At 54.5% G+C, this 267,976-nt stretch overlaps 25 protein-coding genes across 39 annotated transcripts; 13 read left to right on the forward strand and 12 right to left on the reverse strand.

Moving 5' to 3' along the window:
* The first annotated feature begins 4,620 nt into the window (after positions 1-4,620).
* NSD1 (nuclear receptor binding SET domain protein 1) lies at positions 4,621-65,448 on the forward strand. Of its 6 annotated transcripts, XM_071443533.1 has the most exons (24): positions 5,447-5,566; positions 5,773-6,419; positions 21,169-21,301; positions 24,216-24,388; positions 26,300-28,874; positions 32,255-32,376; positions 32,520-32,814; positions 34,564-34,673; positions 35,730-35,799; positions 36,123-36,241; positions 39,707-39,850; positions 40,280-40,403; positions 41,179-41,379; positions 42,769-42,948; positions 43,270-43,426; positions 43,722-43,927; positions 44,477-44,589; positions 46,953-47,222; positions 48,467-48,583; positions 49,759-49,900; positions 50,310-50,416; positions 53,513-53,717; positions 56,636-58,984; positions 60,279-65,448. In XM_071443533.1, exons 2-23 carry the CDS (start codon positions 5,793-5,795, stop codon positions 58,981-58,983), a joined length of 8,538 nt encoding a protein of 2,845 aa, XP_071299634.1. In that variant the 5' UTR covers positions 5,447-5,566; positions 5,773-5,792; the 3' UTR covers position 58,984; positions 60,279-65,448. The 6 variants fall into 6 exon arrangements, with proteins under 6 accessions (XP_071299633.1, XP_071299634.1, XP_071299632.1 ...); XM_071443532.1 differs by lacking the exon at positions 5,447-5,566 and adding an exon at positions 4,621-4,755 and having other exon boundaries at positions 56,636-65,448; XM_071443531.1 differs by having other exon boundaries at positions 56,636-65,448.
* Positions 65,449-65,523: 75 nt separating this feature from the next.
* Positions 65,524-68,146, reverse strand: RAB24 (RAB24, member RAS oncogene family). Its single transcript, XM_071443540.1, has 8 exons — positions 67,965-68,146; positions 67,523-67,591; positions 67,344-67,422; positions 67,153-67,220; positions 66,964-67,063; positions 66,550-66,600; positions 66,387-66,449; positions 65,524-65,938 (listed from the first exon to the last, which is right to left on the reverse strand). The coding sequence occupies exons 1-8, from the start codon at positions 68,079-68,081 to the stop codon at positions 65,874-65,876; spliced, it is 612 nt and encodes a 203-aa protein (XP_071299641.1). The 5' UTR covers positions 68,082-68,146; the 3' UTR covers positions 65,524-65,873.
* Positions 68,147-68,190: 44 nt separating this feature from the next.
* Positions 68,191-69,961, forward strand: PRELID1 (PRELI domain containing 1). Its single transcript, XM_071443539.1, has 5 exons — positions 68,191-68,365; positions 68,600-68,825; positions 68,904-69,017; positions 69,221-69,299; positions 69,694-69,961. The coding sequence occupies exons 1-5, from the start codon at positions 68,274-68,276 to the stop codon at positions 69,828-69,830; spliced, it is 648 nt and encodes a 215-aa protein (XP_071299640.1). The 5' UTR covers positions 68,191-68,273; the 3' UTR covers positions 69,831-69,961.
* A 79-nt stretch (positions 69,962-70,040) lies between these two features.
* MXD3 (MAX dimerization protein 3) lies at positions 70,041-71,601 on the reverse strand. The gene is made up of 5 exons (XM_071443541.1): positions 71,309-71,601; positions 71,206-71,235; positions 70,990-71,104; positions 70,728-70,893; positions 70,041-70,645 (listed from the first exon to the last, which is right to left on the reverse strand). The coding sequence occupies exons 1-5, from the start codon at positions 71,461-71,463 to the stop codon at positions 70,536-70,538; spliced, it is 576 nt and encodes a 191-aa protein (XP_071299642.1). The 5' UTR covers positions 71,464-71,601; the 3' UTR covers positions 70,041-70,535.
* Positions 71,602-71,939: 338 nt separating this feature from the next.
* On the reverse strand, positions 71,940-75,257 carry LOC139597970 (lateral signaling target protein 2 homolog). Its single transcript, XM_071443795.1, has 11 exons — positions 75,046-75,257; positions 74,834-74,971; positions 74,540-74,742; positions 74,368-74,457; positions 74,171-74,260; positions 73,957-74,058; positions 73,398-73,867; positions 73,158-73,271; positions 72,906-73,004; positions 72,658-72,770; positions 71,940-72,583 (listed from the first exon to the last, which is right to left on the reverse strand). The coding sequence occupies exons 2-11, from the start codon at positions 74,939-74,941 to the stop codon at positions 72,452-72,454; spliced, it is 1,521 nt and encodes a 506-aa protein (XP_071299896.1). The 5' UTR covers positions 74,942-74,971; positions 75,046-75,257; the 3' UTR covers positions 71,940-72,451.
* A 2,159-nt stretch (positions 75,258-77,416) lies between these two features.
* Positions 77,417-85,193, forward strand: FAM193B (family with sequence similarity 193 member B). The gene is given in 11 exon segments (XM_071443542.1): positions 77,417-77,446; positions 77,448-77,741; positions 79,000-79,239; positions 79,900-80,122; positions 80,305-80,514; positions 80,791-81,205; positions 82,148-82,343; positions 82,726-82,962; positions 83,486-84,494; positions 84,603-84,678; positions 84,823-85,193. Coding segments are annotated over 11 exon segments (3,027 nt in total). The 3' UTR covers positions 84,920-85,193.
* Positions 85,194-85,266: 73 nt separating this feature from the next.
* DDX41 (DEAD-box helicase 41) lies at positions 85,267-90,935 on the forward strand. Its single transcript, XM_071443543.1, has 17 exons — positions 85,267-85,423; positions 85,509-85,607; positions 85,692-85,851; positions 85,931-86,005; positions 86,288-86,348; positions 87,002-87,138; positions 87,299-87,371; positions 87,547-87,700; positions 87,796-87,932; positions 88,106-88,268; positions 88,357-88,488; positions 88,663-88,734; positions 88,953-89,049; positions 89,374-89,523; positions 89,655-89,726; positions 89,824-89,934; positions 90,152-90,935. The coding sequence occupies exons 1-17, from the start codon at positions 85,400-85,402 to the stop codon at positions 90,286-90,288; spliced, it is 1,854 nt and encodes a 617-aa protein (XP_071299644.1). The 5' UTR covers positions 85,267-85,399; the 3' UTR covers positions 90,289-90,935.
* A 45-nt stretch (positions 90,936-90,980) lies between these two features.
* Positions 90,981-93,955, forward strand: DOK3 (docking protein 3). The gene is made up of 5 exons (XM_071443546.1): positions 90,981-91,037; positions 92,358-92,651; positions 92,774-92,867; positions 92,945-93,117; positions 93,199-93,955. The coding sequence occupies exons 1-5, from the start codon at positions 90,981-90,983 to the stop codon at positions 93,913-93,915; spliced, it is 1,335 nt and encodes a 444-aa protein (XP_071299647.1). The 3' UTR covers positions 93,916-93,955.
* A 120-nt stretch (positions 93,956-94,075) lies between these two features.
* On the forward strand, positions 94,076-110,938 carry PDLIM7 (PDZ and LIM domain 7). The gene is given in 30 exon segments (XM_071443544.1): positions 94,076-94,212; positions 95,444-95,550; positions 98,893-99,044; positions 99,353-99,383; positions 100,982-100,998; positions 101,596-101,750; positions 102,076-102,112; positions 102,206-102,289; positions 102,291-102,367; positions 102,370-102,498; positions 102,501-102,570; positions 102,717-102,767; positions 102,861-103,006; positions 103,351-103,387; positions 104,035-104,073; positions 104,192-104,346; positions 104,703-104,739; positions 104,883-104,981; positions 105,173-105,211; positions 105,341-105,486; positions 105,831-105,867; positions 106,636-106,674; positions 106,797-106,954; positions 107,300-107,336; positions 108,244-108,302; positions 108,403-108,637; positions 108,715-108,895; positions 109,050-109,170; positions 109,638-109,753; positions 110,034-110,938. Coding segments are annotated over 29 exon segments (2,676 nt in total). The 5' UTR covers positions 94,076-94,212; positions 95,444-95,445; the 3' UTR covers positions 110,121-110,938.
* Positions 110,939-113,612: 2,674 nt separating this feature from the next.
* Positions 113,613-125,209, forward strand: DBN1 (drebrin 1). 2 transcript variants are annotated; one of them, XM_071443547.1, is made up of 15 exons: positions 113,614-113,810; positions 117,905-117,960; positions 118,061-118,173; positions 118,347-118,421; positions 118,498-118,644; positions 118,804-118,881; positions 118,958-119,109; positions 119,375-119,438; positions 119,554-119,613; positions 119,769-119,883; positions 121,006-121,143; positions 122,224-122,349; positions 123,609-124,213; positions 124,296-124,398; positions 124,481-125,209. In XM_071443547.1, the coding sequence occupies exons 1-15, from the start codon at positions 113,725-113,727 to the stop codon at positions 124,549-124,551; spliced, it is 1,989 nt and encodes a 662-aa protein (XP_071299648.1). In that variant the 5' UTR covers positions 113,614-113,724; the 3' UTR covers positions 124,552-125,209. The 2 variants fall into 2 exon arrangements, with proteins under 2 accessions (XP_071299649.1, XP_071299648.1); XM_071443548.1 differs by lacking the exon at positions 121,006-121,143 and having other exon boundaries at positions 113,613-113,810.
* Positions 125,210-125,322: 113 nt separating this feature from the next.
* PRR7 (proline rich 7, synaptic) lies at positions 125,323-130,167 on the reverse strand. Of its 3 annotated transcripts, none has more exons than XM_071443553.1 (3): positions 129,810-130,165; positions 126,083-126,731; positions 125,323-125,953 (listed from the first exon to the last, which is right to left on the reverse strand). In XM_071443553.1, exons 2-3 carry the CDS (start codon positions 126,384-126,386, stop codon positions 125,565-125,567), a joined length of 693 nt encoding a protein of 230 aa, XP_071299654.1. In that variant the 5' UTR covers positions 126,387-126,731; positions 129,810-130,165; the 3' UTR covers positions 125,323-125,564. The 3 variants fall into 3 exon arrangements, with proteins under 3 accessions (XP_071299654.1, XP_071299653.1, XP_071299652.1); XM_071443552.1 differs by having other exon boundaries at positions 125,323-125,980; XM_071443551.1 differs by having other exon boundaries at positions 125,323-126,731; positions 129,810-130,167.
* On the reverse strand, positions 126,454-128,812 carry LOC139597971 (basic proline-rich protein-like). The gene is made up of 2 exons (XM_071443796.1): positions 127,567-128,812; positions 126,454-126,731 (listed from the first exon to the last, which is right to left on the reverse strand). The coding sequence occupies exons 1-2, from the start codon at positions 128,810-128,812 to the stop codon at positions 126,454-126,456; spliced, it is 1,524 nt and encodes a 507-aa protein (XP_071299897.1).
* A 1,259-nt stretch (positions 130,168-131,426) lies between the features above and the next one.
* GRK6 (G protein-coupled receptor kinase 6) lies at positions 131,427-146,497 on the reverse strand. Of its 2 annotated transcripts, none has more exons than XM_071443549.1 (16): positions 146,376-146,497; positions 143,410-143,505; positions 140,821-140,933; positions 140,439-140,516; positions 140,138-140,238; positions 138,825-138,917; positions 138,503-138,566; positions 137,775-137,915; positions 136,930-137,120; positions 136,154-136,191; positions 135,927-136,016; positions 135,633-135,841; positions 135,011-135,148; positions 134,661-134,798; positions 134,384-134,518; positions 131,427-132,848 (listed from the first exon to the last, which is right to left on the reverse strand). In XM_071443549.1, exons 1-16 carry the CDS (start codon positions 146,425-146,427, stop codon positions 132,798-132,800), a joined length of 1,728 nt encoding a protein of 575 aa, XP_071299650.1. In that variant the 5' UTR covers positions 146,428-146,497; the 3' UTR covers positions 131,427-132,797. The 2 variants fall into 2 exon arrangements, with proteins under 2 accessions (XP_071299650.1, XP_071299651.1); XM_071443550.1 differs by lacking the exon at positions 131,427-132,848 and adding an exon at positions 132,856-133,603.
* A 2,647-nt stretch (positions 146,498-149,144) lies between these two features.
* LOC139597820 (alpha-2Db adrenergic receptor-like) lies at positions 149,145-150,636 on the reverse strand. Its single transcript, XM_071443556.1, has one exon. It carries the CDS (start codon positions 150,358-150,360, stop codon positions 149,332-149,334), a length of 1,029 nt encoding a protein of 342 aa, XP_071299657.1. The 5' UTR covers positions 150,361-150,636; the 3' UTR covers positions 149,145-149,331.
* Positions 150,637-150,961: 325 nt separating this feature from the next.
* Positions 150,962-156,670, reverse strand: SLC34A1 (solute carrier family 34 member 1). Its single transcript, XM_071443557.1, has 12 exons — positions 154,898-156,670; positions 154,559-154,741; positions 154,069-154,197; positions 153,848-153,991; positions 153,623-153,734; positions 153,336-153,531; positions 153,055-153,150; positions 152,840-152,939; positions 152,447-152,614; positions 152,177-152,293; positions 151,905-152,029; positions 150,962-151,809 (listed from the first exon to the last, which is right to left on the reverse strand). Exons 1-12 carry the CDS (start codon positions 155,001-155,003, stop codon positions 151,255-151,257), a joined length of 2,031 nt encoding a protein of 676 aa, XP_071299658.1. The 5' UTR covers positions 155,004-156,670; the 3' UTR covers positions 150,962-151,254.
* A 119-nt stretch (positions 156,671-156,789) lies between these two features.
* RGS14 (regulator of G protein signaling 14) lies at positions 156,790-165,139 on the reverse strand. The gene is given in 16 exon segments (XM_071443555.1): positions 156,790-158,322; positions 158,588-158,702; positions 158,913-158,971; positions 159,148-159,229; positions 159,503-159,629; positions 160,125-160,201; positions 160,299-160,502; positions 160,597-160,721; positions 160,799-160,919; positions 161,084-161,233; positions 161,381-161,524; positions 162,034-162,126; positions 162,233-162,387; positions 163,480-163,501; positions 164,737-164,883; positions 164,885-165,139. Coding segments are annotated over 16 exon segments (2,091 nt in total). The 5' UTR covers positions 165,125-165,139; the 3' UTR covers positions 156,790-158,092.
* A 1,268-nt stretch (positions 165,140-166,407) lies between these two features.
* LOC139597924 (ADP-ribosylation factor-like protein 3) lies at positions 166,408-169,761 on the forward strand. Its single transcript, XM_071443749.1, is given in 7 exon segments — positions 166,408-166,743; positions 166,745-166,810; positions 167,137-167,280; positions 167,369-167,485; positions 167,594-167,644; positions 168,366-168,551; positions 168,624-169,761. Coding segments are annotated over 7 exon segments (717 nt in total). The 5' UTR covers positions 166,408-166,638; the 3' UTR covers positions 168,672-169,761.
* Positions 169,762-170,037: 276 nt separating this feature from the next.
* On the forward strand, positions 170,038-173,738 carry LMAN2 (lectin, mannose binding 2). The gene is made up of 8 exons (XM_071443558.1): positions 170,038-170,216; positions 170,297-170,415; positions 170,497-170,614; positions 170,863-170,942; positions 172,058-172,219; positions 172,508-172,622; positions 172,993-173,112; positions 173,245-173,738. Exons 1-8 carry the CDS (start codon positions 170,075-170,077, stop codon positions 173,403-173,405), a joined length of 1,017 nt encoding a protein of 338 aa, XP_071299659.1. The 5' UTR covers positions 170,038-170,074; the 3' UTR covers positions 173,406-173,738.
* Positions 173,739-173,882: 144 nt separating this feature from the next.
* Positions 173,883-178,451, forward strand: B4GALT7 (beta-1,4-galactosyltransferase 7). Of its 3 annotated transcripts, XR_011681699.1 has the most exons (7): positions 173,954-174,132; positions 174,391-174,744; positions 175,241-175,466; positions 175,687-175,770; positions 175,939-176,043; positions 176,209-176,785; positions 178,175-178,451. XR_011681699.1 is itself a non-coding variant. In XM_071443560.1 (6 exons), exons 1-6 carry the CDS (start codon positions 173,898-173,900, stop codon positions 176,362-176,364), a joined length of 930 nt encoding a protein of 309 aa, XP_071299661.1. In that variant the 5' UTR covers positions 173,883-173,897; the 3' UTR covers positions 176,365-178,451. The 3 variants fall into 3 exon arrangements, 2 of the variants coding, with proteins under 2 accessions (XP_071299661.1, XP_071299660.1); XM_071443560.1 differs by lacking the exon at positions 173,954-174,132 and adding an exon at positions 173,883-173,902 and having other exon boundaries at positions 176,209-178,451; XM_071443559.1 differs by having other exon boundaries at positions 176,209-178,451.
* A 1,329-nt stretch (positions 178,452-179,780) lies between these two features.
* N4BP3 (NEDD4 binding protein 3) lies at positions 179,781-184,810 on the forward strand. Its single transcript, XM_071443561.1, has 5 exons — positions 179,781-179,959; positions 181,541-181,984; positions 182,166-182,720; positions 182,897-183,154; positions 183,371-184,810. Exons 2-5 carry the CDS (start codon positions 181,571-181,573, stop codon positions 183,941-183,943), a joined length of 1,800 nt encoding a protein of 599 aa, XP_071299662.1. The 5' UTR covers positions 179,781-179,959; positions 181,541-181,570; the 3' UTR covers positions 183,944-184,810.
* Positions 184,811-185,025: 215 nt separating this feature from the next.
* On the reverse strand, positions 185,026-186,345 carry NHP2 (NHP2 ribonucleoprotein). Its single transcript, XM_071443568.1, has 4 exons — positions 186,153-186,345; positions 185,979-186,048; positions 185,803-185,908; positions 185,026-185,301 (listed from the first exon to the last, which is right to left on the reverse strand). Exons 1-4 carry the CDS (start codon positions 186,301-186,303, stop codon positions 185,176-185,178), a joined length of 453 nt encoding a protein of 150 aa, XP_071299669.1. The 5' UTR covers positions 186,304-186,345; the 3' UTR covers positions 185,026-185,175.
* Positions 186,346-186,691: 346 nt separating this feature from the next.
* BRD8 (bromodomain containing 8) lies at positions 186,692-210,700 on the reverse strand. Of its 3 annotated transcripts, XM_071443564.1 has the most exons (27): positions 210,613-210,700; positions 210,245-210,341; positions 209,393-209,462; positions 209,080-209,129; positions 208,099-208,221; positions 207,874-207,954; positions 207,405-207,469; positions 206,690-206,826; positions 206,053-206,268; positions 204,686-204,830; positions 203,332-203,541; positions 202,645-202,925; positions 201,699-202,154; positions 201,260-201,353; positions 201,004-201,050; positions 200,453-200,667; positions 200,103-200,195; positions 199,851-199,919; positions 198,996-199,173; positions 198,253-198,357; positions 197,300-197,344; positions 191,500-191,772; positions 190,895-191,101; positions 189,495-189,637; positions 188,704-188,793; positions 188,297-188,365; positions 186,692-187,350 (listed from the first exon to the last, which is right to left on the reverse strand). In XM_071443564.1, the coding sequence occupies exons 1-27, from the start codon at positions 210,629-210,631 to the stop codon at positions 187,128-187,130; spliced, it is 3,801 nt and encodes a 1,266-aa protein (XP_071299665.1). In that variant the 5' UTR covers positions 210,632-210,700; the 3' UTR covers positions 186,692-187,127. The 3 variants fall into 3 exon arrangements, with proteins under 3 accessions (XP_071299665.1, XP_071299663.1, XP_071299664.1); XM_071443562.1 differs by lacking the exons at positions 186,692-187,350; positions 188,297-188,365; positions 188,704-188,793; ... (1 more) ...; positions 190,895-191,101; positions 191,500-191,772 and adding an exon at positions 195,761-196,177; XM_071443563.1 differs by lacking the exons at positions 186,692-187,350; positions 188,297-188,365; positions 188,704-188,793; ... (2 more) ...; positions 191,500-191,772; positions 206,053-206,268 and adding an exon at positions 195,761-196,177.
* A 637-nt stretch (positions 210,701-211,337) lies between these two features.
* Positions 211,338-220,097, forward strand: KIF20A (kinesin family member 20A). The gene is made up of 18 exons (XM_071443569.1): positions 211,338-211,493; positions 211,916-212,005; positions 212,125-212,244; positions 212,692-212,830; positions 212,926-213,113; positions 213,203-213,347; positions 214,078-214,278; positions 214,509-214,620; positions 214,722-214,793; positions 215,313-215,456; positions 215,536-215,701; positions 215,952-216,116; positions 216,680-216,819; positions 216,920-217,022; positions 217,675-217,882; positions 218,269-218,360; positions 218,623-218,760; positions 219,596-220,097. Exons 1-18 carry the CDS (start codon positions 211,338-211,340, stop codon positions 219,866-219,868), a joined length of 2,652 nt encoding a protein of 883 aa, XP_071299670.1. The 3' UTR covers positions 219,869-220,097.
* SFXN1 (sideroflexin 1) lies at positions 219,935-241,746 on the reverse strand. Of its 2 annotated transcripts, XM_071443566.1 has the most exons (12): positions 241,591-241,746; positions 240,823-240,923; positions 232,871-233,045; positions 232,100-232,270; positions 231,035-231,133; positions 229,683-229,758; positions 229,059-229,144; positions 227,693-227,820; positions 227,130-227,179; positions 222,294-222,343; positions 221,601-221,648; positions 219,935-220,316 (listed from the first exon to the last, which is right to left on the reverse strand). In XM_071443566.1, the coding sequence occupies exons 3-12, from the start codon at positions 233,032-233,034 to the stop codon at positions 220,220-220,222; spliced, it is 969 nt and encodes a 322-aa protein (XP_071299667.1). In that variant the 5' UTR covers positions 233,035-233,045; positions 240,823-240,923; positions 241,591-241,746; the 3' UTR covers positions 219,935-220,219. The 2 variants fall into 2 exon arrangements, with proteins under 2 accessions (XP_071299667.1, XP_071299668.1); XM_071443567.1 differs by lacking the exon at positions 240,823-240,923 and having other exon boundaries at positions 241,591-241,726.
* Positions 241,747-252,029: 10,283 nt separating this feature from the next.
* DRD1 (dopamine receptor D1) lies at positions 252,030-257,228 on the forward strand. Its single transcript, XM_071443565.1, is given in 3 exon segments — positions 252,030-253,286; positions 253,289-253,304; positions 254,029-257,228. Coding segments are annotated over 3 exon segments (1,482 nt in total). The 5' UTR covers positions 252,030-253,190; the 3' UTR covers positions 255,399-257,228.
* Positions 257,229-267,976: the final 10,748 nt, after the last annotated feature.

The following is a 267,976-nucleotide window of genomic DNA, read 5'->3' on the forward strand; positions in this document are numbered from 1 at the left end:
CTGGTCCTGGAAGGAATGCTGAGCCCTGGGGGAGACAGCACCCCAGGGGCCAGGACACCAGCTGGTTCCTCATTCCAGCTCCGGGATGTGGCTCCGAGCCCCTGCCTGGAGATGCCTTTGCTTAACGACTCTGTTGTTTGGCCGGGAGCTGATGTTGTCTTTTCTCCGCAAAACAAAGGCGACAGGATTTTATCTCTGGGGAGAATCTGGTTTCTGTGAGATGCAGAAAGCCTCTGCCCCCAGGCAGGAGAGGGTGAGGCTGGCGGGGCGGAAAGGCACCAGGCTGCTGTCTGTCCCACAGCAGGAGGAGCTGGCACTGCCTCTCTGGCTGCTCCTGCCTGCCACAGCCCTGTTCCCCGACCTGCTGTCATTGTTCCATGCCTGTGCCCCATGTGCCCAGGCAGCGAAGGGAGGGAAGAGCCCCCATGGGCCAGCGGGCAGAGAAAAGGGGCCCATGAGCACCCACACATCACAGTAGAGGCTGAGGCACGGGCCCATCTCTCCTGTGGAGGAATCCAAATATTGAATCCCACCACAGCTCCTGCATCCAGGGACACCTCACACACTGATGGAGGCACACACAGAGACGTAGGCATGCGCCCAACCCCCATATCCATAGAGAAGCACTTGCACGCTCACCTCCATGTGAGCACACTCACCTCCATGTGAGCACACTCACCTCAGGCACACCCTCCAGGAACATCCCCCCATGCATGCATTCACTTCCAGCCAAGCACACACACTACATCCTCTACAAAAACCCCGTGCACCCTCACGCACCTGCTTCCATGCACACAGATGTACAGCACCATCCCTATACACACACACACACACACACACACATATATGCACACATACACACACATCTCTGCACCTCCCTTCACGCACCCCCTCTCCCCCCAGCGGCAGAGCCGAGGCTCCAGCGCCACTGCGGACCCCCAGCCCCATCCGGGCAGGCCAGGCTGGGGGTGCCAGCGAGGGCGGTGGTCCCATGCTGCGGACCCCCCGCCTGCCGGCCAGACCCGCCGGTGCTGCGGGAAGCCGCGGACTCTCAGCCCCATCTCCCGGCCGGCGGGAGCAGCTGCGCGGGGCGGGCAGAACGGAGCGGGTGAGCAGCTCTCCTGCCGCACATCCCCCGTATTTGGCTGGTGACAGTGGCCTTCGCGGCAGGACAGGCACGGGACTGTGTTGGAAGGATGCCAACCGCGACTGGGAAAAACGGTCTGCGGCACGGGGATGTATCCTGGTTTTGCTCTCCATCACCCGCACCGATGGATGGGGCTGGGAGTGGGGCAGGGCAGGGGATTGGGCTGCAGAGCTACACTGTGTCCCAATGTGCATCCAGTTGTATCCTTCCAGGTGACAGGAGCAGTGTGGGGAGGGCACCCCATGGGCACTTGAGCCCTGGTGAACCTGGCTCTACCTTGGATGGATGGATCAAAGCCCAGCGTGAGCTCAGCCTCCTTGCTCAGGGCTGAGAACCCTGAGCACCTCCTAAGCTGAGGATGGGGGGCAACCTGAAGGCTGGGGAAGCAGGGCGGTCCCCGAGAGCAGCTGCAGCACCCAGAAGGGCGCCCTGGGCCTCGGCCCCTGGGGATTATCCCCATGCTGCATACGGCTGCTGCAGAGACCGGCCTCCAGGTGACAGTGCAGCGACAGCTCTTCCGCGCCGGGCGGATTTGCTCAGCAGTGATGGCTCCTGTCCCCTGCAGCTCGTAGCAGCGGTCCTGTCCCCACCCACCGCTCTTGCGTGTCCGTGGGCTGCCCCCCGAAAGGTTTCGGGGAGCCATGGAAGCACCTGGGCAGGGGGACTGAGAGGTGAGGGACCTGGGAAGCAGAGGTCACCCCGGCAGGAGGAGCAGCCCCGGAGCCGGGGACACCGGGCCGGTGGAGCCGCGCCTGCGGGCACGGAGCCGGGCTGAGCCCCACCCATGGCCCCGGCTCCCGCCGCTCCATCCCTGCGGTTTCAAGCCACGCAAGCCGCTTCCTGGGGGAAAGGGGGCCCCCGGCAAACCCTCCGGGCAGGATGCTCTCCGCTCCTCTCCTCCTCTGCTTCCTTCCTCTCCCTTGGCCGGGCCAGCCCTCCCCCTGCCCGCCGCGACTCCTTAACCCTTTCGCCCACGCTCCCGGCCGTGATCCAGCCCCATGGCCACGGCTTCCAGCCACCGCCCCCGGCCCTTTGTGCAGGATCCCGGTGCTGCCCCCGGGGTCCGCGCTCCCCCCAGGCCCCGCCCCGGCCAACATCCGCGGCCGGAGGCGACTCGCAACCAGCCCATCCTGCCCACGGCTCCCGCGGGACCGCATGGGCCACAGCTCCCTCCGCGCTGGGGTGTGGGGCTCCCCGCTCCTCATCTCCCTCGGGGGGAGCGCGGGGGAGCCCCCGGTGCGGAGCCGCGGTCCCTTCGGCATCCCCGCGGCGGCGGGAGCGGCCATGGCGGGAGCCGGGGATGCGCATTCCCGCCGGGCGCGGGGACACCGGGCCGTTCCCGTGGGAGCACCGTGCTATCTGTGCGCGGGCACCGGGGCCTGCAGAGGGAGCCCGCAGTGCCGGGCGGTTCCGTGGCTGCCGGCCTGACCGGCCATAGCGCTGGGAGCCGGGCTGGGCTGGGGGTGAGCACGGTGGCGGGGTGGGGGCTAAGGCGAACCCCGCGGTGGGGCGGCCGCAGCCGCCCGCGCCCCCCGCTGCAGCCCGCAGTCAAAGCCCTGAGGCGGCGGGGCCGGCCACGCTGCCCGCCGTGCCGCACATCCGGGCGGGAGCGGGCGGCAGCGGCCGGGATGCCATTTCCCTGTTCCTCTGCCGGAAGAGAAGGGCCGGAGCAGGGCCCTTCCTGCGGGCCTGGCCGTGGCACGGGCAGAGGTGACACAGCAGATGGGAAATGCGTCTGAGGGCACCCCGCCACCGCTGCCCTGCTCCTCCCTGCGCCAGTACCCACAGGGCTGCAGGTGGATCGCGGTGGGGCCTCGCTGGGACGGCGGGATGTGCCTCGGGTGTGCGGAGCTGCCCGGGCATCGCTGCCCAAGCAGTACAGACCCTGCACAGCAGTGTCCCATCGGGATGTGCTGTGCCCTGTGCCCACGGACCAAGGGCTCACAGGGGGAAACCAGGCTGGGACATGTCCTGATGGTGGCCCTGGCTCTCCCCGCTCAGCCTAAGAGGGGGCACTCCTACAGAAGGAGGGCAGCTGGTGACAGTCAGTGCCCAGGATACAGTTCCCCTGCTTGGAACAGCCCTAAACATCTCCCCAGGTCACTCACTGGGCCTCAGACACCAGGCTCTGGGAAGACACCAGGCATTCCTGCTCTTCACACGCCCTGCCTGCCCCTGGGGGGGTATAAATAAACCACTAGCTTTATTTTGGGAACGTGGCAGAAACGTGCGTGGCAGGTTGCTCCAATGAGAAAGGAGGAAACTTGGCTGTTGGGCCCTCTCCCAGGTTTGCCAGGCTGCAGCTCCCAGTCGATCCCTAAGAGGTGGACAATGTATTTCCCCCATTCAGGTGTAAACCAAGGGATCCAGGCACACTGGGTGATGCCCCAGCTCTCTGAAGGTGGGGAGAACTGTGTGCATACTGGAACTCAGTGCCAAGTTCATTCAACACTGGGGCACAGTGTGGCCCCAGCTCCCACATGTCACCATGGCATGTGAGCATGGAGGGAAAGGGCCTAAAATAGGTCAGGTGCCACCAGCTGAGCCCTGGGCTGGGACCTCGAAGGTACAAACATGTCACAAGCTTCCTGCCGAGCCACCCCACCTTCCGTGGGTGTGCTGGAGTGGCATGAGCTGAACATGGCAGTCTCTCCGTGGCTGCAGCACACCAGTGGGGTGACAATGGGTTGGGGACCTTGGTGTGGCTCCTCAGAAGCAGATGCTGGGATAAATGGTTGCTCCATCACCAGCCACAGACAGGGCAGAGGGAGTGAGTGCATGGGCAAGACGGCAGGGGCACCAGGAAGGCAGGTGCCCTCAGTGGGGCTGCCAAGGTGTGCAGGCAGGGAGGAGGCAAGTCCTCAGTGCCCCGCTGAGGTGCCAGCCCGCAGCCGCTCCACGACAGCGTTTCAGCGGGGAGAAGCTGCGCCTGCAGGGCAGCGAGGCCCGGGCAACGGGCGCTCCCTGCCTGGGTGCGCAGAGCGGCTGCTCCGGGGCCCAGCCCGGCGGGGGGGAGCGCGGCGCCAGCACGGCCGGGGGCTCCCGCACGGCCGGGACGTCGGAGGGGGGGGCGAAACAAAGGGCAGCGGTGGCGGCGGGGGGGAGCGGGTCCGCCCGGGCAGCGCCGCGTCGAGCCCCGCGGCGGCACCCCGGGGGGCGGCAGCGCGGCCCTGCCCCCCGCGCGGCCCGGGCAGCACCGCCCCGGTGCCACATCCCCGCGCTGCCCCGGCTGCCCCCCGCCCCGTGCCTGCCCAGCCGTGCCGGTGCGGCGGCGGCGCGGCGCGGCGCCCGGACCCGTGCGGCTGGCGGTGGAGACCCCGGCCCGCATCGGAGGTAGCGACGGAGCCGCCGCCCGCCGCGGGCCGGTTGCGGGGGGCGGCGGTGGCAGCCCGTCCCGGCGGAACGGGCGGGCGCGGGGCCGGTGCGCGCCGCTCGGCGGCGGGAGGGCGGGTGGGAGCGCGGCTGTCCGGGAGCGGCGGAGCCCGGCGAGGACAGCCAGGCCGCGGGCACCCGGCGCCGCTCCCCGGCGGGCGAGGCTCGGCGAGGCTCGGCAAGGCTCGCACGGCTCTGCACGGCAGCCCCGCGGAGGGCGACGGCCCGGCCCGCCGGTGCGCGGGAGGGCGGCGGGGGGAGCGCGGCGGGGGGCGCCGGCCCGGCCCGCGGGGCGCGGCGGACAATGGCAGGGGGTAACCCGAGCCCAGCGGGGGCGGGCGGCGACCCGCGCCACCCGCCCCGCTGACCGCCCGCGGGCACCGGGGCCGGGAGCGGTGCCGAGCGGTGCACGGGGACCGGCGCCGCCCGGGTGCCCCGCCGGGGCGCAGGGCCTGGCCGACTCCATTTTGTTGGCGCCCGCTCCGCCGCCGTTCGCAGGCCCGCGGCCTGCCCGGCGTGGGGGAAGGGGGGGGGGGGGGGGGGTGAGCGGCGGGAGAGACCCTGCGGGGCCGCCCCGTCCCATCCCGGCCGGTGCCCCCTGCCGCCGCCTGCGATGGAGGTGCGGGCGGCGGCCCCGAGGCCGCGGTGCCGGGCGGGGGGATGCGGGGAGCGGGGCAGGCCGGGCCGGGCCGGGGCGCGCCGGGGGGGGGGCAGCACTGAGCGCCCCCTCCCCACCTCCCCCTCCCGAGATGGGGGGGGGGGGGCATCGAGGGGGGGGTGCTCGTGCGGGGGGGTGGAAGGGGGGGGCAAGCCCGCGCGGGCGCGCGCGCGCTGATTGGCCACGGCCGCCGAACCCCAAGAGCGGGGGCGCGCGGGGCGGGCGCGCGCCCTCGCGGGATGGCGGCGGCGGCGTCGGGCGCGCGCATGCGGGGGAGGGAGGAGGAGGGAGGCGGCGGAGCGGCGGCGGGGCCTGGCCGGGCCGGGTCGGCGCGTCTCCCCATCCGCCCGCTCCGGGGGCAGGCGCCGAGCCGCCCGCGGCACCCGCAGGTGAGCGGCGGCCCTGCGGCAGCGCTAAGCAGGCCGAGCGACCCCGGCGCCGGCTGTAACGAGCCGAGCCGGGGTGGCCGGGCCGCGGCCTGGGGCCTGTAATCCGGCGGTGGCGGAGCGGGGCCGGCGGAGCCCAACGCGGCCCCCGGGTGCGGCTGCCATTTTGCGGTGCAGGCTGGGCTGACCCCATTGTGCTGTGCCCGCAGGTGGATGCCCGCCGCCCGGAATGGAGCAGGCCTGCGAAGTGAGCCGCCGCAGCTGCCTCGTCCCCTTCGGCACCTCGCTGTCGGCCGCCGAGCCCAAGGGCGGCCCCTTCGGCGAGGCCCGCGGCCCCGAGCCGCCCGCCATGCAGCTGGCGGCCGCCAAGCCCGGCTACGGCCAGGACCCGTCGTCCTGCTACATCCCGCTGCGCCGGCTGCAGGACTTGGCTTCCATGATCAACGCCGAGTACCTCGGCGGTGCCGCCGACGGCGCTGAGGCCCTGCCCGACCCTGGCTCGCCGGGCCCCCGCCTGCCCGCGGCGCAGGACCCTGCGGCCGAGGTGGCCCGCGGGGCCCGGGCCTTCCCCCTGCTCCTGCGGGACGGTGGAGAGGAGGCGCTGGAGGAGGAGGAGGAGGGCGCCGAGACTCCGGAGGAGGAGGAGGAGGACGACGACGACTACGACGACGACGACTACGAGGAAGAGGAGGAGGACGACGACGACGAGGAGGAGGAGGCGGCGACAGAGCCCGGCCCGCGGAGCCGCGGCCGCTCAGCTCCGCAGCGGGGCCCCGACAGCCGCCTGCAGCCGGCCGAGTCCGTGCTGGACGGCGGCCTCGGGGAGCAGCCGGAGTCCTCGGCCGCCCTGCAACTCGTAAGCACCGTCGGGGCGCGGGCGGGGGGGCCGTGGCCGCTGCCATTTTGCGGTGCGGAAGGGCCGGGCCGGGCCGGCCGCGCTGCCTCCTTCGCCCCGGCACCCCGGAGGATGGGAGCCATCTTACCGAGCGAGGGGAGCCCGCCGGGGCCGGCGCGGGCTGTCACCGCGCTCACCGCGCACCTGTGTCCCGGCGCGGCCGCCCGCGCTCCCCCCACCGCTTTTTCTCCCGTCAGGAATAAGAGGCATCATCCTTCTGCCCAGCCCGACTCGCTGCGGAGTTCGGTGGAGTTTTTTCCCCGTTGGAAGGGTTTTTTTGAGCGTAGTGCAGATGAGGAGGGCAGGAGGGAGCGTTCCCATCTCCTGCCGCTCCGGCTGAACGCTGTCAGAGGCTCTCTTTGTCTGGCCAGGCCTGAGGTTCCCGAGCTGAGAGACCTTGGCGGTGGCCGGGGAGAGGCCGTGTCATGGCCTGACAGACCTCACGGGCAGCAAACCTTGCCTCGTATTCAGGCGGACTTTTTTGTTTGTTTGTTTTAATTTCTCTCTACACTCACAAATTCCTTTAATTATAATATAATTAATAAGAAGCAGAACTGATGGAACTGTAGTAGTAGTTCTTAAAGGAGATAGATGCATTTAGTAATTTTTTTGTGTAATTTGCTTTTGAATCCAAGTATAAGAGATGTTTCTCAGTGTAACCTTTTACTTGCAGCCATATATGTATATTTCCTTCAGTTTTCGGTTGTTTGAGGTTTTCCTTGTTTATTTCTTCAATATGTTTTTCAACCTCAAGGTTCCCTGCTGGAGGATACTCTGGACTTGGTATTGATGCAGGGTTTGAAGATTAGCTCCTTTGATAGGACTAATACCAAAACCATCTTGCTCTCTAATTTCAGTAGAGCCGCCGATGCCGGACAGATCGTGCTGGTGCGTGCAGTGCTTGGGAGGCAGGATTGTGTTCCTTTGGGAACACTCAGTGTTCCTGCTGCGTGCTCTGGGAGGTGGGCAGCCCTTGTCACAGAGTGCCCGTGCAAGGGGCGATTTCAGGAAGATGCTGACAGCAGCTTAATTTGTTTGTGGAACAGTTTATACTCTTCAGCGTTCCTTGGGAAGAATCCCTCGATCTCTGCTAGTGAGAGGCTGCTGTGGGTCTGAGGTTTGAGCATCTCTTCAGCTTTGTTTTGCAGAGGAAAGCGGGGATCTCTCGCAGACATGTGCTCGGTGATGCAGTTGTGGGAGGGTCTCACTTTGTAAACAGAAGCTCGCAGAGGTACTTTCACAACACTTGCCTTTACAATGTGCTCCACAGAACTGCAGTTGGTAGAGTGACAAAACCGTCCTAGTGATGGGAGCCTGTTATTTGAATATGCAACGAGGGTTGACTTTTCAGTGAAACTGCCTTACCTGTGTGCTGTAGTTAGCCTTGCTGGGTTGTTCTGGTGATTTGAAAGCACAGCTGCATTCCTAAAAACGCAAAGAAAAGCATTTTTTAGGCAGCCTGGGGTCCTGCTTTCCCTAAGTCTTGCATTCTTTCTTCAGTAAGTAAATCCATGTTGTCTGAGTGATCCTTCATTTGGCCCACTGCTTGTGGAATGGGAAAAGACAGGGCCAAGTGCCAAGTTACCTTTGCGGCAATTCAAATCTTTTAATGGTTGAAGATGACATAGTAGCTAGAAATATCCAGGTTTGTTCTTCAGGTCATGTATTCATTTAGGTATTTAATGCCACTCTCATCTGTGTTTGGTAACTGGAATAATTTTTTTTTTGTGGAGAACTTGCTAAAACTTAAAACTAAAACCCACCCCAAAAAAAGCATCACGAATCCCTGGGAGTTCTGCACAGCTGTCTGTCATAGCTGGGCTACTCTTAACAGGTATCAGCTTTATGCTGCTTGTTGATGGGGCTCCTCCACCTTACAGCATGACTGTCTCAGAGCTTTCATTTTTGAAGCTCATGGCTCTGAGTGTGCCACTGCTGCTCAAACTTCCTGTTTTGCCAAGAGGGAAGTGTGCTTGTGTATCTCCCATGTCTGTGTCCGCCCCTTGTAAGAATTGATGCTTACCTTGAAAAGGCACAAATGTCAAGAGTGCTTGGAGGAGAAGGGCCAGAATTTGGTTTAGTCTTAAGTGAGATGCAAAATCCAGCATTTAAGTAATGCCTCTGGGCAGGACAGGTGGTGGCAGGTATTGTTTTGCACGGGGATTTGTTAATAGCCCTGGCACCTGCTGCTCTCAGACATTTCACATTTCCCCAGACAGGGGAGGTTGCTCAGGTACCATTCAGTTGTAAAGAGAGATGTGCATATTCCGAACTAAAACTATTTTAAGTACCACCTTAATCTTCCCTTAAGGGTGTCTGAAGTTTCCATCAGCTCCTGACAGATTTTGTGTTGTGGAGAAGGAAATTATAGCATCAATTCTTGGGTCTTGTTCTCCAGAGGTGGTGATACAGTAACTGCTGGCAGCTGCTGGCTTGCTGCCTTGTGCACATGTTGGGCTATGGTCATTTAAATTTAAATGGGTGGTTGTTCTTGGATATCTCTGTTTTTTACCATCCTGATGTGAGTTTGTCTGTGGTGCTCTCCTGGCATTTCCAAGTTGCAGAGGCCCTGGGCAGCGTTATGAGTCCAGACTCCAGTGCTGGGGAGGGTGGGCACAGCCACTGAAGGTCTGAGTGCCATAGATATTGCTTGAATTTAGGTATTGCTTGAATTTGGATGCTGAGGAATAGGAGCAAGGTGGAGTTGTTTCTTGCAGAACTCCCATGTGGAAATTTTGCTCTTCTAATGTAACTTTTGATGCCTTAATACTTCAGTTTGTTGGCTTGTTGGTTTTTAGTTAGTACACACAAAGTATGTTTGAACAATTCGATTTGCAGAGTTGAGCGTTCAAGGAAGCAGAGAGTTCTTGGATTCAGGTACATCTGGGCCACTCCTGCTGTGTATACATTTCGCATTCTCAAGTTGTTTTCTCCATGAGACCCTGATGGTTTCAGACTTTAGGATGTGCAGAGGCTTGCATGAGGCTCAGTGTTGCTTTCATTATCGTTTCCTTGTTGTCCATTCCCACGATGCAGGACAGTGAGGAAGTGAGGTACAGGGAAATTTAGAGCCAGATATTCTATCCCAGATGTAAGAATTGCTGCTTCCAGAGGCTGGGTGTGAGGAATGAGTGAGGCATGTGTGTAAGGCTCCTGGAAGGTTTTTGCTTTACTAGAATCACACTGTTTGCACTGTGTTAGAAGTACTGAAGGCCAGCAGAGTCCTCTCTAGAATTAATCCATTATGACCTTGAGTTGTTTTCTAATCTGCAGCTGTGAGAGGGTACTTTCATTATAAAGTGTTGGTGTTGCCTGTGTGAGAGTTACTCTGGTGCTTGTTCTATTAACTGATGTCTGGTGCCATTTCTCTCTCTGCTAAAAATAAAATGAAGGAACTAAAGCCACGTGATCCTCACTACTCCTGTAAACATTTCTGAAAGAATCTCCTACTACAGACTGTTGATCCGAGGTGTAACTAACTACTGATAACATTATATCCCTGAGATACAGCAGATATGGCAGTGGTTTGTTTTAGCAGGGAACATAAATTTCCCTGGTCAATTGACATCTTCCTGGTAGGAGATGAATTCTGTTTGGCTGTCAGTGATTCCTGCAAGCATCATCTCCTGCTCTGTGCATCTGGAGAGAACGGGGTCTTTGTGTGCTACTGTCCCCATGCCTGTGATCTGGCACACATCCCCTTTTGCCACTAGGATTTACACTGTTTGGAAGATGGTATTATTTCACAGAAAAGAGCTTGTAGCTGGATCTTGCCTTGCTGTGCAGCCCAATGGCACCCACCAGGTCTTGTCCTGAAGGGCATTCCTGTTTCAGATAGCTCTAAACTCACCTATAAAGGACTTTAGCCATGGTGAGTGTCCAAAGGAATGGGAATTGCCACCGTGAGGGTCCTGTCCTTGCCTGTGTTATTGCTTGACCATAAATTTTTAAGGTCCTTAATGACTTCATGCTTTCACAGTGTGGTGATGCTGCATTGCCACTTGGTCATGGGGAGGTGTGAGTGGGGGGTGTTAGGAGCTGTCATAGCAGGACCTGCAGTGTGTGAGGGTGTGAGAGCAGCTCCTTCGGAGGGTTTTGAACAGTCTGTAGGATCCTGAGCTCTCCTGCACAGCTGGTTGGATCCTGAAAGTGTTTAATCATAGCATTTGGCTGAGATTGCCCTTCCTCTCCTCGTTTTTTTGTATTTGTTTTCTGATTGCTGATTAGGTGTGAAATATCTGTTTGTGTGCGTTGTGTTACAGGAAATGACTTGGTTTCTCTAGAAAATACCTGGTTTGTCGTGTGAAATTTGAATGACTGATGCCTCTGCGGTTCATGTTCTGAAGCTGAACCTGTCTGTTTGCAAATAGCAAAACCAGAGGTATTTTCTTGCAGATGGGACAGTTTTGAAAGTGATGTTTTAGTGCATGTAATGACAGAAACCTCTGTGTAATTTCTGCTTACCAAATTTAAAACTTACTTTTAAAACTTGAGCAGGAGAGAAGTTGTTCAAGCAATGTCCTGGTTAATATACTGTTTGCAGTTGTAAGTCTGGCAATAGTAGCAATTAAATTGGCTTTTGCAGGTGTTTTTTTGGGTTGGATGCTGCCTCTCAGACCCTGCTAAATGACTATATGTGCTGGTGATTTCCTTTGGAGGAGTGTGTCTCCCACAACTTGAACCTTTTCTTCCTAATGAATTTTGGGTTGTTGAGAGTAGTGATTCAAGTTTTACTGTTAAAACTCCTTCTCAAGCCTTGGTAAAATTAAAATCAATGATAGTGGCTCAGTTTGATGCTATAGCAGGAACCTTTGACTTCAGAGCAGCATATTCTGCATGAAGTCATGGATTTGTTTATTGCCTCTTGCAATGTAGCAACTTCTTGTTGTACCTTACTACACCCTTGTTCCCAGAAGTGGGGTTAAACTGTGTGATGTACAACAATTATTAAGTGGGTTTTTTTTTTAGTTTCCCTGAGTTAACTGAACAAATCTGTAGCTCACTCAAGAGGTGAACTCTAAATATGGTCAAGTTACTTTAGCCCTAAGAAAAAAGCAGTGTTCTCTAAGGTATAATTGAGATGGTATTAAAAATATATTTGTAACTCAGAAATTTGTGTTATAGATGATGGTCAATTTTCAGTGCAGTTGCTTGGAATATACTTTGGCTTTTCTTGCCTGTGACTGCCAGCTTATGTATAGTAATTTTGATTGCTTTTCAATTATTTGCTCTGGCATTTAGAAAGGCAAAGGGAATAGAAACATCAGAAGGAAAAAATCAGGCAGGGGGTTGTCTTGGGAGTTTAAAAACTCAACAGTTTAGGTGAATGCCACTTTTAGTACCAAAAAACGATGACCTATGTTTTGTTCTGTCTGCACAGAGCCATCTGGTGAAGAATGGTAACACAGGGGAGTTTGTCATGGCTGCAGAGCTGTGGTGCCATGCTGAGGAAAACTGAGGTGCAAGGTTTGGAGCCCCACTGCAGTTCTGGCCAGGAGCACAGGCATTGCTTTGGCTGATCTGAGTGGGTGCTCCTGACCCCAGTGCCAAGGACAGGGGAAGATGCTGCCATGTGCTGGAGCAGGTGCCAGCTGAAGAGCTCTGTTCTTGGTACATTAGAAATCTGGTTCCAGTGTGGCTGCTCACAGCAGTGATTAAATGTGTGACAGAGATAAAGATGACCTGGGTGTGCATCCATCTCTTTTGTGTCCAAAAGCATTGATGAAGCCCAGAGGAATTTCAGCAGTTTGTCTTGCCTCTACTGAAGGATGGTAAAGCACTTGTTAAAATTGACATGCTGCCTCTTCTTGGTTATCATTAAGATTTATCTCACACGGTTCTTTGGAAAAATGGCAGAGAAGTTAGGAGAAAAGTCACCTTGTGTATCACTTCTTTCCCTCTCAAGGACAGGCTGGTCCTGGCTGGGTGCCTTCACTGCTGTCTCTAGCACAGTCAGAGCAGAAGGGCTGTGCTGAGTTGTCCCAACTCATTGCCTGCACTGGTTGTAGGCTTGGCAGTGATGGAGCTGCACAATCCACAGGTGAATGAATGGCTTTTCCAGCAGCATTCCCTGCTCTCTCTGTGGGGCTGAGGTGCTGCTGGGGTTCTGGGTGAAGAGCAAGGCTGCAGGTGGCAGGGACACCACATGAGTGGCCTCATGGAGGGGAGAGTTTTGGGAGCACTGTTGGTGGCTGAATCACAGGGAAAGGGCAGCACATCTCTAGTCCTGGAGGCTTCCCCTGTGTTAAAATAATTATACAATAAAATAGCAGAGTAATTTGTTTTAACCTTCAGACACTCATCAGAAATAATGCACTGGGGACTCCTTTTATATATTCAGGCATTGACTTTTGCATGTGAGACACCAGAAGCGTTGAGTTGGGTGGAGCAATTCAAGTGTTGCATCCAAGCCAGAGGATGGAATGCCTTTTGGTGTGGTATTCTTTAGGAAAAAGTGAACAGCTAATTTCCTGCACAGTAGTATCTCAGCACACTGGAAACTGCCAGTTTCTTTTTCAGCTCCTGTAGTGCCTGCAGTGCTGAGTGTGCAGGGAGGTTCTCACCCTCGGCCCTGCTTGAAGCTTCCAGGTTCCATTTGTTTTCGAGTGTGTTCATGACTTTCCCCTCCCATTGTTGATGGGAAGATAGAAACCTGCTGTTGCCTCACAAGAAGGGTGAGGAGCAGAGTGGTTATCACCCTTTTAATAGTTCCTCCCCTTGCCCTGATGTTGCCTTGTTGTTTGGTTTTCCCCAAGCACCTGTTCAGCCTTGCTACTGTTCTGGCTAATGTGATGACTGCCCGCAGATTCCTAAATAACAGCAGTAAAACAAGTCAGGTTCCTCTTGATTCTAGTTGGCAGTCTTCTTAGAGGATGTTCACAATGTTTAGGAAGCTGGATTCATCACAGAAAGGTTTGGAAGCCTCTTGGAAGCATTTGGAAGTTTGTAGTACCTGGTGCCTGAAGCATGAACCTTCCTCAGGTCATGGCTTTGACTGTGGATGTAAAGAAATAAATAAGCACCAGATAAATTTATTGCCCTGCTAGTGTTCAAAAGTTCTGATTTTATTTTAGTAGGAATTCAGAAAAAGCAGTCAAAGTTTTAAGTGCAGATTCAAACTTAATTTTGTATGGAGAGAAGTTTTGTTTCTTTTGGAAAAATGGTGTTGTTGGGTGGGGGACTTTAATGCTGAATGCCACCTCATTTTCAGGAGGTTATGGTTTTGTGTAAGAGGCATCTTTTTGTTTGGACTAGCAAAGTGGGATTATCCCTTCTTTCCTGTGGGTAAATAAAAACTTCTGCAGCAACTGAGATTTGTAAGGCCCCCCTTAAATGTTTGTTGCTTTTAAAGAATCCCGTGGACTTAAACACAAACAACATCAACAACCAGACCAAAACGAGCAACAAGCCAGTTAATTTTATTTAAACCAACCCAAACTCACACTTTCTAGCTGCTGAGGTTTTGGTACAGTATTCACTCTTTGCACTGTACATGTTGTTCTCTAGTTCTGCTTCATTCTGGTTACAGCTTAAGCTGTAATGAGTAGAACATACATATATAAATTAGAATAGCCAAGTTTCATTTTGCACAGTTTGAATCTGTTTTTCATTTCATGGATTTAGAAACTTCATGTCTGAAAAATGGCTGCTGTTTTTATCCGATGTCTTGCTTGTGAGCAATTTGATAATACATAGAGGAGCACAGAAGTAAGGCTGAAAAGGGGGAAAATCTGATGGCCTGGTTTCAGTTTGTGGGTTTTTTTGTTTGTTCTCTGACATAAGAAGATATTTGTGGGTAATTGTTCTTTGTGAGAATTTGCAAAGTTTTGGTAATGCCAGCAGTTCCTCGCTTGCTGAAACAATTAGTGCTGATTTAAAGAGCCAGATTCAAAGAGAATGTGGTTTATCATTTAAAATGTGTGCAGATAAGCAAGTATGAGAGTCTGTCCTCTGCTTGAGGCTCCTGGAAGTGGTCTGAAGTCTTCTGTGTGTTAGTGGATTTCTCTCCACTGGGGATCTGGATGAGATCACACCCCTTCTCTCCACTTCCTCCTCCTGCCTCCCTCAAACCTTGCTGTTGGGTGCATTTCTGGTAGCTGGCGTGCTGAAGTGCCAAAGCTTTCTCTTGCACTGCTCTTCCACTCAATCCATAAGGAGAAGTATCTCCACTGAGTGAAACAGGGATGCTGTTACCCTGTTATCTTGGAGACTGAAACTTTGTGTTCTCTCCTCAGTACATTCTTTATTTAATATCTGTATGTGAGTAACTCCTGAGCTTGATAGAAATGCTTCAGGATGTAGGAATTACTCAAAGTAGTCCAATCTGCTCTCTTGATTTTAACCTTTCAGCATAGTTCACATGTACGTATGGACCCTGAAAAACTTCAGTACCCTGGAAGATGGTAGTAAAAACTGGCCAAAGATAGCAAATACCTGCAAGCATGTTGATAACAGAAGCTTGGTCTGTATCATAATTTCTGCTGTATTTTGCTAGTGAATATTTGATTAGTGAGTATTTAAGACTTGTGGATGATAATGATCCCAGATAAGAGGTAGTGTACTTTCTCAGACATGAATGTAGGTCAGACGCCTGTTTGCTTTTTGCTGCAGTGCTGAAGCTGAAGAAGACTGGAGCAGTTCGGATGAAGAGCATGTCCCCAGCATGCCCTGTGCATGTCCTCAGCAGCACAGGCTGCCCATGGGCTTCCAGCAGGCTTCTCCAGCTGCTCTGTTTGATTTGAAGCTTGCCATTAAGTGCCAGTGTGATTATTACTCTGGTTTCTTCAGATATGCCATTGCGTGCCGTGGTTTGGGTGAGGGTTTTGTCCATGTGGCTCCAGTTGGGCCTGCCCCTTTCCCTGTGCAGGGATTGATTCATCTAAGTTTTGTCACAGGGAGTGCAGGGTCAGCATTGCAGCCTCTCTCTGTAAAGGCTTAAAGCTCTTGTGCTTGGTAATAGTACTTTGTATGGAGGAAACGTAGCAATCTCTGCTTGCTTTGTTTCAAATATTTCTTAAGCTATCAAGCACATACAATTTAATTCTCTCTCAATTTTCTTGGATTTTTTGGGTTTTTTTAATCAATTTGGTTTTGATTTTAGAAAATGTTCTTTAAAACACAAATCTTTGCTAATGAGAATTATTATTTCTAGTTTCCATCACAATCAGTTACTAATTTTGCTTTGTTGTTGTTCGTAGTCTTCCTCCTTTTTACCTTTCCATGCAGCATTCTCAAGCAAAGGTTATTTCCCAATTCCTCTCTTTCCTTCTCTCTGTGTCTGTTCATTTCTCAGTGCAGGAGTGTTGGGGCTGAGTGAAGTAATGAACCATGGATCACTCAGACTTCTTTCCATTCTCCCTTCATTAAGAGCAGTGCAGAGGTGGGAGTTGACCTTTTAACTATCTGTCAGCAGCAGTCACTGTATGGGAATTGCATCCACTGCTGCTTCATTTCTATGACCAGAGTTAAAGGATCTGCATCCCCTGGGACAGGAGCTGTATGGACAGCTCAGTGCTGAGGTTAAAACTGCTCTGCTTTGTATTAAACTCTGCTAACTCAGTGAGGATGTGCTGTAGCTGAAGGGAGGTTCCATCTCCTGAAGACTCTTGGGGTAGCTTTAGCAATGCCCTTCCAGGCTTGTTCTGGAATTATTTTAATAGGAAAAACTTGCCCCAGTTGCCACCTGTCCTTTGTGAGGGCAGAGGGTGAATAACCTGTTCTACTGAAATGGCAGGAGCTGGGAGTGGCCTGTCCTAGGCACAGGGCACCTGTGACACCATCTGTGGGGTTGGTTGTGTCAATGGATAACTTCTTTATGGAATCACAGAATGGTTTGGGTTTGAAGGAGCCTTAAGGACAATGTAGTTACAATGCCCTGCCATGGGCAGGGACACCTTCTGGTAGATGAGATTGCTCAGAGTTCCATCCAGCCTGATCTTGAACACTTCCAGGGATCCAGGGGCAGCCGCAGCATCTCTGGGCTACCTGTACCAGGGCCTCATAACCTTCACAGGGAAGAATTTCCTCCTCACATTTAATCTAAACCTACTCACAGATTATGGCCATTCCCCCTTGTCCTGTCACTCTGTGTCATTGTAAGTCCCTCTCCAGCAGATTGTCAAGCCCAAGCTATCCAGGCACCTTCTAATGTCATCTTTCATTTTGGTAGGGTTTATTTCTGGTAAAAAAAAGCTGATCTTGAGCCATTTCAGCCATATCTGGCATTAGTGGCTCACAGGAGTTAGATGGTCTTCTTATCATCTTGTTCTGTTAAGAAAGAATAGTGATCACCAAACTTCAAGGCACAAAAGGTGGTGGTGGGGGCAGGCTGTGGACTGATCCTCAGCAAGCTTCCAGTTCTAACTGATAAGAAGTAGATATTGGGAACAGCTTTATCCTGGGCATAGATGGAATGCAGGGAGAAGCACGAGAGTTGCTGGCCTGGGAATGAGAAGGTTTGAAGAGAGCACTGGAAGTTTATGGGGCAGAGTTGTTGCTGTTTCTGCCCCTGGCAGTGATGTTTGGGCCAGCTCATGTGTGGGGTGTGACTTACCTGCAGCTACCAGTGTGTTGAGATCTGCTCAGGAGATATCCCTATCCCGTGCTGCTGCTGCAGGGCCCTGGGCAGGTATCTGCTGGACACTCAGAGGAAAAGGTTATTAGTGTCATTGTTGACATTCTATTGGTTAATTACCCTTTGGATGTGGCCACCTCCTTTTATTTTCATCCTTGGCTTTGATTCTGTTCAGTTTGTGCCTGAAACAGGCTTGGCAGAATCTTCCTCCATTATTTTTGGGAGATCAGTGGCTTCTTTCTTGCTTTTCTTCATCATCCTTACACACAGTGTCTTTTGCTGCCCCAGCCTTTCTGCAAAACATGTTCTGTCCCTGGCTTCATTGAGTAACATTGTTTATAATAAAGTCAGGAATAAACTGCAATAGGGGTTTCTTGGCCAAGTATTTCCACGATGGCTTTCCAAAGCAGGTCTGAATTGGAAGTGTGCAGGGCTACAATGGCTGCAGATCAGTGCTTGATCTCTGGACAGATGTCTCTTTGGGTATATGAAATTGCAAGTTTGCAATTGCCTGGAACAGCAGACTTATCTCTGCCCCTCTGTGTGCAGTTCAGTCTTGCTGTGGCTCTGCCGAGGTGGTCACATCCCTGGTCACGCTGTTGGGGCACGTGGGCTGTCTGCAGCTGCATCCCCAGCTGCACTGGAGAGGCTGGTGCTGCTCTGATTTTTATTCAGAGATGTCCAGTGCTGCAGGAAAGGTGCACCCTGTGGCTGTCAGCATTGTCTGTGTTTGTGGGCTTCTGCTTTGTGCCACTTGGTCCAGCAACATGAGTGGATTGAACAACAGCTTCCAGTGACAGAGCCAAGAGTGGTTACTGGATAAGTTATTTTTTCCACTTTTTAATGATGTGGTTATTTTCAAAGGAGGAAGATTAGTGACAGATAGTTGAGGACTGACAGTATATTTACCAAAATAAAAACACTTGGAAATTTAAGCTTTCTTTGCTTGATATGTTTCATTATTTGCTGTATGGTGAGAGTTTCAGGAGGGTAAAAAATACTTGGCTTTCAAATAGAAAGCCTCCTTCTCATGAAGCTGAGCACCAGCGTTTGGTGTTTCACTTAGTGAGTTGCAGACTGGTGTGTTTGGTTGATGTAGTACAAATTCAAGAGGTGACTTAGCAGGTGGTTTTTGTGTCATCCTGCTGCTGAATCTTGGCTTGTGACCCCTTTCACAGTGATCAGTTGGGGTCTTTGGTAGAGAGGATTTGATGAAAAATATCTGCAAGGTACAGTCTTGTTTGGTCCGAAAATAGCACAGAATGATCTGAAATGCTGCATATCATCGAGTTTGGGCTGTAGCTTGTCCCATCTGAACAGCAAATGATTGCCAAACATTTGATAACAGAGTAGACAGTGCTGACTCCCTTGAGGAGAACGTCAGACAATACAAAACTTTGTTGTTCCTCATTAATGGAGAAGGCCCTGTCCTTTCCTTCCTCACTAACCAAGGCTCTTACCTGGTTTAATTTCTTCAGTGTATGGGTTACAACATGGGTTTTTCCCAATCTAGCTCACAAATTTTCTTGTTATTTAAATACTTGAATATTTCCATGCTCTGAAGGCCAACAGTGCTGTGATCAGATGTATGGGACTACATCTGAAGTTTACTTTTTTAAAAAACTTTGGTTTTCCTTAGCTCACAGAAAAGTCACTGTTGCTGCAGGGCTAAATTTTTGGCCATCAGGATTTATCAGCAGTTTAATCTTGGCATAGTAAATACTAATTTTTATAGGAGTGAAATTTGTTGTATTCTGACATAAGAAATATATGCTTTGGGGCTGTAATTTTTCTATCATGCTGCAGAGTTTAAAGGAAGAGACTTAACTGTACCTGGAAAGGACAATAATTGCTTTTGCTCCTGTGCTGTTGGCTATTCAGTGTTACACGTTTTGAAAATCTAGCAGATTTTTTTTCTCGTGTAAAGAAAAAAAAATGTTAAGGCATCTCTGGCAGGTTGGTGGGATTTAGGGAGACTTGAGAGGAAAATTATGTAAGACAGTGACCTGCTGCAGTGCATCCTGTCACGAGGCTTCCCTCAGGACATGATGCTTCCTGATCTGCCTCTGTGACCCACTGGTGGGGACTTTGTGGTGGGTGATGGTGAGTCCAACACCTGACTGCTAATGCCGGGGAAATGAGAGAGGAAACTGGGCAGGAATGAGAATAGCAGCTGACTTCTTAGAAAGAGGTTTAGGCATTGTCTGAATAGTTTCTTGAAAGCCACCTTTTCACTCGGCTGGGGTGTTGGAGGTTGACAAAGAGTTGATTTAAATGCAGACTTGCCTAAGGGCAGGGGCTGTGGGTGTCGTTCAGGTGGATCAATGTGAATGGCTCTGGCAAACCTCCAGTGAGGTTTTACTGCTCTGTCCAGTGCCTGTGCTCAGGTTACAGTTGTCAGTAAGATGCACATCTATTGTATGTGTATGCACAGCATCGGAGATAATCAGCTGGGATATACATGTACCCCTCAAAGCCCAGGCTGGAAATCTGTAAAAAAAAATTGAGGCCAAAGTCACATTTACAAGAGCTCAAGCCGGGAAACAGACTGAAAAAAGAAGAGGTTTGCATCTGAAAGTGCATCTGCATTTTAAAAGCAACAGCTGAGGCAGCACCTCTGGTCCTGTGCTCACAGATCCAACTGGAGACACAGAGGGTGCAGCAAGGCAGTGGCAGAGAGAGGGGCTGCAGCCCCTTGCCCCGTGCTGTTCACATTCCCTGTTCCTCAACTCCTGCTCAGCAATAAGTTATTGTGTGGCTTTTGATGAGTGAGTGAGAAGAATTTCAATAATGTAGTCCGTAACATCAATACGTGCCTTTTCTCATGTGACAGGGTTTATTCTTTTGTGTTTTCTTTAACCACATGAAGAAGAGCCATAAAACTCAATGAGAAACGGAATATACCTTTTATTAGAGAGGTCTGTTGTGTTTTAGTTGCTGGGATGTTGAACTGGGTATGGCAAGAGACATGCCTGGAGCAGGGTGGTTAGCAGGATGGAGAAGTGAAGCAGAAAGGTGTGTGTGCTGTAACAACTTTAGTGATGAGCATTACTGGGGTGCTTCTTGGAGCTCTTAAAATGCTGAACCCACCTGGGACGTGTTGGTGGGTGCTGCTAAACAGGCAGGATACCCCACAACTGGGTACAGGTACTCTTGTATCCTGTGAAAACCTATTGTATCTCATCTTGGCTCAATTATTCACAGCACCCAAGCTCCTGGATCCTCTCCTTGGCACAGGTCCTGCACATGTAGCCAGAGAGGCTTCGTGCTTCACAAACAGCATGGGATCTGCTCTCAGCTCCTGGGCAGTGACACAGAAATGGCATTAAACACTATAGGGTTTGTGTATTGAAAGATTTCAGTGTTCTTGTGGCTGCTGCACAGCCCTGAGAAGCTGAGTGGATTTGGGTGGCTGTGTCTGCAGAGTTGATACTTGTGAGCAGCTTTTGGAGACAGGCAAGGTCAGTGTTGTGTCTGTGTCCTAGAGGGGGGTGCCTGCTGTTATACTCCTTTCTGCTCTGCAGTTGTGGAGCAAAGCAACACCAGATCTGCTCATATAAGCTAAACACCAGAATATAAATTTTTTTGTGATTGTGCCTGTCTTTAGTTTCAAATATTTCCTGGTGAAGCTCTTTCCTGAGCACATATGAGAAGCAGGAAAGTTACTAACTTGTACATACCAACTTTTTTTTTTTTTCCAGTTGATAAACACTTGCTGTTTTTATCACGTTTTAGTCAGGAAAATGTCACTGTCTCCTACTGCTACTTTTTCGGTATGTTGCAACCTTTGAAATTAACAAACTGGTGCTGGTGAAATAATGGGGTCTAGTAGTGACTCCAAATATTTACCTGTTCAAATGTGTGAAGTTTGAGTGCAGTCATTTACCAGAGGTCACCATACTTACTAAAAAATAACAAAAACCTTCTCAAATCCTCTCATTGTTTTGTTCTTGCAGAAGAATGGGGAGAACCATTGTGTTCTTTGAAGGTGTAGGAGCCACTAAGTAAAATCAGGACTTGCTTTTTAATGTAAATGTCTCTGCTGTCCCGTGTAATCTGCACACAGGGGGGGAGGCAAATCTCTTCAAAAGCATCTGGAGCTTTAGTGATTTCTTGTGTTCTGGTTTTTCCCCAAAGATCCGAGCCAAGAAGAAGCCTCCAGTGAAGTATGAAGTTGGGGATCTTGTTTGGGCCAAGTTCAACAGACGCCCATGGTGGCCATGCACAATTTGTCATGACCCAGTGCTGGACTGTCACTCAAAAATGAAAGGTACTGTATCTACTCAGACCACAAAGTGGAGGTGTTGTGTATGGCAGGATGCTGCAGTTTTTAATTAATTTTAAAAGCATTTCTGGCCTTTGAAAGGTGTGAAGAAATAGACTCTGCTGTGGAAAACAAGACCTGGATCCATAAAGTAGAGCTAAATGAGGGAGGTGGCAGGAAGAAGAAGGGGCTGGGGGTGATGAAGTGGCACAGATAGCTGTTGGACATTTAGGCTTTTCTTCCCAGACTGGAGGAAGGACAGATAGCTGGGCTGAGCTCAGGGCAGTGCAGAAGAAAGAGCAGCCTCTCAAAAAAGTTATGCAGAGAAAAGGGAGATGGATTAGAGAGGTGGAACAGGTGAGTAAGCAGAGCTGGGAAGATTGGAGTGTGTGAGGACAGAGAGTTGTTCTTGGAGAATGGGAGGCTGGAGAGGCTGAGGAGTGGAGTGTGGGGTAGTGCAGTGTAGCTGCTGAGTACCTGAGGGTGTAATGGGACCATGTGCATGGAAGTGAAATTTTTGGGTCTTGTTTGGCACAAAAGAGTAGGGGGCTGTTGATATGGAAATTCTGGAAAAACCAAGAGATGGAGCCACGTATGTGACTGTTTAGGGTATAGTGTGAGTGAGCTGAGTGTGAGGAGGAGAGACGGGCAAATATAACAGAGCTGTGTGTGCTTGACCACAGGAGAGAGCCAGGAAGGGAGAAAGAGAGTCTTAAAAGATCAAGACAGAGATAGGTGAGTGATGGAGAGAACAGAAGGAAAATGAGGAATTGTTTGCTTTTACTATCACACCAGATGCCATGGGGAGACTGCCACAAACAGAAAGGTTTATTTGTTCCTGGTTTCCCCTTCTGATTCTTTCTGTTCTCTGGGCAACTAGAATCCCCTTGAACTGGTGTCCTCTGCCACTGACAGCTCCAGACTGGTGAGATTGCCACTCACTACTGGTTTTGTCTCCAGGTTTTGTAGCCTTTGCCAGCCTAAGCACAAGTGCTGTGCATGAGTGGAGTTCTTTTTGAGTGGCCATCAGCTCAGAGCCACTGCTGTTTCTCTAGACATGAAGTAGCTTTTCCTGTGTGCTGCTCACACAATCCCCAAGCCTGGTTGCTGAGGTCTTCTTTCTTCACCTCCCCCTTCATCCTTTGGGGAGGCATTTATCCTGATTCTAGGGAATAGTGAATGTGCTATTTTAAATAGTCTGTTTCCAGCTCTCAAAATCCTGTCAGAGATGTTTCCAGAAGATATGCTGATATATATTGTCTCCCAACATCTTCCTCATGAAGTTTTGGGCAGGATTTAATGTGTATAGCTGTCCAGTATTCTCCTCTCAGCCTGTGCATGAGGATTGATAATGAAGGAATTCTGCTGGGAGGAAAAGCTCTGTCAGCAAGTTCCAGGAAGGCCTGATCTCCAGCCACATGATGGACTCACTCTCCCACCATTCTTTTATCTGCGTTCAAACCAGTGGAGCTCATGGGAAAATTATATTTTCCAGCTGTGGCTGTATGTAATCTGCTTGTCCTCCCTTCCCAATGCCAAGGTGGCAAAGCAGGTGGATCTGAACTCAGGCACCTTGGGGCAGGAGGAGCTGGGCTCTGTGTGCACTGTAGGAAGCTCAGTCCTACTGCCTTGGCTCTCCTGTTGCCAAGGGAACAAGCCCTTCAAAACAAGGCAGGTCGCTTCAACCTTGTCTCTTGTGCTGAAAGCTCTTCTCTTGGGATTTGAGGAATGGTGTTTAGTTAAAGGCAGTTTACCTTTTCTCAGCAAGCTCTTGGCTTGGAAGATTTTTGAAGTTGGAAGGTGTAGGCTCAGTGGCTTCAGTCCCAGAACTGTGAATGGGGTGGATGCAGCCTGTGATCTTTGCACTTGGTTTGATGTTGTTCTGGTTGTTGTTTGTCATCCTCTCAGTGGTCTTGGTTAGAATCTCAATTTTAACATCACTTAAGGCCAGGCTGCCACATTGTGCTGGCACTCTGGAAGAGGCAGCACAAACCAAATGGGCTGGAAGTGTAATCTGCCTGTTCAGAGGGTGAAGGTGTATTCACAGAAGAAGGTTAATGCGTTGCAGCAAACTGCAGGGAGAAGTTTGTATCCCAAAAGTGTTGTTTGCTCTGTTCCAATGCTTGTGATTCAGTTCCTACTTTTACCATGTGTGTTCAACTTTCTTGCATAGAAAGTACCTTTAAAGCATCTTTGAATGTGCTCCTATGATTGAATTTCTTCTCTTTCTCTGCACCTCTTGTGCCTGAAGTATGGAGAAACTTATTGCAACTAATTTTGTGTCATGTTGCACCTAATCTTTTCAGTGTGTGTGCATGTGTTTGCTTAAATGCTGCTGTTCGTGTTTTATGTCCTAAATAAGACTTTGTTTGGTATTAAAACATCGAAGAGGATGGGATGTATTGTGATGGGGAGGCTCAACCTGTGTGAGTAAATCCTATCCAGAAGGATGTCAGTTCTGGGTGTTCCCAGCACTGTTGTGTTTTTCCAACGGTCAAGTGCTCTGGACTGTTTAATCATTAATCAGGGAGTAGCAGAAAAAAATGTTCTGCCTGGTGTGTTGTGTCTCTCAAGGAAAAAATATTTAGATATTTTTACCTTCTTTTTTTTGCAAGCAGTCTTTGCTGCAGGAAGATGACCAATCATAGGCGTGTTAATCAATTGTTTGTAAAAACAAAAAAAAAGCCCAAACAATTTAAAAATAGAACAGTAATGTAGAATATAAATACAGACAGTAGCAAACAAAGGGGTCTGCCTTAGTTGTGAATAGAAATCCCCAGAACTGGCATTTATTTGGGAATGTTGTTAAGCTAAATGTAATTGAAAATAACCTCTCAAATAGTTACTGTTTTCTGTGTCTCTTTTTGTGTCTTTATTCTGTTACATACAAGGGGTAATTCTGTTAAATTTCTTGAAATAGTTTCCGGTGGGAGACCATACCGAGAGTATTATGTGGATACCTTAGGAGAACCTTCAGAGAAAACCTGGGTTCCTGGGAAAGCTGTTGTCCTCTTTGAAGGGAGACATCAGTTTGAAGAGCTGCCTGTTCTCCGGAAAAGAGGAAAGCAAAAGGAAAAAGGATACAAACACAAGGTGAAAGAGCTGTTTTGTGTAATATGTTTTTATTTCTTTGAATCTGCACAGTACAAAATATTCCTTTATGCCTGAATTTGTACTTTGACAGCTTCTGTGAGACTGACTGCAGCAAGTCAGCCAGGGAAGGGATTCTTTGTATAGTTTATAAACTGCCAGGAGTTTCCAGGCTCTCTTCTATGCTGGGGTGTGGCCTGCTGCTTCTATTGCCCTGGACAGCTCTGGAAGGCAGAGGAATCTGGGCTCTGTTGGTGTGGGATCTGTTTAACAGCACAGCCCTCTCCTGCTGTGGATTGCAGCACTGCTAAAAAACTTCTGTGCTCTCTGGCAGCCTCCTTTGGCTGATCTGAAACAGAGGTGGAGTTGCATGCTTCACTAGATCACTGGCTGAGATAAAGCAGTGGGGTTTTTAGCACTGCTTCAGTAATTCTCTTTATAGAAACCTGTTAGGACTTATAATTTGACTTGGAAAATGCTTTGTCAGTGAGCCTGTGGGAATGAGTTTTGTGGCTCATCGCACCATCTCCGTTTCCAAACATAACAGCCCTGAGCAGTTGTAGCCAGTTAATGTAATGTGACACAGGGGTCTGGTCTATGTCTTTAGGAAGGTGACTGAAGAAATTAACTCGTTAGAATAGCTGAAGTGAAGAACTACAGAGGCTACTGTGTTACTGTGAGAGAGCAAATAGTTATACTAGGCAATGGTATCTGGTTTTTCTTTTTCTCCTACTCTAAAGCTTTATAACCTATGTTAGTGCAGAATCGTCAGATTGAATGTGCTCTTGCAGATATGAGTCCCTGGGGGCAGTGGCCTTATTTGGTTTTTCTTTTCCAAGGACATGTTCAGTATCTTTAAGGACTTCTCTCCTTGTGCTCTCAACAACTAGTGACATGCTCCCAAGTAACTTCTCTGGTCCTAGAAGTGCTGCGTGGCTGAAATCTCATTCTATATGTAAATGGAGTGCCAGCATGCCTGCAGTAGAGGGAATCAAATGTTTGTTACTCACATAAATCTCCAGGTTTGCACCCCTGGAAGCCAAAATTGATGCAAAGCTGAGAGTGTTTGGCTGGATTGCTATCAGGCTTTGTGAAATTTCTTGAATCTGCTGAGATGAGACTTTGTTGGTTTGGGTCTTTCTTTAGGAAAAAAGTGTCAGCAATGTGAGTTGTTCCTCCCGCCTTGGAATTGGTTTTGATTTTAGGAGCAGTTGTGAAGCTCTTGGTTTGCTGATGTGCAGCCAAAAACTACTCATGCAGATAAGAAACAAGCTTCTTGTTGATTTTGAGTATTAGCAGAGGTTCCTGTTAAGTATGCAGAGAGCTTTCTGGTTTTTCTACAGATACAGAGTTAAACTGGGATACTTCTCAGGAATGAGCATTGTGAACTTGATAGAGCACATCTTAGATGTGTGTGGAGCTCATGTTAGTCCCGAGGTGAGTTGATGGAGAGGGCAGATCGTGCTCTGAATTCAGGGGATGCAGGAAGAATCAACAATGAGGACAGCAAACAGGTCTGCTCAGATATTTTGAAGAAAACAGTGCTGCATTTGCCTTGTGAGGCTTGCTGGCTGTAGCTTTGCATTTCTGTGCCAGGGATCCATACCATATGCATTGCCCTTTACAGGCTGTTGTGTTCAGGGTGTGTTGGCATGCCAAGACATCTGATGCTTAGGAGACCTTTACTTTCCAGGGACCTTTTTACTGTTCTGGGAATGCAGAGGGCTCAGCTGGAATGCAGGGTGCTTACCCAGGAGCAGTACTTCCTGTGTCTGCCAGACACAGTCTCAGGGAATTGTCTTAAAGATGCAAAATGCAGGAATGTCTCTGTGTTCTGTGCCTTGTGCTCCTCGATTTTATTTCTTTGGGTACCTACTCAAATTTTGTCTTTTTTTTTTTTCTCCAACTTTTAAGGTTCCTCAGAGATTTAGGGCTAAATGGGAAGTCAGTGTTGGACAGGCAGAAGACATTCTTCTCGGGGGTCCAGAGGATCAGAAGTGCAGCCAGAACTCCAGCGAGCCAGACAGTGAGAAGGACGTGCAGCTGGAATACTACAGCAATGGCCCTGGAGCAGAAAGGGACACGCAACTGAATGGCTGCTTAAAATCCTTGGCTTTTGACTCCAGACACGTGGCCAGTGAAAAAGGAAAATTGCACATCAAGCCACAGGTGAAAACAACCTCTGAAAGCAGAAAAAGGACTAGAGTAAAAAAGAGTGGCACCAGAGGGGAAGCACCGAGGGAAGAAATCAAAGACAAAACACCAGAGAGCGTAGTTAGAAACGTGATTGTTGGGGACCTACCAGAGAAACACGCGTCTCACGAGCTTCGCCGGATTGCCAACAGCCTGACAGCAGCCAGTAGCACCAGGGAAAACCATTTGCTGTCCTCCTTTGGAGAAAGACGTTTTGAAAAGACACCTCTAAAAGCAGACTATGAGAATCGTAAAAGTGACGCTCTGAAAAGCACCCTCCAAGGAGATTTGTTTTCCAGCTCATCTTTTGAGAGAGAGAAGAGCTCCCTGGGCATTTTGTGCAGTTCCAAGTTACAAATACACTATTCTGCATCTGATGGTGGTGTTGAGAAAAAACAAACTGAATCAGATTCATCCTCTTCCCTCTCTGATGGTGGGAACAGTGATGTAGATACCATGGACCAAAGTTCAGAGAGAGCCTCTAGTGCTCTTGAAGTTAGTGATTCTTCAGATAAAGTGGAGAAGGACTTTGCTATGACATCAAGTGGAAACATTAAACTTTCTATGTATCTTTCTCAGAAGAGCAGCAGAAGGGCCCGGAAGAAGTCGCACAGAGATCGCAAAGCTCTGGGAGGTTCAGTAACCAACAGACTTGATGCTGAATTTGTGGATGGGGAGCTTGAAGTAGGTTTGTCTGATGCTGAGATGCCATTGACACCTCTCGAGTGCTCTTCAGATGTGAGAAATTACAATCTTTCCCTAGCAAACAAGCACACTACCCCCCAAAGTGTTTCCAAGGATGGCTCCTGGCCTGCTGTTACAAATCAAGCAATCTTGAAACCGAAAAGCGTGAAATTACCCGGAAGCAGAAGTATAAAATGTAAACATAAAGAAAAGGTTGCTGGGTTGGAGCCTTCTCTTGCAGAAGAGGAGGGTGGTGTGAATCACCGTTCTTCAGATACCAAAGGTTTCTCTGGCCTTTCAAGAGATTCTCTTCAGAGAAGTGGAAAAGTTGATGGTCAGAAACTGTTAAACAACATGCATGAGAAACCCAGGGATTCTGCTGAAATCGAAACAGCCGTGGTGAAGCACGTCCTGTCGGAGCTGAAGGAACTGTCCTATCGGTCCATGAATGATGATGCCAGTGACTCTGGCACTCCAAAGGCCACAGTACCTTTGCTTTTCTCTTCTGCTTCTGGTCGTTTGCCCATTGAACCAGATTACAAATTCAGCACCTTGTTAATGATGTTGAAGGATATGCATGACAGTAAGACAAAGGAGCAGCAACTGATGACTGGTCAAAATATAGTCCCATTTCGAAATACCAGTACAGGTGATGGTTCTGGAAGCAATTCTGCAAGTGGTCTCAAGTCTTTGTCTATTGTAGGTCCCCCATATAAAATAGAAAAAAATGGAGATTGTGTCCAGGAAACAGTAACTCCAAACTCTGCTATAAGCAACTCCTCATTTTCACGTGGTCCTCCAACCAAGTTGACAGGGATTGGTACTGGTAAAAGGGAGCCTGCGAGTGCTGCTGTTTCTGGGACAAACGGCACAAATTGCATGTCCAAACGCAACTGTTCAAAATCTAAGCAGTCATCAAAGCTTGGAGATAAAACAGTTTCAAACAGAAAGGACTTAAAACCAGGAGGGCCAAGTAAGTTGCTAAGTCGGTTACCCAGAGATTCAGGAGAACATTCGTTCCGTGGGCACAGTTCGGTTACCAGTCCTCTAGGGAATGAGGCAGAAGATACTGAGAGGAAGGAGTGTATTGATTTAACAGAGCATTCAACTGATGAAGACTCTGCCTGTTTATCTGATGACAATTTAGGTCGTATTGGAAGGAGACCTGAAGCTGGTAGAAATAATGAGAGCTGCAATTCTGCTGAAAATGGGGAGAGTCCAGACTTGGATTCAGAGGCAAATAGTGAGAGCTCTCTTGGTGATGAGTCTAATGATACCAATCACGTAGCACCCAAAAAGCGATGGCAGCGTTTTAACCAAAGCAGTGCTAGATCTAATAAGCACACCAGTAGATCTAGGGAACAAGGAAACTTGGAGAGTGCCTTTGGCCTGAATTCTCGTGGCTTTTCACTGAAGGGAAATGAGTGCTTGGGACGTAGGCATTCCCCTCATTCAAAGGTGCTTGAGGGAGACTTGGCAGTTCAGGACTTTGAGAATCGTTTAGACTTAGTTGATAAACGTTTGAATGTATGTGGTAAGCCAAACACCAGTGTGATGGACTCAGAAACAGAGCTTGGCAACTTTGCTCCCCAGTCTGAATTCTCTGCACAAGGTAAGGGAGCTGGACTTGCGCCAGAGTATTTGTATACATTTTACACTTTTTCATTTAAAGGATAAGTTACAGAACTTGTGGCTGTCTGACAATGTGAAGATATCTACGTCTGAGCAGAAGAAAGTGTGGGACTTCGGTTTGAGTTCTGTGTAAGCATGGAGGACAAAGGAGGCAGAGTAACTATGAGTTTGTATTCAGGTTATTGGTCAGAAAGTTTTGCACACATTAAAAATCTTTAGTTCTTCCGCAGTGAAAGGTAAAATAAGAATCCTTCTGACCCTGGGATTTTTTTTTTAACTTATGCCTTCATGATGTGGTCCTTAGAGCCACAAGTTTGATGTTAGTGGGGTAGGTCAGTGCTAGAAAGTTCCAGAAAACTGAGTCTCAATGGCTGCTCTGTTTTTTATCTTTCATAGTGCTGTTTGACATAGTTTGTCTTTGGTTTGTTCTGTAGGAATTCCATAAGACGATGTGTTGGGAGGTTTTTGGTTTTTAGTGTGGAATTTTATTAGCTGCTTATAATGACTTGTGGAGCCCCACAGATTTCCTAATTTACAGTTCTGGTGTGGCTGCCTGATGGGTGAAAGAGAGAACAGAAGAGAGGGAGGCTGAGCTGGAGGTGGGTCTGGAATATGGCAGACAGAAATAAGGAAACAGCATTGGAAAGGAAATGATCTAAGAAGGAGGAGGCTTCGGAGGAGCAGAAGGCAAAAGAGCCCTGCCTCTCCCACAGAGGTGGGGACATTTGGTTAAAGCCAGTGGAAGAAATAAAAGGGTGTGTGGAAGAATAGGGCCAACAGAACCATATTCAACATGTATCATTCTCTGCCTTCTGCAGGGAATCTGGGCAAACACACCTTAATAAAACCAATAAAATTAGGTTTTTGCATAGGTTTCACCACACTAAATTGCTCTAATCTAATTGTGATACCATAAAATAATACAACTCATCATAATGTTGAGCTTGTGTGCATTCTGTCACTTATGTGTTCTCTCAGTGCAGATTTTGATGTGTGTATTTTGCTTTTTGTGGTTGCTGGAGGCAGCCTGCACTTCTGTTTCAATTGTGGCAGAGGCAGCTCCTAGCTTGGTGGTTGTGGGACCTGCCCAAAGCAAGTTGCAGCAGGCACAGAAAACAAGCCTATAGGGTGTAACACCTGGGGTAAAAGTTCTGGTTTTAAGTCATTCCCAGCTTAATCATTCACTGACTCTGGCTGGATCTGTGTGTTTTTGAGGACTGAAGTCTCTGTAGAGCAGGTGAGAGGATGCACATTCTGGGGGTTCTTCCTTCACACCAAGATCCTGGCAGGTTCTTACAGCTTCGTGGTGGTTTGGCAGTTGAAGCATCCCTGCAGTGATGCCGTGTGAGGTGAAGATGAAGGTGTGCAGAGAGAGCTGGGGAACAGGAGGTGCTGAGAGGCAGTAAAGTTGGGAGGGCAGTGGCAAAGGAAGGCAGTGGACTCTGGGTGAGGTGGCAGTGTGAGGAATGTACAGGGTGTTGATGCTGCACAAGGGATGCAGCTGCAGCAGTCAGGGCCTGGCTTTGCTGACAAAAGTGCCAGATCAACAACTGCAGCATAAACTAATTCCCCTGCCCTAAACAGCATGTGAGCTCTGTGCACACCCACCCCCTTTGTACAGATGTGCTGTGGGGAGGCACCAGTGCCACTGGCAGGGCTGCTGTAGCATCCCCAGTGCTGGTGGGACTGAGCAAACCTTTAATGCTGTGTTGAGACTATTCCTTTATGCTGGACAAAGCCTAGAAAGCAGAGAAACTGATGCTGGAAACTGGACTGACTGCAGTCCTTTGAGATGTGAGCAATCCTTGCCCACAACAGGCAGCTTCAGTGTAAGAGATCAGAACAGATTGTAGTCACAACTGTGCCATTTTTACTAAGCTCAAACTGCATAAAGTCTTCATCATAGTTAAATGGCAGCATTGGGCATAATTTTGCCACAAACCTTGTACAGTGGTTTAGAGCAAAAAGGCAGACGTGAAGATTGCTGGATTTGGCTGATGTAAACCGATTTTATAAATAATAGTTTCATCAGGTCTGTGATTTGCCACTGTCAATCTACATTTGGGATTCTTGTATGGGATTCCTTTTGGGAACAAAAGCAGTTAAATCAGCCCTTCTGGCACAGTGCTGTGTACTCTGCTGCACGGCTTTGGGGCTCTAAATAGTTGCCTGGTGAGGATACTCATCCCATAACTGCTTATGTGCTGAAATGTGTGTTTCACTCAGACACCTGTGCAGAGTGTTAATAGAGGCTGAAAATAGCTGTGTTTGAGAAAGTTGTTTCTTTCTTCTCTTTTGGCCAAGTTTGACATTTTCATGCTTGTTTAACCACAAAGCCACAATAAAATGTAGCAATCTTGTCCAACATCCCTGTTCTGAAGCGTTGCATTGAAATGCTTTGTTATAAAATGCTTCCGTTTTAAAGAAGAAAAAGCCACCTCCTACAAATGAAATGAAGCAAAGAGAATATTTATTGTTTGTTCCAAAACTTCCAGGAGACTGCAGGTAGTTTCCTGACTAGGGGAAATCTTTAGGCAGTATTATTTAATGATTTTGAATGCTAAAAAGGAGGAAAGTCAGATATATTCAGAAGTATTCTGAGAAGTGAGAAAAAGACATAAATGTGCATCACCTTGCTTTTGCAGCTTGCTGAGAAGAACTGTTCTAGTGTCAAGGTTGAGTGTTTTGGAGCTTGCCTTGCATTGGTGTGTCGAGGTGGTGTGGTTAGGGTTGTGGTGAGGAAACACTTTTTACCTTGCAATGCCACCACACTGTGCAGAGACAAGAAGTGCTGCAGTCACTGGCTCCCTGATCTCATTGTGGAACAAACAAAGCAATAAATGGGCTCACAGTAGCAGATGGGGAATTTGTAGTATATAAAATAAATGCCAAGGAGGAGGGGAAGGGAAGGAATTAAGCTTATGTGTTCCTAGTGAAACTAGTGACTGAACTCTGTTATGGGAAAACAGTGTTTTCCTGTGCCCCTGCACTAAAACCAAAAGAGTTTGAGTAAACAGCAAAAGAGTAACAAGTTGCTAGTGACCTTTGGTTCTGGTAGAAGTACTGCAGGCAAGTTAGATGTAGCTTGTAGGGACATGTTGGGTGAAATTTCAGGAGCCTCTCAGTCTGATGTGTTTTGATTTCTCACCTGAACTGCTTGAAGTCCTTAAAAATCCCCCCCGCTAAGTTGGGATTTTGAAAAATAGGAGATTCAAAAATTTTTTGGGCTGTCTCAAAGAGAGAATTATCAGCTCTTCCCACATGGAACCTCTGGAAGAGAAGGCAGGAACAGCTATTATCCACAGATGTCTTGTGATCATCTCAGAAACACAGTCTTGAAGCTGCTTTCCTTTTTCTTAGCACATTCAGAGAGGAAGCGCCTTAGAAAGCCGAGTAAACGGCTTCTGGAATATGCAGAAGAATATGATCACTTGTTTGCACCCAAGAAAAAATCAAAGAAGGGCCAGGAACAATCACAAAAGGTGGGTGAAGGCCAATGTGCTCTTTGTGGTTATTCTCCAGGGCTCTGGTCTGTGTGTGGTTATGTTCTTTGTGGTTGAGTGTTCTTGCTGTGTGCAGTGCCATGCAGAGTGAATGTTTTCACCAACATATTTCACCGTGGCAGGTGAATTCTGTGGCGAGGTCTGAATGTGAAGGAGGCGTTCCTGCACAATGCAGTCCTGACAGAGAGACCCAGCGGGGGCCAAGTTCTTTGGTTTCAACTCCATCTTCAACCAAAGAGTCCCCTCCTGTCCTTGAAGCAGAGTGTTCCTTCTCAGAACTAGGATCCCACTCCACTGATCCTCCTAGTCAAGCTCAAGGAGGATCTTCAGATTTTCCAGAGGTGGTGGTTCTGTCTTCCTCAGATGTTTCTGAAGTTTCTGCTTCTCCAGATGCAGAAGAGGGATTCCTGAAATCAGGTAAGTGGCAGGTGGTGTGATGCTGCTTTTGTAAGTGAAAGTAACTCAAGTTCAGTGAAAAATCATTCTTGGGGCAGCATGAAAAAAGATCAGTGGCTGTTGCCACTGTTTGTTCTTGCCTTCTTCACTCACTGACCGTTACTGTGTTGAGAAGGGAGAGAGGGCAGGTGCAAGGGTGTCCAGTGACCTGGTACTGTTGGCTTTCTATATAGACTGTGGTGGTCCTCCTTAAATCTTTGCACAGAATGCTCCTTTTGTCCATATAAAAGAGGCCACAACTCCTTCTCTGAGTCCTTGCTGTCTGTGCTTCCAAACAGTGACATTCCTTCAGCTTGACAGTTTCTTGTTGCTGTAAACCCCTTTGAATGGACATTGCTGTGCTGAGGGTGGTGCACAAAGTCTGAGCTTCATTGCTCATGGAGTGATCATCTGCTCTCCTAGGGAGCTCAGGGAGCTGTAGCACAAAATTCCATCTGGAAGAACTTCCTACTTAATTGGTTCTAAGCATCTGTAGAAATTTTTGGGGACTTGTGTGAGCAGCAAGCCAGGTTCTTGGTCTTCAGTAAGGCACGGTGTGGAAGGAGTGTGGTCTGAGGGGCCTTTTCCCTTTCCAGCAGTGTCAGTCTCAGAGTCTCCTTTCAGTGTGTTTATTCTCTGATAGCATCTAAAGACGTGTCCAGAGTTAAAGCCCTCGTGTTCTGGCTGTGCTAGCTTGGAGGGAACACTGTTCCTAAAGGGCTTCTAGGCAAAAAAAAAATAAACCAAGCAGGCAGATTTTTAGTCAGTGGGAGGTCAGTTATCCTGTCATGTGTAAGGGAAGAGGGATTGCCTCTGGAGACTTGTGGGTGTCACAAGGAAGGGAAGTTGGGGAGGATTAAAGGAAGGAAAAAACTGAGGATGTAAACCCAAGATTGGAGATGCAGGAGAACACAACAGGCTGCAGCAGTGGGAGCATACATCCAGTCTGCAGAGGTTGTGTAGCTCTTTTCAGTCATTTCCCTCACCTTTTGCTGAAGCACACAGAGTGGGCAGAAGCTTGTCTTGAGGGTTAGGAGTGTGATGGATGAGCTGTGCCTGCAGAGGTGTCAAAGGGCACAGCTGAGACTGTGGAAGCCAGCAGATGAATGGGGTGGGATGGGTAACAGGCTGTGTCTGCAGAGTGTCTGCACTCAGCATCAGCATTTCCTGATTCTAAGTTTATACTGTTGCCAAAATTAATGAAGGAACCCAGGTCTAGCAACTTGCTACCTCCTGAGGGCCAGGATAAAGCTTGAGTAGGAAATAATTTTGTTGGGATATCTTTTGTCAAGTAGTTTTAACCAGGATTGTGATCTTCAGCCTGTTTACTGCAGCAGCGCATGAATGCTGGTGTGAGGGGTGTGGGAGTGTAGGCAGGGCTGTGTCAGTGGCAGGACTGGCTTATGCAGATCAAAGTGTTTGGGAAATTATGATGTGAATTGTGCTGCCAGCATGTGTTACCTGCTGGCATTGAGTTCACAGCCTCTCTTCTGTGGGTGGATTTTTATATTACATATTGAGGTGAGCCTGAAGGTCATGACAGACTGAAGTCTGTTTTTATTGAAGTTGTACAGAAGCAGGTAATTGGCATCTCTGCCCTAGGAGCTTATGATCTCAAAGACAGGGTGAAGCAGATTATTTTGAACTGTTGGCTAATATTTACTTAATGGTATTAATCTGATGGAAGACAAGAAAACCCCTGTTTATCTGATGTGAAGGGTTTCATTGCAGGAAACTTCGAAAGCAAGCGTCAAAGGAAGCCCACTAAAAAGCTCTTGGAATCCAATGACTTGGACACTGCCTTTATGCCAAAGAAGGAGGAATGGACTCCCCAAAAGAAGGTACTTCCCTTCCAGCTCTTTTGAAAACTGGATAGAAAGCAGGCCCCGACAGCAGATCCTGCTAAACAGGACACAATGCAATGGGATGTGGTTTTTTGTTGGCTGCAGCCCAGGAGCAAAGGTCCACCCTTCCCAAAGGTGCTGGTTGCTGTGTTATGATGAAATAACCCACTGTTCCCCACCCCTCTCCACTTGTAATGGGGATTGGGTAGTTTTGGTTTAAAATCTTCTTTTCAAAATTGATTTATATGAAAAAGGAGCCATCTGGATGCTGGCTGGAAAGGTATGAGCAGAAATATTCTGCACAGAGGCTTTCTGTCATGTTACAGTGCAGCTTGAACTTGAACCTAAGGCTTTGTCCTTTTCCATCAGATTTCCTCTGAGCAGTGTTTTCTTTGTTACCTTCCCAAATGAGCTGGTGAATGCATCTAAGTGCAGAGCTTGAAGCAGGATGGAGGCTTGAGGTGAATGACATGGAGGATACCTTGTTTGGTTCAGATTTTAAAAGAAAATGCTGCTCTTCTCCACTGAATACTCAATATTCAGTGACATGGTTTGGAAAAATGCAAATTGTATTTATGTCAGATCATGTGCCTGCACAGAACTTGTTGCCACTGTTCCTAAAGTTGACTAATGACACTTCTTTCCTTTTTATTTCTCTGTGAGGCACAATCTTAGTGCAGTTATCTCCATTGCAGTAATGTAGAGGCCAGTGTATTTCAGTCTTAACATCTGTAAAAGTGTAAACTCAGAAGAAAATGTCTTTTCCCAGCACCTTACAGAGTATTAGCATCCTTTTTAGGAGAGGACAGGAAGAAGTGAATGGTGCTGATGAGCACAAGACAGATCAGACTCCACATTCCTCCCTTCCCAAAGACAGACTTTTACATGCGTGATTTATCACACACACAAACCAAATATTTTCTTGTAAAATTTCTGATGAATTCATGATCTGGATGGTAAATTAGGTGTTGCAGTCATTCCAAAAGGTTTCACAGCTGAGGAGTGTGTGCTTCTGTTTTCATCTGGTGACTTGACTCTCTCTCCTGTTTGTAGGGTACTGGCCCTTCAGAGAGTGACAGCTCTGAGCTCTACTCACCAGCCCACTTCCAGGACGTGGGAGAAGGTAAGTGAAGGCAGGGACAGCAGGGCAGACTGTTGTGATATTTGGATCAGTGCCTGTGGCACTGTGTGTGTGTGTAAGTGCTCGGTGCTCTGGGTTCAGCAGCCCAGCAAAAGTTGCTTAAACCAGTATGAGTTGGTGTTTCTGTGGTGGCTGCAGGGCAGAGGGCTGAGTGCCTGGAGGCTGGTATTGCCCCAGCCCTTAGGGCCTCAAAGAATATATAGGACCCAGCCTGAAGCTCTCAGGCTGCAGAACTTGCTGGTGTCACCTGCAGCAAAAGAATTCTTTCTGCATTTTCCTTGAATGGTTTTTCTGTTGCATCCCAGCTTCTGAAAAGCTCTTGGAGAAGCAGCGAAAGCGGAAGAGGCAGCGCCACACCTCCGCTGCAGTCCATTCCAAGAAGGAGAAAAATGAGGAGGGGCTGGGGGAGACCCCGCACTCTGAGGTACTGTTGGATCTTCATGCTCTCATCCCTGTAACCTGTTTGCTGCTTCCCAGGGTACTTGGCAGAGCCTGAGCCAGAGGAATCTTTTGGCCTGTCATTTGAGAATTTGTCCCATTGATGCAGCTGCACAAGCTGGGGTTAGGCTGAAGATACTGCCTTGATCTCGTAGCTATTTTATAATGATGCTTAACTCAGGCTCTGTTTTCAAGCTGCTACTCAGCTAATTCTCTGTGAGAGAGGCTGTTCTGAATTCATGGAACCAGGTTTTACCTGGCATCTTGCTTTGCACCTCAGAAAATCAAACTGCTGTGAAAGCTCTTTTCTGGGGGTGGGACTCCTGTCCTTTTACAAACCAGTTTGAAGCACAGGCACTAGCCTGGACTTCAGCCCCTTCTGCTTGCACTTGAACACCACGATGAGCCAAGAACCCCATTGGAGGGGCTGGGAGGGACTGTCTGTGACTGCTCACAAGAGCCTGTGATTGCATTCTGCCATTCAGCAGAAAGGGATAACTGGGGCAATTCCCTCTGCTACATATTAGCAGGTCAGTGTACAAATATCTGACAAGCACATTTTGCCTTTTAGGAATGAGCCAGTTATCAGCAAGTGTAGGGGAAGCAAGACTTCCTGGGAGAGGCAGGACACCTCTGGCCTTCTCGCCATCGCCTCTCACTTCCAGTGGCCCAGGTTCAGCAGCAGGCAGGATAGTCAGTATGTATTTCAGGAGCCAATTGTAGATCAATATTGTTATATTTGTTGTTGTAACCACAGTTTACAGGAGAACACAAACCTCACACCACTTTAAGCGGTTCCAGCCATCCTATTGTGTTTTGGAAAGGGCATTTGTGATAAAGTTAATAAATTGGGGTAATACCCTTGGTCCGTGTAAGCTTTCCTGTGCTGGTGTTGGTGTTCTTTTTGAAGTGTGCTCAGCTGGACTAGTGTTTTAAAACAGCCTGTACAAATACCTTTGCCAATGCTGGGAAGGGGCAGTTAACATTGTCTGCTCTACCCACTAAGAGACAGCAAATTCTCCGTGAAAAAAGGGGCAGCTCAGAGCAGCAAAGATCTAGGCCATGGCTCTGAACCCTGTACTCACTACTCACTGCAGAGGAAACCCAGTCTTAACTGCCTCTAACTGTAGACATTTGTATTGAGTATCAGAAGTCAGGTATGGTGTAAACTATGCCAAAAAAAGGTCAATGCTTGGCACCTTTGCCAGCCTTCCTTATTATGTAATTGTGTCTCTTTAGCTGCTGTGGTGGGTGTTCATCCCCTGGCTTAGGTGAGTATTGGGGTGCTGTGGGGATGCAGTTGTGCTTTCATGTGGAATTCAAACCATGCTGCTCCCTCAGTGACTGCACTCACTGGGCAAGGAGCTCCACTTTGCTGGAAAAAAATACATGGTTTGATGATACAGCCCAGTGAAGCCTTCCAAGGAAAGAGGGCAGAGGAAAGCTTGTCAGCCTGGGCTGAGCTAAGCAGCTTTCTCTGACCTTGCCCATCTGTGGAGCCAGGAATGCAAATTTACAACATCAGGGCAGTAAGAGACTGACAGAATGGGATGGAAAATGCTGTTGGAATGGTTGTCAGGGTTGTGAGCCAAGGTCAGGCTGTGCCAAAGAACAGGTCAGGCTTTGGGGTAGTACCAGACACAGCAGCAGAGATGGTTCTGGAAGAAGACCTGGGATGAGCCTTTCTTTCTGCAGGAGGTATGGAGTGTTGCAGTGCTTTTGCTGGGCAGAGGAAGGAGGGGACACAGTGGCAGATCCTTGAGTGGCAATGCCTTTTTCCATGTTCACAAAGGATGGGCCTTGCTCATCCTGTCTAGCTCTGACATCCCTTCCCTGGGCAGTTCTGGGAGCAGTGTTAGAACAAGTACTCTGTAAGGTATGTTGGATTGGCAGTAGCCTGTAGTTGGGACTTTGCTTTTGATCTTTTTTTTTCCTCTCAATAAAGTCAGTTTATACCATTCATCTTTGTAATGTGTACTTCAATATAACCATCATTGCTCCACAGAAGGCACATGGCTTTAAAGTGTCCCCAAATAAACTCATACTGCTCCATTCAGGGAATAGGGGAAAAACCAACAGTTCAGGCAAAGAAAGCATCATTATCTGAGCAGAATACTAGCTCCAGGTTCTTCTAGCTTTAAACTTTAGAAGATCTATATGTCTTTTTTTGCCCAAATTCAGAATGTGTTCAAAAGGCATTCGGTTCAGCTTACAAGCTTTAGTAGCACCACAGCTCAGATTTTCCCATACAGAAAGTGGTGCAAAGCTCCCTCTCATGATTGTTAGCTGGACAGGCTTGCACCAAGCAGGCCTGGAGGTGTGGGAGTGATGGCTGCTGCTTCTGCCAGCACTTTGAATTCTCACAAGGTCTCTCAGGTGTACTATTTGTGCCTGGGTGTACAGTGGCTACAGCTTGGTGACCCAGGGAGGAGCTGGCAGCTGTGCACTGAGATCACTCAGCTACCTGCAGTGAGCTGCCTTACTTAAAAGTGGCAGAGTCCTTAAAATGTTCTGGCTCAAAGCACGTAGCTAAAGGCATCATTTTAGTGCAGTATCAATGTCCTTAAATTGTACCTACTCTGGAGTGGCAGCTGGGGCTGCTGAGGCCACTGAAGTGTTCCCTAGACATCCCAAGTGGGCTGGATGCTGGCAGGATGGTGTTTTCTAGCCCTCAGTTGCCTATCCTGACAAAATCTGTGGCACTGCTGCAGGGTGTAGCTGCAGGACAGCTGTATTTTGTGCTAGAAACAGGTGTCTCTAGGATACCTGCTATTCTTCCCTCCTGACTGGACACTGGGAAGCCTTGTGGCAGGATCCTTGACTTGGCCTGTGAGTGTGTGGTTGGGCCTTTAGCATTGGAAACCCGTCCTCTCCCCAGGATGGTTTTTCACCAGTGGGTGTTCTGGGCAGTGCTGTACATTCATATAGAGCAGAGGGAGACTCCACACCTCAGTCAGGATGGGGTGGGAATGCCCTGCTCTGCTGCTCCTCTTGGGGTTGGCTGACTTCATACCAACACAGGCCTTGAGTACCTTTGTGTCTCTATTTTACATGGGTTAGAGCAAGCTAAGATGAGTGTAGAGGAAAAATGTAGTTTGTTTAGTGTGTGACAGGTGCTATGAAGATTGAGGTTTTTCATTTGTGTTTCTTGTGCAAATAGATACTGGGGTGCTTCTGACTTTTTCTACCTGATTTGTTTCCATTCAGGGCTCACTCCTTGCTCAGAGAGGGGTTATGCACAGAAAGATAATTGTGTTATTTTTAATCATCTAATAAACTAAGAGTTCTTTCCTTTCCCTTCCTGTAAATCTTTTGGAGGAACTGTAATGGGGGATGTTCTCTCCAGGGTGGGTAGCACCTGCCAAACCCATTATGTGCTCAGACTGAATTTGTAGTTTCCAAGTCAGAATAGGTGCTATTGACAATCCTAATTCTAGTTTTCTCTTTAAAGGGGGAGACTTCGGTTCATGGGACTGCTGCCAGCCCCAAAGAGGGTCATGAGGAGGGGTCAGAGAATGACCATGGAGTGCCTTCATCCAAAAAGATACAGGGGGAGCGTGGAGGAGGAGCAGCTCTCAAGGAGAATGTGTGTCAGGTAGTGTTCTCAAAGAAATCTCTTTGGAGCTATCCCACTGTAAAGTATTTTTGTGTAAGTTCTGGGACACATTGGTGCCCCAGGTAAGCCCAGGTAGCCTCCAAGTGCTTATTGTTGAATTAATCAGCTTCTTGTGCTCTGTATCAAGCATGTCTCCTGCAGTAGCCTTTCTTCCTCTTAAACTTCACAGAGGTTAGGGAGAAGTGACCAGCATAAGATACATTTTACCCACTGTAGGATATCAGGGAGTTGGATGGTAAATAACAGTGGTTATACACAAACTATCTGAATTAACTGACACAAGGAAAATGTAGCATTTTTCCCCAGGGGGTCTCTGCTGGCAGTTCTGGCCAGCACCGGGGTTGCTGCTGTCTGGGATGCTGCTGGGAGGAAAATTGCTCCAGCTGATACTGTGTTTCTTTCCCACAGATCTGTGAGAAGCCAGGGGAGCTGTTGCTGTGTGAGGCGCAGTGCTGTGGTGCTTTCCACCTGCAGTGCCTTGGGCTCTCCGAGATGCCAAAGGGCAAATTCATCTGCAATGAGTGTTCCACAGGTAGGGCAGGACTGTGGGCTTACCTGGTGCTGCCTTGACTGGAGTGATGTGCCTGCTGTAGGGCTGCTGAGTAGCTCTCAGTCCTCAGATTATTGGTTTGATGTCTGATAATGACTTTCTAATTAGAATTACAGGGTGATTTGGGTTGGAAGGGACCTTAGAGATCATTAAATTCCATCCCTCTGCCACAGGCAGGAGCACCTTCCACTAGAACAGGTTACTCCAAGCCCTGTCCAACCTGGGCTTGAACACTTCCAGATAAGAGGCATCCACAGCTTCTCTGGGAAAACTGTGCTAGGGCCTCACCGCCTCATTTTTTCTTAATGTTTACTCTAAACCTACTCTTTGTTGATATGAAGCCATTAATAATGGCTTCAAATATGTACCAGCCTTACTCTTGATTCAGACTTGGTGTATAAAGTGAATGTCCATGATCTGCTGGGAAAGAGACAAATTCTTACCTGGGACTATGGAAAGGGGTCTGGTGGGGAGGAGAAGTCTTTTTCAGGCTGGAAAGGAGAAAATCTCAAAGTAGGGTTAGTGATTTTTTTTTTCATTTTCTTTTTTCCGTGGCCTGAAGTCCCAGCTATAATAATATTTATTTTGATGTGGAGTTCTACTGCAGCTTCAGGCCAAACCAGCCTAGTGCAGAGAGCTGTTCTCTGGGATGGGTGCAGCAGGCTGGGAGGTTGTTCCGTGCTATTAGGCAGCCTGGTGACAGCATCAGGCCCTCATTTAGCCCTCGTGTGTGACCAGTGCCTTGCTCTTTCTGCAGGGGTCCACACCTGCTTTGTGTGCAAGAGCTGCGGGGAGGACGTGAAGCGGTGCTTGCTGCCCCTCTGTGGGAAGTATTACCACGAAGCCTGCATCCAGAAATACCCGCCCACAGTCATGCAGAACAAGGGCTTCCGCTGCTCCCTGCACATCTGCATGACCTGCCATGCTGCTAACCCAGCAAACATCTCTGCCTCTAAAGGTACCCAGTCCTCCAGGGTGGTCTGGGAGGTGCAGTCACCTGGTTTTTAATTGTTTCATGTCCACCTGGTTCACCGGTTCTTTGCACTCTCTTGCCTTTGTGTCCTTGCCACAGCACTGGCTGTGTTTGCTGAGGAGTAGCTGCTCCCAGGGGAGTGGAAGGGGTGGTGTCAGAGTGTGAGGCTCAGCAGCACTCCCCATGGTCGGCCATGGCAGCTGGAATGTTCTCAGGCTGTCCCGAGGCTCGGATTCCTGCACGCCCAGCCTTGCCTCAGGCCTCAGTGGGTTTTTGAGTAAATCTCTGGAGCCGTACAGACACGCTTGTGTTTCTCCCACCTGCTCCTCACTGTGCCAGTGCTGCAGATGCTGCCTTGCTTAGCAGCATGGGCTGTCAACACAGCAGCATCAAGAGCAGCACAGGGCAAACTATGATATTGTTCTTCTAATCCATTTTTTTCTATGTAAACTCTCATCTTGTAGTGGAGACACCCTTGGGCTAAGCTTCCTAAGCAAATATTTGTTTGAGCTGTTTGCAGCAATACCTTGACCTTTATCTGACATGATCAAACTTAAAAACTTTTGTGATTGCTGTGTATGTTTGCTTCTAAGGCTGCCTTTCTTTAATCCTTGGTGTCTTAAGATGGGTGACAATAAGACTAGCTCTATTTTTATCCTCAGAGTCTGTGTCAAAGTTGACTTTTTTGCCCCCGTTTATCAGTATTTGGTGTAGAAAACAACACCCAGGCCAAAAGCCCACAGCCAGCCACTTCCCCACTGAACATTTGTTGACTGGCTGCTGCTTCTCAATGGTCACATTTACCCCTTTTCTCCCACCTCTTCTTCCTGTTCATAGTCTGCTGTGAGGAACTGAAAACTGAACCCAAAAACTTCACATAAACTAGGCCTGTAGGGAAGTCTGAATTGCCTGGAAGTTCTGGAATTTCAGGGTAAAATATGATAAACAAGAGGCAAGTGCTTGTGTTTTCAGAAGCTACATGGATTGATTTCATTATGTGCAGCTAAGCACTTGGAACACCCCGTCTGTAATTACTGTCGGAGCTGATTTAGGAATTATTTGTGTATGATAGGAAGCAGTCCCAGTCTGTGAACTCTTGAACTGTTTCTGCACAGCATGCAGGATATTTTTCACTTCTAAATAATGCAATTTTATCTATGGTATAGGTATTACAGATTTTATAATTTTATATATATTTAGTTATATTAAATAACTTAATAGAAATCCAGTGAGTATATCATGGATGATCTATAAAAATTAAAGGCCAGCTTCCTTCTCCAGAGCTCATTTTGAGCTTAGGTATGAGTAGAGTGTAGTTTGAGCAGGAAGGAGTGGTGGTCCTGCGGGGGCTGACTGTGTGGCTGTTGGTGCCAGGTCGCCTGATGCGCTGCGTGCGGTGTCCGGTCGCGTATCACTCCAACGACTTCTGCCTGGCCGCCGGCTCCGTGGTCCTGGCCTCCAACAGCATCATCTGCCCCAACCACTTCACTGCCCGCCGGGGCTGCCGCAACCACGAGCACGTCAACGTCAGCTGGTGCTTTGTCTGCTCGGAAGGTGAGGTCCCCTGGCCCCAGGGAATGCCCAGCCCAGAGTTCATTACAGAGGACAGAAGCTTTTCCCATTCCCAATGTTCCAATGGGAATTGCAGAGAGCAGACTGCCTCCCTAGCTTTCCACATTTAAGTCCAGCTTCAGACGACACATTTTTTTTGATTTCTGGATTCTTAGAAAGGTTCTTTTTTTACGGGGAGTAGGGCTCAACTTTTGAAAAGGGCTTGCAGGAGACTATCATTCCTTTTTTCCAGGTCTGTCTGGAAATGGGGAGTGCAGGGCTTCTGCACAGGGACTGATAAACTTCTCCTATTTCTCTTTGCAGGGGGCAGCCTTTTATGCTGCGAGTCGTGTCCGGCTGCATTTCACCGTGAGTGTCTAAACATTGAGATGCCAGAGGGAAGCTGGTATTGTAATGATTGCAAGGCAGGCAAAAAGCCACACTACAAAGAAGTAGTCTGGGTGAAAGTTGGGCGCTACAGGTAGGTGAAGTTAGAACAGACTTGTCCCCGTTCCTTCTTCATGCAGTGCTCATGGTGGTGGAGGTGAGGAGCTGCTCCTCTCTGCAGGGCTCATTGCAGCAGGCCTCTGCATTTTTTTGCATGCACATTGCTCATAAAACATGAGCTTTCTTCCTCCAATAGCCTCTTTTCTCCCCACCAGCCTTGCTGGTAAGCCCTCACACACTTTTTCCCATGTCTCCATGCAGTAGCATACTTTTGAGGTGGCTGGAAGTGGGGAAGCCAGAGGTTTCATCTGCCCTTTCCTTTGCTGCAGGTGGTGGCCAGCTGAGATTTGCCATCCTAGGACAATTCCTGTCAACATCCAGAAAATGAAACATGACATCGGTGAGTTCCCTGTGCTGTTCTTTGGCTCCAAGGACTACCTGTGGACCCACCAGGCTCGTGTGTTCCCTTACATGGAAGGTGATGTCAGCAGCAAAGACAAGATGGGGAAGGGCGTGGATGGCATATACAAAAAAGGTAACTTGTCTTCATCCAGGGAAGTACATGGTCTTACCTTCTTCATTCCTCTTTGGAAAAGTGCCATTCATGTAGCAGAGAAAAATGTCTTCTTATAACTGAGGTGAAATTGAATGTGTAGAATGAGCTGCTGCTTATGTAACATCCAGCGTGCTCAGAGTGTTTGTTTGACTCCCAGAGAGGGAGAAGGGTGTGCAGATCTCAAATCTTTGTCCAGATCTGACATAGCATCTCAAAATTCAAGTGAGCTGCTGCTGTGTCAGATTCCCTCTGTGCAATACAGTCATTGTCTTGATATAAAAGTGTACTTGAGAGCTGTGGATGTAGCTGCCTGGCATCCCTGCCCAAGAGGGCAGGCAAAGATAGCCAACAGATGGGATGCTTCATCACCCATGAGAAGGCCCTTGACTGTAATTTCTGCACTTCCCTGCTGCATTGGCCTTTTCTTCACCCTCCTCTTGAACCTTGTGAACACTGGGTAGACAGTGGCTGCCCAGCTCTGTGTGAGCAGAGGGAATTCCTCATAACAGAGCCTGTGGTCTCTCTTAGCTCTTCAGGAAGCTGCTGTGAGATTTGAAGAATTGAAAGCACAGAAAGAACTGAGACAACTTCAGGAAGACAAAAAGAATGACAAGAAACCTCCTCCCTACAAACACATCAAGGTGAGGGGAGGTGGTGGGGGGCAGGTGCGGAAGAGAAGTCTTGAGCTCTGGTGCAGGTGATTTACAGGTATACAGAAACATTTCTGATGTTTGGGTGTCTGGCTGTTCTTGAAGATTCCTTTGATCCTCTCTTCATCCTCAGCAAGCTGGGCTGCAGTAACAGAGGTGCTCTGGTTTGCTGGAACAGATCTGGTCATGTCTGTGCTGTCTGTGTCAGTTGTGTGGTCCAAAGGAAGTGTCTCTGTACCTTGAGAACTCTGAGCAAAGCTGTGTGGAGGGTGTGGTAACCCACAGTATCTTTTATTGTCTGCTATTGTTTTCTATCTCTTTCTGTATCAGTTGGTGACTGAACAGAAATACTGAAGGAGGTGTACAGGCTGCAATATCAGCCCTTTTCCTCTGTTTTGGGGAGCTATTCATGTTAAGGGCTGTTAAATATTATTGTTATTGTTGAGTTAGAATTGCAGCAGCAATAGCTACAGGATGGAGGTGACTTGAGAAGAGAGCTGAGGCCAAGCATGTGCCTGTGTCTGAGAAGTGGATCCCAGCTGACCAGAAACCCATTGACTCAGGGACTGTGTTCTTTTTTTACTGCTTCTGTCTGCTCCTTCCCTTTCTATGTGGCAAAATATGAAAGCTTAACTGATTTCTGGCACTTTTTGTATCTAGCTAGGATTTTTAAGCAGGTAGGTATATCCTGCATGAGTTACTGTGTGGTGTAAAGAGCACAACTGAATGCTGTGGCAGCAGTATGGGCCTGGCAGCTTCAGTGGAGGAAGTAGTTTCTCATTATAGCTATTTTTAGGCCTCTCTGGCTACAACATGAAGGAACTTTGAAGCAGTTTAGAGCCTTTGAAAAACCCTTTTATATAAATAATGACGGTTGTGGTCATTAGTCATGGCAGCTCTTCTGAGGTCTGGGTGCAAGCTGTTTGTCTCTCTGAAAGCAAAGCAGTTTGCAGGAGCAGATGGTGAACTGGAGAGGGCTTCAGGATGGAATGGCTGAAGCTGTTTGTGTCCACTCCTTCTAAGGAGATCAGCCCCTCGAGTCCATCCCAAGGAACACCCACATGAGAGGCTGCTGCAAAATGTACTTGGGATCCTTCATCACATCAAACTTGTAATGAGTCCAGGCATTGCCCTGTTTTGGTTTTTTCCCAGCAGTGTCTCACAGAATAGGGCAGGTGTGTGCTGGGCATATATGGTGTGCAGTGGCAGTGCTAGAAGAGTACCAGTAGTGGATTGACCCAATCCTGTGAGCCTTGCCACTCTTGATGAGTCTGGGTAAGAGATGGGAAGCAGCAGAGGAGAACCTGAGTGACAAGGAAGGCTGGAGGTGGGGTGCAGTTCTAGGAGGAAGGTGGAGGAGACTGTGTTGAAGTGATTAATGAGGGGTTTCTGCAGGGTTTGTGTTTAAACAAAGGGGGATTAGGACTGGGCCAGCCTCAGACAGGCTGTCAGTGTGGAAACTCTGTGGGTGGGACTAGGTAACTTAGACGGAGGCCGGAATCGTTTTGCTAAAATCCCTTCTTTTCATGTTCTGGGAGAGGAAAGTGAGACAATGGTTCATCAAGGGAAAGAGCAGCAAGGAGCTTTTCTTCAGTGTCTCTCTCCAAAGTCCTGACTCTCTGTTGCCTGCTTTTCAGCGTTTGCTGCCTTTAACCAAACCCCAAGGACGCAGCTCATGCCACAGACACGCCAGTCGCTTCTCCACCTGGTGCTGCACTCTGCTTCCTCCTGGAGCGGTTTTTTGAGAGCTCCTTGGCTTAACTCTGAGCTCCTCTTTGGGCCTTCCAACCCCAGCCTTGTCTGGTTTGGCTTCCATTTACATCTGCAGGACAGTTGGGTAGGGAGGTAACTGCATGGTAGGCCTTCTGTCACACCTGTGACAGCTGAGAGCACAAACCAGCTTGAAGGTAACATTCAAAAAGCAGGGCAGTAAGGGAAAGCTGAGGAAAAGCATCTGACACTCAGACTGGAAAAGGTGCAGTTTGATGCACAAAGTGGTTTGGTGCTGATCACAGGGATGCTGTGTGCCCAGCAAAGCACTGAGCTGGATGTGGGCTCAGTGATGATGGGAGGGGGACACTTGGCAGCCTGTCACCTCTCCAGGGTCACAGAATACACACTGCACACTGCACCGGGTGATGCTAACGGGGAATCTGCATCCTCCTGAGCTCTTTACTCTAACCTTCTGCCTCTCAAAATAGCATTCCCAGGAGTACAGCTGTGCCTGTACTTGTGTCCTTCTGCCCCTCGCTGTCACTAAGTCACTGCAGCTCATAGGCAAGGGTGGAGTTCAGAAATGCCTGTCGGGGTAACCTGTAGCTCCCAAGAGCTCATGTCCCTCGTGTGCATTGAAGGTGAACCGGCCCGTGGGGAAGGTGCAGATCTTCACTGCAGACCTGTCCGAGATCCCGCGCTGCAACTGCAAACCCACGGACGAGAACCCCTGCGGCCTGGACTCGGAGTGCATCAACCGCATGCTGCTCTACGAGTGCCACCCCCTGGTGTGCCCTGCTGGGGAGCGCTGCCAGAACCAGTGCTTCTCCAAGCGCCAGTACCCCGAGGTGCAGATCTTCCGCACGCTGGCACGAGGCTGGGGCCTGCAGGCCAAAACGGACATCAGGAAGGTACCTGCGCTCCTTGTGTGTCGTTTTCTCTTGTTGTTTCTCTCTTGATCGCTCTGGGTTTGAAAACTGGGTTTCTTGCTGTAGAATGCCATTTAGAAAAAAATTTGAATTTAATCTTTGCGGTCTTGACAAGAGTGTTTTGGGTCAGCTGACCGGGAAAATGATTTGCATGTCCCACAGGGTAAGAAAGGTGATTGCTTGGTCAGTCTGCTTGTAAGAACAATGGGACAGCGCTCAGGATTTCCAGATGGGGAACAGTGATTATTCCTCCCCCCTATTCTTGACTAACCAGGCTTATCCAGCATGAGAATCTTGTGTCAGAAATAGAAACCAGGGCTTGGATCTTAAAAAAGGGCAGTGTCTTGGACATGGCTGTTATTGCTGCTGAAACTGATTATCTCCACCTAAAACACTTGTGTTTTTTAAATGCAAAGAGCAGCAATTCTTTGGACACACATCTGTGCTGAACGAAGAAGGAAGAATGTTAAATCCAAAAGAACCCCAAACATGATAAAGTGAAACAGAGGACTGTTAGCTTAGTAAGAGAAGAATGTCTGAAAAGGGAGTAGTGGTGACATTAGAGGGAGGCCTTGATAGAAGAGGCAAAATGTGAGTCTGTCCTGTTGAAAACTTTGCTGCCTGCTGTGCCATAAGTGAAAGGATATTTCTGCCATTCCATGTGCTTGTTTCACTTTCAGCAGACAGTCTGGAAACAGAAACACTCAGTTATTTAGTGGGGGGACCTATTAGCCCCACTGGAGCAGAGCTGGGGTTCTCTTTAATGGCTGGAGTACAGTCTCTGCAGTACTTCACTACAGGAGAACTCCTGCACTCACTGCAGGAGCAGGTGCTCCAGGTGCATCCTGCTGCTCCATGTGGTTGGTCCCCAAAGGGATATTGTTTTCATCTGGAATGCAATTAGGGCAGTGCTTTGAGCTTTGCAGCAAAGTGCTGTTCTTGTGGTTAACTTCTGTGCTGTCCCTGGATGCTAATTCTTTCTTTGGCACAAAGAATAACCTGATGGTCACAGTTCTTTATTTAATTTATTTTGAGTTATTTGAGCATGTGAAACAGATGTATGGTTCAGGGCTCTTGGTGAAGGTTACAGGCCAAACTGGCTTCAGAGCACAGGGAGAAATTTTTAGGAAGGAAACAGGAGCTAAGTTCTAGCAGAAAGGTGGACATCCCTCCATCCTGCAGATAATTTGTCTTGTCTTATCATCTTGTTGTTTTGTGTCTGGCAGGGTGAATTTGTTAATGAGTATGTTGGGGAGCTAATTGATGAGGAGGAGTGCCGAGCCCGAATCCGCTATGCTCAGGAGCACGACATTACCAATTTCTACATGTTGACACTGGATAAGGTATGTGCAAGGAATCTCCTGCCAGCATCCTGAACAGAAGTAAAAAGATGGAAAAGAAGGCATGATACTCCCATCTAGCAAAAAGGTGCTAAGCATTGCTGATGAGCTGGTCTGCATTTCCTCTGAAATGACTAAATGAATTAATGTGTAATAGAGAAGCTTCAGGCTGGATTTCAGGGTTAGGAGGAAAGTCTGAACAGGCATTGCCTGAGTTTGTTCAGAAGAGGTGAGGACAGTTGTCTGAGGACTGCAGATCCTACTTCAGCATAAGAGGCTGAATTTGGGAACGTGGGGATCCTTCCCAGCAGCTGAACTTTGGAGAGCCCAGAACAAGGTTGGTGTGTGCCAGAAGAGGCATGTAAGTTATAGGCACAGCAAGACCTTCATCAGAGTTCAGATCTCAGGTCTTGCTGTTCTCAGTAGACTGATGGATTTAGTTACAGCCACAGGATCCCCAGTGGGTCCTGCAGGCCAGGTTGTTACTATGAACTCCTAATTTTCAGAGGTTTAAGTGATTGTGTCAGCTGCTTTCCCCACTTTGTCACTCAGCGATGGAAAAATGAGAAAGAAACCATGACAGACATGGGGAGGAAACTGTAGAGTGTGGGACAGGATAACAGTGACTGCTTTGTCTTTCCCCTCGTCCTGCTGCAAGTTCACACTGACCATATCTTGTTCTCCTTGTATGGCTGATGGGGCAGACCCAAGTGTTAATATCTCCTGATTGCTACAAAAGCAAATCTCAGTTGCAGCTTCCCTCTCTTCTCCAGCCCCGTAACAAGCTGTGCACCAGTGTACCTCAGCTTACACACTCTTCCTGTTTTCCTTTCTATACACAGACATGTAAAAAATAGGAACTGCTATTTTGCTTTTAAGCAGAAGTTGGGGCCTGGAACCACAAGCGCTTCCTTGGAAGTGTGCTGGGGTGTTTATCCAGTACTGATGCCACAGGGAGGCTTTGTTTTCCAGAAAGCAACAGTGGCAGTGTCCTGGCTGTTTGGGAGAGTGTCTTTGTCCCTTGAAAGTCCTGTGTCTTTGAGGAGAAGGATGATGGCAGGAGGCTGTACTGCCGTGTGATCTGCCAGCACTGGCCAGAGGCCTCAGAGCTATTTGATTGCTGCAGATGATAGATGACTGAAATGTGGTTTTCTGGGTTTTTTTTTTTGCAATTCCAGGATCGAATCATTGATGCTGGGCCAAAGGGTAACTATGCTCGGTTCATGAACCACTGCTGCCAGCCCAACTGTGAGACTCAGAAATGGTGTGTGAATGGTGACACTCGGGTCGGGCTCTTCGCACTTGTAAATATCAAAGCTGGTAAGGAACACCCTGTCAATGCCTGCAGTAGCCTCGGGGGTTCTGTAAGGAAAAGGGAGGGTTTGTAGCTCTCTGGAAGGGGATTTAATTTTTATTTTCATTGGGATATTCATGAGGCTTAACAGCAGCACTAACATAATGAAACACACATGGTATCAGTGGAGGTTGATACAGGGCCCTGCTACAGGATCAATGCCCTTTTTAGCTGTAAAATGTGGTAGGGGAGAGGGGTTGCACTGAATTTTCAATCTACCCAGATCTTTGGGGAGATTAATAGTTTCGTGTCCTTGGGTAGTGGTGGCAGTCGCTTGTGACATTGTATTTAAAAAGTGCTTTTATTTTATTAGTAGAACATTCTACCCTGTAATTCATTAACAACTTGCTTGGTTTTGATCTGCTTTTGTGCCAGGGACTGAGCTGACTTTCAACTACAATCTGGAGTGTTTGGGAAATGGAAAGACCGTTTGTAAATGTGGTGCCCCAAACTGCAGTGGCTTCCTAGGAGTAAGGCCGAAGGTATGATGCATCCTTTAAGCTTTTGTTCTTCCAAATTGCCTCTTTGCATAGATGTGTATCAATCATTGGTTGCAAAGGTTTCTGGTTGGAGATCATTTAAGTCTGGCCATGGGAACAGTGCTTGAAATGAGTTAAATATTTGAGTTTTTATTCTGAGAGCAAGTCTTAGTCTTCAGTTATCAGAGTTGCTATAAATAATGACAGGAAGCTTTATTTTACACTGAAAGAATAAAAGAAAGAGGGTGAGTTTTTTACATTTTTTAAAATTTTCTACTTCTTATCATGACATTTTCCATAGCACTAGAGGAGCAAAGGACAGGCATGGGAAAGATTCATTAGATAACCAAGAAAACACAACTCAGCCCATTTCCCAAAGTAAAGGCTCCCAAAGTAAATTATGAGCATGCATGGAAGGCCAGCAAACTCACATTCCTTCACACTGAAGTTGCTTTAGAGCCAGAAGGCTGCTACCTTACCATCTATTCTGCAGTAAAGTTCTTGGTTTTATTCAGATTTTTATGTCATCAAACAGACATAAGAAATCTGCCATATCTATAGTTGAAAAACCACCAGCTTTTAGAACTCACTGACTTTTTGAGGGCTTCGTTTTGTAACTGTAATATTGCAGTAATAGGAATTGATTTCAATTACCTCCTTGTGTGAGCTGGTTCTCACTGGGAAAAGGAAATAACAGGAGCAGTTGGCCGAGTTCCCAGCTGTCACCCGCTAAATCTATGTCTCAGCTGTTGGTTTGTTACAAGTGCCTCCCCAAATCAGCCTGTAATCCCTCTGCTCTGGCATGTGGATCCTGTCGTGCCCCCAGTTAAGGGTTAAAAACCTCCAGCAGCACAGTTGTTGAGCCCCATCAATATATAGGGAAGGTTTTATGAATTCTCCAGAGATTTGTTCTTCAGAAAAAATTAACTTACAAAAATAAAAAATGGATGTCTTCAGAAGCTGACAGATAGGGGGAGTGGCACATCTGATGTATTTAGCTCCTTTTCGGGTTGCAATTTAAAGTTCAATTGATTTTGTGCTGCCCCTGTGTTATACATGGTTTGACTGTCATTTTTACCTTGAAATTGCATGTTGCATGATGGAAATGAGAGAAAGGTGCCCTTTAGTTGGCATTCATGTTCCATTGTGATATCTGAGGCAACTCATTCCATCTTGATGAGATGGGCTAAGAAATAGTACCGAAAAAACAATACCTTGGGGTGGCTTTTTTTAAAAAATTCTTCTCACAATAGATGCATTTTTAAGCTTGCTGAAGATACAGCAAGACAAAACTGATTATACTCAAGTTCACTCTTAAAAGTGCCTTCTAACTGGGAGTGTGGAGGAATGTTTGGGAGTCTATGGTACTGCAGGGAGCAAGTGGGAATCGCTTAGTCCAGCTGTTAGACCTCTCTTAGACATTCAAATTAGCTCTGAAGGGATTTTCTTGTTCTCTTTGTAATTAGATGGCTGAAAATCGGTGGCATAGTTTAGATGGAAGCGTTTCAGTGCCTGCATTTTTAGTGATAAGAAAGGCCTGGCTTGTCCCCATTGTCAGGGGGAAGGATGGTATGAAAGCAGAAGTATCCACGTGTGAAGGGGAAGGAAACAATCAAGAGATGTAACTCCTTGGTGACAGGAAAGCTGGATAGCCAACTGCAGAGTTCTGAAATTGTAGGTCTGGAGACCAAGGTTTTTAAATGTTTTGGTGATGAAAATATTATGCATGGTACTTTTGCAGAATAAAAGATGTAAAAATTGCTTCACAGGCATTGTCTCAGCACACAGAGATATCCTGCATGGAGAACACATATTTGAACACAGAGATGTAGAAAATGGCGCAGAATTTAGCTCATGTCTCCTTAGATAAACTAAAGTGATGGTGCTTTGATAAGGTCAGGACTGGGTCAAGAAGCATCATCTTTGTAGAGCTGAGTGTTCCACACAATGGGAGGCTCATCCTGGCTGGAGGGGGAGTTGGAAAAGCAGGGTTGGAGGAAGCCTTAGGCCAGAGAAGAGAGCACTTGAACCATTTAGTTGCCTGTCCTGGGTCCAGTTGTAGTTACTTCACTACACAGATAATTTAACTCTGCTGATGATGCAGAGTTTGGTTGTCATTGCCGTGGGAGAGTGAGAGGATGGGGCAGTTGCAAAGGAATAACTGAGTGTAGGGGGAATGGAGGTTGGATATTCCACAGTTCACACCTGGAGAGGTTAACAGCAGAAACAAATCCACCATGAGAAGGTCGTGGCTGGGCAGTCGTGGTGGAGAAGGAGCCACTGTGCAGCTCAGCTGCCCCAGGACTGAGCTGTGGTGTGACACAGCTGAGGAAAAGGCAAATGGGGGCAGTGCTTTGGGGGAATTCCCTGTTCTTTTGGCTAAGTGTTGATGTCTTTGTACAAGGTGCTATCTGACATAGCATGTGTAATTCTGTAACTTTATTTGGGATAAATATACTCAATAAGGGCAGAGAAAAGCCGCTGGGAAGACTGAGTGTGCAGACTGTGAAAGTTTCAGTTTGCAAGCAGGGGAGTGTGTCCCAGAGGTTTCTTCAGGGAGATGGAAAAGCTTCAGATGTTGAACTTGATGATCTTGGAGGTCTTTTCCAACCGTAAAGATTTTGTGATTCTGGTGCAAAAGAGCAGCATTGACACAAGAACAAATAGGTCTAAACTGACGACAGATAAATTCATACTGAAAATGTAGAGGGAAGTGGTGAATGTGAAAAAGTGCAGGGAGGCCCTGAATAGACTCTTTATGAGTCATGTGTGCCAGGAGACCTGACTGCTTTGACCTGAAGAGTCTGGGAGAGGTGGCATGAGCTCAGTGACACCAGGCAGCCCCAGCTCCTCATTCTGCTGTGACTAGTCATATAAATCCCATGTCCAGTCAAGCTCTGCTGCATGACTTCCAGGCTCTTTCAAAATAACTGGGAGCTATTTGCCGTAGTAACTTGGCTGCCAAATACCAAGCAGCACTAGACATGCAGCACAGGTCTCAGGTATAACTGTGGGATTTGTGTCAGCAGGGTTTGCAGCAGCAAGGGAGCAGATGGATGGGGCAGAGCCCTGTGTTAACCAACATCTTTTCACCCCCAGAGCCAGCCCAGCCTGAGCGAGGAGAAGTCCAAGAAGCTCAAGAGGCGGCCGCAGATGAAGCGCAGGTCGCAGGCGGAGGTGATGAAGGAGCGGGAGGATGAGTGCTTCAGCTGTGGGGATGGAGGACAGCTGGTCTCCTGTAAGAAGTCAGGCTGCCCCAAGGTGTACCATGCTGACTGCCTCAACCTGACCAAGAGACCTGCAGGTCAGTGCTCTGCACAGCTGGGCTCTGCTTGGCTCACATTGTTGGCTCTGGGTGCCCTGGGTGCTGCTCGTGACCTTGCACTCTATTCACAGCTTCTTAACTTTTAGAGAAATCTTTCTCACTTGAGCAGATCTTGGTGCCCAACCAACCCAGCCCTGGTTTGCACCCTACTGTGACGGCAAAAAGTTTGCTGAAGGGGGAGTTGGTCCTTGCCTAAGAGATGGTGCTTGTGAACTGACCCCATTCTTGGGGCCTAGCAGAGCATAATCCCAACAATACCTGAAGTATTGGTCATCACACTGGCTGTTTTCCCAAAGTTGAAGACAGTTGTGAGATCACTGGTGAGGAGAAGCACTACTGGAAAATAGGAGTTAGAAAAGAATCTCTTAAATGCCTGAATAGCCATTAGTTCATGCATAAGAGAACAGTACCAAAGCATATTCTAGTTTGTGGTGAAATTAGGGCAAAAATTTGAAATAAAAAAATACTCAAAAAGTACAGTCCAGCCTCCAGCTTGTTCCCCTGCTTTCCATTTGCAAAGTATCTCCTAACAGCCTGACTTAAAAACACTAAGGATTGCCAGCTCTCTGATACGTTTTTTTACATAGTGGAAGATTGTTGTCTCAGTCCTTTTCCGGCTTGTACAAACATAGCCTCAAGTTTTTATTCTTGATCTACTCTGGACTGCGTCCCACTTGCCTACACATTTTTTTTTAAAACTGGAATCAAGTATTTTAACAGCACTGCAGCCGAGGCCTTACTTACTCTGACAGAAGAGAATAATTACATTTTGTTTTTTACATAAAATTTCTTCAGAAATAATGTTTTACTTGTTTTGTAAAAATAACTTATATTGATGTGATGTTGATGGTTTGCTTTATCCTTCTTGAGTTTTCATCTTGATCCTTTTCTCATATTTATTTCTTCCTTTTGCAATCCTGTTTTGCACCTGTCTAATTACACCTTGTTGGTGCAAGAGCATTTGTCCACTTTAAATTCTGAGCCTGTCCAACTGGATTTTTGCAGTCCCTTACAGGCTCGATGTTATCTACCTGTATCTGTAAGAGTATTTGCTGTTCTGCTTTCAGAAATTTAAATTATTGTACAGATTAAAATACATTCCTGAAGGGTGTAATTTGAAATGCCTTCTCAGTTTGCCACAAGACCATTAATAACTGTTTTTAGAGAATGATTTTCAGTCAATTGTAGCAATTTTACACTTTTTACACATAGCCAGTGATTTTCATAGCCTGCTCCTTGGAGTATCATTCAGGACATGAAAGGTTCAGCACTTTCTACTTCAAATGTTTCCTCTGCCATGGGCATTGCTGTCAAGTAATTGGAATTTCCTGCTTGTTTGCATGTTTGCTAATTGTGTGATCTTACTTCCAAGAGCTCTGGGCTGTCCCTGGAGAGGGTGCTTATTCATTAGACCTTTTTTTCCTGTCAAAGACCATTAGAGTGGTTTGAAAGGATTTATCCTTTCTGCAACAAAGGAGCAGGTTTTGACTTTTTTATTTTCCATCTGTACAAATGACCTCTATAAGAATGGTCCCAGGGTCTTTGCATGTTGTGTGGCTCTCTGGGATGCTGCTGGTGCAGGGGGAGCAGTGACAGCCTGTGCTGCAGCACCATGAGCCAGGAACAGGGGAGACCATGGGAAGTGTTAAACATCCTCACTTGGAAAAAAATGCTGAAAAATTGGAAAAGACACATAAGAGCAGTGTGCATATTTTGAGACTGGAACAGAAGCCTTGGACTGGCTTCAAAGGAGGGGAAAAACTGACTACATGTTGCCTTCAACCCCAGGGGAAAAGCAGCGTGAGAGAGGGGAGTGGAGAGCTGCTGTTGCACAGGTCCAGGGAGCAATGCCCACAGCTGCTCAGTGCTGTGCTGCAGGAACCAGCCTCCCTGGGAAGGAGCTGTAGCCACAGGTCTGTGGGCTTGGTTCAGGCAGGCTGGGAAGTGCTCTGGCCTGACTGGTGCCTATGGTTGCCCTTTGGCTCAGAGCTCTGTACCAGGGCTGCTCTGCAAGGAGCTGCTCCCCACAGCAAGGCAGGGAGCAGGAGAGATGGGGGATATAAGGTGCTGGGAGAGCACAGAGGCAGGAGGGGTATTTGGAAAAAGATCTTTGCTCATCCTGTGGTCAGGAGCTCAGCGTGTACCTGGTTGTGTCCATGAACTGGAAGCATTTGGTAGAGCCAGACACAACCTTGGCTGAGGGAGTAGGAAGCTGAGCCAGTGAGGTCATCTACAAGCGAGAAAAGCAGCAGTCTCTGAAGTGTAATGTTGTGTTTTGCCTGCTGGTGGTATTGGTACTGAGGGGCAGTAGGTTGTGTGAAGATGGAGCTGCTGAGGGAGCAGATTTGTTTTATCGTGGCCATACATGGCCAGAGGTTAAGGATGTGCCTTTGGGTTCAGAGACAATAGAAACTTAGCCCTTGTGATCACTGCTCTCTCACTTCTTCTTTCTAAAAAACAGGAAGGGAGGTTTTTGACCCAAAATTAAAAGATGAATCTGACATGTTAGCTTAAAAAGTCCTTTGGGTGTTGTGCACAGATAACTGCTGCTGTTTTCTATGAAAGTCAGAGCTACAGAGATGTGCAAACTGGGGATGTCTGCTCCTCTCTAGACACCTCTGTTGGTTAGTGCTGTGCAGGAGCCAGATGGGGTTTTGGTCTGAGCTGATGTGGCTTGTGTTTGTCATGATTATCATTGCCCTTGCTGCTTCTGAGGATGCAGATTTGTGTTAATTGCCTGTCAAGCTAAGGCAGAAACTGAAGAGGATGTGTAGAATTGTATGTGGGTATTACAGGAGTGTTCTCACTTTCCCCTGAACTCCCTTTGCAGCAGGCCTTTGTCTCTTGCCCTTGTCCCACTCCTAAGGTGTGTCTTTTCTCCCGTGTCCGTGCTGCAGGAAAGTGGGAGTGCCCCTGGCATCAGTGTGACGTGTGTGGTAAGGAAGCAGCTTCGTTCTGTGAGATGTGCCCCAGGTCCTTCTGCAAGCAGCACCGGGAAGGAATGCTCTTCATCTCCAAGCTGGATGGACGATTATGCTGCACAGAGCATGATCCCTGTGGGCCTCACCCTCTAGAGCCAGGAGAAATTCGTGAGTATGCACCTCCCATAGAAGGCCTGACTAACGGCGAGGACACCCAGCCACCAGAGCAGGTGCCTGCAGAAACAGAGGCAGACACAGACCTGAGTGTTCAGCCCCTGGACAGCCTACCTCAGTCTGTGGCCCTCAGACTGCAGTCACCAGAAAAGCCCCCTGCTACCCTAGCGCTGAGGCTGCCTTCTTCAGACAAGCCCCCCACCACCCTTGCCCTGAGGTTGCAGCCATCAAACAAGCCCCCCACCACCCTGGCCCTCAGGCTACCTTCACCAGACAAACCACCTGCCACCCTGGCTCTGAGACTGCCACCGTCAAATAAACCCCCCGCCACCTTGTCACTGAGGCTGAAGCCATCCAACAAACCCTCCACCACCCTCTCACTACGGCTTCAGCCTTCGGACAAACCTCCCACCACCCTGTCGCTCCGCCTGCAGCCATCAGACAAGCCCCAGGCTGCCCTGTCCCTGCGGCTGCAGTCAGAGAAGCAGCCCATCATTGTAGCACTGCGGCCTCAGCAGCCCGACAAACCTCCCAGCAACGCGGTGCTCTGGCCGCTGGACGAGTCCTCCAGTGATGCCTCGCAGCCTCAGCTGCCGAGCAAATCTCCTCCAGGATCACCTCAGTCCCCGCTGGATGAGTCACTTGTTACTGCTGCTGACCTGCAGCTCCAGCTGGCAGATGAGACTCCTGATGCCCCCGAGGTTTTAGAGTTATCGGACAAGTCCCTCATTGACAGCAGGGCGCAGCAGCCCGAGCTGCTGGATGAGTTCCCCGTGAAATGCCTGCCTCCTCCACTGTCTGACAGACTCCTGGCCACGGTGGGGATGCTGCAGTCCCAGGCAGAGGATGAGCCTCCCGAGGCCGATCAGCTCCAGCCACTGGATGATGACTCTGCCCAGAGTCCACAGCCACAGGCTGTGCAAGAGGCTTCCAGCTCTGTGGTGACGCAGGTCCCAGAACTGGAGATGGCTTCCAGTCCTGAGGTGCTGTGGTCTATTTCCGTTGAAAAAGTCCCAGACTCCCCAGTCTCACGGATCCTGCCCTCAGAGAAGGCTCCTGGATCAGCAGTACCACAATCCACACCTCTAGAAAAGGCTTCCTTCTCTGGGGCAGTGCGGGTCCCAGACACAGAGAAGTCTCCCAGCTCTGGGTCACCCCATCCCCTGCCTCCAGAGAAGGCTGCTGATTCGGGTATGCCTCAGATCCTGCCCACAGAGAAGGCTCCCAGCTCAGGGTTGCCATGGCCCCTGTCTCCAGAGAAGGCCCCTGGCTCCCGGTCACCACACGTCCTGCCCACGGAGAAGGGTCTCAGCTCAGGGGCCCTTCGGATCCCGCTCACACAGAAGTCTCTCTCCCCCGGGGTGCTGCGACCCCTTCCTCCAGAGAAGGCTGCTGACTCCGGGGCCCTGCGGGTTCTTCCTTTGGAAAAGGCTCTCAGCTCTGGGGTGTCTCGGCCTCAGCTCTTGGAGAGGCCTCTCACTCTTACAGCCCCGTGGCCTCAGGCATCGGATAAGCTGGCTCCTGCTGTGGCTCCTCGGCCTCAGGCCTCGGACAAGCCTCTGGCTGCATCAGCTCCGAGGCTGTTGCTGTCGGAGAAGGCGCTGCGTCCCGTCGACCAGAACGCTCAGCTGAAGGAGAGAGGAGCCCCAGCCATGGAGCTGAGTCCCCAGCAGAAAGAGAGGACCATGTTAGCTGGGGAGCAAATCTCTTGGTCTGCTGGGAAGGTGGTGACACAGGTCGGACAAGTACCTTGGCCTACAGAGAAACTACAGACGCACGAGCAAAGCCACTGGTCCACCACGAAAACGCTGACGCCTGCGGAGCAGCCTTCCCGGACAGCAGAGAAACTACCAGAGCCCACCCTTCAGCCCAGCTGGGAAGTGGCCTCAGCCCCCTCGGAGCAGAGCCCGTGGACATCAGAGAGATTGTGTGCATTCGAGCAGACCCCTCGGCCAGCCAGGGAAGCGCCGGTGCCCCCGGAGCAGATGCAGTGGCTTGTCACGAACGTTCAGACAATTGATCAGATTGCTTGGCTGAGTGGAAAAGCACAGACTCCCCGGGGGCAGGACCCTTTGCCTGAACAAAACACAGCGCTAGCCCATAACCAGGATTCTGTCTGTCGTGAGTTGGCTGACTCAGAGCCAAAGTGAGGTTGGTGAATATGGGAGGCAGGTTTCAGTCGATTAATGTTTAGGGAGGGGGAATCTTTGTTTTGTTTTTTTTATTCACTTCCCTGAGCCCGGCCCCTAACCCATGCACATCCCATCCATATTCTCTTGTGACGTGAGCAAGGACATTCTCTTAAATCTGAGTCTGGCCCAGCCAAAGGGAGAGAGCATCTGTGACCTTTTCCTCTTCCTTTTACAAATGGTAAAGCTGAAATAAAGAGTCCACTCTGGGTAAAAATCTCCAATTCCATTGAAATGGTCACATTACTGATCCAGCGTGTTCAAGCTCCAGGTTTGATTTGTAGGTGGGTTCCTAGGCACAGCCAAGGCCTTGCTCTTGTTACTGCATTTAAAGAAAGTGGATCAGTCAGTCTGCCCTGGCACTGGAGATGTTTCAGGGATCATGTGGTGAGCAGTCAGGTGTGTGTCCTTGCTAGACTCCAGAAGCAGGGAAGGGATTTCATGTCACCTGCCCAGGTCTCTGTCCCTGCAGGGCGTTGCTTTACGAGGTTTGTCCGTCTGTTTACTGGGACATGCTGGGTTTGCTCTAGGACAGGGATCATCTCCAGTGAGATGGGAGAGGAGCTCCTGCACTCGTTCAGTGCAGTTTTCTCCAGCAATAGGCAGTATCCATTCAGGCTCCTTTTTTACAGAGCTGCAACTGGCCAGGCCCAAGAAGCGAGCAATCTGGAGGAAGTCAGGGAAAAGAGAGATCTTGGAAGAAGTCATCTGGGAGTTTTTCATTCTTGTGTCTTAATCCTTTAGCACAGGACACGCGGAGTGTTTTCCTGCACTTGACAACGTAGTGACCCATAAAGCAGCAATAGCACAGCAGAGTGGGTTCCTGGAGGTGCTGAGCACTGCCCTGCCAGGGGGACAGTGCTCCCTTTCAAATTTCCATCCAGTCTCTTCTAGACCTGTGTTGTCAGCGTGAGCCAGCGGACTGAGCAGTCCTTTCTCCCTTTGCCTCAGATGTGTTCAGAACGTGTTCCCATCACACCTGGTGTTGCCAGCAGCAAGCCAAGCCTGTCCTGCTCACTGCGCAGAGGCAAGGGTGCCGTAGCTGGATCGGGACCCATCTCAACACCTTCCCCTTGTGTAGCTTCTGGCTTAACTCTTCTACAACCAAAGGAGACTTGAATTAACTGGACTGTGTTGGTGTGCATGTGTGTGTGTGCGCGTGTGCGTCCATCCAACTGAATTGTAGTTCTCACACTGGAACACGGTGGGCTCCAGCAGCTGCCTGGCTTTCTTTTTTTCTCTTCTCCCTTTTACAGTGAAGGTGATGTTTAGTACCTGGTGGTCATCGGGCTGGTGTCCAGACTAGGCCTGCTGAAAGCCGTTCACTCAAGCGTTGAGGCAGAAGTTGGTGTGGCTGTGGTGCTCGTGGGGCAGGCAGTAGAGTCCCAGGGACCTGCAGCATCTCGTGACCACCGGCACCCTCGCAGGCAGGAGGAGGACAGACCTCCTCTGGTGGCACTGCCTGGCCTGGATAGGGTTGGTGTCCTGCCGAGGAAACGCGGCTGACCAGCTTTTTCCCACAACACATTACCTCTGTAATTACCTGAGCTCCACCGATCTGGGGCCGCAGCCTCGGATCTCCGTGCCGCCGCCAGACCCTTGCGCAGCTCCAGTGTGTGTATCCTTCTCCTTCCAGGCAGATCCACAGCCCCTCCCCAGGAAGGGAGAATTCAGCCTCATGCTGACCTCCTTCCTCTGACACGGGAGCAGGTCCTTGTTCCCACCTGGCTTGCAAGTGCCTGCTGCTCCCAGAGCAGACAGTCATGAGCTTTGCAGTTTTCTATGAAGGGAGGCAGACACCTGTGCCGAGACAAATCCTGATCCATTCTCCTTTCCTGATGTGTGCACCCTGAGACAACGTCCTGCTGTAAAGGCCGGGTGTGCTGGGCACAAGGGGACATTACCAGTGCTATCTCTTCTCTAGTCCGAATCATTTCAGATCCTTTGTAGAATAGCTCACAACTTGGAAAAGCTTTATGGCTTATGGAAACTTACTTGTTTAATGTTTTTTTTTTCCGGGAAGACTGGCAGGTCAGTTCCTGCTTGCTGCTGAAACTAGGGAAATGCAAGCAGCTTGCATTTCTGCGTGACTCCTCCACAAAGGGAATCAGGACAACTCAGATCCATTGAGAGAGAAGATTACCTTAAGGGCATTCATTAAGGTTTTTAAACAAAAATTAAAAAAAAAAAAAATATGGCGTTCAGTATATTAAGTATTTATCATGTGTGAGAAGGAAAATAAATCTTGAATTTACATTTATAAACCTTCCCATGAGCTGGACTTAGTCATGTAGATTGTGTAAGTAGGGTTTCCTCAGTGCCAGCGCCCAGCTAGCTCCCACTGTAACCAGAGAGGTCTCTGCACTGCTCTGTCCACCTCCGCTTCGCATTGTCACGTGTTAACTAGTTACTTGTTTCATGAAAAAATAAACTGTGAATATTTTTGGTGCAGGCTTTTTTAAATCTGTAAAATGGAGAAGTTCTCAGTGAATTCTCACAAGAGCAGGTTTGAAAAAAATCACTTCTATAAATTGCGGGCTCACGTGGCAGGGTGAGGCTCACGGCAGCAGCCGCCCTTCATGCCAGCAGGTGCTTACCCAAAAGCTTGTTTGGAGCAGTGAACGTGGATTAAACCTTTGCATGGCATTTTCCACAGCCTACTTTGTTGCAGCTGCTGTACCCTGTCTCTCTTCTTGTCTCCCTTTTCCACAAGGATCCAGGTTTCTGGCTTCTTATCTTGCAGCTGCTGTTGGGAAGTTGAGTTCAGCTTAGCTCGGAAGCTGCTTGGCAAAACTGGTGTTGAGGAACTTCATTGAAGGAGGAAGCCAGGGAGCTGCTCTTCCCTCTTTGCTCTTGCTGGAGCCTTGGGTGATGCTCTGTCAGATCAGGAGGGCTTTTCAGAGGGAGTTGTGGTGCTTTTGGGAGTTACTGGGCTTTTCTGGGTCACATAGACAAGGCTTGATCAGCTGTAGAGAGAGGTCCCAGCAGCCCTGCCCTTGTCCAGCCTGCCCTCAGCAAGGGAGCATGAGCTGGGGAACAGCTTCAGGCAGCAAAACCCTTGTGAAGGAAATGTGGGCATCTTCTGTACTCAAGGTGACTCACTGTGGTGGCAGCTGGCAGCACTGCCTTGGAGGAGGAGAGGGACATGTCTGTGTTGAAGCAGTTGGGTTTGTTTGCTGCCATTTGTTGCTGCCTTCAGAATTCAGCCAGTTTGAATCACGAGGGATTTTAAAAGTAGAGGGTAGAGGCAAAGTAACCCATACCCCTGGCAGACTGTGGGAGACACTGCTTCAGCCTCCTGCTGGGCTCAGACCTGTGCAACAGCTCCATGCCAAGGCTGTGATGCTCTCTTGCTGTGTTGGAGGGATCCAATCACCTGGTCACTTAGTCCTGGGTCAGCCCTAATTGCACCCCAGGTGGGTGAGGTGACTCCTGTGTTGATTCACTGCTGTGGAGCACTGTAGAGGGAGAATCAAGGGTGTAATTATCTCTGTCCCTTCCCTGGTGTCCCACGATGGCTCACAGGAATTTTCCAGACTCATTCCTGGTAGGAGTAGCTCACTCTTCCCATTTCTGAAGGGGATGCAGGCTCTGCCCCTGTGTGAACACTTTGTTGGTCAACATCCCTGCTGCCAGTTTACCTGCTGCCCCTGCTCAGAGCAGTGGGCTGGGGTCAGCAATGGGCTGTGGCCTCCACCCCACTGGGGGACCCACTTCAGTGGGCAGGAGAGTCCCAGGTGCCCTTTGGTGACAGGAGCTCTGATGAGGGGTAACAGCAAGGTCTGGGCCTTGTGCCCTGTCGGGATGAGGGTTACAGAGGAGGAGCCAGCACAGGACGTGTGGGATGTGTGGGCAGGATGAGGGGGAGCAGGCACAGGCCACTGTTCCGTGTGGCTTGTCCCATCTTCCCCAGTGCCCACTGTCAGCCAGGGCTCTGGTGAATCTAGCAGGAGAGTTATGACTGTAAGGAATAATCAACTCACCTACTGCACGTCTCCAGATGCAAATTAGCTCATGGTAGCTTGCTTTATTGCTGTTTTCCAGTTAAACTTTTCCTATTTAACAAAAAAAAGCTCCACAGGAACCAGAGTCACTCCAATACACAAAGCATCTGGGTGGTACTGTGGGAGCACGTGTTAATTCAGGGTTAAACCCCTGCAGGCAGAGGCTCTGAAGGTGTGGCTGGTGTTAAAGTTCGAGAGATAAGAGAGATGATTGAATGTAAAGGACATTAAAGAACTAAGGTGAGACAGTGCATCTGCTAGAAAAGCTTCAGCTTAGTTTCACAGAAAACAAAAACGGAAGAGAAAGAAAAAGCAGCCCTAATGTTGATGCTCTTGGCCTATGTTCACTCTGAGCATGCTCTGGGTGTGCCCAGCTCGTATCTGGACACCACGGCCAGTGTTGTGACAGGGCAGGGGGAGTTTGAGAAACTTCAGACCTTCAACACCTTCTGTTTATTTTTAATTTCAGCCTTAACTTCTGATTTTGCTTGATGTTTGGAATAACCATAATTGTAACCTGCTTGTAATGTGCTTTGCCCTAAATTACTGATGAGGCTTTTGGCCTTTGCTAGCCAGTGAGTGTTAAAGCAAAGTGGTAAATCGTGCAGCTACTCTGAAAGTGTGGGGGGGGATGCTGTGTTTGATCTCCCAGGCTTTGCCCGTGCTAATTACCCACCCTCCTGTGATAGTGATAACGCTGATGGCAGCATTTGCAGCCAGGGCTGCTCCTCCTGCAGCAGCACAGCTGGGCTGATGGGTGCTTGGGGCTCCCAGGGCCTGGGACATGGGACACTGGAGCTTGGGGACTGCTCTGCCACGTGCCTGGCTTCAGCAGGAGTCTCACCTGTGGGTTGGCAGTGCCCTTGCTTATCAGGAGATGGGAGGATGCAAGATTCCTGCTCCGGGTCCTTACAAAAGTGATGTAAGCAAAGTTTGGTGCTGGGGGAACAGGACAGGTTGTGTGAGCTCGGGCTGGAGGAGCAGCAGTGATGGACAGTCCCTACAGCACTGAATCTACCTCCTAGGGAAATCTGAGAAATGGGTGTTGCTATGGCCTATTTCAAGGTAAAGTTTTAATCATGTTTGCCCTTGGCAAAGCCCTTGGGCTATTGTGGTGCTATTGTAAACCGTTGGCAGCTTAGCACAGTAGGGCTGGACTCACGGCTCCTGGCCCACGGGCTGGGGCTTCTTGGCCAGCTGATCCCATCCCCCTGGAGCTGGGGCCGGGCTTCAGCACTCCTTGTGACTAAAACAGGACAAGGAGTGACTCGGTTCCTTCAGTTTATGGTGGTTTTGAGACTAAACCAGTGTGCCACTGAGCCCCTGGGGAGCCCGTGGAGCCATGTGAAGCAAGCAGGCATCCGCTACTGCATGTTCTTCGTGTCCGTTTGGTACTGAGCTGGTTTCAGTTTTTGTTTCTTTTTCTGATGTTTCCGAGTTGTTGACTTCAAGGAACTGGGTTTTGTGTATTTTTTGTAGACACTGGGAACTTGTTAAAAGGAAAAGCAGCAAGCACCGGGAGGCTCAAGGTGGAGCGTGGCTGGAGCTGAGGGTGGCCCCGGCTGGTGTGGGTGGAGGTGAGATGTGAGATGTGTTGGCAGCAGGGGGGCAGGCAGGGAGTGGCTCTCCCTGCGAGGGGCCCTGGAAGCCTTTCAGCCGTGGTGCTCCCAGCCCTGCATATCCATGGTGCTGAGCTCACTGCCCCACCAGCCTGCTCACCCCCAAGACACTGACCATGCTGGGCACCGTGCCTTGCTGGTCATGTCCCCTGCCACCCTCCAGCACTGTGTGCTCCTAGCTGGGGTCCTGGCTGCCAGCTGGCTGAGGGCCCTGGGGAGGGGGGCTGCTCACTGCCCCTTCCTCACTTCCCAGGGACATGGGGGGCCCCTCATGGCAGCAGCATAACTCGTGCTGGAGCCATGAGTGAGAGGTTTCCTTGTGGGAAGAACCTTGGTGTGAGCAGCCCCACGCTGCCTTCCTTCCCCGCTGAGGTCTGCTGCCCATGGGGTGGCAGCAAATGGGGGTGCCCCAGAGGGTCCTGTTCTGCAGGCTCAGGCAGAGGGAAACACATCAGGAGTCAAGGATCCCAGCCAAGGCAGAGGCCAGCACCAGAGCACTGCAGGGGGGACAAAGGGATGCTCAGCCCTGGCCAGGAGTCGTCTGTCAGTTGTAAGAAGGAATGCCAGAGCAGGTGAGAGTAAACTACATATTTCCAGCATGTATATTATTTTTAGAAGAGGGAGAGGGGAGAATCTTGGACCATTGATTACTTTCATTTTGCTCCCCTTAGACTGTTGGCTGTGTATGTGAAACTTATCATGAAAAGAGGGTTGCCCTGCCCAGGTGCTCCCAGAACATGTACTGTAATTCTTTGTATATAGAAGAAAAATTACTGTAAAGTAAAGTTTAACTTTACTCTCGATGTCCTCTTGTGGTTTGTCTTGCTGAGTGGGGGGAGGCAGGGAAGGGAGAGCCCCGAGGGCCTCGCGCGCAGGGGTACGGCTCAGACCACAACGCGTTTTATTTACATTGTACACCTCAAGAGAAGACGCTTAAATAAATCTGCAAAGAATCGAGCATCTCTGAGAGAATAAGTTACTGGCCACCGCTGGGCCACCACAGCTCCCACAAACACCACAAGTGGCAGAGAGGGGGTGCCCAGAGTGACAGTCCATGGTTCCTGGCACTGCATGGCAGCGCTGGGCTGCTCTGTGTGCCAGGAGAGCAGTCCGGAGGCTGGGCTGCGGCCAGGCCCAACAGCTAAAACACAGCAGGTAAAAACCCAGAGGAGTCCAGTGAGTGCCAGCTGCCCGTCCGGCAGCAGCAATTCCCTTTTGGCACAGGGGCTCAGTGGTGGCAGCAGCTGTAGAAGTAGGGACTGTTCCTCTGGCTCAGGTTGACACCCTTGTCCTCTGGAAGAGAGCAGGAGCAGCAGGCTGCTGGCACATCCACACCACCAAAGCTGCTGGGCCCAGGTGTGGGCCCCGCTGGGTGCCCTGGGGAGGGTTTGGTGCCCCGTGGAGAAGTGCTGAGGTTCAGGGTCATGGCACGGCTCACACAGCATGGCCCAGCCCAGGGCAGGAGGCACAGCCAGGCTGAGCACGCCTGGGCAGGCCTGGTCCTGCAGCCCAGCAAGGCTCCTGGCTGCCAAAGGCCACCATGAGCCAGCTGCGTAGATGTGCTGAGCCTGGCCTGAGCAGGCAGGAGGATGCTGCGATGGAACTCAAACTCCGTGAGACAATCCCTGGCATGGAGCCACAGCAGCCCCAAGGGAAGCACTGCCAGACCCCCAGAGCTCATGCTCTGCACCCAGAGGCACAGGGAAGGGTGCCTGGGGAGGGACAGGTCCTGCCTACTCACCTGTCATCACCTGGAAGGCGGAGAAGTTGACATAGTCCTCAGCCACCTTTTGGAACAGCTCATCTGGGGGCAGAGGAGGCATGGCAGGTGTGGGTGCCCCCCTGCCAGGCAGAGCCCCCAGCCCTGCTCAGCCAGGACACGGCCCCAGCCAGGAGCTACTCACCCACGCTCTGGCCCGTTTTACTGGAGGTCTCAAAGAGGTCTGCTTTGATCTCTGAAATGAGGGCCCAGGTTGGCATTTGCTGCAGGTTCAGCAGATACAGCTCCATGGGCATGTCTGCCCCCAGAGTCACCCCTTGGGCACAGCTGCTGACAGCAGGCTGGCAGGGACACAGGGCAGGGCTGCCGGCCCCTTGGCCCAGCTGGCCCCATGCCTGCCCCTGTCAGGACACGCCGTGCCCAGGGAGGTCCCTGGCAGAGCCTGTGCCTCACCATACAGGGAGCCCTGGTGCCATTGGATCTGCTGTGGGCCCATGGCAAGGGCAGAGCTCCTCGTGTGGGAACAGCAGCTCAATCCTCCCTCACTCCCCACCCGCTCAAAGCTCCTGAGCCCAGGAAGGGCCAGCACCGGCCGTACCATCAGCGTAGTCCTGCACGTCATGGAAGTCAACCCCCCTCTTCCTCCTGTCCTCCTCCAGCAGGTCGCTCTTGGTGCCACACAGGTAGATCCGGCAGCCCTGCGGCAGGAACAGGGTTGGGAGGGTTGGTCCCCACCACCACCCCCCTGGTGCTCTGGGGAGGCTTCACAGCCCCCAGACCCCCGTACCTCCTCACAGTTCTGCAGCTCGTTCACCCAGAACTTGGCTCGCTCGAAGCTGCCACTGTCGGTGAGATCTGGGGAGAGCAATCCGGGTCTGCTGACACTGCCCCTCAGTGCCCGACCCACCGGTGTCACCACCCCGGCCCGGGCCCTTTGCAGCCAGCAGCTCCTTCCCATTCCATTCTCCGTGCCCTTACCGTAGCAGACCACGGCAGCCCGGGCTCCCCGGTAGTAGATGCGGCTCATGGCCTCATAGCGCTCCGAGCCCGCCGTGTCCTGGGGGCGACAGGCAGGTGACGGGGGTCGGAGGGTCCCAGGGTCCCTCACCAGGGGTGGCCAGGGATGTCGGCAGGCACAGCCCTTGCCCCGCACTTACCCAGATACCCAGGGTCACGGTCTGGTCCCCCACGGTCATCACCTTGGCCACAAAAGCGGCTCCGATCGTCTGCAAGCGAAGCAAGAGGAGCGGTGGGAAACCGGCCCGGGCATGCGGGGGCATCTGTCCGGGGAACACGGTGGAAACCGGCGCAGGGATACGGGGGAATTCACCCCGGGGCGTGCGGAAAGAGGCTGAGGACACGCGGGGACCGACCCGCGGGGGCGGGAGGGATGTGGCGGGTCCCAGCCCGAACACGGCGGGGACAACGCGAGGGGACGCCGTCCCAGAGACGTGGGCGGCAGCATCCCGGGGACACGGCGCGGAAACGGGGAGACCACGGGCAGGATGCGGGGGTGCCACGCGAGGGGCTCATCCCGGGGAGGCGAGGGAGAGGCGGGGGCGCCATGCCAGGGCCGCGCGGTGCCGGTGTGTCACTCACGTTCTGGTAGGGCCCGGCGCGGAAGCGGCCGTGGGCGCAGCGCTCCACGAGGCTGCTCTTGCCCACCCCCTCCTGCCCCAGCAGCACCACCTTGGCGTCCACCCGCCTCCCGCTCATCCTCGCGCCGCCGCCGCCGCGGGGCGGGGCCGCACCGGCCGGGGCGGGGCCGGAACCGGGCGAGGCGGGACCGGAACCGGGCGGGGCGTGCCGGAAGTGCGCCGTGCGGGGCGGAAGCGCGCGGCGGGGCGGGGCGGGGCGCGCGGGCCGCATGGCGGCCGCCCAGCAGGCGCGGGCCTGAGCGGCGGCCCCATGGGGAAATACTGCGCCAGCCTGGGCGTCCTCAAGGGGCCCTGGGACCAGGTGTTCGCCGCCTTCTGGCAGCGCTACCCCAACCCCTACAGGTGCGCCGGGGCTCTCCCCGCCCCCTTCCGCCGCTCGGTCCCACCTGGGATCGGTGCCACGCCCGGTCCCCAGCCCAGCCCGTTCCCCGGGGGTCCCGCGGGCTCCGGCCGGCGGGGATGGGTGTCCCGCACCACCGGTGCCCTCCCTGCCTTAGTCGTTCAGTTCCTGACGATTGCCAGCCCCGGGGGAGAACTGGCGAGGAGCAGGGCGTGATGTTTCCTTCCCTATTTTAGCAAACATGTCCTGACCGAAGACATCGTGCACCGGGAGGTAACGCCGGACCACAAGCTGCTCTCTCGGCGGCTCCTGACCAAGACCAACCGGATGCCGCGTTGGGCAGAGCGCTTCTTCCCAGCCAATGTCGCCCACTCCGTCTACATCCTGGAGGACTCTATCGTGGACCCCAAGAACCGAACCATGACCACATTCACCTGGAACATCAACCACGCTCGTCTCATGGTAGGTGCTGGGCTGGGCGGGTGCGTGGGGGCTGGAGGGGACCCAGCAGTGCCCACGGCCGGGCTGTGCCTCGTGCAGGTGGTGGAGGAGCGCTGCGAGTACCGGGTGAACCCCGAGAACAGCAACTGGACCGAGGTCAAGCGGGAAGCCTGGGTATCCTCCAGCCTTTTCGGCGTCTCGCGGGCCATCCAGGTGAGCTCAAGCAGTAAAGCTGCTGCTCTCCCCTTTCCTCGTGCTGGTTTTACACCCTTTGCCTTTGTTTCCCCCCATCCTCATGAGCTCTTGAGGCACCCAGAACCATCACTGTGAAAGTCACTCTGATTTTTCAAGCTGGGACAAAGCCCCAGGGGCTGTGTGTGACAGGGCTCACACCTTCACTGACTTTTCTCTTGCAGGAGTTTGGTCTGGCCAGGTTCAAAAGCAACGTGACCAAGAGCACTAAGGGATTTGAATATGTGCTAGCAAAAATGCAAGGTGGGCACCAAGGGCAGGCTGGGGCTGACCGGGATGGGTCTCTTGGAGTTAGAGGTCACACTGGGAACACTCCAGTCCATGGGCAGGTTGTTGCTTGAACTAATCTGACTGTGAAATCCTCACCCCTTGCCTTTGCCCTGTGTCTTGGCACAGCCTGCTCTTCCCTGAGTGGATCAGGCCAGCAGTGATTGCAGAGCTGGGCAAGGGTGTTGTGCAGGCAGGAGGGGGTGGAACGTGGTGACAGTCACGCCCCTGTGGTTCCCCTTTGGACGTGCCCTGACCTGCTGGGGGCAGGAACGCCAGGCTCATCTTCCTCCCTGTGTGGGGAAGTGCTTGGGTGGCAGGGCCGGTCTGGCGGGCACTCCTGTGGGGGTTAATGGCTTCCACGTTGTAGGAGAAGCTCCATCCAAAACACTGGTGGAGACAGCCAAGGAAGCAACCGAGAAAGCCAAGGAAACAGCTCTGGCTGCTACAGAGAAAGCCAAGGACCTGGCAAGCAAGGCAGCCACCAAGAAGAAGCAGTACGTGTGAGGGGCCAGCTGCACCAGGACAGATAGGAGACTCCTTAGATTTTATATTTTTAAAGAAACTGTATAAGTCTGACAATCAGCTGCTGCTTGACCCTTTCTGAGATGTAATTATCATTAAAGAATCTCCTCCCACCTCTGATTTGGCTGAGGCTGGCCTGGCTAGAGCAGAGCCCAGGGCTGCTCTGCACTCTGGGGGTGCAGCCCTCTGCAGGGAAGACACAGGCCAGGGTTTTACCAAGTGCCTTTACTATAAAAGTGTTGGGTCTGTACAAGAGAGCGGGGTGGCTGCAGGAGCATGAAGGGAGGTTCCTTAATGCACTCGTTTCCCCTTCCTGGCGCTCCAGGGGCAGGAGAACCTTCCTGTAGTCATGTCTGCAGTGGGCAGCACTGTCCCATACCCACATCAGGCAGCCCCCAGACTGCCCGTGGGTGCACAGGGGGAGGCAGGAGAGTGTCCTCAGTGACAGCCGGGCCTTCTTCCAGCACCTCTTCCAGTGCCTTGTGGTGCACAGCGGGTGCCACAGCGCAGTGCCAGCCCCATGCACCCAGTGCCACAGCCAGTGCCACCCAGCTGTGGGGGGGGTAAGGCCGAACTCTTGCCCCCATCTGTGGCCCCTTAGCCTGGCAGCTGTACTGGGGCTGGCCGGGGCTGGGTTTCCAGCAGGAAGGAGGCGGGCAGGCAGTGGAGGGAAGGCAGCGGGCGCCGTCAGGAGGCGGGGCTGTGGGGGCTGGAGTAGCTGTGGTCCCTCCCGGTGCCAAAGCCGGGCAGCAGGTCCCCGCTGAACACCACACCATCCACCTCTACCTCGGCATCCTCTGGGCACGGGGGAAGGCCGGGTCAGGCCCTTGGCTGCTTTCCCTCCCTGCCCACCCCCATTCTTTCTTTTCCCTTCCTTACCTTCCTCGGAAGGCTCTGAGAGCTGGGAGGAGTCCAGGCTGTCAGCCCGTGCCCGTTCCCCATCGGCGGGCAAGAGCAGCGATTCCAGCCGCCGCTGCAGGCTCCGCTGCCGGTCCCGCAGCCGGTCCTTGGCCCTTCGTGCCCTCAGTTCCTGCTCCTCCAGCCTCTGTGGGGGCCCGGTGAGCCATGAGCGGGGGCCGAGCTGGGCGGCCCTGTTGCCACACAGGAACCTCCCGACCCTGCCGGTGCCACCACCCCTCACCTGGATGTGGAGCCGGGCACGGTGCAGGAGGCTCAGCGTGGTGGAACGGGCCGGCCCCACGCCCAGCGGTACCTGCTGCTTCAGCCGCTCCAGGCAGCACCGGAGCTGGGCTCTCCTGCGGCCGGGCACGGCGGGAACGACACGGGGGTCAGCCACGGAGAGGCACGGAGGCCCTACCACCCCCTGCCCCGCCGCTCTCCCCCCACGCCCCCGTACCTGTGCTTCTCCAGCGCGTTGTGCACCGACCTGCGGGAGAGACCCGGGTGATCAGCACCGCCGCCACCGCCCGCCGCCGTCCATCCACCCATCCACCGCTCACCTGACGCTGCCCACGGCCCGGCGCGACGGCGCGGGGCAGAGAGCGGCGTAGCCGTGCTCGGCCCCGGCCAGGCCGAGCGGGTGCCGGTGCTCGCGGTGCTCCAGGAACTCGGCCGCCTGCAGCAGCACCTGGATGCGGCTGCCCGCGGGCTCCATGGCGGGAGGCTGGGGGGGCCGCGGGCCGCGCGCTCATTGGCTGCGGGGCGCCCCGCGCCGCTGACGTCACCTCGGCGGGCAAACAAATTCAGGCGGGAAAGCGCGTGCTTCAAATTTGAATCGGCGGGAGGGGACGGCGCGGGCCACGCCCCCCAGGCCCAGGCCACGCCCGTGTCGGTGTTTGGGCAATTCTCACCCCTGAGCCACGCCCCCTAAGGCCACGCCTCCAGAGAGTTGCGCCCGCCCACGCGCGTGCCCGGGCACGCGCGGGGCGCGGCGCGCCCGTGTCTGCCCGTGCGGGAGCGCGCCCGCCCGTGTCCGCCCGTGCGGGAGCGCGCCCGCCCCGCTGCCCCCAGGACCTCGTCCCCCGCCCCACCGAGCCCACGGGTGTCCCCACACCAGCCGCGCCCACCAGCGCGCCCGGGATCGCCGCGGCGCAGCGCCACACGGCCCAGACAGACGGGTTTATTATCTGTTTATTAAAATCCATAGGGTGGAGGCGATAAGGAGGGAAGGGGAGGGCCGGGCCCCAGCTCCCGGGCACGGCACGGCACGGCACGGGCGGCCCCGGGGCACCCGCTGTCATGTGAGGGCTCTTTGCACCTTCTCAGGCCAGGCCCCGAGGGGAGACTCTGCCCCGGGCCCAACAGCAGCCAAAGTTCACCTGAAAAAAAACCACCACGAAGCACATTTCCAGCCGGGGGGCAGGTGCACGGCAGCGGCAGGCAGCTCACCCAAAGCAGGGCAGGCCACGGTGCACCAGGAGAGAAGGTCCTGCACCCACCATCACTCCGCACGGGCTGCCGCCGTGTGTGGGGTCCTGCCCCTGTGCACCGGGGGAAGCCTAACGCCAGGTGGGGGGGTCCTGCCACCATGCCCACCGAGCTCTGAGGACAGCCACGGGGCCGAGGTGCTGCCCTGCAGCCCCGGAGCGGCCCTGGGCACCCAGCTGTGCGGCTCCTGCAGTGCAGATCGGGCAGAGGGGCTCTCACTGGCTCCGGGCACAGCGGGATGCGGGCGGGACGTGTGTGCTGTAGCAGTGGGTGCAGACACGTACGGGTTTGCTCTGGCTGTAGAAGGGCAGCACTGCGGTATTCGGTGAGCAGCGGGCACAGAAGATCTGCCAAGAGACCAGAGAGGGGCTGAGCTGGGTCCCCCAGTGACCCCACATGTCCCATCCCAGCCTTGTCCTACCTTCCCACAGCTGCGGCAGTGGTGCCGGCGGCGCAGCAGGGTGAAGGGCGAGCGGCAGGCAGAGCACTGGCTGCATGTGCTGTCCGGCACCCACTCGGGCAGGGGCCGGGCACCTGCTGGGCAAAACATCGGTAAAAACCCCTCAGCCTGGCTCCCCTCACAGCCAGACCCCCTAAGGCAGGATTGGGCAGGATCAGCCCCAGCCTCACACCCTGCCCCAGAGGCACAGCACCTGGGCAGCCCCTCACCTGCCCTCTGGAGCCTGGCAGCCTCTGCAGGGCGGGAGCACAGCGGGCAGTCAGCCACACGAGGAGCATCTGTCACACAGGAGTCACCATCTTTCTCTTCTGTGGGGACAAAGGTTGTAGCCCAGCCAAGCTGGAGCTGGGCGGGCACGATGGCCACGTTTTTCCCAAGCCTAGGGCTGTGGCCTTGTCTCACCAGGGATGAGCGATGGGCAGGGCAGAGAGCAGTCCCACATGTCCCTGGGGATTACTCACTGCTGTCACTTTGCTCCTGAGAGGGCTCCGCCTGCGAGCACACAATCTTGAAGACCGTTTTCAAGATGCTTCGCATGTCACTGGCAAAGTTGGTCTGGAGCTGATCGGCCACCCCTGCAGCAGGAGGGTGGGGGATCAGGGTGCTGGGGGTGTCAGGGTGCTGGGGGGTATCAGGGTGCTCAGGGGGATCAGGGTGCTGGGGGGATCAGGGTGCTGGGGGTTGACTTGGGGGTCACTCACCCGAGATGCAGACAAAGAGGGTGTGCAGCATGTCCTTGGTGCTGCTGTAGCGGGAGCGCAGCTCCGAGCAGCGGGCACCAGGGGTGGCACTGACCCCCACCCCTGGGCTGCTCCCAAGGGGCTGGGGGCTGCGCAGGGAGGAGGTGACCATTATACCAGGGATGGTGTGAGATATCCCTGTCCCAGTGGACAGGGATTTGCTATCTTGGCCCACTGCACACCCCTGCTGCCAGTCAGTGCCCAGGTCATCCACTGCACTGGGGGGTCCCAGTTGTGTCGTGCAGGTGGGGAGTGCTTGGGTGGCATTAGGGACCTCCAGAAGACTGAAGGGAGCAGGAGGGTCCACACTGGGCACAGCTGCCCCCCAGGCTGGGGGCGCCTCTGGACTGCAGGGATCCTCCTGTTCAGCTGTGCACAGGCTCCTCTCCAGCAGGCAGAGCTCCTCTGCTGACAGCACCCGCAACAGGTCCCTGCAGCGAGGGGTTGGCATCAGCTCCATGTCAGTGTCAGGGCCCCACTGCTGCCCCACAGCCCTGCCCAGTGCTCCCCCATTGCACACCTGATCTTCTTCAGGAGGTTGTAGAAGGGGCTGAAGACCCGGGACATCTCCTCAGGGCTCCGCTCCAGGCTGAGGGGTCCCTCGGGGTAGATGAGGAGACCACTGTGAGGGGACAGAGCCCAGCTCATGTCAGGGGTTGCCTGGGACCCCAAGTCCCCATGAAGAGAAGGGGCTAGTACAGGACAGGGAACATACCAGGGGCTGCTGCACCCACCTGATAATGGCCAGGCGAGGGATGGTGAACATCAGCAGTGGCTCATAGCCATCGATCATCTCCTGGGTCAGGTAGCCCAGGTGCAGTGCTCTGGGGACACACAGACACCCTTACAGGGATCTGAGCCTAGGGAGGCTGCCCATCCTTGGGGCTGGAGTCCCTGCAGCCCCCACCTGATGCAGAGCGCCCTCACTCACCGCTCCACTGTCTCACAGAAGAGCACGATGATCTCCTGCTGCCTGTAGATCTCATCAGGAGACTTCACTGCCACCAGCGAGGACACATAGCTGGAGAGACGGGGAGACTGTGAGGCCCCTACAGCCCTGGAACAGCCCACCACGACCCCAGCAGCCTCACCCTGCCCCTTACCTCAGCTCAAACTCTGCAAAGAGCCGGTCGAATTGGATGAGCACAGCCCGGACAGGCTCTGGGTAGGAGTTGGGCTGGCTCAGGCTTTGCTCCCGCAGCACTGTCCGGACCAGCTCCAGGCTGCACAGCAGATTCCTGGCCTTGGGCCGCAGCTGTGCCCCATCTGACTCCTCCATCTCCAGGAAGGTCCCAGCCAGGAGACACTGCCGGGACAGGGACTGTCAGCAGCCAGCACCCAAGGCAATGCCTGTCCCCAGGGTCAGCTCGGTGGGGTGTCCATGGCCCCGGGCTCACCTCGGCAGCAAACAGCATGTGGTTCCCCAAGTTGTCCACCAAGAGCTCCTCCGGGAACTTGACCAGGTAGTCACGGCTGTGCCGCTGTGTGGGGATGCACTCCTCCATGATGCGCTCCAGGACGGCCAGCAGGTGAGCCTGGGGACGGCAGGGGTGTCACCTACGGCCTCCCGGGGGACCGAGTGACAGCGAGGTCCGGGCTGGCCCCGTACCTGGCTGAGGTGGAGCTGGTTGAGGAGCACCAGGTACTGCTGCGGATCCAGCTCGGCGTCCAGCCCATTGATCTCGGCCACCACCCGTGTCACCCTCTCGTCGGCAAAGAAGAACTGGGAGAGCAGGCGTGGGTCGGAGCGCTGCGGGGAGGGCAGAGGGGTGATTGATGGTGGGGGCACCCCGCATCTCCACGTGCTGCTCCAGTGGGATCCCAAACCTCCCGCTCCCACAGCCGCGAGGGGATCGGACCCCACGGATCCACGAACACAATTGGAACAGGTACGTGGGACCTCCCACGGCAGCTTTGGCTCCTCCCGGGGAGCGCCGCCCTCCCCACCCACCCGTGCCTCAGTTTCCCCGGGGGCAGAGCAGGATGAACAAGCTCAGCCGCATCTCGGCAGCTTTGGAACCGATCCGTGCGTGGCTGTAAACACCGGGAAAGGTCCCCGGGAGTCCCCCCGCTTCTTCCTCCCGCTCCACCAGAGGATCCCCGGCCGCCCCCACTGCTCCCGGGATGGCCGCAGCTCCTGGATCGCCCCGACGGGCTCGTCCGGGGGCTCCGCCGGTCCCGGGCGCAGGGAGGGCGGCCCGGTTCGACCCTCCCCGGTCTCACCTTGGGTCGGCGGAGCCATCGGCGGAGGGCAGCGGGCAGCATGGCGCGTCCCGCAGCTCTGCCGCCGCCCGGCTCCCCGCGCCCGCCGCTCGCCGACGGGGCGGGTCGGCACCGGGCACCGCCCGGGGGGCGGATCGGAGCGGGTCCGCCCAGTCCCGGCACCGGGACGACCCGTCCCGCTCCTCGACGGACCGGTTCTCTGTGATGGGAAGGGTGAGGGTGCGTCTGCCGTGGGGCGGGATGGGTTTCACCGCCGGCTTTCCTTCCCGCTCTTGGTTCCCGTCTCAAATTCCCGACTGCATCCCCGGCTATCCTCCCCCGGTTCCTCTCTCCACGCAGCCCAACAATCCGTGGACAGGGACACCCCAGCGCTTCCCACAGCATTCCCGGAGTGATGGGGAACACCGGGAGAAGCACCCGCAGGCATCGTTACTGTGCAGGGCACGGGGAGTGGAGCGGGTAATGCAGTGGGAAGGGGATAAAGTGGCCCCTCGGTGGGACAAAGAGGAACCAAGTGGCCAAGAAGAGGTGCCGGGGGGTATTCGGGGTGTTGGCCACAGCAAACCACCCCGGCTGTGCCAAAGGACGTGTTTGCTCCAGACCTGGCACTGCTGGCCACAGGATGTGGGTGCCGATAATTCAGGTGGCTGGAAGCCTAATGGGGTGGAATCATGGGTAAAGAATCCGTGGAGGATGGTTGAACAAACACGGCAGTGGCACCTCCTCGGCTTCAGAAAGTCCCTGCGTCATGGCAGTGCCCCGGCTGTGCTGGATAGGTGCAGGCGTGGGACTGGCCCCGCTGTTGGGGCTCACTGTGTACCCCACAGGCTCCAGCTCTGTTTTCAGCCATGTCCTGGTTCCCCTGGATGGGGATCCCTGAGCACACAGTGAGATTGGAGCCCTGCTTGTCCTACAGGTCCCCACAGATCTGGGCACAACAATAAAAGAAGAATAAAACTATTAGAGAGTGTCCAAAGGAGGCTGCAAAGAGTCTAGAGGGGAAGTCACATGAAAAGCTGCTGAAGTCCCTTGGTCTGTTCAGTCTGGAGAAGAGGAGACTGAGGAGAGACCTCATTATGGGCTGCAGTGTCTTCAGGAGAGGCAGCCGAAGGCAGCTCCAATCTCTGCTCTCTGTGATAGTAACAGGACCCGAGGGAATGGCTAGAGCTGTGTCAGGGGAAGTTTAGATTGGATATTAGGAAACGGTTCTTTACCCAGAGGGTGGTCAGCCACTGAACAAGCTCCCCAGGGAAGTGATCATGGCCCTAAGGCTGACAGAGCTCCCGGAGCATTTGGACAATGCTCTCAGGCACAGGGTGAAATTCTTATGTCCTGTGCAGAATCATAGAGAAGTTTGGAAATGACCTTAAAAGATCATCTCATTCCATACCACTGCCATGCACAGGGACACCTCCCACTATCCCAGGTCGCTCCAAACCCCGTCCAGCCCGGCCTTGAACACCTTCAGGGATGGGGCAGCCACAGCTTCTCTGGGCAGCCTGGGTGCCTCCCCACCCTCGCAGGGAAGACTTTTTTCCTAATATCTAACCTAATCCCGCTCTCTTTCAGTTCGAACCGGAGGAGCTGCACTCTGATGATCCAGGTGGGGATACGATCGCGATGCACCCCCGATCTCGACTGGGGCGCGGGCGCCTGTAGGACCCGCGGGAGCCTCGGGGCGCGGGGCGGATTCGAACACGCGGCGCTGCCGCCGCTCCCCCTGCCCGCCAGGGGGCGCAGCGCTGCCCTCACCCAAGATGGCGGCGGCGGCTTCACCTCCCCGAGCGTTTCCCCCCTCCCTCCCTCCCTCCTTCCCGCGGGCAGGGGCCGGACGGGCCGCGCCGCCATATTGGCTGTTGTCCTGGCTGCGGCGGGCTCGCCATGACTCGCCGGCGGAACAAGGCGGCAACGGCGGCAACGGCGACGGCAGCGGCGGCAGGTGGCTCCGGGCCTCGCCGTGACAGGATGGCGGGTCCCGACGTCGGGCCTCCCCCGCCGCCACCACCACCGGAACCGCCCGCCCCGCCTGAGGTGGCGGCGGCGGCGGGCAGCGGCGGGGAGTCGGGCAGAGGCAGCGCGCAGGTACCGGGGTAGCGCTGCGGCGGGCACGGGGCTGGCTTCGAGGGGGGTTCAGCCTGCGCGGGGATGGGGCCCTGCCCCTTGCACCCCATCCCCCCCGGGCCCTGCCCATCCCCGCCCCGACCCCCGACTCGGAGCATCCCTGCGGATGGGGCTGGGAGCGCTCCCAGAGCGCCCCGCGGGCGGGCCCAGCCCCGCACAGCCTCGCACAGCCCCGCACAGCCCTGCCGCTGGGCGATGGCAGGTGGCTCCAGCATCCTCATTCAGCGCGCTTCTCCCTGCTGGACACACCTGGCTGGCGCCACCTGCTCCGGGTTGTGGGCAGCGAGGCGCGGGTGGGCGCCGGGCGTGGATGTGCTGGGTGGATTGGGGACAGCCGTGGTGTCACCAGCCGTGGTGTCGCCCGCCATGGTGGCGGTGTCAGCTGGGACACGGGGTGGCCCGGTTGCTCCCCCCTCGCCGTGGGTGGGCAGGGGGGCTGTGCCCCCACTCTGCTCTCCTTGGCCTCTGACCTTTGCTTCACCTTGAGCCTGCAGACGCCATCTGTTTGGCAGCAGCAGTTCAATGCACGGCTCATTGTGGCAGGGCCCCGCTGTGCCGGCAGACAATGGGGGCCCCCTCGCCCGCGCCACGCCGGGCTCGTCACGGCTGTCAGGGCTCCGGCGAGCCCGAGGGATGCAGCCCGGCTCCTGCAGGGAAGCCCCAACCTGGCTGTGCCTGTGCAGGGAGAGCGTGAAGCAGCACGGGGGGCTGCACCCCACCCTGGCGCATCAGCACCGCTGGCTGTGCAGAACAAAGAGGCGGGAGAGAGGGCTTGGGGCTCTTGGGTGACACAGTGGGGGCATCTTTGATGGGCAAGGAGGGAGAGCTGAGGCTGTCAGACCCACCCTTCATATCCCTTTCTGGGATTTCTGTGGGTGCTGCTTTGCCATGCAAGTACCCTCAGTCTCACTGTACCAGAGGTGATGATGGGAGTTGCTGATGGCTTCCCAGCCTTGCTTGGTGGCAAGGCTGGCTCTTTGGCATGCTGTGATCTTCCCAGAAGCCCAGACACTCCTAATCTGGCACATGGCAGGTTGGCAGCAGCTGGTCAGCCTGAGGCTGCTCTGCTCCAGTGGGAGAAGGTGCAATACCACATGTAGCCTGTAAGAATTTCCTTGGTTTAGTGTCAGCGTCCTGAAGTCTCCTTCACTGTCTCATCTGCCCCACATCTGCACCAGATCACACCTGGGTGACTCACAGTCTGTGTGTCCTTCCTCAGGTGCTGCCCACCGCCAACCAGTCCGTGCAGACCTGCTGCCTGCTCTGTCACCGGGAGCGCAAGGACTGGGGAGGGCCGTCCCACAATGGGCTGGTTTCCCCGGGCGAGAGGCTGCCACCCGACTTCGTGCCAACGCTCGTGCAGAACCTCCTGGGAGAAATGCCCCTGTGGATCTGCCAGAGCTGCCGGAAGAGCGTGGAGGAGGAAGAGCGACGGGCGGTGCAGGAGCAGGCCCTGGCGGTACGCGGTTATGGGGCTGGGGTTTGGAAGGCAGGGCTGTGGCTGTAGGGACAGGGCACTGACCGCCCTGTGGCACTGACTGCATGTGTGGGTCCCATCCTCACTCTGAGCTGTGTCCCAGACATCCCAGCCTTCACTTCCTTGCCCAGGGCTGCCTGTGGCTCAGCAGGGACAGGCCCTGTTGGGGCGGTGTGTGGTGCTGTGGAGGCTCATCCAGCAGCTTGCCATGGCTTGGAGCTGCCGGGCTGGCAAGGCTGACAGTGCCACTGCTTTCCTCTGCTGCACGTTGTGCCGCGTCCCCCAGCCCCGGGGCTGCTCCCTTCATGACGCAGAGAGAGGCAGTGGCTGCCAGGGCAAGTGCCTGCCTGTGCGTGGGGTTTGGGTAGAGGAGTTGGCTTCTGCTTGGCTTTATTTAACCCTGCCCTAGTGTGAGTGGGACCAGCACAGGGACACAGCACAGGTGTGTGGCCCTTGGCATGGCCCAGCCTCTGTAAGCCAGGCTGTGTTGGTGTGGATGTAGGGGGTGTTTGTCACTCCCAAGACAGTGATAAAAGTGGTTCACATGAGCTGAGCTCCTGCTGCAATGGAGGGAGTGTTGGTACTGACACCTGGGGGCCAAGGTGTCCCCTCAGCCACTTCATTCTGCGTTTCCTTTGATAGGTCTCCTTATCCCACACATCCTGCAAATCACAGTCTTGTGGGGGTGGCTCACACTCCTCTTCCTCCTCCTCCTCGTCTTCTTCCTCCTCGTGCCACGGGAACTCAGGGGACTGGGACCCCAGCTCGTTTTTGTCTGCTCACAAGCTCTCGGGCCTCTGGAACTCGCAGCACACCAACGGGACCGTGCAGGGCAGCCCCCTTGGGACTCCCCCAGCTGCACTAGGTGAGCTAAAGCTGGCTGTGGGGTTGAGCGGAGCTTTCTGCTCAGTTCTTGGCTTAGGTGGTTTCCTTGTGGGCAAGGGTGGGCAGGCTGGGCCTCTGAATCTCAGTACCAGTAGCACATGGGGCCCCTTTGAAAAGGGCAGATGGTGCTGGGATTCAGCCCCAGCTCTGCTCTCCTTCCAGGTGACAAGCATCCCAACCTTGCTCTGTCTCCGGAGTGCACCAGCCAGGTGTCGGCCATGGCGCCGGGGCTGAAGGCCTGTCCCTACAGCCACACGGCCTCTGCCACCTCCAGCACCGCCACACCGGGCTCGCCTCTGCCTACCTCACTCGACTTCTGCAAGACGCTGCCGAAGCAGTTCAAAAGCTTGTGCCGGAGGGCCACCCCGCCAGGTACATGCCCTGGGACAGCGCCGGCCGCCCCCTCCCGGCCTGCTGCTCCAGAGCCTTTCCTCTTGCCCTGTTCTCCATGGTGGGGCAGGGCCGGATCCTGTGGGGGGGGCACACTGACCCCAAGGCCCTGTGTGAGCAGGGATGGCTTCTATCCCAAGCATTCTGATGTCTGGGAGGAGAAACGGCTTGTGCAAATGTGGTGGGTGGCTCTGAGCATGGCCTTGGTCTGTGCAGCACAGCCAGTGTCTGACTGTCTCTGCTCCTGCCTCTCTGCAGGTGAGGCCTTCCACTCCTCAGAGCATCATCAGCACTCCGACCTCACTGCTCCTCCCAACAGTCCCACGGGCCTCCCCTCGCAGCCCCCGGCGCTGATCCCCTCCAAACAGACACCTCCCCACGCGGGGCCCTTCAGCTCCCCGCCGCACATCCCGCTGGGCACCTCCTCGCAGGCCGCGCTCTTCCCCGCTCCCAGCGCGCAGGCGGCGGCCCCCAAGCCGGTGTCTGAGTCCCCTCCAGCCAGCGCGGCCTCCCACAGCCCAGGGCCGTGCAAGAGCCCTCACCTGCCCCCCGCCAACGTGCCCCTGCTGAAGATGCCACCGCCGCTGTCGGGCTGTGCTCATCCCTGCAACGGGCACTGCAGCACTTCACTCATCCCTCCTCCTGCCTCCCACCAGCTGCCCAGCACGAACAGGTGAGTAAGGGAGCCCTGCCTGCTTCCAGCCTCTCCTTGCGGGGCCACGTACTTTTTCTCCCATCCCTGACCATGGATGCACTTCTCCCTGTGGAGGGACTGACTGCCCTGGCATGGTGGTGCAGGAAGCTGCTGTCTTTGTGGGCCAGTTCCACTGCTGCAGACCGAGGGTGAAGCTCTTTCTCTCCCAGCATGTGTTGCTCCTGTGGCAGTCCTTGGTTCTGTGGTGCAGAAGAGGCTGTGCTTGTCCTCCAGCTAAAAGACCCAAAGGAACACCCTGATCAACCTGCAGTTGGCCAACAGGATCTATGTCAGTGAGACCTGTCAGGCAGCTGTGGCACTGAGCAAAGGTCCTCAAGAAGATGAAGCCTGTGGACTAGTTCTGCTCACCTGTTCCTGCAGCCCTCTCTGGGCTGCCTGTGCCCTGGAAGAGAGCACATTGCTTCCTCTCTGCTAATTAGCTCTCTCTGTGGAGAGCTTGGGTCCTGAGCTGGATCTTGAGGAATGACACTGTGGGCTGTGCCCTGGTCTCCCTGTCTCTGATTTGGGTAGCCTGTGCCCTTGTGAGCTGGGCCTGCCTCACACGAGGATGTCTGGCAGCTGCACAGTCCCAGTGTTCCTCACCTGTGCTACCCAATACCCCCAGTGAGTACCATGCCCTGCCCTGCTCCCAGCCCAGGGCCTGGCTCACTGGGGCTCTGCTGCACCAGCCTCCTGCTGGCCAGAGGCCCTGAGGGCTGGGAGAGACAGATTGCTGCTCCTGTGGGCTCCTCGGGCATCTTCCCCAGAAGAGGAGAATGCAGGGGAGGGGGTTCGTCCTGCAAATCCTTCTGCTTGGGCACAAGCTTCCCCAGGAGGGCTGTCCGTACATGCATAGCATGGGACAATTTTTGAGATACCCTGGTGCCTGCTCAGCTCTCACCCTTCTCCCCTTCTCCTCAGGGACCCCTCTTGCAAAGGGCACAAATTCCCGAACGGTACCAGCTGCCACCCACCACAGCCCTGCGAGGCAGACGAGGGGCTCGGGGAGGATGAGGACAGCAGCTCAGAGCGCAGTTCCTGCACCTCCTCCTCCACCAACCAGAAAGATGGGAAGTTCTGTGACTGCTGCTACTGTGAGTTCTTCGGCCACAACGCGGTGAGTGAGGGGCTGGTCTGCAGCCACCCCCGGTCCTTGCTTTGGTGAGGAGACATCACTCGGCCCCTGTGCCCAGAGTGGGAGGTGGGCAGGTCTGGCCACAGCTGTTCCCTGCAGGCACGTACATCCCCCACTTCCTTTCTACCCTGCTTCATCAGCCTGCTGGTCCCTTGCTCCCGACTCGCAGCCGCCTGCCCGGCCCCAGGGCTCGGAGCAGCCAGCCAAGCCCTGTGGCTTCACGGTGGAAGAGCTCACTAGGGCTGTGCTGACTTGTCTTGCTGGGACTGCGGGGAAGGGAGTGGCTGGAAGGTCACAGGGGGAGCGGGGGCTGCCTGCCCCTCATGCTGGCTGGTGTCTGGCTGACAGCAATTGCCTTCCACAGCCCCCGGCCGCTCCCACGAGCCGCAACTACGCTGAGATTCGAGAGAAGTTGCGTTCTCGCCTCACCAAGAGAAAAGAGGAGCTGCCACAGAAACTGGGGCACAACAGCAGCTCAGGGGAGCCCGCTGTGGACCACCGCAATGTGGACGAACTGCTGGACTACATCAACAGCACAGAGCCCAAGCCCTTGAACAGTGCCAAGGCAGCCAAGCGGGCACGGCACAAGCAGAAGAAGAAGGTGAGGCTGGGCAGGGGCTGGGGCTGCAGGAGGACCGGGCAGGGCTATGCTGCTGGCAGGGCTTTTCTTTCTCTCCCTTTCATCCATTTGGGTTCTTGAATTCTGTGTCACTCTTACCCAAGGTGGCAGTAGTTCCTGTTCCCATGTAGGGCTCTTCCTCCCTCTGTTCCTGTAGAAGGTTGCTCAGCCCTCCTGGGTGCTTTGGGCTGCCCTATATGGTCTGCCCCATGTCACATTCTGACACCATGCATCTCTGGTAGGGAGAGGCGGTGCCATCATGGCTCTCTCTGGTGCCTGGTGCCCAGAGCAGTGTCAAGTGTGCAGTGTCCAGCTGTTGCAGTGTCCATGGGGGAAATGTGACAGTTTAGGGGCTGTGGAAGGTGTGGTGTAGCTGTGCTGAGCACCTGCCCTTGTTGTTTGCACCTTGAGTTTGCTGTCAGGCAAAGCTGGAGCAAAGCTCTGTGTCCTGCACCCATGGTTCTGTGGCCCAGCCCAAATGATCCTCATGGCACCTGTGTTGCAGGAGAAGGAGAAAGCCCAGCTGGAGGCAGAAGCCCAGAAGCGGGCAGAGCGTGCCCCTGCAGCCAGCCAGGCCAGGGAGCCAGCCGAGGAGAAGCTGCTGGAGTGGCCAGAGCTGGAGCTGGAGCGGGTGAACAGCTTCCTCAGCAGCCGGCTGCAGGAGATCAAGAACACCATCAAGGACTCCATCCGGGCCAGTTTCAGCGTCTACGACCTCAACCTGGATGTCAACGACTTCCCCAAGAAGGCAGCTGTCCTGGAGCAGAAGAACCTGCTCTCCAACCTCAACGGGTCTTCTGACCTGCAGGACATAGACCTGGCTCTGGCCCCGCTCAGCCTGGGCCCTGCCAAGAGCCACACACTGCTGCGGGGCGAGCCAGGCCCCCGATGGGGCGAGGGGCCCGGGGAGCCCCCGCCAGCCCCGGCGGCCGAGAACGGCGTGGTGAAACGCCTGAGCGCCGTGCCCAGCCTGTCCCGCATGATCTGGGTGCAGTCCAAGGCTGCAGACTCGGCTGTGGATGGCCCCGGGCCGGGCCTGGAGCCCCAGGAGGGGCCGCAGCCCAAGGGGCCAGAGCCGCCGGAGCCGCTGCCCGCGGGGAGCCGGCAGAGGAAGAACAAGCGGCAGAACGGGCAGGCAAAGAAAGGAGAGGGCAGCACAGCTGTGCCCAGCGGCCAGGCCCGGCTGGAGAGCCCTGGTGGGAAGGGGCAGGTGCTGGGAACCAAGCACCCTTCCAAGGCCAGTGCCCCGGAGCCAGCGCGGGCGAGCGGCTGCGCCGAGCCCGGGGAGAGTGGCAAGGGGCAGCCTTGGGCCTGCGGCAGCGCTGCCAGGGGGGACAAGGAGAGAACCAGCGAGTGGAAAGGCCGGAGGGGAGAGGGCAAAGCGGAGCTGCCAGAGCTGGCACCGCAGCAGCCACCTGCCCTGGCCACCCACCTCACCCTGGGGGGCTCCCCCCAGCCCAAGGGCAAGAGCAGGAAGAGCCGGAACAAAGTGGAGAAATCCAATACCTCGATCGGTGAGTGCTGGGAGCATCGTTGTGCACCACCATCCTCTCAGTGGCCCCTTGCCCAGCTGGCAGCCCCTCCCTGCCCTGCAGCGCTGACCCTCTGCTCTGCTTTCCCAGATGATGTATTCCTGCCCAAGGACCTGGATGGGGCAGAGATGGACGAGACTGACAGAGAAGTGGAGTATTTCAAAAGGTGAGGGGAGAACCATGTGGGGCTGAGCTCTGCCAGCAGTGCTGGAGGCATGAAGGGGCTGGGAGCTGGGTGGGGCTGGGGTCACAGAGGGGCTGGGGGTCCCGCTGGGCTGGGGGCTGACCGGGGCTGTCCTCTCCCTGCCAGGTTCTGCCTAGACTCGGCCAAGCAGACGCGGCAGAAGGTGGCCGTGAACTGGACCAACTTCACCCTGAAGAAAACCACTTCCAGCGCAGCCCAGTGAGGTGCGGAGGGGCCACCCCCACCCACCCACGGCCGCTCGCCTCTCCTCACTGTGCCCCCCGCCTCACCTTGGTGGGGTCCCCTCCTTCGCGGGGGGCCCCGGTGCTCTCCTGCCCCGCGGGGACCCCCGGGGCTCCCTCCATCCTCCTGCCCCTCCCCGCGGGGTGATCCCGGCCGTCCCGTCCCCCTCTCCGCGGGCACGCGGCTCCCTGTGCCGCGGGGAAGGACCGTGCTGGACCCAATAAAGAACTTTTTAATTTTTTATTTTATTTAAACCCCGGTGTCTGCTGCTTTCTGCCGCGCCGGGGAAATCGGGGGGCGGGAGCGAGGAGATGTAAAACTCATTCTGCCCAAGTTTGGCCGCCGCGGGGACCCGTCGTGCCGAGTCGCAGCTCCCGCCCAGTGGCGCCCCCTGCGCGTTGCTAGGCGATGGCGGTGTGCGCGATGACATCACGTCCTGTGTGTCTTCCGGGAAGGAGCTATGGAGGCCGTGGCGGAGCGGAAGGTGGGAACGGGCCTGGCCCTCGGTACCGCCCGCTTCGCGCTCCCGGTGCCGCCCCAGGCTCCCCTCAACTTGTGTCTCCCCACAGAGGCAGCGCGAGGAGCCGGCGGACACGTCCGATCTGTCCGGAGAGGATGATGACGACTACGTGCCCTACGTGCCCGTCAAGCAGCGCAAGCAGCAGATGGTAATGGGGTAACGGGGCTGCCCGGGGAGGGCTCCGAGCAGCCCTCCCGCCGCCGGGCTGCTCACTCCGTCCGCGTCCTTCCAGCTGCAGAAGCTGCTGCAGATGCGGCGGAAGGTGGTGTCCGAGGAGGAGCAGCGGGACAGCGGGAGCGAGCAGCGCGGTGACGAGGATGACATCCCGCTGGGACCCCAGTCCAACATCAGTCTGCTGGACCAGCACCAGCACCTCAAGGAGAAGGCGGAAGGTAAGGGAGGGGTAGGCGGCGGCACTGGGTGGCTTTCAGAGGACAGCAAACGCCCTCATTGTTTCTTGCTTTCCCCCAGCTCGGAAGGAGTCAGCCAAGGAGAAGCAGCTGAAGGAGGAAGAGAAGATCCTGGAGAGCGTGGCAGAGGGCCGAGGTGAGTGGGAGCTCTGTGTCTCAGATGTGTCTCCAGAGCTCCCAGGGCAGCAGGAGAGCTGGAGGTGACAATGGGCGCCCTCAGCTGGCACTGCCTGCCTTAGCTCAGACATGGCTGTGACAGGGCTCTGGGCACAGCAGCACTGGGTGTTCCTGTGCCAGAAGGGCTGTCTGTGCTGCTCCTCCTCTTCTGTCTCCAGACATGATCTCCCAAACTGTTTGCCCAGTGAGGTTGATGAGGATGAGGAGAGTTTGCTCTGACTGATGATGTTTGCTCCTGCAGCTCTGATGTCGGTGAAGGAGATGGCCAAGGGCATCACCTATGATGACCCAATCAAAACCAGGTGGGTTTCACAGCACAGCTCAGAAGTTGTCCTTCTGAAAACATCAGTTCATGGTGGCTGAAGAGAACTAAAACCCGCAGAGTCTTGCAGGAGCAGTGCAGCTCTGCAGCCTCTTGCCTGAGTGACTGGGTTTGTGTCATTATCTGTAAAATCAAATGCTTTTGAGTCACATTGGATGTTGTTTTGTATAGAATAAAGTTTGATAAAGGACATTTATGTTAAACTAGAAGGTCTGAGGGTTGGTCTTCAGGTCTGGGAGGTCACGAAGCCAGAGAAAGAGTCTGGAGGAACCTTTGGAGCCAGTGCTGCTTGAGGCAGCAGTGTGAAGGTGGTGATTAATCAAAGATTGGACTCATTGATCTCAGAGGCCTTTTCCAACTTCAGTGATTCTGAGGCAGTGTCAGAGAGATGATTGAGGTGTGTCCAGATGTTTTTGGCGTGTTCCATCCACCATCCATAGGCTGTTCTCAGCTGTTATTCATGGAACTGGCTCAGATCTGCTCCTGCACTCACTCCATGGAGCCCCTTGGGGTTACCTCTTTTATCTGGGAGGATATTGGAGCCCAACAGGGAGTTCCCCTGAATTCCTCAATGGGAGCTGCTGGTTCTGGAGCCCTGGCCTCATTGTGCACCTGTTTCTGTTGCTACCACAGCTGGAGAGCCCCTCGCTACATCCTGGGCATGTCGGAGGCACGGCACGAGCGCGTGCGCAAGAAGTACCACATCCTGGTGGAGGGGGAGGGCATCCCACCCCCCATCAAGAGCTTCAAAGAGATGAAGTTCCCAGCAGGTAGGCCAGGAGTGGAGCCTGGAAGCGATCCCACCTTTTTCCTGGCTGTTGGCCTGAGGGGTGTTTGTCACTGGTGGAAGAGCTGCTGCTGGGACCTGAGTGGGAAAAGAGAGGAAATGGTTCAGGTCATGAACGTGCGTTGTCCCTTGTTCTCTGACAGCTATCCTGAGAGGCTTGAAGAAAAAAGGAATCCAGCAGCCAACACCCATACAGATCCAAGGCATCCCCACAATGTGAGTGCTCTGTCCCCATCCCAGAGTAGTGAGCAGTTGTTCCCACAGCCCACTCAGGGGTGCGGACCAGGGGCTCTTCCCTGGTGATAGATGCACCCTGTCACCTTGTTCAGCCCTGGAGGTTTGAGCTGTTCCATCATGTTCCTCCTCTCCACTGGCCCCATTTCTTTGGCAGACTCTCAGGAAGGGATATGATTGGCATTGCATTCACTGGCTCTGGGAAGACCTTAGTGTTCACCCTCCCTGTGATCATGTTCTGCCTGGAGCAGGAGAAGAGGCTGCCATTCTCTAAGCGAGAGGGACCCTATGGACTCATCATCTGTCCCTCGGTGAGTGCCAGGAGGAGGCTGGGATTGACTTGCAGTTGCAATCCTGAATTCTGCCTGCACAGAGCTGTAGGAACGAGCTGGTTTTGTCTCTGCAGCGGGAGCTGGCCCGGCAGACCCACGGCATCCTGGAGTACTACTGCCGCCTGCTGCAGGAGGATGGGCTGCCCCCGCTGCGCTGCGCCCTCTGCATCGGGGGCATGTCTGTCAAGGAGCAGATGGAGACCATCAAACAGTAAGACCTTCTGGGGGAGTCCATGGGGCTGGAGCTGCTCTTTGCTGGCAGGGAGCTAAGGAGTGGCACCCTGGCTTGAGGAGAGCATAGGGGTGAAAGCTGTGTGCCAGGGAGGTGTCCTGCATGGGGCAGGAATGCCAAGGGCCTGACTGCAGCCTCCTCTCACCCCACAGTGGGGTGCACATGATGGTGGCAACCCCCGGGCGCCTGATGGACCTGCTGCAGAAGAAGATGGTGAGCCTGGACATCTGCCGGTACCTGGCCCTGGATGAGGCTGACAGGATGATCGATATGGGCTTTGAGGGGGACATCCGCACCATCTTCTCCTACTTCAAGGTACTGAGCTGCCACGATAGGGGCACCCTGAAGCTCAGTCCTCTATATACCAGGTTGGGTGAGTGCTGAAGGCTTCTTCCCTGTGCAGGGCCAGCGGCAAACCCTCCTCTTCAGTGCCACAATGCCCAAGAAGATCCAGAACTTTGCCAAGAGTGCCCTGGTGAAGCCCATCACCATTAACGTTGGGCGAGCAGGCGCTGCCAGCCTGGATGTTGTGCAGGTGAGGTCTTTGGGTGCTCCCTTGTGCCTGTGTGGGAGGCCAGAAACATTCATGAGGGCACTTAATTCCTTTCTCTGCCAGGGAGCTGGGGTTCATGGCCCTCCTTCTCGGCTAAGGGGTACCAAGCAGTGGCAGTTCCTCTGCTGCCTGACCCATGTCTCTGCTTGTTCCTAGGAGGTGGAGTATGTGAAAGAGGAGGCCAAGATGGTGTACCTGCTGGAGTGCCTGCAGAAGACCCCCCCACCTGTGAGTATGCTGAGGACAATGTGGTCACGCTGGGGCATGGGGGAGTTGGGAGGAGGGACCCCCTGTGTGGAGTGGGCACATGACTGAGCCATGCTGGGGATCAGCAGTGCTGTGTGCTCTGCTCAGTAAGAGGGAATGGGCTTCCCCAGGGGGCTGTGCTGGTGCCAGCAGTGCCAGCTTGCAGAAAGGGCTCTGATATGATGCCTGTGCTGCCCCAGGTGCTGATCTTCGCAGAGAAGAAGGCAGATGTCGATGCAATCCACGAGTACCTGCTGCTCAAGGGTGTGGAAGCTGTGGCCATCCATGGAGGGAAAGGTCAGTGAGGATCCCAGAGAGGCCTGGGCTCCTGTGTGACCCCACTCCTGCCAGGAATGTGTGTGGCCATGGGAGGTGCCAGCTTGGAGCAGTTGTCGATGGTGTGAGGAAGGGCTGTGACAGTGTCAGGCGTGAGCTCCACGTTGTACAGAGCAGGCATAAACACAGTGCAGGTCCCTATGGGATGTAGAGGCCCCTCTGCTCCCTCACTGGGAGAAAGGCTGCCCAAGGAGGCGATGCTTGACTCTGAGGCCACAGTGTTTGCTGCAGTAGGTAGGGCTGGGAGCTCTGCCCTCACTGATCTTCTCTGCTGGGCCTTTGCAGATCAGGAAGAGCGGACAAAGGCCATTGAGGCCTTCCGGGATGGGAAGAAGGATGTCCTGGTTGCCACTGATGTCGCTTCCAAGGGCCTGGACTTCCCAGCCATCCAGCACGTCATCAACTATGACATGCCAGAGGAGATTGAGAACTATGGTGGGCACTGGGCCTCGTGGGAGGGGTCTAGAGGCCAGAAAGGCTCTGTGCCTGTCCCTGCAGTGTCCTGGGGCAGGGATGGTCTGTCACACTGTGCTCACCCAGGGCTGATCCTGTCCCTGTCTCCACAGTTCACCGCATCGGGCGTACGGGCCGTTCAGGCAACACTGGCATTGCCACCACCTTCATCAACAAGGCGTGTGGTGAGGAACAGCACAGGGCTGGGGGCAGCTGGGCAGTGCCAAGGGGGTGTTCTGAGCAAGCAGGATGGCTTTGCCTGACCTGTGTCTCTGCCCCCAGATGAGTCAGTGCTGATGGACCTGAAGGCTCTGCTCCTGGAGGCGAAGCAGAAGGTGCCACCTGTGCTCCAGGTGCTGCACTGTGGGGATGAGACCATGCTGGACATCAATGGTGAGAGACCCCAGGCTCACACAGGGACCCCCATGGGGCTGCTGCAAAACCTGGGCTCTGGAAGGGACCCTCCAGCTCCCAGTGCCACAACACTGAGGAGACACTGGTGTAGCTCCTTGGTTCTGGGGTGGGGGCTGCTGTCCCCACTGTGTGGCAGTGTATTGTTCTGGCATGTCACTGTGCTGTTCTGGCCTTGACCCCATCTCTCCCATTGCAGGTGAGCGGGGCTGTGCCTTCTGTGGTGGCCTGGGCCATCGCATCACCGACTGCCCCAAGCTGGAGGCCATGCAGACCAAGCAAGTCAGCAACATTGGCCGCAAGGACTACCTGGCCCACAGCTCTATGGACTTCTAGCCTGGAGGGTGTGCTGCTCCTGGGTGGGCCTGGGTTTCCTGTCAGCCCAGGGGCCTGCCTTGCACTGCTGTGGGCCCTTTTCCAGAATTTTGGTCACTGGGACTGTTGCCAGCTCAGCCTGACGAAGCTCCTGTCTCGGAAGGAAATGTATGGAGCCGTGCTGCAACAGCCCATTACATCAATGCTGTGTTGGGCAAGCAGGTAGCAGTGCCTCAGGGCAAGAGAAAGCCCCAGGTGGGGCGACTGCTCTGCTGCCTCTGCCAACCCCATGCAGTGGTGAGGTCAGGGTCTTGTGTTGCTCCTCACAAATCCACCCAGTTTCTCTGGGCCCATCTCCCTCACCTGGATTTGTGCATTCTCGGGTGGCTGTTCCTGTCTCCCCGGACGTGCTGGGAGGACACAGCCAGGGTGAGGTGGAGCATGCCATGCTCATGTCAGGCGCTCCCCGAGGTGCTTCCTGTGCTCTGCCCCCGCGTTCTGCCCCACTGCCCTGCTCTGAGGGGGAGGGCGGGCACATGGACACCTCCTGTGGCCCAGCCTCTGCCCCCCATCCCACACCCCAAAAAGGGGAAGTCTCTCTGAGACGGAAGTCTGCCCCATGCCTTTCCTTCGACTGCAGCAGTCACATTTTCTGCGCTGTGGGTAGCCAGAGTCCCTTATCCTTGCGCTGGCTGCCAGGGTGAACTGGGCCCATGGAGAGACCAGTGAAGGATGGGATCCTTTATGTGCAGCACACCAAATTTGGAAAGGTAAAGTGTGGATTTGGGGTTGGTAGAGGGTTTGCCCTGGGGCTGGGGCCCTCAGCTGGGCCTGGGGCTAGGCCCTCAGCAGCCTGGGAAGGGGCGACTGGAGCCAGACCCATTGGAGCTGCCCTTGGGGGAGCCATGGGCTCAGCAGCTCCATAAGTGGGGCTTTCCTGTGGGGCTGAGGGGACCCATCTGTGTGGGCACCCACTCTGGCTCGCCCGTGTGTTGGGTTCTTCTTGCTTGGTCACCACGTGAGTCTCAGTGGAAGAATAAATATGTGTTAATATGGCGCAGCTCCAGCGTTTGTGTGAGTGTGTGTGTGAGTGGGGCCCTGGGCCAGCACGTGGGACGTGTCTCTGTGCCCTCCATCGGCCTGCCCCTGCGGGGCCAGCACCATCCAGCAACACCCTGGTGGCTTGGGCTGCTCCTCTGTGCCCTTGGAGGGGGCACTGAGTGCCACAGCCCTCGGGGCAGGGTATGGGCGACACAGTGAGAGTACCTGGGGTCGGGCCAGCTCCAGGGAGCTGTCGGGTGTGGGCGAAGTAGGTCGGGCTGGTCACACCATGGTAGGGTGGCCGTGTCCTGTGGGGGTCTCAGTGGATGTGTGGGGCTGCAATTGCACTCTGACCTCCCTGCTGAACAAGAACCAAGACCCGGAAGCTCAGCAGGCAGCCCCTGTGTGTGACGAGCTGGTGCCCTGCCATGGAGGAGGCAGGTGGGCTGGGGGTGGTGGGTATTTTGGGTGCTTGGCTGCATCTGGTTCCTGCAGGGCGGAGGCTCTGTGCACTTTTGAGGTATATGGTGGCATGCGCCCCCGCTATCCCATGACAGACTGGCATGGTGCTGGTGCTGCAGAGGCTCCCCTGGGAGGAAGCAGGCTGCTCAGCAGATGTGAGGCTGCCAGCAGGAGCCTCAGCAGCTCAAAATGGCTTTAATTTGCATCAGGGTCTGTCCTGAGAACAGCTCGAGAGCTCAGCGAGAGCTCAGCTGCAGGTCGGCAGGCCAGCACTTGCAGCAGGGAACAAAGAGCAGGACCTGGTGCTCAGAGAGCCAGGAGTGAGTGTGACTCACCCAGTGAGCCGTGCCAAGCCCGCTCAGGGCAAGGCCCCCCTCAGCCCAGCTTCAGGCCTGCCCTGCCCCACAGTTCAGGGGTCTGTGCTGGGCCCTGTTCTCTGTGCCCTCCAACAACACCTGGCAGGTGTGCGCCGGGACTCCCCCATGCCCTTCTGTGCCCTGTATGGAGGGCAGTGCTGCCAAATAGATACAGCAGCCAGCTCTTTGCTGACCCATTTTTTCCCTGCCTTTGCCCTTTCTATGCATTAGAGGTCCTGGAGGAAGATGCGAGCCCAGCTGTTTGCTGCCAGCCCATCCGGCGTGGCCCGCATGGAGAAGTTTGACGTGCGGGATGATGGCACGGTCCCAGAGAAGATGTCCCTGCAGCGCTGTGCCCGCCGCGTGATCCGCCTCTCTGACTGCGTCTCCGTGGGCCCGGCGGGCACCCAGAGCTGCCCCAAAGCCACTGCTGCCTTCTACCTCACCACCACGGAGAAGAGCTATGTGCTGGCAGCCGAGCAGCGCGATGAATGGATCACCCAGCTCTGCCAGCTGGCCTTCCAGGTACCAAGGGGTCTGGCAGAGCCAAGAGCCCGACTTGGGTGAGCTGGGAAGCTCCAGGGCAGGCAGGGGAATTGTGCTCTCCCCCTCCTGTCCCAGGTCATATTCACATCCTTTTGTTTCAGGGTGGAAAAGAGACAGTGCCGAATAATGCCAGGACCCAGCCCAGCCCCGCTGTCCCCATGGAGGAGAATTCTCTCTATTCGTCATGGCAGGACTGTACGTGCAGGGGTGGTGAAGAGGGCTGGGGTGGGCTGCAGCTCAGTGCTGACCCCTGGTTTTTTTGGCTCCCACAGTGACTGAATTCTTGGTGCTGGTCGTCCAGACAGACGCAGCCACCCGCTGCGGGCTGCACGGGCACTACCTGCTCTCAGCCCTTCCCCAGAGCCTGACACTGAAGGACCCCCAATCCCGACAGCCCCTGCTCACCTGGCCCTACCCCTTCCTTCGCAAGTTTGGCCAGGATCAGGTGAGTCCCCCACTCCCTTTTGGGGGCTGTTGCCTGCCCAGGGTGGGTGGCAGCCCCTCACCCTCCCCTCTGACCCTGCAGGCTGTCTTCTCCTTCGAGGCTGGCCGCCGCAGTGACTCCGGCGAGGGCACCTTCACCTTCAGCACCCCACGGGCCCCTGAGCTCTGCCGGGCTGTGGCTGCTGCCATTGCCTGCCAGCAGCAGGGCAAGGACACCCTGGAGCCCAGACTCTTCTGTGTCTCAGAGCCCCAGCTCTTTGCACAGGGCCTTGATCCCCAGCCCTGGGGGCCTGGGAATGATGATCCCCAGCCCAGCTCAGCCCTGGGGGGCACACAGCCTGCCTCCCACCCCCCTGCCAACCTCCTCCGCTTCACCCCACCAGAGCCAGAGGCCTCATGCCCCATCGTCTATGCCTCCATCGCCCGGGGCCAGCAGCCCCTCTTTGTGTCAGGGCAGCCAGGCTCTGGGGAGCCCTGGGCCGTGGGGAAGCCGCTCCCTGAGCATCTCTACGAGAACATCTTCACTGCAGAACCACATCCAGCCAGGGCCCAGGAAGAGGAGGAGGAAGGGCAGTGGGAGCTGGGGTGCCGACAGGCCCCCGAGGGCCACAGCAGTGAGGGGGGACCCGTCTATGACAACCGGGCCGCCATGGCACCGACCTCCCGGGCCGCGGGCTGGGGGCGTGGAGGGCAGGATGCGCTGTCAGGGCGCTCCGGGCACAAACCTCACAGCACCCTTCGGGCCAAGCTGGTGCGGCTGCTGAGCCGGGAGAGCCCTGGAGCGCGGGACTGGGCTTGATGTGGCCGGTGCCGTTCGGTCAATAAAGGCCCTTCCCGGACCCGGCTCCGCCGCCGCTGTGAGGAGTGGGGGGGGCGGGCGGGGCAGCTCGAGCCTCCCCGCTAGAGGGCGCCGCCGTGTCCGCCCCGGCAGGCAGAGGAGCGCACGGTGATTGGCCGAAACTCCCGCTGGCTCCGCCCCCTCCTGATCCTATATATGGTCGGGCCGGGCCGGGCGGGGGCGGTGCCCGGGTTCGAGTCCCGCGTCGGCCCGCACCGCTCCGCTCCCGCCCGCTCCGCCGGGCCCCGCTGGCCGCGGGTGAGTCCGGGCCGAGGCGGGGGGCTCCGTCCTCTGCCGGGGGGCACGGGGGCGTGAGGGGTGGAGGGCTGAGGCCTGGCGTAAGGGGAAGGTGGGTGGTCAGGGTCGGGCCCGTGCGGGGCAGAGCCAGCGTCCCCGACCCCTGGAGGGGGGCGGTGGTGTGGGATGGGGAGGGGTCCCGAGGCCCCCGCGGGTCAGGGTGGGGCTTCCCAGCAATAAGCTGAGCTGCTGCCCACTCTGTGCACGCCGGGGACCCCCGGTGCACTCGGGCCCCGTCCCGCCGGGGAGGGGTGGGGGGTATCCGCCCGCTCCGGGCCGTCCCGTCCCGGCGCCTCGCTGGGGCTTGCGCGGCTCCCGGGCGCCGGGAATGCCTGACACGCAGCTCTTCCCCCGGCCCTCCCGAGCGGGGAGCGGGCTGGTGTCGTCTTACACGCCTTATATAGACCGCACCGGCCCAGGGAGAGCGGGGGCACGCTGGCCCCCGGCCCTGCGGCCGGCCCGTGCGAGGCGTGGGGAGCCCCGCAGCCGGCCCTGTCCGCCCTCGGGGGGAAGGTCCTGGGGCCGTTCGCAGGGGTCTGGCTGCTCCTTCCAGGTAAAAGGTGACAAGAGGCTGGCGCTGGCCCGTCTGTCCGGAGCCTTGGCCGGCTGACAGCTGTCAGGCAGGGGAGCGCCGGGATTCCCTCCTGCCGAAGCCCCGGAGATGGGCTCGCTCCCAGGGAGCATCTGCTCGGCCGGCTGCCGGAGCGCCAGCCTGGCTGCTGTGCCAGCGCCTCGGGTGGCATCACGCAGCTCCTGTGCTACTGCTGCTAATTCATCCGGCAAAAATGCTTCTGGTTCCTATCCTTCTCTACCTGCTGTTGCTTCTCTGTGTTCTGAACAGCCTTGGCTCTCAGCAGCAGAAGTTCCTGGGGTGCTGCAAAGGAGAGCACATCCCAGGTTGGGGAAGAGAGCAGAGCCCACAGATACTCCACTGTGGGTGGCAGCAGGGCTGTGCCTGGCTCCCTGGCGCTAGTCAGTGTTAGCCTGGGCCCCTCAGCTCTGACGTTGCTGGAGGAGATGCTGATGGATTTGGGGTGCGTCTCTGACCACAGTGTAGGATGGTCAGGGTGGAGTTACAGCTGGAAACGTGACCTGCCTCCTGTCCTACCCTGCCAGGCACCTCTCCTCGCCTCCTCTCCCTGCATTGTTTCCACATTCCCTAACACTGGGATCACACCCTCTTCCCTTGCAGAGATGGGCGACATGGAGTCCTACAAGGTGATGCTGAATGGGCCAGCACCCTGGGGCTTCAGGCTGCAGGGAGGGAAGGATTTCAGCATGCCGCTCTCCATCTCCAGGGTAAGAGAAACCAAGGCTGGTGACACCCATCCTTCCTCCTGCCTCTGTGGGAGGGAGGCCGCAGTGGCTGAGGCAGAGCCGTACGGGGGATGTAGATGAGCTGGGGCCCCGGGAATGCTGCATCCTGCCCTGCCTGGCTCCACGTAGCCTCCTTGGTCCCTTATCAGCTGCAGCCCAGCACGGGGGTGTTCCGGGCAGAGAGCTGCAGGCAGAAACGTGAAATTCTGCACAGCCTCTGCAGAGGGGGCAGGGGAGGCCCCTTCCGGAGTGTTCCCACCACAGCGGGAGGGGATCTGCTCTCTGAGATGTGTGCCTGGCTTCCTGGTCTGCACCCCAGCACTGGGCTTGGCATCCCAGGACCGAGCCAGTGCCCTTCTGCCCTCCTTTCCACAGCACAGCTCCCAGCTCTGTGCCTGAGGTCACTCCTGAAATGGGCATGGAGAGGAGGAAGCTGCACCGCTGCCTGCGCAGGGATGTGACTCCCTCCCCTAAACTCTCCCATTTCTTCAGTGAGAACCGTTGTGCCACAGCTGGTTGTGCCCGTGGCCGCTGGTTTGAGCCTCTCCCGTTGCAATGTTCCCGGGTTTGACCCTGGCTGTGTGCAGGTCCCCGTCCCTGGGCGGGTGCTGGCCACAGCTTTGGCCACGCAATTGCCTTATAAGCCTTGGAATGTGCCTGCATCGCCTGCGCCGCTGGCGCTGGGGCAGCTGGCACGGACGCTGCTTCTCAAAGGACAGCTTTGCTTTGTGGCATTGAGTGCTGCATGGGGACCTGCCCCTGGCACGAGCCGGGCACTGCGCACCTGCCCCAGAGGGCACAGATCTCCACAGCATCCCAGCACGGAGCACGGGCCCTGAGGGCGCTGAGTGAGGCTGGAGTCGCCTGTGCTGCTGCCCCGGGGCCTGCTGATCTCTGCTGAGCACGCAGAGACAGATTCAGCCAGTTTATTCTCTAAAAAATGTTTCTCTTGGCTGCGAGCCAGTTCTTAACAAAGGGTCTGGTTGGATGGAGGAGCCTCCCAGAGCCTGGGGCAGGGGCCTCGTGAAGCAGTTCTTGGTGAGGCTTGGGCAGTGCTGCCGTCCTGGGCAGGGCAGGAGCAGCAGGGACATTCCCAGGGTATGCAGCCAGCTTTGGGGGCTCTCTAGTGAGGCTGGGCTGCATGGCAGGGCGGTGTACTCTGATGGGAAAGTGTGAGCCTGTGCTGCTCTGCACTCCAGAGGCATCCCCAGACTCAGAGCTCCTGCCCAGAGCATGCTGCTGTCCTTGGCCACTGCCTCCCATGAGCTGGCCCTGCTGCAGCAGGCTGGAAGGAAGCATCCTGCCCCAGCTTTGTGGCTGTAGTGGGGCCCTGCTCTGCAGGGGTGCACAGCACAGGACAACACTGGTATGTCCATTGGCTTGGCTTTCAGCTGTGTCCATCGCTGCGGCACTCCTGGGTGAGCAGTGAGGCTGTTTCAGCTCAGTGATCACACAAAAGAGGTGCCACCATGGCCCTGTGACATGTACCTCCTGTGGCACAGGGCTCTGCTAGGTGCTGACACCCTGGCTAGGCAGGCTGTAAACCATGGTTCCTGTGCTGGAGCTGGGATAAGGACTGCATTCTGGATAGCTGGATGCTGTGTGGCACATCCTGGCATCTGCCAGCTGGGAAAGAGGAGAGATACTTGGGTGCTACTGGCGGGAAGGCACCAAGGGGGCTCTGTTCTGGAGGCCTCTGGACAGGGCAGTAGGTGAGCACCTCTCTGAATGTGGTGATGGAGGTGCAGAGAACAAAAGACTGGGTGGAGTGGGGAGGAAGGAAGCCCTGGTTAGCGGGTCTGGGTGGGAAGTAGGAGGGCTGGCACTGCCATGGCTCCTGGCTGTGCTGGCACCTGTCAAAAGGGGTTTCCTGCACATTGGCATGGAGGGGGACGGGAAGTGCTGACCAGGCTGGGTGAGGCTTCATGACGCAGCCTGACGTGCTCTCCCCTTCCTGGGCAGTCGTGTGAAAACCTCTCCCAACTCCTGCTCCTGCCTCCAAACCCACGCAGCTGCCCTGTGCCTTCCCCAGCCCTCCAGGGCAGCAAGCTGGGGCTTGCAGCAGCATGGCCAGGAGCTGGGGGCATCACTGCTGTGAGGGCACCCTCCTGTGCCAGGCTGGAGGAACGGGAGGGTGGTGTGGGGTTACGGGGTGGGAGTACCCATGTCCTGCTGGGAATAGCAGTGGGATGCAGGTGGAACTGGGCCACATCCAGTCCATATGTGGTGTTTGGCCTTGCATGGAGGGCTGGTGTTGGCCTAGAGGAGGGATGTGTGACTCCAGGGTGAGCTGGGTTCTGTAAGGAGGGGCCAGGACTCTGTGGTAAGGATTTTTCAGCCCTCTGACAGTGCTGGGAATCTGGCTCGCTCCTTTTATGTTCATGTCGAACAGGACTTGAGGAAATACTTGGTCTGGGTCCAAGCGCCTCGAGTTCTTCCATGCTGGAGGAGCAGGAATGGCTGCAGCCTGCCCACGTCTGTCTGTCTGTCTGTCTGTCAGTGCCTGGGAGCTGTGTGCAGTGCTCTGGGCCCTGCTCTGTCTGTGCATCCCTGGTGGGAGGGGAGGGCAGGGCGCAGGGCAGCCTCCACTTCCCAGCACGGGGCTGACGTTCAGCCCTGCCATGGAGCCAAGCAGGGCCAAGGCGCATCCCTGGCACCGTGGCCAGGGGAAGGGAAGTTTGTGGCTGTGCTCCCGGCTGTCCCAGCGGGATGACATGGTGGGGGCGGGTGTCTCCCTGCCCCGGCAGGGCTCCTGCTCCTCTGGGAATGAGGTAATGTCTGTGCCTGGTGGGAACGGGACAGGAGCGCCGGCGGCTGGGGGAGTGCCCCAGGGGTGCCTCCCCTGTCCTTCCCCGCCCCAGCCAAGGGCTGGACATGCCTGTGGTTTGCAGTGAGATGAGGGCTGCCCAGCAGGCCCTGACTCACTGTGCTCTCTTCCTGCCCTGGGACCACAGGGATGACTCCAGGGGGTGGCTGGACTTCGAGGCTGAGGCAGCGCTGCCTCTGTGTTTGGTGTCACGGCAGTGAGGCCTTGGGCTGCTGGCAGGGTCCCCAGGCGTGCCAGAGGGCAAGGGCTGGGCAGTGCCTGGAGAAGTGCTTTGCCTTCTGCTGCTGCCAAGGGGAAGAGGCTGCTCTGGGCCCATGCACTGGGAAATGAGGAGTAATCTGGGGTTGCCACTTTTCCCTGGGTCAGGTCAGTGCAGTGTCCTGTGCTAGGCTAATGATCCTGGGCCTTGGAAGGCCCCTGCCCTCATGAGGATGTCCCTCTGCTCCCATGTCACTGCTTGGCTGTTCCAGCTGTCCCTAACTCTGTCTGTCCTGCAGCTGACTCTGGGTGGGAAGGCAGCCCAGGCCGGCGTGGGAGTGGGCGACTGGGTGCTGTACATCGACGGGGAGAGCACCAGTGCCATGACACACATCGAGGCCCAGAACAGGATCCGTGCCTGTGGGGACAGGCTCTGCCTCACCTTGAGCAGGTAGGAATCATGAGTCCCGCAAACATGGGGTTCTGCTATGACTGGAGTGTAATCAGGGCCCTCTGCCCTGTGCCACCTCCTGGTATCACCATCTCCCAGCATCACTGCTCCTTACTTAGAGGCTGGAAGTCCCAGGCTGTGTCCAAGGGCTCTGCTTGCCTGGATAAGGCTTAACCTGACTGCAAGCCACAGGGCAGTGCCAGCTGGCCATGTTTCCCCTCAGCTGGGTGCTGCATCCCTGGGGTACCAGCATGCTGGTGGTGTCTGGACCAACTCCAGTACCTGCCCATCTGTCTCCTCTCTTGCAGAGCCCAGAACCAGCTGGGGAAGCCGCAGAAGGTACGTGTTGCTCCTGGTGCCGCAGTGGCAGCTCAGCCTCATCTCAGGGCAAGGGAATCTCAGTGTAGTGAAACAAATGGACTTTGCTCTTGGGGCTTTTAGGGGGCTGGGGTGTGTTTGAAGGTCTAGAAAGCCCAGCTGGAGGAGCAGCTCTGACCTCTGGCACCGTGGAGGATCAGAGGGAGCGGGATCTGCACAGTAGGTGCCTGGGCCCAGATTGTCTGTCCCCCTGCTGGGTGTGGGCAGGGATGCAGAGGGGTCAGCACAGGGGAGGAGGCTGGGCAGGTGCAGCACCATGTTTGCTAGTGCTGGGGAGTGCCCTGGCACAGGGAGGCAGGGCTGGGGCTGGTGACTGGTGGCTCCTGGGCAGAAGCCACCTGCATGTGTTCAGCTTTTGCCGTGGGACAGTTGCAGTTGGCGTGTGTGCATGCACCGCCCTGCCATGGGCAGCAGCGAGTGTCCGGGCCACCTACTAATCTCCAAATGACCCTCAGGCTGGGTTTGTGACCTGCTGTCTCTGGGCCAAGTGCCCAGTGGAGCGAGTGCCAGCCTGGCAGAGCCTGGTCTTCAAGGTGCACGTGCTGTCCGGCTTCCCTCCCTGGCTGCCCGCTGCGCTGCCTGGCCCAGGGCTGCTCCTTGCATGCTGCTTGACGTGTGAGCCCGTGTCTGTGTGTTTTGTCTCGCTCAGGACTCACTCCCCTGCTCTGAACCCCTGAAATATAACTTCGCTCCCAGCACCGCCCTCAACAAAACAGCCCGGCCCTTCGGGGCCGGCTCACCTCCGAACCCACGGCCCGGGCTGGTGACGAAACCCGTGACGTACGCGCCCCTGGCGCCCGCCTGCACCCCCCAGCACAACGGGTACGTTGCTGTCCGTCCTGCTCCCTGAGGATCGGGGGGAGCCTGCTGCCCCGCCCTGCTGCGCCTTGCATGCCAGGCACCCTGGGGGGGAGCGGGTGACAGCGCCCGTGCCGGAGCAAACGGGGGCTGGTGCTGAGGTGGCACAGCAGAGCTGTCTCACACAGGGACATGCGGCCACACTCGTGCCGGGCCCTTGCTCAGGGACATGTCAGCCTGTGGGGGCTCCTGCCAGGCTTTACACGGTGGCTGTAGCAGGACACTGGCTGGCATCTGCAGTGGCAGGGAAACGGTGGCTGGCTGTGACCACCGGCCGGTGCCTGCCTGGAAGTCCTGCCGTTCCCCTGGCTGCAGGAAGGGGCTGGGCAGAGTGATGGCCTCCAGCTCTGCCACTCTGTTCCCTGGCTCTGCTGCATGTGTGCAGCAGCTGCTGGTCCCTGCTCCTCCTGCCAGAGCTGCCGTAGTGCCCAGGAGCTGGGCAATGGGGCAGGATGTGGCATTGACTGCCCCAGGCATCCAGGCCTGTTCTAGGGGCTGAGGGAGCACAGTCTGGTCTGCTGGCATCTGCCCCTGTGCCCCAGTGTGTTCTCAGCCCTGGGTGAGCTGGGTGTTAGACTCAGGGATAGGGGACTAATGTGGGCCATAGGTGAGCTCTGGAAACTTCTTGGGTGCTGTAGGTCTAATTTCACCTTCCTTTTTCTTTCTTTCTCTCCTCCCTTTCTCTTTCCCTCTCCCTACAGGTGCTGAGCCTTGACAAGTCAGTAAGCCTTTTACCTGCTCTCTCTATCCTCCCTGCATGCCTCTTCCCTGCCAGTGCCCTGTCCTTCAGGGCAGGGCCAGCCTGGGGATGGGCAGCAGGCACTGCTCTGCCCATGTGGGTGGGTCACTGCTGGCACCAAGCTGTCCCCAGTGTAGAGGGGACAGCTGCCTGTCTCTGCCAGCTGCTGGGGCCCTGGAGTGTCCTTGTGTGTGATCCATTCCCTGTTCCTCAAGACGTGACTGTGCTGGGCAAGGGCTGATGGGCTGTGCTGGGCACCATGCCCACGGCCAGGTGGCTCTGCCATAGACGGCTGTGGTGCAGCTCCCTGATGGTGTTTTTTTGACCTTGGCTTATTCTTGCTCTGTCCTTTCTCTTCTGGCCCTTGGGGCCAGTTTCAAATTGCCAGGAATGGTGGTGGTCATTCCAGAGTCAGTCCTTCACAGGCCCAGCCTTTGTGAGGGAGGAGTTGGGAGGTGGGGAGGAAGACAAAGTGTGATGTCTCTGGTACCGGTGTGCTGTGATTCTGTGCTGGGTAAGGTGGGGAGCAGCCCCAGGAGATCTGTCAGATTTGACAGATGACTCTGTCACTCACAGGCAGCCCCCACAGCTGCTGGAGCCCCCCAGCACCCCCGTGTGTGACCCTGTGAAGCTGCGGATGTTAGAGGACATTGATGACTCAAAGCCCCCCAGCTGGACCTCCCAGTCCCGCTCCTTCCGCAAACTGTCCCGCCTGGTGGGCGCCGATGGCAGTGAGTTCCCATGGGGCCTGGCACTGCCCAGCTTTGCTGGGGAAGCTGGAGCTGGAGAAAGGCTTTGGTGCCTCATGGAGTGTTGGTTTTGGCCCTCCGTGGCAGTTAAGCCAGGCAGAGCTGCCTGGGGCTGTGTGAGCTCGTGGTGGTGCCGCTGGGCTGGGGCCGTGCTCTGCCCCGTGGCCAGGCAGGGCTGTGTTGGGATAGGTGGGCAGTGGGAGGAGAGGGCCTCTTCCCTTTCCTGTTCCTTTCCCTTCCTGCTCTCTCTGGGCCTCAGTTGCTGCAGACTGACTCCATCTCCCCCTTTCTCTCCTGCTATGCTCAGTGGAGGATGGTGAGGACGAGCTTGTTAAAAAGCCCAGGTAAGGGGAGCGTGTGCTGGAGCAGCAGCAGGATCCACAAGGTGCTCACCCCAGGCTCAGCCCACACACCTGGTTCTCTCTTGCTGCTTGCAGTCACTCAGGGGAAGCTGTTTGCTCTGTTGCTGTTTTTTCTCTCTGTCTCCAAGAGTTGAGCTGTTGGTGGAGCTGCAGAGCTCACCCCGCAGTGGGCACTGCCAGAGCTCAGCCACTGCTCTGGCTTCCACCTCGGGAGGGTCCTGCCAGGACACACCAGCCAGAACAAGGTGTCCTGTGCTGGGTAGAACCTGCTGGGCACTGCTGGCACCAAGCTGGGGAGGCCAAGCTCTGCCATTGCTTCTTGAGGAAGAGGGACCTGGAGAAGGCTGGTGCACAGAGAACACCTTGCTGGGGTATTGGGAGGTGCTAGGCAGCAGCTGGACAGTGTGCTGTGAGCCTGGCATGGGGCTGCAGGACAGTGTGTTGTGAGCCTGGCATGGGGCTGCAGGATGGCAGGTCAGAGCTGGCTGAGTGTCTCTGACTTCTGCTTCTGGAGTGCATTTGTGAGGGATGGGCTATCCGTGGTCAAAGACTGAGTGTTGTGCTACCCTTCTTTTCAATATCACAGGGATGCCCATGGGTCCAGCTGGGGCACAGTGGAGCAGTGGTGAGTGCCAGGGTCTGGTGAGGGCACCTTTGGCGGCACTGCCCTGTGCTGAAGCAGAGTCTGTACTTGGTGCTGGCTGAAGTTCCTGCCCTCTGTCACTCACAGGCAGCCTCTGGAGCCCCCCAGCACCCCCGGGTGTGATCCTGGGAAGTTGAGGATGTTGGAGGATGCTGAGGACTGGCAGCCCCGCACTGGCACCTCCCAGTCCCGCTCCTTCCGCAAACTGGCCCAGCTGACAGGCACAGATGGCAGTGAGTTCCCACAGGGCCTGGCACTGCCTGGGGATGTGGGACTGTTTTGGGGTAACCAGAAGCTGGGAGGAGCAGTGGGGTGATGTAGCACCCGGGAGTGTTGGTTTTGGCCCCAGTTAACTCCCTGAGGGCCGCTGAGCCAGTGGGATCTGCCCAGGGCTGTGTGTGGGCTCATGGTGGTGCTGCTGGTCTGGGGTTGTGCTCTGCCCTGTGGCCAGACAGGGCTGTGCAGTGGGGCCAGGCGAGTGGAGAGGTTGGTTTTCCTCCTTTCCCTTCCTGCTTTTCCTGGACCTTAGTTGCTGCAGACTGACTCCATCTTCCCCTTTCTCTCCTGCTGCACTCAGTGGAGGATGGTGAGGATGAATTTATTAAAAAGCCCAGGTAAGGGGATCGTGTGCCAGGGCAACAGCAGGAGCCACAGGATGCCCACCCTGGGCTCAGCCACAAGGCTTGTTCTCTCTCACTGCTTGCAGTCACTCAGGGGAAGCTCTTTGCCCTGTTGCTGTTTCTTCTTTCCTCTCCTTATCCTCCCCCCTCTATCCTGTCCTTTCCCTCTTCCTAGAGCCAAGCTGTTGGCAGAGCCACAGGCTCACCCCACAACAGGCACTGCCAGTGCTCAGCCACTGCTCTGTCACCTCAGGAGGGTCCTGCCCAGACACCCATCAGCCAGGCAAGCTGTGCCCAGATGAGGTGTCCTCACGCTGGGTGTGCAGGCAGGACCTGCTTGGCACTGCTGGCACCGAGCTGGGGAGGCCAAGATGCAGCACAGTGTGCTGGACACAGTGGGCAGGGGTGGCTGTTGGCACTGACAGCACCTTGCTGGGAGTGTTGGGAGTTGCAGGGTAGGGAACTGGATCAGACTGGGGCACAGTGTCATATGGGGCCAGGGAATGGCTGCAAGGCTGATCAGGAGTGAACACTCAGCATTTCCACAAGGCTTGTGCGTCTCTGGGGCTGTGGATGTGTATGGGGAGGGATGGGCTGGTCAAACACTGACTTCTGTGCCACCATTCTTTCTGATACCACAGGGATGCCCATGGGTCCAACTGGGGCACAGGGCAACATCGGTGAGTGCCAGGTTCTGGCAGAGGTGTTGGCATGTGCCAGGGCATCTTTGGGGATGCTTCCCTATTCCAGAGCAGGGCCCAGTCCTGGTGCTGAGCTCCTGCCCTCTGTCACTCTCAGGCAGCCCCCTCAGGCTCTGGAGCCCCCCAGTGACACTGTGTGTGACCCTGTGAAGCTGCGGATGTTAGAGGACATTGTGGACTCAAAGCCCCACACCTGGACCTCCCAGTCCCGTTCCTTCCGCAAACTGGCCCGGCTGGTGGGAGCAAACAGCAGTGAGTTCTGCAGGGCCTGGCACTGGCTGCCTGCCCAGCTGTGCCCAGCTTTGCTGGGGCAGCTGCTAAAGGCTCTGGTGTGTTGTTACAGCAGGGCATTGGTTTTGCCCCATTTGGGCCCTCTGTGGCAGCTGAACCAGCAGGAGCTGCCCAGAGCTGTGTGGGCTCGTGGTGGTGTCACTGGGCTGGAGCTGTGCTCTGCCCTGTGGCCAGGCAGGGCTGTGTGGTGGGGCAGGGGGGCTGTGGGAGGAAAGGGCATTTTTCCTTCCTTTCCTTTCCCTTTCCTTCCTCCTGTGCCTGGGCCTCAGTTGCTGCAGACTGACTCCATCTCCCCCTTTCTCTCCTGGTGTCCTCAGTGGATGATGGTGAGGATGAGCCCGTTAAAAAGCCCAGGTAAGGGGCTGCAGCAGGAGCCACAAGGTGCCCATGCCAGGCTCAGCCTCCACAGCCACTTCACCCTTGCTGCTTGCAGTCACTCTGGGGGTGCTCTTTGCACTGCTGGGGGTTCTCCCCTCCCTCTCTGTCCCCTCTCCCAGACTTGAGGTGTTTTCAGAACTGCACAATGGGCACTGCCAGCATTCAGTCACTGCTCTGACCGTCACCTCAGGAGGGTCCTGCCCCAAGCACCCACCTGGGTAGGGGTGGCTGGTGACAATCACAACACCTTGCTGGAGATGTTGGGAGGTGCTGGGCAGCAACTGTGGAGCAGCTGCAGGGCTGCTGGTCAGTATTTCTATGTGGCTCATGCCTCCACGGGGCTGTGGGTGCATATGGTAGGCATGGTCAAACAGTGACTGTTGTGCTGCTGTTTTTTCCAATGTCACAGGGATTCCCATGGGTCCATCTGGGGCATAGTGGAGCAGCGGTGAGTGCCACAGTCTGTCAGAGGTGTTGCCATGTGCCAGGTCACCTTTGGCAGCACTGCCCTGTGCTGCAGTGTTGGGCAGGGTCTGTGCTTTGTGCTCGCTGAGCTCCTGCCCTCTGTCACTCCCAGGGAGCCTCTGGAGCCCCCCAGCACCCCCGGGTGTGATCCTGGGAAGCTGCGGCTGATGGAGGACGCGGAGGGCTGGCAGCCCCGCACCGGCACCTCCCAGTCCCGCTCCTTCCGCAGGCTGGCCCAGCTGACGGGCACAGATGAGAGTGAGTCCCCACAGGGCCTGGCACTGCCTGGGAATGTGGGACTGTTTTGGCAGTGGGAGAGGCAGTGGGGTGATGTGGCATCAGGAGTGTTGATTTTGGCCCCAAGTCACCCCTTGAGGGCCGCTGAGCCAGCGGGAGCTGCCTGGGGCTGTGTATGGGCTCGTGGTGGTGCTCTGGGGCCGTGCTCTGCCCCATGGCCAAGCAGGGCTGTGTGATGGGGTATGGGGATGATGGGTGGGAAGGTTGGTTTTCCTCCTTTCCTTTCCTTTCCTTTCCTTTCCTGCTTTTCCTGGGCATCAGTCACTGCAGACTGACTCCGTCTCCCCCTTCCTCTCCTGCTGCAGTGGAGGATGGTGAGGATCAGATTGTTAAAAAGCCCAGGTAAGGGAGCATGTGCTGAGGCTGCATGTCCCAGGTGTCTGGGCACTGCTGGCTCTGAGCTGGAGATGCTGAGCTGCACCTTAGCCTTTTGGGCATACAAGGAAGGGAGGAGGCTATGGCACTGGGAAAACCTGGCTATGGGATGTTGGGAGGTGCTGGGAGTGCCTGCACCTGGGGCACATTGTGAGCCTGGTGTGGCAGAGCTGGGCGAGTGCTGCTGGCTCATTTCCCCTCAGTGTCACTACTTCTCATGACTCTGGGTAAACTCTTTGCCCTGTTGTGGATTCTTCTCTCCCTCCTTGTCCTCTCCCAGAGCTGAGGTGGTGGTGGAGCTGCAGAGCCCACCTTGTGCTCAGCCCACAACAGGCACTGCCAGTGCTCAGCCACTGCTTTGACCTTCACCTTGGGAGGTTCCTGCCTGGACACCCCCTGGCTAGACAGTTTGTCCCCAAATGGGTGTGCAGGCAAAACTCACTGGGCACTGCTGCTGGCACCAAGCTGGGGAGGTTAATATGCAGCACAGTGTGTAGGGATGGCTGGTGACACAACACTTTGCTGGGCATTTTTGGAGTCACAGGGCAGGCACTGTACCTGGGGCACGATATCATGTGGGGTCATGTAATGGCTGGTCAGGCTGGTCAGGAGTGAATGCTGTCAGCATTCCCATGAGGTTCTTATATCTCTGAGATTGTGGGTGTATATGGAAAGCACTGGCTGAGCCATGGATCAGCCACTGACTGCTGTGCCACCGTTTTTCTGATGCCACAGGGATACCCATGGGTCCAGCTGGGGCACAGTGGAGCAGCGGTGAGTGCCAGGGTCTGGCAGAGATGTTGCCACGTGCCAGAGCACCTTTTGGAGTGCTTCCCTGTTCCAGAGCAGGGTCTGTGCTTTGTGCTGGCTGAGCTCCTGCCCTCTGTCACTCACAGACAGCCCCCACAGCCTCTGGAGCCCCCCAGCACCCCCGGGTGCAGCCCTGGGAAGCTGCGGCTGATGGAGGACGCTGAGGACTGGCAGCCCCGCACCGGCACCTCGCAGTCCCGCACCTTCCACAGGCTGGCCCAGCTGACGGGCACAGACAGCAGCAGTGAGTTCCCACAGGGCCCGGCACTGCCCGGGGGTGCTGGGCTCTCCCTGGGCTGCCAGAGTCCGGCAGAATCTGGAGTGGCACTGGAGTGTTGGTTTTGGCCTCGTGTGGTCCCTGTGGGGTGGCTGAGTCAGGGGAGTTGGTGGGGCTGTGCGTGGTCTCGTGCTGGTGACACTGGTCTGGGGTCTTGGTCTGCCCTGTGGCTGGGCAGGGCTTTGTTTTGGGGCAGGGGTTGGTGGGAGGAGAGGTTGGTTTTCCTCTTTTTCCCCCTTTCCCCTCTTGTTGTGCCCGGACCTCTGTCTGTGAGGACTGACTGTTTCCTCCTTTCTCTCTTGCTGCGCTCAGTGGAGGATCATGATGATGTGTTTGTTAGGAAGCCCAGGTAAGGGGAGTGTGTGGCAGCAGGAGCTGGGGGGGCTGCACATCCTGGGCAGAACCCCTTGGGCATTGCTGCCCCTCAGCTGGGAATGCTGAGCTGCGCCGTGGTGCCCCAGAAACGGTGGGTTGGGAGTGGCTGATGGCACTGGCCAAATCTCACTGGGTTGTGATGTTTGGGCAGCATCTGGACCTGGGGCACAGTGTCCTGCAAGCCTGGCGTGGGGCTGTGGGGCAGCCGAGCTCGTGGATGTCACCAGTTTGTCAGAGTTGTTCCTTGTTCTGTGCAGCCAGGCAGGGGGATGGACAGCACCCCATTTTTTGCCTTTACCTGTCTGTAAAACCTCCTGCCATGGCTCTTGGGTACCAGCTCTGCCCAGTTTGCTCTGACACAAATAAAAGTTGGGTTTGTTGCCATCTCCTTTTTGAATTTGTGTTGGAGAAGCACAGAGCCACTGGCTCTCCCTCTGTCCCTGTCCCCCTTCTTTCACTGGGCTGTGCCTCTGTAGCCCTGGCTTGCCCTGCCTGTTCCCAGCACTGCTGAGGTGGACCCTGGGCTTCCCTGCATCAGGTCATGTCCAGGTCCCCCTGCACCCCAGTGAGACTGGGGGTGATCATATCAGTAGACAACCAAAGTCTGTGTGGTCCCTGGGGTCCCTGGTCAGTGTGGAGAAGCCCAGAACTTCCCTCCTGCCTCTCCCCAGACCAACACAGTGGGTGCCAGAGACCCTGGGGCTGCTGTGTCTTGGCAGGACTGAAGGCCCTTGGCTCAGTACCTCATCACTAAACCAGTTACTGCTGGGCATGGGGGCTTGGCCAGCTCCCTCCTGCTTGTTGGGGTGGGGAGCCCTGCCTGCACTCCCTGGGCAGTCACCAGTGAGCAGGGCAGGCTGAATTAACTGCTTGTTCTGTAGCCAGGTCTCCGTGCCGGACCCGTCCCCAGGAGCAGCGATGAAAACTGAGCCAGGACTGGGTGAGCAAAACATCTCTTGGCTTTTTGGGGAGAGGCTGCCAAGGGATCAGGAGCACTCTCCTTAAGACCTGTGTGTGTGTGTGTGTGTGTGTGTGTGCAGCCCCCAGGACCCCCAGTGCCACCCCCAGCCCCACCAGCCGCCCACCCTGGGCTGTGGACCCCTCGTTTGCCGAGCGCTACGCCCCGGACAAGACGAGCACGGTGGTGAGCAAGCACAGCCAGCCTGCCACGCCCACCCCCATGCAGAACCGCAGCTCCATCGTGCAGGCAGCCCAGCAAGCCCCCGAGGGGCCCGGCCGCACCCCCCTCTGCTACAAGTGCAACAAGGTCATCAGGTGAGCCCCGGCCGCCACCGCTGCCACGCCACCGTCCTGGGCCCCGGTGTGGCTGATGTGGCTCTGTCCTGCCACAGGGGACGGTACCTCGTGGCGCTGGGACATTATTACCACCCCGAGGAGTTCATCTGCTGCCAGTGCAGGAAGGTGCTGGATGAGGGCGGCTTCTTTGAGGAGAAAGGCTCCATCTTCTGCCCCAAGTGCTACGACACGCGCTACGCACCCACCTGCGCCAAGTGCAAGAAGAAGATCACTGGGGTGAGTGTCCCTCAGCCTGCCCTCCATCTCCTGTCCTTGCCCTCTGCTGTGGGTGCCTGGCTCTGTCCCTTCCCACCTGGTCCATCTCAGGGGATTCCTTGTCCCTTCCTGCCCTTGGTGGTCCTGCCCCTGGCTGACAGTGGCTCCCCTCCAGGAGGTGATGCACGCACTGAAGATGACCTGGCACGTGCAGTGCTTCACCTGCAATGCCTGCAAAACTCCCATCCGCAACCGAGCCTTCTACATGGAGGAGGGACAGCCCTACTGTGAGAGAGGTAGGACCCAGGGACCCCATGTGTCACCTCGTGTGGCCCTGGGGCACCAGTGGGACTCAGCAGCTGCGCACAGGGCTGAGGGCATGAGCTGCCCTGCTCTGTGGGGCTCCTCCTGGGCTGTGGGGAGGACAGAGACCCCAGTCCCACAGCCCTGAGCACTCCATCCTGGTTCTCCCTAGCTGCAGGGTAGTGCCATGCTCCTATGTTGCCATGGCAATGAGGGAGGATGTACATCAAAGCTACTGCTGCATCCTGGGAGTTGAGGTTCTCCTCCTCCCCCTGGAGCCCTGTGGTGGCTGAGCCACCCTGCACCTTTCTGGGGTGTCCGGGGCATTCTCTCACCTGGATGGGGGCTGGCAGAGCTGTCCCCAGGCCTGTGGGATCCTGGCTGAGCTGCAGCCCTGCTCCTCTGGGATGAGCAGCTGTAGTGCATGGAAGTGCTGACCTGGGCTCTGCCTTTCTCACAGACTATGAGAAGATGTTTGGCACCAAGTGCCGTGGCTGTGACTTCAAGATCGATGCTGGGGACCGGTTCCTGGAGGCGCTGGGCTTCAGCTGGCACGACACTTGCTTTGTCTGTGCGGTGAGCAGTGTGCCTCCCTCCCTGACTGCTGCAGGGCCTGTGCCTCTCCCTGACAGTCCTGCTCTGGGTGGGCTACACCAGCAGTACAGGGGACCTGCTGCCACAAGATTTTTCCCACTTGCCTCCATTCTGGGAGCTTGGGACTCTGCCCTGAGCCTTCTGGACCCTGGCAGTGACCCAGACCCACATGGAGGTCCCTGTGTGACACCAGTGCTGGGCTGTGGGGGATCCAGAGGCTGGCTCAGCCCCACAACCTGACCACCTGCACTCTCCTCCCCAGATCTGCCAGACCAACCTGGAAGGGAAGACGTTCTACTCCAAGAAGGACAAGCCTCTGTGCAAGAGCCACGCTTTCTCCCATGTGTGAGGGGTGGGAATCCAGCTGTGCCCACACATGCCCCTGGCCCTGCATGCTCCTCTCCCCCTGCCCTGCTGGCCCCAGGGAGCCAGGCTGGGCCCTTGGCCCTTTCCCTTGCTCCTGCCCCTTTCCTGGTAGCTCCTGGCTCAACTCCAGCCAGATACAGTGCTGGGTCCAGTGCCTTTGATAGCTGGGTGGCTTCTTATATGCTTCTCAACTGGCCCTAGGAGCCCTGGGAACGGGATGCTGCATGGATCTCCTGCCCCTGAGCCACACAGCATGGTGGGCACAACTATGCTGAGGCTGGAATTGGAGAGGGTCTGCCACAGCTGGGCTGCTCCCTTGCTGCCTGGCAGATCAGTACTGGGGCAGGGATACTCCTTACACATCCCTCCCTGAGTGGGTGAGGACCAGCTCTGTCTCACTCTCCCCAGCCTTCCCTGCTGTGTGCTTGGGACTGGAGACCCGGCCCTGCTCGCCCGCTGGGGCCCTGCCCATGACAACCCTCCAGCCACCCCTCAAACTGCTGTGGTGGTTTCCTGCCCCAGTTGCATTCCGGGGGTGTCTGTCCCTCATGTCCCCCACCCTGGTGGCATCCCCTGGGGCTGGCATCACCCCCAGCTGTGGGCTGGCAGCGTGTGCTGATGGCCAGCCCAGCCAGGTGGCTGCTCCTGCAAGGCTTGGGCACAGCTTCCTACCAAAGAGCTCTCTGCCACTGCCATCCTGGGGCCACCGATGCCTCCCCCCAAACCACACCCTCCGGTCGGGCTGCCCTGATGTAGCCACGGTGCTTTTAGTGCCTTTAATAAACACGTCTCTGCAAGTGCCGCCTGTCTCCGGGCCCGTGGTTTTGCCGAGTGAGGTGCGGCCGGCTGGGAAGGTCATGCTCTGCCCTCATCCCGCTCCCTCTGGGGCCTGACTCAGCTCCTTCCAGCTTTCCAGGGAAGCTCTTTGCCTCACATTTCTCCTCCTCTGCCCGTGTCAGCCCAGGCTTGACCCCTTGTTTTGACTGGGTCATCCCTCTGGTAGCAGGCAGGACCGCTAATGGAGGCAGTAATAAATGCAGCAAGGAGACATTGGGGGTCAGACCTTAGTGGGAGTCCCTGTATACCTGGCAGTGTCCTCATGCCTGAGTTTTTAGAAGTGTTGAGGGGCCATGGGGCATGCATGGGCCACGTGCACCAGCTCTGGGCGTTCTCCAGCGTGGAGCAGCCAAGCGTTCGCTCACGCGCTGCAGCTGCCGTCCCGCAGGACGGGGGCGAGGCCACAGCAGCACCTCCAGCTGGAACGGGCTGGAGGGCAGCGGCTGTGGGGAAGTGGCTGTTCTCCTCCCTCTCCACTCTGACAGCTGGAACGGTCATTAATAATTGCAGCTCTTGCCATGATGAGCAATTGTAAGGAAAATTGTCTTGCTCATCTACTGGAAGGTTCTGCCGGGGGCAGGAGCTGGCTGTGGGGAGCCAAATGCCTCCTGGCATCAGCCAGATCTGGGCTGTGGTGCCATGTCTTCTCACTGCCAGTTCCAGGAGTGCAAAAGCACATCAAAGATGGGGTGAGGAAAGTCGAGGGATAAAGACAGGCTGGGGCTGGGCCAGGCACTCAGGCTGGGGCACAGGAGAGCAATGGGATGGTCACACTGAGAAGCAGCAGGACACGGGTGCAACAAGGGACAGAAACAGCTGGTGCCTGCCTGGCAGGGCTGGCAGGAGCAGGGCTGAGTGTGCCGTGTGAGTCCCAGCTGTGCAGCCAAGGTCAGAGGAAGCACAGGGGAAGGTGAGGTGGCTGTGGCCCCACGTGGGCAGCCCCTGATCCAACCCTAGCTTGGCTGGACAGCAATCTGTGAGTGGAGGGTGGGAAAGGGGCAGGGGCAGGCAGTGGTGCGGGACGGAGCCTGGGGCGGTAGCATGGTCTGGGAACAGGTTCTGCCAGATCAGCCCCGGGGTGCCCAGCAGGGCCAGGGTGCTGCAGCCAACCTGCCTCTGCCCCTGGGGAGAGCCAAGCATCCCCCTGTGCCACTGCAAGGTCTGTGCTCATGGGGGGCTTGGCTCTGGCTGGTTCCTTGCTGCCTCTGTGCCATGCTGACGATGCCTCTACCACCCAAGGTGCCTCTTTGCCTTGCCAAGGGCATCTCTTGCCCACCAGCTCTGCGCACCATGTGAGGAGCTCGTGCACAGGCAGCGGCAGGAGGGTCTCGGGTGGGCTGCGGAGGTGGAGCCTGGGGAGGGGCTGCAGCCTCGCTGCTCCGAGAACAAAGCCTGGCGGCGGTAGGCTCAGAGCTCCCACCACATCCCTGAGCAGAGTCCCACCACATCCACCCCCAAAGCCATCTGAGCCGCTTGTGGGGCGCCTGCCGCGGCCCCAGCCCCCGCGCTGGCCCCGGCAGCTGCTCCACAGCTGCTCCCAAAGTCTCACAGCCTCTTAGGGCGGCTCCGGCTCTGGCCTCGCTCGGAAATGCTGGTGTAAGGAGGGCGTGGGGGGAGCGGGCGGCACCGCCAGGGCCCGCGGCACCCTGTCCCGTGTCCCTCTGGGGTCATCCAGGGGCTGCCTGAAGGGCTTGTCTTGGGGCCGGCCACTCCACCAACATCCCCAGCCCCCAGGAATCAGGCCCTGCGCGCTCTCCATTGCTGCTCTGGCACAGAGATCCGTCCAGAGCGGTGCTGGTCCAGGCTGGGGACAGTGCTGGGGACAGGGAATCACTGCCTGTCCTGGCAGGAGCGTTAGGATCTGGCTGGGAGCCCCTGCAGAGCCTTGCGCGGGTCAGTGCAAAACCAGCTGTGGGTTCACACCGAGGCAAAACCTCCTGGAAAAGGTGCTTACGGTGTTCTGAAAGGATGGGGGCTTGGGAATGGTGAGGATAGAAGAGCAGATGGGCAGTAAAGAGGCCCCCCAAAAGGCTCTGTCCACTGACCCCTTGTGCAAGCAGCGAGGGCATTGCTGGGTGTGTAGGGCAAAGCCTACGGTGCGGTGTCCTTGGAGAGGAAACCTTGGACACAGGGGCTCTGTAGGGCAGCGGAGGGCGCAGGAAGCCAGGTGTGCCACGACCTCTGGGTGTAGAGGACGTGGGGCAGGGGACAATATGGGAATGGAGAGGACCACCCAGCAGGAGAGGTCTCCAGAGTGCAAGATCCCAGGAGGGGCAGCGCAGGATGCGGGGTCCCCAGGGCGGAGGAGAGCCTGGGATGTGAAATCACCCGGCGTGCAGGTTCCCGGAGGAGCTGAGCCGGGGTTCGGTGTCCCTGGGGCGGGGGATGGCCCGGGGCGCGGTGTTGCGGGGGCAGAGCGGAGCCCAAGCTGCGGGATCCCGGGGGCGAGCTGTGCGCGGGGGCGGCGGGGCGGGGGTGATGCTGCCCGCACCCCCGGGGTCCCGGCCCGGGGCCGGGCGGCGCGGCCGGCGGGATGCCCTGGGGGCGCCCCGGGGGCGCGGCGGGGGCGGGGGCCGGGCGGGGGGGCGGAGGGGAGGGGAGGGGGGCCGCCGTTCGCGGCGCTAGGACCGGGCGCGGCGGCGGGCGGAGCCTCCCCGCCGCTCGCCCCTCCGCCCGGCCGCTGCGGCAGTGTCTCGGAGGCGGGCAGGCGGCCGGTCCCTCCGGTCCCCCGGCAGCATCCCGGCCCCGCCATGGCTGGCGTCGGCTTCGCGGCGCACCGCCTGGAGCTGCTCGCCTCCTACCAGGACGTGATCGGCGAGGACAGCCCCACCGACTGGTGAGCGCGCCCGCCGCCGCCGCCGCCCCTTTGTCCCCGCCGCCGCCGCCGCCCTTTGTGCACGGAGCCGCCCGGTAACACCGGCCGCGCCCCGAGCTGCGCCCCCCGCCGTCCCCGGGAGCCCCGGCACACAAAGGCGGGCGGGGCGGCGGGGGGTGTGCCCGGCTCGCCGCCCCCGGTGCCCGCACCTGCCCGCCGCACCGGGCCGGGGCGCGGTCCCCGCTTTGTCTGCGCCGGGCCGGCACGTGCGAGCGCCGGGACTCCCCGGCACGGCCCGGTCCGACCCCGGCCGGGCAGCGAGAGCGGGGAGCGGGGGAATTCGCGCACGGTGGGGAGGGCCCCGTGGGGCTCCCCGGTGCTGGACCCGGCACCGGTTCCTCGCCATTGTCTGGAGCAGGAGCCGCGGGCAGGGGCGCCCGGGGAACGGGGGATGGGGAGGGATCGGGGCCCCGCAGCCCGGCCCCGCTCCCGACCGGTCCTGCTCCCGACCGGCTCCGCCGGTACCCCAGCAGCGGGCGGTCCCGCTGCCCGGCGGAGCGAGGCCTGAAGCCGGGGGGGCACCGAGCATCTCCCGCCGCTCCCGCTACCCTGAGATTCCCTCAAGCTCCTGGGCTGCCACATCCCTGGGGGGTCGTGGTGTCGGGCCGGGATTGCCCCGCCGGGCCGGGATTGCTGTTGAGCCGGGGAGGGGAGTGGCTCTCCCCGCTGGGACCCCCGGCTTCTCGCGCTGCCCGCGCCCCGGTGCGGGGCACCCGGTGTCGAGGCCGGCCGGATCCGGGCCCGCTGCAGGGAGCATCACCCGCTGCCAGCCCACCCGCATCTCCCAGCCCAGCCGGGTGCCGGGAGGCTGGCGGGGGCCATCTGCCCCGCGATCCCCTCCCTGCCCTCCAGGGTGCCTCTGGCGTGCTGGGTGGGAACGCTGCCGGCGCGCCGGGGCGCATCTCGCCGGGCAGAGCCGCGGCGCTGGACAGTGCTGGGTGCATGCTGTGCATGATGCTTTTGGTGGGGGGCGGACGGAGGGGAGCTACTGTGCGCCCACCATCCAGCCAGGGGCATCCGCCGCCCCTCCGGGATACACCCACCACCCATCCGGGGACTCCCACCTCCCAGCTGGGCTGCACCCACAGCCCAGCCGCTCAGACGTCTATCTCTAACCAGGTCGCTGCTCTCAGCACAGGGCCTGGGCAGGTCCAGGTCCCTGCCAGTCGCCGGGGGTCTCCGCAGGGCCCCACAGTCCCGCTGTCAGCCCAGGGGCGCTGTGGGCAAGCGCCGTGTGTGCTGCCGGCCAGGCGGCAGCTGTCAGCCCTGGGTACATCTCGCTTCCCGGCATCCGCTGCAAAGGAGCCGTCCCTGCCAAAGCTGCTGAGAGCAGCAGAATCGGTTCCCGGGAAGGCGAGTGCCGGTGGCGGCTCCCCCACACACACCTCCAACGCTGATCCCGGCCCGGCAGTGATCCCCTGCCAATCCCATCCGTGGGGGTGACTTTGCTCCATCGTCCCCAGCCGCTCCATCGTGCCCAGCCGGTGCTCCATTGTCACCGGAGTCCTGGCACTCAGCGCCTGCGGGAGCAGCATCCCCTCTGCAGGGCCCGCTGCAGGGTGCGGGATGAGGGGTGATGCTGCTGGGGCTGCATCGGGCAAGGTGATGGGGACAGTGGGAGGAGGGCCCAGCCTGGCCGACACAGGGAGGACACTGTGCCAGAGCCTGGCCCTGGGCCGGTACCGGGGAATGCCACGCTCAGGTCCGGACGGGATCCCTCTGTTTAGTCTGGGATTTCCCCTGCTCCAGCCCTGTCCTGGAGGGTCCGAGCATCCCCTCCCCCTGCCCGGCCCCGCGAAGGCTGCTGGGGCCCATTACTCGATCGGAAAGGAATTTGGTGCTGCTTTCTGAGCACGCCGACTCCCTGGAGCTCCCAGCCACATTGGAAACACATGTGCCGGGGCTGGGGCGGGAGGCTGGGGCGATGTGACCCCTCCCTGGCCGCGGCATGGGGGGTAGACTGCCGCGGGAGCCCCGTTCTGGCACCCGGGGGTGCTGCTCTGCCTGCTCCGGTGAGCAGCGGGGCCATGCGAGGGCAGCGGGGCTGAGGTCTCTATGGTTGGGGTGATCAGGGATCCTCAGTGGAGCCCCCCGGCTGCAGGGAGCCCCCCCCGGGCTGCACGGGGCATCTCCACCCCCGGGTGACCCACATACCTGGAGCCTGGGGGTGGGAAAGGGCTGTATGGGATGGGTGGAGGGATTAAAGCCCATGGAAGCGGGGTAAGCAATGCATGATGCTGACAGCACCCGCTGTGACACAGCTGGTCCCCACTGCCAGGGGTTGTAGTGGTGCTGTTGGGCTGTGGGTCCCTGGGGACACCCCTGGGGACGCTACTGGCCCCAGCACGGCTTCCCTGTCTCCTGGAATGGAAACCTCCATCCTGGCATGGAGTCAGGCTGTGCTGCTGAGCTGGGTCCACAGCAAGCCCCATCTGCCCTGGGAGCACCCCCAGGTGCAGGCAGCAGCCTTGTGCCCAGATACCACCTGGCATGGCAGGGTTTTGGGGAGGAAAAGCAGGCAGTGGGTGCCCCCAGCACCCACAGGGCTCCCCAGGCACTGATGCTGTGGCTCTGCCCTACTTCTTTTCTCCTGTCTGCTGCCAGCTGCATCCCACCCTGCCAGCTTCCAGCTCGCTGCCCTGGGCTCCCCCAAACTGCTGCCGTCCTCCCCTATTCCTGGGGGCTCAGGGGCTGCATTTGCCACCCTTCCCTGTCACAGCCATCTCAGACAGCACTTTGCAGCTGTTCCAGGCCTGGAAGCTGGCGCCGGCTGGGGCGGCCGATTAGCGGGATCGGGATGTGCGGATTAAAGTCAATCTTGTTGGTGCAATTATCTGCGGCTCCCTGCCAGGGGCTCGGGGAGGCAGAGGGAGGCCCTCTCCCTCTTAGGCACCTGCCTACCTTCCCCTTGCTTTTTAGCTCCAACCACGGCCCTGTTTAGGGGGTGGCTCTGCCCGCAGGGACCCTCAATCCCCGTTCCCCAGGCTGTGGATTGAAGCTGCAGGCTGGAGTGAGGAAGGCTTTGCTCAGCTCAGCGGGGATTTTGGGGCTCTGGGAAGCGCCGTGCGGGCAGCAGCAGCCGAGTGCTGCTGGGCAGAGCCGCCCACCCGCGGCGGAGCGGGGCTGTGGGGATCCAGCACGGGCGGCCCCGGCGCTCCGGGTGCAGCGCGTGACGGTGGCGGGCAGGTTTGGGTGCCTGCCAGGCCCCGCAGGTCCCCACTGCCTGCCTGCCTCCCCCGCTCCCCTCCACTAATCACCTCGTCATCGGGGCGAGCTGCATCCCAGCTGGGATGGGGGGGTTGCCATGGTGATGGAGGATGCTGGTTGCCTAGCAACATCCATCCCCTCGCCCACCCGCCCTGGACCAATTTGGCATGCGTGGTCCCCCCTCCATCGCTGGCTGTGTGCCTCTGGGGAGGTGCTGGCTGCTGGGGGTCCCCGTGGAGCCCCCAGAGGGGCTGGCCAGGGCACGGTGGGAGCGACAGGGGGTTTCCCATCAGCTGGGAATGGTTTCCAAGGAACAGTCTCCATGACGGCCCCATCACGCTGGCGGCTCATTGATTTGCTGCTGCTGGTGCTCCGGCGTCCTCCCCCAGCCTGGTGCCTGCTGGGCTGGTGGCTCACGCAGCCGGGCACGTGAGTGGGCCCGGGTCCTTACTGGGGCACAGGGTTGTCCCCAAACCTGGTCAGTAGCTGGAAGGGTCGTGAGGGGACAGGGATGGGCGAGCAAGTTGCTGCGGGACTGTGTTGGCTTGCAGCACAGCAGTCAGTGGGTCCCTGTGCCCAAGTGACTATTCTGTCCCCAAATCTGAGACCCTTCCCCACAGCTGCCACCAAGGGTTGGAGAATAGGCCCTGCCTCACATCCTGTCTGCTTTGCCTGGCAGTCTGGCTCTTGGTGCTGTTGATGGACAAGGGTTGCTGTGGCTGTGTGCTAGTTTTGGGACAAGCAGCCAGACCCCAGGACATGCCCTGACCTCAGTTTAAGCAGGATGGGGAGGTTGGGGGCTGCCCCACACTCCTCCTGGCTTTGGCTCACCCATGGTGTCTCCCCAGGGCCCTCTACACATACGAGGATGGCTCTGATGACCTGAAGCTGGCAGCATCAGGAGGTAAGGCCCTCTGTCCCCTCAGCCGGCTCGCCTGTGCCGGTGTTTTCCCTGTCACCTGTTCCTGGTGCTGGGTGCACGTGGGCTGATGGTGCTGTGCCAGGTGGAGGTTTGCTGGAGCTTTCTGGCCACTTTGAGATTCAGAAGGTGATGTATGGCTTCTGCAGCGTCAAGGACCCCCAGGCCGTGCTCCCCAAATATGTTCTCGTCAACTGGGTGAGTCTGGGGGCCCTGCTGAGGGGGGCTGTGCTGTGCCCACAGGGATATGGCTGGGTGTGAGGGAGCTGGCAGTGGCCGGGGCTGTCACAGTCTTGCTGCCCTGCTGAGGTCAGTGGGGTGGGGGTCACCCCACTGCCCCTCTCAGCTCAGTCCCTCCCTGGCTGCCACAGGTGGGTGAGGACGTGCCAGATGCCCGCAAATGCGCCTGTGCCAGCCACGTAGCCAAGATCGCCGAGTTCTTCCAGGTGGGTGGTGCTGGGGACAGGGAAGAAGTTGCCAGGGCACTGATGCTGAACCCTGATGGCTGCTTGCACCCCTCAGGGTGTCGATGTCATTGTCAATGCCAGCAGCGTGGAGGACATTGACCCCGGGGCCATCGGGCAGCGGCTCTCCAACGGGCTGGCCCGTGTCTCCAGCCCGGTGCTGCACCGCCTGCGGCTGCGCGAGGACGAGAACGCCGAGCCTGTGGTAACGTCCCCACGGCAGCGCTGGGGATGCTGCTGGGACTGGGGCGTCCCTCCTGCCCGGGGCTCCTGTGTGCCACAGCCCCTCACCCCGTGTGCCCCTTACTGTTACCCCCATCACTGATCCCAGCCCCTCCATCCCCTCACCTCTCCTCCGTCCCAGGGCACCACTTACCAGAAAACCGACGCCACCGTGGAGATGAAGCGGCTCAACCGGGAGCAGTTCTGGGAGCAGGCAAAGGTGGGTACGGAGGGACACCCCAGGGAGAGGGGTGAGCTGCTGATGGGCAGCCCCCTCATTGATCCCCCCACACCAGAAAGAGGAGGAATTGCGTAAGGAGGAAGAGAGGAAAAAGGCCCTGGATGCCCGGCTGCGGTTCGAGCAGGAGCGGATGGAGCAGGAGCGGCTGGAGCAGGAGGAGCGGGAACGGCGCTACCGGGAGCGTGAGGAGCAGATCGAGGAGCACAGGCACGGCTGGGGTCGGGTGGGATGTGGTACAGGATGGATGCACACCTGCAGTCTGATGGGATGTGGGTATGGGATGGCTGCATGGCTGGGGTCAGGCGGAATTTGGGTATGGGATGGATGCACGGCTGGGATCAGGTGGGATGTGGGTACGGGGTGGCTGCACACGTGCTGTGAGTGGTTGGGTGGGCACATGGGTGTCCCTCGCAGGCTGGGGTTGGGGCAGGGGCTGGCAGGAGCTGATGTCCAGTGCCTCTCCCCGTTGCAGGAGGAAGCAGCAGAGCTTGGAGGCGGAGGAGGCCCGGCAGCGCCTGAAGGAGCAGTCCATCTTTGTGAGTGCCACTGGTGCCAGGATCGGGGCCAGGGCTGCCACTGGCATTACCCCCAGGGAAGGGCTTTCCCCAGCTGGGTGCCCAGACTGGGAGGTGATGCTGTGTCTCTTCCCAGGGGGACCAGCAAGACGAGGACGACAGGCAGCAGTTCAGGAAATCGGAGTCAGAGGTGGAGGTGAGTGTGGCGATGGCCGTGCCCTGTGCTGGTCCTCACTCCCCATCCAGCAGTGCCCACAGCTAGATGGGAATGAAGCTGTGGGATGCATGGAGGGTGGGCCCACAGCCCCACGCCCCTGGGGCAGTGGGGCTCAGCCTCCCCTGTCCCCACAGGAGGCTGCTGCCATCATCGCTCAGCGGCCTGACAACCCCCGGGACTTCTTCAAGCAGCAGGAGCGGGTGGCATCAGGCAGCAGTGATGCTGTGTCACCAGGCAGCCACAGGACAGGTGAGGGGCTGTGGGGGCTGTGGGCACAGGGGTGGGCACCTGGACACCAGGGCACAGGTGAGTGCACTGTCACAGCTCAAAGGATTGCAGTGGGATATGGAAAGACCAGGGATGCAATGTGGGGAGGGGGTGTACCCTCTGCCATCACTGGCACTGTGGTTCTGGGTGCCAAGGGTATGAGGATGGCAGGGGATGTCCTGCTCTGCTGTGCCACCATCACTGCCACCATCACCGCCACTGCCACTGCACCTCACGTGGCCCCTGAAGCTGGGGCAGCTTGTCAGGGGCTGGATGTCAGGCTCTCTTCAGCAAAATGGGGCTCACCCTGCTCCCTGCTGGGTGTTGTCCACTCACCTGTCACAGCACTGTGCCCACAGCCAAGCTGGAAGCGTGGTTGGTACGGGTTGCGTACGGGTGGGCAGCTGGAGGTCTGGGGATGGCTTGGGAATACATCCCATGGTGACAGCTAAAAGGGGCAGGAGCGAGGGAGGCACATGGGGGGTGCTCAGCATGCTGCCAGCTGGCAAGGAATGCCCCATGGAGAAGCTGGGCTGCCCCGCAGTCTGGGATCCAGTGCTGGGACTCTTTATGTGAATCTAGGGAAGGACTGTCTGTCCTGGGGGCTGCCTCCAGCCATGGGGCCGTGTCATGGTGCTGTGCTGGGAGCCTGTGACGTGTGTTCTTGTGTGCTGTGCCATGGGCTGTGCCATGGGCTGTGCCGTGGGGATGTGCTGTGGGGCAGTGCCTCTGGGCACTGCTGTGGGGCTGTGCCGTGGGTTGTGCTGTGCTCTGTGTGTTCTGGCCGTGCCGTGGTTGTGCCACAGATTCACGCTGTGGGGCTGTGCTGTGGCTGAGCAGATAGTTGGTCCCACAGCCGTGTCCTGGCCTCTCTCCCCACCTGGCCAGGCAGTGCTGCCTCACGTCCTTCTGTCCTGCTGCCTTTCCATCCTCTTGTCCTGCCATTTTCCCACCATGCTGCCTTCCACCACCCTGCTGTGCTCCCATCCCGGTGCCCTGGTGCTCCAGCCCCGCCACGACTGTGCTGAGCAGGGACTGACCCCTCTCTTTGCTCTCTCTCTCTCTCTCCGTCCGTCCGTCTGTCTGTCTGTCTTTCTCTCACAGGTCGTCTGCACTGTCCTTTCATAAAGACAGCTGACAGTGGGCCACCATCTTCCTCCTCCTCCTCCTCCTCCCCCCCACGGACCCCCTTCCCCTATATCTCCTGCCACCGCACTCCAAATCTCTCCTCTTTCTTCCCATGTAGGTAGCTGGGAGCTCCCGGGCGCAGCTCCGGGGGTCGAGCCGGGGCCCCGCAGCCCACCCACCCCACGGCACACCGGAGCGGCAGCGGAGGCAGCACGGGCACCCCAGGGGAACGGGCACCCCCGGGGGAACGGGCACCTCAGGGGAACGGGCACCCAGGCAGGGACCCTGCCCCTGCTGGGGCTGACCCCATGCTGGTCCCTGTGCCCCTGGGAGGCGGGGACATAGGGCAGGTTGTGCCCATGGGGCAGATGGAGACAGGGTAGAGCTGTGCCTGGGGAGGTGATGTCCACAGTGGGATAGGACAGACTGTGCCCATGGGGTAGAGAGGGCACAGGGCAGGCTCTGCCCATGGGGCAGCAGTGGATAGGACAGCGGTGCCCTGGATCATGCAGTGCCCATGGGGCAGGGTCAGGCAGTGTGGAGAATGATGTGCCAGAATCACGTGTTGATGGGGCAGAAGGAAGAGGGACATCTCTGCTGCCCTGCACTGTGCAGGTCTGTGCCTGTGGGACAGCATTAGGCAGTGTGGAAAAGGCTGCGCCCAGGATCATGTGAGGCTGTGCCAGTGGGGCAGAAGGGGATGGAACAGCTGTGCCATGGACAAGACTGCAAGACTGTCCACAAAACAGAGTGGAATGGAAAAGGCTGTGCCCTGAAATGTGTGGGGCTGTGCCAATGGGGCAGAAGGGGCCAGGTGGTTCCAGGGCTGTGCCCCCACAGGCACAGCTGACAGGGCACAGAGCTGTGCCCACAAAGGCTGTGCCAGGGCACAGCTGAGTGATGCATGGGCACAGCCAGTGTGCACCACAGCAGGTGTGGGGCTGCCTGTCCCCTTGCCCAGCAGATGTGGGGGCTGAAACTCGTGGGGGTGGTGGGGACACCTGGAAGGGACATGGTGCTTGCTGCACCCATGGAAGCCTCCACCCCAAGAGGGGATGGCACGGTGGCAGGTACACAGTGACGTGCACTTGGCAGCACACAGCCGGGTCGGTGTGGGGCAGGAGCAGCGCTGGGCTCTGGTTCCCCCTTCAGCGTGGGCAGCCCCCCCATGCCAGCCCATCTCCTTGTCTGCAGGCAGCCAGTCGGACGCCTTCCGCAAGGCCTCGGCCGCGGGCTGCAGCCCCTGCGAGCCCAGCCCGGCTGCCTCGCCCCCGGGCCCCCGCGCGCCCGCGGCGGAACAGACGCCGGCAACGCCCAAAGGTGGGCGCAGGGCTGGCACTGCCCCCCTGCCCGGGCTGCCGGGTGCATCCCCACTGCAGCCCCACTGCAGCCCCCTGGGCTCTGCTGCAGCCCCGCCAGCCGTGCTTGCATGGCTCGGTGCATCCATGGCTCCGTGCATCCCTGGCTTGGTGCATCCATGGCTCTGTGCATCCATGGCTTGGTGCATCCACGGTTCCGTGCATCCATGGCTTGGTGCATCCATGGCCCAGTGCATCCCTGGCTCAGTGCATCCATGTCTCCGTGCATCCATGGCTCTGTGCATCCCTGGCTTGGTGCATCCATGGCTTGGTGCATCCACGGTTCCGTGCATCCATGGCTCGGTGCATCCATGGCTCAGTGCATCCATGGCTCGGTGCATCCACGCTGTCCCACCCGCATTCCTGGGCATATCCCACCTGCCCCTGCTGTGTCCCACAGCACATCCCTGCTGCAGCCCCCTCGGCTGAGCTGCAGCCCCCCAGCTGCCCTTGCATGGCTCAAGGATGCATTCATGCTGCAGCCCCCTCGGCTGAGCTGCAGCCCCCCAGCTGCCTTTGCATGGCTCAGTGCATCCGTGCTGCCCCATCTGCATCCCTCGGCACATCCCGCCTGCCTCTGCTGCATCCCCACCGTCTCTGCTGCATCCCCCAGTGCAGCCCCCAGTGTCATTGCTGCATCCCACACCATGCATCCCCCCGCCCCCAGTGCATTCCCCTGCTCTGTACGTGCCGGGCCTCCCTGCTGCACCCCCCAGTGTAGCCCCGCTGTCTCTGCTGGGTCCCCCAGTGCGATGCTCCCCAATCTGCGTCATCCTCCCCTACGTCCTTTCCAGGGCTGCTGAATCCCTCTGGATGTCCCCTCTGCCCCACTGCGTCCCCAAGGCACCCCAGCCAGCTCTGCTGCTGTCACTGGCATCCTCTGGTGGCCCCTTGACATCCTCTGGTGCATCCCAACTTTCCCTTCTGCATCTTCCTAGGGCACCTCTCCGCTCCCTCCACAGCCCTTTCTGCCTCCCTGCCACTCCCCAGGGGATAACCTTGTCCCTCCCTATGTCCCCTCACTCCCCAGTGCATGCCACAATCCCCTCCCTGCCCAGCCACCCCCACCCATCCCTGCAGCATTCCCCATACTGTACCCAGTCCAAAGGACTCCAAATCCCCCTGAGCTGCATCCCTGTCCCCGGGTGACCCCCAGCGCTGGATGAGGTTTTCTGTCCCCACTGACTCCTGTCCCCACTGACTCCTGTCCCCTCCTTTCAGAGTCCCCCAGCCCCAGCGCACAGGAGCCCGGGCCAGCCACGCCCGAGCAGCACTGGCCCTTCCCGGGGCCCGAGGACAAGGCCATCGAGCCCCCCGGGGACGAGCCCAGCCCCAGGCCAGTGTGGACAGAGGGGGGTGATGCCCTGGGGGACCTGGTGACCCTGGAGCCCACCGAGCCCTCCCTGCCACCCGTGGCTGACGAGCCCCAAACTGGGGAAGCCCCCAACCCCGAGAGCCTCATCGACCTGTGGCAGAGCGAGAGCGACGGGGTGACTCCCCCAGCTGCCTGGCCCCTGCCTGCTGCCCCTGTCCCTGAGACACCCCCGGCCATGCTGCCCGAGGAGGGGGCCCTGCTGAGCCTGGACGAGCTGCCTGAGCCCCCTGCCACCTTCTGCGATGCGGAGCAGGAGGAGGAGGATGAGGAAGAGGCAGCTGGCGAGGGGGACCCCCAGTCCCAGGATCTGGGCTGCCAGCACACGCCCCAGGAAGACACCCAGGAAGACACCCAGGAAGACACCCAGGAAGACACCCCGGGCCGAGAGACGCCCCCCATCACCAATGGGGAGATGGCCCCCAAGGATGGGACACCGGGTCGTGGGGAGCAGGTGAGCATCACTTGTGGGGAGAGGTCAGGGCATGATGGGGGGGCTGGGGGGGTCCTGACAACCTGCCCCCCCCCACCCCCAGGCCAGCGAGGGCTACTTCAGCCAGTCCCAGGAGGAGGAGGTGCCCCCCACCGAGGAGCTGTCGGCCAAAGCCCCCCAGCCCGTCTTCTACAACAAGCCCCCAGGTGAGTGAGGACAGTGAGGAGGGGGCGTCTGTCCCTCTCTGGGGCACCCCAAGCCATCCTGACCCCTCTCCCTGTCCTCCAGAGATCGACATCACGTGCTGGGACGCAGACCCTCTGCCCGAGGAAGAGGAGAGCTTTGGGGGGGCCCTGTAAGGCCGGGCCCCGCTGCCGGCACAGGCAGCCCACCCCCGGCGGGGCACGGGGGGGCTGCAGCCGGGGGCCGGGCCCCCCTCACCCCTCGGGGGCCCCGCAGGATGAGGCCTCCAGGTGGCGGCCGCCCCGCTGCAGCCCCGCCCCGGGGCACCTTTTACAGCCCCCCCTTGTCCTCCTCTCTTTTTTAAGTTGTCGGTAGGAGCCGTGTCAGCCCCCCAGCCCTCCCTTAGCAGCCCCCCCCCGATATCCCAGCGCCCCTTTTGGGGGGGACGACACACGCTCGCATCCCCTGCCCGGCTGTGGGACAGGGTCCTCGTTCTCTTCGTGCCCCCCCGGGAGCCCCCCAGTACTTTGCACGAGTTCAAAGAAAAAAAAAAAAAAGAAATAATAATAATAATAATAAATGAATATGGCAATAAAGTGACCCGAGCGAGGCAAGGCTGCGGCCAGCGGCGTCCCCCCCACCCCCCAAACCCCGGCAGGGAGCTGATGTGGGGGCTTTTACCCCTTCCCCACTCCTTCTTTGCTGGGAGCCCCGTCCTCCCCTGCTTGGCCCCTGCTTGGCCCCTCTCCCCCATTCCCCCCGGAAACTTTTTGGAAAGCACAAGTTCTGTACCGGCGGTGTGCTCATGTCTGTTAATAAATAAAGCGTCTCCCACGGGGGCTGCAGCCTGCTGGGGCGGCACGGAGGGCTGGGACTGGGGCTGGGGGGGCCTACGGCTGCCTTGGGGAGGGGGCGGTCCCACCATGCCAGCCCGCCAGGAGGCAAACCCGAGCCACAAACTTTTATTCTCAAACTGTAACAAACAAAAAATTTAAGAAACAGAGCAGAGTCCGGGTCCCCAGCGCCCCCGGCCATGGGGGGGCCGGCGGGGGCCAGACGGGGAACCAGCCCCTTCCGCGCCGGCGGCGATGGCCCGCGCCGGGGCGGGTGTCCCTGGGGTGACACGAGCAACCGAAACCCCCCACCCCCCAGGTGCATGGCAAGGTCCGGGCGTCCCCCGTGGCCGCCGTTAGACAGCGGTAGTCCTGCCGAAGAGGGGCATGGAGACCGGGAGGTGCCAGGGTCCCGTCTCGTAGGTGTCCCTGCTGCTGAGCTCCGAGTCCGTCCAGCTGGGAAACATGCGTGGGGAGCACTCCTGCTGCAGGTAGAGGTCCGGGCAGGCAGGGCCGGGGCTGGCTGAGCGGGGCAGGTGCAGCGCTGAACCGTAGCCGGCGTCCAGGAAAAGGGGTTTGTAGCTGGGAGGCTGCTCCTGCTTCTCCAGCCGCTCATGGCTCATAAAAGGGGCGTTGATTTTGCGGTAGAGCCCCCGCGTGTCCATCAGCACCTCGCTGTATGGCGGGGGGGGCTCCGCCATCAGCAGCGCCTCCTCATAGCACGGCGGCTTTGACAGGTCTGACTCTGCAAGGCAAAGCCCCCCCCGGACCCCTGCTGCCGTCAGCGCTGCGCCCCGGCTCTCACGTCGTATCCCCCCCAAACCGGGGGGAGGCACGTGCTCCGGGGATGCGAGAGCCCCTCCCTGCTCCTTACCGTGCCGGCAGCTCCAGGGCCGGGGGGGCGGGATGTGGTGGGGGTGGTGATGGTGATGGTGGGGCTCGAGGCGGAGGCGGTGGGGAATGGCCATGCCGGGGGGGCTGCCCCCGTAACCCTCGTAGTGCAGCGGCTCCATCTCCAGCGCGCGCAGGCTCTGCTCCCGCAGCCGCTCCTCCTGCTGCCGCTTCACCCGCCGCCGCAGGTAGCTGCAGAAGCAGCACAGCAGCACGATGAGGCCCCAGATGAGCCAGAAGCCCGCGAAGCAGGTGAGGAAGGTGTAGGTGCCCTGGGACATCACCATCTTGGCAGCCGGCCCCGGGGGGAGGCCCCCGCCTCTCTCCCTGCCCTCGGGATGGGGGACGGGATGCTCAGGGCGGCGGCAGGGTCAGGGAGGACCCGATGCTGTCAGGGCCGCCGAGGGCATCTCCCCGGGCCGTGCCCGGCGCCGTCTCCTGTGGCCCGCGGGCGAGCCTGGCGTCAGGGGTCCGTCCTCGCCATGGAGCTGGGGGGGGCTGGAGCGGGTGGGTCAGGCCTGGGTGCGCCGGGCGGGCGGCGGGGCGGGGGGCCGGCGGGGCGGGCGGCGGGGGGACGGGGCTGCCGGGGTCCCGCTGCCCATCGCTGGGGGGGGACCGCCGGGGTGGGGGCCCTGCAACGAGACAGACGCGAGCGTGAGCGACACGGAAACGTGGACGCCCTGTTCCCATGGTGACTCGCTCCACATGCGCCGCAGCGCCCGCAGCCAGGGGGAACCGTGCCTGGCACCCCGTGCACCCCCCGCCATCACCCCCATGGATGCAAATCTGTGCAGCCGCCCTAGAATCACCCACGGCACTGCTGGGCACCCTGGGGTGGGGGACGGATGCTGTGGTACCACAGCATCATCTGAAGATCATGATCTGAAGATCTTGGGTGAATTACTGCTTCAGGGGGGCCACCATGGATCCCCTTCTCCTGCCCAGCCGGTGCACCCTAAATTGCTGCTGAGCACAGGAGGGTCATCCCCGTGCTGCCACACAGGGGGGTGCCCTGGCGAGCAGGAGGGACAAGCAGAGGGGCCGGGTGCCTGCGGCACGTGGCGCAGGCAGGAGCACATGCACCGAAGCCATCGCTGGCCTCGCAGCCACTGGGGATGGTGGCACCCCAACACAGGAATGCAGGGCCAGGGGTGGTGGCGATGGGAACCATCACCTTTGCCCTTTAGGCAGGGTGACAGCTCGGTCACATCCAGCCAAGCATCAAATGTCAAGGGCGTGTGCCAGGGGCAGGTCTGCTCCTCAGTGAGCGGCGAGCAGCACCCATGGGTGCTCGCAGGCAGGCACGTAAGCACCCGTCAGGATTCTCATTATCGTGGTGTGGGAGAAAACGGGCTCGGCAGCAGGGAGGAGGGTGAGCCTGGAGCAGCGGCAGCCGAGGGCTGTGTGCTCACGGTGACACCACCGCTCCCTCGGAGCAGGGCGAAGGGGCACGGGGTGCTCCATCACCCTGCGGCGCAGGGCCGCGCTGCCGGCGAGGGATCACGGCAGGGCCACCGGGGCTGAGGGTGCCGGCGGGGCCGGAGGGCCGAGCCCGGCGGAAGGAAGAAACGATGGGGAAGGAAGGAGCCGGGGGCCCTGACCGCGCTCCGGCGGGCAGCGGGGGCTGCTCCATCACGCAGACAAACGCGTGGGCTGAGGCAGCGCCGGGATGCGGGTCTGTGGGGAGGGGGTGCCCTGGCTGAGACCAGCTCGGTTCGGGCAGCGCTCGCCACATCGGCTGCAACAGGCTCCGCGCCGGCAGCCTGGGCATCCCCGGGGAGGAGAGGTACCGTGCGGGAAGGGCCGTGGGTCGAGCCCCGGGATGACGGCCGGGGGAACACCGGGAAGCGGCGCAGGGCGGGCTGGCGGCGCCGCGGACCGGGGGCGTTCGCAGCTGGGGCGTGCGGGGGGAGCGGGGCTGCCGAGGACGTGCGGGCTGGGGGAGGAGCGGGGCCGGGCTGGAGACACTCACGCCGGGCGGAGAGCGGAGAGCGGCCGCCGAGCCGGGCCCCGCCGGTAGCCCCGGGCCGCCCCGCTGTCCCCGGCCGCGGCCTGGGCCCCGCCGTCCGCGTCGCATCCCTGCCCGCTGCCTCCGCGGAGACGGTGACACCCCGGCGGGGAACCTCCCCGCTCCCCGCGCCGGGCGCGGCACCCCTTCCTCATCCTCATCCTCCTCCTCCCCCGGGCCGCGCGCCCGCCGGGGCCGGACCGGAGATGCGCGCCCCGGTACGCGCCGCGCGCCCCCGCCGCGGCCCCCGGTGGCGACGGCCCCGCGCGCCCCCGCCCCGGCCCCGCTGCCCCCGCACCGCGCAACAGGCGGAGGCGCCGCGCCCGCTCCCTCCGCGGCTCCCGTTACCGGCGGCGGCGGCGCACGTGGCTCAGGCGGCGGGCGGCGGCTCCATAGGGCGGCGGGGGAGGGGGCCCGGTGCGCGCCCGGTGCGCGGCGCCGCCGCCGCCTCCCGGCGCTGCCTTTGTCTCCGGTGAGCGCTCCCGCGCCGCCGCCGCGCGCCGCCCCGCCCGCCCGGGCTCCCGCCCCGCCGCTCCGCCCCGCCCTCGGCTCGGGGAGGGATCCGCGGGCTCCCCGCACCCCCCGCCCCGGGACCCGCCGCCGCTCGGGGGCCACCGGCTGGGCTCCGGTACTGCCAAGGGAATCCCCCCGCTCCGGCCCCTGGGGAACGGCGGCGGGATGCCGGTGGCGAGAGGGCCGGGGCATCCCCGGGGGTGGCCGCGGGAGCGCCGCGGGAGCCCCACGGGGTGGGGGCCGGGGATTCCCGGGTAGCGGCTCCCGGTCCGGGTGGGGTGAGGGCCCTGCGATGCCCGCTGGGGCGGTGCCACAGGCTCCCACGGTCCGCAGCCCTGCATTCGCCCTGGAGGTGCCCTGGGGGTGCTGCCACCCGTTTCCGCAATGCCATCCCCAGCCTCCTCAAGGGGTGACAACGGCGTGCTCCCGGGGTGACGGCCAGCACGGGGCCACAGGCACGAGAGGGCAGCACGGCCGCTGGCAAGAGCTGAACAGCCCCTGCCACAGCCCACCCGGCCACTGCAGTGACACTCGTGGCTCTGCGGGGCAGGGGTGCCAGCCTGGCCCCCAGAACAGTGAGGGACTGAAATGGCATTGGGTGTCCTGGGGTCACCCCGCTGCCTCGGGTGCCATACCCCCAGGCAGACCCCTCGCCAGCCTGGCCTGGGCAATTGTCCCTGAGCTAGGGCTCCCCCAGGCACTGCCATCGGGTGGTTGTCACAGCTCTTCTCTGCTGTAACTGAGGCTGGTGGTCGTGGCTCCCCATGGGCCGCCCCTCTGGCTCCTTCGGACCGCACCGAGCTTGGGGTCGAGTCCCCGCCGTCCCTTCGCTGCGCCCTGGGGCCGTGCCAGGAGCGAGGCAGAGCGGGTTTGGGGCGGAGATGTGCCAGATGCGGGTGGGCGATGGGTGTGGGTGCCCCAGCAGGCCGTGACCCCGTCGCCGTTTCCTCCCCGTGGGCAGGGTGGCAGGCGCCCGCTGCGGCGGCACACACGGCGCATTGTTCTGCCGGGGGCCGCCCGGAAGGATTTCCTCCATCCCGGCCAGGGGTGACCCGGGCACTCCGGGCGCTGGCAGCCCACTCCCACCGCAGCTGGGCACGGCGGCTCCGGTGTCCGGCCCAGCCCGAGCACCCCGCCGGCAGCAGGGCCGCAGTGTCGCCCGGCCCCCTCGGCTCTGGCCCCGACTCACCTTGCTGGAACTCAGCTCCTGCGATCCGACCTCACAGCGCGGCCACGGCAGCCGGGCTCTGCCGGCTCGGTGCTTGTGCGGGTGCCCCAGCAGCACCCAGGGCGGGCAGGGGGCTGCGGCCATGCGGGGGGGCCGGGGTGGTCCCTTCAGGCATGGGGACCGCAGGGACGGGGGGCACGGCGGGGCCCACGGGCATCATCAGGTCAGGGCAAGGGCGGGCGAAGGGAGCCGGGCCTCCGGCCCCGCCAGCGCCGGGGGCCGGGAGCTGCCTTCCCCTTCCCCTTCTCCCCACGGCAGCGGGGGGAGGCAGGCGGGGGAGCGCTCCCCGAGCCACATGGTGGGCTGGAGGAGGAGCCGTTGCCCAGGCAACAGCTGAGAGCATCCTTCACCCCTGAAAATGGTGTGCAGAGCTGCTGCCACAGCCCCACAGCACGGGGCACTGCTCAGGACCCTCAGAGCTCTCCTGTGTCCGTAGGGTCCAGATCCACCCACTCCAGCTCTGGACACACACCGGCATCCCCTCACCTGTGTACTGCTACCTCCATCAAGGGCAGGGATGGAGATGAGACACCCCCCAAGTGCTGGAGCACCACTGGGCAGGTGGAAACAGGCAGAGCCACTGCCCTGCCCTGCTCAGGGCTAGCCACGGCTCTGTTCACTCTCCAGCTCTGCCCCAGAGCCACCCTGAACATGTGACAGACACACGAACACGCTGGTGGCCCCAGGACCTTGGTGCCAGGGTGCCATGACCCAGGCAGTGCCAGGAGGGCAGCACCAGCATCCTGCCTGGTGCGTTGGGAACAGCAATGCCCAAGCATTCCCATCCCCCTGCCTCCCTTCCTTCCTTCCTTCCACGGCTGCAGCAAATGCCTGGATTTTACCCCAAGATGCCCCCTCTGAGTGTGAGAACTCCTCCTCGGCCCGCTCCCATGGCAACTGTTCCCTGGTTACCCAGCCTCACTTGCTATTCTCATCCCAGTGCAGCTGCGTGCGGCCCCCCCGCGCTGCGCACGAGGCTGTCACCGCTGCCACCAGCCCCGGACCCCAAACCCACCCTGTGTCCCCCACCAGGCTGCCCCCCTTTGACTGCTTCACCCTTGATGATCGTCGTGACCCTCACCCCGTGTCACTGCATAGGGTTTCCCCTGGAGGGGCTGTTCCTTGGGCTAAGGAGCAGCACTGTGTTCCCATTCATGGTGGCCTCCCTGAAGCAGTAATTCATCATGACCAGAGGGCAGCAGGACTCTGTGCTGGCCCCACAGCACACCTGGGACAGCCTGGGAGGGGCTGTGCTGGGGCTGGACATGTCCCAGAGGGGACCACAGCATGCCAACAGCACAAGGCCTCATACCTGTCATGCTCTGACACTGACTCAAAATACGCAGCAAAGACACTGAGGGTCATCTGTGATACTCAGGGCTCAGTCAGCATCAGCCTTTTTGCCCTGGAGAGCAACCCCAGCCCTTCCCTGCAGGACAGGAACCAGCAGAGCCCATGGCAGCCCAGAAACAAGGGCCCCACTCCCCTTACAGCCACCAACCCTGTATGGCCCGGAGCAGGTCCCCCATGACATGAGAGCAATACAAGGCACAGCAAATCTTTACACTTAACAAAAGGTTAAAAATTTAAATACTCTCCAACTTTAGTGCAAGGCAAGCAAATGATACCACAGGTCCAAGTAGGTGCTCAGCCCCCCTGGGGGGCCTGGCTCAGAATGAGCAGAGGCAGCAGCACACGCACACACGTGTGCACACACACACACAGAGAAGGGACAAGTTATTGCTCAGGACACAGCTGGGACAAGTGTACACAAGAGGGGACAGGACAAGCTGAATGGAGAGGTGGGCTGATCCCCACGCTGCTCCCCACAGAGGGCTCCTGCCCATGGGTGCAGGAGCTGTGCTGGCTGCCCAGAACCCCTGGGGACACACATTAAGCTGGTCCCAGCCCTCTCACTTTTGGGTCACAGTTTCACATGACCCCAGGAGGGACATTCCCTTTATCACAGCTTTGCTCCCTGAGAGCAGGGTCCTTTATGTGTCTGCTCCTCCACCACTGAGCTGGGCCTGGGCACGGCCACACCTCTGGAATGCACAGGTCCAGAGCTGGTGGAACTGCGCTGCCACCACCCTGCAGTGTGCCGGGATCAGACCAACCCTGTGGCCACAGCAGCAGCAGGTGCCTGGGAGTGGCTGTGTCCAGCTATGCCAGTGGTCTGGAGAGGGGCTCGGGATCAGCTCACTGGAGCTGGCAGCACGTGTGAGACGAGGCAGGAGGCAGCAGGCTCCAGCAGACAGGGACACGAGGACAAGGCAGTGACGCTCTGCTGCCAGGACACAATGGGGGACGCTTTGGCACAGCACTTCCCTGTGCCTCGAGGCTGAGCAATGGACTCCGCTGGAGCCAGGACACCTCAGCACGGCCAGAAAGGTCCAGGAAAGATGATTTAGACACCTCAAGGCACAGAAGGCCTCTGTCCAGGACTCCCTGGAACAAAGCTGGGACAGTCACTCCTCCCATAGGAGGACATTTGTGCCTGTGACAGGGTGGGGGCAGTGCAGGCCCCCACCCATAGACTAAAAACCAACATGTGATATGTACAGACCAACATATATAAATATACATCCAACCTGTGGCGCCGCTCGGGCACCGTGGAATGTGTCAGCAGAGCTGCTCCAGCCTGGCCTCGGCCCACGCTGGAACCATCCCTCCCTCCCTGGGCCCGGCACAGGAGCGGCAGCAGCACCAGCACCATCCCAAGGGGCAGATTTGGAAGCGTCCGGGTTGGTCTCAGGGCTTGCCCGTGGTCAGAGGCGCCTCAACCCGAGTCGTGTGCGGCTGCCAGCCTTGGAATCATCCTCACAGTCTTCACATGCAGACGTATAAAACTGTAAACAAATCCACCTTGTGGGGCCACTGCGACCGTGTCCTTCAGGCTGGGCACTCGGGAGAGGCAAGGGGGTCTCGGGCTGGAGAACAAGCTGTGCTCTACAGCCGGGTGGGCTCTTCCTCGCTGTCGCTGCAGTTTCCACAACAGTCCTGAAGTCAGAAGGGCAAGGGGAGGGAGGAGGGAGGGAGAGAGGAGCACAGCAAGCAGAGGGTGAGCATGGTCACACAACCCAGCCTACAGCTGCCCTCTGGCAGGGATGGGCCAGGTTCCCCCCCACCCCAGCCTGTGTGCAGGAGGGTTACATGGAGGCAAGGGGCAGGAGGGGATCCCCAGACTGCAGAGAACAGTCCAGCTGCATCTGGAGGTTCAGCCCCTGGCAGGCAGACTGGTGAGCACACAGCTGGCTGGCTCAGAAGCTCTGGTAAGCTGGGCTCCAGGGACTGCAGCCACCCAGGGACACAAGCTCAGTGCCAGCACAGATGCTCAGCCCTGCTCAGGGCTCAGCTGGCCACGAGAGCAGCTGAAGCCCTTTTTGATGAAAAGGGAGTCTGAGCATGGGGCAATGCCAAACCCTTCACAGTTTCTCAACCCTTCTGTGTGTCCTGGTCATCCAGAGAGGAGTGAAGGAAACTCCCCACAGCCCCCTGGGAGCAGAACTCCCAGCAGCAGCAGTGCAGGGGCAACTTTGGCTCAAGCTGAGGGCAAGGCCTCCCCCACAAAGGCAGCAAGAGCAGGGATGCTGGATTAGTGGCTCAGGGGGCAGTTAGAACAACAAGCAGGTTGTGCTCTGCCAGGGGAAGGGAATAGGCACTGAAGGGTAACACTCCTCTTTCCCAGATCTTGCCATGTCCGTGGGCCACCGGGTATTTCCCTGAGCAGAGCAGCCAGGAGTGACTGCTCACCTCTGGAAAGAAAAAACACGTGGGAAATCACAGCTCAACCCCTTCTACAAACAGCTGCCCATCCTCTGGCAGGTCCTGGCTGCCTGGGGAAGGGCTGGGTATCTCCAGAGCTGGCTCGGGCTAGGGCAGCCCACTGAACTGCAAAGCACAACTCGGAGCTTGCCAAGGAGCAGGAGTCAGCACCAGGTGGCTGAGTGGGTCCAGAGCCAACCATGCTGGAGTCCTACAGCTGCACACAGCTGCTGAGAGGCAGCAGCCCAGGCTTTGCCAGGCCTGGAAAGAAGGCAAAGACTGTCCCAGGCAGAGGAAATAGGCAGACAAACAAGCCCACAACAGCTGCAAGCTGTTTCTGTTCTCCTCATCCCTCAAAAGAGCTGCTCTCTGCCTGGCTCAAGATCTGGCAAAGTGCTCTGGGGAGCCCAGACAGCCCATTCCAAGAGCAAGGACTTGCTAAGGGATGGTATTATTCATGTCAGAAGGGACATGATTGAATATTTTATAGTCTTCAGCATCCCTCTGCCTGGGTGATTCCAGCATGTTTAGCCAGGACCCTCCTTTCCAGCCCCCTTGACTCCCCCAGCACGGGGAGTGCCAGCTAGACAGGGGCTGGCTCCTTGCACAGGTGCCCCTGAAAGCTCTGGGGTCTGGCCACCCAGCACCAGGGGAGACTGCTCACTGCCCTCTCGTGCCCACCTCCCTGCCAGCCCTGCCTGGCACAGGCAGGAGCAGGATCACTGCTGCTGGGAGACTGGCTGGGGAGGAAACACTGGGCAAACCCTTACCTGTCTGCTGAACAAGCGCTGGAGTAACCCTTTTTTGGGCTGTGGAGAAGGCTGCCCTTTCCAGTCCAGGTCTGGGGGCACTGTGCCATCTGTGCTAAAGACATTCAGCTCCTTAAAACACTCTGTCTCGATCATCTGGGAAAGATGGAAAAGAAGGCTGCAGCAACTGCCACATGGAGCCCATCACCATCATGCCCAGCAGAGCATGAGAGCAGTGGGGACAGCACAGGGACACTGCCCTCGGCCATGGTGGGCACAAGCAGGAGCAAAGACCCACCTCATTCTGCCAAGGAATGGGCACACTTCCTGTAGCAAACTTCTGGTAAAAGTCGTTGTCTGTGGGCTCCAGCTCCACCCCTTTCACCGTGGAGAACTGCTCGATGTCCAGCACATCCTTGCAGTAGATGGCCTGGGGCTATGCAGCACAAAGATTGCTCTAATGCCAGGCTCCACCTTGATGCCACCACCTCCAACTGTTGCTCATGGCTAAGCCAAGGCCACCTCTCCCTGCAGCCCAGAGCTTGCTGGACCCCTGTTCTGCCAGGTCCAGGGAAGGGGATGGGCCCCATCTCCCCATGCCAGGGCTCCCTCTTCCCTTGACAAGGTCAGGAACAGATGGGCACTTACATCTGGCTTGAAGGGAGGGTCCAGCATGCCTGCTTCCAGCCTCCTGAAGTTGAGGTGCTTGAAGAGAGGGTGTTCCTTCACCTCCTTGGCCCCAGCTCCTCGGCACCCCAGGCGCTCCAAGGGGTCTTTGCACAGGAGCTGTGACACAAAGGAAACCAATGTCCAGGGTGCTCTGTGCAGGAGCAGCCCTGGGTTCCTGCAGTGTGTTCTAGGGAGAGCACAGGCCTGCCAGGCAGCTGGGTAAGGAATGAAGGCACTCTGAATCCTCCTGTGCTGCCTTATCAGGAACAAGGGAAACTGCTGCAGGGAGCAGCTCCAGTATCCTGCTGCTGCATGCACAGGAGTGGTGGGAGTGAAGGGACAGGGCTGCAGAGCCACACCACGGTGCAGAGAGTGAAGGGACAGGGCTGCACAGCCACACCATGGTGCAGAGAGGGAAGGGAAAGGGCTGCACAGCCATACCATGGTGCAGAGAATGAAGGGACAGGGCTGCACAGCCACACCATGGTGCAGAGAGGGAAGGGACAGGGCTGTGCAGCCATACCATGGTGCAGAGGGAAGGGACAGGGCTGCACAGCCACACCATGGTGCAGAGGGAAGGGACAGGGCTGCACAGCCATACCATGGTGCAGAGGGAGCGGGCGCAGGGCGAGAACTTCTCCGAGTACTCCTCCTGCACTTCCTTCACCAGGCGCTCCACCTCCTCCCTCTTGATCTTCTTCTTGCGCTGCTGGAAGGGCGACTGGCCCTCGATCATCTCGTACACCAGGCAGCCCAGGGCCCACCAGTCCGGGCTGAATGTGTAGCGCTCGTTCTTCACCACCTCCGGAGCTGCGGAGGAGCGGGGTGAGGGATGGGTGAGGGCAGGCAGAGCACATCTTTGGAACCACTTTTTGCTTAAAGCAGGGCCACTTACCCATGTAGCCAACTGTCCCCACCCGGCCCTTGATTGTTTGGCCCTCTGGCACATGCACAGCCAGTCCCAGGTCTGAGATACGGATGTGTCCTGCGCAGAGGAGGGGACAAGTTAACAGGAGAAAGTCGGGGGGCAGCGTTTGAAGCTGCCAAAAACACAGGGTAACCCTGGTTCAAGCAGAGTAAGAAAAAACTCAGGCTCACAGCTCCTCTTGCCCCTGCACTCACCATGGTCATCCAGTAATATGTTCTCTGGCTTCAGGTCCCTAGGACAGAAGGGACTTGATTAGCAAGAAGCCTTCAAAGCAAAGGACACGAGCAACAACCACATCTCAACAAGTCACAGATAAGCAACTTTAGGATGCAATGCCCCTGCCTCAGGCACACAGATAACCTTCCCCTCACCCTCTGTCCCAGAGGTGACCCTGCAAGCTCTCCCCTCCTGGGCAGAAAGGTGGAACACAACAACCTTCAACCCTCTGCACTGAGCCTGATGATGGTTCCCTCTTTGCAGGTGCAGAACTCAGTATGGAGCAGAGGCTTCTCTGCTCATCCTGCCCCAGGGCAAGGAAGGACCAGAAGGGACTTCCTGGCCAGTGTTTAGCCATGCTATCCTAACACTGCATCACACCCCTGAGAGTACAGTCAATCCACTTGTTTTCCCTCCTCCCCAGCTCTTGAGCACGTTGGGGCAGCCTACCCTCCTTTGTTCTAGTGTCAATACTGCCCAGGGAGCTCAGTGCCTGCCCTGAGCCATTCACAGCATGATCACATCCTGTTCTTGGCGATCATTTACCAGCACAAGGAAGCCAAGCTAAGGTCTCCCTTTCTCCCACAAGATCAGCTTTCTGTTCCCGATTCCTCTCACTCAGCTCTGTGCTGCTTTCAAGCCTGAGGTTATTTTGTTGAGCAGACAGACCCAGCTGGGCTGGCAAGAGCAGCAGGAACCCTCTTGCTGCTGCAGGCCCTACAAGCTCTCCCAGCAGGGCCCAGGCAGCACGCACCTGTACACAATCCTCTCCTGGTGCAAGTCCTCCAGGCCACAGCAGATCTCAGCAGCATAGAAAGCTGCCCTGGGCTCCTCAAAACCAGCCTCTCCCATGTGGTAGATATGGAACTTGAGGTCCCCTCCATTCATGAGGGTCAGCACTAGGCAGAGAGCATCTTTAGTTTCATATGCATAGGCTAAGCTCACCTGCAATTCAGGGCAGAAAGGCTGTTAGAAGACACAGCTGGAACAGGGAGGTGCCCACACTCCCATGGACACTTTGCCACCCAAGCAGCCACTCACAGGCTCAGGGCTGGGCCTTTGCCAGCAGAGGAGGAACTGTGCAAACCCAGGGAGGACATGGCAGCACCCAGCAGTCCCAGCACACCCCCAGCTCTCCTCAGACAGGGAGGACACTTTCCCCAAGCCAAAGCTGCTTCCCCCCACGGGCAGGCAGCATCTGATGAACCCTCTGCAAAGGGAGGCTCAGGCTTTCCACACCTCAGTGCACCAAGGCAGAGCTCCCAGTCACACAGCTCAGGGCTGGGCTTCTCCCCAGACCACTGTCTGGAGAGACAGTTCTCACTGTTTACTCGTGCCCCAAAAGTCACAAAGGCGCCTGTAACACCAGATGGGTGTTTGGGGCTGACTCTGGGGGCATTTATAGCATGTTGTGGAGGCAGTAAAGGTCCTGCCACACTCCAGCCTTGTGAGAGATGTGCAGCCACCAGGACCCTGCACCATGGGCAGAGCCTACTCCTGCCCCTCCACAGCAGGTGAGGAGCACAGAGGTGCCAGGCTGGCTGGTTGGAGGAAGAATCCAGCATTGCAGCAAAGTGAGAGCAATTCCTATGTACTTACTACAAACCTACTGTTCACTTTTTCCAGGATCTGTTTTTCATTCAGGGCCATGGCTTCTCCCTTCCTCTTTTTGATCCTTTTCTTCTCCAGTTTCTTGCAGGCATACATCTTCCCTGTGGCACGCACTTGGCAGGCACACACCTGGAGGGAGGACAAGGCTCAGCACCCTCCCTTTTCCAGAGTGAGGGTCTAGGTTCTGCTCTAGGTTCTGCTCTCAGGAAGGGGCACAGGAAGGCAAAGAAGCCCATTGTCAAAGCAAAGACACAGTGACAGCTCCAGATGTTACAGAGAAGCAGGAGCCAGCTCTAATGCCTCAAACACCTTTAGCAGCACCATGGCTGGTGCATAGGAAGACAGAAGGCCACTTCATAAACAGAAGGAAGCCTGGCAGGAAGTTTTCAGGAGTGCAGTTTGCCCTGTTGAGACACAGGGAACAGACCTGATTGCCCAGTTAGCAGTAGGCACCACAGGGCTCGTGCTACCAACCCACACAGCACCTCCCACACCTCCAGCAGCTGGACAGAGGTGAGCTCCTGCCTCTCAGGGGGAGCTGACAGGTTACACAAGGCCCAAAACACAGCCCAGCACAGAGCCCCACAGCCAGCAGCACCTGCTTCCAGGCACTGGAGCAGCTGGTGGCACCCTGATGGCCAAGCCAGGCCTGCCTCTGGCAGCAGGCAATGGGGCTGCCTGGTACCCTGAGTGCAGAGGAAGCAGTGGTTACTCACCTCCCCAAAACCGCCCTTACCCAGCACACGGTACTGGCGGAAAGTATTTTTGGTCACTGGCTGCCTGTGAGGGAAAAGTAAACCAGAGTGAGATGTGAGCAGTGAGAGGGCTCCATGCCCTGGCCTGACAGACTGTGGCTCACCCCAAACCCCTGCCCAACCCAGCCTTGCCTCCCCACGAGGCTGGGGCTGCTGCTGGTGCCAGTAAAGGGCTCTGAGGGACAGCAAAGGCCAGGGCCCAGCATGGGAAGGAGCCCCAGGGAGCCCTCAGACAGGCTGTGTGAGGAGGGTGCAGGTTCCCCAGAGGTGAGGGGAGTGTTACCGTTCCAGCCATTTCCACTGCAGGAAGCGGTTGAAGTACAAACTGTCGAGGTAGTCGGCAAAGGGAGCCACGCTCAGGTAGTCGTGGATAAGCCTAGGAGAGAGCAGAGCCAGCACAGTTCCTGAGAGCTGGTCACAGCCCTGGAAGAAGCCAGCAGCCCCAGGAAAGAGGAGGGGAACAGCTCCAAAGGACTCTGCCATCTCTCACCCAGCCTGGTGCAGAATCACCCACACAGCCCCGCTCCATGCTAAGCCTGGTGCAAAGGAAGGTGCGTTGGAGGTACCACTGTGACAAATGCAGCACCCTGGGACCCAGCTGGCACTGCTAATTGTGGCCTCTTGGCATCAGCCAGGGCTGCAGGACAAAGGGGGACAATAGGACTCAGCAATTGCCCCTCTGCTCACAGGGCAAACGTGCACACAGGCTGTAATCAGCTGCTAGCAACATTCAGCACCAGGCACTGAGCTGTTCACTATCAGTGAATATCCAGCACAAAAGGCCACAGGGGATCCTGCTCCAATGAGCTAACTGCCTTGGAGAGCTGTGCCAGGGCTGCCCAGCGGAGTGAGGAGCCTTAGACACAGTGTCTAGACTGGGAACACGCATCAAGGAGAAGCGGATGGGCTCTCCCCTTTCAGAGCCTGCCAAGAGCAGGCAGGGCCCAGCCCGGAGGCTCTGCATTCAGACACAGCACTGGTTACCACACACGGAGCTAACGCTCCCCAGAAGACTGCAGCAAACGTGTTGCCACAGCCCTGCTCTCAGTGAGGCAACACACTCCAGCTACTGTGCAGGGAGGGGTGAGGCTGCAAGCCTGGCTTGCCCAAGAGCTTCCGCTTCACACCCAGAGCCGGGACCTTGGCCACCACCTCTGTGATGGGAACAGAGGTGACCTTAGAGCCCTGCAGAACAGCCAGAGTGACCCAACCACAACAGCCACTGCTGCAGCAGGCAGGACAGGACAGCTGGCACACACTGCAGCTATGGGCTCAGCTCGGCAGGAGCCTACAAGATCCTGGCACAACACTGGGAATAGCATTGGAACAGGGTCTTCCCAAATGGCAGCTCCAGCTGGGAGGACTGACAGAGGTTTCTGCAGCAGCTCGTGGCTCCCAGAGCCCAAGATACCCTTGTGCTCACTTTCCTGGAGCTGGGCTGCAAACTGCTGGTCCAAAACTCCCCAGGCCCCAGCCTCAGTATCAGCTCTCACTCTCCCAGAGGAAGGGACCACAGGGGACAAGGTGAGTCAGCTGCAGATCATCCCTGTGCCATGTGTGACCCACAGGCACAGCCCAGCCCTCCAACTAACTTACTTAGTGCATTCCTTGAAGAGTTCCTTGGAAGGTTCCTGCTCCAGCCTCTCACAACAGGCATCCACCAGTTGTGAGGGAACTTCAGGCACGTGGTCCTCACTCTGGGGACAAAGGGATGGAGTCAGGCATAGGGAGGAGAGCACAAGGACCTGCTTTAGGGTCAGTGGGCAAAGCAGTGTGGCAGCTTGTGAGGTGGTGTGGTGGCTCAGCATGTTGGCTGTGGCAGGACATAGGCAATGTCAGCTGTTGGCTTTCCAACTGTTCTACCCTTGCAGACAGCAAACACAACCCTCTTACTCACGTTTGGCTTCAAGTACTTTTCAATCAGGTGCTGCCCACATTCCTTCCTCTTCTCATCTGGAGCCACTTCGTACCCTGCCTGGAGAGAGCAGTGTGAGGGGCAGGTCCAGCCAGAAACCCAGCCTTGCTACTGGGCAACAGCTGTGGGGCAGCAACACTCTCTGCCCAAAGTTTCCCATGGTTTCCTTGAAAACCAGATCTCCAGCAAACATCTCCCAAAGCAAAGGACCAGCCCTATCCAGGCTCCGACTCACAGGTTTTTCCTACAGGAAAACCCTATTGCCCAGAAGTACCTGCTGGAGGACCCAGCCAACCAGTTCATGCCCAGGGTGTCAGGAACATCCCTGCCTCCCCCAGTGAAGCCTGATGGGCTCTGCTCTTACCACAGCATCCAGGAACTTGACGCAGCGTGAGAGCTCGGGGCGCGTCTCGCAGAACTGCCGGAACAGCATGTGCCCGATGGGCTGCTTCTCGCACAGGCTGTGGTAGTCCCGCTCTGCAAACGAGGAGAAGGTCACCCCAACAAATCCCAAAGGAGCAGTCCCAGCCCAGGCAGCCCTGGGGTTACTGTGACTCCTCAGCTGGGCTGCTGACAGGTGCCACCAGCCTGAGACTCCCAGGAGAGTGAAGCGCACCCAGTGGGACAAGGGCCATTGCTGAGGTTTTATGTTCCCCTATGGAAGATGCTCTTCCCAGAAAGAGGATTGACCTGCTGCTCTGTTCAGCCTGAACCTCTTGTTCCCAGCAAAGGACCTCCATATCAGCTGCTTGCCTAAAGGCTCTCTTCTCTCTCCACAGAGATCAACCAACTACTCCAGCCACACAACTTTCCTTGGAACATGAGGAACACACCAAGCTTATCTCAAGGCAGATCTTCCAGGCCAAGAGTTGTTCTGATGACTCCTTCAAACCATTTGTGTTCCCAAAGGCCTTGCTGGAAGCAGCAGCATCAAAATGGGAGGCACCATTCCCACAGATGCCTTGCTGATGTGCACACAGCAGTCAGAACTCCCTTCTCCATGGGACAGCCACTTGCTCGTACATCAACTCTTGCAGATTCCTCCTACCCCTCTCTGAACTCTGGCAGCCCACGCACAAACGCCTTTGACTATCCAGAGCACTTCCAGTTCTCTGCTTTCTTCCTCCCCTTCCACTCAGAAGACGTCTGATCCCAGGCCAGAACACATTTCTGTGACAGCCACTGCCACCGAGGGCTGCCTGCAGAGCAGATGTGCAGCCACCCAGGGGATCCCAGCGCTGGGTACTCCCAGCCTTCCTCTCCCTGTGCAGCAGTTTCTCCCGAGGAAGCTGCAGCTTCCTGAGGGTGCAGGAGAGTGCAGAGCCAGGCGGGCTGTGGTGGGGGAGGAGGTGGCCTCACCAGCTCCGCCGCCCCAGCTGGTTTCCTTGTGTCTGCAGGGGAAGGAGTTCCCTTCAGCTGGGGAGGACCAGAATTTGCTGTCGGCGAGATCAGAAGCTTTCAGCTGCCCTGGTTGCTGCCCAGGCTCACAAGAGGTTACTCCCTGTGGTCAGGGCACAAAAAGTTTAATTCTGCAATGGGCAACCAGCCCACCGTGCCCACAGTCCTGCCAAGAATCTGGAATAGGAAAGAAATGCCTTTCCAGAAACTATGAGGTGAAAAGAAAGACACCCCAGCCAAAGAGTGCCCAAGCACAAGGAACAGGGTCATCTCTCCCATGGGAAAACCAAGAGAAACTGCTGCCACCTGGGTCAGAGCACTTCTCACGTGCCTCTCCGAGGGGAAGTGAGACACTGGTGGTGACAGCCAGTGGCTGAGAGGGACTTGCTTCCCAAATCTTCACAAGGTCACTGTCCTGGATAGCAGGACAGCAGACATGGAGACCACCAGCACTCAGCACTGGCAAATGGGTGAAGTTCAGTGCTGGAAAACATCATGACAGCCACAGGAAGGGTGGCTGCAGGCACAGGGTGGACAAAAGCTGAGGGAAAGCTCTGCTGAGGGCATTGCAAGTCAAAGAAGGGATTTGGATGGACAAGATGGGAGCTGCAAGGAGAGCCCAAGCCCAAGCCCTGTTCAGCCCTCAGACCTTGCTCCAGAGAGGCAGCCAGCAGCAAATCCAAGGCTGGAGTCACCACACAGTCACTCTGGCTGTGAAGCCAGCCCTGAGAGATGGTGCACAGGTTGTGTGGCAGAGGGAGGTGGGGACAGCCTGCACTGGGCTGCTGTGAACATGAGGGTTACAGTGTGGATGAGTGAGGTTGAGGTTCTCCAAGCACTACAGTTCTGTGGGGCCCAAAGGACTCCCAGGACTAGAAAACCTGGGCAGGGCAGAACTGGGGATTTGAGCTGCAGAAACCTCCCAAACCCATTGGTTTCAGTGGCACTGGCTCTGAAACAAGGCCAGTGCTGTGCCACTCTCCAGCTGGCAGCTGAATCCAGACTGAAAACTTAAACAAGCTCTCCTCTTCCCAGGAAGCAAAGCACTTGCACCCTCTGTGCCCCAAAACAATTTCACATGATCTCAGGACCAAGCCTGCTGCACAAACAACATTAAAACCATGAAGAGTACAAAGTACAGAATGAAAATGACAGGCCAAGCCCTGCTCAACGCCAGTTCTCATCCACTCCACACAGCAAGAACCCAAGTTTACTGCTTGAATGTTAGAAGCTGAGGCCTGTGAAGCTGAGCTGAATCCAGCCAAGAAGAACAGAAAATATTAGCAGGACCTTTGTTATTTTTGCAAAGTCACCCCAGAGTGACACTCCAAAACTCTGCAGCATGGAGCATGTCTGTTTGACACAGAAGGTGATGTTCCCCTAGTGAAGCTCATCACAGCCTTGCAGGTGTGTGGCTACATCATCAGCCACTTACCCACCCATTATTTCTTCCCTACACTCTGAACTCCAAGTAATCCTGGCTGGGATTTGCCCTGTTATATGTCCCTGACACTCAGCTTGGGGTGCACACCTCCCACCCAGCCCTGCATCTCACCCAGGGTTTGCCGAAGGTCCTCGCAGAGGCTGATGTGGGGGAACTGCAGCATCTGGCGCCATTTCTTGCTCTTGCCTTTCCGGTTTCCTCCACCACCTGCAGGGCACACAAAATCAATACCATGAGTCAGGAAGCAAAGGTGTCTGACTGCACCCTAGCCTTGCCTCTAAGTCCAGGCAAGGAAAACAAGACTGACACGGTATCAGCATCTCCTGGTGGGACCAAAGTGTTGGAGCCTCGATTGGAAATGGACAGACCAACCTCTGGCTGCTGAACAAATCCCAAACAAGAACTTGAAGACCTTTCATGATGGAAGAATCCCACCAGTGTCCACAGCCACAGCAGTTCTTGGCTCCCAGGCCTGTCCCCAGCACCTCTGCATAACTAATCACCCCTCCAGGCCATGCCTTGCTTTGGTGTGAAACTCTTCCTGCCATAGTAATGCCATCTACTCATTCCAGACTGATTGCTTACTCCAGGGAGGGGCTCTCACATGGAGGACATGAAGCTGGGAGACAGGAATTCCTGCTCTAATCCTGGCTCCACAGACAACTCGCTACATTGCTTGGGGCTCATTGCTTCAGTTTCCCACCTCTGAAGTGGGGACACTCCCACCTTTCTCCAGAGATAAGCCAGCCTCAGAAAATCCAGATCCAAGAACCAGGTATTACTTCAGCTTCAGCTGCTGGAGTAAATGCCCAGTGCTGTAGGACAGGGTGGGAAAGCTTCTAGATAGACCAAAAAATTTACATCATAGCAAACACTCAGTACCGACTGCTGGGATCAGCCAGCCTCCAGGGATTGCTTTCCCAGTGCCAACACACACAATTTCCCACCTCTCTTTGGAAATTCATTAAATCACCCTGCCAAAGTGGTCGGGCCAAGAGTTGGGCTCAAGGCCCGGCCTTCTGAAATCACATAGGGGTTGAACATAATTTATCAGCTCTTGAGAAACACTCTCAGAACACTTTCCTCCACTGCAGATGCAGTTCAGCCCCAAACCCTAGACACAGCATGGGTGGGATGGGACCATCCTGGTCAGCCCCAGGTGGTTCCAGCCCCAGGTCCCAGCCCCTGGCATTCCGTGGGTCCCTGCAGTGCATCTGCCCCGCAGCAGCAGCAGCAGCTGGGCCGCACGATTGTACAAACTCAGGAAGGAAGTGACTCAAGGGTGAGCAGGGCTGGAAGAAACCAGCGGCGCAGACACCTTCATGTCAGCCACAATGCAGCGGATGGGGGCAGCGAAAGGAGGGCAGGGGAGGACAGGCCATCCTCACCCCAAGAGAGCTCAAGGAAAGGCAGAGCAAAGCCCCACAGCACCCGGAGGTTGCATTTCCTTGAGTTGTTTGCTTTGAAAGGAGGCTCCAGCGCCCTTCACGCGCGGTTCTCCCCCGCCCTCCCAGCACTGCAGAGGGAAGCTGGGCTCCTGCACAGCAACCTCCCAGCACCCCTGGGTTGGGGATGGGGAAAGGGGTGGGCTGCCTCCACCCAGAGCTCAGCAGGAGCAAGCTTCAGGGCTGGGTGATGGATGAGAGCTGCTCTGTTGTCCCTCTGTCAGGGCAAGGGGGACAAGGATCCTTCACCTTCCCTGGGCCACACCAAACACAGGGCATGGTCATGCTGTGGTTGGCTGTCAGCAGCCCCATAGCACATTCCAGCTCAGCTCTGCACTCCCACACCAACCTAGGAAGCTCCAAAACGGCTGGGCTGGAGTTAAGAACCCAGCCCTGTTGGTTCTGGCCTGCAAAGCAGCTCTGTCCTGTCACAGAAGCTGTCCAAGCTTACCCCAGTGGCCACCACAGCCACTCAGCCACAGGTGGGAGAGCCACGGACAGGCAGCATGGCCACCTGTGGCCCTCACAGCCCCAGAACCACCTGGCACAAGTGGAACACTGGGATGTTCCTGCCTGCAAACTGCAAACAGGAGCAGCAGCCGTCCAGCACCTCATGCTGCATCAGTGCCAAAACTCCACTCCCCAAGGGCACCACAGGAGCCGGTCTCGGGGTCACTCCGTGTGAGGCTGGGCCCCGTGCCTGGAGGTCACAAACCCTGCTGCTTGGTTTTGAACCAAACCTCGCCATTATGAACCCAAACGTCACGGTCCATCACGGTCACTGTGCCAGGAGTACTTACACTTAGCCTGCTTTTCGAGCAGATTGGAAATGCTTCTGCCCGTGCAAATTTAATTTCGCTGCCTTTTATTCCCACAAATCTAATCTCCAAAGCCCTCTAACTGGATTTCAGCGGGTCTCTCAGGCTCCAGGATGGCTCGGTCTGGCCAACTGCACACCACGGGGCAGGGGGGAGCGTGCAGCACATATGGGATTTAATGAACTCATCGATGCCCGGCTGGAGCAGCTCCTCTGTGCAAAAGACCGGGTTCCTGTGTGAAACTTCCCATCCTCTCCTGAGGCTGCTCCCCTGCGTCTTCAGGACATTCCACACGGGGGGCTGGAATTCAGCATGGCCCGGAGCAGCGGGAGCGCTGGGGGCCGAGCAGAGCTCCGGGAGCCCCGCAGATGGGGCCGGGGCTGCTGTGAAGGCGGCGGACGGGGCGGGCGGGGCTCCCCGCCGCAGTTTCGGGATCGGCCCGTGTGTGGGAAGCAGCATTTACCGGACTGAAATCAACTTTTTTTTCCTCCTACGGCACCCAAAGCTGCCTGTACGCTGTGCCGGGGGAGCTGGAGCAGCCCCGGAGCGGGCAAGGCGGGACGCAGACGGGGCGATCTGCGAGGCCGCCCGGGACGGAGCTCGGCACCCCCGGAGCGAGCACAGCGCCGGGCAGCCCCCGCGCCGGACGGGCGAGCCGAATGCCTGTGCCCAGCCCGCGCCGCCACCTCCCCGCTCCCCGCCAAGGCCGCGATGCCCCGGGAGGGACCGCCCCGGCCGAGCCCCGGGGCGGCACCACCGGGGCCCGCAGCCCGGGCCTGCCGCCCCGCCAGCTCCGGTGCCCGGCGCCGCTCACCTTCGCGGGCCTTGAGCAGGACGGTGTTGGCGACGATGTTCTCCAGCTCCATGGGCCCGCGGGCGCCGCCACCTCCCGCCGGCTCCGCTCCCCGCGCTCGGCCCGCGCCCGCCGCCCCCCGCCGCCGCCGCCGCGCCCCGCCCCCCGCGCCCCGCCCGGCCAATGCCTGCCCTCGCTCCTCCCGCGCCGCGCGCCCATTGGCCCGCCCCTTCAGGAAGCCCCGCCCCCTCCGCAGCACCACCGCCCTCCAGTTGGCTCCGCGAGGTGAGGCGGGAGGGGCGGGCCCATAGTAGTGACGTCATCCGGCGGCCGCCGGCGAAGCGCTCCCGGGACGAAGGGGCAGGCGCTGATTGGAGGGCGAGATGTCACTCAGGACGCACCGCGAACGGATTGGGAGAGAGTCAAGTACGCCCACACGGGAAGCCCCTCCTCCCACGTCATCTGATTGGGTGTGGAGCTGCCACTCAGACGTAGAGCGACTGATAGGCTGGTCTATGGTGGATGGGGCCGAGTGGTTGAATATAAATAAACTCCGGTGCTCAGCACCAGCCGAGAGACTCTCCTGGACTTTGTGGGGTGTCGGTTTCGGCCCCAGGGCGGGGCTGTTTCCGCGGTGTCCTGTGCTCTCTCCTGTTCGAACCAGCACACCTGGTTTCCCTCTAGTGCTGGCCTGTACTCGAACACCCCTTAATGACCTCTCAGCCCCTCACTGACCTGCCCATCTCCCTGCCTCTCCTGAGCACAAAACCACTCCTTAATCTTCTTACACCAAGTGATGTTTGCCCTGCTTTGTGCTGCTCCTGGCTTTGGGGTGAGGACATCACCTCTGCCTTCCCACGGCTTCTGTACCTTGCTCCAGCCCACGGGAGATGCCTCCTTCCCAGCAGGTGTGAGGCTGGTGCTGGCCAGGGCAGGGAGGAGATGATGGGCAGATCCCTCCCCTGGTGTCTGTCAGTGGCAGCCTGGGCCCACGGCAGGAGAGATTTTGGGTTCATGTCCTCAGGCTGCAGTGAGGATGATAATAACACAAATTACTCCAAGCACTCACTGTCCGTGCAGTCAGTACTGCTGTGCCCTTCAGCATCCACTGGAAATCAGATGTCACATCTTCAGGGTATGAATCTGCAGCGATTAGGAGGAGGAGGAGGATGCTTTGCCCTGCCACACCTTGGGGGTAATCTCTCTGTCACTGCCTGGAGCGATGAGTTCATGGTGTGAGAGCTCCTCTTTTAGAGCTGCTTTCCTTCCAAAGCATGTTTATTTTCAACTTAAAATGAGATTACTCTATTTCCATCCATTTCCAGCATTAACCCTTGGGTTGCTATTTTCTGTTTCCTCCCACCTGGCATTCTGCAGCACCGTTCCCATCACTGACAAAGCTCACGGACAACGGGAGGCTGCTGGAGCAGCACCAGTGTCCAGAGGATCCCGGTGTCCCCAACAGACCCAGCAGCAGCTCAGGTGTGGAGCTGCCACTCTGCTTTTCAGATCTGTGGAGGGGAGCTGTGTGCTCATGCCCAGGAGGATGGACAGTGCCTGGGACCCTGTTGGCACCAGGGTATGTGGCCAGGGCACTGTGGGGCCCTGGGCTGCTGCCAGAGGGCTGGTGCCCCTGGGAGAACTGACCCGGCCGTGTCCCCACTAGTTGCCCTCATCTGGGTATTTTTAGAAGCAAAATGTTGTTTAGTTGTGAGAAGGAGGAGGGCGGCTGTGGGAGGGGAAGCTGGGTGGCAGTGATAGGGCAGCTCCTTCCGTGGGCAGTGCCCGAGCAGCTCCAGCCACCGGGGCCAGACCCCTCCGAGGGACCCATCCCAACCCGATCCCACTGGGAACTCTGCTGACTCCAAAGCTCACACCATGAGCCTCCCCACATGGGGCCAGCAGGCACAGTGATGGCCCAGGGATCCTCACTGCTGCAAGTGTCCCCATCCCATCCAGCCCCCCCATCCCATCCAGCCCCCCCAGAGCCCAGCTGAGCTGCACCCACCCTGACAGGGGCTGGGGGAGCTGGCAGGGGCCAGTGTTCCTTGAGCTCCAGCTCCCAGGCGCCAGCAGCTGTTTTTAGCCCAGAGAAAGTCCAATGTTTTGAGATTTTCTATTTTGAGCAGCAAAGCTGAAGAAGTGGAGCAGCCCCTGACCTCCGGGTGTCTGTGCAGAGCGAGGCAGGCAGCCAGGAAGGGTGGGTGTGGGGCGGTCTCTGCCCCCCAAGGGGGATGTGGTTGTCCCTGGGTCTTCCCCCCACAGCTGCCTCTGTGGCCTCTTGCACGTCAGGCTGTGCTGGAGCCTGTTCCCATGCGATCCCATCTCTGACACTCTCCCAAGGGAGAAGGGCCTTTCTGGCTCTGGGATGTCATTCCTGCTTTCCCTCCTGCAGCAAGATCCCAGAACAGTCCCCAAGCAGGATGTGGGGTGTTCCACGCCAGACCTGCAACCCTTGTACCCCACTGTAGGTACATGTGTGGCCTCACAGAGCCCCCATGACATAGCACAGCTGACATGTTCCCAGAGGGGACAGAGAGGCACAGGGCTTGGGCTGGGCTGCTGTGGTGGCACAGTGAGATCAACCCAGCGCTGGTGATGCTGCCATGGGGGGGGTTTTGTCTCCTCACAGCAGCCATGGGATCCATCCCCTACACAAGAGAGTGCTGGGGGACACAGACATTCATCTGAGAGTGGGGAGGGCTCACTCAGCAAGTTGTCACCACCACTGCTGCAAGGCACAGCTGTGGGGTGATGCGGGTGACAAAAGGAGCTGGCGGTTGGTGCCGCTTTCTGAGCAACCTGGAGGCAGATGCCAGCCCCAGGCATAGGATTTGGTCCCATTTTATTCAATCCTGCAGTTCCAGAAGCACCTCGAGCTGCACACTGGCACTGCCATCCAGGGTCTGTGGCGTGGCCGGGTGCTGTGATCGCTGAGCAGGGCTGGTGGCCACGTCCCCAGTGTCCCAAGGGGTCCCTAAGAGCGGTGCCGGTGCGGGACGGCGAGGAGCCGGCGGAAGGCAGCACGGAAATCCCGGTTGAAGAGGGTGTAGATGAGGGGGTTGATGCTGCTGTTGCAGTAGCCGATCCAGAAGAAAAAGTTGAAGAGGGGCTTGGAGACACGGCAGCCCTGCCCACAGAGAGCCCCCAGGCTGTAGGTGAAGAAGAAGGGGAACCAGCACAGCACGAAGGCGCCCATCACCACAGCCAGCACGACAGTGAAGCGCCGCTCCCGTGCCCGCACCAGCCGCCGGCGGCACAGCAGCATGCTCTGGTGCTGGCTCCGGTGGCGCCATCTCAGCATCCCCACGCCCAACACCTTTCCATCGCCGCTGGCAGCGCATGGAGAGCGGGCAGCGAGCAGGGCGGCCGTGCGCCGGGCAGTCAGGCGGTAGATGCGGCAGTACACGGCCACCATGACGAGGCAGGGCACGAAGAAGGAGGCGGCGCAGGAGGCCAGCACGTACCAGGTCTCCTGGCTCAGCTGGCACTCCCGCCCGCCCGGCCGCGGCCGCAGGAGCGGTGGCAGTGCCACCAGGGCCGCCGCCGCCCACACCGCCCCGATCATGGCCCTCACCCGCCGCGGGCTGCGGCGCAGGTTGAGCCGCGCCGCCCGTGTCACGGCCCAGTAGCGGTCAAGGCTGATGGCGCAGAGGTGCCCGATGGACGCCGTGCACAGCAGCACGTCCAGCGCCAGGTACAGGCTGCACCACAGCCCGCCAAAGTACCAGTAGCCCATCACCTCGTTGGCCAGCGAGAAGGGCAGCACGAGGATGGCCACCAGGATGTCTGCCGAGGCCAGGGACACGAGGAAGAGGTTCTGTGGGGCTTGCAGGGCCCGGCTGGTGGAGATGGCCACCACCACCAGAGCGTTTCCCAGCAGCGTGGCCAGCAGGACGGACAGGGCTGCCAGCAAGATGAGCCCCGTGGCTGCGGGTGAGTGTGGGGCACTGCTGGCGCTGCTGCCGTTACCGGAGGTGTTGGGAAGGGCGCTGGCTGGCTCCATGCTGGCCCGGCCCCTCACGCAGATGAAGCCCCATGGGGCTTTCCCCCACCCTGCTCACCGGTCCCGAAGCGGCTGCAGGCTCAGTCCCAGCATCGCTGAGTCCCCGGGGGCTGTCCTGGCTGCCGCCACTCCTGCACTGACCCGGTCTGGTGGCGAGGTCGTCCTGGCCCGGTGGTTGCCCGGCTGGGCATGCAGGACAGCGGCGGGGCCGGGAGCACCGAGAGGCTCCCACGGCAGCGCTGCTGGCTCTGCTGGTCCCAGTCCGGAGGAGGGCGGGCGGGAAGGAGGGAGGGAGGGAAGGGTGGGCCGATATCACTGGCAGGAACCCAAACATCTGTGGGCAGTGGGAGAAGCTGTTATTGCCACTTAAAGGGCTCCCTTCAGGGTCACCACGGCAGGAGGGCTCCAGCCACGGGTGCCAGGGTGCCTGGTGGTGCAGGGGCACTGCCCAACCATGCCGAGTCATCATCCTGCTGATCCCAGCTCCTACTGCTGGTCACTGCAGCAGCCCAGGACCTTGCTTGGCTGTGCTGTGCCTCGATCACAGATATGCTGCTGTGGCACACAGTGGGGCACCATGGACCCTGCCAGCTCAGCCCTTTGGGGACAAAGCAGGGGAAGAAGATGCTGCCTGTGACAGCTCAGTACAGGTGGCTACAGAGCTCAGGGTTTAGCTGTGGCATCATCACCATGATGATGTGCTTGGTGTGTCCCCAGCACCAGCTGGGCTGAGCAGTGATGGTGTGAGGGGTAGCTGTGACAGTAGGGTTTGCAGAGGGAGGACCCAAAGAGAACACGCAGGGGTGTCAGCACTCCCCCTTTATTAGACACAGCTGAGCAGGGGCGGTGGGCACCAGTGGCCACAGGAGCAGCAGCCCGGGTGAGCAATGCCAGCTAGAGCCGTGTGGCACCGTGCGGGAGCGGGCGAGGGGAGCCCACCCGCGTGCTGGGGCTGGGCATCTCCTCGGGGTAGGAGAGGGCAGGGTTGTCCAGCCCCAGCCTGGCCTTGTCGCGGGGAGCGCCCTCGGGCTCCTCCCAGCCCTCAGGGCTGCGGCAGCGGTCGGTGCAGCACAGCGTGGCCTGGGTGATGACACGGTCCAGCGGCTGCAGCGAGTGCATCCAGGCTGGGAGGAAGTCCCAGGTCTGCAGCCACTTGGGCAGGCGCCCGGGGCTGTGTGCCTGCAGAGCGTTCACCAGCCCCACGAAGAAGAGGAGGCCGAGGAAGGGCGCGCCCACCCCCACCAGTGCCTGCCAGCCCGCCATGGAGATGCCGAAGATGAGGGAGGGCAGCAGGAGGAAGCAGATGATGAGGTAGAGCACGGCAAACCAGCGGTACTTGGCCGTGCGCTCGCCCAGCGCCTTGGCCATGCGGATGGGCAGGCGGGTGAAGGGCAGCGGGTACCACAGCAGGATGCCCGAGATGTTGAAGAAGAAGTGGCACAGAGCAATCTGCAAGGATGGCATCCCCATCAGGCCGGGCTTCCCCCAGCCCCTTCCCTGCCCCTACCCCATCCAGCCCAGCCATGGCCCCGGGCTGACTGTACCTGGAAGGAGCTGGCCAGCTTGTCCCCTGGGCTGGCCAGGGCAGCCAGGATGGCAGTGGTGGTGGTGCCAATGTTTGAGCCCAGGGTCAGTGGGTAGGCACGCTCAATGCTGATCACCCCCAGGCCTGTGGGAGAGGCACCCTGTCACTCCTGGCAGTGCCATCCCCATGCTCTCCCAAGGAGGCACAGCTCCTTTTGTCCCTCTGAGTGCTTTAGCACCCACAGGCCACGGGATGGCACATGGCAGGGGATGAGGAATGGCTGGGACTCACCAATCAGGGGTGTGATGGCCGAGGTGAAGACAGAGCTGCTCTGCACCACAAAGGTCATCCCAGCACCCACCACCATGGCGAAGTAGCCGGTGAGCCAGCTGAGCGGGTGTGGGAGGTCTGCCAGGGCATGGCCAGGGCATGGGCACAAACAGGGACATGGCCATGGCCACATCAGGGCTGGGGGCCAGGGGCAGCCAGGGACAGGTCTGAGGATGGCAGGTGGAGATGGGCATGGGTGGCCATGTGGCATGTGGTCCCCATCCTACTCACCAGTGTTGATGACCTTCTGGATGGCTTTGGCCACCTGCCCCTTGAGCAGGGAGTTGAGGAGTTTGACCAGGAGGATGAGGCAGGTGCAGAGCACGACAAGGGACCCGGCCAGCAGCACCAGCCCCACAGCCAGGTCAGGCAGTGGTGTGTCGGTGAAGAGGTGCTCACCTGCCCCACAGCACGGCTGGACAAGGGGCTGGGGCTGGCCCGGCCCCGCTCACAACCTGCCCCCACAGACAGCCCCACACCTGGACCCCAGCACATCTCCCAGCCCTGCCCCACATCATGGCTCCAGCACTTCTCCATCACATGTGCAACCCCCAGCCCCCCTTGCACCTCCCCAGCTGCATGCCCTGTGCCCCAGCCCTGCCCAAGCCCTCCACACCCACTCACACTTCTTCATGGTGACGTTGTGAAGGACCTCAATGCCCTTAGTGCTGCAGTGGCCAGGGGATGTGCAGTTTGGGGGGGGCCCAAGCCCCACAGAGGCCATCTGCAGGGAGAAGGTGGGCTACAGCTGGCTCCACAGTGTGCTTTGCCAGCCCTTGCCCACCACCCAACCTCTGTGGAAGTGTTTGGTGGCCCCAGCAGGGCCACGGGCCCCTCACCTGTGGGGTTGCAGGGCCACACCAGACGCGGATGAGGCTCCGGTTGCGCAGGCTCTCGTCTCCTGTCGCGATGCCTGTGATCACAGACTTGTCCAGCTGCAACAACACGCATGTTGGAGAGGCCACCTGGGGGCTAACAGCACCCACAGGCTGGGGACATCTTCACTGGCATGGGGACACCACTGCCAGCCTGGGGACACCGGGATACAACCGCCATCAAAGGGACACCAGTGCTGGGGGCATCACCACCAGCCTGGGGCATACGTAACAGCTGAGGAGACCTGGATGATGAGTTTGGTGAAGGGCTCTGTGATGATCTTCAGCAGGTCGGGGGCATCTTTCCCGCTGCGGATGTTGAAGGTGGCCACAACCAGGCGGGTGACGTGGTGCAGGTACCCACTCACCACCTCCAGCGGCAGCAGCACCAGCACTGACAGCCAGTTGAAGCAGTCGTGCACCGTGGCACCAGCGAAGGCCCTGTGCAGCATGAAGGGGCCCATTGGTGTGAGGTGGTCCTGAGGAGCTGCCCCCAGCCCCAGCAGTGTCCCCTGAGCCATGCAGCTCTCACCGTTTGAACTCGCTGCGGTCGCCAGCCTGCATGAGGGCCACGATGGTGTTGGTGACCGAGGTGCCGATGTTGGAGCCCATGATGATGGGGATGGCAGAGCGCACCTCCAGCACTGGGGACAGACAGATAGACCTGCTAGCCTTGCATGGTCCAGCTCATGATGACCCCATCCAGCCATCCTCTCCCTCAGCCTCAGGTCCCCAGCAGCCTCGTGGGCACACTCACACCCTGAGGAGACCATGCTGACGATGATGGAGGTGGAGGTGGAGGAGCTCTGCACCAGCACGGTCACCAGGATGCCCACCACCAGCCCAGCCACTGGATTGGAGAGGATGGCGTTGTCCTTGAAGATGTCCCCCGCCACCTTACCTGTAAGGGAATGTGAGTGCAGGCTGCTGGCACTGCCAGTGCCACCAGGTTCCCGGGCATCCCTGCCACCCTACTACCTCCAGCCAGCTGGAAGGCAGAGCTGAGCACGTCCAGAGAGCACACGAAGAGGTACAGGAACCCAAACATCAGGGGCACCTTTAGAAGGGAGACACAGAAGGACTGGACCCTGGCCCAGCACCCGAGCTCTGTGCAAGACAAGAGAGAGTGTTAAACTCCTGCTGTGGCATGGCCCTGGCTCCCCAGGCTCTGACAGCCTTTTTCCACTTTCATGGCTCCTGACAGCCCAGGGCCCATGTCCCGAGCTATGCCACCTATCCCAGGGTCCCATCCATCTCCTCCCACCCTGCAGTGCCTTGTGCCAGCTGCCCATTGTCCCTCAGCTCTTCCCACATCACCCCAGGACACTGAGGGTCTCTTCACCAGCACTTCCCTCCCAACCTGGCACCCCACAGTCCTGGCACCACAAGTGCCCCAGGTGCCTTTGTCAGATCTCTGGGGTGTTCCCCAGCCCAGGTGCTGTGAGACCCCACACCCCTGGGGTCTCACCTGGCCTCTGCAGCTCATCCAAGCCCAGCCGGTGCCCCTGCCAGGGGAGCGCATCCAGCTCGAAGCGCTCGCGGCCCTCACGCAGGCGCCCGGGGGAGCCGGGGCAGGGGAAGCCGTGCTCAGGGCAGGGCACGGCGCTGACCGTGAAGGGGCAGCCATGGGCACCTGGCAGCCGGTGCAGAGCTGGGGAGAGACAGCAGCTGTGTTACAGCCCTGTCCTGGCAGGGACCTCCCTGCAGAGCACAGCCCAGCACTGCCTGGGACAGCATCTGGCCAGAAGCAGAGCTGAGGAGGAAGAGGAGGACGAGGAGGAGGAGGAGGAGGGCTGGGGGCACCTACCTTGGGGGCTGGGGCAGTAGGCAAACTGTGGCCCATGCACAACCCTTCCTCCCCGCACCGGGCAGCGCCCGGGCAGGACTGGGCTCTCGGTCCGGTAGGGCAGCATGGCTCCTGCTGAGGCTGAGCAGAGGTGGCCGCGTGTCACCACAGCTGTGCTGCACCAGCTGCCACGTCCCCCCAGATCCCTGCAGTGCTGGCACCACTGAGGAGCACCATCCCATCATCTGTTGGTCCCCTGGGCCACCAGCTGCTGCTGTGCCACCCCAAGGGCAGGCAGGGCAGGCAGGAAGGGGACTCCTCCTGCCCAGGGCCCAGCTCACCTGGGGCTGGCCGGGCACTCAGGGCAGTGCCACTTCCACATGCCACATCCACGCCTCCCTCCAGCAAAGTGGCCCGTGGGGCACCACGGCCCTTTATACACCGGCCAAGAGCAAAGTCTAAGGAGCCCCGTGTCGCCCCTCGGCTCCGCTGGCTGCTCACCTCCTCCCCAGAAATTCCTGCAGTTAATGGGTAACCCCCACCCATCCCGGTCAGCCGCAGCCCTGGGGCGGGATGGGGCACGTGCCCCCCAGGGTACCGGGGCACTCCCGGGTTGGGGTGAGCTCAGCTGCTGCCGTGATGAGCAGAGCCGGGCACTGCTGGGACCCAGAGCCTGGGAGGTGATGCTGGAGGAGCCTCGGCTCTCCACCATTTGGTGCCAGGTGGTTCATCCACTGCACGAGAGGAAGAGGAGGAGGAGGAGGAGGGCTTGGTGCTGGTGCTGCTGGGGTATCACAAACCAGAGGTGAGGCCATGCTCACCTCAGTGCCATCACAGCATCAGCCATGAGGGATCAGCTCTGCCCAGGGCACAATGGCCTCACTCCCAGGGTGTTGGAGATGGCTGGTGCCAACACCAGTGTGTGTCCTGCCACTGGTGGTGATGGTGGCACACAGCCCGCGCCAGGGCTCAGTGTGGGGCAGCCAGCAGTACTGAGGGCTGTGTGGGGCAAAGCCTGCATCTCCCTGGCACCACATCTTCCCTGGCACCACATCTTCCCTGGCACCACATCTCCCAGCATGTGCAGTGGGTGAGCAGGAGAGGAGCGAGGCCAGCGCTGCCGTCACCACCTCCTCCTCAGCCCTGTTTATCATTACCTGCTGCTTACACACCTCCAGCCAAGTTTCCATCCACCCACAGGACACACAGCAAGCTTATGTCCACAGGGCACAGACAGTGGCCAAAGGCTCCTCCAGCCCTGTGCCTGTGGGAGTGGGCACAAAGGGGTGCTCAGTTGCCCCATTTCCCCAGGATGAAGCACTGCCAGAACTCATTACCATGATGAGCCAGGTGCAAATGAAAGGAAAGATCCCTTGGGTACTCCAGGGCACTCAGGGACAGCCTGGGGACACCTGTGCCACTGCTGGAGCATCACTGAGCCACCTGCACTGGGTCACAGGCTGATGGAGCCGAATGCCCGGGAGGTGGCACAGCAGGGGACGTGTCCTGCCTCCGCAGGGCCTGGGGACCCTTCTGCCCAGGGGGTGCAGCCAGCGTGCAGGGTGCTGGTGTCCCTGGTGTCCGCACTTGCCCCGTGCCCAGGGGCTCTTGGCCAGCCGCCCCCACAATCATTAACCCAGTGAGGCCCTGGCAGCTCTGGCTGTCACTCATTGACAGGGTTGAGGCTGAAGTCCTTGGCCATGCCGGCCCTGCAGCTTCCCCTGCTCCACCAGCAGTGCTGGGTAAACAACTCCTGGCACTGCCCCTCGCTGCCAGTCAGGGTGGCACTGGAGCCCAGGGCTGGCCCCAGCTCTGCCATGGCCCTGGGAAGGCTCTGTGGGGAGAGGGTTGAGGGGACATTGCTGCAGGGAAAAGCACAATCCAGCCTTGATGGCAGAGGAAGGACAGAAAGGTACATCCAGACAATGCTCTTTATTTCCCCTGGTTCCACAGCACAGACAGAACTGAGCAGCATCACAGAGACACAGGGGGGCTCTGACTAAGGCCACAGGGCTACAGCTGGCTGTGGCAGCATAGGGCTGGGTGGCCATGCCCCCATCTCTGGGCAAGCCTGGGGGCCCTGGGTCACCCCTCTGCCTCTGGCCAGGCAGTGGTGGTGCAGTGGTTACCCAAGGCACAGCCAGGAGGGGCTCTGGCAAGGATGGACTGTGGAGGGATCTCCTGGCTGCTGTTGGGGGAACGTCTCCATTGCAGATTCTGTCTGGGACCTCTGGGGACACTGGGCTGCTGGGCAGGGGGACCAGCAGTGCACAGCCAGGACTGGCAGATGGAGGCTCAAGGCTCCTGGCAGGAATGACAGGCTGGGCACACGCTGGCTGAGGTGCTCGCACCCAGGGGTGCTGCATTCTCCTGGCACCAAGCAGAGCTGTCCTGCAGGCTGAGCACCCACACCCCAGTGGGGATGGGGCAGGGGGAGATGGGGATTTGCTCCTGCCTGTTCTTCAGCAGCCACCCACGCAGGATCTCCAGCAGGGAGGAGGAGGAGGAGGAGGAGGAAGGCTTTCTTGGCACCATCTGCTGGCTCTGCCTCTGGCTGCCCGGGGCAGGAACCATGTGCCCTGCTCCAAGCAGTGCTACCGTGGCAGGATCAGGCCACGCTCACGCAATGCAGACGTAACAGCCTGCCCGGGGCACAGCCTGGCAGGGCCACGCTCACCCTCCCCAGGAAGGGTGGACTTGCAAATCAACAACGGGGCAGCCCTGTTCCCACGGGGCCAGGACTGGATCTGGCTCTGAGCTCGGGGCACATGTTCTGCTGACCCTGCCTGCTCACACAGCACTGCAGTTCAGGACTGGAGCCTGCCTTTCCTCCCCACCCAGCCTGTCTATCCTGCACACCCTGCAGTTGGAAAGGAGCTTTCAGTGGGGTTGTGTCAGCCCGACACAGGCAGGATGTGCTGGGCAGGGCAGAGGCACTGGGCAGGGCAGTGCCAGGGGTGTTGCAAAGTGCTTTGCAACGAGGGTTCAGACTATGTACAAGAGTCCCTTGATGTGCACCGGGATGTGGCCCCACAGACGGGCATGGCAGCTGCTCAGCCACGCACAGGACATGACGTGACAGCGTGGGGCAGGACGTGGATGGATCTGCAGTCTGGGCAGTGTCAGTGGTGCAGGGCAGGGGCTGTCGGGCCCCTCTTGAACCCTGGCAGGGCCTGGGGGTGCCACACGCTGGGTGTGGACGTGCAGCAGCACTCATCAGAGCTTGTGGTCCAACGAAGGCTGAGCCAGAGCAGGCTCTTCCTGAGGGCAGCTGCTTCCCTCAGAGCCAGCCTGAGGGGCACTGGGCTGCTGTGACCCCTCACAGGCACTGCTGTCCTGCACGGGGAGCTGGAGGAAGTCGGGCAGGACCAGGTCCTCCTTAGAGAGCAGCCCACGCTGGTCGTTGGCCCGGCAGCTCTGGGCACGGTTCAGCAGCTCCACCAGCCCTGGGGAAATGCAGATCATGCACCTGAGCCAGGCACTGGGGCTTTGTCCCAGCACCTCAGCTGCCCTCTCCACCTGATATGACCCTGAACGCCTCTCAGGCACAGCACTGGCACCTTCTCCCTGCTCCACACCAGACCCCAAGTCCCCACAGTCCATTCCCAGCTTCATGGGACCCTGCAGCCATCCTCAGCACACCAGGGGCTCTGCATCCCTCAGCCTGTGCTTTGCCCCAGCCCCTCAGCATTCAGACATGCCAGGTCTCACCTTCCAGGTCGTACGTGCGGCGGTTGAGGTTCATGGCAGCTGAAGACTGTGGCCTGGAGAAGGAGGAGGGCATCTCCCATCGTGTGTCAGGCTCTGCTCCTGTTGGGCTCCCCTCCTGCAATGAGCAGCCCAGGCCTCAGCCACAGGGCAGGAGGCAGCACTGCCCTGTGTCCCCATCACCCTTCCACAGCCTGGCTTCTGCCTTGGCACCAGTGCCCAGCCCCGTGGCAAATGCTGAGGCCACAGCAGGGCCCGGCTTGCCTGTGGACCATGACAGCAGCTGTGAGGGCATCTCTGACCAGGGCTGGTGGGATTTGATGCTCACCTCACTCCGGAGCAGAGAGGGGGCAGCTGCAGCCTCAGCACTCCCCATCACTCGCACATCTGCAAGGGAAGTGATGCTCAGTGCCCCATTCCATCATCCTGGTGCTGGGCAGGCAGGGACAGGATGGACCTTGTCCCAGGGAGTGGGAGCCATGGCCAGCAGAAAACAGCCTGACCCTCTGAGAGCCCTTCAGGGTGATGTGGCTTAAGGGGACATGGTTTGGAGGACACTTTACCTGCTGGTGTTTCCAAGACAAGTTTCTGAGCAGACACTGTGCTGACCAGCTTCTCCAAGTCCAGCGTGGCTGGCTCACCTTGCTGCAACAGGAACAGCAGCCGGTGTCACACTCACTGTGGCACGGGGAAGGCAGCCAGGCTGAGGACCCGTCTGGCCAAACCCCAGGAAACACCCCCTGGTCCCTCCCAGCACGCAGCAGGAGTCACAGCCCATCCCAAAGCAGTGATTGTCGGAGCTCACAGGCACACAGCGCTGCTCCCCACTACCTGCTGAGAGCCAGCAGCCCCTGGCCTGAGCCCCAAACGCAGGGTTCCCCCAAAGCAGGGGCTGGCCGTGCCCCCAGGCTCCCTCACCCTGCGCAGCAGCGCCTGCTCCACGCTCACGCCGTACTTGCCCAGCACGGGCTGCAGCGCCTCCCGGATGCGCTTGGTTGACTTGGCTGTGATGCGGATGGTCTTGTTGAGGGAGGAGATTTCCAGGCTGCAGAGGGGAACAAGAGGTGGCTGCAGGCAGGAGCAGAGCCAGGGCACTCGGGACCGGGTTTGAGGCACTATGCATGGCCAACAGCATCAGCCCCAAAGCTCCCTGTCACAGACATCTTTTATGAAAAATCCTTTCTTTAGGATTTTTCCTCCTGAGAAGCCTCAGGAACAAAATGTAAACAATGGTTATCTGCTGCTGTGGAATGCAACAAATAGATCTTTGATTAGCCCATGTTAGTTGTTTTTAATTAATAGCTAATCACAGTCAGCTGGCTTGGACAAAGAGTCCAAGCCACAAGCCTTGGTAATCATTCTTTCTTTTTCTATTCTTAGCCAGCCTTCTGATGAAATCTTTTCTTCTATTCTTTTAGTATAGTTTTAATATAATATATATCATAAAATAATAAATCAAGCCTTCTGAAACATGGAGTCAGATTCTCGTCTCTTCCCTCATCCTAAGACCCCTGTGAACACAGTCACATCTTCCACTCACTCAAAGCTTATCCTGTTCTCCAGCTTCACCTCCTGGTCTGCCAGCACAGAGCATTCCTGGTCCAGCACCAATGCTTTCTGCAAGAGACAAACCATCAGGAGAGAGCCAGCACAGTGGTGCCGGCACAGGGATGGTTTGGCTGGCACAAACCCTGCTCCCCCCTGCCGGCCCTACCTGCTCATTGCCCACCAGGAAGACCTTGATGTCGGGGAGGCTGAAGCCGCGTTTCTCACACAGCCCGGCCAGCATGTCCCGGATGGAGTGGCCGGGCCGGACAGAGGCCAGCGAGGCTGTGCCATCAGGCAGGTACACGCAGCAGTACTTCATGGGCTTGCCTGGCAGCTCTGCCTCGCTGCCCCCCAGGCTCTTCTGCTGGCCCTGAGGGAGGGATGAGGTGGGATGAGCCCAGCCGTGGCAGCATGGTGCCGTGGCAGTGGCGTGGTGCCGTGGCAGTGGTGTGGTGCCCACTCACCTCTGTGCAGGGGCTGGTGGCTGTGCTGGCCGAGGACAAGAAGCCCAGGTCCAGGCTGGCTGAGGAGTTGAGTGAGCCCTGGGATTCCCTCCACAGCATGGCGCTCCTGCTGCCTTCTCCCCCCTCTAGGACAGACAGAGGGACAGTGGTGGGGACGTGAACACCCCTGAGGCCCCTCTGTCCTGCTGAGCAGAGCACTCACCTGCCCAGGAGGGCTCCCGCCGCTCTCCCTTCCTGAAGGAGCGCTGCAGGCTGCGGCTGGCACTGCTGCCCGCCGTCTCCACGCCCAGGGGCAGCGACTTGCCCAGCTTCAGCTTCGTCTTCTGGGGTGAATTGAGCAGCATCTCAGCATGGCAACACCTGAGGGTCCCCCTTCCCTTTCCCTGATGCCCTGACTGCTTGTCTGGGCTCAGCCTGGGGTTGAGCAGCAGGGAGGGGACCCAGCACCACGAGGACGTGTCCCCATTGCCCTTTCCCCCTGACTCACCTTGCTGAGGTCAGGAGGGGGGCTGCTGCTGCGGGAGTGGGGCCGCAGGTCAGGCAGGGGCTGGCCCTGGCTCTCTGCCCGCAGGCAGGCCTGGTACAGGGGGGATTTCACAAAACGTGTGTAGCTGTCAAACTTCATCAGGTTGAAGATCTGGAAAGGGAGGATGTGTGTGCTTCAGACCCCTGCACACCTCCAGGCTCCAGGCACTGCCCCATGGCACAGCCCCACGGTGACAGCAGTGATGCTGGGTGACACACGGGGTGGTCCCACAGCCCCATCCTGTGGGTGCTGCCATACCTGGAGCTGCTGGATGCGAAACATGTCTGGGGAGGGGGTGGCCAGCATGTCCTCCCCAATCCAGGCCTGCTTGTCAATGTTCACAGGGCTGACCGAGTGGCTGGAGAGGAACTCATCGTAGATCCGCCGTGCCTCCTGGGCCAGCTGAGGGGACAGGAGGCCAGGCTGGGACCAGCAACCCCCTCCTCTACACCACACCAGGGGAGCCCCCTACTCACCCCACAGAGACACCTGAGCCCTGAAGAACCAACCTGCCCCGGGGTCAGCTCAGTATCTGGACTTCAGGACCAAGCTCTGGGCACAACACAGCAGTGTCTCCACAGAGGTACAACCCGAGGGAGGAACCATCCCCTGCAGCCACCTGGCTCTGTCCCCATGATCCCCTGTCTAGCTCTGCCCTTGGTCTTGTTTGTCTCCCCAGAAACACTCTCCACCCTCTGGCAGGGGAAGCACATCCTGCTCTGTGGGGCAGGCAGTCCCAGCTGTGGTTTTTCAGATGCACATCACATCCATCTCCTTATTCCTTCTGCAAGAGCCCCCAGCCTGCTCAGCCCCCCAGAAAAGGGGTCTGCCAGGACCCCTGGACGTGCAGCTGGACAGCTCTGCCCACATCCCTCCCAGCAGCTGTGAGCAAAGCTGCCCAGAGCTGGTACCTGCTGTGTGTCACTGGCTGGGATCTGCTGGAAGCGCTCACATGCCTGCCAAAAGTAGACATTTTCAGCACTGAACTCCTTCTTGAGGAACTCCTGCAGGGCAGAGAGATCTGCTGGTCTGGTGGCACTGTGCCTGTGGGACAGTTGGTGTCCCAGAGTGGACGGGGGCAGGGGCTGAGCTCTGGGCTGTGACACTCACAGTGAAGTAGGTGACAGCCACACGGTCCTGCAGCAGCGTCTCGAAGGATTCAGCCCAGCTGACCACAGAGCCCTGGCTGGATCCACACGTGGCTGGTGGGCCTGGCAGGCTGTTCACACTGTGGTTGCTGCCACGGGCCCGGGAGGCATTTAACTCTGAGAGAGAAAAAGTGTCACTTCTGGCTGTCTCCCTGTCCCCCAGTGTCACCCCCCAGCAGCAGCAGCCCTCCACGTGCTCCATCGGGATCAGACCTGATGAGTGCTGGGTAGGGAACATGAGGAGCATCACGGTGGCATCCTTGGAGGATTGAGCACCAGGATGACACAGCTGGCACTTCCTGGCATGACAGCTGTCCCTGCCAGTGCTGGCAGTTGTGCCCACCCTGGGTGTCACTGTGACTCCACCCGTGACTCATCTCCTGGGGTAAGACACCCATGGCAAGGCACCCAGCCAGCAGGGAAAGCGGAGTGGAAGGGGACACAGAGGGCACACAGAGTGGAGGGAAGCTTGGAAGATGCCAGAGGTGCCTGAACCCACTTTCTCTATTCCTCTGGCCAAGATGAGGGACAAACCCAGCATGTGGAGGGCACAGAAAATGTCATTTCCAGCTCCCAACTCTGAGGAAACCCCACTTTGGGGAAACCCAGGGTGACCATGTGTTCACAAAGATGGAAGTTCCCAGGGGCAGGCCCAGCTTTGGAACTGGTTTGACTGGTGTGCAGGTGAAGCAGGGGGTCATTTGCAAGAGAAGGTAAGGGTATGGAAACAGTGCTGTCCTGGCAAAGCTGGCAGGAACAGAGGAGGTGTGTCAGGCTGCTCCTTTGCCAGGCCCCCTGTACTTATCCTCCTGCTGGGCTAAACCACAAGTATCTGGAGCACACACAGCTAAATAAACCATCTGAAACATCCAGTGCACAGTCAGACTGACAGACAGACTCCTTCAGACAACCTGGGGCTGGCACCCAGGTTCTCCTTTTCCCAGGAAGCCACTCAGCCCCCAGCACCCCAAAGTGCCAGCTGAGCAGCCAAAAGGGGGGACAGGCACCAGGGGCCATGTGGGAGGGATAGGGGGACATGGCCAGTGCTGGGCAGAGGGCTCAGCCCTGCACCCACCCGTGGCACAGCCTGTGCTGACACAGGACCTTGCTGCCTGCCCGCTCCCTGCCCCTGGCACAGGCTGCCTGTGGGCTTCCCCCTCCCCTGAAGATGATGCTGGGCTCCTGTCCCAGGGCAAAGAGCAGCCTTACCTCCATCTGACACGGCCGGGCCCTGTGGGAGTGGAAACAAGAGAGGTCAGAGGGGCTACGTGGCATCTGCTGGCCTGGTGGAGTGGCAGCAGCACCAGGGCAAGCCCAGCTGAGCCCAGAGCAAGAGGCACTGCCAGCAAACACTGCTCTGGAGTTACCTGCCCTGTGGCAGAGGCAGACACAGGACTTCCAACCCAGGGCAGCAAGGAGAGAGTTACAAAGGGAGTACAGCCTTTCTCCTACCCCTCCATGGCCCGGGGCCAGGCCAGCAACTGGGGAAGGGCAGCTGCTATCAGATGTAACCCTGCCACCCCAAACAAGAAGGGAGGAGAGAAACAGCCTCCACGGCACAGGAAGGGGAGGGGAGGAGGGGAGGGAAGGAAGGAAGGACAACCACAGCCCCAAGCAGGCAAATTGCCTGTTCCCTCCTTCCCTGGAGCCTGGAGCTACCAGAGGGCAGATGCCCAAAAGCAGGGACCAGGTGCTGCCAGCTCAGGGCACTGCAGACTGGGACACCCCAGACAGCAGCCCTGGGGATGGAGTAGCCAAGCAGGGAGATGGGCAGAGCCCCCACAGCCAAAGCCCAGCCACGCACTCGCTGCAGGGTGCTGTGTCTCATCCCCTGCTTGGGGCCACTGAAGGGGTGCCCACATTCCAGTGATGCCCCTGGCCCAGCTGGCCCGTGCCCCCCACACAGCTCCCCACTGTCTCCATCCCAGGCCCACCATGCCAGCCCTGCTCCCCACCCCACATTCCTCTGCCATGTCTCTTACCCCGGTCCCACGTCCCTCTCTCCTGCCAGCTCCTTGCTCCTCCCCATCCATCCCTGCTGCCCGCACCCACACAGCCCTGCCCAGCCCCCCGGACACCAGCGCTGCTGACTGCCATGACCCCATCCGTCACCCCTTGTCCATCACCCAGTGCCACACATCCCCTTACACCGCTGCCAAGCCTCACAAACCCCTGCTGCTCACCGCCCCGGCCCCACACGCGTTACCCACCCCAGACACCGCTGCCTGCCCTAAACCCCTCCACAGCTCCGCCTGCTTGGGATGCCCATCCTGCCCTTCCTGCCCAGAACCCCCCCACCTCCCACCTGCCTCCACACATCGCTCTGTGTGCCCGTTATCCGCTCCTCACCGCCTGCCTGCCCGCCCATCTCCCCGGTACCGAGCTCCCGCCGCGCCGCCGGCCGGGGCAGCCCCGGGGTGGGGACGGGCGCTCCGGGGGATGGGCACCGGCGCCCCGGGCACTCACCATGCGCCCGTTGTGGACCACCAGCAGTTTGCCCTTGCCCTGCATGCCTGGGTCGGCCCGGCCCGGCGCGCTACGGGCGCGGCCCGCGGCCCCGCAGCATCCCCGGCCGGCGGCGCGGCTCTCCGGGCCCGGCCCGGCCCGGCGCTCCCGGCACCGCCACACTACCGCTTTCGGCTCCCACAGGAAGTGTCACCATGGGAACCGAGACCGCAGCGGGGGGAGCGGGGCCGCCCGCCCCGCGCCACCGGCACCGCCCCGGCGGACACCGGCTGCAGCCCCGGGCCAGGAGCCGCCGCGGCGCCGCTGCACCTCCGTCCCTGTCCCGGTCTCCATCTGCGTCCACATCCGTTATCCCATTCCCATCTGCATCCCTGTTTCCCATGCCCATCCCATTAATTCCCCATCTGCATCCACATCCGTGATCCCGTCTCCATCTGCATCCTTGTTTCCATCCCCATCCCCGTCCCTGTCTCCATCCACATCTACATCCGTGACCGCATCCCCATCTGCATCCCTGTTCCCAAACCCGTCCCAGTCTCCATTCCCAGCACGGCTGGGGTCACCAGCCCTTTGTCCCCGCCCTGCAGCCTGGGCAGCCTGAGGGGGCTCCTCCCGGCCATCACATCATCCCAGGGAAGGGGCTGCAGGGGCAGGAGGACATCAGCAGGCCCAGCCTGGTGCCACCAGCCTGGTGCCACTTGCCCTGGTCACAGAGGGTGTGGGGCTGGCCCCAGGGACAGCGTTTGGGGAGGGCTGCCTGTGCTGCGTGTGCCAGCAGAACCTGGCAGGGAGGAGCAGTGGACGTGCAGCTTGGAGTCACCAAACTGATGCCTAAGCAGTTTTGCCCATCTCCTAAGGTCGGGGTTCCATGTTGATCAGCAACCACAAACCAGTGGAGGATATTTTGGGTTATTTGTTAGGAAATCTCAGTAACTAACAGCGCAGGATAAACCGCAGAGCACCATGGCAACCCGCTCAGGGAAATGCTAATAATGGGGATGTAAGGTGGGTGATTAACCCAGCAAAAGCAGAACCCTAACATTAAGTTGGGTGCAGATCTATGCAGAAAAAAATGAAGCCTTCCCACCATGAGCAGGCAGAAAAGCAGAGCACCACAAGCAGCCACAGGGCTGGCAGGGTCTCTGGGTGGGGGGAACAGAGGGTGGCACCTCTGGCTGCCTCTCTGCCCCCTGCCACTGCAGGGAGCAGCAGTGGGATGAGGGGTGATCATGCTGCTCCCCTCTGCTTTGTTGGAGTGTGGCTGTGTTGTTTGGCTTGGCTTTGCCACCAGAGTTATAAATAAAAATGTCTCTCCAAGAGTGCGTGACTCACGGTCCTCACCACAAGGATAACCTCTCTGCTGGGAAACCTGATCTGAGGACGGAACTGCAGCATGCAGGAATCATCAAAGACATTGCTTAATTAATGCACTTAATCCAAACGGAGAACAGATGAGCCCCTCACCCCACCTGGGTTGGGGGTGGGCTGCTGGAGAATGTGTCTGAGCCCCTCTGGGCCCTGTCCTGTGTCATCCCCAAGCTCCAGCTGCTGCCAAGCCAGCCTCAACCTGCTCCAGGGCCTGGTGGTTTCCCTTGGGCAGCACTGGGGAGCTGTGGCACTCGCTGACGTGGCCTCGAGCAAGCTCAGCAATTTCCTCTGCCACCCTGCAAGGGGACAGCTTGGTGTTGCCTCAACGTGAGGTATCCCAGAGTGTGAGGCAGTGCCAGCCCTGTCCTGGGCACAGCATCCTCCCAGGCTGGGACCCCTGCCCCGTGGGGAGGGGGATGCCCTGTGCCCCAGTGCCCCAGCCCGGGGGGACCTGGTTTATCCCGGGGGTAGGCGACGGCGGGGCGACAGCTGGCTGGAGGATTTGCCGAGGGCATTATTTAACGCTGTGGGTAAATGGAGGAACAGCAGCTAATTCCGGAGCCCGTAATCCTCTTCCTCCCCCGGGAACAAGGGGGAGCGTGCCAGTCACGAACCCACCGGCGGGCCCCGGGGACGAGCCCCCGGCAGCTCCCCAGGCAGTGCCGCGGGCCGGAGCCACTCCCGGACCATGGGGGATGTGCAGAAGGTAAGCGGGGTCCGGTGACATCCCACCGGCTCCAGGGGGGAGTGCAGCACCAGCCCTCAGTGGTGGTGCCAGGAGGGCTGGCAGAGCAGGGCTCTGCCTCGGGCACGTCCCCACATCGTGCCCAGGAGCTGGGAGCGGTCCCACACCCGGGGAGGGGGGAATTGGGGCTGGGCAGATCTGCTGTGGGGCCACCACGAGCCTGAACGCCTTGGGAGCTTGATGCTCGCTCAGGCCATAGACACAAGGTACCCAAAGCCAGCAGCTCCCCCCTCCCAAAGAAGGGACCCTGCACCCCACAGGGCTCCCCCAGCACCCCCTGCCCCCAGGGGCTGCTCTCCGTCATCCAGAAGCTGAAGGGATCCCCGGAGCAGGAGCTCCGCATCGTCCTGCTGGGGCTGGACAACGCGGGCAAGACCACGCTGCTGAAGCGCCTGGCGTCCGAGGAGGTCAGCACCATCACCCCCACACAGGTAGGGGCTGCTGGGGGCCACGGGCAGGGCAGAGGGCGCAGGGCACAGCCATCCCCTGGGCGACACTGGGGTTTGTGTCCCCATGCAGGGATTCAACATCAAGAGCGTGCAGTCCCACGGTTTGAAGCTGAATGTTTGGGATATCGGGGGGCAGCGCTCCATCCGCCCCTACTGGAAGAAGTACCTGGGCAGCACAGACCTGCTGGTGAGTGGGGCAGCTCCCCAGGCCTGTGCAGGGTGTGTGGGCCCCACAGAAGGGCTGTGCAGCCGGGCAAGGAGGAGCCCCTGACTGTCCCTTTCGTCCCCATGGCAGATTTACGTCATTGACAGCGCTGACCAGAAGCGTTTTGAGGAGACAGGGCAGGTATGAGTGGGTGAGGGGTGACTGTGGGGTCCTGGGGCTCAGATCTGTGTGGCATCAGCTCTTTGGGGATGAGGGGGAGGCAAAGCTGTTCTGAATTATGGGGCCATGCTGTCCCCAGAACTCTGAGGGAAGGCTCAAGATCTCAGCAGGCAGAGATACCCCACTCCATGGCCAGCAGCTCCCCCTGAGCTGGGATGCTCCAAGGGTGCCCAGCACAGGGGTGACAGTCCCTGGAGAAAGTGACCCCTCATTCCCCAGCCCTCATCCCACCCCCCAGCACCCCGTAAGTGATACGGCCAAACAAAGGTTTATGAACAGCAAATTCAGCTACAAACCCTGGGATTGGAGCTCTGAGAGGGGAAGGTGAGACTCCAAGTGCCAGCCCCGGCTGTTCCGCCACCAGACGGCCATGTGGGTGTGCCAGACAGCTCGGGACTGCCAGGAGCCTCCTGCAGCTGCCCTTTGCCCAGGCCTCTCAGGGCTGGGAGGATTCCAGTCCTCAAGTAGCCCTGCATGTGGCTCCTGGGCTGATGGAGCTCCAGGAGATGAAGCTCCTTCGGGAGCTTCTCTCCCTAGGGATATCAAGATCTCACAGCTTCCTTATCTGCCATGAGCACCAGAGAGGAGGGATGGGACATTTTGAGGGCTGAGGTGTCCAGCCCATGCTGGGCAGCTCCATGGAGGAGGGCAGCAGCCCTGGGAGAAGCTTCTCTCTTGGCAGGAGCTGGCAGAGCTCACGGAGGATGAGTCCCTGACGGGGGTGCCGCTGCTGGTGTTTGCCAACAAGCAGGACCTGGTGACTGCAGCACCCGCAGCTGAAATCGCAGAGGGGCTGAGCCTGCACACCTACCGGGACCGGGAGTGGCAGATCCAGGCCTGCTCAGCCCTGTCTGGGGAAGGGGTGCAGGTAGAGATGGGGGCCTGTGGGCTCTGCAGAGCTGGGCCCAAGGGCCTGTGCTCACAGCCTTCTTCCCTCCAGGATGGGATGAACTGGATTTCCAGTCAGATCATGAACAGGAAGAAGTGAGAGCTGCCAAGTGCCAGACGGGACTGAGCTGCAGGTCCCTACGCCACGGCCAACCCCCCTGGTCCCTCGGCTGCCCCGAGCCTCGGCTGGGCCCTGAGCCTCAGACTGCCATGCTCGGATGATTTTCCCACCCAGTCTTCCACAAATCAATCGGTTTCCCCTCTCCCTCCCTCCTGGGCTTCCACGGGCTCCTCACACCCCATATCCCCTGCAGCCCCCGTGCTGTTGGAGGGAAGCACATGTCCCACCATGCTGAGGGCTTGCACACCTCCAGCATGAGAACCTGCCCAGGACTTGTGCATCCACGCTGCTGTCACACCCCACAGGGGCTGCTGTGACCCCCACACTGCCCCGGGCACCCCGACATGGCACTGGCTGCACCGCCAGGCACCCGAGTGCCGTGTCCCCTGTGCTCCCGCAGGATGGGACCGGTGCTGCCCTGGCAGCTGCTCGGGAAAGCTCCCTTCAGCACCTCTCACTGGCCAGGGGAGTCCCCATGTGCGCACAGGGCTCGGAACAAGCACGAAGACAGGACCAGTCACCACCGGAGGGATCTGCCCGGTGCTGCCCAGGGGTCCCCGTACCCTGTCCCTGTTGGTACCACACGCGTTGTGTCCCAGCCGCGGCTGCTGTCGCCGGGCCGGAGGTGCCCATGCGGAGGACCGGGAGGTTCAGCTCCCCGGCCCCCGCGGCTGCCGTGGCGGAGGGACGGGGGCTGCCCTGCGACCCTCAATAAAGCGGCTGTGACCTCCTCCATGCTGCCTCGGCCTGTCCTTCCTGCTGACCCGCGGGGCCGTTCCCGAGCCCATTGTTCCCGTTCCCGTTCCCGTTCCCCGTGGCCATCCCGGGGCCGTTCCCGAGCCCATCCCAGGGCTGTTCCCGAGCCCATTGTTCCCGTTCCCCCTGCCCATCCCGGAGCTGTTCCTGAGCCCATTGTTCCTGAGGCTGTTCCCAAGCCCATTGTTCCCGTTCCCATTCCCCGTGCCCATCCCGGGGCCGTTCCCGATCCCATTGTCCCCGTTCCCGGGGCCGTTCCCGATCCCATTGTTCCTGATCCCATTGTCCCCGTTCCCGGGACCCGTCGGGGAGGGTCACGTGTTCCGCGGCACGAGTCGCGCACGTGAGGCAGCCCGGGGAAGGCGGGCGGACTACACCTCCCGGCACGCCCCGCGCCGGAGCGCACGCGTAACGCGCGCCGTGAGGCCGTTCTGCCTCCTGTTCCCGCCTCCCGCCGCACTACGGGAGATGCGCGCCCCGCTGGCCCCGCCCTTCTCCCCTGCTATAGGCGGACAGTGATGCCGCTCACGCCTGGGGGCGGGACCACAGTGACTGCGGGTTTCTAATTGGCTACTGCGGTTACGAGGCGGGGCTGAGGGCAGGGCGCCGGAAGGCGGAAGCGGAGCATGGCGGCGGGTGCGGGCGGGCTGGTGGCGGCGGCCGCGCTGCTGTTGGCCCTGGCCGGGCCGCGCCCGGTGCCCGCCGAACTCACGGATGGCAACAGCGAGCACCTGAAGCGGGAGCACTCGCTGATGAAGCCGTACCAGGGTGAGCGCGGGCCCGGGGGGACGCTCGGGGCGCCCCCCGAGCAGCCCGGGCTGATCCGCGCTCTGTCGGCTCCTTTGCAGGCGCGGGCTCCGCCGCGATGCCGCTGTGGGACTTCACGGGCAGCACCATGGTCACCAGCCAGTACGTGCGCCTGACGCCCGACGAGCGCAGTCGGGAGGGCTCCATCTGGAACCGCGTGGTGAGAGCCGGGGGCAGGACGGGCGGGGGTCGGCACGGGCCTGGCGCCTCACGCTCTGACGGGGCACGGTGTCTCCCACAGCCCTGCTTCCTCAAGGACTGGGAGCTCCACGTCCACTTCAAGATCCACGGAGCCGGCAAGAAGAACCTGCACGGGGACGGGCTGGCGCTGTGGTACACGCAGGAACGGCTGACACCAGGTCGGTGCCGCGGGCGGCTGGCCCGCAGCACACGGGGCCCGTCCCGGGAGGCAGCTGGCCAGGGACGGCTCGGAGCTCCCCGCTCTGGTTTCGCTAGGCTGGGCTGACGTGTCCCGTGTGTTCTGCCTGGCCAGCAGTGCCATCAGCCACCTGCTTGGCAGCGAACAGCTGGTACAGCTCAGAACTCTGAGCACAGATTCTCACTTCCTTCTGTCTCTTCCTCTCTCCACTCCTCTGCCCTGTTCCAGGTCCTGTCTTTGGCAGCAAGGACAACTTCCATGGGCTGGCTATTTTCCTTGATACCTATCCCAATGATGAGGCCACAGAGGTGAGTGCTCCAGGCAGCTTGTGCAGTGCCCAGCAGGCTGTTCCCTTCCTGCTCTGAGTGCTTCTCACCTGATCCCAGGAAAAGTCTCTCCCTAGTTGGGCATGGTCTGCTATTCCTGTCCTGGGAGTTGGAAAAGAGAAGAGTTTGTGTGCATTAATGGAGATAAGAAGCTCCTTGCTCTTTCTTGTGCTGCTCTTGGCTACACAGATGTTTCCAAGGCATCTTCTCTGCACAGGAGAGCAGGCACAGAGCTGGTGTAAACCCAGCACCACCTGCCAATATTCATCCTGAGTATTATTCCCTGACCTCTGTGCTTTGGATACTCATCCCATGATGTTTCTTCCCTTATTTTCTCTTTGCAACCTCTCTGTATCTGAAAGAAACTCCTGGGCTGCCTTTTTATTCCAGAATTCCCCATGGCCATGGGACAGATCAGTCCTGTGAGGGCTGGGGATCCTTTTCTTGTGTCCTGCTCTGTGTTTGTGGATGTCATTATGGCACAGTCAGAAAACAAAACTGTGCTTTGGGGTCTGTACCATCAAAACCATGATACTTCAAAAAGCACCTGGAAATGACCCATCTCCCTGTTGTCTTGATGCTCATGGGAGCTGAATTCCTGCCTCCAGTTGTCCTCTCCTGGTGTAGATAATCCACTGATCACAAAGCCTTGTGTGTGGTTTTGCTGCTTCTGTAGATTTCTGTCCATTCTGGGTCTTGTACTCTGTTCTTATGCTTTTTGTGTTAAAGGAATGACTGGGTGTGGCACTCAGGGCTAGCTGACAAGGTGGGGATTGGACTGAATGCTCTCAGAGGTCTTTTCCAACCTAAATGATTCTGGGATTTTTACCCAGCCACTCTGCAAGTGTGGGACACTCTGGTTGCCCTGGCCACGGAGTGCAGGGTGGGTTCATTCACACAATCACAGGATGGGGGTCTTGAAATGGGAGCTCAGGGAGGGAGGCTCTGCTTTAGGCAGCTCAGGCTTGGTTCAGAAGCAGCTTTAGGTGGAGCAGCAGCCGTGCACATCCCGTGCCTGACCAGGGCCATGCTCCCACCCTGTGGGCTCTGGCTGTGCCCCAGAGCTCCCTCAGCGTGTCCCCTGTCTGTCCCCACAGCGTGTGTTCCCCTACATCTCAGCCATGGTCAACAACGGCTCCCTGAGCTACGACCACAGCAAGGACGGGCGCTGGACGGAGCTGGCCGGCTGCTCGGCCGACCTGCGCAACCAGAACCACGACACCTTCCTGGCCGTGCGCTACTCCCGCGGCCGCCTCACGGTGAGACCACGGGCGGCTGCTGCTCAGGGGCAGGGCTGGCTCCCCCAGGGGCTGGAGGTGCTGTTCCAGGCTCAGCCACCTCCAGCTCCAGAGAGGTGCAGCCAGGCAGGAGAGTGGCGAGCCAGAAGTGGTTGCCTGGAGAGGGTGTGGAGTGTCCCTCGCTGGAGATGTTGATGAATCATCTGGACACAGTCTCTGTGATTTGGGATGGCCCTGCTTGAGCAGGGAGGTTGGAGCCTGTCCCATGGTTCTGAACGTTCCTGGTGTGACCCTCTCCTGGTTTTGCAGGTGATGACTGACGTGGAAGACAAGAATGAATGGAAGAACTGCATCGACATCGCAGGGGTGCAGCTGCCAACCGGGTACTTCTTTGGTGCTTCTGCTGGCACTGGAGATCTCTCTGGTGAGAGGGGCTTTGCTCAGGGGAACACGTGGTGGTTGGAGCCTGGATTAGGTGACCCTGTCTTGGCAGGGGAGTTGGATCTCAACCCTAAAAACTCTGATTGTAACACTGGATGCGCTGGATAGTTTCCATTGCTTCCTTTCTCTGGATTGTTTACTGGGCACTTGAAACCCTTTTGGGACCCATGACTGGGGAAAGGAGGCACCTGAGAGCTAAGGAACCTCTTTGGATTGCAGTTTGATACCTGGGGATGAGGGTGGCTTGAGAGGGAAGGAGACTGGACCTGGCAGAGGACGGTCTGAGGGGTGCTCTGAGTGTGTGGACATTTCAGAGCTTCTGATGGTGTTTGCTGCTCACGGTTGTTCCCCAGACAATCACGACATCATCTCAATGAAGCTGTTCCAGCTCATGGTGGAGCACCCTGTAGAAGATGAGACTGTTGACTGGACCAAGATCGAGCCGAGGGTCAGCCTCCTTAAATCCCCCAAAGGTGAGCCTGTGGGCTTTGGAAACCTTCCGTGGGGGATTGGGAGGTCTGGGAGGCATTGGAGGCGTGACACCTGGCAGAACTCCCCAGGAGCCGAGGTTCTGTTGGTGTCTGTAGCTGTTCTTTCCCTTGCAGACAACGTGGATGACCCGACGGGGAATTTCCGGAGCGGGCCGCTGACGGGCTGGAAGGTGTTCCTGCTCCTGCTCTGTGCCCTGCTGGGCATCATTGTCTGCGCCGTGGTGGGAGCCGTGGTCTTCCAGAAACGCCAGGAGCGGAACAAGCGTTTCTACTAGTGGAGCACCTGTGCCCAAACCCATCTTTTTTTATGGGGAGCTGTAAAAAAACTGTGGTTTCTAAATGCTGTTTCTGAGAAATACCAGAAGTATTTTCTTACCTGTCTGTTTGGCTGTAACCCCTGCCCGGCCCTTGGCCTCCTGCGGGTTGGACTGAGGGGGATGATGCCCGCTGGCTCCCCAGAGCTCTGCTGTGGGAGCCTGGAGGTTGCTCCCTGGTTTTCCAGAGCTCCCCTCACCTTGCTGGGACTTGCTGTGCTGCCTGGGGCAGGTGTGAACATGAGGGGCTGAGGGGAGGGGGTGCGAGTGGGGCATTAAAGGACTGACACCACCCGTGGCTCTGGCTCTGTGTGATGGGGAGAGAAGGGAAGGAGGATGGGCAGTGCTGAAGGGACTGGGGGCGGTCTCAGCTTGGTGGGGGTGCAGGGAGGCAGTGCTGGGAGGATCCCAAAGGCTCCGCGGGTGGATCTGCGCTCTCGGCACCTGCCGGGGATGCGGTGCGGTGTCCCCGCGGTTTCCGGAGGAGCCCCGGGAGGGGGTGGCGGTGGGACGGGACGGAGGGGATGTCCCCGGCCGCCGGTCCCGCCCCGTCCCGCCCCTTCGGCGGAAGAGAGCGGGGCCGTGTTTCCGGGGGAGCGGGGGAGCGGCGGTGCCGCCAGCGTGTCCCGGGGCCGGGGGCCATGGGCCCGGCCCGCCGCAGGGACGCGCTCCGGCTGCGCGGCGGAGGGTGAGCCCGGCCGTACCGGAACTGAGTCTGGCGGTACCGGGCGGTGAGCCCGGCCGTACCGGGGGGTGAGACCGGGCGTACCGGAACTGAGCCTGGCGGTACCGGGGGGTGAGCCCGGCCGTACCGGGGGGTGAGCCCGGCGGTACCGGGGGCTGAGCCCGGCCGTACCGGGGGGCCGCACCGGGGGCTGGGCGGGCTCGGGGGATGCTGTCGCGGTGCGGGGGTCCCACGGTGCTCTGACCCCGCTCCATCCCGCAGGTCTCCGCCGCTGCTGCGGCTCTTCCCCGGCCGCCTGTCTGCCTTCCCGCTGTTCCTGCTGGCGCTGCTGCTCGGCTTCGCTTCGCTGCTCTGGCTCCAGCTCAGCTGCTCGGGCGAGGGGCCGGAGCCGGCGGGGCAGCACCGGGGCGCTCCCCGGCAGCCCTGCCCGCCCCCGGCCCCGCCGCAGCCGCCCCAGGAGGAGCCGTCGTGGGCTCCGCACCGGCTGGCGCTGCTGGTGCCCTTCCGAGAGCGCTTCGAGGAGCTGCTGGCCTTCGTGCCCTACATGCACCGCTTCCTCAGCAAGAAGAGGATCCGCCACCGCATCTTCATCCTCAACCAAGTGGATCATTTCAGGTATAGCGTCTCCGTGTGCCGAGGGGGTCCTGCCCGAAGCTCTGGGAGTGCTGGGAGGGTGCTGCAGAGAAGCAAAGGACCAGGACAGTGGGATGTCAGGGGCAGTGTGTGATGCTCTCCCCAAAGCTGCTCATTCTAGAGCTCAGAGATGGACAAAGTGCTGGTTTGCTTTTTTCTTCCTTAGCAAGAATGGAATCTTAGCATAGAATCCTTTATCTTTGGGTATTTTTGCTTTCTTCCCAGTGTCACAGGTCTGCAGCAGCAAACATATGGGGACTGTGAAAGTGAAAGACAGGCCATGGGGTGTTTGGAAACGCTGTCACCCCCAGCTCACTGTACAGAGAGAAGCAGGGGTGCAGTTGCAGGATGCAGTGCTGTGTTTGCACGTGTCCCTGTTTGGGGACCAGTCAGACACTGAGCATTGCTGACTGTGGCAGGGGGATGTGGGGACAGTGGCTGCTGTGCGTGGCACTGAGAGCCCCCAGTCCCGTGGCAGGTTTAACAGGGCATCCCTGATCAATGTGGGCTTCCTGGAGAGCGGCAACGACACCGACTACATCGCCATGCATGACGTGGATCTCCTGCCCCTCAACGAGCACCTGGACTACAGCTTCCCAGAGGCAGGGCCCTTCCACGTGGCATCCCCCGAGCTGCACCCGCTCTACCACTACAAGACCTACGTGGGTGGCATCCTGCTGCTCACCAAGCAGCACTATGAGCTGGTGAGCTCCTGGGTGGGGTGTCCTGGACAGTTTGGAGCAGGAGCTATGACATTATCACGGTGAACTTGGGAGGTGGGGACAGGAGTCAAAATGGTTTGGGGACAGAGCCTGTGGTCTGAGCTGCTGGGGGCTGGACAGGGGAGGCTGGGCTGGTGTCTGCTCCTCTGAGGCCGTGGAGTTGTGCTGGACCTTGGCTGCTATGGTGCTGCTCTCGTTCCAGTGCAATGGCATGTCCAACCGCTTCTGGGGCTGGGGACGGGAGGACGATGAGTTCTATCGACGCATCAAAGGAGCTGGTCTCCAGGTAAGGGGTCTCTGCACCCTCCTGCCTTGAAATTGCCCTTTTTTACGTCTCTTCACCTGTCTCTCACTGTGACCACCCAGTCTGGGGTCTAGGGAAGGCAGCCCTGTGCTCCAGCAGCAGGTGCAGGAGTTTTCCAGTAGCTTTAGGGAAGCTCTGCTCTTCTCCCAGGTCCGTCGTCCCTCTGGAATCACAACTGGATACGAGACTTTCCAGCACCTGCATGACCCAGCCTGGAGGAAGAGAGACCAGAAGCGCATCGCTGCACAGAAGCAGGTGAGACCTGTGGTCCAGGGGAGCCACGGGAGGTGGGGGCTGTGGTCACCACGTGCTCTGAGCCCTCCTTGCTCCTGTCCTCCTCTGCCAGCTCTGGCTCCCTCCCCAGGCCCTGGGCGCTTCTCCCTGCCAGCCTGGGCTGAGCAGTCTCTCTCTCTTCCTCAGGAACAGTTCAAAGTGGATCGGGAGGGAGGCCTGAACAACGTCAGGTACCGAATCGAGTCACGGACAGATCTGAGTGTGGCAGGAGCCCCTTGCACCGTCCTCAATGTCCTGCTGGACTGTGACACAAACGAGACCCCCTGGTGCACGTTTGGCTGAGCCCATCCCCGCGTGCCAGTCGCGGGCTCTGTGCTGGTGCCAAGGCTCCCTGGCTGCCGTGCAGCTGCCTGGAGCAGGCAGGGGTTTGCAGCGGATGAGCGTGGCAGTGCTGGCGAGACACAGAGGAGCAGAAGAGGCTGGGAACTGGACTTTGCTGGGAGCTACAGAGGAGGCTGAGAGTGGGACTCGCTGGTGTCGCTGCAGGTGCTGCTGCTGCCTCCCAGGCAGGTGCAGGAGGTGGCTTTCCTGTGCTGGACATGGCTGAGCTGCCACGCAGCTCTGAGGACAATAAAGAACTGTCAGGGCACCTGTGAGTTGTGAATGCCCTGGGCTGTGCTGGCAATACTCCATTTTCCTGTTCCCTTCACCTTCCTTCAGCACACCTGTCCTGGCTTGGCCCCAGCTCCTCTCTGTGTGACAGGTGAGCTCTGAGCTGCTCTGGCAGTCTGAAACGGGCTCTGAGAGAGATGGTGCCTCTTCCAACCGCCAGGTGCCCCCAGGGCTGGGCTGTTGGCATTTCACTGCAGGAAGTGGTTGTGGTTGAGCCGTGCCCGAGCCCCAGCACCCACAGCACTGCTGGGTGTCAGCACTTGCAGGCCAGGACCTCTTTGGGGTGATGAGGAGAGTTCTGGCTGTGCTTTCCTTTCCTTGCCTGCTTTCCATGTGTGTGCTGCCTCAGCCTTTCTGGGGGGGTTGGAAAATCGGATGTCTACCCTGGGGTCTTGGCACAGGTTGTGGGTGCTGCTGCCTCCTTAGGCTGGGCAGACCCAGCTGAACAGCCAGTACCTCTCTGTTCAGCCCCACCACTAGCACTGGCACCAGGCCCTCTGCGTTTCCTGGCCCCTTCTGTCCTCGTCTCCTGCCTGCCACTTCCTGGAGTGGTTGCTTTGTATCCTCAGAGAGAAGCTGTTGCCATCCTGGGAAGACGAGTAGCTCCAGAGAGGAAGGAGGGAGGGGAAAAAGCATCAGAGCCAAGTGCAGGGCTCATGGACCCTGTAGGGGCTGTGGGATGGGGTGTCTGGAGGGATCTGGTGCCTCCTTTCTGTGCTGCTCTGGAGCTGGGAGAGGAGTCTGGAGCCCTTGGACAGGGTGTTGGGGGCTGCCTCTGAGGCAGGGGTTGAGGTGCTGGTGCAGTGTGGTGAGGATCTGCTCTGCAGCATGGATGCAGCAGGCTCAGCCTTGGGGCAATGTGGGGCTGTGCTGTCCAAGAGCTCCTGATGGCCTCTCCAGCCTGCTGGCTCCAAAGCAGCACTGATACCTGGCATGAATGTGCTGGTGACCTTGGACAGCTGGTGCACTTCTCCACAGGTGTTCCAGGACCAGTGACGCCCTTCCTGTGGGCAGCCAGGGGGAGAGACTGGCCCAGCAGCCCCACTCCTGCCTCTCCATGGCATGGGTTTGGGATCAGCCATCTGTGTGGCAGCCCCTTCCTGGTGCCTGAACCGCAGCCAGGGCTGGTGGAGGCAGATCAAAGTATTTCTCTGTGCCGTTCAAAATAGATGACACAATTTGGGGCAGGTTTCATAGAGACGTGGCTGTGCAGAAACAGAGAGCATATGTGCACCTCGCACTTGGCTCAGCGCTCCAGGCTCCTCTCCCGCTGCCTGGCAGCTATTTCTCAGCTCTGCTCGCAGCCCCCTCATCCCCCGGTTGCTTTTGTGGAAGAGGCACCCTGCTGGAGACCCGGCTTCTTTTTATAGCCCTGAATGTGACTCGGAGGTCGCTCGGCTCTGCTGCCCCCCCCCACGCTTCGGGATCGGCAATGGCCCAGCGGGAGGGGATGAAGTTTTCCCCCATTGCCTTTCCACAGATGCATCACACCCTGCCTGCCGTCCCAGGAGCCCTGCAGAACGCAGTCAAAAGCCTACCGGCGTTCTCCTGCTCTCAGCAAGCCTGAGGAGAACATCAGGATGCTCAGGGGCAGAGAGGGCCCCTGGAGGGCCAGCCCTGCCCCTCTGTGACCCCCCCTTCTCGGGTACCAATTACTGTTGAAGCAGGTGCAGCTGGTGATGGCTTTTATGATGGCTTTTATGGCTTTTAATTGATGGCTTTTATTGCCAGGTTGTTATAAAGTGGATTGTTCCAGAGCTGTTTGCTGGTGGACATTTGAAATTGCTGTAGTATCTTAGATGGGGGCCACTGGGGGGGTGAGGTGAGCAGAGAGAGGGGACTGGAGGAAAAAATCAGAGGAAGCTGAAGCATCTCTGCCTGGAGAAGGTGACATCCCTGCCTGCTGGAGCGACCCGGGCAGGGCCAGGCTCCCTGTGGGAGCTGCTATCCAGGCAGATGTGCTCGGGGTGTGCAGCCCCAGGAGGAGCAGGAAACGGGGCAGACGGGCAGAGGGGTGCGGCTGTGAGCAGCGCCCCGTGAGCCTCCCGGCATCGCTGAACCCGCCCGGGCCGAGCCCTGGGGTGATGCCAGTGCCCGCCGGGTGCCGGGGGCCCTTTCCCGACTGAGCTCCATGGCAGACACATTCCTGAGGCCAGCACGATGGGACATGGCACCGCTGGGAAGGGCGGCCGTGTTCAGAGGCCACGCCGGTGCCGCCGGGCACAGGAGCTGCGGGGAACGGGGGCTGAGGCCCGAGGGAGCGGAGCGTGCCTTGGCAGCGCACCGAGGACGCTGCCAGCATGTGAGCCCGGCGAGCAGGGACCGGGGACAGTGTGTGCGTGTGGGAGAGCACTGGCAGCACAGCTTGAGGACTCGGGTGTGCGGCGGAGGGAGCTGGCAGCGAGCGGGGTGCGGGCACGCCGGGCTGGGCACGGTGCGGTCCCTGCCGGGCACAGACGGCACCGCGCCCGGGACGGAGCAGGGCTGCTGCAGGTGTCCTGCTCCCAGGGACACCGCTGACCCGGTCCACCCCGTGCCGCGATCCTCGCTCCCTGCGGCTGCCAAAACCGGCTCCAGGATGTGATTCAGAGGGATGGAGCGTGTCCCGTCTCACTGGCGCCAGGCCAGGCGGGAGCCCCACGGGGGTACGCCGTGTCCCCGGGGCTTTGGGACGCTCCTACCCACCCGCGGGTGCTGCTGCGAGGGGGGACACGGGGTTGCCCTGCTAGAGGACGGCACAGAGTGTGTCCCGTGGAGTCGAGACCCCTTCTCCAGGCCGCAGGTACCAAGCAAAATATTTCTCTCCACCCTTGGCGGGCGATACCCGGGAATAGCAGCCCGCCTGTCAGGGGTTACCGGGAGCCCACCGGCGCCGGTGCTGCCGGTCCCGGAGCTGTAACTGGGGGGATTTTGCGGGGCTGTCCCCGTCATTGGGAGGGGGTTCCATGCAAGTGTCGGCGCCGCACGCAGCCAGCGCGCCCTGCCCTGCCCCGCCCCGCCCCGTTGGTGGGCACGGCCGGGCCGTCCCCCTCCTTCCTCCTCCTCCTCCTCCTCCTCCTCCTCCTTCCTCCTCCTCCTCCTCCTCCTTCTGCTGCTGCTGCTGCTGCTGCTTCCCGCCCCTCCCGTCCCGCCGCCCCCGCGCCGCGATTTGCCGGTGCCGGCTCCGCCCGCCGCCCCGCGCGGCCGCGGCCGAGGGGCGCGTTCAAACGCGGCGAGGGAAGGAGCGCGGAGCGGAGCCGTGCGGGACCGCAGCGCCGCCGGCATGGTGAGTGCGGCCCGGCCGGCCCCATCCCCCTCCCTGCGGCCAGCGGGGCTTTGTCCCGGGCTCGGGCCCGGGCACCGGCTGCCCCCTCCGCCCTCTCCGAGCCGGAAATTCCGGCGGGGCTGCGGGGAGGCGCGGAGGGGCTGCGCGGGACCCGCGCCCGCCTCCCTCCAACCCTGGGTGGAATGGGAATGGGAAAGGGAAAAGGTTTGTGGCGGTATCCTGCCTGGGCACGGCCGGGATTGGGAGCAGATCGCGAAGGAGCCAGGCTGGCCGGACCGGTGTTTTGCCGCCTGGAGGGTGATCCCCTCCCTGCCGCAGGCAGGACACCTCCGGGCTCCCCCGGCGCTTCCCAAACCTCCCACAACCTGACCTACTTCCTCGACCGCCTGTGCCGAGAGGAGCCGCTGCGGGGCTCGGCCGAGCTGCTCCCCAATGCCGGGGGCTGGACGTGCATCCATGCCCCCCCCCCCCCCAGCATGGGAACATCCACGTCCCCATCCCCGTGCGCGCCCGGTGGCACCGCAGGCAGCCCCGATCCTTCCAGAGGGTCCATCCCCGGTGCCCTTCGTGGGGTGCCGGTGCCCGGAGCAGGTGTTGGGCTCGCAGAGGGAGGTGACAGCGCAGGCCGGGAGCTGTCAGACAGGTTTGTGCGTGGCAGCAATTAAAAGCGGGGTGTTTGTTTACCCGGCGCGTGGTGCTGCTGAGAACCAGGGCAGCTTCCTGGGTGTAACCCGGCCCCGGAGCCCTCGGCGAGGCTGGGAGCGGTGCTGGGGGCTCTGCCTCGCCCCTGCCACACTCTCTGTGTCCCCTGCACTGGTGTGAGGCCATCGTCCCCTCCCTAGCGCTGGGCAGCCAGAGCCGAGGCCGAAGGCATCCTCTCATCCTTCCTCCCCCGGCCACCTGCGCAGGAAGCTGCATTGTCCCGTCAGCATCCTGCCCCTTCCCACCGCCCTCCCTCTCGCCATGTCCGGCCGCGGGGTCCCCGGCACGCAGCAGCAGCAGCTGGGCTGGGGCCGCCTGCTCCCTGCCCGGGCTGGGGAGGGAATGCCCGTGGTGGAGGGGGCCGTGTGGAGTTCCCCTGCGAGCTGCAGAGCCCGTGCCGCCCATGCCGTGCGGGAAGTGCTCCCGTGGTGCCGCAGAGTGCCCATCGCGGGGAGGCCAAGCTGGTGGGCATCCCCAGGGGCATTTTGGGGCGGTCTCCAGAGGGGTCCGCAGCCGGAGGTTCCGGCGGGGAGGTTGGGTGCCGCCGGGCCGGGGCTGGCGCCAGGCCTGGGCAGGTGCTGCCGGCTCCCGAACTCGCCCGCCTGGCTGGGCGGCAGGTGCCTGTTCTGGTGGCGGCCCCGGCCGCGGGCGGGAGGTGGGGCTGGGTGTGGGAGGAGGCGCTGCACCGTGGTGGGGGCAGCGGCGGGGAGCCCCCGCCCCGTGCCTGCTGTGCCCTGTCCCCCGGGAAGCCGCACGGGAGATGGCAGATCCATCCTAGTGTCAGGAGCCCGTGTGGGCCCTTGGGGCTGGCCGGGAAAGGGGGTGCCGGGGGTGTGTCCCAGCTGCCCGGCATCGCTGACTCTGTCTCTTCCCCGGCAGTGCTGGTTCTGGGCTTTTCTCTAATTCTCCATGGCAGCAGCACAGGGTCCTGTGACCTGTGAGCCCGACACGCGTGTCCTCGGCACCTACCTCTCCTCGGAGCCCGTCGGCGTGGTTGGCAGCATGGGCAGCGTGGGCAGCCTGGTGGAGAAGCAGGATCTGTCCCCCCTGGAGCTGCGGGCCCCGCTGGGCGGCTCGCGGGGGCTCCGGCAGCCCGACGGGTTGCTGCGCAAGGGGCCCAACCAGCGGGAGCTCTTTGGGTACCTGCACGGGGCCAAGAAGGAGACGCGGACGGAGCGGAAGCACCAGACATCGGCCGCCTGCTACAAGCGGGACTACGAGAGCGACCGCGAGAACCGATCCCCTGAGCGCTGCTCCCGCGAGCATCACCGTGGGGCCGACTTCTCCAAGAGCTCCCTGCCGGAGCGGGGCCGCTTCGACAAGGTGAGGCTGTGAGGGTCTGAAATACAGCCTGGTCTGCAAGAGGATGGGGATGGAACAGGATGATCTGCACCCTCCTGGATGGGGTGTGGGGATTTGAGGATGTTCAGGGATATGAAGTGGGGAGTGTGGCGGTTCTCTCTGGCTGTAGAGGCTCATGCTTGACCTTGCTCTTGTTTTTCAGTGTCGTATCAGGCCCTCGGCCTTCAAGGCAGTGGCTGGGAAGGGGCTGGTCTCCATGCAGGGCCTGTCCTCGTCCAAGGGGCAGAAGTTGTCCAAGAGCAATGGGAGCCTGCACACGCTGCTGTCGCAGAGCAGCACGGCGGCCCCGCAGCACGGCCCACTCCGCACCCACCTGCTCCACGCCATCAGCCTGGATGAGGCCTCTGACTCCAGCCACAACTCCATCCAGAGCTTCCCGTCCTACGGCTCCCGCCTCAAGCCTGCCCAGAGCCAGTTCAGCGCCTCCATGGGCCACATCAACCACATCGGGGGCTCCTTGGACAGGGTTTCCCGGAGCCCCAGGGATACCCTGGCCCCTGAGAAGATGCCCCTGTCCTGCAAAAGCATGGCCACCCTGAGCAGGCTGCAGAGCCCCGGTGAGCCCCCGCCACCGTATGAGTTCTCCTACTCGCTGGAGGACGCGGTGAAGCAGCTGGAGGACCGGCTGCAGGAGACGGGAGGGGAGCTGAGGCAGCTCAAGAGGAGCCTCAGTGAGACTGAAGACCCCTTCACACAGGTGAGCTGTGCTGGGTGCCCCAGGCAGGGATGTGGGGGTGGAAGGAGCAGTGAAGGAGCTGCCGTGGTGGGTGATGGGCTTGGAATGACCAAGCGTGGGAGGATCAAATATCACAGGACCTCTTGGGGTCCCTCCTGGGGCTACAGCCTCTCACCAGTGTCCATCTGTGCTGGCAGGCATTTGAGGACAAGCAGCGGCTGTGGCTGGATGAGCTGGAGGACCTGAAGCAGATGTACATGGCCCGGCTGCAGCAGGTGATGCAGCAGGCGCAGCGCGGGCAGCGGGCGCTGCAGCTGCAGCTCTACAAGGCACAGCAGGAGAAGAAGCGGCTGCAGGAGGAGCTGAGCCTGCAGCAGTGCCAGTGCGAGGAGAGCAAGCTCCGGCAGCCCCAGGGCGAGCATGGCAGCCCCAAACTGGAGGAGACCAAGTGGGAGGTGAGTCTCCTTCCTTTCCTTCCCTCCCTATTGCCACCCTCCTGGCTGTGGGGCCAGGATGGGGGCAGCAGTTCCCTGCTCTGGTGCCACTCGGGGTCACAGTACGGAAGGGATGAGCCACATGTGGTGCTTATGGTCTCCCAAGAGGACAACTTGGGGTGCTGCCACCTCTGGGGTCCTGCTCCCCCAGCCCTCACTGCTCACTGTGCCCTGCAGGTGTGCCAGAAAGCAGCAGAGATCTCCCTGCTGAAGCAGCAGCTCCGGGACACCCAGGAGGAGATGGCTCAGAAGCTGGGGGAGATCTTCAGCCTGAAGACGCAGCTGCGGGAGGCCAAGGCAGAGGTCCAGGCCAGGGACTCGCAGCTGGCACAGCTGGCAGACTCCTTCCAGAGCCCCCCGGAGCCCAGCACCTCGCTGCCCCTGGGCGATGACCCCATGCCATCGTGCCAGGACTTCCCTGGCTGCGAAACTGATGACTCCAAGTGCCGGGGCCTGCAGAGTGACTCGGCGGAGCCCCTGGAGCGGCAGGTGGAGTGGCTGTGGGCAGAGCTGCTGCGGGAGCGGCGTCAGGGCCAGCTGCAGGCTGTGAACTTTGAGCTGGAGAGGAAAACATGGCAGGAGGAGAAGGAGAAGGTGCTGCGGTACCAGCGGGAGCTCCAGGCCAGCTACATGGAGATGTACCACCGGAGCCAGGCGCTGGAGCGGGAGCTGCGGCAGCTGCGGGCGGAGCCCAGGGATGTCAGGATCGATTCGCCCTGGATCGAGCGGGTGGAGTCCTCCAAGATCTGAGGGGCGGGACGCCAGTGGGACTGAGAAGGGGGAAGGTCTCTTGCCGCTGCAAAGGGACGATCTCAGGGTGTGCACAAGGACACACAGCCCTGGCCTGAAGGACCGATTGCCACAGGGGAGCTTCTCCTTCTTGCAGCACCTCAGGCCCTTCTGGTGGGGTCTCTGGAGGGTGGGGGGTCATCTGTGCCAGGGTGGGGATCTTGCATGTGCCCCGTGCTCTGACTCCAGGAGTGTTTGCCCTGTGATTCCTTCTGCCATGAGGGCAGAAACCAAGCACCCTGTGAGACATTCCCTGTCCCTCCTGCTCTGCTGCTCCTGTTTCTACAACCCAGTAACTTAATGTCTTGTGAGGAGAAGCTGAAGCCCTGTCCCCCACCCCATTGCCTTGCTGCGGGGGTTGCAGCTACTGTTTGCAGTGGCTGCCTTGTCAGCAGGGCCCTGGGGCTGGTGGTGCCTCTGGGCAGGCAGAGGAGGAAACCCCGAGGAGTTCTGGTGCTGCTGGAAGGGGGCAGCTGCCCCAGCACCTGCTGGGGCTTCTCGTGTGCCCAGTGTGGAGCTGCTCTGCAGTGGAGGTGGTTGGTGCAGCTTTCTTTGGGCTGAGATGGGGGAATGCCTTGTGCAAGGAGGGATGGGAACTGGTCCTCTGGGAGGAACTGGGGTGGGAGAGAGGACTGGGGCGTGTGCCTGAGCTGGGGAAGAGCTGGGGTCGAGCTGGGGTCCCCCCTCCCGGGGGAGGTGAGGGGAAGCAGGTGAGCCTAGAGGCACTGAAGGAGAGCCCTGCTCTGTGCATGTCACAGCAGAACCACGTGAAGGCCGGGCCCAGCCCCACACCCCGTTCCTGCAATAAACCCGCATTTCTCTCTCCCAGCCTCTGCTCTGCTTCCCTCGGGGTCGGGGGGCTGTGAGGGTGGGGGTGAAGGGGACGGTGTGGGGCCGGGCCGGGCGGTACAACAGGCAGGGCATGGCTGTGAGTCACGGCGGGGCCGGGCGGGCTCCCGGGGCAGCCTCGCCCCTGTCTCTGCTGTGGTTTAACCCAGCCTGGACCCCCCCCAGCCCTTCCCCTGAGCACCAGGACCACTCTGTACAAACCCGCAGACACCTTTATTCACCCCACAGCGCTCAGCATCCCCCCATCAGTCCTCTGGGCAGAGTCCCCAGAAACAGCCGTGCGGCCCGGGCAGGGGGACAGGGACCCGCAGGGCCCCTGGGGGGCACAGCCCGGCCCTGGCTCTTCACAGCGGCAGGGGAAGGGCCGACACCTCCTCCAGGCACTCGTCGTAAGCCTCCTGGTACTCCTCGTGGGGCTTGATCAGGATGACACAGGTCGGGCGCTTGGAGCCAGCTGCAGCTCCCAGGTCCTGAGGGAACACAGGGAGGCCATGGGGGGGCCAGCTCCCTTCCCGAGGTGAGAACCTCAGGAACCTTTTCCCAGCTTGTCTCCTACAAGCTGCGAGCTAGGCTGGCAGAAGGGACTGGCACCTGTCTCACGTGCCATAATTCTTCCCCAGAGTGGGTCCACAGAGCTGCCTGCACCGGGGCTGAAGCTCCAAAGACACCGACTGCCCCCCCAGCTCCCTGTCTGCAAAAGAGCCGGCCCCAACCCACAGAAGCCACAGCAAAGATGTGCTGGCTCTGTCCCGGAGCTGCTGCAGGAACTCGATCATGACAAACAGCTGCGACTCCACAGTGAGACACATCCTACACCTCCCCCCGTCCCTTCTGGCCTCGGTCAGGGACAAGCACCCAGTTCTTCACTCGGGCACCGCATTTGCAGCTCCCGGGACGGCTCCGGTCACGGCCGGGGCTCCTCACCGTGGTCCCTGTCACCGGGGCTGGTTCCTCCCCCGCCCCACACTCACCGTTTTGGAAGGGACGTATGCGTACGGGAGGCTCCTGTCCTCGCACATAATGGGGATGTGGCAGTAGACATCGATGGGCAGCGTGTCCCCGGCCAGCACCGTGATCCTGCGGGCACAGCCGTGTCAGCGCCGGGGCCGGGGGCTGCGCGGGCCCGCGGGACCAGGGCAGCACTTACCCCTTCTCGCCCTTGTTGATGAACTTCTGCACCTCCTTCACGCCGCGGCGGAGCTGCTTGTGCTTGGTCGCTGCAAGAGAAGCACGGCGTGAGGGGCTGAGTGAGAACCGCGGCGTGCGGGACCGCACCGCGCCGCCGCCATCACCCGGGCCCTCCCCGCCGGCGCCGCCGGACCTTTCCTGATGCACTTGAGCAGCTTTCGGGTGAGTTTGCGGGACGCGAGCGGCTGCGCGATGGGGTTCAGGAAGTCGAGCTGCTCCCGGTACGAGAGCTCCGGTGTCGCCTCCGCCTCGGCCGCCGCCGCCTCCGGCTTCTCCCGCGCCATGGCCGCCACAGGCCGAATCCGCTTCCGGGGCGCGCGCCGCGCCACATATCCGCCAGCTCTCCGACAGCCAATCAGAACCGCTCTAACAGTGACAGACAGCCGGGACGGCCAATGGCGAACGGTGTTTGGAGCATCCCAGGGCCACGCGCTCCGTCCCGCGTTTCCCGCCCCCGGTCCCGGTCCCAGTTCTGGACTCGGTCCCGGTTCCATTCGCGGTCCCAGTCCTGGTTCTGGACCCAGTCCCGGTTCCAGTTCTGCACCCAGCCCTAGTTCCAGTTCCGGACCCCTCCCAGTCTCAGTCCCAGTCCCAGTTCTGGACCCAGCCCCAGTCCCCGTCCCAGGCTCAGTTCCAGTCGCGGTCCCAGTCCCAGTGTCAGGCAGGCCGGGGCAAGCTTCAACACGGGCCTTTATTGGGTGTGGTCAGTGCGGGTAACGCTGGACCCACCCGACCCAACACAACACGACAACAACCTGAACCCGGGAACGCTGCCGTGCCCGCTGTGCAGCCAGCCACCCCCACAGGCTGCACCCCCTTCATCACCTGGCCACACACAGGATTCTCTCCTTTGCTTTTCATCCCAGGGAACTCTTCTCCCTGCAGGGCTACATCGCTGCTTTTCCCAGAAAGAATGGAGGCTTCCAACAGGGTACCCTCCCAAAAACTGCTCTTAAACAACCCATCAACCCAGCAGCCAGCACTGGGGATAATGAGGTCTACCCGATGCCATGGCAGCACATCCTCTGAGCCCAGGAGATGTCCTGAGCCATGGAGACATCACTGCTCCAACTAGAGAGGCCTCAGGCAGGGCTGGTTACCTTCTGCCTCACTCCAGCCTGTCCCTGGACAACAGGAGGGCTTCAGCCAAGACCTGCAGCTGCTCCAAGACCTCTCTCTGCATCTCCACAGCCACGTGGAACACGTGGTGGTCGGAGCTGTTGTACATCACGGCGTTCTGGAACATGAGCATCAGGTCACACTGGAACTGCATCACGGACCGAATGTGTCCCTTTGACAGCCTCCTCTTTATGCTGCTTAAATCCATGGGTCTACAAAAGACAGAGAGGAGAAGAATGAAATTGCAACCCAGGGCCTGGCATCCTTTGGGATCTGCATGAATGTGCTTGTTCTCATTTCAGGGTGGCCCTGAAAGCACAGCTATTTTCAATCAATTTTATTGCTCAAGACACACAGGGGGGAGTGAGAAAGGCTTTTCTTCTGAGCCAGACAAAAGTGAGTTCAGCCAATGCGACACTTGCTATCCAATCAACTTGGCAGGTCATTAGCAGTCACCTCTGGAAAAAATGGGATGCTGAGCTCCAGAGAAGGCAAGCAGTAATTAGTCTTCAGGAAGTCAGTCCAGGTCTTAGTGGAGAAAGAAAAGTTACTAAAATAGGTATCTATTAAACCCCCTAAAGATCGAATGGTGCCACCAGCAAAAATAGCAGTGCTGGTAAGGGGAACATGATAGGGAATAAATATTACTTCCCTTACTTTGACAGAATGGGAAAATGAATGGCTGCAGAGAGGACAACTGTGACCAGAATAGAACATGATTCAGCTCTGAAAAAATGCCATTAATCTCTCTGGGAAATATTCTTATGACCCACTTCTGTGCTGAGAGTGAAACATCTGGGGCGCTCGCAGCGGGTGAGGAGGGGGCATCTCCTGAGGCACATTCCAGGCATGGGGAGAAGGGACTGCTGAGCTGCAGGGCCTGGATCCCCTGCCCAGGGACTGTCCCTGGAATGAGCCAGCCATGCAATGCCTGCACAGGGCAGGCACAATTCCCACCAGCTCCAGAGTCAGTGCAAGCTTCCAGGTTCTAATTACCCAGAAGGGAGTTTTACTGAAAGAAATCAGTGGGAGATGCTGGTGACAGCCAAACTCTGGAAAAGGAGGAAGGAAACCATCCCACTGGCCCTTTGGAAACCAGAGAAGACAGAAAACAGCCTGAGTGAAATCAACCAGTGAGCACTTCCTCCACAAACTCACCTCTTTACCACATCCCTGTATCCAGGGGCTTGTTTCTCTGACACTGGCTTCAGGAACGGGCTGCTGAACCTACAGGGACAAGGACAAGGACAAGGACAAGGACAAGGACAAGGAATGTTCTCTGCCTGTCCCTGTACCACCACAAACATGGAGCAGGGCTTGCCTCTCCCTGCTGGCCCTGATGCACAGCCAGTGTTGTGCCAGCTGTGTAGGAAGCAGCATTTGGGCTCTGCCACATCAAGCAGAGGAAATCAATATGCAGTGTTCTCTCCAGCTCTGCAGCAGGCAGCTGTTCCCAAAGCAAAGTCCTGGAGAGACAGGCCAGCCCCTGGGAGGGGAGGGCTGGGACAGGTGACACAGGAGCTGGGACTCAGGACATGCTGATGCAGCCCTCTGCTCCCACATACCTGTGGCTGGCTATCATCCTCCAGATGGACAGGAGCTTTTTTTTGAGGATCAGGTGCTGGAGGGGGTTATTCCACTCCACTGGCTGCAGCCTGTGGAGTGAAGATACTGCCAGATCATCACACTTGAGACAAAGTAGGAGGTGACAATTCTGCTGGCTCCCACCACACCCAGGTGGATGAAGCTACAAAAAGCCTCTGAGTGTGATGGTGGGAGTGCTCTGCATCAGAATGCACAACTGAACATCCAGAGTGCAGGAAGATGCAGGACAACAGGTAAAAGCAAAGCTGAGATAAGGAACAGATTTTCTGTCTTTTGGATAGAAAAACCTCAAGCTGCTCTGCAGTTCAGAACTTTACTGAGGTGAAGTTTCTCTTCCCAAAATCCCATGTTTTTCCTCTGAGAGGCAGTGCAAGTTATCACACAGGTGGCAGAGCCTGCATGTGACTGACACACCTGCACCTGCTCCGAGGGGTTGGAAATGCTGGGCTGTGCATTGCCTGACAGAGCCTGATGTGCAGCTCACACCAGGCCTGTTTCACTTGAGAAATCATAAAAGATGTATTTTTCATTTAATCTCTTATTTAATCTCTACTCTTCTCACTTCACCTTAGGATCAATGCCCTACAATACCAGCAAATCCAGAGACAGCACAAGTTACCTCCCTCCCTCCTGCTCTGCTTGGCTACCTCACCTTCCTGGATGTGACCTGGCCATGCACTTGTTCTCACGTGTGACAAGGGAAATGACTCTGTTCTGCTGCACTTGCAAGACTGCAGAACCAGCTACTTACAGGTGCATGTTGGGAGAGCCTGTGGAGTCCAGCATTGAGGCTGCAGAGCTGCTGTCACTGTCATCTTGATCCAGGGCCTGAGCACTCATCTCAGGTGAGTGCACATCTGAAGGGGGTTCTCCAGGTGAGTCTTCAGTCTCTCCCTGAAGAACACAGAGGACACATCTAAAATGGCAGCACAGTACCTGAATCCTTCATCTAGAAGCCAGCCTGCTGTAAATCCCTCTCCTGCATCCAGGCTCAGCTGGGAGCTTGCCTGCTCTGTTACTCAGAGGATGCTGTTTGACCTCACTCAGACCTTCCAGCAGGAGCTGTGTCTGATCTCTTGGATGACATCCACCCCTGGCTGACACAAACCCTGTGGAGCTGAGTGGTGCCCAGTGTTGTGTCTGCTCTCTGGGAAGAGTCATGGATGTAGGGAGGGCAATCAGGAGCTGAGGTAAGACTGCCTCAGGCTCGTTAAAGCTGCAGATACAGATAACAGGAACCCCCAGAGTTAACAAGGTTGTTTCCTCACAAACTCCCACGTTAAAATGACAGGGAATAGACTCAGCCAGGAAGGAGAGTGGTGCTGTTGTTGTAGTGGTTTGCCAGTAAAAAGCTCAGTGGGATTTCATGCAGGAGCACCTCAGAATCCTCAGCAGATCTGAAGCATGAGCAGACTTCTCAGAAAGAAACTAAACACTGTGTGTTTGGCTGTGAGCACTGGGAGAACTGAGAGGGAGCTGCTGGGAGTAACAGCAGTTGAGAGCAGAGTAACTGCTGGGAATACACTGTCCTGGCTGGACAGGTGAAATCCTGGGCGTTATTTGTCTCCAGTGTCCTGAGTTTGCAAGAGAACAAGTGTGGAAAAATAGCCCTGTTCCTCCAGCGCTGTGCTGCTTTCCCAGGAATACCCAGCAGGCTGGTGGGAGCCCACAGCCCCCAAACACAGGACTGATGCAAACCCAGGCTAGACAGTGCCTGCTTCTAAGACATGACAGTCCCCAGGGGCAGATGGTTATTGCTGGCACAGCCACGTGGGCCTGAAACCAGCCAAGCTGTGCTGCAAAACACAGCAATTAGAACCAGGCAAGTACTCCAACCTTGCCTTAAACCTGAGAGCAGCCTGCCAGCTCTCATGAGTCACCTTTACACTGCCAAGGAGCAATTCCTCCAACTCACATCTGAGGGTTTCATCTGTAACAAGCTTCCTGTTTATAAAGATACACAGCCATACATAAAAAATACCCTTCCCTCATACATTTTTTCTGTGTTCCCCTCCTGTGTGTTTTGTCAGAGCTCTCAGAACCTGGAGCTCTCAGAACCTGGAGCTCCCCATCTCTTCTAGAGCTGATTTCCTTCACTGTCTCATCTCTCACCCAGGGCCAGAGGCTCTTTCAGGACCACCACTCTCCTACCTCTCTTTCCAGGCAGAGTTCTTCCTCATCTTTTGCCAGGATGTGCAGCTGACTTTCCTCTGCTCCTGAGCCTACTGTTCCTGTGGTCTTTTCCTGGCACCTCATTTCCTCCCCATCACTCTGCTTCCCCACAGAGCCACGATAATCCCACGGAGTCTGTGGTGACTCTGTGCTGCCAATGCAGCAAGATTCCAACATCTGGGTTACCTGCAAGACAGGGATTTATTACTTCAAATTGTGAAGGCAAAAGGGAGAAGAAATAAACAGCAGAGATGCTATTTTTGCAATCGCTCACGAACGCCTTTCCATTTTTAGGAATCCTTGCAAAATCTGATGAAGCCCTGTGTTATTATTACAGTGTCAGTTCACTGACATTTCTGTGCTTAAGGGTGAGCTGGGTTTTGGCAAAGCAGCAGCCTGTGTGCAGCGGGAGCTCCAAATGGGAGGAAAGGCTGGGCTTGGGCTGGGGAGAAAGTGAACCCAGAGCTTCTGCTGTGCCCCCAGACTGTTTGTGTTGGTATGGATGGTGCAGGCCCTGCAAAGCCCAATGTTTCAGGAGAGGCTGAACTATGCTGCCCACCTTCCTGTAATCCAAACTGCCCTACCTCCAAGAGGAACTGCAGAAGACTGTCATTTTCACGAGGCTCCTCTGCCTCGTGGTTGTCTTCACTGTCATCCTTCCAGAGAGGCTCACTCAGCTCCATCTCAGGGTCTGCCTCTTGGCTGCTCCCCTCCAGCCTCCCCATGGCCTCCTCTTCAGTATTTCTCCAGCTCATCACATCCAGATCCAAGCTTGAATCCCAGTCAGGAAGGGACTGGAAATCACTGCTGTCTGACTTAATGGGAGATTCCAACTCAGACTTCCAGGCATGGCCCATCTGCAAACAATGAAAATACAGCAATTTCTTTGCACCCTGATCCAGAACTGCCAAGCCCAGCTCATTTCTTGACACCCTTGGAGGGCCACAGCATGGGAAGGACTCTGAGGTGAGCACCCTACCCCTGAGCTCACACACAGCACATGGCAGGGCTGCAGCTCTGCTACACAAACTGAATTTGAGGTTTTCTGCTGCTTTTGCTGTGCTCTCTCCCTGCCCTGGTCAGTGGGTCACTCTGCTCAGGGCATGCTGAGCAGTCTGGAGCCTGTGGCTTTGCTGATGCTCCATATTTCAGGTGCTGAAGGCACCCAGCAAGCTCAGACCGAGCCCTGCTGGGGCTCCTCAGCTGCTGAGTGTTGGGAACAACTGGTGACTCCAAGGACAGCTCACTGAAATTCCACTTGCTGCCCCCTGGGGACTTCCTATACTGGAGATAACTTACTCCAAACCTTACAGACACAGTTTTGAAAGTGACAGGTGGGATTTATCTGGATGTGTTATCTCATGTACCTGAGCAAGAAGAATTATAACCACACAGTCACACCGACAGGCACAGTTCCATCCACTGCAGAAAATAAAAGTTTGCATTCTCTTAAGAAGGAAGAAACCACTCATTTCATCTCTGTTCATTAGTCCATGCCTAAATGCATGAGTGTACTCTGAGTCCTCTAAGCCTGGGGAACTGATTGCAGAGCCACAGTACAACAGCAAAGTGTGTCACAAAATCCTCATCTTGCCACTGAATGGAGCTGCCTGGATGCTGCACCTATGGAGAACTCCATGCATTAATTAACACTGGCTTTAGAGTCTTCTTTTAATTATGTACAACCTAATTTTTTCAGAGTTTTAAACAAGCACATTTTTCACTGATTGTGTTTTCCATTCTCAGGACTGCTAGCACAGCTCCAAACCCAGCTTATGGTGCATAACTGGGAGAAATACAGAATCCACTGGGTCTGGGATGAGAAAACTGCTTTGCTTATTTTGTGAACTTGCAAGCAGAGCTGGGATCTGCAAGCCTGTCCTTCTGAAACCTCTTCCAAAGTTCACTTCAGTGGCAGCAGATGAAATTTGATGAGGGAGGCGATAACATTACCTGCTCTCAGCTTCCAGGTGAGGGAGTTGGGCAAACTGAGATTCCATCTGAGGAGAAACCCTGTGCCTGGAGCTCTCTCCTGCAGCCTCAGCAGAGCTGCCACACACAGAGGCACAGAAAAGCCTCAGCCTGGGGTAATCTGATCACTTGTCATCATCCTTCTGTGCTCCAGAGGGATAAATGTTGAAAATCAGGAAGTCCTGGGAACTTGGGCATGAGATTAAAGAGATCTTCAGCCTTATGTTCAGTTTTACCAAATCTTGGAAGGCTCAAGATGCCAGAGAGCAGAACAGCAGCGTTAGTGCAAGACATGATGAGTGAAATAATCACAGACAGCTCAGCTCTGCACCAATTCCGGACAAAATGACACAGGCTTGAACTTTTAATTAAGAATTGCCTGACAGTTCTTAATTTCGTTGGCTAGATAAGTCATTAGCAAAGAACCTCTCTCAAACTGGAAAGTTTTAGTTCACTTTGCAGAGATCAGACACTGCACAACCCTTGCTGTTCTGGGAAAAAGCTGTTGGAAATGAAAAAGACAGCCTTTAAAAAGAACTTACATGTCAAAACAAGAAAAATGATAAAAGCCTGAACTCTAACAAATGAAATGTAGAATCCACATAAAGTAGGCAAAAAAAAAAAAGGAAAAAGAGAACAATTTGCTAAAGACATAAAAGCAAATAAAAACAAAAAACCTCATCAAAAACATCAGAAGCAGAGAGCTGCCAGATGATCAGTGGGGATGACACATGATCAGTGCCAAACATCTCAGTGGAAAATAGGGCCAGTTGGAAAAACCAAATTAATCATCATTATCAGCAGTTGCCACAGAGGAGCTCACATGAGACCTTCTCTTGGGATGGGTCTGAGAGATGATATCTAATTAAAATGTCAACAGGGGAGATTTTAGAACAATTCGAGACAGTGAATAAACCTTAGAACCCACTGGGATTCGTTTGTGAGCCCTAAAGAAGCTTAAATATAACGTGACCAAGTCTATGCTGTGTAACTTGTCATTTAAGAAGAAAACCAGAAAGGGGTGACAGTTTCATCTGACTCTAAAAGGGTGGGTGCTGGGAGATGCAGCACAGTAAAACATCAGCTCTGTACCAGACAGATTAGAACAAAGTATTAGGAAGAAGAGAATTAGTAAGTAGTCAGAGCACGAGATGATGAATTGAGAAAGAGGGAATGAGGCTCCTGAGAGAAAACCCTATCTTGGAATTTTAAAGCTCTTAAACATCATTAAAGACTATTAAAATGTCATGGGACAAGAGAAAAGGCTGAGAGAAAAATACCTGGTTAGGAAAAGAAACCAAGGGTAGGAAGGAACAGCAATTCTTGCTATGATGAAAGCAAATTACCAGAGGGTCTGAGAAGGGCCTTCTCCTGTGCTGCACCTTCAGCTTTCCAGCAGAGACAGGGGCAGGGCAGAGGTGTCACAGAGATGGAGCCAGACCCTTCTCAGAGCCCACCAGTGAAAGGAGACAGGGATGACAAGCTGCACCACAGGAGATTCTGACTAAGGTTAAATATTTGAAGCTGGCCCTGCTCTGAGCAGCTGAATGAAGTAAAGGAATGCAGAGAGGTTCTTTCCAACTTAGAATCATGGAACAGGTTGGGTTGGGAGGGACCTTTAAAGGCTGTCTGGGTGCAGCTCCCCTGCCATGGGCAGGGACACCTTCCACTATTCCAAGTTGTTCAGAGCCTCGTCCAACTTGGCCTTCAGCACTTCAGGGATGGGGCATCCACAGCTTCTCTGGGTAACTGTGCCAGGGCCTCCCCACCCTCATTGTAAAAATAATCTTCATCCAGTCTAAATAGGCCCTCTTTTAGTTTAGAGCCACTACCTTGTCCTGTCACAACAGGCAATGCTAAAATGTTTGTCCCTAACTGAAATCACTCCATGAAATGCATGAAAGACAAAGACCCCTGTAACTTTTTGTGCTACGAACTGAGAACAATAAAAATTCAAACCAGAAGTTTGCTCCCGTGTTTAGCAGCAAAAGACAATGAACCAATCACCAAGCCAAGGGAGTTTCAGCATTTCCACATCAGTAAGGTGAGTCTTGGTGAAAATTCACCTCAGCAATACACAGGACTTGACACAGCAGGCATGGCCAACTTCAACACTGAACTTGTGAAAATTGAGAGCTCTTACTGGATAAGGGAACAATGCCTCTGGTCTTAATCCCAGTGACTCAGTTTCCTGAAACCTGTCTACCAGAAAGCTGCACCCTGGATATGCTGCACGGAGGGCAGAGCACTCCCAGCTGCTGCAGCAATCAAGGATGGTGTCATTCTGTTGTTTTCTTTTCCCCCATGAATGGTTGTGTGGGCAGAAAACAGGCAAGTTTCATCTCAGGTCATATGAGCAGAAAAAGTGACTTGGAAATTCTTGCAGAGAATTTAAACCTTCATGTTGCTGAGGAAAAGGACTGTAATTCCCAGTAGGAACAGGGCACAAGCTCAGATGTGAAACCAGGTACTGGCAATCCTGCCTACAGCTGCTGGGATCACAGATTTTCACTCTGACTAGTGCAGCCTCCACAGATCTCTGGGGAAAGAATGTCAAGTCCTTTGCAATGCATTTTCTCCTAAGGAAAGCTCCAACAAGACTGCAGCATTTAACTTCTCAAGGTTTGATCTCCAGTGTCACCAGAGTGGTGCTGTATCCTCACACACTCAAGCAGGGAATCCTCCTCTCCTTCCAAGCACTGTGCAGCATGCCTGTGATTTATGGATTGTCTCTAACAGCAGAGCTCTGCCATGCATGTGTGCTATAGGGGTAACTGGAAAAGAATTATATTTGCAGATAGTCCAGGTGGGGATCCAGGCTTGTGGCACAGGGCTCCTCCCTGCAGAGCTGTGGCGCTCCGTACACTGCACACGGGTTTGTTCCCAGATTTTAATATACATCACATTTACACAGCACTAGTAAAAATCTGTACACTTCACATTACAGTACATACGAGCCACCAGCTGCTAGCTAACACCAGAACACTGATGAAGCCCAAGACAACTGCCCTAAAACAGGCAGGGGGGGCTGGTCTTCCCCTCCAGGGAAGTTTCTTTGGGTTACACATTCTGACAAGACACTGCTTTCCAGAAGAGCAAGCGAAGGTGGTGAACCAGGTCCCAGAAATGGACCTGCAGCTTTTCTTCCTCCTCCAACAGCTGTTGAGAGCTGCCTGCTCACACTCCAGCTCCGGATGCCTGGGATTCTGCTGGGATTTTGTGTCTGCAGCATCATTTCTTCATCTTCATGTCTGCCTCGATGGCGCAGCGCCGCCCTCTGGTGCCTCCGTCCTGCTCACAAGGCAAACAAACAGAGTTACACAACCCACAGGAACGGCCCTCCGGCACAGGGGAGGGAGGGACAGAGGGAGGGAATTCTGCATCTGGCAACAATTTTTCATGCCTTCCCATCAGGAGAAAGGGAAACTGTCCCTGCCAAGGCCTGCCTGCAGACCTACCTAAAGTTGGATGTGGACACAGCAGGGTGCTGGGCTTGGCAGCATCTCAGCATCTACTGCTGGAGCCAGGGCAGAGAGAGGCAACACCTCTGGCCCAGACAGATGCTTTTGGAGCCTGGACAGTGCAGGCTTCCTCCTAAGCAGCAGATTCTAGCTTAAGGTGGGAAAAGGAAAACTGCTGACTAACCTACCTTATCAGCAGCTGATCCCTATGGAAGTGCTCCTCCAGCTGAGTGACCCTGGCACTAGCTCCCTAGTTCCTCCACACAGCTCCTTTCCACGAGCAGAAGGTGAGCTGAGAGCTTCCTCTGATCCTCTCTCTGGCTGATCTGCTGCCTCTCCTGGAGTACTCCTCTGTCTTTAGATAATGTGAGAGATAAGGACAGCTCTCCATCTTCCTCCTCTCTCTCTCTCCTCACAGTAACTCAGAGACTTGGGGTTTCCCAGAGGGAATATTTTTCCAAACACTTCCAGATCACCACGGGCACAGAGCAAGATATTTCTGCAGAGTCTTTTTTGCTTTCTGAACCAGGAACAGATAAAGGACACACAGCTGACTCCTCACTCTCCCAAGACCTTTTGCACTGCCTCGGACGTGTGGAAGGGGCAGCTGTATAAACATGAGAGATGTAGGAACTACAGGACTGCACCACTTGGTTTGTCTTCCCACTTACATGGAAAGAAAGCAGGAGAGAAGTCATGGAAAAAAGCAAAAGCAGATGACAAAACAAAAAACACTTGGAACCAGAAGAAAAGAGTGAAGCCCCACCCGCTCACCCATTTTGAGAGTAAGGGACTGAGATGTCTCTTCTGAGCTCACAGTGGTGCAGCCCCCAAGTCAAACACACCCTGCTGCAGCGCTAAGGATGCTGTGACAGTGCAGGGATCACCCAGACAAGGAGCAGAGCACCTGGCAGCAGTACTGCAGAACCTGCTGGAGCCTTTCAATACTTACAAAGAGAGAGAGAAGGAAGGCAGGAGAGCCCATTGGGACACTGTCCTGTTAAAAGGCCAAACAGAAGGACTTATCAGGCATCAGCTACGGAAATGCACACACCACACAGAAGCACTGAGCCCACACATGAGCATAGAGGAACATGTGCCCCACTCCCCTTCCTGCAGGGCGTCAGTCTTATGCAGCAGGAACATAAAAACAGACAAAAGAGGGATACTGCGAGAGCCAGAATGCCAGGAAAGGGATATTCCCTCCACAGCCACAGCAAGTTTTCCTGGTCTACCAAACAATTCCTGCTCAGTGCAGCTGTCACTAGAACTCAGCAGGCAGCCCCTGCTGTCACAGTGTTGTGCGCACCAGAGAGTACCTGAGATCACTTCATCAAGTTTGCATGTGTCTTTATAAAAGAAAAAACCACAAATCTTCATTGCGTAGATCAGTGTGGAATTCAAAGGTTCTCTGGTGTATTTTACACAGCAAACCAGAGGTGACTGATTCTCTAGCTCTAAAAACCTGACTAGGAAGTGAAGGATATGGCAATTCCCTTCACCTTTCTGCCATACCATAGAATCAGAGTCTGTGGAGTTGGAGGGGAACCACAAGGATCATGGAGTCCAACTCTGCAGGCTCATCCCCAAGAGTCACACTGTGTGCCTGAGAGTATTCACATCTCTTCCAATACTCTGTTCATTTCCCTACAGTTTTTATCACCTGTTTTTAAAAACAGGTAATAGAAGTATTTGTATTACAGAAAAAAACTCATGAGACCTGCCTCTGGCATGCTGTATAGTTCCAGAACTGAAATCTAATCAATAGAGACATTTAAAGAAAATTTGTTCACGTGAAGATGCTGGTGTGGGAACTTTTGCCTCCGTGGTGTGGGAACTTCATGCAGTATCTTGGGATTCTTCAGAAGATCCCAAGTGCCCTGGCACAGGGTGCAGCATTCTCACCTTCTCTGAAGCATCCTGCTTGCGAGTGGAGTCTCGCCCCCGCAGGCTCTTTGCACTGATCCCTGACTCTGATGTTTGCATCATCAGTTGTGTGGCCAGAAATTGCTGCAAGGAAACCACACTCTGTTAAGATTGTCAAGCAAAACAAGCTCAGTAAGTGCATGTCAGTTAACTATCACAGACCACAGGCTGGGAATGATTGGGTCAGAGGCAGTTTCAGTTCCTTGTGTGCTGCTCAGAATAAGTTCCCCAATTTACCTCAGAAGCCACAAGTCCTGAGGAACTACAAAACCCCAATTCAAACTCAGCCCTGCCAGCTGGGACATTCTGCTTCAAAGGATATTTTAAATAGCATAAATTCACAGGGCAGTTTCATGTGCCCTTTATATCAACATAAACCAGCACAGCCACCCAAAGAAGCCGTGGCGTCCCCTGTCATTCACTGCTCTTGTTGCTCGTTTCTGTTCCTGAACCACACCCTGGTTCTTGCTGGCCTAAGCATTTCCCTGAAGGAAATTACATTTGAAATTGGTCTGGGATGAACATATAAAATATTCTGCTGTGTTACTTTTAACTCACCCACAATCTAGCTCAACACAAACACCTGAACTATCATGAGAGAGAAGCAGGGAAGGGCAGGACCCACTGCATTCAAACACACTGGGAGTGAAACTGTGGGACAGCCAGACCTATGGACCAAGGCAGATGCTCTGTCCTGCACTGGCCTCAGCTCAGTACTTTACCTGGATCTGCTCCAGGACATCTCTCTGCATCTCCACAGCCATGTGGTACACATCATGGTCAGAGCTGTTGTACATCACTGCATTCTGAAACATCAGCATAATGTCCCGCTGGAACTCGGCTGTGGTTCGGATCAGCCCATTCTCAATGTTCTTTTTGATGGTAGATAAATCCATTGGCCTGTGAAAGAAATTCAGGCAAAATTGCAACAGAAATGTTTAACTCTTTCCCATCTCCTTTAGAAACAGCTCTGGGTCTGAAATGTGTTTAGTTACAGGGTCTATTTTATTTAGCTGAACAGGTTCTCCCCCATGGGCTGTGCTCCCCAGTACCAAGGCCTGGGTCAGAAGACCCAAGGTGTCCAGCAGTTACCTGGAACAGTAACAACAGCCTCAGAGATCTGAGGCATCTGCCTTCTCCAGGCACCACTGACAGAGAAACTAAGGAGCTAGAGCTGCAGCCACTGAGCTTGAACTGTTCACAAGAGATTTCAGGATTCTGGTAATTCTTCCAGAAAAGTCCACCATCTGGGACAGCAAAAAATACTGATTAGAGAACAGCTTTTAGGAATTTCAAAGGTTAAATCCTACTCTTGGACAGAAACTGGGGGAAACAGATCAGTTTCACCTTACTGGTAAAATGTTCTCTGTAAGTCAGTGTACTTCACTCAAAGTCAGGACTGTGTATAGACATGTGCCTGAGGATGACTGTTCTTGGGGAAACCTACTTCTGACTGAATCATGTCAGAAAAAGAACACTTTTCCAAGTCTGCAGAGCAGGCAAAAACTACATTGTTGCCAGAAATCCCTACAAATATGCAAACAGAGTTCTGATGACAGAATACTGCTGAGACTCACCTCTGCACGATGCTGTGGTAGCCTGGTGCTATGTCATCAGTTACAGGCTGTAAGAAGACATTGGCATACCTGCAGAGAAAAACAGTCCACTCAGTGCCTGTCCTTGCTGGTAAATATTTGTTTCATGCTCTCCTTTTAATTTGTCTGCAACAATATGATTCATCATCTCCCAAAAGAGATAAGCCTCTGAGATGGGAGAGTGGAGACTTGTCTAGGATTAGTCACTTCTTTCTGCCAAGACATCAAACTCACCTGTGATTAGCTGCTGCTCTCCAAACCAGCATGATGGCTTTCTTCCAGATCTTCTGAGCCTGTATTGCCTCCTGATCCTCACTGCACACTGAGCTGGGAAAAGAAGAACATTAATTCCTTCAGGAGTCTGATCACTGCCTCAGAGCAGAAAACTCATGGTTTGTTTTGTCCTTGACATGCCCGTGCTAACCCACACCAAAGACAGACGGAAAAAGTGGGAGCTGGTACTGGAGTGCTGTCTGCACACTTGTAAGCAAGAACCAAACCCATAATCAACAAATTCTCCCTTGGGACCCACTCAGCAAGCCAGAAATGGGGATCGTGCAGTCCCAGTGTGCCCTGACACTCACAACTGCGAGGAGGCCGGGCTGCTGGGGATGGAGTCGGCGAGCGCGTGCGACTGCAGGGGCGCGTTGTGGACGCTGAAGCCGTCGTCGCTCTCGCTCACGGGGGGCTCGTTATCCATCTCTGAGAGATACCCCTCACCCTGGTCTTCTTCTTTGGGCTCCTCCAAACTGGCAGCCTCACTGGCACCGTCCTCATCATCCTCCTCACCCTGTCCATCCTGAAACACAGAGTCCATCAGCTGGCACAGCCAGCTACAGCAGCCATTCAGCACCTCCAAAGCAACTATGGTTCTGCGAGCACAGTGATCTTCTTGTGAGGCTGCTGACAGCTGTACAGGCACTTCCACAAAATCCCAGCCTCTCCAGCCTGCCCTGCTTGTCCCCACAGACCCAGAAGCACAGACATAAACACCTTGACATTCTGAAGCCATCTCCCCTTCAGCTGCAGACTGCTCAAAGTGCAGAAAGCTGAACACAAGCTTTGCCTTTCAGCAGACAGCAGCAGCAGCATGCTGCTAATTAACTCAAGATGACTAAAACCAGCAGGGAATTACCTTCATCTGACTCCTAAACAGGGCTTGGGCCTCCTCCTTCATTGATTCTGTGAAAGAAAGAAATGCAGAAAGATTGATTCTCCCAAGCAGCCTTTCTTACAAAAGCTCCTGCACCAACGCCTACTGTCCTGCAGTAATTACCACTGTTCCTACAGGTATCTTTTCTCCCTCCTCCCCAAAAACCTGAACCAGATAACTAACAACTATCCAGCTAATAATGTTGCATGTAAAAGATTTCCTAGCTGAATTAAGTTACCTGACAGCTCAAATTTGTGCTGAACATCAGCCTGTGAGGAGTCTTCACTCACATTTGGGACTTGTGGAGGGGATGAATCATCATCAGGTGGGGTCTGGAGGGAAGAGAAATGCACAAATCTAGATGTTTGTGTCAGCTTACTTCAGTGAAGGTGTGGGCACATCTCACTCACCCTAACCTAACTCCAGCCAATGAGGTTCACTGAGCACTTTCCCAGCAGCAGTTCTGCACATGGGTGGGGGGAGATACACAAAGGTACTGCCTAAAGCAGAGCTGCTCTGCACATCAGCAGCCTGACTCCCAGGAAAACAGTCAGTCACATACATTGAAGGGTCATTTCAACCCAGCACTCATCCTTCCTCTAAACTTTGCTCCTACCTGCCACAACTGCTCCTCTCTTTCCCCACACCAGTTCCAGGCAGTCTCTGTGACCACATACCTCTGTCTTCACTGGATTGAGCACTGCATCATCTCCCTGGGATGACTCTATTTTGATTTCAGAAGTCTCTCCCGATGTTACAGCTGCTCTTTGATCTTCTTCTATCTCTTGGTTTCTAAGCTCTGGAGTTTCTGTCACTCTTGCAGTTGCTGGTATGGTTTCTTCAGGGCCCAGCTGACTCTGGTCCTGCTCTGCAATTTCAGTCTTTATTTCTGACCCCAGCTCACTGATACCCATTAGGTCTCGAATTCCCTTTGCCTCTGGCTCTTCACACTCCAGTCTCTCCTGCTTCACAGTCACAGACACTTGTGGCATCTGGGCCTGTTTCTCATGTTCCTGACGAATTGAATGCTCCCATGGGCCAGGAAGGGTCTGAGGGTCATCGGTATCTTCACAGAAAGAAGACAGAGCAGCTTCAACAACTGCTGCATCCAGGACTTCAGGGTGGTCGTCTACCTTTATTGTCAAAACAAACACACAGCAGTGCAGGCCGAGGTCAGAAAAAGGGATTAAAAGAAAAGTTCATGTTATTTGGTACTGAGACAATTGTGGAAATCCCAGTCTACTCCATTTACAAAGTTGCCTTTTTTGCAGCCAGATTTGTATCACTCCCTGTGAGAGTTTCTCCTGAAGCTTCAGTTTCAGAAATATGGCACTCCTGGAAAGGATTCTGTGAGCAGTGCTCAGCTGTCTGCCAGAGACATGACCCAAACCCTACCCTCCAAGGAATAAAGACATTTCTTTTTGTACTCTGAAAAGGAGCACCAGTGTCAGACAGGCAGCAGTGGTGTCCTTTCCTGTTGATCTGGAAAATGATGGTGAGAATGTGCATTCTGGAATAGTTATTTCTTGCTTGTTTAAACTAAATTGGTGAACAGCAATCATTTGAAATTAACCCAACTGAATGTGGAGCAAAAGGCACTGGCACTCTGCTTTCCCCATTTACCTTGTCCTCAATGATGGCTATAATATTTCCAACCGTATCAAAGTCCAGCTCTTCCCCCGTATAGGACACTGCAATATCCATTTTTTCAGCCAAATCCAGATCTTCTTTCCCATCCATGCAGTGATCTTTGGAAGATCCTGCAGTGCTGCCAGCCCCAGAACCCAGGCACTCTTTCTTGATGGAATCAATGATCATTGATATTTCACTGCTGTCCATGGACACTGTCACAGTGTGGGAATCAGCCACTGCCTCCATGGAAACGCAGGCTTCAGGCTGGCTCACTGCACAAGGACGAGAGGGACAGTCAGACACCAAGCTGGAGAAGTCCCCACATAAACAAACACTGCAGTGGGCAACACCAAGCACCAACCACAAGTATCCCAGGCCCATCAACCCCATCACAGCTTAGATTAATAAAAGACAAATACGGGTTTGCTTTCCCACAGGAGAGACAAAGTGAGATTCCAGCCCTTGAACCGCAGTCCAGCAAATCACCAGCACCCCCACCCACACCCAGCAAACCCTGTTTAAAACCATCTGTTTCCTCCAGAACCCAGCCATAGCCACCCTTTTTGGCCAGGATGGGGAGGTGACAAAGCCCAGCTGAGAGCTCGCAGGGCGCTGATCCCAGGGGAAGTTCTGCTTTCCAGCAGGACGTGAGCTCTGAGTGCGTGGTTAGGAACGCACCTGTGGCTACGCTCTCTGCAGCTGCAGCTGGTGGCACAACGGCTGGTGCTGACAGCGTGGGCATCATGACAATAGTGGCCTGGGACACAGGCTCTACGGGGGGTGGCAGGAGCTTAGCTGGAGGCTCGCTGGCAACAGCGGAGAAGGAAGCAAGAGGTGAGGTGAACTGTGCAGGACCAGCTTCTAAAAGCCGGGAAAGCGTAGGAGCACCTAACAGAGAGTAGAAGGGAAAAGCACATGAGCAAGAAGCAGCCACCACTGAAGTCCACAAAGCCACCACTGGGCTCTTCACTGTCTGGTGGCTTCTTCTGGGAAAAGACACAGATACACCTATAAAGAGTCCCAAAAGCTGTACAGAGAACCTGCACCAAAAAATGCACGACTCCTGTTGTGTGTGCAGTCTGAGGCAGAATCATGCAGCTACAGAACACTGCACTCACTGTAAGGGCTGGACAGACTAAGCCACACATGCACAGAGATGCCCTTCCAAAGGCTCATCCCAGAACAATTATGGGAAATCTGAAAAACAGTGCTGAGAGAGCCACACAAGGTAAGCCAAGACAAACAGTCATCACAGGAGCTGGGAGGGAGCAGAGGGGATTTCCTAGCAGGTTTTTCCTGGAGAATTCCTTTTATATCAAAGGCTGCCATTCATCTTAGTTGTAACTTCCAGTCTGAATTTACTGAACTGTCTGGACTAAATTAACAAGTCTTAAAAAAACAGATGTGGATAAGGAAAGCAGTATTACTTGTATGGAATTCTATATGAATGAATAACACATAATCTCAGTTGCAGACAATGTGATTAAATCACTGGTCAGCAGGAGCTGAGGAAAAGAAACTTCTTTAGGCAGGTTGTTCTGAAATAGCCCAGTGCAGAGTCTTGCACTGTCCCCCTTCCCCCCACTCTGTGGAACTTCCTCTGGAGCTCAGTGGACTAACTCTGAACAGATCTCTAAGACACAGCAGAGGGAAGGCACATGAGCTCTCCAGATCCACAGGGAGCTGTGTTTGCCACGTTTGGGATCAGATCTAGACAATTTTTTCCCCAGCTCTCTGCAAACAAACCCTCTCTTTCTACACTCAAGATGCCTGGTATTAGCCAGTGTCCAACCCAGAAAACCAGACTGCATGGATCAGGACTGGATCAAACCAAATTGTTTCAGTCACTCTTTTAAGGATTAGGGTCTTAAAAAGTAGGGGTGAGATGGACAGGGCTACATAAATAGGAATACAACTGAAAGAGAAGCCCCCAAACCAGCCAGGTAGGCATCATCCTTCCCCCAGGAAAATCCACAGAACAGTCTGAAGGTGCATCTTAAGGGAGAACTGTACAAGGAAAGGCCAGAGTTACCTGAAGCAGCTGGAGATGCAGGGACAGCACCAGGTGCTGACTGCATTTCCCCACTGTGCAGCACTGGCAGGACACTTCCTACCTCCAGCAGCACTCCAGAGCTGTTCATGTGACCAGAAGCCACTGCCATTTCGTTTTCACCAACCTGTCAAAGGAGGACGAAACTCAAGTTCCTGGAAATACCAGCACAGCACTGATTCTCTGCCAGATGTGCACCTCCATGAACAGCACCAGCATCTGGTGTCCCAGCATTTCCTCCGCAGTTTTTATTCAGGTTAGTCCCTGCCTGAGGCCCCTCACACAAGTGCAGAACATCACAGTCTGAAACTGTTGCTGTTCTTCAGCTGTAACACAGCTGCGGGCCAAGTGCATCATTTGCTCTATCACAGCTCTTCTCTTCAAGGACCTCACAGTCCTTTACACATATGAGTCTCTCTAGACCCTGAGATGGCACAGAAATATCCCTTGTTTTGAGTTGAGAGAAGCAGAAATACCAAGATGGAAAGTAACTTGATCAAGGTCACACAGTGAACCTATGATGGACCTTGAAACAGATGCAAACCAGTCCTGTTCCTACAAAGAAAACTCAGCCTTTCACAGCCATTACCTTTCCCTGCCCCACTTTATGTTACATCCTGCAAACACAAAATCTATGGAACATTTACCCAAGCTAGAAAATAGAAAAACCCCTAAATGTGACTACTATGAAGAAAAAAGTCAACAGCAACACACCTACTCCATCACACAAGCACTAACCCAGGGAATCTGTGTCACAAGCAGGCTGATGGCTGCTGTTTTCAGACTGGGCTCTGAACAGGGTCAGCATCTCCTAAGACTTCCCAAGTCACTAACACCACAAGTGGGTTCTCATCACAGTGATTTTAGGAACTGTCTACAATTAGGAGAAAACTGAAGCAGTTCTGTACAGGTCATAAATGCCATTCAAGGATTCCCTACTCTTGTACACATTAAAAATACTGAAACAGGGCTTCCTGACAAGGTGTAAAGAATTGTCAGCCCAGTGTAGGAAGCACCAGGAATGCCACTGAGGCTGATGGGGATGATGCTGACTAACAAGTTCCCTCCCCTGAGGAGAACAATTTCCTCTAGCAAACCCTGCAACTCCAACTCCTTGTGACTGAGGGGACAGCCAGTCCTACGTGCTGCACGAGCCCTGCAGTCCTGCTGGGAAAGGGGCTGACCTCTGCAGCTCACAGGGGTATTTATACCTCTCAGATTATCACTTCTGCTGGGACTCTCACAAAACTGCACATTTTTAAAAATTCTTTGCAGATCCCCCTTTTTCAGTGGGAAAATCTGGAGCAAATTGTTTGTGTGCTTGCATATATGAGCAGAGAGCTCCATACCAGCCTGGGGCTTGTGGGCAGGAGACTGCCCTTCTTCAGCAGCTCTGAGAGCAGAGGGGAAGGAGGCGGAGTTGCTTTTTGTCCTAGCATCTTTTTCTGGGGTGAATCATCAGTGACTGGGGTCATGGGGGCATCCAGGGGAGCAGAGCCTGGAGGGGTGTCAGGGATTCCAATGAAGGAGGCAACTGGGGTGCTGGGCAATGTCCCTGGCGTGACCTGAGAAAGAGAAAAACCACACTGTTCAAAGCCACACTCCACCACACGGACCAGCCCCACTTGCTGCTTCCCCCAAGAGCATTGATCCAGCACACCACAGACACCTACTCCATTCACTCACTGCCCCTACTCCAGGCATGTGCTTTCACCCTTTCCCTGCCCTGCAGAGCCAGCTCCCAGGCACTCACAGACTGCCTGGCCAACCCACTGATGCCCCTACACGGCCTTTGATCCAGGCACTGGATCACCACAGACAGGGAAGAGGAGGTGGATCTCGAGCAGCACTGTCACCAACCACACGACAGCACCTGAAATCTGCAAAGCAAGGCAAGGGCTTCTCCCCAGGCCCCTTCTCTGTGATGGATGCAGAGCCCCACATCCCAAGCTGGGCTTTCCCTCCTACCCAGAGAAGGATCCTCACCCCTGGGCTGGCCTCATCCCCAGCGGGCTGGGACAGATCTCCGAGGGAATAATCCCCGCCCGGGGAGGTGGAGCCTGCAGGAGAACGAACCATCACCCCCGTCAGCCTTCGAGGTGGGTTCTTAATGGCCTGGCGAGCTGGAAGAGAACAGAAACTACAGTGAGAGTCTGTGACTCCATCGTGGACAGTCCCCAAGAGTTATCTTTGACTATATCCTGAAGAATTTTAAGAGAACAATTTATGTTATAGGAATTTCTTGCACCCCACTAAGCTTAGTTCCCAAGTAATACTGACTTTGGGTGATGCACTCCAGCTGCAGGTTTCTCTAGCAGTTCAGTATTCACCACCTCCCATCACCAAATTAAATGCCCCAAGAGTTATGAAGAACTAAACACTCAGAATAAAAGTTTCTTCCTCTTATCTTCAGTGACCAGGGGAAACTAGAGGTGTGAAAAGCCTGACATTCTAACACAGAGCTCCTTACTAACCCTGCTTTCCCTGTGACAAACCTTTCCTGAAGACTTTATTCCTTTTTCAGAAGCCTCTGGCTTTTACCATGTTACAAATATAGTGCTGGAAAGAGAATACAGACTCTCTCTCCAACTCTAGGGTCAAGGAATTCCTCCTGCAGATCTTAACATGACTTCAGTATTTTTGAAATGTTCTTATGAATATATGCATTGAGGAAAATGAAGGCACCTCATTTCCAGCTTACCCTGATAAGCAGCATCTGTAGCCTTCCTCTTGACTTCTGCCTCCTCCTCTTCCAGTTTTTTCTTTCTGTCCAAAGAACAAAAACCTGCTGTCACAGGGTGTCTCAGTTCCCCTTAATTCCCCCTCCAAAATGCATTTTACTGATGCCCACCCTGTTATCTCCAGACAACATCAAACCACTCAGCCTCAAATCCCCCAAGGCGAGCAGCAGACACACACAGGGCAGGAAATTTCAGATGATTGCCAGAAGGGAGGCAGCAAACATGGTTCTGCAAGCCATGGCCAAGCTCTTTACTGAGCAACTCCAAAGGATGTTCCACACCAGCTGCTATCCCCCAGTCCAAGCTCTCAGAGGCCAAAGCATCTGCCCAGCCCCATTTCTCTTAACCCAAACTATGTGGAGCAAGAGATTCTGGCCAAACAGAGTGTCAGGAAACTGCAATCTCAGAAGAAATAATGAAATAACCCACATCATAATCTCATTGCACAGCTCCTCCAGTCTGCTGTCCATGTGTCCGGCCTGGATCAGCTCTGCATCCTTCTTGAGTTGCCTGCAATCATAAAATCTTTTTACATTTTGATCACTGAACTGGACACCTTAAACAGCATTTTCACCCCAATTTTCATCCCACTTGGACTATGTTTTCAGGACAGGACCCTCAGGTGTGCAACATTTTAACACCTCTGTCATGTACCTGTATTTTTCCTGTGTTTCTTTAATAATTTTCTTCAACTCCTCAACCCTCTCTGCAGTCAGTTTCCGCACAATAACATCTTCCACTGTCTCCACAACTTCTCCCTTCTCACCACGTTTTCTTCTACAGAGTAAGAGAAAAGAAAAACTCAGAGACAAACCACAAGAAAATTCAGTTCCTCTTTCATAAATTGCTGCTTTCTGTCGTTCATGACATGCTCATCCAAAAAAATCAACTTCCTCCAATTGCACTAAATTATATTGGACAGCACAATGTTCGAACAATCTCTTCAGCAAACTTTTGCTAATTTACTTCAGGAACGGATCAAAGATGCAACTCCACCAAAAATTCTCAACCTGAAAATAATCCTTCCACTTCAAGAGAGAATTCTTTTCTCCCCAAGAAGAAATATCTTTTTTTTTCTTTTCTAACTCTACTAAACCCTTTGATTTTGCAACTCTAGTACTGAATATAATTAACAAACAGATCAGTTCCACACAAATATTACTTTTAAACACCCCATCTTTCAGTTAATATTGTGTGAAGTCCCCGAACAAAATGCCTGGAATTAGGAGCAGTAAATAACTCATATCACAGAGCTGTAGTGACAACACTGATAAGAAACCTGTAAGAAATCACTGCAAAATAGTGGGAAATACAAAACATCTCCCTTCTCACTCCTTCTCTTTTCTAGCCCTACTCTGAATGATAAATTTATGTGTAAAGCTTCTGACCAGTAAGGCTAACATGCAGTGTTTTATTCCAGCCAAATAAACATTACCTTTCCCATCTGACAAACCCTGATCCCACTGTCCCACAACGGCTATTCCAGCTGAATTTTCTCATTCTGAAATGCTCCTTTTGGGAGGAGCTGGTTGTGGGACAAAAAATAATTTAACAGTGACAAGGACTTTGCTGTAAGAACCCACGAGTGCCCCCTGAGCTGCTGCAGGCTGTGCTGGGCTCAGACTTTGTACTCACTTTGGGGTCTCTGTGGTCTCCAAGAGCTCTGAGTACTGAGATGCACAGTGCTGAGAAGAAACAAAGGAAGTCAGAGGACAGTTTGCTTGCCCAAACAGCAGGACACACCAAAATACATGGACACCCACAAATTCCCAAGGCAAGTAATTTCACAGCTTAATCACATGCCTGGTGAAGGATCTCATTAGTTAGCCTTACTTAATAACTGTGTACTGGACAAAACACAGAACAATTAATCCTTAATTCATCCTCAATATGGCATATCTGATTGTGCAGAGATTTGGTGTCCAAGATTCAAATATCAGTGTCTTACCTTTTGGGAAAACCAGTCAGGTGGGCGTCCTGGCTCTGCAAAAGGTTTGATGGCTCTGCTGACTGAGACCCTGTGGGAGGAAATGACAAGTCACCATCAACTTACCTTCTCCCCCAGCCAACATGCAGAGAAAAAATTAAAACCTCTCTTTGCATCTTTGAATAACCCTGCTAAACATGATAAACTCACCAAGGAGTTAAAAGTCTCAAAAATATTTACCTGCTTCTAATAAACAGTAATTTCACTCCTTTGCTTTGAAAAGCAAATTTTTTGCATCTGGTTACATGATTACATTTCCACAAAACCCTTACTTTAGAGAGGAGAAAAACATAGTAAAACAGAGTGATGGGTTCAGTGCACAGGAGATCTGTTACCAAATATCTTTGTTGTCCACAAGCCACCTCATCTAATTTTGAACAGAGAATCATAGAATGGGTTGGGAAGGACCTTAAAGATCATCTTGTTCCAACCCCCTGCCATGGGCAGGGACATCTTCCACTATCCCAGGCTGCTCCATGAACACTTCCAAGGATGGGAAGTCACAACTTTTTTGGACAACCCTTTCCAGTGCCTCATCAGCCTCACAGTAAAGAACTTTTTCCTAATCTCCAACCCAATCCTCCCTCTCTGAGTCTGAAGCCATTCCCCCTTGTCCAAACTCCCTCCCCAGCTCTCAATGCTCTTTATTTTGATGAACACACCTCTACTTTGACACAGTAGTTATGAAGGCAACAAAATGCCTGTCCAGGTACACCCTGCACACCTCTTTTACCCCATTTTTGTTCTGAACAGCGGCAGCGCGGTGACAGCCCAGTGCTGTGCACATGCCGCCCGCCTTTCCCGCTCCCGTACCAGTTCTGGTCGCCGCTGCGCATGACAGAGGAGGCCAGGCAGAGCTTCTCGCGGATGGACCAGGGCTCGGTGGGGCCGGCGCTCAGCAGCTTGTGCTCTGCGGGACAGGGCAGGAGTGTGGGGGCAGTCCCGGACACACCGGGACTCGAACCCGTGGCTCCACTCCTGGCCCCGCCCCTCACAGACTCTTCGGCCCCGCCCCTCTCCGGACGCATTGGCCCCGCCCCGCCCCGCGCCCCCGTTGGATCTTCCCAGGACGGTCCTGCGGAACCGCTCCGTTCTCCTCGGGCCATTCCCCTGCCCCTTCTCCTCCCCAACCCCACCGCCGCGCATTCCCCGCCGCATCTCCCGCCCAGCCTCGCACTCACTCCCCGGCCCCGCCGCCATCTTCCCCGCCCGGCCCTGAGGGCGATAGGGGCGGTACCGCGCGCAAAGCCCGCCGGGAGGCGGCCGAGCGCCGCCACGCCCCCCTCACCGTGTGCGCGCGCGCGCGGGCGGCCGGTTGCCCGGGGCCCCGCCCCCTCCATCCAGAGAGCGGGCGCTGATTGGTCGAGGGGCACTCATGCCGTGCTCCTATTGGCGGAGCGGGCGGGCGGCGAGGTTTGAAACGCCGAGCGAGGGGCGGCGTGCGGGGTAGCGGGGCCGGAGCGGCAATAGGGGCGGCCGGCGGTGTCGGTGGGTCCCTGTGCGTGCGGCCGGACCCGCGTGGTGCTGAGCTGTGTGTGTGTTTGGGGGGCAGTGACGAGCTGCGTCTGGGCCTGGGGGTGTCCGTGCGGTGGTTGGTGCGTGCGTTAGGTCTGTTTGGTACCGTGTGTTTAAGGGGTGTCTCTGTGCATGTCACCTATATGGTGTCCGTATGTCCAGGAGGTGGGTTTGGAGTCCTGGGTGGTGTTTGTGTGTGCATGGGCTGTGTCTGGGGTCCTGTGAGGTATCCCCGTGTGCAGGGGGTGCGTATGTGGTGTGCACATTGCAGTGTGTGTAGGGAGGGATCCACGTGGGGATCCGTGTTTGTGGAGACCGATGGATGTGCAGGGGTTGCTGTAACATCACCTTGTCCCGTTCCCCTTTTTCCCCAGGAGCCGTGTGAGGCACCATGGCACAAGCACTCGCCTCCCCGGGGCTGTTTTCTGACGATGAGGCTGCAGCCTCCCCTGTGCTCGAGTCCACAGCAGCGGGCTTTGGGGCTGACCTGCGCAAGGACCTGCTGCCGGAGTTCTCTGCCATCTCCCCAAACCTCGAGGGCGCTCAGGTCAGCTTGGAGCCCTTCTGTCACAAACAGGGCAGCGTTTTCACTTGTGGCTGCTGTTCTCTGTACAAAGGTAGTGGGATGCAGAAATAACAGAGACAGAAGAGGCAGCAACTGGGGGGAGCAGTTCCTGGGAAAGCAGTGGGCAGCAAGTGCCTCTTGGGGTGATGCTTGGTTTGGGTGTTAGGCCTTTGGCTTCTTGGTCTGCTCCATTAGATAAACAAAAAAATAATGCTGGCGTGCTTGGGAATGCCTAAGAAAGCTTCTGGCATTGTTGGTGATTTTGGGACCAGAGAAATTCCTCAGCACTTGCAGCCAACATAGCCAACATGTGTGCTCCATATTGTGGTTCCTTTTAAGTGTTCCCATGGGGGGTGTGTGCTGCGTCTCTGGCTGCCATATTTAACTTGTGCTGATTCTTGCAGGCTGTAGCTGAAGACAATAATGGAAAATTAAAGGTTTACCTCAGAGTTCGACCTCTGAAATCTACAGAAGTAGAAAAGGGGGAAGACCAGGTGAGACACTGAATGAAGCAGAGTCTGAGCTGGCTGTGTGCCTGCTGGGAGATGCTGCTGTCCTTCACTGTCTATCCTTCTGTAAGCCACTGCAATGATGGATTTTATGTGTTCTTTAGGGCTGTGTCTGTATTGAGAACTCAGAAAGCCTTATTCTGAAAGCTCCAAAGAATTCCTTCACCATGCGGAGCACGGAGCGAGGAGTGGGACAAGCAGTGCACAGATTCTCCTTCACCAGGGTAGGTAGCTGGGACAAACAACCCATCTGGAAGTGATTTAAGCTTAAACCAGCCCTGCAGCTTGAAAAGCTGCCTTATTCACATCCACTGACCCCAGAGCACTGCCTGAACTCTTCAGTCTCATGCAATCAGGTTACTTCAGGTTTTAGTTGCTACTTTATTAGTTTTTTTTATTTTAAGCTGTTTCTGACAACTCTTTTTTGGCAGCAAATGGCAAACTCCTGTTCATGAGGCTCTAAGCAGACTAGGGGCTGCAGTGATATGAGATGTTGTTGGATTAAACAAATGAGCAGCTTGTTTTTGTAGGAAGCTCAGCTGGAATTGCTGGTGGGTCTCTTGCTCACGGCTAGTGCAGGGAACAAAGGACCATGTAACATCACTTGAGCAACCATCAGCAAGGCTAGAGAAGATCTACGTGAAGCCATTTTTTCTATGTCTTGTTTGCAGATTTTTGGACCAGAGGTGGGTCAGAAATTGTTCTTTGATGAGACAATGAAGCAGGTGGTAAAGGATGTGCTGAGTGGGCAGAACTGTCTGGTTTACACCTATGGCATCACCAATTCAGGGAAGACTCACACGATTCAGGGTAAGGAAAGCACCCGGTGTTGTGGGGCCTGTTGAAGGAATTGTTTTCTGTCTTCTGCCTCTGAATCCTCAGCTTTGCTGCTGTTCTTGCTGCAGGCACTGCCCAAGATGGGGGGATTCTGCCTCGCTCCTTGGCAACCATCTTCCACAGTGTGGGGGACCGGCTGTACCAGGCCATGGACCTGAAGCCTGCCCTCTCCAACGAGGTGACCTGGCTGGACAGCAGGCAGGTGCGCCAGGAGGAGACCAAGAAGCAGATGATGCTGCAGAGGGGACTCTGGGAGGTAAGCACGGGGCCTCTGGGAGTTCAACAGCAAGAGGAAAGGGGTGGTGTCACGCTACCTGCATGCTCCTGTTCCTTGTTTCCTTCAAGGAGGAGCTGCTGACGCCGCTGAAGAGGAGTCACAGTGCTGAATCTCAGCTCCAGGCCACCACCAGTGGCAGCTTTGACAGTGGAGTTGCTGGGCTGTCTTCATCCAGCCAGCTCACCAACCGTTCAGACCTCAGCCAGACAGAAGGTATTTCTGGAAGCCTGTTGTGTAATACCTGCTGCTTTTTGCTGGAGGATGGGGGAAGAAAAGGGTGATGGCTGTTTGGATGCTGTGTTCTGGGTAAAGGAGAAAAGGTGCTGTAGCCTCAGATTTTCCCTTTGAAAGATGCCACGTCAGAAAAACTCTTCATATGTTTTGCCAGTATCAGAAGAATTTGCCACTCCATAATAACGAAGCCTTGTGAAATGAAAAATTGCTTGATGTTCACTCACTTCATTCAAGGAATGTGGTTATTGAGCAGCTGATTGCTGTGAGATGGGGATTGCTGGGAAGCAGGATGCCAGAGTGGCAGGCTGCACTGAGCACTTGTGCTCTGACTATCAAACCCAGGAACTACCAGCTACTCAGGTATCCAGAAGCATGGAGTGATTGAGATAACAAGAACTAAAACTTCAGTTATGCTGGAAAGAATTAATGTTTGAAATATCCTGCAATTCTAGAATCAAAAAAATTGGGTATGTAAAAGTCCTTACACAGAGCAGATGATCCTGTCAAAGGAAACTTTAGGCTGTCTCACTGGGGACAGGCATTAGAATAGATGCAAATGGGAGGAAGTAAATAAAAGGATTTGTGTCTGGGATGGTTTTGCTTGCCGATGGAAGTATCTTGCTCTAGCCCTAAACCATTCTGTTGGATCCACGAAAAGCTGCAGTCATGATTTGTTTTCCTTCCTTTTTTTCTCTTTTTTTTTCCCCAGAACTGGGCCCTTGCTGGGCTGACTTGGATCGCATTTCACTCACCAGCCCAGAAGATGTGCAGTTCTCCATCTGGGTCTCTTTCTTTGAGATCTACAACGAGTTAATCTATGACCTGTTAGAACCAGCTCTACCTGGGCAGAACCGCAAGCGGCAAACGCTGCGGCTCTGCGAGGACCAGACTGGCAACCCCTATGTGAAAGGTGGGTTTGCCTGCTGGAGGGGTTTGGTGGCCTGATGTTTAGGACTGAGTGGGTGGGTGGCTTAGCAGTGATGTGCTGGAGAGCCCCACAGAGAGCTCTGATGTTGGGGTTACAGGATTGCCAAATTTGTTGATGTCAAGAACACGCAATGGTGAGGTTGGGGCTGAGATAAGTTTTCTGCCAGTCTCCCAACAGCTGTGCCCAATCAATGCCCAATGCTTGCTTTCCAGATCTGAACTGGATCAATGTCCGGGATGCAGATGAGGCCTGGAAGCTCCTGAAATTGGGTCGGAAAAACCAGAGTTTTGCGAGCACGCACATGAACCAGAACTCCAGTCGCAGGTCTGAAGGGAGAGGGATTGTTTAGGCAGAAATACAATTCTGAGGGGCTTTTAAAGTTTGCTTTTTTTTTTTTTTTTTAATACTTGAATGTTTCTTTACAGTCACAGTGTGTTCTCCATTCGCATTCTGCACTTGCAAAGAGGTGGCAGTGAAGTTGTTCCAAAAATCAGCGAGTAAGTTTCATGGTTTTTTAGGATTTGGGTGTAATCTCAACTGTTTTGTCTCTTTAGTTGAGGGCCTGGGGTATGGGAAGTATCTTGATGATGATGTTGTTGAAGGTATACTTGGAAGGAATAAATGTTAAGTCTTAGAACTGACAGGAGTTTGAGGAGTACTGCAAGGTACAACTTGAGGTAGTTCTCAGGCTTTTTGAGTGAAGGTAAATGTGAGCATCCTTACCCTTTGCAGCAGGGCTGATTTGAGTGCTGCTGGTGCCTGTCCCTGGGATGTATTTATCTGGAAAATGGCTGTTTTAGGACTGGCAAAGGATCTCTGAAGCTGACACTTCAAAGATTATTTTACACTTAAGGCAGGCCGTTCTGTCCATCAACAGCCCAGGCACCCAAAAGAATGGTCTCTGTGTCCTTATGGGGAAGCTGGGAAGGTGACTGCAGGGTGTCTGAAGTGTAAACCTGATCTGGCAGGACAAACAAAGCCTGTAAGAGATGTGAATATGACTGTGTTTCCCTCAGGCTGTCCCTGTGTGACCTGGCGGGCTCTGAGCGCTGCAAGGACCAGAGGAGCGGGGAGCGAATGAAGGAAGCCAACAACATCAACACCTCCCTGCACACCCTGGGCCGCTGCATCGCCGCCCTCCGCCAGAACCAGCAGGCCAGGTGAGCATCCATACCTCCAGAGGGGAGGGTGTGGGGTTTTTTTTTTTGCTTTCCCAGCTCACTGGTGTCTCTCCCACAGGACAAAGCAGGCGGTGGTTCCGTTCCGGGACAGCAAACTGACCCGCGTGTTCCAGGGCTTCTTCACCGGGCGCGGGCGCTCCTGCATGATTGTCAACATCAACCAGTGTGCTTCCACCTACGATGAGACTCTGCATGTAGCCAAGTTCTCAGCCATTGCCAGCCAGGTGAGTCACACACACCAGGATCGTGGCATGGTCAGGGTGGCTTTGGTTTCTCTTGCTTCTGTGGGACTTAGTCCCTTCCCACCACAAGGGGAGGGAGCATGCTTGTACCTCATCCCTACGCTTCTCCAGTGGTTATTGTATCCAGCTAAACTGAAATGGCTGACAGGTTGCAGAGAGGGGCTGGCTGTGTTTAAAGACTACACAACTTCCAGGCTTTGCAGATTGATAATGGTGGTCTATTCCCCTTCAGCTTGTTCAGGCACCTCCCATGAAGCTGGGACTTCCATCCTTAAAATCCATCATCAAAGAACACAGCAGGCGAATCAGCCAGGGTCCAGAGGCAGAGCCAGAGGAAGATGTGGAATCAGAAGAAGACACTGAGGATGAGGGAGATGTCTCTATGTATGAGAAGAAGGTGGGTTGTCATTTGTTTTACAGCCTTTATGTGGATGCAAGGTCAAGAACATGACTGTTAGCTTTGGCCTGGGGAGCTGGGATTGGAGCTCAGAGAGAGCCAAGAGAGATGACACAGAACCCCAGAAGGTTATAGGACCCAGGAAATTGGGAATCCTTGACAAAAACATTCTGCAGTTGGTCTAAATCTGACACACATGCTGAATTTGAAAGCACTTTGTCATCTGTGCAATAGTGGCAGTAATAGTGCAGGTGCAGACCTGTAATTCCTTCTCTGCAAGGGACATCTAGAAAACATGCAGAACAAGAATCTAAATGGGAAAAAAATAATCAAACTTTCTAGATGAAGCAAGCAGTGGGGATAGCTGAATGCTCAAGATGAAGTCAACCCTACAGACACTCAAGCTGTCATGTGCCAAGGTAGCAAACCCTGGCAACTTTTCTTTCCAAGTGACTAAACCCTTATATCTAGATCCCTGCATCCTGCAGCCATGGCATCACTTAGTTTACTGCAGGTCTGGACTCTGTAGTGCAGTGTGGGCAGCAGAGCTGTGTCTCTTGCAGGACCTGCTGCGCGCGGTCGAGGCTGTGCGGGAGCTGCTGGTGCAGGAGCGGCAGAAGAAGCTGCAGCTCGAGATGCGCCTGCGCGAGGAGATCTGCAACGAGATGCTGGAGCACATGCAACAGAAGGAGCAGTGGTGGAGGTACAGCCTGTGCTGCTCTCCCTCCCTCCCTCTGCTCAGGATGAGCTGCAGCACCCAGAACTGCCAGGTCCTGACATGGGGTTGGTTGTTCTCTTTGTAGCCAGCACGTGGATGCTCAGAGAGAGCAGCTGGAGGAACTGTATGAGGGCAAAATGAACATCCTGAAGGAGTTACTGACTGACCACTACCAGGAGGAGATGCAGGTTTGTTCAGGGCAATCAGGAAAGCAGCAGTGGGTTGGGAAGGGACTCTGGGTACTTGAGTCCAGGAAGATCTTTATGCAAAATGAAAAGAAAGATTTTGCTCTCTGAGGTATTTTTGGTGATATTATTTCATCCCTTGATCAACAATTTTTGCTTCTTGTCTCCTACTTTATGTAGCCCATTAGGCTTCCTAATTTTGAACAGTCAGTCTGGAAACTAATGTACAACCATCCTGATTTGTCCATTTGTTCAACATGAGTCTCTCTCCTCTTAACTCTTTCCACTAGTGGCTGGATTTAGGCTCTTCAGATTCACATAAGCTGTGTAAATTTCTCTTCTTTCTCTCAGTTATGATGATAGATGTGGACCTGTCCATATTTTGATGCCTACAGCATTTGAGTGACCTCTGGGACTTCTCGCAGACTACTCTGAAGATGCCAAATCTTAAAGCAATCCCTCTTTAGAGCCTGTAAAAAAGTGGTTTAGGCTCCCAGGAAGTGGGTTTGCTGTACTCACTTAAAAGTAACCTTAAAGGCTGGGTTCAATTTGTGAAGTGTGGGATTGAAAAATTCTCCAGGAATAAAGACACAGAATGTTTCAGACAAGTTGTGCTACAAAAATCTTGACTCTCTGAACAAACTTCCTTCCTCAGGAGCGTGATGAGGAGATTTCTGAGCTCAAAGCTGCTCTGAAGGACACCAAACAAAAACTGGAGAGCCTGGAAGCCAAGCAAAAGGACTCAGAGCAGAGTGTACGCCGATCCAAGCGAGCGACCACCTCGTCTGCTCTGCAGCAGGAGCTGGCAGACACCAAAGCCAGGCTGGAGCAGTGTCAAAAGGAGCTGAATTCCACAAGTGCAGGTACAGCAGCAATGCTGTACAGGTTCTGAACCCTGCTGAGAGCTCCCTGTGCAGGGTTAGAGAGACTTGCTTCAGGGTACATTGGATTTAGGCACCCTCAAAACATTATTTGACTTGTAGGTGACAGGAATAATGTGCTGGATGGGCAGTTTCACTTCATTTTCACAGGAAAATGGACTTTAGCACAAGATAATCTTTCCATTCAAATTCTTAAGCCCCTTTGTCTAAGTGAATGGGAGAAGCCTGGAATGTTTGTGCCTTTCTGCACAAACTCAAAAGCTCTTTCCAGCTTGCCTGTGGCAGCTTGTCTCAAGGGAAGTCCTGAATTTCAGGGTTCTGAAAGCTGATCAATGTCCTGTTGCTCACTACTTTTTGTCTGTTCCTAGAGTTGCACAAGTACCAGAAATTAGTGGAGCCACCTCCCTCTGCCAAACCCATGACTATGGATGTGGACAGGAAGCTGGAGGATGGACAAAAGGTAACTCCAGTTCTGTGTTACAGAAAAGAACATTTGCAGGGCAAAGTGGCTGCCAGCTTAAACAGAGTTCGGGGCTGCTGTTTCCAGGTTTTTAAACAAATGAAATGGGTTTGTTGAACTTACAGTAGTTGTTGAAGGTTGTAGTATCTGATCACTCAGATGGGGATCCTCCCTCAGTGCTGCATGCCTGAATTACCTTGGAGTGGCTTTGTTTGCAGAGCAGTGCCAAAACCAGCTGTTGCATTAAACCCCTCTCTTCTAGAACATCAGATTGCTGCGTTCAGAGCTACACAAAATTGGGGAGTCTCTGCAGTCTGCAGAGCGAGCGTGCTGCCACAGCACAGGGGCAGGGAAGCTGCGAGAAGCCCTGGGCACGTGCGATGACATCCTGGCAAGACAGGTGATGTGTCTGCTTTGGTGTGGGTTGCATGGGGGAGAGGGCTCCAATCTGTGTGCTTGGCCATAATCAGAGCAACAAAGTTCTTGCTGCTGCAAATAAAAATTATTTATTTGCTAATACATATTTTGTGAAGGGAGCTCTATGGCTGATTTTTTCAATGGTGGAGTTAGTTGTGTATTTACCTCTCCACAGGAGACCCAAATTGTTCCTGTTCAGTTCACTGGCAGCCTGCACTTAAAGTGGGAGAATTCAGAGTTCTCATTTCCTTATCCACTCCATCACAGTTGCTATGGCAGCATATTTGCAGCAGGATGGAGTCAGCTTTGTCCCACCCTTACTGTTCCTATGTGTTACTGAACTGCTACACTGTTCACAGTAGAAGCTTTTATGCATGGTCTTATTTAGCAGAACAGTTAGTGAATTTTGGCACAAGGTTGTTTATCCTCCTCAGTTCACAGTAACCGGGGAGTTAAGACAACTTCTCATTGTACCTGACGGGAGCCTACAAGAAAGCTGGAGAGGGACTTTTTGTACAAGACCAGGGGGAATAGCTTCACACTGAGGTTTAGATTAGATATTAGGAAAAAATACTGTAAGGATGCTGAAGCACTGAAAACACATTTCCTAGAGAAGTTGTGGCTGCTCCATCCCTGGAAGTGTTTTAAGGCCAGGTTGGACAGGGCTTGGAGCAAGCTGGCCTAGTAAAAGCTGTCCCTGTCCACAACAGAGAACAAGAGGATCTTTAAGGTCTGCTCCAACTCGCAATGAGCTTTTCTTTCTATGATTTGATATTTTTATATTTTTTTAATATAAATATATCTTGCCTTGCCTTCAGGACCAGACCCTGGCAGAGCTGCAGAACAACATGATGCTGGTGAAGCTGGACCTGCGCAAGAAGGCAGCCTGCATTGCTGAGCAGTACCACACGGTGCAGAGGCTGCAGGTGCCGCCAACCTCCGCCCTCAAGAAACGCTTCTGTGCCAACAGGGAGAACCTGCAGCCCAATCAGCCCCCTGGCAAAAAGCCCTTCCTGCACAACATCCTGACACGTTCAGCCACCCGTCCTGTGGCTACCAGAGGCTGGCAACTTCGTTCAGTTGCTCTATGACTTTTGAAAAGGAGGTCCCTGCCCCGCTATTACTGGAACAGGTGGCAAATCCAATATAATAGCATCTGGTTTTCATTGTGCGCTTCTTTATTGTTATTGTAGCTGCTTGAGACTTATGTAAACATCTCTGGATATGTATGTTTAAACTTTCAAACAATACCAAAGTGGACAAAGTGACCTTATGTGATTTAAACACTATGCTGAGGAAAGTCTTTAACTGTAAAATAATGCAGATGATCAAACTTGTTTAACAAAAGGACAAGATAAAGGTGTGTTCTTGTCTATGTTGGCACACAATTCAAAAAATAAGTTCATAAGTTTCTCCTTGAAAGATACTTTGCCTTCCTTGAATTATAATCCTTTATTGAAGTATACACGTTCTAGGCCAGGGCAGCTGGCTCGGATCTTGGCTTGCAACTCTGGCTCCAAGCGCGACACCGACATGGAACTGAGCAAAAGAAACAGTGAAGGGGTTACACCAAGCAAGCACCAGAAGGGAAAATGAGATGGACAATGCATCTGCTAAAATTCCTACATTGTCAAAAGAGTTTTCAGATATTTTTAAATATCTTATCCAGGAAGCAGGCTCACAGACCAGGGCACATGAATCCCTGCTCCAAGGGCACTGCGCTAGTCCATGGAGTCAGGAAATGTCTGTTGCTATTACCATGAGGGTAAGGATCCATTTCATTGCTCAGGTTGTTGCTGGCAATTGAAACTTACCTTCCTAAAATGATTTTTATTAAATAGAATCTATTTTCCTATTTAACTTACTATGTGATTTTATTCAGTTGAATAAAAGGTTTGTTTTTATGAGAGCTGGTTCACAGTAAAGTGAAATAAGCTGCCAGGTCATTTGAACAGCTGCAATTTCCTGAACACAGTTCAAGGTCTAATCTCCCTCTGAACTGGAGAGCCCTGGCTGAAATCAAGACCTGTAGCATGTGTGCTGGGTTGGTTTGTCAAGTCATCTCCAGGTAGCCTAGTGACACTTGTTTACCACAGTTCTCTGTCCTAGGCCAAGCAGGGAGACAGATGGTGTCAGCCCTGTTGTACTCAAACAACACTGAGAATTGGCTATTGTTTTCTGGAAGTCAAAAGGTGCCTGAGTTGTTCAGCATTTTAATGGACTCAGCTCCAGCTTGGGTTGTTTAAGGTACAGCTGGCAGCTTGTTGAGTTTAGACAACCACTATTAAAATGAGAATGAGACAGCTGAATTTAAGGCCCTGTCCATAATGTGTACCAAACTAAGCTAAGGTTTTTGTTAAGTAATTCATTCAGATTTCATAAGGATTTCAGCTATAAGGAATATTGTTTCTAAGACTGCTTCCAGTACTGAGCTACTTCTGTATTGATGAAAAAGTCTGGAAAAATATTACTCAAATAACAAATGAGCACAGATATTCCAGTGCTGTTCTGTATAAATAGAAGAGTTTCCAGCTGAAAATAAAATGGGCTCTGACTGTATTTAGTGCATCCATAACCTTACTGGACATGAATATATGGTATAGAACTCATCTTGAGCTGCTGGGGTTTGTAAACAACTATTATATATTACTGATGAATAACATAGTTATTACTTTTCTGTATATTCTCTTGTTTATCACCTTTGTTATATGGGAATTAAAACTGTGCTTGAGCAGGCAATGACCCTGTGTTTGTGTCTGTGTGCAGCACAATGACTGGATCTGGAATAACACTGAAGTGAGAAGAATTCACAGCAGTACCCACCTTTTCTGAGGAAACAGTGCACAACACAGGGGAGTTGCAAACACGAGACTAGAGGAGACAAAACCAGGTTTACAATATTTAGGGTGCTAAGAGAATTCAAAATTCTTATGCATGACTTAAGTAAAAAGCTTTCTTGTTTTCTGTACACAGTGAGGTAATGTTCCACAAAGTGCTTTTTAACTTTTATTTCTCATTGCATTGTACCTTATGAAATCATTACCTACAAATAGCACTAAATGTTTCAATTCAATGTTCCCAAATTTGTCTAAATTTACCATTTGATATCCTTACAGTGCTTTACCTTTGTGTGCATGACAACAGAAAATGCCAGAACACAGCAAATTAAACCCTATTAACCAAATGTTTCCAGAATTATCAACCTCCAGGATGAGATTCCACTGACTGTTCAGAGGTAGCAGCCAAAGCATCTTTTCTAATCAAGCTGCCACATTCCTTTTTTTGCCACTCCCTTTCTCCCCTCCCTCTGCTTTTCTTGGCAGCCTCTTCCCTGCTAACGGCTTTTTAGTTTTTAACATGATATTTTATCAGTTACAGAGATGGAAACAACTGCTGTGCCCTCAGTAACTCTCAACCTTGTTTTTTTTCCTTAAAAAAAAGCAAATATTGCTGCACTCCCAAAACCTCTACAAGTATCTCTTAGGATAGCAGACCCAACCCAAAGAAACCACTTACCAGAATCCAACTAATCCAACCTGAATGGGAGCGCTCATCCAAGGAAATTTCTGTTGAAATAAAACCACACACAGTGAGTATGGACTCTTTTCTTCCTGCTTCCCACCTTCCTGGAATTCATTTAAGAGACAGATTGCACCTAAAAGACTCTGAGATGTGAAGGCAAAGCCCTGACCAGCATGGTTTCATGCTGAGCTCCACTTTGAGAGCCACATTCCTTTGGAGAGCAGCAAGGAAATTCCCAGGGGAATCAATGTGCACAGGGATCCTGAGGAAGTGTCAGAATCTCCCCTGAGTCAGTGCCTGTTTGGCTCAGGACCTGCTCCTGGGCCTTTGCTTTGAGTCTCACAAGCCCACAGTAGCAACAGAGCTGAAATTTGGAAGTTTCTAAGTGGTGCTGCCCCAGCTCTGCAGGGCACAGGGAATTCTGCCCAGGCATTCCAAGGAAGAGCTCAGGCTGGTTACAGCTCCTTCCCTTTGGTGGCATCAAATGCTTTTAACCTGCAACTCGAGCCACCAGCCATAAATAAAGGAGATGTAAATCTGCCTCTCTTAGCCCTTTCTGCTGGCATATGATTTCCCCTGATGTGCAGGAACTTGTCCCTGTAGCAACACTCCAGTTCTGCAAGAGTTCACCTTTTATTGAAGAAAAGAAGGGGTTGAGGACTGGGAAAACCAAGCTGAAAAAGCAACACATAACCCACATGCCTCATTAATTCTGTAACTTTTGCAGAACTTGAATATATGCCAAGATTTCTTTTCGCAGGCTTTTAAAATTATTTAGGAATTCACTCTCATTGGTAGAATTTTAGTTGAAATTAATGACTAATGAAGTAAACCCAGAGCTGTTCAGTGGCCACTGCTGCCTCTTGCTCCATTAAGAGCAGAACAGACACAGCTGCCATGAGGACACAAAGGGAATTTTAAAATAAAATTAGGGCTGAGGGAGGTCACAGCAGTGTCTGAGGCAGGGAAAATGAGCCTGTGTGGAGCAAAACTTCTCCAGAGCCTGAGGGAGAAGAAACAATGTAGAAGACTGCTTCTCTTTTCTTTATTTTTTTTCCTGGAGTCAATCTGTAATGCAGAAATGAGTGCAGGAAGAACTGGGCAATTCAGCAATAACCTGCAATAGGAGATAACAAATGGGGACACACAACAATAGCAAGAAGAGTGAAGGCAGCAGAGCTTTGCTGTTCTGGCATTCCCTAAACACCTCCATCTGACCCTCAGCTGAGATAAACTCACCCCAAATTTTCATTTTATGCCCTGGGAGAATCCATGCCAAGAGGTGATGAACACAAGCCAAACCCTGCAGTGTCTCTGAGAAGGGAGGGAGGGGAATGCTGTGCATTCCAAGGGGAGTGTGGGACCCAAGGGATTTAACAGAAAAGCCCCAAATACAATTTTATAACTGAAAAGGCTGTTGGAAGGTGCCCTGAGAGGAATGAATGGTTTTATGCCTTTGTCAGAGTCAGTCACTGAGCTGAGAGAGAGAGGTGTCTAATACAGACTCCATAAAGAACATGGAGTTTATGTGCTGGAACATTTTGCCAACTTGATCTGAATTCCAGCCTTTATTTTTCAAGAATGTTACCAGGCTGCACTAATACAGAAAGATGGTGAGCAAAAAGTAACACTGGGAGGTCAGAATTAAGAACTGGAGTTGCCCAGGGAACAACGTAAAACAATAAAATTCAAATGCAGGCTGCACACCCCCACAAAGAGAGAAAATGGAGAAACTACAAGAGAAAGAGCAGAAGAATTCAGTGTGTTAGAGAACTATCATTTAACTCAGGAAGAAGGCAGTTCCCAATGAATTAGGATTTAATTTCCAGATGTCTTTATGACATTTTAGTGGTTAGTGCAAACAGAGAAAATGGAGAAATGATAATTAAGCAAACAAAAGCCATAAGGAGAATCAGCTTTTCTCTAACTGCCTCCTTTCTTTGTTGGATATAAAAATCTGTCAGCTTTCCTATGTCTGTTTTCAAAAAAATACATAAATGAAATGACAGTGAAATTAGGAATGTGTGGAGGACTTCAGGGCATAAGACATTCAAGAACAATGCTTGAAGGAAAAGGCTCTCTGTTCTGGTTTTGTAACCATTTTGAATACAGATTGTAGCTGCAGATTAAAAGATCCCATGAAACTTGTTTCAAGGATGTACGAGGAACTTCTAGAACCAACTTGGATGTTAATACAATTTGCAGAACAGAAGAGAAACTGTAGCTAAAGCTGTGTAAGAGTAGTAATAGAAACTAAAACTTTAGCGTTGATTGGAATTTTCGTAAGTTTATATGGAAAAAATCAATCTATTTCTTTAGGAGAAAAGTTCCCTGTAAATAAAATCTATAAACCCTGTGCCTCAGGGCAAGGGTCTTTATGGATCCTCCTGTGCAGCAGGTAAAATAACCTGGTTCTGCACAGAGCTGGTCAGGAGTATGGCCACAGGGATAAAATGAAAATAGATATTCTGCAGCCTAATCAATTACTGCTATGCTGCATAATTACATAAACAGGCCCCAAAGCTGCTGCTGAAACCAATGGCAAAAAAAACTTCTACAGATAAAAATACTTCTTCAAGGCAACTTCTTTTTGAAGCAGTAAATACATGCCTGTGTTCCAAGAACATTCTTGAGGCATCTTCTAGCAGTAACTTCTGGGAATGTTGTTAATTCACACCAATGCCTTGGTGCAAAACCCAGTGGGAACGTGGGGGATGAGCTGGGCTCCATGACCTACATCTTATCCCAAATATCAGAGCATGACAGGCTGCTCTGAGACCAACATCCCAGGAGCATTTCCTTCTCTCTGCCTTACTGCAGACCAGCTTTCTAATTTCTTTTATCATTCCACAACCATTTGCCTATTTTTTGGCCTTGTGTGTTGCTTAAGAGGCTTTGGCAAGCAGTCAGGAATTATTTCCAAGAGTGGTGGCGAAGGAGAGGCCAAGGGTGATGAGTTAATAAAGCAGTGTGGGGATGGTGGTGGAGTGCTGGCATGGGATGGTGCTTCTCAAACTCCATGAGGACATGCAGAAGCTGCTTGTTAAAAATGCAGCTCATTCCTTAATGGGTTTAATACTAATCTCTACCAGGTGTTACCACTGGCTACCTGCAGAGCAGTGTTTCACCTGCATTCAGTCTCTGAGGGACAGGACAGGATGGTACCAGAGACCACTGAGTAGTCACTGCAGAAATCGCTCATTTTGGCTGATCTGAAAAATTCACAACACCCTTATGTTGATTACACCACACAAAACCAACAGGTATTTGTCTCCAGACCCTGAGGATTGCTGCAATTTCTTCACAAATGTCATGTATTTGTCAGCTGAGGCAATGGCTTTGTGACATTTCTCACATGTCAACACATACAAAATAATTTTTTCCCTAAATTTTTTTAAACAAGGGTTAAATTTCCAGGCAATACATTCTCAAGAACATCACAGTATCACAAGTTGTGGTGTGTTTGGATGCCCTGCAGGCTCACTTCTTCCAGGAGATAAAAGCAGCACACACTGATTTTTACCCTGAAACTCAAATGCCACATTTCCTGTTTTTACACTGTGAGCAAAAATGTTTTCTGTTAAAAAGTGGGAGGGAAGCAAAGCACTTTAGGGAAAAAGAAGTTTTAAGATTGGAAGACAGTCCCAGAATGGTTTGGGTTGGAAGGAACTTTTAAGATCATCCAGTTCCACCCCCTTCACTATCCCAGGTTGTTCCAAACCCTTTCCAACCTGGCCTTGGACACTTCCAGGGATGGGGCAGCCCCAATTGCCCCAGGCAATCTGTTCCTGCCTTATAAATACAGAGACACTTTCAAATGGGGTGTGCAACTGGGTAATCTCACTCTGCACAAGAGACACAAAGGGCAGAAACAGAGATAAAATTTAAACACTTTAGAAAGCTTTATCTTAGACAAACAAAACCATTCCAAACAAAACATTCCCCTGCTTGTCCTCCTTGTCCCCACACAAACTTTTCCAAGGCAGGGTCTGTTTTTTTCCCCTAATTTTTCTAACAGGAAGGAGACAGATTTTCTTAAGATTCTTGGGTGGGTCTTACAAGCAGAGGCCTTGCCTGGAGCTACCAAATAATTAAATCAGTGATATCAGCAGTGAGGATGAAATTCCCTTTACTGGTAAAGAATTAAAGGGTTCCTCACCTGAATATTATTTCCCTTGTGTTAGCCAACCCTGTAACTAATTCCATTATTGTTCTTTTCCCTCTCATGCTCACACAGTGCAGAATGTTGATGTAGGTAATGGATTTGCCAACACCTGGCGTTTGACTTCACACTACATTAGCATAAAAAGAATATAGGAAATAAATAATCTTTGATAAAGAATGCCCATTCTACGCCTACCCTAGACTTTACATCCAGTAAATTTTAAAGGATCATATTCATGAGAGATTTTTACCATCATTTTTCTTTGCAAACTCAGATTGCTGCTACAGCAGATAAGCAAAGCCTCCTTATTGCTATCTTGAGAAAACCAGCATTATTAAATTTTTTTTTCCCCCAATAAATTGTATTCCAAGACTCAGTACAAGGAAGGTTTGTTTCACAGGAGGAAATGTGCATTCAAAGAACAATTATGAAAGTAACGAGGATGTTCCTATTTTCTCACTGTTACCTTGCACTGTGACAAAAGGAACCAAGTTATTTCTCTCTAAGAAAGGCAGAAGGAAAGAGACAGCTGTAAAGCAAGTTCTACAGGGATGTCCCCCCACAGTGTTTGGGAGGCAAATATGAAGATTCAACAAGTATTTAAAGTTCATTAAAATATTAACTTAGGGTATGAAATACATAGAGATAGACTATCTAAGACTAACCTTTAAAAAGGCTTTCTTTTCCAGGGCATTCATTATGAATGGAGGAATTGCTGCAAATAAGATAAAAAAAAGGCATTAACCTTGGAGAGAATGGCACTTTGTTTTCATCTTCTGTTTAGCTGAACTAATACCATAATAAAATTTTCACAGCTTTTTGTCATTCACTGTATTTTCATTTCACATTGCCAGCTAGATTGGTATTTACAAAAGTGAGTAATAAAATATTAACAGGCAAAACCTGCAATTTCACCAGTAACTAAACCTGAGCTCAGTCATTTGGCACTGGCAGAGCACCTAAACCAACTCCAAGCAAGTGGAATTTGCTCCCATTCCTTTGCTCTCTGGATCTTTTCTGCAGAAGCATCCCAGGAGCTTCCCTGCTGCAGCTCAGTGGAACACACTGAGGATGCTCCCACATTTCCCTGGGGAAGTTCTAAACAGAAAGGCCAACACTGCCTGGGGAGCTGTAAGGTAATTTGAACCCTGAGGAAAATCACTTGGATAGAACAGAATCTCCTCACTGCAGGGACTGATTATCAGGACTGCACAGGATTTATCCTTACCCATGCCAGGAGCAGCCATCAGAATCCTGGATATCACCACCTGGGCAATTGCCTGCTGAGCTGCTTTGGATGAATCACCCAGTCTTTTTCCATCCTCATCTGTGACAGGAATTCCAAACTGGATTTCCCTGTTGAATAAGGGGTAAAAGATAAAGCAGTGATGGATGTGAACTTATTTTTTCACCACTTTTTGTCACCTTATCTTTGTTCCTTAAAATTGTCAATTGTAAGAATTATGTGGTTTATTTTATTTTCTAAGTGAGTCTGTTTATAACATTCCTTGGCACAAAAAAAAATAAATTCAAAAGGCAGAGAAAGATCAAGGAAAAATATGTTGAGAAGTTATCAACTGAATATTTGTAACAGCAATCTGCTGCTTGAGTCTGGTCACAGCATTCCAAAGGGGAAAAAAAGAGATGATTTTTCTGGGTTCCACAGAAGGGAGAGGTCCCTTTACACATTAATTCAGAAAAGTGGAATTTTCTGGACTGCTCTGGAAGTGGAGCCTGTCCTATCTGACAGCTCATGGAACACAGGAAGATTATTTTCACTGAGTTGAAACAGAAGGCTCTGTGAAAATTCCCCCCTGGCATTCTAGTCTGAGCTGTCATTTCAACCATGAAGAAATATACTTGAAAGTATAAAAGGAGGCACAAACCAAAGTATGTTTCTGTAACTGCACTATTTTCTATTAGATCTTTTGCTCAAGTGCAGGGTTAGGTGTTAAACTCATACTGGGAGAAGTGCAGAGAACAGCAAATATCCTCAGGACTGCCTTTATTCTTCTCTTCAGATTTTTCAAAAGATAAAATGCTACCACAGATCAACTTCCATTATAAAGTCTAAATATTGTCTTTTCTGCCCATAACCTTGTGTCTATAATAGGATGCTTTAAATTTGCTTTTCCCTACTACTATTCTTATTCCTAGTCAAATCACAACACAGAAAAAAAGTTTGTTTCTGACAAACTGCACATTTTTGTCACCTCAACGATTAAACAGAACTGCAGAGCCTGACTTCTATGACTAAGCTCTGCAGGTGGGATTTCAAGCACCATTTTTGAAATGACTGTTTTTCCCAAGTGTAGCTGCTATTCAAAGGTCCATGTGATCAAAGTTTTGCAGGAACCAGTAAGTGGTTTCTGAGATCCAAGACTGAAGAACTCTTTGGTATTTATCTGAAGAGAATTATTATGTTCTATTTTATAGTTGTTACAAACAACCAGTCGAAACATCATGCATGAGGTTTCTGCAAGGTTCTGAAACAAGCTAAAGATACAAAATGTGCTTTATTTAGTAACTTGCTGATCTACCAACTGAACAACATCTTTTCTTCCAGCATGAGTGATCTTTGTTCTTTTTCCTACCTTTGTCTCATTAGTGGAATATTGATGCAGTTGGCAGAAGCAACAGCAGCAAAAGGAACAAACCTCCCTATAAGAGGCGAGACGCGCTGGAAAACACAGAGAGAGGGGAGAAAAAAGGAAAATAAAAATATACATAATTATTGAAATGCTTCAGCTGCTAGTGACAGACCGGATTTATTTCCTTTACATCAAAATTCAGTGAAAACTCACTGGTGGGGCAGAGATAGAACAAGCTTCAAACAAGAAATAAGTCATAAATGCTTCTCTCAGGAGTGAGCAGTGGCAGGAGAGTGGCCATTCTGAATTTCTTAGCATCACAGGGAAGTGTAATTAAAACTCCAATTAATTTCCCAAGTGCTAATAGATGCCTTGAAAGGTGAAAAAGAAACTGGAAAAAAGGCACCTTATTAGATAGAGTCTGCATGAACCAAACATGGGCTGTTTGACAGATATGCATAAACCCATCCCCACAGGGAAAAAAAGTTGGGATCTAAAGAAATGAGCAGCCATAACAATTCCACAGTGGGAGCTGTGCATGACACAGATGAGCAGAGGAGAAACGAGCTGTGAGCTTCTCACAGGACATCACAGTTTGGGAAGAATAGAAAAAAATACCAGCAATACCTTTGCTAGTGAATTAAGTCCTAAGGCTGTAGCGACAGCACCTGTGGTGGCAGAAACATAGGCTGTTCCCAGCTGGCTAAAACAGAAATGAAAATGTTTGTACATGCACAGCTACACTGAAAAACAATTACATTTTACACACACAGTTATGTCCCCCCAGAAATTAAATAGGCTTTCTTGTGCTACTGCAATAAGGTGGGGATGGAAGATCTAAATGGGACACTGAATTAAACACTTTGATTTCACTAGCAGTAAAATCTTATTCAAGCCACATTGTAATACTGAATCAGGTTCTGCTGGTTGTGTGTTGCTGCCTGTTCAGCATTTTCTCATGTACCTGAATAAACACCTTGAAGGGTTAGTTCTTTATTTAATTTCCTAATTGCTTAACCTAGTAAAATCAGTTTGGATTTCCAAGGCCATGTCTATAATAGTAATTAAAATCAACCATACCAAACCCCATACAGCCAGACCAGCTATGCTGCAAACACTCAAATCCAACCCAACCTGCCCCAAACCACACTTTACATACTTCCCAGCTAGGAGGTGTCTCTATATGCTGGAATCCACAGTTTGCTCCCAGACATCTTTAAGCAAGTCAGCCTCAAAACCAGAAAGTCAAGTACTGCAATTCCAGTTTTCTATTCATAGAATCATAGAATGGTTTGGGAGGAACCATGGAGTTCATTCCATTCCACCCCTGCCATGGGCAGGGACACCTTCCATTATCCCAGGTTGCTCCAAGCCCCATCCAGCCTGGCCTTGGACGCTTCCAGGGATGGGGCAGCCACAGCTTCCCTGGGTAACTGTGCCAGGGCCTCACCACCCTCACAAGGAAGATTTTTTCTGTTTATCCAACCTAAATTTCCCCTCTTTTAGTTTGAGATGTCTTGCTTTCCTCATCTATTTAATCTCTTTCCCAGACATCAAGTAGAAACAAGCACAGACCAGCTGAAGGAATCTCATTTTGTAAATGAACCCTCAGTGGTGTGTGCTGGCACTGAGAAGGTGGCACAGTGACACAGCTAAAGGCCCCCACAAAATATCAGCTTAGAAATACTCTGGTAGGACACCAAACTGATGAGGAAAACTTGCAAATGGTTGACTGAGCCCTGAAACACTGACTCCTGTTAAATCCTGCTAAGTGCTCTTGATCAAGGTGCTCAGGCTTGTCTTTAATGGCAGAAATGGAGTTCTCAGCTCTGCCCTTCTCATCTGTGCATATCAAATTAATAATTAGTACTGATGGAAAAACTTATCCCTGTGTCACCTCAAACTTTAATGCCCAAACATGTTCAATTACACCAGAGAGCCATTTCTATTCATCAGAATGATGAGGTTTAGTGCCTGACCTGACAGTGATGGGGGCATCCCCGCTCCTGTTGGTGTAGTTCACTATAGCATTGAAGGACTGGTTGACCCACTGCCAGAAAAGCACTGCTGGTGTCGTTCTTGAAAAGAGAAACAATTGTAATTATTGTTATTAAACTCACAGTTGAATTAACAGCACAAGAAAATTATGACAAATCAAGAAAAGCCACTGCAAGCAGTAACCATGCAGAAGTTCTTGCTTATTTGAATGAAACAATACAGTCAGTGAGATACTGATACTTGATAGTCATTTTAGAAGAATTTAAAAATCACCTAGTTTTGAACCTGAATAATAATGCAAAGAAAAGGGAGAGAGCTTCTCTAAGTGTTATAGACAATAACAGAACAAGCAGTTTGCAGGAGGCAGTGCTTGGGAATGGGCACCTGTCCTGTGGGTTTGATTCATACTCTTGACAGCAATTTAAAGCACACACATGTTTTATAAACACCTTCCAAAACTGGGGTGTGTGTCAGGAGTTTGTATAATCTCAGCACCCAAGAGGCTGCTGCTGTTTCCTCTGAGCTCTCACCAGTTCCTGCATCCTGTATCAAAAAGTGTCTCTAACACTGAGGCTGCTAAGAGAGCACTGGCTCTGCTTCAGTGGGTTTCACTGTCCTGGAGATTCCAGAACCACTGAGGAAATGCAGGGGAGCTGCAGAAACTCCAGAACCAATGGTCATGTCTATAACAGTAATTAAAACCAACATTCCGAGTACTCACGGGGCAGAGAGAACATCCTGCATGCCAGTAAGGCTGGAAATTCCCAGGGATCTCCTTCTCTTTGTCCTCCACACAGATGGAATTTTGGAACATTTCCCAGTTTGAGGGAAAGTGGGATGGTGAAGGAGAAGGGCTAAGGGCTTATCTCAAAACTACTTCTAGAAAGAACCGTTAATCAACGGGAGGGAATGAGGAGAGAGAAGAGGAAAAGGAAGGAAAATTTCACATTTAAAAATATTTACAATAAATCTTTTGACAATAACATTGATTTTCACTTCTCTAATTCACAGGCAAATGTTTTCTGTGTTTTGCTGCCATCTCTCACCTGTAGAAGGTCATCATGCAGCCTGTGATAGTCATGTTCATGGGCACCTGGGCAGACATTCTGCCGATCACAAACATCTTCTCCCCAGTGTCGGGGTGAAAGGCTGAATCATAAATGTATTTTGCTCTCCACAGCTCATCTTCTGTCAAGCCAGGTGCCACAATACCTTGTCTTGGGATAGGTTAAGAGACAAGACAACAGCAAAAAGCACAAGTGTTATAAAATGCTGCAAATGCCCGTGAGAAATGTGGCATCAGAGAATTTGGGGATGTTCGCCCTAAGTGAATGGAGACTCTCAGATAGCTTGAAGAGATTCTTCAGCTTTTAAATGGATTGGTGAAATAAAAAGAATTAAAACAACCAGCAGTGGTTATGCTGGCTGAGTCTATTTACTCAAAGCTGCATTAGGTTTTAGAGCTAAAATGTGGAGCCAAAATCTCTGAGGTCATTAGTGTGAAACGATGAAAATTCACTTTGAGAGTATTTAAGACACCAACTGCTCCAAATGCTATACATAAGTTTTAAGCTTTGTTTTCGTATTAACTCCCTTCAGAATTAGACTCTTCTGTATTTCAGAACCCTTAAGAGGGGCATAACTTCCCCATCCATTAGCAAATTTGATTAAAAATAAAATGGTTTCAAGCTCTGAAGTGGGAATAAGCAGTTACAATGAATACAGTGTTTTAAGTATTTCCTTTTAAATATATCACCATGTACTTAGCATTGACTTGGACTTTTTGGGGCCAGTAGTAGAAGTAGTCAATGTCATACCTGTAATCATGCACAATTTTTCTTGCATTTTCCAGTGTGGCATTAGATAACAAAATATTCCTGGGGTCTGTGACAGTGAAGAAGTGATTGGCTCGTCCAACAAAAGTGCTTTGATCCCATCGGGGCTCCTTGATGTTAATATTTAATGGAATATCTGGAGCCATCTTCAAAAGCTCTGCCAAGAAAACATCAACATTTGCAATTCAAAATACCACTCATTTCCTAATGTATCTAGAACCTGCAAGATGAAAAGTGGCCACGTTTAGAGTAAAAAACCCAGAGAACAAACACCAAGGAATTTGCAGAACAGGGGTTTAAAGAGGTAAGTCTGCAGAAATGCTTCTATGTCCAGTGCCCCAAAATGTTTATACATTATTTATTACATTTGTACAAATACCTGAGCATGAGGCAGATGCAAAGGAAGCACAGAAATTTATTAATAAACAGACATACCAAACAACAATATATTAATCAGAAAGTGCTTTACTTCAGTGATGAATTATTGTTTGTTGAAAATAATGTATTGAAGGGAATGAGAAATCAACTATTTCAAGAGATGCCTTAAGTCCTATAAAGTGCAGTGAGAGATGAAATATTTAATAAAATCCAGTTAACTTCTCAGACATAGCAAAACAAACCAAAAATTAGGAAACCAATTTATTTTAATAAATGTTGTTTCTCTAAATCCATGCTTTAACAAAACAGAGATTATATAATGCAACAATTGCTACATTATGAACACATGACCAGATCTCCTAATGATACTTCAAAGATGGTTAAAGAACTACAGTGAGGGACACTGAAGAGTTGTGCATTTATGGGGCATAAAGCTCAGAAAAGCAAAAATTACTTCAGGATGACTAAATTTACTTCAACATCTAATGAAAAAAGGACAGTCCCTCCACAGCACAAGTATATGGATTTTAACTTTCTTAAAAGAAATTTCTGCAACATATTCAACAACCAGTGGGGAAAAAAGTCCTCCTCCAAATAATGCTTGTTATCAAATGGCAGAAAGAAATTGGATCTATATAAACCAATTGCATATATTTATAAATAAAGATACAATTTTAGATGATCTTTAAGGTCCCTCCCAACCCAAATCATTCTGTTATTCTATGATATCAGAACACTAATAGATTTGGCAGGGGAAACTGATCTTTTCCCCTTTTCCCAGTGACATTTCCCTCACTGTTAAGTTCATTATTGTAAGCACTGTTTATTAGCAGGATTATTTTCATCTGTACCTCTCTCAACCAGGCACGCTGCAGGATGAACACAGATCATGGAAATGAAAAAAGACCCAGGACAGATTTGGAGAACAGATTTTTCATGCACAGCATCTCAACAGGAGATGCTCCTTAGTCTCTTTTCCTTTTCTTAGTACTTTGCCGTTAAAAAACACCCTCCTGCGAGCAGTGCTGTGTTGTGAATTAATGGTCCATCTTCTGGTCTAAAATGGGAACTGCTGGTTTTGCAAAGCCCTATGAAGGCAAGTGCACTCATTTATTCAAACCCTCTTTTCCACCAAAATAAAGATAAAAATCAGGACATTAGGGCTGGTAACCTGTTCTGTGACTGCTTCCCTTATTTGCAGGAAAATTCAAGTGTAAATGTTTTCTAATTAAATTATCCATTTCATTAAGAAAGATTAAAGCTGCTTTAGGATAGCTTATGATAATCTGGTTAAAGCTGTCTAATGAATGCTGAATAAAGCAGTGCATCCATAGAAGCTTTTTTCTTTCTTTTCATTCTGGATAATTCTTTTCATTCTGATTAGAATATACACTACTGGGTTCTCTGGGAATTCCCTTTATTTACTTCTGATACCTCTGTTCACAAAGCCAAGTCCCTCAGTAATAACAAATCTAAACATTAAGGATCTGCCTTCACTGCAGATGGTTCCATTCAGGATTGTTGCAGTCTGAAACAATCAGAAAAGGTGAATGCACAGAACACAGGAGATTAAACACCTTCACATCCTTTATCCCCTCCCCACTTTATCTACTCTATGTCTGCTCTGATGATCCTTGACCCAGGTGAGCTGATGGAATTCACTATCTTGGCAGGAAACTAATGCAGCAGAGAGATTGTACTGGAGGGAAATAAAGCCCTGCAGCTGCCCAGCTGGGGTGACCTGCTGGGGCAGCTCTGGAGTCCTGCTGGACAGTGAGCTCTGCATGACCAGCCAAGTGTCCTGGTAACCCAGAGTGCCAGCAGGACCCTGGGGTGCATTGGGCAGAGCATTTGCAGCAGGTCAGGGGTGATGCTGCCTCTCTGCTCAACCCTTTGAGGCACCTCTGGGTGTCCAGCTCTGGATCCTCAGGACAGGGAGCTCCTGGAGCACATCCAGCAGAGGCTGCAGAGCTGAGAAAGGGCCTGGAGCATTTCTGTGTCCAGGAAAGGCTGAGGGAGCTGGGGCTGCTCAGCCTGGAGAGTCCCTGGGTGTCCCTGTGTGCAGGGAGGTCAGAGCAGGGCCAGGCTCTGCCCTGGGGCCCAGCAGTGGCACCACAGGAACGGGCAGGGACTGAGCCAGGAGCTGCCCCTGCACAGGGGGCACAGCTCTGCCCTGGGCAGTGCCTGAGCCCTGGAACAGATTTCCCAGATGTTTCCATGCCTCTCCTCCTGCTGTTACCCATCCTAGCCAGACTCAGCTACCAGAGACAGGTCAGCACAGGTTTGGTCTCTCTTTCTCCTTGTAAATCTACAAAGCAGGCTTAGTGCTGCTGCAGCAGCAAAAAGCAACATAGCAGGAAAATGGAAAACATCCATTAATTCATGTGCTACAACAAAAAATCATGCTTGACATGTCTGTGACTGTTTAGAAAGATGGGAACAGAGAACACGGAGCTCACTATTACTAATCTTAATAAAGGACATTCAGTCCTGCATAGATGGGGGGTGGCACAGCTGCCCACCCTGCAAAGGGTTGAATCTCCTGTAAAAAGGGGTTTAAATTTTAGGTGACAGCTATTTAGGTACACAAACCCATTTTCTTCTCTCAGTGATGTGGCTGACTTGCCCTTTTAGCAGATAAGTAGGAACAATGCTGGTCTAAAGAACTTAAACCAGACAGACCCCCAGTGCCCACAGAGAAAGAGCAGATGTAACACACACAAGGGAGTGTAAAAAAGTTGAGAATAACGTGATTTGGAGACAGGTAACATTTGCAGTGAAGTAAAAAAGGTGGCTGAGTTTGCCAGTCACGGGACTCTGAATCACAGACCTGTTACAACAGTGCCTAAGAGAACCAGGGAATTTCTGTCTTGAAAACTTAGAGGTTTTCCAGCAAAATATTTTTACAACAAAAGCCCCATTTCTTATTTTAAAGAGATTGCATAATGTTACTCATGACTCATCAGACCCCATTAGTAAATGCTGAAAAGGGAAATAAATCCCATAAAGCAAAACCATAAGCTAATAAAGTGCTGTTAGACTTCAAAGGGATCCCTTATAAAACAAAATGTCCAACTATAAAGTAGTAGTGGTGACTGCACAAAAAAGGTTTCATCAATATATTGTCTAACAGCCATAGTCATCATCATAAATTAGATGGCTTTTTTTAAAGTTTCATTTTTCATTAAAACTGTAAAACTGTAAGAAAGAGGTGCAACACCCTCAATTTAAGTTGCTGCAACACTATTTTTACCTACCTGTCACCTTAATTTTCAGATACAATTTCAGAGGGGAGCTGCTGTTTGCATAATCCATTCAAATACTTAATAATAAAAGCACTGGAATAAAACTACTTAAGATTTAATTATTATTTTAACTACAATGCTTTGTCAAGGGTGGAACTCCACTATTTTCAGTGATCTAATTTTCCCTCTGTACTAAGTGTGCCCAAGATTTAAGTTCTCATTATCTGTAATCGAATTGGGAACAGAAAAAATAAAGGACATTAGGATTAAATAAAATTTAAATAAATCCATATGAACCTTGAGATAAGTTGAAAGTTTGCAAGGGAACTGGAAAGCAAAAGTACAATAAACATAAAGATAAAACTGTTTGCTTTGTTACAATCAACCTATGAAGGCAAACTACCCAACCATTAATTAATTAATTAAGGTGCCCATATATGTAAATACCTGAATTTATTGTTCCCACCTGCTGCTACCTAGAAAACACCTGAACTAATCCTGAAATAGAATAAAATTTCAATCAACAGCACCTTTACTTTTAATGTGGAATCAGCAAAATTGCCCAAGCAATGTGCTCTTCTCCACAAACAAAGCCACGGACAGAGGATTTGGGAAACAAATTGAATTTTACAAACACATCAGTTGTTGTAATAATCCATACTGAAATGTCACTTTGAGGTTGTGTTCACATAGGAGGATCAGCAGTACTGGAAAGGATAAAGAATGACATTGTAACACAGTCAAACAATTAACAACTCTCACGGAAAACGTGCAGTAAGGGAGAAAATGATCCATATTTTCACTATTTCACATAACAGATCGATTAGGAAGGTATTTAACAGAACCATTTGTACCTGGAAACCCTGCAGCTGTTTTCCCCAGCAAATTAAATCAGCACTGAAGGCTGGACTATGCTCTCTGGCACATTCATATCTCGAAACCCTTTCAGTTCCCAAACCAGAGCAGCGAATCCAAAGTGCCTGTGGAGCAGAGCAGCTAAACCCTGCCTCGTGCTGTGGGATTGTCTGCTGAGCATCAGCTGGGCTGGGCAAACCCTGGCCCTGAACAATGCCAGGGGTGGCATTCTCGTGACCAGGGACATTTTTTGGCACTCTTTGTCTCCCCAGCACTCACACAGAGGTTTGATTATTCATGTGTAGCTCCTCCTATGTAACACATTTTTAGGGTCATAACTGATGGTGATAAAGTTTTTCCTCCACACATGGCTGTGTTTTCCTCCAGCGAGGAAAAGTTGAGAGAATTAGGAATGCTCAGCCTCATTGAGGCCTTCCAGTGGCTGAGGGGAGCTCATGGGAAAGAAGAGGAGAGACTTTTCACAAGCCTCTGGGAAATGGCTTCAAACTGAAACAGAGCAGGGTTAGATTGGATATCAGGAGAAAACCCTTCCCTGTGAGGGTGGTGAGGCACCCAGGGTGCCCAGAGAAGCAGTGGCTGCCCCTGGATCCCTGGAGGTGACCAAGGCCAGGCTGGACAGGGCCTGGGGTACCCTGGTTTAGTGGAACGTGTCCCTCCCTGCCCATGGCAAATTTCTTGCCATCTCTGATCACATGGAACCATCTGCCAGGTCACACTATAAAGTTTAATACTAATATTAACTGGGGGGAATAAAGGGCTTCAGAATAAGTGAGAGGGCCTGCTTTAACAAAATAATTACAGTCAAAACCTGCACAAAGTCTGATCAACAATTTTGGTACAAAGGCTACATTTAGATTTTCCACAGAACCAGCAATAACAGAAGACTTTAAACCTTGTTTAAAGGTTAACAGCAGCAGTTGCAACAATTGTACAAAATGCAGATTCAGGAGTTGTCAGGAGTTCAACTCTCTGCTGGTCCTTTACAAAGTTCATCTTTTAACCATCTCATTTGAAGGTCATGCAACCACTTTTCAAAACAAAGCAACAGTGAGAAGAGTAGCAATGACTATTTAATTTATTTCACTCAATTTTGAACAACCCAGATATTTGATAACTTATTTTAAACTGTGTTGCACGACTGAATAATCCAGATGGGCAAATGATCTGGGAAATTCTGGGCAACTTAAACTCATGCAGCAGTGCACAAATGATGAAATGCAGCTTTGCCACCTTCCTTGGAACAATTTATATTTTCTTATGTTATTGACACCTTGTATTTTAACCTAAGCCTTGAAAAACTCCACTCCAAAATTAAGAATTTTCGTCAGTTTCTTTACAGTATCAGCTAGAACTGGGACTAGAGTGACAGGAAAGGAAATTTCATGATGATGTAAGTGTGAAGCCAGGGAGAAGTCTAAAGAGAATTTCACATCCAAAAGCAGGGCAGATATAATTGTGACAATGCTCACTGTGACATTTGACTTCTTGGTGCCCAGCTCCCAAACTGCAACCTCCTGCTACAAAGCACGGGATGAGCTGAGTAATCCAGCTTCAAACAGAACTCCAAGCAGCCTGCACAAACGCTGAAAGAAAGGTGTCACTTTTGTGGTGTCCCTTACCAGGACTAACACCTGTAAGTTCTGGTGAGGTAAAGGTGCTCAGATCAGATAATGATTCACAAAATCTTCTAGAGACAACTAGGAATTCTTTTTTTAAAGAACAAGAGTGAGGCTTTTCCCTGAAAACCCAGTAAGATTAGAAGATAACAGCAGAACCTCTGTCTTCACAGAGTCCTTTAGAATAAGAATAGTTCAAAAGTTAGAGCCAGGTGCTGCTGATATTTCATGTGCACTGGGAGAGACAAAAATAAGATTTGAGACACTTTAGCCCCTACATCTCCATTTTTTAAAGCAGTCCCTTAACAACATGATGTCCAGCTGTCAGTGCCTTGTTCTGGGAAATGAGATGCAGCCTGGAAAATCCTGAGGTTGAGAAAAGTACCTGCTGCTAGAAAATGGGGTGAACAGCTTCTCTTCTTCCTTCTCTTTGTAAATCAAAGTGCCCACAGCTGGCTGTTTTTGCAGAGCTGAGTTCTTCTTAAACATTTCCCAGGCCACTTTGATAGAGAAATACTCCAGAGTCCTGCTAGGCCTCTTTATTCCTCAAGTAACACATTGTTCCTTTTTCGGGGCTCCTTTGTCTGAACAAACTCAAGATTTTTCTTTTCCAATGCTTAATTTTCCACAATGCCCACCCAAAGGGATGTTATGTTGGCTTAGGAGAAAAGACAGGAAATAAACCTCCCTCTGATTAGGAAAAAGTGACCTGTTCTACTTTAAAACTACAAAACATTGGCAAAGCAACAGCAGAAAGGCAAATCCATGTTTTAATTGCTCTGGCGAAGAAAGGAACACAAGGCCTTCTCCAGGGATGTCAGTCATGGCAGTTAATTAGTTCCAATGGGAAGAACTAATAGACTTTCTGGGGAAAAAAGCACTTTTGTGTGGTGGCAAAAGAGCACATGTGAGACTTATCAGGGTCTGTAAGCAGTGGTATTCCTCTATTTGCAGTACATTTGCTGCCACAGTTTGAAACAAGCAGTACAGCTGATGACTGGGAGTCTGATGCAATGTACTCACACCAAATGTTAAAAACACTTGCCAAGTTTTTCTTACTCAAGGCACCTTCCACCAGTAAAATGCCTATTTAAATCACCAGGGGGAAAAAAAATTTGTCTGCACTCTGATTTTTCCTGCTGCAATCCTAAATGGAATGCTGGAGAAGGCAAAGCATGGCAACACTACAAGATGCTTGGTTTTTCTTTTTTTTTTTTGCTTATAAATGTACATCCCACTTGTAGCCTAGCAACAAAAGCAGCAGCCAGGGTGAGACGAGCCTGCTGCTGGGGCTCTCTCCTCAAAACAGGAGCCATGTTTGGTGTGTAACTTGACCAGAAATTTCATCATTCTGCACTAAAGCCAGCTCTAGATGTTAGAGGTCCCTGCAGCCAGCTCAGCTCTGTCAGCTTTGCTTTGCCACCTCCTCTCCTCTGCACGAGGCACGTCCAGAGACACTGCCTGTGTTCAGCTCATCTCCACATTCAGGAGAATAAACCTCCTTTGCTAACCAAGGTTAGTGCAACCTCTCATTTCAGTGCTGACTGCTGCAAGCTTGTTTCTGCTCCTTGTGTTTTAACCCCCACCAATAAACTGCAGTAGCTCTAGCACTACCCCAGGGGTGTTCATGGCTTCTGTACTTTTCCCTATTCCATTTATCTTTTTCTATCCAGGTGATATTTTAATTGCACATTGGTACAAAGCCAATCTTCACCCCGCCCAGCAGTATAATAACAATAGATTATTTATAATTCAATAAATTAAAAAAATTATTAATACTTATATTTAAAATTCTGTCTCTGACTACCAGGTGTCTGACCTTGAAGTTATCTGGTGATTTCCTTCCCTGGAAATGATGATCCTGCAGCAGGGAGCCTTGTCTCTTGCAGGCCTGGAACCTGTGCCGCTGTCACACAATCCCTGTGACACAGACAGCGCTGCTCAGGGGACAGCGAGCGGTCAGGGACAGGTTTTGGGAGCTGTTATGTGTGCAGGGAGGAGGGGGGTGTGACAGCCCCACACCGCCAGCATCCAGCTCACACAGGGACAGGGTGGCACATGGGGCTGGGACCCTGGGGGGGTGACAGGGTGACACACAGAGATAGGCCCCGATGGATGGAGGGGATGACACATGGGGCTGGACCTCAGTGGAGGGGACAGGGCGACAAAACAGATCAGGGGCTCTGCAGGGTAACGGAGGTGGGGCTGGTCCCCTGTGGAGGGGCCTGGGGTGACAAATGGGCTTGTCCCTGTGGAGGGGCTGGAGGAGGCAGACAGGGCTGGACCCCTGAGGAGGGAGGAGAGCTCACAAACAGATCAGGGCCTCTGTAGGGGTAACAGAGGTGACAGATGGGGCTGGGCTTCTGCGGAGGGGCCGAGGCGCCACGGGGGGGCTGCTCCCCTGTGAAGGGGACAGAGCAACACGGGGCGCTGGGTCCCTGCGGAGGGGGCTGAGGTGGCAGATGGAGCTGGGTCCCTGCCTGCTCAGCACAGTACACAGCACTTGGGAGCGCCACCGGCTCCTCCGCCCGTTCCCGGCCGCAGCCCATCCCCGCGGGCGCTGCCCGGCCCCGGTCCCGCTACTCACCCGGCCCCGGCCCCGCGCCGCGCTGGCCCCGCTGCCCGGAAGAGCCTCGCTCGCTCGGCGCGGCGGGCGAGGGGCCGGGAGCCGCCAGGGCCGCCCCGCTCCGCCTCGCTCCGCCCCGCCGGGGCCGGGCCGGGCAGGGCCGGGCAGGGCCGTGCGGGCAGCGCCCGGGGCCGCCCGCGCCTCCCTCAGCGCGCTGGCCTGAAGGCCCGGCTCGGCTCGGGGTGGATCGCGTTTCTCGCGCAGTTACTGTTGTTAATTATTTAATGGAATAAATGTGCTGGCGGGGACCCGCTGGGATCGGCAGGGTCCCACTGCTGGCCCCCCACAGCCCCACTTATCCCACCGTGTGCTGAGAGCGTTTGCCAGACAAACGCTCCTCGTGAGCTCTCTTGGGATTGATTCTCTGTGGAGCCCAACCACCCTCTGAGTGAAGAACCTTTTCCTAATTTTCTCCCCTGACACAGCTCCAGCGATTCTCTCGAGTCCTATCACTGGTCACAGGGGGCAGGGATGGGTGCTGCCCCTCCTGAGGAAGCTGCAGCCCATAAAATCACAGAATCACAGAATCACGGACTATTCTGAGTTTAAGGGACTCTCGAGAATCATTGACTCCAACCCCTCAGTACGGCCCCGAATGGCCCATACAGGGACTGCGGTGAGGTCTCCCATCAATCTCCTCCAGGCTGCACTGGACTGGGACTGTTGTTTCAGGGTTATTACCAGAAACCTAAGCCACACTAAGCCCCCAAACCTGGCGATGAGGGACAATAAATTGCCACTTGTGAGGACAGCACAGCTCAGGAGGCTGCTCTGAAGGTCGCTCAAGTACGAGGCTTGTCACAGCGCTCACACCTGAGGGAGGAGATAAAGAGTGCATTAGCAGCCAGATAAGGAATATCTGCATGTCACTGTAACCCCTGCTCACACACATCCCCTCCTCAGCCGGGTTCCCAACCCTGGTGTGTGCTGTGGGCACTGGGAAGGCAGCAGCTCTCAGGGCAGAACGTGTCTTCATCTCTATTTCAGCAATTCAGAGCTGCTGGCACCCAGAAATGATGCTCTGGATGCAGCTTTGGAGGAGGAAACCGGCACAGGGACAAATGGTGGCCTCCCCACTGTCATTTTCCTTGTTCCTGTTATTCCCAGAATGGCTGGGCTGCTGCGACAGTAGAAACACTTTGAATTTCAAACCTTTTGATTTGTATTTTTACTTCCCCTTCTTTTTCACATCAGTCCTGTGCAACGTGGAGGAGTGGCAGCTGTGCAAGCAGAGCAATCCTACTCTTCAGCTCTTTGGATGCAGGACTGACCTCCCTCTCCCTGCTGATTGATTATTCATACTGAATGGGATTTTGTATTAAAAAAACCATTTTATATTAAAAAGCCATGACTCTACCCCGGTATCAAGTGTTTGTGGAGTTGCACTTACTGATGAAAGCTTTGCTGTTAACACTCAACTTCTATGAAATTATATATATATATATTTCATAAAATAGAATTGTGTAGGCTGGAGTTTGTTTTCAGTTTTTAACTGAAAGCCAACTCAGTTCATGATTTTTAATAAAAAAATTAAGAGTCAACCTTCATTCTGACACAGCCACATCCAATCTCAGATGTCTCCTGTTCTATTTCCCCTGTGGCTCCACAACTTAAATCTTAGAGATATAAATATGACAATTGCAGCTGCAAATATACCAAGTGAGAGTCCATCATGAAAGAATAAAAATTGGCACTGATATCCTTGCACTGCACAATGAAAGTTGTGCACAATTTATATATTTCCCTGCTAATGTCTAATTCTTTTTAATCTTGTCAGTCAGCTCCCAGTCTCCATGACCAGTGACAGATCCAACACTGGTACATCTGTGGTGGTATCTGGCCATAACACTTGTTGCTAAAAAATGTGGCAATGACTGAGCAGAAAAAAAACCTTATTCAGGAAATGGAAACAGCTGGATGTTGTACAGAGAAATAAATTAGTTGTTGTTGGGTATAACTGGGGTTGTTTTGTATGGTTTGCATTCTGAGGACTGATGTGTTCTGCCTGTAATAATTCCTTGTGTCCCAAAGATACCAACTTGTTAATCTGATTTAAAACCACGTGTGGATTTTTCTTCACATCACAATTGAAATTCTGCTTGCAGAGTATTAAATGTGGATATATGAATGCCTAAATTCTTTCTGAGTCACTACATGCAAAGCTGCAAGAGTTAATAGTTTGCTCTGTGCTCAGTGCAGATGGTTTTGAGCAGCTACATAACTTCTCTTTCACTGGACGAGTCATTTCTCCCATTGCTGAGTAACAAATCTGATATTTTGCCATGAATCCTGAGAAGGCTTGAGATGGCTCTGAGCAATCAGCAGCAGCTACTCATGAGCTACAAACTGAAAGGCAAATGGGTGAGTATGTGTAGTCACAGAGAATATCTCACCTCTGACTCTTTGTCTTTCTTCATCTGCACTAATTTTCACACTAAAGTGTTTTTGTGTCTATTAAAAACGTATGTCTGGATTAATGAAATAAACCCCACCCCAACTCTTTCTGAAGCATTCCTTGCAGTTGCCTTATTTCCCAAGGGATATATTAATAAATCCTGCAAATTCCCATGTACATTTGTTGAACTAGGGATGAATTTGACCATCTGCATGTTTCCACCTGGAAGAATTCCCAGACTATTACAGGGCAAATTCTTCCCTACACTGACCAGAAAAAGAGGATTTCTGTTCCTCCACAATTACTGTCTCATCGAAGAAACAAACTTTATTGTATTTGCTTTCCTGTATTCCCAAATGAACATTGGTGTATTTTATATTTTTCTTCATTTCAAATTAGCCCTGAGAATCAACTGAGTAAATGAAGAGCTGCTGCACATGCTTTTCTGAACAGAAATGTCCAGTAAGTGGCACTGCAGGACCAGGAATTTCAAACCCCGGGTTGAAAACCGTGCAGTCAGAGTGAAGGCAAACGTGCTGGATGTCAAGACTTCTCTGTTCCATGAAAAAATGTAGTTGTAGAGCAGTGGGAAATGATGTGATGATGTTCCCAAAGGCACGTGCAGGGATCTGGGGTGTTTTCAGCAGCTGGATCAGGAATATGATGTCAGGAGCTGGCCTTGGCACCAAGCTGGCTGTTATCAGGGGTTTGCCAGAAGAAAGCAGCAGCATTTCTGGGAATGATTCATTAGCACTCGATGGGAGGTGCCTGTGAAGGCTCTGTGCTGGGTTTTGCTCTCAGGAGCAGAATGCTGGGCAAGGTGAACCACGCACATCCAGCATTTCCTGTGGTTTCCTGACGTAATATACATTAATTTTATGTAGAAGATCCAAACTTCAGACTGGGACATCAGTGCACTCTGAGGGAGTTCAAGGATTGTTTTTGTAAATGAGCCAGTGATTTCTGTGAGTCTGTGTCAGTACATCAAAAACCACCTCCCTGTCTTTCCAGTCTCAGCTGATAAGGAATAAACTATTATCTTGGGAAATTTGATCAAACAGGCAAGTAACACGACATTTTTTGGCAATATAAATTGTAATGAAACTCTTATATAAGCTGATAGAGTGTTACTTACAAAATCACTTAAATGCTTTGGCTCCATCTGCAATATTTGAACTCAGTTCCAGGTTACTCATGCTCTACTGTGCCAAGCTAAATTAAATGCATACTCAATTTTCCTCTTTCTCTAGATGCACAGTTATATTGGATAAGAATGGAAGGGAATGAAGATGAAAAGCCAATCTGCATTTAGAAGGGACATAAAGCTGTGTTTAAAGGGATAATCCAGCCTTTCAAAGGGATTAGGAAGCCATTTCCTCTATGATGTGGCTATTTTATAAATGTCTCATGTGGGATCATTGCTGCCATGAAGATCCATGCCAGCTCTCACTGCTCCTTCAAACAGACCTGACAATTTTTTTTTCATCAGCATCTAGGGACCAGATATTGATTAATCCTTTTACTTTCACCTCCTGAGCCTTTCCTGTGGCTTTATAAAATAGTTAAAAATATGAGAACGAGGTGTGCCAGCACACCAGTGACAAAATCTGTCATATATGACAAAACAGGACACCAGAGGACAACTGGGCACATCACAACATGCAGATACACAACCAATATGGAAAAACCCTTGACACTGGGCCACAACCTGGTGGATATACCTGAAAGCAGACAGAAGTGCCTAGAGAGAAGTGAGAGATTCATAGAGGCAGGAAATTCCTGGAAAGGTATGGAAAATGTGTAGAAAAACACAGGAAAGTCCTAGAAAATAATGGAAAAATTATGAGAAATCTCTAGAAAGGAAAATTGAATTCTTAGACAGCTGTGGGAGAACCCCAGGAAAGCAAAATATGAGTTCTGAAAAAGTTCCCTACAAATTCCCAGGAAGTTGGAGGGAATTCTGTATGAAGTGAGGAGGAATTGCTATAAGGCAGTGGAGAATTCCTAGAAGGAAATGCACAGCTCTTAGAAAGCTGTGGGAAAATTCTAAAGAGCAGAAGGGAAATTTTGGGAAGCAGAAGGGAATTCCCATAAATAGTACACAATTACTGGAAGGCACTGGGGAACTTTCTACTGACATGGAACTTGTAACTTTTAGCCTCTCCTCTCCTAAATGGAGAGGGCTGGTTTGATGGACTGAGAAGAGGCTCTGGATGCCTGTGTTGGTGGAGCTGAGCCCTGATGAGCGTTGTGGGAAGGGAGCAGGAAGAACTGGCTGCCTTGGAAGGCCCCTGACCTTGGGACAGATGTTGACAAGTGGATAATGAACCTCAGGGAACGTTTCCAGCCTGGGAAAGTACAGCCTGTTAGAGACCGTCTCAGCAACAGGCAGGGAAAAGCCAAGGACATCAGAGCAGGATGCAGAGAGGGAGAAGTTACTCATGTTAGGGGGAAGAAAGAGTTCTGCCTGATGTGGTGGGCCAGGCAGAGAGGCTGGGACAGGATAACAGATCCAGGTGAACAAGGGTGAGAGTGGATTTGGGATAACATCATAGTTTGGGGCGGTTGGATCACAGGGTTTTTCAAAGGTGTGAATGAAAGTTACATCAGGAGGAGTGAAGCAGCCCAAGGCTTAGACCTTGGTACAGATTTTTGTTTGGAATATTGTTCCAGTGTTTCATTGAGCTTGGTGGGATGTTTCTGACTGCTGTCAAGCCCAGATTATGTGGTTTGACTTTGACAAGGAGCCTTGGAGAAGAGTTTAATCCCAGAACCTGAAGGTGGAACTGCAACATTGCAACAACAGCAGGGTTGTGTGGGGAGCTGCAGATGGAAAAATGCTGCCTGAGACAGCAGAGCTGCAGGACTGGCACATTTGGAGTGGTCCTTGCTGGACTGAGCCTGTGTGCTGTGGCTGGCCCTGCTGTGCTCTGTGGGGCTGCTCCCCTTGCAGAGAGCCCTGGCTGGGCTCCTCTGGCTCCCTGTGGTGAGGCTTTGAAATGCTGCTGCCACTCTTCACTAGGAGTAAGAAGTGATGCTTCTAATTTTTTGGTAAGTATTAGTTTAGTTATCTTTAATTCAAGAGACTGTCAGACTACTACTGATTTGTAGCCTGCCAGTGGAGCCTGACCATGCTGGATGTGTAATAATGTGGATTTATTAACCAAATGTAGAGCAAACTATTGTCTACTTGCTGTGGGTACCAAGCACACACTTCTTCATCTTATGTCCTGCACCAGAAAACCAACAAATCTGCTGTTAAACAGTTCTGTTAAACATTTCTCCATCCATCAATCAGGGGCTGGGCTGGAATATGGGTAAGGATCTATTTGATGCTGGCACACAGCTCAGGAGTAAATCTGTAAGAGCAGCTTAGGAGGGAAAGTGCCACCTACCAAGCCATCTGCTGAGAAAATGGTATTATCTGCAGTCTCATCCACTGCTGCTAGCAATCACTGTCACACTCACTGGTGAAGAGTTTTGCTGCTAATATATCTATTTGTATTCTTTTTCTCCATCGCCTCAAAGTTAATTATTCCTCAGATTAATTTCATTCTAATGAATCATTCGGTATTGCTGGCTTTATTTCATCTCTGAGATGCTAATTAATATGTCAAAGCCATCTTTAACATGAAAAGTGCTGTCATTTTCTCTGTGACTTTTCTTTTGATTCACATATTCAGGTTTGTTTTTTTTCCTGAGGGCCTAAAATGTCCAGTGTGGAGTGAAAGAATTAAAGCTGTATAGTAGTAAAAATATGCATATGCAAATAAAGCCTAAATTGGGAGGCAATGGCCCACTCTGTATTTTGTGCTGACTTACTACTTTATGAGCCATTTCACATAGTAGGCCCTTAGCAATCAGCTAAGGCTTTTATTGTATACATGGACTAGAATATAAAATTCAGGAGTACATCCAGTCTCTACACTTGTCAGTGAAATGATCGGAAATTTTGAGGTATTTCACATTTGTTGGTGTAGATTAGGTTTTAAAGAAAGAATCTTGTTAGTTTGCTGTGGATTTCCTGGCACTGTTCTGTGCCGCAGGGATGAGGCAGTTGGAAGATGCATTTTCCTTTCCTTAGAGCTCTCCTCTCAGCTATAATTTATTCTCATCATCCTCTGCAGTTTGGCTCTCTACCCATTCTGGAGGGAAGTGTTGGCAGGGCAGTAATCCCTCTCCTGCCCCGTATCTCTGGCAGATGGAAATCCCAGAAAGAAAAGGGGGGAAATTTTAGGTTTCCCTGCTTGAGTGATTTCCAGGGTGATTTAGGATCCAGTAAATGGCCTCTGGATTGGCAGAGCAGGTTGAGCTGCAAGAGGAAGGTCACTCCAAGTATTCCTTGTGGGAAAATTTTCTTTCTCTGATCCTGTGGGAGTGAGTGGGTGGAACTGGAAAAACCCCATAAAAAGTCACTGCATGAGCTCTGCAGATTGAATAACAGTTATTGGCAGCATCACACTGAGTTTGAATTACCCACAGCTCCTGGGGCTGGGGACTGTGCAGGTGACAGCTTCTGCTTGGACCCCTGGCAGCAGGTTTGGTACTTCTCTTTCTTTCCTGTCTTCCTCACCTCTCCAAAAAGAGCCATTTTGTAGTAAAATCTGGTGGGGAGCTCCAGGGAGATGCAGAGAGGGATCACTGGGGAGAGAGGGAAAGGTGAGCAGAGCCTGCACAGGCTCTGAGCAGGAAGGGGCTGGGAGGGGAAGATGGAACAACCAGAGGATGGTTTTCAGCACTCCTAAAGCCTGTGGGTGACACGAGGCTGCCTTTTGAGAGGCTGCCTGGTCTCCTGCAGAGCAGAAATCCTTTCTGCAGGTTCCAGGAATCCTTTCTGCAGTTGGGCTCTCCTGGCTGGGAGGGAGGCTCTGCTGATGCATCAGTGCCTGAGAGGGGAGATGCCAGGGGAGCAGCAGTGCCTGGTCCTGCCCCCTGAGCACCCTGCACCAGTGCATGAGCTTCAGATCCTGGGGAGCAGCAAATAAAAGCAAATCCTTGCCTTTTATACCTTCCTGCACTACCCTCTGTGTCCAGCCTGAATGAGCCCCCTCAAATGAGTAATTTAAATTCAGACTTTCATACATGGTGCTCCTCTCTGGGCTTTTTGATTTTTCTTTTCCCTGCCAGTGTTCAAATTTCCTCACATACTTCACCAGTGACCTGATGCCAAGGGATGCTCTGTGGCTGCCACTGGAAAAATGGTTCACAAGTCCACATGTGCTGATGTGCTTTTTGAGATCAGCCCTGCTGAATCTGCCAGGCACTGAGGGCCAGCTGCAGTCACTATAATCTATAGTAAAAAAAAAACAGTGCCCACACTCAAATACTGAATATTTAGGCCTCTTGTTGTCTGCCTTTGGGGACTAGAAATCATTTCTCTCACTGATCCTTTCTCCCTGCTGATGGATCTTTATCATTCAAGAGTGAGCTTGAGATCCTTGGAGATGTTAGCAGTGGTTTTTGCTCTGTGATTTTTGTAGACACTACTGTGGTTTTCCTCATGGAATCCACAACGCTATATAAATTTAAACAATGTACTTCACTGATCTTTAAAAGACTTCGGAGCTGTTTGGTTTCCAGGAACCCTTGACTCTTCCCAGAAGGTTATATTGAGGTTAAATTTATCTCAGCTTATTAGCATAACCAGTTATTTACAAATCTGACAGCTCTTTTAGACATTATTTTTGAGAATATGCCTCAGCTGATTTCTTGTTTAGTAAATTCCATTCTTGCAGACATGAAAAGTCCTCCTGAGGGTGATGTGAGTACAATTTGTATCCACATACTACAATATATTTTGTAAATTCAGCTAAGCTTTCTCCAGGTCTAGTGTGTGCACTATTTAGCTTAAAGAATCTGAATTCAAGATCTGGGCTTTGTTCAGCTCAGACTTGGTCTTCCAGTAGCCAATTTTTGTTTGAATTGAGATCATTTGGATCGAAGTGCTACTCAGTATTTATATTTTTAAATCTTCATAAGGACCAAGTAGGGCCTTGTCCAACCAGCATCTCCTGGGAGGAGCAGGTGGGAATAGAGACACAAAATCTCTCCTTTGCTGGCCATTGCTTTGATTCCAGCAGCAGTCAGTAGTGATTGAAAAACATTAAATAAAGTTAAACAGCTGTTTTATGTGGGTACCTGGGGAGAGTTTAACAAGCTCTGTGCTTTTTTCCTGAATCTCCAGGAAACACCTTCACTATCCTCCTGTTGCTGACAGTTTCAGGCAAGCCCAGAGCTGGACCAGAGCTGATTCTGCTCACACTGGCTGGGGAGAGCTTGGTCAGAGAGCAGCAAAAGGAAAAATGACCCAACACTCGTGTAACTGGCTCCCAGAGTTGTGGCAAACTGCTGCCTAACCCCAGCATTAAATTTACCTAAATAATAATAGGGGTTAGTGGATTTTGCTTTTGTTCCTCACCTGGATATGACTGTTAAGTCATGAAAGTTTTAGAAGCTCATAAATTAGCAGAAGTGACAAATGAGTTCAGCAGGGTGCCCTGGATGAACTGCTGGTGTTTGAAACTGCTGAAGGGCTTTGCAGTCAGGGCTGAGCCAGACCTCACATTCACCCCTAGACTGGTCACACAAACTTAGGGGAGAGACAGAAAGGAGGCTCTGGCTTCTGAAACTGATGCTTGAATTGCCAAAAAGATAAGGGCTGTGAGAGCCTTACAAGCTGCTGTGAGTAGTGATCCAAAAGGAGTCTTTAAATGTCAGGTTCAAGTGAAATCCTCACTCATATCAGCAGCATTGGGCTCTTCCAGTGCTGAGCCCAGCCTCTCCCCCAGGAAAGGCCACTCCCTGGTGAAAACCAGCTGAAAAGAAGAGTTCACTGGATGAGCTGATAAGCAGATGCTTGAGAGCAGACTTCTCTCTCCTCTGCAATGTGTACCTCAGTATTTCTCTCCAATATGCCTCAAAAATTTTCCTTTTTGGGCGATTGCAACTTGTGATTTCTCCTGGAATAATCTAGGATGGCCGTGGTTGAAAGTCAATTTAGAAGAGCCTCTGGAAGTTATTGCAAATAAAATCAAGTGTGTTCAGTGGCTTCTTCTGCAGTCAATGTTTCCTTCAGTCCAGGGTTTCTATGGAAAAACAGGAACGTGCTGCCTTTGCAGCAAATACTTAACATGCACTAAACCTCACCTGTGTGGAGCTTTAAGAACAGGAGACAATAGAAAAAGGATCTTGAAAATAGAAAAAGAAAACTCACAGTGAGTTTCATTAGAGATCTCGATTACCAAACAGCACAGGATTCATTTTCTTGTCTATTTTCACCCTCCTCTGGGGATGAATGATGATTAAAGGACAGGATAATAAGCAGGGGGAGGGCGGGATGAGAACTTGGTGAGAAGCAGTTAAAATTTATAAAAAAAGAAAGAGAAGGGGAAAGGAAAACAAGTGTTTCAGTTAACTAGTCAAGATTAGCTTAGCACTGTGTCTGCTTTAAGTGACATTATGAGAAATAGATGGCTCAAAAGCAATTTCACAAGTGCTGGACTCCACAGAATTTATGTTGACAACTTACTAAGAGTATTTGTTCTTCTAGTACGTTTTTAAACCTCCCTGTGATGTCTTTTATATTTATCTCCTGATTTTTTTGGGGGGTAAGATTCCTGTGCAAAGGCTGCAAACCAGCATGCTCATCTTTCCCTGCCTGTTGCAGCTAAGGTAAGCAAGGAAAGACCCTTTCGTAAACAGAATTATTTGAGTAACAACCGCTCCGGTTTTGGTGCTCACTACCGAGCGGGGCGGGGGAGTTTGCCAAGAGGTTTTGGAGGTTTTGGCTCTGCTCGGACGGGCTTGCCCTGCCCTCGGGGCAGTGTTTGTGTCCCGCACGATCCACTCGGGACGCGGAGCTGTCCGCGGCTTTTCCCCGCTCCCTGCCCGCAGGATGCCGCTGCCGGCGGCGGTGTCAGCCTCGGGGCCGGGCTGGGAGCGGCGTGGGACGCTGTCCCCGGTCCGTGCCCACCCGCGGCCGCCCAGGAGAGGGAGCCCGGCGGCCGCGGCTGCGCCGGGAGCGGGGGGCTGCGCCAGGCGGGGGGCGGCGCACGGAGCGCTGCCCCGGCCGAGCCCCCAGCCCCGGCCGCTGCCCCGCCGTGCCGGCAGCGGCTCCCGAGCGTGCTCCGGGCTCTCTCCGCTGCCCCGGTGGCGGTGCCTCGCCCCGCGGCCCCTCCCGAGCATCGCCCGTCGCGGAGGAGCGGGGCCGGTACTCACGGTCCGCAGCAGCGCACCGAGCGCGGCTCGGGCAAAGTAATCCCGGCTGCGCTAAACTCCACGGGAGCCGCTCCCGGAGCCCCTGCTCTGCCTCTGGCCCGGCTGCCCGGGACGTTGTTCCCCGGAAGGCAGGAAAAGCTGCCCAGAAGAAGCGGCGCCCGACCGAAGATGTTAGAGGAGGCGAAGGGGGGTGGCTTTTTGCCCGCTGCGTGCCTCCATGCCTGTCATTCCCTTGTGTTAATCCTTTAGGAAGGAGTCGCCAGGCAGACAGAGCGTTCCTGGAGGGGCGATGCTGCCGAGCCCTGCCCCGGGCAGAAGGAAGCAGCCGGGAGATGCGCGGCCCGGGGCGGGCAGCGGGAGAGCGTGAGGAGCTGCCTCCGCCTGCGCCTTTCCGAGAGGGAAAAAGCATGGTGAGAGCTGGACCCGATCCCTGGAGCGCAGCCCCGCTGAGCAGGAGGTGGGATTATTCCGGAGTAGTTATGGAGAGCTATAACTTGGCAGCGGAGTGTTAAAGCGACTTGTTCCTGCTGGGAGAGGAACCCACTGCGGGCATCGCCGGCGTGGTGGCCGAGGGAAGGTCGCTCGGGTCCTTCTCCTCCTCGTCTCGCCTCTTTCTTCATCCGGCAAACGACCGAGGGAAAAACTAGAAATCGGCTCTTGGCAGCGTTGGGAATACCGTGCCTTTTGCCTGGGATGATTTGCCCTGATGTGCCGCCTCAACGGGATGTACAAAGTGCGACTGGGACTGATCCGGCCAACAAAGTTTGCAGAGTGATCAGCAGGGGCCGTGGGATGGAGGGAGCTGGGCACACACCAGCAGGGTCCGTCACGCACGGTCCGACGGCACAGACCTGCTGCTCCCCTGAAAACTAACTCCTGGTGGTCCAAATCTTACTTCTCCCCTGCCAATTTGCTCTTTCAGGGAAAAAAACCCCACATACACGATGCAATGCAGTGTTCCTGTGTTGGTTTTGTATATAAGATTTGCTATGCAATTCCAAAACTAAAAGAGGAGGAGAGACGGCCCTGCGTCCCAGAGCAAACAGGGAATCAGAGGTGAAAGGTAGGAGCCAGCATTTCTTGTTTAAGTCAAACTAAATAACCTGAGCTACTTCTTGCTGAAACCCTTTAAAACACACCGACTGTATGTTTATTTATTTTGTCTTGGAAATGTAAACCAGTTTGAAACAAAGTGAAGATTTGCTTTCTGATACTGCCAAGAATCAGTGAGAACTGGTGCATTTTGTAACAGGAATGTAGCGAGGAGGAAGGATGGAGTGTTTCATCAGTGAGACATTTAGGGAACTAGAGAAAAGGCATCTTGTCTGATACGCCTCAGTAAATATGAAGGGCTGGTGCAATGGACACTGGAAACACTCGATCAATAGTCTATTTAAGTGGGAATAGATGCAAGCATGGAAAAGTGATTGCTTTGCTGTGTGTGGGGTGTGTTTGCAGAGGACAGCAGCAGAACATTTACAGGTGAGCTGTCTGAGTTAGGCTACTCCATGCAGGGGTGGTGCAGTGTGTTTCTGAAGGGATTGCTGAAAACCCTCTGTTTGTGGGGTGGACTGTGTTTGTGCATTTTCAGTTCCTGCCCACAGAGCTTTCAGGATGTTGTTCAGGATGATTCAAAGGGGGTTAGGTCTGTCTGGGGGCAAAGGGACTGTAGGAAAAGACCTTTGCTTTGTTTGGTGATGAGTAATTAATGGCCGTCTGATCTCTGTGATCTCTGCGAGGAGAGGAGTTGATGTCGTCATGAAAATCATGCTATGATTTTCCCTCAGGAGAAGCTATGACTTGGAACGACACCACTATGGACGGGGAAGGGTTGCTGGTGGAAAGGGACTCCTCTTCCTTTCGGATCCTCACGGGCTGCTTCCTCTCGCTCCTGATCCTCTCCACGCTGCTGGGGAACACGCTGGTCTGCGCAGCTGTCATTCGCTTTCGCCACCTCAGGTCCAAGGTCACCAACTTCTTTGTCATCTCCTTGGCCGTGTCAGATCTCTTAGTGGCAGTTTTGGTCATGCCTTGGAAAGCTGTGGCTGAGATCGCCGGTTTCTGGCCTTTTGGTTCATTTTGCAACATCTGGGTGGCCTTTGATATTATGTGCTCAACAGCCTCCATCTTAAACCTCTGTGTCATTAGTGTGGACAGATACTGGGCCATCTCCAGCCCGTTTAGGTACGAGAGGAAGATGACCCCCAAGGCAGCCTTCATCATGATCAGCGTGGCGTGGACTCTGTCCGTGCTGATCTCCTTCATCCCAGTGCAACTGAACTGGCACAAGGCTACAACCACGAGCTTTTTGGACTTCAATGCCAGCTTAGAAGGCGTAAGCATGGACAACTGTGATTCTAGCCTAAACAGGATGTATGCCATCTCCTCTTCTCTAATTAGCTTCTACATCCCCGTGGCCATCATGATAGTCACCTACACCAGGATATACCGGATTGCTCAGAAGCAAATCCGGCGCATCTCGGCTCTGGAGAGAGCAGCAGTGCATGCCAAGAACTGCCAGAACCCAGGTGGCAACAGGAGCAGCATGGACTGCCAGCAGCCAGAGAGCAACTTCAAAATGTCCTTCAAGAGGGAAACAAAGGTGTTAAAGACCCTCTCTGTGATCATGGGGGTGTTTGTGTGCTGCTGGTTGCCATTTTTTGTGTTGAACTGCATGATTCCCTTCTGCGAGCCCACCCAGCCCTCCAAGGGAGCAGAGGCTTTCTGCATTAATTCCACCACCTTTGATGTTTTTATATGGTTTGGATGGGCCAATTCTTCCCTCAACCCCATCATTTATGCCTTCAACGCTGATTTCCGCAAGGCATTCTCCACCTTGCTGGGCTGCTACAGGCTCTGCCCCCTGGCTGGCAATGCCATCGAGACTGTCAGCATTAACAACAACGGAGCCGTGGTTTTTTCCAGCCAACACGAGCCCAAAGGGTCCAGCCCCAAAGAGTCTAACCTGGTTTATCTGATTCCACACTCCATCATCTGCCCGGAAGAAGAACCTCTTAAAAAGGAAGATGAGGAGGGTGAACTGTCAAAGACCTTGGAGAAAATGTCTCCAGCACTGTCGGGTATCTTGGATTATGAAGCTGATGTTTCTTTGGAAAAGATCAATCCCATTACACAGAATGGGCAGCATAAAACCTGAACAGTAAGGTTTACTCAGCAAGACCTAATGGTGTATATTGTAATAATCTTTTTTGGGGAAAAAAAAAGATATACGAGATTCTTTTGGTAAGAACCTAAGCTGTAAGGGGGAAAAATGCATATTTACACCAAGCCCAGAATCAATTTTCCTGGCATTCAGAGCAGATTTAACATTTCAAACAATAAACAGAAAAAGATACTGGAAATTGGTTAAAAAAAAGGATGTTAAACTGTACTGTTCACCCTGAGGAAAATCTACAAATTTAGATACAGTGCAGTTACAAAGAAAATGTTGCTTCTTCTCTGTACAGAGAAACCAATTTCTAGGTAAAAGTGAGGCAAAAGATAAATGTTGAGTATTTAAAGATTAATGTTTACTAGAAGTTAAAAGATTGCTTTGTCTTGTGATAGTGGGTGTTAACAGGTCCTAATTAATGACTGAGGGATTGTAAAGGTAGGTAGATGCCTTCTTAAAATTATTTCTGACAAATAATTGAGCCTTATAATGAGAATGGTTATTTTTAAAGCTTTGGGAGGTAATATGTTGATACTGGTTTTATTTATTTATTGTTTTAAATTGATATTTTTCATATGTTATAACAGATCTAGCTTTATTTATGTTATTTAAGATGTTTAAATAATGGGATATTTTTGGAGTGTCATAACTGCATTTTGACCAGTCAACCAGTCAGCACTTTATTACAAGCTCTGATAGTCTGGAGAGCTGTGAGGGGAATGGAGGAGAGTTAAGGAGCTCAGCAAGAAATGAAGGAATCAACAGAACTGATGCTGTGTGGAGTTGGTTTGCTTGTGGGCTTTTTTTATTTTTAAGTGGATTTCTTTCAAAAGATAGGACCAGAGTTGACTGAGTTGCGAATTTTCTTCCCTTACAGAAATAAAAGAAATTGCTGCTATTTATTTTTAAAAAGTTTCATGTTACAGAGACTTTGCTAGAATGTCAAGTTTGTGGATCTGTAAATACCTTAAATATGACTACAACCTTAAGAAGAATCCAATTTGGGAAGGAAAGCTTCTTAGATAACAATTCTTAGTATATAGTGTTTTGTATTTATGTAAGATAAACAGCTTTCTCAGACTTTTCTTATTTCGAGTCTTGGATATCTTTTCTGAACAAACACACTGGGTTATAATGGCAGGAAGGATAACAAAATCTGGTTATCCTGCAGGACCACCTGGACCCTGCTGCCTGTCTGCTCCTCTGTCACAGTCAGAGTTAAAACCTGAGGTCCCTGGTGCTTTACCCTGGGAGCTGGGAGGACATCACAGTTTAGTGATTGCCATGTCAATACTCCAGTCAATAAAGGAATTGTGGCCTCGATACCATTTTGGATTAAAACATTTCTAAATACGGCTGGAACTGCAGCCTCCATCTCGAAATCCTCCTGTGAACTCCAAAAAAGTTGCCAATGTTTAATTAAAAAATCCTGCTACTTTGCCACTGTCCTTCCCTGCTGCTTTCCCTCTGTAATGCCAAAAGCAATCAGTGAGCATTAGCAACAGGAACACTGGGTGTTAATATTCAGCAGCATTCAAAGGAATCCATTTCTTTTCTAAATGGGAGAAAATACCCTTTGGAGCAACTTTTTCATAACATATATCAAAACAAATGTGTTGTCAGGAAAAGAGAACTGAGAGGAAAAAAAAAACTTAAAGTCTAACAAATTATATACATCCTGCATCAGGTCTGTGTATTTATGTATTGTGAATGTTTTCATAATTTTATTGCCTGTATGCTGCTTTCATACATATAATAAAATTATTTTGTGAACAGAAGGTCAAATAAAGCAATCTACATTGCATTTATTAAATACATGCTGATTTTGGCAGTTGTATTGATTGTGTTAAAGGGACGGATGGTTCCTTTATTTTAACATTTGCCCTTATTGGGGATCACACCCATGAGGCAGATGGGAATTTCTGTTAAAAGCAGAGGAAAACCTCCTTACTAGAGACCACTGAGCCCTTGCTCCAAATTAGGATTTGAAAGCAGTAAAAGCAATTTGGAAACAGCCACTCTCTGCTTTAAATGTGTAAAGCTTGGTGGCTTTTATTTAAAAGATTAGCTTTGCCTTGGTGTAACAGCAGAGTGAATTTGGTTTCTAACATGCTTTATTGTTCTTCCTTTTTTCTTTTTTTCCCTCCCAAGCTGTGGAGTACTTCTCAAAGCCTCCTACAGCCCCACTGCTGTCTGTTTTTTGGAGCAAAAGGAGCCATTTCAGCAGGGAGGTGATGATGGGTGCAGCTGAGGATCCCTCTGCTCCTGGCAGCCCTTTGCTTTTGCCTCTGTCAGCAGATTCATTTTGAAATGAAGAAACAAATCTGCATGGTCCCTTCTGCCTTGAGCAGCACCAGCATGACCAGCCCAGCCCCTGGGACTGGAGCAGGAGCTGTGGCAATGCCCAGGTGCCCCTCCCTGGCTGCTCCTGGGGTCAGTGAAGCAGCAGGTCTGAGGCAAACAGGGCATCCTGGCTGCCTCCAGCCTGTCTGGGCTCCTTTGGGAAAATTTCCTAATGCCTGATGTTTTTGGGGGTACCTTTGAGGAATTACTTCATTTCTTAAAAAGGACACAGGCCAAAGAGGAGGGTCTGTGGTTTCTTACTTACTCTCAAAACTCCCAGCAGCCTGATATAAAAGCAAAATACAAAATATGGTTTAGGGAGATCGTGTAAAGCAAGGTGCTGTTTTTGCAGGAGTTCACAGGGGATGATTTGTATTCTGTAATAAAAGTTTGCTCTGCTTGATCAGGAGCTGTCACAGAACCTCCCTGCTTGCAGAAGGATCTGAGTTTCAGGGGTCTCTGTGAAGTTTGGTGAAGTGCTGCTGCTGCTGGGAGTGTCCCCTAGGTGTGAGAGACTGGGGAGACACTTGGATGACTATTTTATTGTTTTAGCTCTCATTTGATTTAACTATTTTTTGCTTCTGGCTCCTTTTCCTTCCATACATTTTAAATGTTTAAACATGAATTGGCCTTGATCCTCATTTACCAACACACCCCATTTCCCCTTTGTTTTCCAGCCTTGCCAGCGAGTGCCTCTCTACCTGTCCTCTCTTCCTTTCCTCCCTTTACCACCAGAGCCTTTCTGTTGCCTTTTTTGGCTTTATTTGCCCCAATTACCCTTAGTCCAAATTAAAATCCTTCCCCCCAGCACAGCCAAGAGTCCCCTTCCCACACCCTGCTGCCAGAAATGCCTCCCTTACCTGCTGCAGAGCCTGGACACCAGAGTCAGGGGTGGCTGGCAGGGACAGCAGCAGGCACCTGCTGACTGCTTCTCTATTTATGTGCTGAATTAATTGCCCAGAAGCTGCATTCATTACCTGCTCTGTGCCTGCTCCCCAGCTGCTCAAAACCAGTGCTCTGCTGGAACTACTGGTCACACCAATGTCAGGGGGCACCCCGGGGGCTGGAGGAGTGCCAGGAGTGCCTGGCTGGGCTCTGGAGCTGATAGCAGGGAGCTGACGGATGAGGTTTGGCTGGAGCAGCCTGTGAGGATTGCTGCCCGTTCCACCCTGGCAGGCAGCTGCTGCTCTGGAACTCATTTCTGAGAGTGTCTCCCCTGAGACAACTTTGGCTGCTTTGGTGGAACCCCTCCCCAGGAAAGTCTCTTCTCACCACGTGCTGCAGTGAGTGGCTGGGCAGAGGCAGAGCCACAGAGGAGCAGTGAAGTGCCAGGACACTGGGATGTCACTGCTGCCACCAGGATGGTCCCCACATCTGCTCCAGGGGAGTCAGGCACTGCTCGTGCTTTTCTCCCTGCTCTGTTCACCCTTTTCTCCCTGCTCTGCTCATGCTTTTTCCCTGCCTTGCTCACGCTTTTCTCCCTGCCCTGCTCACACTTTTCTCCCTGCCTTGCTCATGCTTTCCTCCCTGCCTTGCTCACACTTTTCTCCCTGCCCTGTTTGTGCTTTTCTCCCTGCCCTGCTCACGCTTTTCTCCCTGCCTTGCTCATGCTTTTCTCCCTGCCTTGCTCATGCTTTTCTCCCTGCCCTGCTCACGCTTTTCTCCCTGCCCTGTTTGTGCTTTTCTCCCTGCCCTGTTCATGCTTTTCTCCCTGCCCTGCTTGTGCTTTTCTCCCTGCCATGCTCACACTTTTCTCCCTGCCCTGCTCACATTTTTCTCCCAGCCTTTCTCCCCTCCAGCAGCATTTTCTCTGCAGAGTGCCCCTCGCTGTGTCCCTTTCCCATGACAGGACATGAATGCAAATTTACCCAGATAAACCAAGGAACCTTTTTTTCTGTTTTTGCTTCCTCGTGACTGAAGGTATTTTTCTCTTTGTGGATGGAAGAGGTTAATAATTCACCTGGTGGCCTTGATGAAGGAGCTGTTGGCAACAAATGAGCTGCAATCACCAGATTAAATCTGAATATATTTCTCCCCTTCCCTCGTCAAGAATTTTGTGCTGATTTGAGTTTCTAACTTAACAAAGCGTGCAAAAGATAGAGGATAAATGAGGAAATGCTTTTGCTGAGGTACAGGTATCATGACACAGTTATTGGGAGCAAATCCTGGATTTTTTTCAAATCAATAGCCTTCAGAAGCAACCACATCTGATTGAAATCTCAAAAACCTGCTATGATTAGTACCTTGAAAGGCAGATTATTCCAGCAATTGTTTTGGTTTCTAGTGTAATGGCAGCAGAGTGTGTTCCTGGAGATGAGCACGTGGCCTATGTGGCCACACAATGAATGTGACTTAGACAGGGAGCACTGTGGTGTTTCTTTCATAGCTTTCAAAAGGTGGAAACACAAATCCAAGGTGTTCTTGCACTGGTCTGTGAACCAAGTGCTGGGCTCCAGTCTTGGTTCAGGTGATGATCCCATCTTAGAGAGAGAGGATCTGGAGCTCCTGCCACACCCCAGATCTCAGGGTTGGGGCTGCATTGTGGCTCCAACCTTTCCTGAGGGATCTGCTGAGCCCTGGGCTGGCTGCTGTTCTTAATGATTTGGATGCCTCTCTGTGTCAGTGCCAATGATCTGTTTTCATGGGAATGTTCATCCATCATCCATCATCCTCAGTTAAAGGATTCATGGAGCGCGTGGAAGGGACAAATGGTGGAGTTAAATGAAATTTCTTTGTTACAGAAGCAGGAGATGAGCCAGGCCTGCATCACCTGCATTAAAAGGACAAAGCTGTCAGGACTGACAGATTTCCATGCCAGCACTTTGTGCCAGAGAGATAGAATGTTTAAAAAATTGTGAAAACGGACTTTGAAATTGCATCCTAAAAGTGCTTTAAATAATAATAAAAAAGAGATTTAACAATGCTGTTATTTACTTTCTCACTTTCTTGTTTACTAAGCTTTTGTGGCAATTCCTGTAATGATTTCAGAATTATAAGTGGGACCATCCAGTTTCCTTCCCTTTGCTTTTCTGTGCTGGTGTCAGAATTTGATGTGGATTTGTGTTCTCAGCTGAACAAACTCTGCTCCAGCAGCTCCTGCAGCCTCCTGACACCTCCTGGAACCCTGGATCCCACCAAGTCTGTTGGGAACAGTGAAAGGAACCCTCTAAAAACAGCTGGTTTTGAACAGCGGGAAATTATTTTTGAGAAAAAAAAAAGGCATTTTCTGTTGGCATCTTTTTTGTAAGTCCAAAACCTGATCCATTTTATTGCTTTTCTGAATTTGTTTGCAAACAGTTTGAGTTAATTTTCACAAAAACAAGATTATGGCTTAAAGAACAGCAGTATTTTTGAAGTGAGAAAGATTATAATAGTTAAAATTTCAGAAAAAAACCCCATTATGATTCTTATAAAGTAGAATATTTTCAATGGATTTTATTCATGTATGGACAATCTTAAAAAAAAGAACAACTTCTGATTAGAACAGTTTAATGCAGAAACTTCCAGTCACATTTATTATTTGCTTGAGAGGATAAAATACAGTGATAGGGAACTTTGGGATAAGGTATGGCATGAGCAAAAGCCTTTCCAGCAAAGAGTATAGGCAGTTACATTTAGACATTTAGTAATTTCAGTTGTGCTGTTTAGTTCCCCTCGTTGTAAAATATTGATTATATTTTAAAAAATTGATTAAATGAGTATGTGAAGGTAACTTTCATTATTATAAGTGTGATTAATTGGCCTTTTGCTGGGAGTCTCTGTGGACTTGTACCTCTGTAAGTGGCATTTTTGTACCCAGGCTACAGCGCAGGAATTCCTGCCCTTTGGGACTGTCTTGCTGCTTTTCAGCAGGAACAAATTCCTTCTTGTCCCTTCCCTGTCTCTAATGCATGTTCACTCCTTCAGCCTCTTTATCCTTTACTTACTGGCATAAAGTAAAGAGTAGGAATGTGATTGAAGGTGATTTTAGCAGGTGTTTGCAGCCCAGCCAGGGCTCTGACCCGTGGGACACTCTGTCACCCTTAGGTTGGATGTGACATACACACGTGAGCAGGGTCTAAGAAGAAAAAAGTTTTTTATTCATTTATTATTTATTCTCCAGCTTATATACTCCTAACAAAGCATGGTCTTAAGTCATTACCTACATCACAATAACTTATTATATTCATTGGTGCAAAGCAATTAGCTTCAATATAACTGGCAAAAGTTTTACAGAAATTTAATAAGGCACATATGCACATTTACTTATGCATGTAGTCTAGTTTATAAAAATTTTCATGTATCAAAATCATCAATTGTTATTTTTTCTATTATCTCAGCTTTGCTTGCAGGCCAGCTGTTGAGCCCCTCCATACTCTCAGACCTGTGCATCCCAGGATCCTGCTTGTTGGGATGCCCCCACCCACATCCCCAGGGGAATGCTGCCCATTCTGGGCTGGGACAGGGACAATCCCCTGAGTGAATTCACTGAGGCATTCTCAGAAAAAGGCCAAAAAGTCAATGAGCTCACACCCCTGGGATCATCCCTCCAGTGCTTCCTGCCCTTCCCAGCTCAAAAAACACTTGCAGAAACTGTTTTTGTTTTGCAGTATTTATCCAGCTCTGCTCTGCAAACACCCTCAATTCTGGCGTGTGGCTGAAGTAACGACCCAGCTGCACGATAAAAGCAAAGAGAATATAAAGTTATCAATCCTGACACCCAGGAAAGGAACCCATCAGCAAAGGGCTGGATTCTCACCCCACTGAGGGGATGTAAAGCAGGAAAACTCCACAAAACTGCTGGGTGTGAGTGAGGAGCCCCAGCAGGATCTCCCCCATGGCACTGCCCATCCATTCCCACTCCATGAAGGAAACACTTTGCACACCACAGGCTGCAATCAATGGCATGTTCAATATTTCCTTCACTTCCCTTTTCAAAGTGACTGGTGATTCCTCTCCACGTCCATTTGCTGCCTCTGCTCTAAGTTAAATGTAGGAAAGAGTCACCAGTAAAAGCCTCTGGGGTTTACAGTTCAGCTGGAAGGGAAGTGTGGGGTGTCTAAGGAGAAAATACACTTTTCCCTAAAATGAAAGATCTTCACTGCTATTTAGTTTATTATTTAATTTTTTTTTCTATTACATTTTATAATGTGATTTTATTTTACTGCCTTCCATTGCTCACGACTGACAAAAAATCAAAATGCTTTCCATTGCTCACAACTGACACAAAAATTCCTGAATGCTAATTTCCTCTGTGTCTTTATGTAATATTTTTAAACTACAAATACCTGTAGATAATAAAGGCCAGCTCACTTGTTAGGGTGAGCAAAAACAATGCTCCAAAAACACTGCTCAGGGAAACCTGCAGCCACTGAGCTGAAGAGAAAGGAGTATTAGGAAGAAGGACCTTCCTCTCTGAGGAGCTCTTTCTGGCCTGTGAAGTGAGGATTTCCCTTGCTTAGACTGAATATCTTGTTTTATTACAAAGGATTAATTCAATTTGCATTGTCTTGTAACACTGCTGCTTTTTTTAGCAGCGAGTCCGTGTTTAGTTGTACCCAAACTCAAGGGCACTAAACAGACTGTAATTGTTTCAACAGTTGAATTAATCAAAATGCTCCTTGTGTTTTAGTTCCTTCAGGAAAATAAAAGGATGGCATGTAATGCTGCAGAGTAGTTTCTGAGGGTTTTGTTTCCCTCTCATGCACTTGTGGGTCAAAGCCCTCACTGCTGTGTGGGCACAGCTCAGGGTGTTGCTGGTGTAGATAGGCCATGGAAAAGCCATATAGGAAAAAACACAAATTAATGGGCCTCATGGTCACCACAGCCAGGTCAGGGGATATCCAAGGGCCAAGGCTTCAGGGCTGTGATTTCTGTGGTTGTTATTCCAGCCTGTGAGGAGCTGGGCTGCCAGGGAGGAGCGGCACCTCCTGCAGGCTCGGCGGTGATGCCATCTCATGCTTTAATTCCTTTAATTCCAGCCCGTTCCCATCTACCACATCTGTCTCAGTGGGAAGCTGAGATGGGAGGGACATCCATGAGGAGGTTAAAATGCTGCTCTCAGAGAGTCATTATCATTTATCAGTGTTGGAGGAGCTGCTGTTGTCACACAGGGGCTGGGTTTGATGGGTTGGGAGTTCAGTTTGGTCTGAGGATCATTGAAATACTCCCCAGTTTATCCTCATTACTGCTGTCATGTTGTCCCCCTTGCTTCTTAGTGATGGGGGAATAGTTTTAAACTAAAGGAGAGGAGTTTTAGATTAAATGTTAGGAAAAAATTCTTTCCTGTGAGGATGGAGAGGTCCTGGCACAGGGTGCCCAGAGCAGCTGTGGATTCTCCATCCCTGGAGTGCCCAGAGCCAGGTTGGACAGGGCTTGGAGCAGACTGGGATAGTGGAAGGTGTCCCTGCCATGGCAGGGGGTGGAATGAGATGAACTTTGAGGTCCCTTAAAACCCAAACCAGTCTGTGATACGTTGGCACCCCAAACAGCTTCTGCCTCCTCTGTTCCTCTCTGAAATCAGCCTCTCTCATAAAAAAAAGAAAGACAGATCAACAGACAGATTCTTGGGGCAGGGTCAGCTAGTCCTGAATGCTCCCTTTTGAGGGGATGGAGCCATCCCCACCCACCCAGCTGCTGAGTCAGGACTGAAGTGTGGCTGCTGCCACATCAACCTCCCTGTGCTCCCTCCCCTCGGGAGCTCCAGGAGCAGCTCCCACACCTGGCGAGGAACCAGTGCTGGGAGCTGCTGAGGGATGAACCAGGCTGCCCTCGGGTGGGCACAGATGTTTAAAGGAGTGTGGTGATTCCAGGAGACAAATGTTGCTGATCCAATCCCACCCATCCCTTGGGATGCTCAGCAAGCGCTGCCTCCCTCAGCAGAGACCCCTGATGGAGAGGGCACCCACAGCCCCTGACCCAAAAACTGCCCAAACTCCTTCCCTGGTATCTCCCTGCCTGGGATTTCAGTGTAAGCCTGGATTTTATTCATTCTGCAGCCAAAATTAGGCCAGCAGTGCTGCCAAGAGGCACACTTCTTTGGTTTGATACGTGGAGAATGCATTTTTAATGCTCTAAGTGCTGTTCTCTGCCACTGGACTCCCATGTGATGCAGAGCTGCAGTCAGAGCCCTGCAGTAAAACAACGTTTTCTTCCAAGCAGGATGGAGAAAAATACAGCAAATAATATTTTTTCATTAAAAGTGAAAAATATTACTTTTAACTGGCCAGCTTCTGAGCTTTCTCAGATCTCAGCTGCCAAGTGATAATTCTGTCTTGTGAGGTTAAAACTGGAGTAAGAACAATTTTCTAATCAAAACCAATGTTTACCACTGCAGGAAAATTTGTGTGTCTAGACATGGGCACCAACCTTTCAGTTAATATTGAGAAACATGATTTTATCTTCTTTCATTGTGGTCATGCTGAGAATTTCTCCTTAATTGGAGAAAAGACTTGTGATTAAATATGCAGGCTTCAGAAATCTTCACTCTGAACTGGGCAGAGAAGTTTCAATACTGGAAACCACCCTCCAAAAAATCCCAAACTTCCTCCCCACGAGTGCAGAACTGGCTGTGAGATGGAAACAAATATATTTGATTTGGGACATCTGTGATTCCTTTCAGCAATAGCCATGAAGGTGAGAGATTTTCTGATTGATTTCCTGCTCACACCTAGAAAGGTCAATCATGAGCCGAGGAATTAATGAGTGACCTGAATCAGAGTCGCATCAAATGAGGATGTTTGCTGGGCAGCAAGGAGATAAACAAAGGAGATAAACAAAATGTAAGCAGCAAAAGCATTCACTTCATTGTGCTTTTTGCTCTCCTCAGCCAGGAGCAGGAGGAGGGAGCTGTGCACTGCCATGACACAGCACAGTGACATTCCAATGGCCAGTTCCAAACTCCTGTCCGTGCTGAGGGCTGGGAGCAGCCCTGCCCTGTGGGATGGGCGTGGGGAGCATCTGGTTAACCTGACTGTGTCATCTGGAGCTGCATTAGAAACCAGCTCAGGCAATCCCTGCTCTGCCCAGAGCACTTTCTAATCCCTAAATTTGGGGAAAGAGACAGTGCCAGATGAGCAGCTCCTTAATTCCTGGTGCACCCCAGAGCATGCAAGAAGCTGGGTGCATGGTTATGAGGGTCTGGACAACTGATCTCCCTCTGGATTAATCCAAAAGATGTTTCAGGAGAGAAATGCAGAGGAATGAAGCCTCTTGAGCTCTGAGGAATCTCACATTTTCACAGTCTGAGTCTATTGTGTTTTCCATGTGAGGGCATGGTTACATGTCTGTGTTTGAGACAGGAGTCTCTGTCTTAGGGAAATTGTACATTTGAAAGTCTCCCATCAAGCAAAATGCAATTGGCTTCTGCCCCTGTTTCCTGCTTAGGAGAAGAAACATTCCCTCCTGTGGGGATGCATTAGCAGGGAGGGGACTGCACACACAGGGAAGAAATGCTGGAGTCACTCAGGGACAAGTGTTGATCTATTTCTGCTGAGTAAACCCACAGTAATATAATTTACTCCCTGGGATTTGCATTAGATTTATGCTGGCACATAGGAGATCACAGAATCCCCCTGCTGATTAGCACAATGTGCTTGGGGTGAGACCCAGACCACCTTAAGACTGCCTAATCTCTCTCTTTTTTCAGAAGATCCTTTTTTCAGTCATTTCTCTCTTTTGCTGAGCCTCATCCTTTGCAGAGAGATTTTTCTGTGCTGGATCTGTGCCTCAGGCAGACCTACAAACTTTTAAAGTGTCAGTCACAGCAGTGAAATCAGTGCAGCATAAGAGAACAGGAGAAAAGCAAAGTTGTGTTTCCCACATGGAACAAAATTTGGGGCTGTTGAGAAGGGAAGCTCGAGGGTTGCTGGGTTTTGGAGTGAGGACAGACAGTTCTGCAGGTTGGGTCTAGAGGTGCCTTCTGTTGGATTTTGCTGTTCCATAAGGGAAAAATGCACTTGAACTTCAGGAATTTAGGGGTCCCTGAAATTACCTCACCTCCTGTGTGCTTGGGACTGTGTGGGCACCTCACAAAATCCTCAGCACTCCACCAAATGTTCTCCTTCTCCTCCCACCTGGACCCAGGCTTGCTCCACTGAAGTTTTGAGCTTCACCTAAGACAAGGTCTCCAATTTTAAGGCTTTATTATTAAACAAAAACAAAAAGGGAGAGGTTTCATTTGTGCTTTTTAGGTCCTTAATAAAAGGACACAGCAGAATGGGAGAAAGGGAAGACATTGCTGATCACTTGCTTCCATGTGTGTGTTTAATGAACATTTGTGTGCCCAAGGTGATTCCAGCTATGCCATCATGGAAAGATCATCAGCAGAGTCTTTCCTATTAAAGCTGGCACAGCTTGAGCGGACTTAAACAACAGAAATAAAAAGGAAAATGAGCAGCTGGAGGTTCAACTCACATTGAGGCAAAAAGATGGGGAAGAGACACGAGATATTTGGTGAATAATTTGCAAAAAGAAAGGAGTCGTGTCCTACTCACAGCGTGCTGCTGACAGCACAGGCTGATGCTGGGGAGCTGCTGCTCCCACTTGTGATGCCCAGACCTGACTCCTGAAGGTTTCCTTGGGCAGAATCACGGGGGAAACCAATCCCCAGAGGGCTGTCAGCCTGCACTGCTGGAATTCCCACCAGTTCTGCCTCACCAAGAACAGACCCAGCTCGTGCTCACCATCAGAGTTTCTGCTCTCTGGCTTTAGGCCTCACACAGGCAGGAACTGAAGCAGGAATCTGAGGCAGGAATTGCCGGCAGCAGCTTTGCAGGATTGCATGGTCGTGCGGAATGTTGTGTATTTAAAATAATCTGTGATATTAAGACTCAAAATCTGCCCTGAGTGTTATGAGTGTCCCTGAACAGGAGCTCTGATGATGAGCACTGTACAAAGTGTTCTGAAATAGAAGCAAGCTGCATTCTGGCTCTGTGCTCCAATTAGATGTGGCCTTTTTGAGGTACTAAAGTGAGTGTGGAGAGGGTAAAGAATTGTTTAAGTTATTTTTATGCCTGTAGACATCATAGTTACTTTTTTCCCCCCCCTTAACTGACTGAAAAAATCCACTTACATGTTTTCCTAATGGTCCCATCAACTTTCCAAACCCAAGCTTGAAGAAAGCGATTAAATTGCTGATATTTATCTGAGCTTAAAAAACCAGAATCCCTTACAATTCCTGTGTCACAGGAATTAAGAGGCAGCAAAAAACACAGCAGCTCCATAATTTGGTGTTGCTGACA

This window comes from Agelaius tricolor, unplaced genomic scaffold (assembly GCF_023055355.1).
Source record: "Agelaius tricolor isolate 1412-34295 unplaced genomic scaffold, bAgeTri1.0.p SCAF_18, whole genome shotgun sequence".
Taxonomy (NCBI): Eukaryota; Metazoa; Chordata; class Aves; order Passeriformes; family Icteridae; genus Agelaius; species Agelaius tricolor.

Coding starts and splice junctions, on each gene's coding strand:
- NSD1 (XM_071443532.1), top strand. CDS start 5,793: ATGGAGCAGGCCTGCGAAGTGAGCCGCCGCAGCTGCCTCGTCCCCTTC. Junction 6,420..21,168: donor CCTCGGCCGCCCTGCAACTC/GTAAGCACCGTC, acceptor TTTTCCCCAAAG/ATCCGAGCCAAGAAGAAGCC. Junction 49,901..50,309: donor ACTTGTAAATATCAAAGCTG/GTAAGGAACACC, acceptor CTTTTGTGCCAG/GGACTGAGCTGACTTTCAAC.
- RAB24 (XM_071443540.1), bottom strand. CDS start 68,081: ATGAGCGGGAGGCGGGTGGACGCCAAGGTGGTGCTGCTGGGGCAGGAG. Junction 67,592..67,964: donor GCGCCGGGCCCTACCAGAAC/GTGAGTGACACA, acceptor CTTCGCTTGCAG/ACGATCGGAGCCGCTTTTGT. Junction 66,450..66,549: donor TAAAACGGGCCAGAGCGTGG/GTGAGTAGCTCC, acceptor CTCTGCCCCCAG/ATGAGCTGTTCCAAAAGGTG.
- PRELID1 (XM_071443539.1), top strand. CDS start 68,274: ATGGGGAAATACTGCGCCAGCCTGGGCGTCCTCAAGGGGCCCTGGGAC. Junction 68,366..68,599: donor CGCTACCCCAACCCCTACAG/GTGCGCCGGGGC, acceptor TCCCTATTTTAG/CAAACATGTCCTGACCGAAG. Junction 68,826..68,903: donor TCAACCACGCTCGTCTCATG/GTAGGTGCTGGG, acceptor TGCCTCGTGCAG/GTGGTGGAGGAGCGCTGCGA.
- MXD3 (XM_071443541.1), bottom strand. CDS start 71,463: ATGGAGCCCGCGGGCAGCCGCATCCAGGTGCTGCTGCAGGCGGCCGAG. Junction 71,236..71,308: donor CGGGCCGTGGGCAGCGTCAG/GTGAGCGGTGGA, acceptor TCTCTCCCGCAG/GTCGGTGCACAACGCGCTGG. Junction 70,894..70,989: donor GTGCCCGGCTCCACATCCAG/GTGAGGGGTGGT, acceptor GGGCCCCCACAG/AGGCTGGAGGAGCAGGAACT.
- LOC139597970 (XM_071443795.1), bottom strand. CDS start 74,941: ATGGAGGAGTGCATCCCCACACAGCGGCACAGCCGTGACTACCTGGTC. Junction 72,771..72,905: donor TGCCAGGCTCCAGAGGGCAG/GTGAGGGGCTGC, acceptor TTTGCCCAGCAG/GTGCCCGGCCCCTGCCCGAG. Junction 72,584..72,657: donor ACTGCCGCAGCTGTGGGAAG/GTAGGACAAGGC, acceptor GTCTCTTGGCAG/ATCTTCTGTGCCCGCTGCTC.
- DDX41 (XM_071443543.1), top strand. CDS start 85,400: ATGGAGGCCGTGGCGGAGCGGAAG. Junction 89,524..89,654: donor AGAGGAGATTGAGAACTATG/GTGGGCACTGGG, acceptor CTGTCTCCACAG/TTCACCGCATCGGGCGTACG. Junction 89,727..89,823: donor CTTCATCAACAAGGCGTGTG/GTGAGGAACAGC, acceptor CTCTGCCCCCAG/ATGAGTCAGTGCTGATGGAC.
- DOK3 (XM_071443546.1), top strand. CDS start 90,981: ATGGAGAGACCAGTGAAGGATGGGATCCTTTATGTGCAGCACACCAAA. Junction 91,038..92,357: donor AGCACACCAAATTTGGAAAG/GTAAAGTGTGGA, acceptor TCTATGCATTAG/AGGTCCTGGAGGAAGATGCG. Junction 92,868..92,944: donor CTATTCGTCATGGCAGGACT/GTACGTGCAGGG, acceptor TGGCTCCCACAG/TGACTGAATTCTTGGTGCTG.
- DBN1 (XM_071443547.1), top strand. CDS start 113,725: ATGGCTGGCGTCGGCTTCGCGGCGCACCGCCTGGAGCTGCTCGCCTCC. Junction 118,422..118,497: donor AGATCGCCGAGTTCTTCCAG/GTGGGTGGTGCT, acceptor TGCACCCCTCAG/GGTGTCGATGTCATTGTCAA. Junction 118,645..118,803: donor ACGAGAACGCCGAGCCTGTG/GTAACGTCCCCA, acceptor CCTCCGTCCCAG/GGCACCACTTACCAGAAAAC.
- PRR7 (XM_071443551.1), bottom strand. CDS start 126,386: ATGGTGATGTCCCAGGGCACCTACACCTTCCTCACCTGCTTCGCGGGC.
- LOC139597971 (XM_071443796.1), bottom strand. CDS start 128,812: ATGCCCCGGCCCTCTCGCCACCGGCATCCCGCCGCCGTTCCCCAGGGG. Junction 126,732..127,566: donor GCGCGGCCCTGCGCCGCAGG/GTGATGGAGCAC, acceptor GTCTCGTTGCAG/GGCCCCCACCCCGGCGGTCC.
- GRK6 (XM_071443549.1), bottom strand. CDS start 146,427: ATGGAGCTGGAGAACATCGTCGCCAACACCGTCCTGCTCAAGGCCCGC. Junction 140,239..140,438: donor AAAAGTACTTGAAGCCAAAC/GTGAGTAAGAGG, acceptor CTTTGTCCCCAG/AGTGAGGACCACGTGCCTGA. Junction 136,192..136,929: donor CAGGAGAGGATTGTGTACAG/GTGCGTGCTGCC, acceptor CTTCTGTCCTAG/GGACCTGAAGCCAGAGAACA.
- LOC139597820 (XM_071443556.1), bottom strand. CDS start 150,360: ATGGAGCCAGCCAGCGCCCTTCCCAACACCTCCGGTAACGGCAGCAGC.
- SLC34A1 (XM_071443557.1), bottom strand. CDS start 155,003: ATGCTGCCCTACCGGACCGAGAGCCCAGTCCTGCCCGGGCGCTGCCCG. Junction 153,735..153,847: donor CAGCATGGTCTCCTCAGGGT/GTGAGTGTGCCC, acceptor GTCTGTCCCCAG/TGCTGGAGGTGCGCTCTGCC. Junction 153,151..153,335: donor TCACCAAACTCATCATCCAG/GTCTCCTCAGCT, acceptor GTGTTGTTGCAG/CTGGACAAGTCTGTGATCAC.
- LMAN2 (XM_071443558.1), top strand. CDS start 170,075: ATGGCGGCGGGTGCGGGCGGGCTGGTGGCGGCGGCCGCGCTGCTGTTG. Junction 170,217..170,296: donor GCTGATGAAGCCGTACCAGG/GTGAGCGCGGGC, acceptor GCTCCTTTGCAG/GCGCGGGCTCCGCCGCGATG. Junction 172,220..172,507: donor ACTCCCGCGGCCGCCTCACG/GTGAGACCACGG, acceptor CTGGTTTTGCAG/GTGATGACTGACGTGGAAGA.
- B4GALT7 (XM_071443559.1), top strand. CDS start 173,969: ATGTCCCCGGCCGCCGGTCCCGCCCCGTCCCGCCCCTTCGGCGGAAGA. Junction 175,467..175,686: donor CCAAGCAGCACTATGAGCTG/GTGAGCTCCTGG, acceptor CTCTCGTTCCAG/TGCAATGGCATGTCCAACCG. Junction 176,044..176,208: donor GCATCGCTGCACAGAAGCAG/GTGAGACCTGTG, acceptor TCTCTTCCTCAG/GAACAGTTCAAAGTGGATCG.
- N4BP3 (XM_071443561.1), top strand. CDS start 181,571: ATGGCAGCAGCACAGGGTCCTGTGACCTGTGAGCCCGACACGCGTGTC. Junction 182,721..182,896: donor CTGAAGACCCCTTCACACAG/GTGAGCTGTGCT, acceptor CTGTGCTGGCAG/GCATTTGAGGACAAGCAGCG. Junction 183,155..183,370: donor TGGAGGAGACCAAGTGGGAG/GTGAGTCTCCTT, acceptor TGTGCCCTGCAG/GTGTGCCAGAAAGCAGCAGA.
- NHP2 (XM_071443568.1), bottom strand. CDS start 186,303: ATGGCGCGGGAGAAGCCGGAGGCGGCGGCGGCCGAGGCGGAGGCGACA. Junction 186,049..186,152: donor GCTCAAGTGCATCAGGAAAG/GTCCGGCGGCGC, acceptor CTTCTCTTGCAG/CGACCAAGCACAAGCAGCTC. Junction 185,909..185,978: donor ATCAACAAGGGCGAGAAGGG/GTAAGTGCTGCC, acceptor CTGTGCCCGCAG/GATCACGGTGCTGGCCGGGG.
- BRD8 (XM_071443564.1), bottom strand. Junction 208,222..209,079: donor GAGACCACAGAGACCCCAAA/GTGAGTACAAAG, acceptor CTTACTCTGTAG/AAGAAAACGTGGTGAGAAGG. Junction 197,345..198,252: donor AGCAGGATGCTTCAGAGAAG/GTGAGAATGCTG, acceptor GCCTTTTAACAG/GACAGTGTCCCAATGGGCTC.
- KIF20A (XM_071443569.1), top strand. CDS start 211,338: ATGGCACAAGCACTCGCCTCCCCGGGGCTGTTTTCTGACGATGAGGCT. Junction 212,245..212,691: donor ACAGATTCTCCTTCACCAGG/GTAGGTAGCTGG, acceptor TCTTGTTTGCAG/ATTTTTGGACCAGAGGTGGG. Junction 212,831..212,925: donor GAAGACTCACACGATTCAGG/GTAAGGAAAGCA, acceptor TTCTTGCTGCAG/GCACTGCCCAAGATGGGGGG.
- SFXN1 (XM_071443566.1), bottom strand. CDS start 233,034: ATGGCTCCAGATATTCCATTAAATATTAACATCAAGGAGCCCCGATGG. Junction 221,649..222,293: donor GTTGGATTAGTTGGATTCTG/GTAAGTGGTTTC, acceptor TGTCTCCTCTAG/TCTCGTGTTTGCAACTCCCC. Junction 220,317..221,600: donor GCACTGTTTCCTCAGAAAAG/GTGGGTACTGCT, acceptor TCTTTTGCTCAG/TTCCATGTCGGTGTCGCGCT.